At 40.2% G+C, this 246,374-nt stretch overlaps 1 protein-coding gene across 1 annotated transcript; it reads right to left on the bottom strand.

Moving 5' to 3' along the window:
• Positions 1-9,173: 9,173 nt before the first annotated feature.
• IMPG1 (interphotoreceptor matrix proteoglycan 1) lies at positions 9,174-132,552 on the bottom strand. The gene is made up of 16 exons (XM_058669552.1): positions 132,379-132,552; positions 93,247-93,426; positions 92,954-92,982; positions 88,837-88,901; positions 84,434-84,531; positions 78,899-79,048; positions 71,817-71,875; positions 69,589-69,609; positions 67,788-68,032; positions 66,486-66,562; positions 65,575-65,653; positions 35,970-36,496; positions 33,766-33,985; positions 17,094-17,289; positions 11,015-11,084; positions 9,174-9,727 (listed from the first exon to the last, which is right to left on the bottom strand). The coding sequence occupies exons 1-16, from the start codon at positions 132,550-132,552 to the stop codon at positions 9,650-9,652; spliced, it is 2,268 nt and encodes a 755-aa protein (XP_058525535.1). The 3' UTR covers positions 9,174-9,649.
• Positions 132,553-246,374: the final 113,822 nt, after the last annotated feature.

Raw genomic sequence — 246,374 nt, 5'->3', positions numbered from 1 at the left:
CCCCTTCCCCCCACACACATTGATGTCCCCTCTAGTTTTACTTATGGTTGTCCTTCATGAATAGTCACAAGTCTGTTGTGGTGGTGTTGAAATGATTCCCAACAATGTAGGCATAGAAATTTCCTTGATATATTATAGGCATTAGATCAAAATTGAATCAAAAATGTTAAGTCATCATAGTAAGAACTCAATATTTATATAATTTCTTTTTTTAAACAAAGATTTACTTTATTTGACAGGTAGATTTATAGAGAGAAGAAGAGACAGAGAGGAAGATCTTTTATTCACTGGTTCACTTCCCAAATGACCGCAGTGGGGGATTCAGGGTCCCAAGGACTTGGGCCATCCTCCTTGCCTTTCCAGGCCAGCACCAGAACATGAACTGGAGCTCATGTGGATCCTGGCGCTTACAAGGTGGACGATTATCCAATTGAGACATCATGCCAGGCCCTAAATGTATGCTTTTGATAAGAAGTATATTTTCAGAGAGAGGAGATTCTGTATACCTTAGCCCTTAGTGATTTCTAAGAACAGGCTTGTTTGACTTTTGAATAAAAGATATAGTTAAGTGGTTAACAGCACAAATTGTTGGAACTAGACTTCCTGGTTCAAATTCTGATTCTGCTACTTAATGTAAGACTGTGATCAGCTTGCTTAACATCTCTGAGCCTCAGTCTTCTTATCTATAGAATGGAATGTAAAAATGTTTGCCTCTGGTCCAGTGTGGTGGCTTAGTGGCTGAAGTCCTCATCTTGCACATTCCAGCATCCCATATGGGTACGGTTCCAATCCTGGCAGCCCTGCTTCCCATCTGGCTCTCTGCTTATGACCTGGAAAAACAGTTGAAGAATGCCCAATGCCTTGGGACCCTGCACCCGTTTAGGAGACCCAGGAGAAACTCCTGGCTCCTAGTTTCAGATTGGCTCATCTCTAGCCATTGCGGTCACATGGGGAGTGAATTATTGGATGGAAGATCTTCCTCTGTATCTCCTCCTCTCTGTATATCTGACTTTGCAATAAAAATAAATAAATCTTTAAAAAGTAATACTTGCCTCATAAGATTATTGTAAGGTTTACATGAGTTAATATATGTATCAAGTCTGCAGAGCATAGAGTGCTTGTTCTAAAGATATTTTTAGGGGCTGGTGCTGTGGCATAGCATCCAAATTTCCACCAAAGGCACTGACAGTGAAGGATGGTTCAAGTCCTTGGGTTTTGACACCCATGTGGGAGACCCTGAAGAAGTTTATGCCTCCTGGCTGCAGACTGGCTCAGCTCCGGCTGTTTGGGGAGTTAACCAGTGGAAGAAACCTCTGTCTCTTACTGTGCTTTTCAAATAAAAATCTAAAAAAACAAAAGCAAATCTCTTTAAGAAGATACTTTTGTTATCCTGTATTACTTTTAGTTGAAATTTAGACAGAATTTACGATCTAGGGCTTTTTTTCCTGTAACTTTTTTTAAAAGATTAATTTATTTTTATTACAAAGTCAGAATATACAGAGAGGAGAAACAGAGAGGAAGATCTTCCGTCCAATGATTCACTCCCCAAGTGAGCGTGAACGGCTGGTGCTGTGCTGATCTGAAGCCAGGAGCCAGGAACCTCCTCTAGGTCTCCCACACGGGTGCAGGGTCCCAAGGATTTGGGCCGTCCTCGACTGCTTTCCCAGGCCACAAGCAGGGAGCTGGATGGGAAGTGGAGCTGCTGGGAATAGAACCGGCGACCATATGGGATCCCAGCGTGTTCAAGGCGAGGACTTTAGCCGCTAGGCCACAACGCTGGGCCCTTTCCTGTAACTTTTAATGTGTAGCTAATAATGACCCGACTCTGGAGAGCCTGTATGCATGGGTGGTAGACTTTCTTTTTTTTTTTTTTTTTTTTTAAATTTTATTTTATTTTTAATTAATATTTAGCATTATATGACAGTTTCATAGGCTTTGGGAATCCCCCTCCCCCTCCCCCTCCCATCCCCCCTGGTGGATTCCTCCACCTTGATGCAGCATTACAGTTCAAATTCAATCAAGATTCTTTCCTTGCAAACATATATTAAACATGGAGTCCAGCTACTTGTTGTCCAGATGGGTTGAACAGTTTCTTGGGGAGACCATTTCTGGTCCGAAGTCAGAGCTGGTATAATATCATCACAGTCAATTAAGAGTCCCAATATAACATCAACAGCAATTTGCAATATTATGGAATTGACATAGTTTTGAGTAACCAGTATGTTAAAGAAAAAAAAAAACAAACAATAAAACAAAACAAAACAAAAAAACAAAACAAAATAACAAAAAAACAAGTCCTAACCACAACCTATGATTAGCTCATTGACATCTCAATTTTAGTTTATATACAGGACCGGACCGGCTGCTATATACCCCGAAAAGGCCACTGGGTACCATTCAGCTGTCTCATGTCTATTTCATTTTAGTATTTAGCCATTTGTTGTGTTGAAGTATAATTTTGTTGATCTTGGCAGATTTTGGGATAATCCAGACTGGCTTTTAACTCTAACAAGATATTTGTCGACATTTAAGGTGCAGAACATTTTTTTTTTTTTGGGGGGGGGTGTGCAGGGAAATCCTCAACACCATGGTGAGGAGTGACCAATCTTTGTGTCCCACCCAGCAAGGCATGAGCCAATCCATGCCAGCTCTTTCCTGTCAGATATCAAGCTCTACTTTCTGTTGTTTGTCTATTTATTTTAGGGTTTTTTTTTTGTTTGTTTGTTTGTTTGTATGATTGTTTGCTGTGAGGGGTTTTCGAAGCGATCCCGATGGTCACTGCGAGGGAGGGCGGGGGTCCAGAGGTGGAGCCAGGCTCGGACCAGAGAAAGCTCTCCTCCCTGGTCCTGAAGGACATTAATTGTTCTTCTGTGTCTGCTGACCGCTCAGGGCTTCTGGCTGTCTTTCCGATGACGTTGGTTTCTGCACGGTAGTGTTTGGACTTCTTCCATCCCCTGCGGAAGCTCCGGTTGGGGGTGGGTGACCTCAGAGTACTCAGCCTCCGAGGGCATCCAATTCCCTGTGGCCTCCCTGGCAGTTGGGATATAGTCCTTGTTGTTCGTATTAGTAGTTTGTGTTGAAGATCTGGGAGTCTTCATGGTTGGGATCCAAGCTTGGGTGGTAGACTTTCAGGCTTCCTTTCTCTCTTTAAAAAATGAACAAGCAACCAAAACCAAAAACAACAGACCTGAAAGTATCATGATTAAGTTTATGGATGTGAAGCTAATGAAATGAATGCGAGGGAATTGCAAAGCCAGACGCTTCTTCTGGATGCCTCACATGGTTGTAAGGTCCCCAGGACATGAGCCATTCTTCCTGCTTTCTCAGGTCATAATTAAGCAAGGAGCTGGATCAGAAGTGGAACAGCTGGGACAGGAACCCATATGGGATTCTGGTGCCACAGGCAGAGGATTAGCTTGCTGTGCTACCTTGCCAGCCCACGCTGTGGTCATAACTTAAATCAGAAGACAATAAGCCCTGGTAGAAGAGTGGTTCTTTTCCCATGTTTGTCCTAAAGGATGTGAAGTCCTTGTCCGTAAGAATTACTCAAACTTGGGCAGGGTTTTAGACAGTTTTCTCAGGCTTCCATGGATTAGAAATTCTTAAATAAATCTCCATCTTGTTTGAACTTGGTATAAAGTTTGGGATCCTAGCATCTGCTTACTGCCCCCATAATAAAGTATCTGGTATGATCAAGGTAGGAATTGTTCAGTGGAGTCCTAGCACCCAGTCTTCTATCAAGGGACAGGTTCGCAAATTGGAGAAATTGGGATGAATAGGTTGATGGTGGTGTCTTGGGAAAATAAATTTTTAAAATCTTATTTTCCTTGATATGGTTTTATAGGTTCAGAGATTAGCTCTCCACCTTCCCTTCTTCTCCCCATCTCCTCACGACACATGTTATTACAGTTCTGTAGTGCTTCAGCAACAAGTCCAATGTTCTGCTATTGAAATGTATCAAGGCATTATTGGTATAGGTAATAGTAGAAAATTAATTTCTAAGAAGTCTGTCACAGCAGAAATTATTAGAAGGCTTTAGTTTTTGTTCTAGTAATTAATAAAATTATAATCTTTAACAATTTAATTTCTAATTATGCCACCCAGCTGACCTAGAACTTACTCACTTAAAATAGTCTCTTAAGTTAATATTGACTACCCAGAGAACTGCCCTAATTCTGATAAACTTGAAATAACCTACATAGAACAGCTGTGCATACACGCAGAAGCCACTTTGAGGAGAAACTTAGTTAGGTCTCTGCCAGCTGTTAGCAGTAAATTGCAGAAATGGTATCCTAAGCATGTTGACGTGCCTGTTTGACCTTGTATTAAACTCAAAAGTGCTTGGTGAAAACTGAAGGAATCAAGAGAAAATCAGTTTATGTTTTATGCAGCCATTTAAATTAAGGTTTAAAATTAGAAATTTAAGCAAGAGGAAGGAAAAAAAGAGAATGTGGGAGTGCTGGTCTCACCCACCGTGCTGTAGCCCTTGACCCTTTGTTCCCTAATCATATATGTAAAAATCATAAAAAAATAATTTTTAAAAGACAACAAGTTGAAAATATTTTAAAACATTTTTAAAAAGAAATTTAAGCAAAGTTACTGACTGTAAGAAAAAATGTTACCCGAATGCTTGTTTTCACTCAGTGCCAGTTCCTTCCACGGTGCATGCTTTGCAAAAGCCAGCACAGGTAGAATATTGAATATGAGATGATAAAATGTTTTCACATCTGATTGAATTACAGTGTAATCCTTGGATTTTACCAGCGTGATCGAGATTTGCATTATGAGCTATGGGTGTGGGTGCTTACTTAGAAAAGGAACTTGATCCAGCCCGCATCTGTTAAGAGAACACTGGGATTTCTTAGTTGTGAAGGTGAGGAGTCAGCACTTTCTCAGATACCATAATCTGGGGATACAAACACAATAAAGAAAACAGCCCTTACTTTGTACTTTCCCAGTGACTTTGTATAGGTCGTTCTTTCCAAGAACACAGTGAACTCATTTGTTTTGCAACCAACAAAGAAAACATCATCTTCAGTGGGAAATAGGTGGCTGTGACCGCTGAGACAGTGGAACCCTTCAGCAAGAATAACGAGTATTTACTCTTGGTAGGGCTTTATTAGATAACTTAAAGATACTTGCATTCATGGTTACTGGGGATTCAAGTATGTAAACCTAAGATTACTTGAAACAGCTGAATAAATATTTATTGGATAGAAGATTAATATAATGTTAGTGATAGACCTTTCTCATTTTACAGAAGAGGCGACAATTCAGAGAGGTCAGTTCATTTTTCTAGACTGCAGCAAGAATGTGCAGCTTTGCTTTAATTACTGGTTTCAAAAGAATCAAAACAAGCAAACATTTTTAGTGATTGAGGATGTTGGGAACTTTGCTTCTTTGCCATCCACATCTTCAGAAAGTGTGACAGGTTTTCTATATTCATCACTACTCTTAATAACAAATACTGAGAGTTTTGATTTCTTCCAGAAAGCATTCCAGTGAGGAGGGAGAGAGGGCAGACTCCTGACAATGGAATCACAGACAGTTGGAGGCAGCAGTTGTGATAAGGAAAGAGGGAAGGTAGAGTGGTGGAGGGAAGGTAGTGGTGCCCCAGGACCCTGCCCCCTAGATGTGAGACATTTGAAGGCCACATAGCACTGCTAGGTCTTTGGTAAGTTTTAGAATGTGTAACATCAGAGCACCTCTGTGGTCGTTAAAGCTGACCGCATGGTACCAGCATATGGTGGGTTAGACTAAACTGCTGTTGGTCCTGCTGTCACCCCCTATTGGCCTGTAGGTTTGATTTTCACGCCTTCTACTTCTGATCCAGTTCCTTGCTAATGTGGCTGGGAAGACAGCAGATGATGGCCCAAGTGCTTGGGACCCCGTGACTCATTTCAGAGACAGGGTTTCTGGCTTCTAGCTGTGACTTGGGCCAGCCCTTTGGGGAGTGAACCAATGGATGAAATCAATCAATCACTGTTTAGCTCTACTGATCTCTGTCTCTCCCTGCCCTCTGCATCTTCTGCCTTTCAAATCAAACATTGTTTGAAAAAACTGACATTAATATCAATGTGGTGTTTGGGACGGCACTGCCACAGAAACCTCATGGAAAAGTAAAACGTAAATCCTTTTCCAGAAAGAGTCTACTCATGCAAGGAGCACATATTTGGATATAGCTAAGTTAGAATCAAATCTGTATATTATTCCTTCACTTACCTAATATGTGAGTACTTGGGAAGTTTCATGGAATATGGAGTTATAAGGTTTTTTTTTTGGTATAAAACATTTTAAACTCATGCATAGATTTTTCATGATGTGCATTTTCCATTAATTTCTTTTCCTGCTATTATTTACATAAAGGGAACATGTTTCATGTATTTAATATATGCAGTTTTACAAACTGATATTTTGATGATTCCGTATGATAAAGTATTTTTTTCAGAAAATTTTCAAGAGACAATTAGGAAGAATTTGTGCGCTCCTGAAAAAATATTTATTCCTAATTTGTACCAGTGTAGACTGTCACTTTCAGTTACAATAGGTTTAGTAATTAGCCATTTTATTTTCAACATGAACAGCCATCTACTATAGTTATAATTGTTGATTTTTCCTCATCTAACTGAAAGTGAATATATTTTTTCCTTTTATTATTATTATCATATTATTATCATTTTATGATACAGTTCCATAGGCCCTGGGATTTTCCCTCCCCCTCCTCTAATTTTCTTTCACCTCCCCTGAGTTCTTCCAGAACCAGGGTTAGGGAGACACCAGGTGTCCTGAATAGCTAGGTTGATGGCAGTGCTGATCTTGCCAGCAAATGCTGGCCATTAGCTCTGAAGGCCACACAGACCTATCTTGAGTCGTTAGATGTCAAAGTCAGCATTATTTTCAATGTGGGACCAGTGCTATGTACTCAGCTCAGTGAGTTTGCTCCCAGCTCAGTGAATGCGCAGCTCACTGTTGTTCCTGCAGTCTCAAAGCCTTTGTCATCCTGTACAAAATGGCAATGGATTTGCAACTTATGGAGTTCTTGATCTGCTGAACATGAGGTCTGTGGGCTACCTGGACTGATTTTGGGTGGAACCTGAAGGATGCCACATCATTGCAATTCACTGAGCCTGAAATGAATTCGGTCTCATCTTAGTGCATGTGCAGTCCTGTCCCCTAGCCATTGCCTCCCTGCACAGAAGTGTGCCTGATTGAGCTCTACTGAGCATCTTGTCTCTGCAACCCATCCTGTTCCCACACTACCTGTTTGATATCTGGTGCTCTGTCTCTGCTCCTGGTCAAATCAAGCAAACCAGCAGGATGGGCAGTTCTTTGGGTTCACTTCGTGAGTTCCCGGTGAACTGCCTTCCCAGCTGGTTGCTGGTGGAGTTCTGGTCACTGGTGGAGTTCAAATTGCCACTTGCTAAATGTGCTGGCGTATGGGGTCACCGTAGCACCACACCATTGCCTCCGCTGCTGTTGTGTGTCCATCTGTCTCCAGATGCCCCTCTGTTGTTGGTCTGTCTTCTCCTATTTCCTGGAATGTGCCCTCTCTGCCTCACCGTGGTTAATGTTTCTTCATCTGTTCAAATGTGTCCTTACCCTATTCTGCTATCTTGATTCTCTAAAAAAGTGCATATCTTACACTGTTCTGAAATACTGGTATACCGGAAATACAGATAATAAATGTTTTCAATGTAGAACTTCATTTTACATTCTTGTGCTTTTAATATAGTTGTGGGTGTTATAACTAAAGTTGCCAGTGTCTCAGATTAACAAAGTTGGAGCAGTGGGTAACTGTAAGAAGAGGCAAGGATCTGAAGGGGATTGAAACATCCTGAAACATTGGCTCCAAACACCTGTATGATTTCTATCTAGCAGCAGGCAGGATGGTGTGTGTCAGTACTTCTCATTTTGCCTAGATGAGAGGCAGATAAACTGCTTTTCCCCAGTATCCCTTCCCTCTAATCTATGAGAAGACACGGGGCCTGTAGAGATTTATAAAGGAATCCCTCTCCCTACAGGTTTCTGAACAGATTGCCTGTAGAGTTTCGTCCATATCCCATGTCTGGAACCTACCACGATCCTGGTGGGTCTTCTGCAAGTGGGGGGAGATCCTGGCCAGCTTCCTCTCCAGCTGTGGTCTGGCTGATGGAGAAGTTCCCTCCACAGGACAGTGATGTAATGAGTGACAGGCCCTTGGAGAATGGAGAGTATTTACTCCTCTTTCCTCACCAAACATGATATTCCCTACATTAGAGCGCAGCTGAGATACAGAGAGAGGCCCATTTGGGGGAAGTGATAATGATACATCCTTTTCTTTCTTCATAGAATTTTTTCTCATATGCTTTTATCAGGTTTTTATGCATCTAATAACTTTGTGTTCTGGCAAGTTTCAAGGATTTGCCTCCTTCCGTTGACCCGTGATTTGGAATGTGCCATCTTGATGACTTTGTCCCACATTATTTGGAGGAGTATTGGGGTAGAATGAAGAAAGAAGCAGCAGATGTGAATTTTTAAGGATTGTAGCCCTTCCCTTTCCTACAGATCATCTCCATTATTAGGAAATATGTTGTTTTGTTTTTGAAGCTTACTATTAAAAACTGGTATTGTTGTATACTGTTGTGTTGTTTTTTGGTAGTGTTAAGATCTTTATGCATAAGTTAATTTGCTGAATCCATAAAGAAAGTCCAGGAAAGATCTAATAAAACACAACTATTTCATTGTAGGTCTGTGAACAAAGTGCTTCTCATTTTTATTGAAATTCAGGTTTTACAGCAAAGCTATTTGATAGTGGAACATTTGGAAAAGAATCAGTTTAACTTTACATTAAGTAGCACAAGAGAGTGTAAGCATACTCAGACCAAAGTTAATGTGAAGAAGCATTAAGTTATAGAGAGACACTACTCATCTGAGGTGGAAAACAGAACTCAAGTATGCACACAGTTCAACTTTATCCCTGTGCTGCCCAATCTAAAGTCTTAACCTCAGTTCCTGCTTTGTTTACAGAACAATGAAAAACCTAGCAATCCGCCGTATTAAGTACTAGTTGCATGTGTACAGTTAGTGTACCTAAAAAGATTGAACCATGTTTACAGTGTATGTGTGTGAATGTGGTATGTGTCAGCACACATATACCTACATCATATTTTACAGGCATGATAGGGTAGCATGGAGCAGTCATTCACCACAGTGCTTACATATTATATATTCATTTATTTCCTGAGACTTTTATCTCCTTGTGTGAATAATTATCTTTAGAACACCTTCTAACATAATAGTTTGCTTCCTGATACACTGTTCAGTCTCTAAGATATAAATTGGGCTTGCTGCAAACAATCTATGTGTACTATTTTAAGAATACCTTAAGCAAACCTATTTGCTATTCCCTCAACTGTTACCCAAGGATAGTCAAAATATGTCAGCGATTACATTTTGAATTTTAATAGCTTTTCTTCAGAACTTAGTAAGTACATGACTCTTCTGCACTTGAAATGCAGTATGTGCTGGCCTTTAATGTTGACTGTAGGCGTCAGTTCTGATGATTAAAGGATATGTCTGCCTCTGGTTTCAGAGTATTGATGGAGAGGTCACAGGTTATGCAAATCACCTCTCGAGATAGCCTACATGATAACATTCATGTTTTCTGTTTTTAATTTCTTTGCCAATCTGGATGGTTAAATTCTTCATTTCCCACAGTAGGAGATTCAGACTTTCTTTTCCTGGTTACCTGGAAGAGAAATTAAAATTTTAAGAGTCTGTCCAAAGTCACATCAATGGTTTATTCCAGTAATGCCTTGGAGAGGTTGTGCTTGCCATTTAAAATGTCTTCTAGAGGGTGGGAGAGATGTCCTCAAAGTGTTCTTACCTTTATAACCTACTTGGGACTTATCCCATCTGTTGTTAAGGCAGGTGAAGGCTTCTCTTGGGACCATCGGGGCAAATAGTCTGTGAATGGGTCACTGTATTCCCTTGCTGCCACAGTAGGCGTCATTCATCTATTACTGCCCTCTTCCTTGTGAAACAGAAACATGTCCTTCTGTGAAGCCAGCACCTCATGTGGCTATAAATAATCAGTGTTGATGCTGAAATCCTGCCTTGAAATAAGATTCTCCAAGATTACTTCCCACTATGAAAGTTATGACTTCTTTTTTATTCACCATAAAAAATGTTAAAAAGTTGAAGATGTAATACATTTCATTTTTTTGGGTTACAGTGCAATATTTTAATAAATATTTTAACATAAGCATAAATAATATCATAGCATAAACCAATCAGACTAGGCACCGACCTTCCCATTGGTTTACCTTATTGTTTGCAGTTTACATGATCGTCTCACTGAGTTGTGTGTTCAGTATTGTGAACTAATGCTCCAGTGTGCTGAGAAACCCTGCAATTTATCACTTCTGTGTTTTGGTGCCATTATCCAACCATCCTTAATCCCCCGTCCCACTGCAAAACCACATTGGAAATGTGGTCCTTGGGCCCAGCACAGTGGCCTAGTGGCTAAAGGCAAGGGCCTTGAGCACACCAGGATTCCATATGGATGCCGGTTCTAATCCTGGCAGCCCCGCTTCCCATCCAGCTCCCTGCTTGTGGCGAGGGAAAGCAGTTGAGGATGGCCCAAAACCTTGTGACCCTGTACCTGCATGGGAGACCCAGAAGACGCTCCTGGCTCCTGTCTCCTGGCTCCTGGCTTTGGATTGGCTCAGCTCTAGCCATTGCGGTACTTGGGGAGTAAACCATCAGACGGAAGATCTTCCTCTCTGTCTCTCCTCCTCTCTATATATTCTGACTTTGCAATAGAAATAAATAAATATATATATTTTTAAAATGTGGTCCACAACTCTATTTGGCACTTCCAGAATTAGTCTTTGTTTCATCCTGGATATTTTGTCTATTCATATCCTGTGTCCTGTTACCATTTTATTACCCTCTGAACGAAATGTTTCTACTTTTCTTAAAAATTCAAAATCAGTAATTTAGACCAGCATATAAAAGGAAGTGTGACTGTTACCTTGTTATTCAGCTGATGTTGGAAGTTTTTAGCACTGTTATCTTCCTCATTTTTAGAGCGATCTGGCAATCTACAAAAGAAAGAAAAAATTTAGCATTCTGTTTCCTGGGTATTTCAAAGTTAACTGTAACTAAAGCTATGTTAGTTTACAGATTGTAGCAAGTGAACATAGATAGCACATTTTTGCAGGTGTCTTCTGTTACAATGGGAGCAAGCTTGCTTTTGCATCCCGCCCAGGTTTTGCCTTTTATTTGCCTTTCTGATGGACAGTGCTTTGCAAGCACTGCAGGAAGCTCTTGGGAAAGATAACAGTTTATTTGGTGAAAGAGAGCTATTTCAAGTCAACTTCTGAGTTGTAGCTACTGACAAATGTCTAATAGTGGTTTTTTTTCTTCATTAAAAAATCCAGTGTGTTTTTAAATTTGATGAGTCCAGATTTATTTACATAACTGCAAGATTTCTGTTGACAATATGTATACATTTTATGTTTTTCCTTTGTGTATTCTAAAATGGGTATCACGTTTAGGGGACTGGTATTTTATTTCTCTTAATATTCCAGTCCTTACCATCTCAGAGGAAGGAAGGGGAAAACAAACAAATAAACAACCCCTGCCCCAAAAAAACCTCTCCTAGTCCCAGTGCTTGAAGGACAGTAGGCAAAGAGGGGAATGTGATTTTAGGAGGTTGAGTAGCAAGCCTCTTGTCTCCCCTCCCGCCATGTAATAGAGCTTTTTGCTTTCTCCTTGTTCTGATTGCCACACATGGAGTCTCTGACAACATAGAGAAAACAGCAATGGCTGGGATCACTTGTATTTAAGTGACCACAGGTGAAAGGATTGTTGGTCTAGAAACTACCCAAAGGACATGGTGAGACTAAGGAAAACCGCATGTTCTGTTCCAAGGGAACTGAATTGCCTAAAGGGAATACTCTATTTATTATTTTTTTAAAAAAAGATTGTTATTTTTATTGCAAAGTCAGAATATACAGAGAGAAAGATCTTCTGTCCGATGATTCACTCCCCAAGTGACCGCAACGGCCGGTACTGCGCCAATCTGAAGCTGGGAGCCAGGAGCTCTTCTGGGTCTCCCATGTGGGTGCAGGGTCCAAGGGTTTGGGCTGTCCTCGACTGCTTTCCCAGGCCACAAGCAGGGAGCTGGATGGGAAGCGGGGCTGCTGGGATTAGAACCGGCGCCCTTATGGGATCCTGGGCACGTTCAAGACAAGGACTTTAGCCGTTAGGCCACCGCGCTGGGCCCGAATACTCAATATTAACTAGATGAAGTTTTAAAAGCTGAATTGTACTATAGTAAATTCTAACCTCATTGTCCCTCAGTCTTCCCATTGTCAAGTGGAACAAGAGCTTAGTACAAGGAACTTAATAACAGCTGCTACAGTTTAAACAGGATTGAATTACCTAACTTCTGCAGACATTTAATTTGCAAACTCAGGAGTTAATGGCACTGGGTTTGTAGAAATGAGATTCAGCTGGGGTACTGAGCAGGTGGGCCTGCTAGAAGCTTCTTAGGTCAGTGTGGGCGTGTCCTTGGAAGCCGTTCTCTTTAAAAGGTCGACTAAGTGAGCCTGAGTTTGGCCTTCCTGCGGATTCTGCGTTCTGGCTTGAGGTCTCCCCTCTCCACGCACTCCAGCACTGGCATACTCAGACCTGTTCCACGGCAGAACTGATGCAGTCCACCAGATCTTGGACTCTGAGCCTTCAAAACCGTGAGCCAAAGCAAACTTTCTTGCTTCCTAAAACTTTTGGTTTTGGTGTTTATTTCCAGTAAGGAAATGCCAATAAAGCAGCTATGTAGAGGGAGAATAACACACTTCTTTTTTTCTCCATTGCTTAGATGTGGCACCTGTGATGTTGCTCTGGTTGTAAGAAGTAATACTTTTTCTTTCTTGATTTATGTTTCTATGGCAAAGGCATATCTACAGAGACATGGAGATACAGAGAGAAAGATCTTCCATCCATTGGTTCACTCCCGTGGTCGCAACGGCTGGAGCTGAGCCATCCGAATCCAGGAGCCAGAAGCCTCCTCTGAGTTTCCCACACAGGTGGAAAGGTGTTAGGCTGTCCTCTACTGCTTTCCTGGTCATGTGTGGGAGTCCCAGAAGAAGCTCTGGGCTCCTGGCTACTGGCTCCTGGCTTCGGATCGGCTCAGCTCTAGCCACTGCGGCAATTTGGAATGAATCAGCCAACAGAAGGTCTTCCTGTTTCTCTCCTTCCTGTATGTCTGCCTTTAAAAAAAAAAAGATTTTTTTTAATTGGAAAGTATCTTTGGAGATCAAAATTTAATTTTTTTTCATGAGAGGCATTTGCCATGTGAGTTTCCAGTACCACTGAACCTGCATGTATAGAACACTTAAAATGAAGGGAAAGGGACAGTGTATGGTATGTAGTCATAAATACATAAATATGGAGTGGAGGACTGGTAAAAGAAAAAAAATACAAATGCAGTGAATGGCAATGACTGCAGCGGGAAGATAAATAGCTGAGTTGACTGGAATTGCTCTGTCAGTGGCTTCATCCTCTCTGCTCTCAATATTGTTGCCCTGTCTTCCCTTTCAGGAAGAATATCAAAAATGCAGCACTGTACGGTTCTTCGTGCAATGCAGTTGTCAGGCAGGGAATTCGTTTTTCCTCACAGGGCTGCCGTTTGTTGATGTGAACAGCTCTATTGGTGTTAGTGGTTGAGTATTTACAGACAAGGGCATTTACTTTATTCCTTGCCTAATCCCGTGAATTCACTTCCATTGTCCACATTAAATGAGAAGTTCAAAGCTTACATGTGAAAGAGTGTGGCTTAGTGTCACACTTAGGCCTCAAACTTCAACAGTGGACTTGGGTGTAACTTGAAAGCCACTTACATTAACCAGTGTTGGATCCTTGACTGCGTTTTGTTAGAGGGTACTCCTGTGAGCTCTGTCAGTCATGTATGGTGACTTCTTGTGAGGGTCTGGAAGAACTGAAGGGAGGCAGGGAGGGAAGCAGGTCATAGGATTCTGGGGGGACCAAGAGCACAACATGTTGCTCTGGCTTCTCCACGGGGTGTCTCGAGCAGCTCACAAGACGGCAGATGCAGCTAATCTGGACCCAATACCACTGAGGAGGAGTAATCGGGGTTGGGAAGGGCAGAGATGGGGTGGTGTGAGCTTTTTGCTCCCTGAAAAGAAGTGAAGCATCTCTCTTTTCCTTTCCTTCCTTTCTACCACCCGGTGACTCTGATTTGCTAAAAAAATGTCTCTAAAATGTGGGTGCTATGAAAATAGTCTCTAGCCTCAATGCTGTGTAGTTGAATGCTCTGTCCCGCCCCAAGGCAGGCACAGGTGAATGGAGTTGAACAGCACGTGCCTTTGTCAGTGTTCACTCCCAAATCACCTGATGCCTTGCTTTATTGGCCTCACTCCAGACAACCTGGAGCTAATGAAAGAAACTGCACAGCATCTGAACCAGTGGGCAAAGCTAATTAAAAGGGAACACATCACTGTTCCTAAAAGTCATGTGCAGCTCCCTTGTAATTAACCACTTTTCCCTAAACTTTCACACTGGCCTTTCTCACTTTGTCACACAAGTGACACATGAACGTGATTGAAGTCATGTTCCCTATTATCTGGAATAATAGGCATGTGTATCATTCTATATTTTTCTCTATTTATCTACATATTGGTTTGGATCCTGCAAAATTGCCCATATTTGATAGTTTGTGACTGACGGCATAAATTCAACTTGTGGTAGAATTTACATACTTGCCATTGTTATGAGTTTATTACACACAGGACCTGTTCTACTACAGTAGGCTTTCTAACTTAATATGCTTTTTTCCCCTCGATGGTGCTTTCAGCAATTATCACTGCCATTGGCTGCTATGTTCCATAGTGTGTATGAACACTACACTTAAGATCATTTTCCTCTTCGTGGGATGCCTGTTTCATTGCATTACAGTTCAGATGGTATGAGCATTTCGTGTATGTATTGTGGTAAACAAATGTAACTTTCTGTAGGAGTAATTGTCTAAAAGCAGTTCAGCCAAATTACAAAGTTCTTTATGAAACAAAGGTTCTTTCAATGTACGTATCGATCAGTGGTATTTGGTAATACTAACTTTGCCCAATATTAGCCACGCTGAGTATTGGCATGCTTTTGCCAAACCCCTAAGCAACAAATGATCTCATTGTTGGATTTCCTGATTCAGCACCTTTTTTCTTGGATTTCTTCTATGAATTGTACCTCTGTATTGTCTCATTTTAATAAGTGTTTGCCTTCTGTTGGTACATAGATCTCAATACTGTGGACGCTGATTTTCATGTGTAATTTATCTGCCTCATGTGTTAATTCTGTGGAGATCCTTTTCTTGATTTCTTCTGGGTTTGGGGTGGCCTTTTTGTGGTTAAATTTACTTAAATAGTTTAAGAAATATTTTCCTCATATTTCAGTTCTGATTTTAGATGTGGGTCTTCATATAGAAATGGCCTTTCTGTTTTAAGGAGCTAATTTAGTTTTCTAAACGAAAGGCTGATTGAAAGCTAACAGTTTTGCTATTGATTTGAAATGCTTGATACAAGTATAAATTTCCCAGCATACATAGTTTTATTTGAAGGGTATACTTAGCTGTTATCTAACTCTTTGCCTATCTTATTGTTCTGACTTTAACTTTTGGATGTCTTGTTATCTGACACAGCAACTCTGCTGTGTGCGTCAGGATTTCCCTTGTACATGTTCTAGAACTGGAGGTTCAGATTCCAAAAGGAGCCATTTGGAGACGGGGTTGAGTTGGCTTGGAGAACACCCCGAGTAGTTAGTCTGTGCTTTACGTTCTTGATGCACATGTTTTAAACACCATCTATCCCTTGCTATTGCTGAAGGGGTGAGCTTTCTTAATCTCATTCAAGGAGGAAATGAGAATTTGAGGCCATTTCAGCAAATTTCTAAGCTTAAATTTCAATCAAGTTGACTGCAGAACATTGCTTCTTACTGGATTATTTCAAGTCTAAAACTTTAAAGAACAGAACTTGGTTTATCAGGAGGTTCAGTGTGCCTTGTTTCGTGGATTGAGTGTAAAAGTGAATGGCCTCAAGTCTCCCTCATGCGGAATTGGGGACTGTGGCCACTAGAGAGAACACGAGGAAAACAAAGGAGTGCTTAAGGGTGTGTGTGCGCATGTGCGTGTGTGTGTGCACACACAGAAGGTCATGACTGGGTGAGGGCGGCAGCATTCTCTGAACTGGCCCTGGCACAGAAGCCCTGTGGAGTCCACCACACAGACCTTATCCGAGTATTGATGAATGTAAGAATTCGAAGCTGTTGTGCTCCCTGTTGGGTCATAAGCTGCCCATGCCCTGGAGTCTGCTTTATGAATACAAAGCCTATTACAGCGTGGCTGCTTCTTCCTCCACCTGAAAAATTTCTCCCGATTTCCCTGTTAGGAAAAGAGGGGAGAGTGGATGACGATGCGATCCTTAAAAACAGTGCTGCAGAAAACACTCAGGGACACGGGAAGAGGTTAAAAGTAAAATAAAGCTGACCACAAAACAAGTTGGCCTGGGCCAATTTTGCTTTAGAAAATTCTATACGAATCAATTATACAGGAAACACTGGGCAGGAAAAGATTGTAGTAGTAAATGTGAAGAATTACATAGGGATTTAAAAAATCCTCATTCTTGTAATTCTCTAGGTTTCTCATGACAAAAACCATTACCTTTGCAAACAAGGGAAAACCCAACTTATGTAAATACACACGCAGATGCACAGTGAAGGTGGAAACCAGGCACTAACACCAGCTTGAATGCTTTGTGCCTCCCCTTTGGGTCTTCGAGGAATCCTGCCAAAAAGCCTGGAGCTGGTTCTCCAGTGTAGTCCGTGGGCAGCAGGTCAACCTTGCTTGAGCACCACCCATATCTACTGAATCAAAGGTGGAGTAGGGCCCACCAGTGTGTATTTCAATGAAACCTCCTCTGAGAGACTCTGCTATTTTGAGAACTGTGGTTTAAAGGAGCAGGTTAATGTATTGAGATGGAGGGTTTCTTGGAAGTATGAATATTGAGTTCTTAGGTTTGGAGTTAGCTGAGTTGACTTACCTGCATGGCACTCCTTTGCCCTGGACGACGTCACATTCCCCTCCGGGGGCACAGAGGCCTGAGTTGCTGCGAGCCACATCGCCCTGACTTGGGTGCCCTGGTTTACAGTGACATTCCACCTCGTCGGTCCACTCATTCTTTACACACTGAGCAAATTCACCACAGGCCAGGAATTTGCAGGGATCTGCTTGATCAGCTGTAAGAGATGGGGCAGATTATTGAGTGCGTGGATGGCTGGGCAGTGACACAGCAGTTAAAGACCAGAGATGAAATCTATGTACCATTATCCTTTTGAGTGGATTGTGCAGTTGATGAGAGCATGGCGTGAGAAGAGAATTGCACTATGTCTGAAAATTGAGCCTATAGACAAGTGTGCCAACAGGTTCAGCTCCAAATGTACAAACTCCAGTGTGCCTCAGCATCACCCAAGGCCTTGGTAAGATCGCTAAGCCCCACCTTCTGCGGTACCGAGGCAAGGTTTGGGATGTGAGACTGAGAATTCGTGTTTTCAAGGAGGACTTTCTTGTTCAACTACATATAAAGATTTATTTTGGAAGGCAGAGCTACAGAGGAGAGACAGATCTTCCATTCATTGGTCTACTCCCGAAATGACCAACAGCTGGAGCTGAGCTGATGCCAGGAACCAGTAGTATCTTCCAGATCTTCCGTGTGGTTGTAGAGGCCCAAGGTCTTGGATCTTCCTCTGCCTACCTAATAATAAATGGGGAGCTGGATTTGGAAGTGAAGCAGCTGGGATTCGAACCAGTTCCCAAATGGAATGCTGATACTGCAGGCTGAGGATTATCCTGATGTGCCACTACGCTGGTCCTCGTACACACAATTTCATAGCCACTGGACAAGAAAATTGAGTTCTTTTAGTTCTAACAACTTACTCTCCCCGTCTGTTCCCCTTAAACAGTGCCTTTCTGCTGGCTCACTCCTCAGATGCATGCATACAATAGTTGTGACTGGACCAGGAGCCAGGAACTCTGTTCAGCTCTCCCACATGGGTGGTAGGACCCAAGTACTTCAGCTACCAGCTGCTCTCCTGGGATGGTTGTAGCAAGAATTTGGAATTGTAAGCAGAGCCAGGACTTAAATGTGAGGTGATATTTCAGGTGGCAACTGAACCTGTGTACCAAATCCCCCTCCCATCCACCGCCCTGCAGTTAATGTTTTTTGAGGCAAGAATAACTAGGAGATAGTAGTAGCCAGTCGTTTATTTGGACATTTTTTGGGAAATCAGGATGATTTCACATTTTAAAAATTCCTAATTGGTTTATTCCCAAAGTCCTAATATTAAATTCACTGTTTTAGATTAATCATTCATTCCTTGTTAAAATTTAAATAGACATTCTTTTTCCTTGTCACTGATTATTCTATTTTACTCTCATCTTAATCATGTAGGCTGTCTCAGATTCCTTGCAAAGTGCACTATAAATCAAGGGACTCTCAGCATGTTTAACTCCAAGAGGCCAGTGGTCCCATCAGCACTTCTTGTCTGTCAGACAAACACAGAGCTGTCAGCAGAAGAGCAAGTGGCCAGAATCCCCAGGTGCGGTTGACAGAACTGAACAGACCAGAGTCCTCAGCGCCCACCAGGGCTTCCAGCCGTACCACTACAGTTATTGGCCTTTCATAGTATCGATATTCGACACTATATAGTGTGGAGAACTAGGGAACAAGAGCTCATGCATAAGACAATTTTCCCAAGAAGTCTAAGGGAAGTAAGGAATGTTTACAGTGAATTCTTCTATACAACAAGCTCAACGTCTAGCAAGTATAAGAGCTGTGAACTTATGAGATTAGCACAGGGTAGCATTTCTGAGTATGTACAGTGAGCTGCATTTGGACATTTAAAGATGAAGCAATGTATTCCAGCTGGAAGTGGCAGCATGAGAAGAGGTTACAGAAGCCAGAAAACAAAGGGAAAGAGAAATTTGTTAGGTGGGAGTCAGTACTTGTGGGTGCTAAAGCCTGGAACTCGGGCTGGAGAGTCTGTAAAGCCAGAGTGCCATACTAAGGGACTGAACTTCACAAGCAGGTGGGCATCGGGCGGAGGGTTTGAACAAGGAAAGGGTATGTAAATAGTATTTTAAGCTTCTGAGATCACCTGGCCCTGTATTTCCCAAGTATGAATATTTGGAGAACTCTAAGCAGGATTTGATACCTTTTAGTTACTGAAACTTTTTGTAAATTGGTTATAAAAAATGTGTGTGACTGTTCATGGGAATGTAAATGAACCCAACTCTTGTGGGAAATAGTCTGGAGGTTCCCTGGAATGTCAAGTAGCATTTTCCAGGATGATCATGCGGTCCCACTACTGGGATAGCACATACCCAAAGAAAATGAAATCAGTATGTCAGGCATCGCATTCCTATGTTTATTACAACACTATTCACAGCAGTCAAAATACAAAACCAACTGTCTAAAAGGATGAATACGAAATGTGATCAATAAACACAATGGGATACTGCTGAGCCACGAGAAGGACTAAACCCTGTCATTCATGACACACGGGTGAACCTGAGGGGATTATGTGAAGTGAAATCGGCCAGATGGAGAAAGACAAACACTGCATGATCTCACCCGTGTGTGGGAATCTGAGTTGGTCTCGCTGTACTTGAGGGTAGAGCAGTGTTACCAGAGGCTGGGGAGGGGTCAGTGAACCAACACCAAGTTGAACTTGGGAACAGTAGGTTCTGTGTGTCACTGAACGGCAGGGTGACTGCAGCCAACAATACTGCATTGTGTATTTCAAAAGAGCTAAAGGAGAGGGTTTTGAAAGCTCTCATCACATAGAAATAGCAAATGTTGTAGGTGATGCATCCACTAATTGGTGTATACATTGTTCACTAAACTCTGCATATATATGTACTGAAACATTTCTTATGGTACAACTTTGTAAATAGACAAAACAAGGTGATTGTCCTGTGAAATATGTGTAACCAGTTACTCCCCCCAGCTGCTCCGTTTCTCTCCAACCTCACCCACTTCCCTTTTTGCTTTAGACCTCTCGGGCTCAACCCAGCTAATACACATCGTGACTCTTCAAGTGAACAAGGCAGTGAGCTGCTTGGTCAGATTTACTGACCACAGAACCTGGGTGGACAGGGTGTAGGGACTGGGGAAGAACTCGGTGAACAAGGCCGTTTCTGTTTTAGCCCAGTACCTCCTGTGGCTGAAGGTGCCAAAGTGAGGCAGATACTGTTTGGGCAAGAACTGGTTCCTGAACGGCAAAGCAGACCTGCTAAGAGCCTTCATGTGCAGTCATACTTCTCTGCAGTTTGTGGGTGTCTCATGGACAACCTGTCCTGGCGCTGTGAGCCGACTCTTCGGACTTCAAGGCTGTTAGGGCTAGCCACGATAAGGGATCCCTTTAAGACGGGACTCATAGGTATACCAACGATCAGGTGATGTCGCCTGCAGGGCCTGTGTGAGGAGCAGCTGTCAGCCTGGCTGCACTCAGAGCTGTCCTTGACACAGACCAGCGGGCAATCCCAAGGGTCTGCCTCCGCCCCTCCATGGTGAAGAGATGTGTCTGACTGGGAAATCTGATGGAGTTTGAAGACTCTCAGATGCAGGCTAACCCCGTACGGTTCCTGTGATGATAAATGCCTCTATTTTACTATGATTTCTTTCTGCACAGCCAGGCATAGTCTGCCTGTCAGTAAAGCTGCACAATAAACATTTGGAAAAATGAATTGATCGCAAATTTAGGGGCCCCGAATCGGGTGTATATGAACACCAGATACAGCCAGTGTATAAATTACTTGCTTTTTCCGTGTTGCTGATCAGGGCCTGTCTATAGAGCAGCAGGAGGCTTCAAACCAGAGCTTAGGTGCTGCTGGCTGGGTGTGTTTTCCCAGGGCCCAGGACACTGGGCATCCAGTCAATACCTAACAGCTTGACTTTTTTAAACCTTCAGTGTGAAGAGGTTATGGCTAACTTCTACTTCAGGTTTTTATATTTCTGTATGCTAACTTTGATATTTCAGGTAGTTTAAACGCTTGAGTTATTCCAGGGATCTTTAACTCATTTGCTCACTTTGCAAATGAGGGAGTTGAAGGTTAACAAGATCTTTGCCTGTGTCCACCTCCTCTGAGGGAGCCCCACTCTTTCTGGAGATGACGTGGGAAGTGCCAAGGACAGGGCCCCAAGGGGAAGCTGTCAGATGCCTGCTAATATTGCGAAATTAAGCAATTGGATAAGTCAGGGTGAAAATGGAAGACCAAAGTACAATATTAACTTGTGGGGAAATGTGCACTTGCATTCTTCTAACCTGGAATGTATTTTTCTAGATATTATGGTGGCCCTCTTATCTACCCTAATTCAAAGGACACCTGAAACTTTACGCCTTAGGCTGACACTGAGGACTGGATATGGGCTGATTCTTCAATGCAGTGTTGGAGAAAAGTTTGGTTAAAACTTTATGAAACTAACAAAACTTCCCTATGTTAAGTTTTTTTGGTCAGATCCCATGTATGCTTCTTTCATGTTAAAATGGTGGTCACACATAGGTAGGCCATGATAATTATTTACTTCCTTAACACATCTTCAGGTATTTGTTAGAAAGTCAGCTGGACTTGCTTTCTTTGTTCTGGCTTTGGTCAATGATGATAATCTGTATGCTCTGTAACAACTGAACGGCTCTGACTGAACATGGACCATAGATTGGAAGGGAAGAAAAGGAGACTTGAGATCCAAAATAGGCCAGGAAGAAAAATTAGATTCTGATTTTCAGATCTTAAACACATTTATTTGGAAAGTGTATTGACAGAGGGAGAATTTCATCCACTGGTTTATTTCCCAAACGACGTCATCAACCAAGGCTGGGCCAGGCTAAAATTGGGAGCTGGAAACTCTGTCTAGGTGCCCCATGTGGGCGCCAGGGAGCTGGGTGCACCGGCCATCACAAGCAGTGCCATTGGCCACTGCATCATTATGCCAGTCTCTAGAAGAATATTTGCAAGTTAATGAAACTGTGTGCAGGTCTAGGAAATAAAGCCTCGTGAGTGGCTTATGGATTAATCTGTGATTGCCTTTGGTTCCTGGCTTGGCTTAACCTTTCTTTCCATGGATTATCTTTGATTGGCACTATAGAGGGGTTTCTCCATGGGCCTGTACAACACTGAGCAAACACCTAGTATCCATGACTTTGTTTCCTATGAGCTGATATGGCAGCTCTTCAGATGAGCAGATTTAAAGTCTCTTCAGAGAGTTTGCGGCCTCAGTTGAGCCTGTCAGGGGTTGCTGGGTACCAGGGAGAAGCAGATGCCCAGGTCTATCAGACACCCAGAGGTCCTGGCCTACCCCTTGGTGTGTCATGTGGATTCTGGCTGTGGTCAGAGCATTTGTGTCGTTCCCCTCGGGACTGTGGTTGAGTAGGGCTGGCAATTCTAGCTACAGGCAGGAAACTAACATTTACCAAGGGTTGTGATGTTTGGCATTGTGCCCAGGCTGTGGCTTCATAAATACTGTGCCTTCATGAATACACAAAACATCTTGCAAATCGGTGTAGCAATGCTGCTGATACTTTCGTAGGTGGGAAAATGGATGCCCATGTTGGCTAAGTATGACCTAAGATCGCCATCCATAGATGTCTGTAGTGTTCCATATCACTTTCAGATATCCCCTCAGTGGTTTTTCAAGCTTACGGTTTCCGAGAGGCTCCAGGGACAAAGAGCAGTAAGGAAGGTGGGTGGAAGGCTGCTGCAGGTCAGCATCTCCACTCAGTGGAGGGCAGCTCACCTTTGACCCATGCTTTCTGTTGAAAAAGGGCTCCCCCAATGAACAAAAGCTCAAAGCTGGCACCTGCCACCGCTCCTTTGGGAGGCAGGATGTTTTCTTGCGGAACACAGTGTGACATGCTGGCTCCAATGTGGGTTTTCTTTGTTCCAATGTGACAGTAATGAACACGGATCGAAATAATTGAGCTGCCAAGTTGGACCAGAAATGTCTGCGTCATTCTGTGATTTCCTGCATACATACCTTTCTCCTATGAATTTCCCCACAGGAGTTGCTTCCCTAAAGGCTTTTGCATGCATTTCAGAAGTCCTGAATAGCATTCCCACTGGCTGGCTGAGGAAGGATGCGCTCCACTCCCCAGCTTGCCACGGCCACAGAAAACCACTGAAATTTATGTCCCCAGTCTGCAAGAAACATCTGTGCAAGTTTTAAGGATAAAGGTTCTGGTTCAGAGATCATAGCTTCCTGAGCATCCTGGGCTCTTTCTCAACCTCCCTCTTCTGGTCCCAGAGACGTTCATGTTTGCCGGGATTGAAATAGGCTCTCCCTGAGCATCGGTTCCCTGGGGTTTCATTCCTGCCCCTCCCAACTCCAGTTCAGCCTCAGAATGTCAGCTTGCCCTGTATCCTTGAGACTGGGTATGGATTGGCTCCTTAACCTTGGTCATTCCATAATCTCCCCCTGTACTGTTCCCAGGCCATATATGGTTTGATAGAAAGCAAGGCACCTCCCTTTTGGCTCCATCTAAGGGAATAATTTTAGCTCTGCTTGGTCGAATTTCAGGCTTCTCAGGGACAAGCCTGGCTTGTTTATTTTTTCTTAATGCAATGATAGCCAGTGTTCACTAGATGGCGCCTAACAGTCTAAGAAGAAGGAGTAGATTCAGGGAATGTCTGAAATGATTTATCTCCTTAAAATCTTTGGTTCCCTGTGCTTGGGAAGGCATTAGCACAGCAGCAGGAGTAGGTCCAGGGGACCTGCCAATGGAGCCATTGTTACTCTATGATTACAGTGCAGAGCAGTCTACTGGATTGTGGGAAGATGGCACGAATTCCTGGAGCAACTTTTCCAAACTGTACAGTTCCAGCCCTGAAGGGTGGAGTCGGTTAGATGGGACACAGGACCCCATGCTGCTGTGCTCTACTGCCCAGGGTGACCCAGCCTCGGTGCAACCAAGTAGCTAGGTTTCAGTTGGCATCAGCCCATTTGCTAACCAAGGCTGTGTGGTCATGGTTCTGTGGGAAGGGAAAGGAAAGGGGTCCATCCTTTGGTTTGTAGGGTCATGCAAACTCACACCCCAAATTGCAGGGGATGCAGTCTTTGTGCCCACCATGGAAGCCCATAAATGTTGTCTTTAAAATTAGAAGAGAAATTTAATCTGTGCTGTATTTGGTTTTACAACCCAGCAGTCCTGAAATGCAATTTCAAGTATTCTGTATTAATAGGCATTAAGGCCAAAGGACCTACAGCAAGGAAGTCAACGCAGCCTGGAGTTTGCTTCTGCTGAAGGCATGAGCAACACTGTTCCATGGTGCTTGGGGTAAGGGCTTGGCCACTTGAACAAAGGCATCCCTCTACTGATTGTTGACTTGGTATGAACCAGGAACCTCCCTTTGCACACGGGTCACTCCAGCTTCCTTCCAAATCCTGGGAGCACAGTGGGCATGGCTGCGTGTAGTTCAGAGTGAGTTAGCCTGTTCAATTTGGTCTGTTGACACTGAGACCATAGGCAAGCACCCTGGGCAGGAGGCTCCTGGACACTGGCTGTGGCCTTGGGAAAGCAGGTTAGTGACTTAGAAAGCAGGTTAGACTCTTTAAATGGCATATTTTGGCTAGGTGGTCATGAATAGCCCCTCAAACACGAATTTCCCACTCCGAGTGTTGTACTGGGATAGAGTGACAGTGGCTGGCTGGGTGTGCTGCCATGTGTTACCACTGTAACTGCTCATACAATTCAGTGATGAAGAGAAAGTATGAATACTTGCATTTAACTAACTGTTGGGCTGCTTCACTGCAATATGGGTATCAGCCTAGAATGTTTTGCTTAGTTTGTTGCTGAAGGTAGGATCAGAGTGAGCATAATTCAGTGCTAAGGAGCACATGGCATAGCCCCAGGCGTGTGATGGGAGCTTGATGGGCATCTGTGGGATTCAATTGCTTATTAAAGGGAGTCCTTTGTGGTTTGAAGGGGCAAGCAATGCGAGACCCTCTGGGTTTGGTTCAATTCTTTCCCACTCTCAGCCTGTGCTACAAACTGTTTATCATGCCCTCAGCGAGCCTTCGCTGCGTGAGTGAATGCATGAATGCCCATAGGCCTCCCACTCAATGTGAGGTTGAAGGATTATTTCAGCTTGCAGATATTATCTGAATCTGCCAAACTAGGCTGTCCTGAGTGAGCTGGAGTTGGGGCAGAGGGCCCTGCAGCTGGGCTGAGTCCCCAAATCGTGAAGATTTTGCATCAAGGGGTTAGGGGAGAGGTCCTGCGGGTGTCCTAAGGAGAGAACAGGTTGAAACTCTGCAGGGAATAAATGTTCAGGCAGCAAGCTAAGTATTCTATAGAAAATCCCGCCCCCAACACCCCAGGAGGTCAAGGCTAGCAGGGTAGCTCCAGGAGGCAGGGCCAGGGCCAGGGCCAGAACACATGAAGCAAAAACAGGAGAGGCTTGGGAATGACCTGGAAGAATTCCCGTGAGTATCCCAGCTGTCAAGGGACCGTGTTTACAATTCATGGAAAGGGAATATTGGAAAGTTAGGACAGTTGAACACTTTTACATTCTAAAAACATAAGATGTTACAGGAAATTTCATTTCAAGTGTAGGTACTAACAGCATTGACAGGATTAATTGAAGTGTGCAGTTGCTTTTGCTAAGTGTTGAACAGCCCCTGTGCAGCCTGTGTCTGGGTACACATACACCTGTGTAATAGTGCATGCGTGCTGGAGGCCAGATTAAGATTCCCTTGTAAACAGTCACAAGAGGCACAGAACCTGGCTCTGAGTTGCTGTACTCCATAACTGACTGGTAAAAGGTAAATGGTTCTTACTTCTGTGAGCCGCAGCTTCTCCATCTATCAGAGGGAAATAATATGTACTCTGCGTTCTCATCTATTAAGATGTAAAGTGCCAATTAATGGTGACTCATCACTGTTTTTATCCTTGTGATGAGTGGAAAGCACCACTTTTTCAAAGCTGGTGACTACATGGCTCTTCCAAATTAAGCTTTTTTTCCCCTAGAAAAGATGTGGCTTATGCACCTCTCCACTGAAAGCATCGGGTGCCAGACTGTAATTAATTTCAGTGTTTACCATGTGCCAGCCTTGAGGCCTGCCCGTTTTGTTTTGAGGAGGTTTCTTAGGAATTCAAGAAGAGAATAACTTCTATGTGGTTTTGCATTTGTGAAATCTTCCACCTGCTTAGCTAAATGGCATAAAAGCTCCACATGCTTCTGAAGAATTTTCATAGCTGCCTAAGTGAAAGGCGACTCTGGTTGCTGGAGATGCTGGTGGAATATTGAGCAAGCCGTGATTCATTCGTGTTTTCAGTTGATAATTCACAGAAAGTTCTAACGTTGGTTTTCACTTTTTGTATCAGATTCACTTATTAAAGGGGTTTTCAAAAGGTGACCAGCAAACCAAAGTTGGTGCTATCAGAGGGCCCCTGTCCCCCAGGCTGCTCCTCCATAGGTGCTCGCTGGCCTAATGAACTGCTGCCCTCAGAGGACACGTTCAGGCAGGAGTTCAGACACTGATCGGTCTGTGCCATGACCTACCTAGGCATCTCCTGAGAGTCTTCAGACTCTAGTTCAGGAATTGGTGGTGGTGGGGTGGGAGACATTTTTTCTCCCTGTCTGCATATTGCCTCAAACAACCTTTGCATCTTGGCTTTTGGCAAAGAGAAATCAAAGCTCGATCAGAAATGATCCCAAACTTTGCAAATCAAGCTAGATACGTGCTCTGTTCAGCAGTGCCTGTAAATGTAATACAACTGGGGCAGAGATGAGAAATCCTACTCCCAGACGGCCTTGACATTCCGCTCAGCTTCCCCGAGCTTCAGAGACGCCTCTTCCTGCCTCTAGGGTCCTGACCTCCATTAGAGCAGTTAGTTTAGAAAATCTGTATCTGCAGACTTTCTGTGCACCTTTTGAGATGCAGATCTTTTACCAAGCTCAGCAGTGTTCTCAAGGACCCTGGAGCCATCCAGTTAAACAAGAAGACAGTGCGACTGTCTGCTAGTCCCTGTGGGGAGGGCAGGTAATCACCTCCCTTTGAAGTGCTTGTTGGACAGAAAGCAACTTTCTCCTTTCAATCCAACATTACAAGATCTTGTTTCTGCCCTGGCCACCCACAGACTGTGCTTTTGCCAGGGGTCCTGATGTGCTAAGAGCTGTCCACTTTGGTGCCCTCACAGCTGCTGGGGGTTGCTGGCCCGTTTCTTTTCATCTCTCCCTCAGCTTCACAGCTTTTTCTGACCTCTGCTTGTCCTCTGCACCGCACGACAGCGGTTTCTTCTCCCCTTTTTACATGCTTTTGTTTCACAATGTTTTATTCCAAGCTCTTTGCTTCGTGCCCTATACGTTGTCCTGGGCTGTCTTCACCTGTCATCTGGACTCAGGTGGGGTTTCCCAACATAGACACTCAAGTCTTGGCCTCTGCTGGCCGCACACACCTATTTCCTAGGCTACAGGACAGCTCGCCCAATGTCCACTCCCTTGGAATGGACTTTCCCAAATGTAGTTTTGTGAGTTTGTTCACATCCTTGAAGATCTTAGTGATTTTTGCCTTATTTGCATTTAAAATGAATTCATCTATGTACTATACTTCAGGACTAGATATTTTAGCATTTTCCAAACCTGAAGTTCTTTTGGATGATTACACTATTTTTTTTAAATAATCATGACTTGAAGACACTTTAAGGAGTTTTTAGCACTTTGAAGATTTTGTATTTCCTAAAGTTTTAAGTAAAACATCATTAATCACAGGTAACGTAAGAGACCAATAGGATCACAAAGTGGATGCATATGGTTTTGGCAGGGACTTGTTAAAGGCACCTGGCTTAGCCTGGACCCTGCTTCCCCTCAGCTGGAGTTTTCCTTCACATTATCCTCTACCCAAGCTGCTCTCCCAGTTGGATAACTGAAGTACATCCTAGAAACCTCTGCACTTGGCTCTTGCCCTTGAGCTCCACCTGCCTGCCCTGCCTGGATCTTCCTTCCCTCTCTCTACCCCCACCATACGGGAAGGCCTGGGTTGCACTGCTTGGCTGGGTACCAAGACTGCTACGAGAGCCTCTCATCACCGTGAAATTGATGGCCCTCTCTTGTGTACGTTCTGTTTCTATTCACATCCTGATGGCTGTGTTGAACAGACTGTATGGTGGCTCTTTGTATATGCCTCTATCTCCCTTGTCAGGCATTTAGCTCCTTGAAGGCAGAGCAAGGGTCGATGCCTCTGTGGGTCCTGGGATTGCAACAGTGTCTGCCTTCTGGCAGGTAATCTATAATTGTACAGTGATTATGAACAAACAGGAACCTAAATCCTGATTGCCTTATCATTTACTTGTCTAGCTTTTCTGTCACAATGAATATAAAGGCCAGAGGAGCTAGGAGGTTGCTCTAAAAATTACAAAGCATTTGGAAATGGGGCACAAGGTCTACTATATGGCTTTTGGTGTGGTATTAGTATGTAAGCAACCCTATCTAACACATAGGGACCACCTGTGGGCCAGTCTGTGGGCCACCTGCATTTGTACAACCTGCCAGTTAAGAATCCTGTTACGTTATTAAATGGTGAGATTTCAAATGGTTATATAAGTACTGCGTAACATCTGATTCTGCTTTTTGGCTTGCATCATCTAAAACATTTACTGTTGAATCCTCAAAGTTTGCTGATGCCTAGAACGCAGTAACTTTGCTTGACTATCGGTTATGGCCCCGGCATTTTAGCACTCTGTTGTAGAGTTAGAAGTTAGTGCATAGGAAATGGGGAAGATACTGGGATTGTATTTTCTACTTCGTATTTACATGTTGTATACATAATTTTCTTTGGTTCTGACTATATGGGGAAAAAAGGCAACCAGTTTCTGTATTCTCTGCATCAGCTTTGTCATCCTAGTGATTCCCTTGTTAATAAGAGAATGTTGAAATATACTGATTATATATTTCTGACAGTTACCTTTTTTAAAGGCTTGCTGTTTTTGCTTGAATATCTAATTTATTTGAATGGCAAGGAAAGTGTGTGTGTGTGTGTGTGTGTGTGTGTCAGGGTAGGGCTAGGCTGAGTTACAAACTGGGGACGTGATTCTGGTCTGCCATGTGGTGGCTAGTGATCCAGCTACTGGGCCTGCTGCCTGTCAGAGGGGTGAATGTTAGCAGGAGAGTGGAATTGGGAGCAGAAGCAGGACTTGAACCCTGTTTTGCGATGTGGGTGGTCCACATGGCATCTTAACTGCTGTACCAAATGCTCACCCTTACGAATGATTGTTGGGCCCGGCGGTGTGGCCTAGCGGCTAGAGTCCTCGCCTTGAAAGCCCCAGGATCCCATATGGGCACCGGTTCTAGTCCTGGCAGCTCCACTTCCCATCCAGCTCCCTGCTTGTGGCCTGGGAAAGCAGTAGAGGACGGCCCAATGCATTGGGACACTGCACCCGCGTGGGAGACCCAGAAGAGGTTCCAGGTTCCCGGCTTCGGATTGGCGCAGCACCGGCCCGTTGCGGCTCACTTGGGGAGTGAATCATCGGATGGAAGATCTTCCTCTCTGTCTCTGCTCCTCTCTGTATATCTGGCTGTAATAAAAATTGAATAAATCTTTAAAAAAAAGATGTTTGTTGGAGACATTGTGAGGCTGAATCTTGAAGTTTGGGGGGGTAGTTTAGGGAGGGTAGTGATTCTGAGGCTCAGTATACAGGGCTGGAAGTGAGAAGACCTTGGCTTTGCTTACACACTAGGGTTCTACAGCACTAGCTGTGACATCCTATTTCTACCAAGACAACAGAGAGGGGCAAATTAATGAGAAGTCCAGTAACCCAGTATTGCTCCTGGCATTTTCTGGCTGGGAAAAGGTTACACTTCCAAAGCACCTTTTCTATTTTGGAGTTCGTTGCCACAGATACAGCTGTGTATTCCAGGCATAGTATTTTCAGCAGCTGTCTTTTGTTTCTCTCAAGATGTTCCCCTATTCTCTTTCAAAGGAATGTCCTTAGAAAACTGAACTAGCATCAGTGAGTTTAAGCAAATACTGGAAAGATCAGAAACCCAAATCATGTTGGTTTCATGTACTTGCCAAAGTGACCTTCAGGTCTCCCTGAAGGACTGGGATTCTTAGTGTCCCATGGGCCTCTGCCGTACATGGTGGGCATTGCTGTGTGTCAGCCCAAGGCATCAATTCCTGAAGGGACCGCGTCTGCAGAAGAGCCAAGGGCTGTATAAATTGGAATCTGAGTTCTGGTTCTAAAGGAACTTGATGCAATTATTTTCATGTGGAGTGTTGGAACCTGAAAGACAGTGATCCAGTGGCCGTCCTGGTTGCCCTACCTAGAGGATGTTTAAACCAGCCTGCCTATCGATCACTTTGACAATTTCCAGTTCAATACATCACCAAAAGGTAAAAATCTAGATTAGGTCATCACACTGAAACTAGGAGCAAGATAGCTGTCATGTTGTTAATTACCAAGTACAATAGAAAAGGCTGGAAAAGCATCTTCACATTTTATCTTAATCTGTTTCAAAATTTAAACACCATTTTACATCAAAATAGCAATTTTGCACACATTTCCACACACTAAAATCATATACAAATGCTGATGCTGGAAACATTTCCCTGTAATAATGCAGGTTTTGTTTTTTAAACAGTGTTTTAACCTTCAAGAAATTTTGAGATGAGCAGATTCACAGAATTAGGAAATGAATGACTGTGTAAAGAAGCAATGGTGGGGAGTTCTATGGGCTCTTGGCTCTGCATTGAAATGAAGCAGTAGGAGGAATAGCAGTGGATACTGTGTGGGTTTATCACCCTAGCCCGCTGGACTCTTGTGAGGTCCTGAGGCAAGCCATGGGAGGCCATTCTCACTGGGCCACCATCTTACTGTCCCATGTAAGCATGCAGAGGTGTTGGCACACAGGATACTGGTTGAATCCTGACACCTCAGGAAGGAATTTTCTTGTGCTGTTTGTCATATCACTATTTGATCCCTTCCCGGTAGCCGGTGAATAACACCTTCAAGTGGGCAGACAGGAATTATCCAGTCATTTGCGAGCTGTTAGCATGGTGGGGAAGGGCTCCCACAGGTCTGTCCAGGTTGGCATCCAGCAGAGGGACCCTGCTGTCCAACCAGATCGGCACAATGTGGGTTCAGGGAACCCGTAAAAATTCAAGACACCTGCTAAATAAACCCCGGTCTCTTTTAGGGGACACCCCACCTCAGGGTTTCCTCTTTAATGCTTTATTTATGAAGTGAACATGAAAGAAAATTAAAACTTCTGTCTGCAACCAATGCCCAACTTTTTATTTCTGTATTAAGCTGAGGAAAGAACCCACCAAGCTTTCTGGTAACATGGGGTAGGACACTGTATATTTCTGCCGGCCCATGTTCCTGACCAGCACTTGGGTGACTATCTCTCCTCAAACCCTGAGCACTAGGCGCACTCCAATGTTGGCTCCTTCCTGCCTCCCGACAGCCATTTGGGGGGTAGATTTGTTCAGAGAAATTTTCATTGTTGGATTAGTGTGAAATGCTTACGTTTGGTTTACTCTCTGGAAATCCTTTAAGGAGTAGTCTGGGGCATGAATTTACTCAAAACCCTCATGTAACATTTCAGTGGTTTTTGGCAGTGTCACATTGTAGACATAAGTAGTTGTTCTTTCAACATGCTTTCATGTTCACTGTTCTACTTGGCTTTAGCATGCCGGTTTCTCTAGAAATTTTAGAGCTGATCAGGCCCAAGGTTTAACTACCTGTGGGAAAGTACAGTCAGTCAACTTCCCAGGTTGTCCAGCCCACACTGGCCTGCTGTTTGACCATTAACAATACAAATTGGGCATGGGCCCCACAGTATACCAGGTAGCCTGGAGGCATTCTTAGGTAGCTCAACATAAATTTGGTCTAACAGGAACTGAAAACTGTAATGGTTGTTAGCATTATTACTGCTATTGACTACTTAAAGGAAAAGCTGCATAGAAGAATAAGTCACAGGAAATTAGGAAAATAATTTCAGGTCCAACCTCCAACACAAAAACCTTGTCATGTGAGTTTTTATTGTTAGTATTCTATGAAGACCACCAGCTAGTAAGTCAATTGTAACAATGTCGGAATAGCAACTCCTAAGATTGATTAGACGACCTTAATTGTCAAACGCTGTGCTAGTATTGGAAATATTCATCAGCACTATTTATCTTTATGCAGTTGTGGAAATGGAGCAGTGATGTTAGCACACAGAATTTATATTCAAGGCTATGGACCCTCTAAACCACTGCTGCAGTGTGCTTCCTCCCAGTGTACCCAGTGTCCCTTATTTGCATCTCACACCCATCCTCCTAGCTTCCACCCTTTATCTCAGCATCTCCAATGAGGTACCTGCCCCCCGGCAGCCCACCCCAAGCACATAGTCCCCCTTTCTCCCTTTGTGGGATCTTCCCACTGACCAGCCAGTGTTGCTGTTTCCTACGTTATCTGAGCCCCCTGAAGAAAGGGGATTGGACTCTCACCTCTGCAACTTTCCAAGCTTTTGCTTCCTCCTACTGATTGAAGAAATCTAATTGTGCCTGGCAAGAGCCACTGATTGCCTCTCAGAGCAGTGGTACCTTCTCTCTACCATGTAAGAGGGCTTTGATTTCACAGGAAGCCCAGTGCAGAGGCTCAGCTTCCAGGTAGGGATGCCCAGGCTCCGTGCCTAAGGGCTGTCTGTCTTTTTAATGATCCTGTTTGCTGAGGTACTGGGGAAACTTTCTTGAAGTTGCTTAAAGCAGGCTTTGTCAAAGCTAAATGCCTCCCTCTGAGTCTTCTGGCTTGCCTTTCGCCCAAGGCCTTTCCCCTCTGCTTTCATTGTTAGCCCGCAGAGAGCCAAAGCCTGTGGTAAAGATCCACTTCAGTAATTCCTAGCCAATTAGGAAGCTTGGCTGCTAACTTGGCTGGAGGGTTGATTTGGCAATAAGTCTGGAACCCATCCCCTTTGCATCCTGGGAATTAAAAACAAAAAACTTCTTCACTTGGTTAGAAAACAGATTTTTGAAACTAATAGTAAACAATTTGGGCATATCTGATGGTGGTACACACACTGCTTTATTATAGCAACAAATGTTTGCCTTCTGTTCTTCAGCTTTGGGCTAAGCTTCATATCTTCTAGAAGGTTTTATCTGCCGCTTCTTTGTTAGCCTGCACTTGTAAGCCGACCTAGGGCATATGATGGGAAGGGGAAGTTATTTTCTTTTCGGTGATGGTAATGGTGAATGGACATTGTCTGAGTTCAGATTAGGATCTAGTGATTCTTTCCTTGGAATGCTTGCGTGTCATTTGGCAGTGTGTTGAAAGAGGCTATTCTGGGTTAACTGGCGGGGAAGGTGCCTTAGGAAAAAGCCTTCTGGTTGTTGCAGCTCAGTAAGAAAGTGTACTTTGACTCTTAGCCCAATGTTAATTATCTTGGCTATGGGCTGAGTTTTCAACTAAACCCCTTAAGCAGTGCAAAAGTTTTGTTCTGACAGGAAATTATGGCTCTTGGAATGTGAAGGAAGAGGTACACTGGTTTTCTGCTTCATGATCTAGGACAACATATGTTAAGACTCCTTCACATCACAGAAACTGACTTCTGAAAGGTCATCCTATCAGGTGATTTTTAGTTTCTTTTTTATGGCCTGTAGGTTGAACCACATGCTTAAAAACCAAGCCAAAGAAAATGAGCAACTTACAGCTGCCATGCAGGAGGGTGGGTTCCTTTACCTGGCTCGACATTGAGGGAGTAGTCATCTATCTCCAGGTCAAGTTGTTGGGCGGCTGTGGAGCGGAAGTCCTCCAGGATTCTGTGCACTGCCTTGGTGAGGTTGTACGGCACTGACTTGGCAAACCTCATTCTGCTGTTCACAATCACACTCCCATTTCTGAAGTTAAGTATTTCGAGTTGCTTAAATCCTGTAAGATTTGCCTGGAGATAGGGTACCAGCTGCAAAAACAAGATCATTGGTTTTTAACTGTTTTTAAGTGTTATTGCTAATTGCATTTATACTCCTCAATATCTGAGGCATACATCTCCTTTTTATTTTCTGTTATTTTGAACCTTGGCTTTACCATGTGACCAGGGCACCACAACTTAATAATCTGTTTGCAGTGATTATGTTCCCTGTTGCCACCTCTGTGTGGATTGAGATGGATGGACAGTAATTTCTTCCTGATAATTTGTGAGAATGGGTGTTTTCTAAAAGTCCAGGCCAATGCTATCACCGAACTGGCAGTTCTAAGTTCAATTGTTTTAAAATGTCCAAGTAAATAAAAATACCTTCCAAATGAAGCCCAGGAGGAGACTGATCCAAGCCTGTGTAAATGGGACAGCTATTTGGAAGCAACCAATTTGAAATGACCTATTGAAACAAACAGCACACGCATCAGTGCATCTGTCTCTACGGTGAATGTTCCATGGCCAACACAAATGTGGTGCAGGGGAAATAGCAGGGAGCTGGCAGTCGGTGGCCCTGGATGCTGATCCTGTAGTTGTCCGGCTGGCCGTGTCACCTTCATCCAGCCACATACCCACTGTGCTGCGCCTCAGTGCTTTGATCTACACTGTGAAGAACAGAAACTGCTTCCTCAAAGATTGGATTCTAAACTGTAATTTCAGACTCCTGGGGCCTTGGGCTTCAGCCTCCAGCACTGCTGCTCCTGAGCCACAGCATTCTGAGATACTTTTATGGGAACCTTTGACACTCGGCAATATCTGCTCTGTCCTTGGCTATGAAGCAAGTCCCTGATGCATAAATTTATGAACTGCACACCTGTGAGCTTGAGGAACCCAAAGAGGCAAACTGTAATCTTGTACATATGGCTCAGAATCACCTTTTAAACTTTCTGCTTTCCCTATCCAGAATTTTCATTCTGACCCTCACCCACATTCTGCCTCCTTCACAAGGTTATTATAGAAATGACTTTATACAAGGCCAGGGACTTTGTTTAATCTGCGATTACTTCCACGTACACTGGACTCATGCTTCAAGTGTTTGGAATGGTAGGCCTCTTGAGAGCTTTCCTGTCTTTACTTGTGCGCTCATAACTACTGCCTCTGCCCCATCTCTTTGGGAAAGGACCCTGACCAGTTAGAGATGTTTTCCAACTTCTCTTGCAGCAAGATGTGGCTATGGACTTGTTTTTCCCAATAGTGTGAATGGCAGTGATGTGCACAATGTCGATATCACTTGGTTGCCAGCAAGCTACTCTCTTGGCTTCCTCTTTCTCCTCCTAAGTGCCCAGAGATGTATCTGTGACCCTGCTCTGACCATGCAACTTAGCAACCACCCGAGGGGTTGACAGTGCTACAAGATGGAAATGTGGACTTCTGGATGATGGTAGAACAGAATTTGTCCTGCTCAAGTGTAAGAGCAGCAAACCTAAGACTAACTGAAGTCAGTGCGTTCTTGATGTCTTGGTTATGACAGCTTAGCATGAATCCTAATATAACTGGGCTAGAGTCCCTACAATGCTGTTTGAAGAGTGCCCCAGTATTTCTTACTGTGTGTATGTGGAGGCAGAGGGGGAGTGGAGTGTAGTGGGATGGGTTGGTGACCATGGTAGGGATGTCATAGATAAGGTCTTTAAATGTTCACTTGAGATATCATGTGGTTTGTAATATGTAATTATGTAAGTTATAGGAAACACAACTTAAATTCTGCAATCTGTGGTACAGACTGTGTAACCCATTTCATTTGGCATTGTATAGAAGTGCCACATAGTCAACTCTAAGAAGCTCTCACACCTGAACTTGGATATCTGTATAGTAATATTCTGGCTTTGGACCCTCTCAGATGGCAACTTCAGAAAAGTTTGCTCATACTGGCAGCTCAAGACCTACAGTAATTATAGCATAAAACAATACCAACAACAGCAACCAAAGGGAAGATAAGACATAGAATTGGTAACTATAAGCAGTGCCTACTCACCAGCTGTGTGAATCGTTGCTCCAGAGTTTGGTACTCCAGTGAGCTCTTGTTGAACAGGTCATTGGAGAAGGGCATGTTAGCCACACGCAAGCTGAAGAATACTACCAGCTCCTGGCCTCTAGTAGCAGTGGTCATGGAGCTAGTGGTGACATACTGTAAAGCTGGGGCAGATGTGGGATTCTCTAAGAAATGATCCAGGGTAGAAACGGATCCATTAAGTCCTGGGTCCTCAGAGAAGGCAGGAGTGTTTGACAGAGCTGTTACATCTAGGTCTCTGGTTGTGGCTTGGCTGTCCATACTCAATCTGCTGTCATCTGAAGATACAGGTGAATATGAAATTCCGAGAGTCACTTGACTAATGGCAGAATATTCACTGGTGGGGACTAGTAATGTCTGGTCAATAGACATTAGCTCTGTGGTGCTTTCATCAGCCAGAGAGAAGATACTCGGGGTTGTAAAGAATGGAGTTTCTGACAGGGAGGCAGATGCCATAGCAGGTGAAGACCAAGAACTGTCTATGGAGACTTCTGAGGCCAATTTTTAGATCCGTGTGTTTCCCAAAGGAGAGAAAAATGAATCAGGAAATAAGAAGTTAGGCTTAAAGGAATAACATTTATTGACCATTTGAGTGGCCAAGCACACACATACATTACACATATTTATTGGAAAGAGTTACAGGAAAAGAGGGAGGGAAATCTACCATCCCCAGATGCCTATAATGGTCAGGAGTGAGTCAGGCCAAAGCAAGGAGCCAGGGTTTTCTCTTGTCCCTAAATGGGCGGCAGAGACCCTAAGCACTTGGACCATTTTATGCTTTTTCCAATGCCACAAGCATGGCTCTAGATAGTGGAAGAGCCAGGAATTGCCATTTGGGATGCTGGCATAAGAGGTGGCAGTTTTATCCACTGTGCTGTAGCACTAGCCCTGGCCATATATTTTCGTAAAAGAAAAATTGGTACAGGAAGGACAGGCGTCAAATCATGCAAAGGATGAATCCCTGTACCCATCTGGTTCTGGCCTGATCTTTCAGGATACTAAAAGGCCATCGGTTACTTAATTCCTGAAAGTCCTTCCTGGGCAAACACAGCATACCTAGGTATCAGGCAGTATAAACTAAGTCACCACTGGGAGAGATTTAGATCCCAAATGACAGCTGGAATGGGACAGAATCAGATCCCACATCTCTACCTGGGATTTCTCCACAGCGAGCTTATTTACTTACCTTCCAATAACACAAACCATTGTGTGATATAGCTAAATTTATTCCAATTAAAGTATTTTGATAGTTTTACTATTTGAAATTTAAATTGTTTGGTTTACAATTGAAAAAGATAATTGGATTTTCCAGTTTCAAAATTGAGTGTTAAAGTGTAGGTAACACATGTGATTCTAACTTCATATTTTATATTAAAAGATTTGCAAAATTTGATATTTAAAATCTTCATTGCTATTGCATTTTACACCCTGATAAGGTTTATCATCACTTTGCACTGCTTTTTTGTGTTAGTACACATGGAAATACTGTAGTTCGCTCCCTTCTTGCTACAAAATTAAGATCAATAAATAGAGGGGTAGTGATATAAAACTTTCAGATAAAGAGATTGAAGGATTATTAAAATGCTCCAACAAGCCTAAATTCAGAGCCACTGACAATATTGAAGTATTAGGCAAACAAAACGGGGAAACAAAATGCCACTGTGATTACTGCAGTGGCATTTTGGCAAATATGCAGGAGAGAGCTGTTGAACTCCAAATGCTAAGCATGATGAATGGACTGTCTGGATGCAGATACAATCTCTGGACTTGAAATGAGCTAATTTACCACAATGCAATCACCAAAACAGACTCCAAGTGATAAACAACTGAGAGGTGGAATCATATTAGTTATATTACTTTCTTAAAATAAAACCTGCCTGTTGGTGAGTTATTCCCAGATTTCTAAGAAGTCGTCGTCTCCTCACCTGGAGGGCTCCCAAGTGTCCCAGGTTTCCCGTCCTGTCAGAAACGATCGCTCATATCCAAAATTTCTCTGGATATACACATCCAGCTTTACTCAATTCTTCCTGGCAGTGGAATGAACATTTGTGTTTCCCCAAAACCCACATGCGGATGCAAGCCTTATCCCTTAGTGGTTGTAGATAAGGGGTGGGATTCTTGAAAATTAAGTCCTGAGGATGGAGACCTCCTAAATGGAATGAGTACCATTGATGAAGAGATGCAGAGATGATCTCTGCTTCAGCCACGGGAAGATACAAACAGCAAGATGGGGGAGAATCCTAACCAGACACTAAACCTGCCAGCACTTGGATCCTGAATATCCTGGGCACCAGAAGTAGGAAAAATTTCTCATGTGTAAACCATCAGTCTTTTATTTTGCTGAGGTAGCCTGATGAAGCTATGCATGGAAGGATCTGGAGTGCATAAATGGAAAGTCTTGTGTTATCTGTGGTGTGATTTGACTTCTTTGTGCTGTGAGAAATGCCTCTGAGTCCATGTTTCTATAATGTGATTTCTGTGCACCTGCAGAGAAGGGTCGATCTGAGACTAGCACTGTGACACATGTCTGCCTTCTTCTGGATCTTCCTCATATCGCTCAAACCTCGCTATCTAGACTTAGACCAGCTTGAAATAGGCTGCTGAGTTATGTCAACAATCAGCTAAAATTAATTTATAATCAGCTCTGCATAGCAGCATCTTTACATTCACAACAAACCTTTCCAAATTCTTTGATGGAACTGGCTATTTAAATATAAAACACAGAATACTAGCGATTATTTGTTTACATGAGTTTCAAATGTGAGTGGGTATCTTGTATTTTTCTTTGAGTCTAGCTGTCATATTTAAATGTGATTTAAAGACTCCTGTCTTTCAAACTCCAGATTGACACTAGTAAAATTGTAGTTAATTGCTTTGAGTTGGCTGGGAGGGGAAACATCCCAATCTTACAACTACTCATAAGTGCATTTTACAATAGCAACTTGGAAATAATTTGAAATGACATGAACAATATCTCTTCTTTTGATGGGCAAAGCTTCATATTTCCCCAAAACCGTATTTTACATAATTGTTTCTTTCTGATTCTTGAGTAAAAATTACGGCTATGCCATCATGAATGTTTTTCTTACATTACAATAGAAAAGTTAAGTATTGAAAGCCAAGGTCACTTCTTTCATCCTGAACTATGCAAAATGAAGAGTCAAAATGACTGTACTTGCTAGAGTGGGTGGATGGTTCTTGTAAAGCTGTGGAGGAGGTTTATGTGCGTGTGTGTGATGGGGCACTAGTTACAAGCTGGCTGTAGCATGTAGGACAGATGGCTATCTTGGTCACTTTCAAGAGGAATGCTTAAAGGAAGGGCCCTGGATGAAATGGTCTGATCCAAGTGAACTGAGCTCAAGGCCAGTGTAAGTTCTAATGAGATAAATCTGCAAGGTTTGGAGGTGGACACAAGGGGATTTAGGAGTGTCAGAGCTGTGCTAGTAGCCAGAAGACAGCAGAAGAAGAGCAGGATCTGAGGGACAAGGGCAAGTGCAAGGCTATTTTAAATGCAACTGGAAAGAATCTCATATATACTGATCCATATATATCAGCTGCTTATGTTAAAAATCTATGGAGATTTCTTGATCTAAAGGAGATCTTCAAGTAACATGACTAGTACATTCTTAATTTGACATTAATAACACACAATTGTTTATCTACAGCCAGAAAATTATTACCTTTTTGGCACATTACAGAAATAGGAATTGGTGCATTCAAAACCAAAATAAAGTTTCTGGTCCCAACAAGCTTATCATTTAGTGGAAGAATACTGGAATAAAAAGGCAAATAACATGCCTGGTGTTGTTAAATTCCAGGGCAATAAAAATGAAGCAGAAATGGAAATGAGAGTGCAGGACTTGCAATTTTGCACTCAGCAGTCAAGGAGGCAATAGTATTAGAGCAAAGATCCATGTGCAAATGCAAAGTAGAAGACCGAAAGAGGCAAGTCTGTCATGTTCAAGGAACAGCTTAGCCTAGGCTGCAGGGTCAAATTGGAATTCTACATGATCAATCAGGCATTCAGTGGCTAAAGATATTTTTAAACACCAAGTGTAAGGAGGGACTCGAACAGCAGCCCTGGAGGCACCCACCATTTTGGACTCAGTACTCTTTTAAATATCTGTTTCCCCTAGGTTGGCTTCCTTTAGGTTCAAACTTTGCTGTTAGTCCATGGTAATTTTGTAACCCTACTCCCATCAGTCCATGGTAACTAACAGCTCTTTCCACCAACCCCTCGTGTACCCCACCTAATCCCCACCTAATCCCCACCCACCTACCAATCCCCTGAGCTCTGATAATGCTATTCACCAATCCCTCATGACTGATACCTGCCCTGGCCACTAAACAGGTACATTCCTTCAGGTGTGGCCCCTCCTCGTGTTGCCCTTCCTCTGCCCAACCTTTCCCTCTCCCCTGCACCCACCCCCACCCTTCTCTGACCCTTTCCCTGGAGCCCTTTCCTGCCACCATGGTAGGTGACATCCCCTTTCCTCCCTCTGCCTCTGCCTCCGCTTCTGTCCCTATCCTGCTAAAATAAAGGAGCTGCTGGGTGCCTCAGTTGTCCGGCATAAATTTGCGACAATAAGCCAAAATACCAAAGAAAGCTTAGTTACACAAAAAGGACTAACACCAAGTCTCAACTAGGTCTTCTAGGGACCCCTTCCAAGTGGGTGCTCACCCAGAATAAGGGAGTAAATCAAACACAGAAAACACTGCTGCTGATAGCCAGTGCAGAGCAGCCATGGCCCCAAACATTTCAATGTGACAAAGCAATGTACTTTGTAAAATTAAAGAGTAAACCTAGGAGGGAAAAAATCAAGGACTCCATCCCAGTAGAGAAGTAAAGGAAATGAAGGTTGATAGCTGTTGCCTGCGTCTCCTCTTGCTATGCAAAAAGGCTTAAACACCAGTGGCCCAGTGAGAAAGGGGTTTCTGCAACTGGAACTGCTGAGTTCCCTGATGCGGAAACACTGCACTGAAAACTACAACCAAAATTTGAGAAGAATTTGCATTAAGTGGAAAACCCTAAGCAAGTAGTCAAAGAAGATATTAACTAGTGGAAAACAAAACAGCAAAAATAGGTCAGCTTGACTGTATAATACGAATACTGATTAAGTAGTTTATAGTATCACTGTAATGGTAGGCCACGAACAGATATTTTGAACAACTTAAATCCTCATCTAATACTAAGTCACTAAATGATATGTGCAGGTAATACTCAAAATTACATATTCTGAAATTTATGAAAAGTAAATTCCAGAACTAGCTTACTGGGGTAAAAGGGACTGCTTTTGGTGAGTGGAGGTGTGAGCAAACACTGGTATTTGTCAGAACACTTACGATTTAAGAAAATTAACCTTTTCATTTTAAGATAATTATAGGTTCCAATGCAGTTCTAAGAGTGGTATCAACAAAAATGGCAGGGTAAGAAACCATAAAACCTGTTCACATGACAGTGACAATAACTTGGTTTTAAAAACTCTTAATGCTATCCACCAATGGAATCATGGAAATTCTTAACTGAGAACAATGGTAGAGCGTGGTAAGAGTAGAAAGCTTGATGGCATTTTTAACTTTCTTAGCTCAGTGGTGGTCTTAAACAGTAGCCCTTACTCCTGCTACTGCAGCCCAGGGGGCAGAATGGGCCTCCTTCACAAAGTTCAGCGATCTTTTTTCACAATTTTCTTGACTCCCTGCAAGACCAACTTGAAAGGTTTGCATTTATCTCTCCTAACTGGGATCACCCCTGAGGCTAAAGTGGCTGCTTGGGGAAAGTTTGTTTTATGTAGGTAAATGGTCTAATTGCTGCCATGTGAGGCAACTGTTAATAGCTTAGTACACAATAGACCAAGGGGCTTAAGAGGCAAGGTTAGGGAACAAACACTTTGAAAAGCTCTGACATTGTTGCAATTTTAGAAGGCCACCCACAAGCCATGGCTGCAAGGGAGCTGTGGAAGCACATGAGGAGGCCCTGACCATTTTGCCTGAACTTCATGATTGGGCAAAAGCAGGCAGTGAAGCCTGGAAAGGATTGACTTTTTTTTTTTCTCCCAAAAGAACTTTCATAAAAGATTTCTGGGATTACATAGTGCTGGGTTGCACATTATTGAGAATGTGCTAAAAGCATATTTTTTTTAGTATTTTAAAAAATGATTAACTTTAAGTTTTATGTTGAATTTTATTGAAAGGCAGAGTGGCACAGAGATCCACATCTGCCTGCTATTTCATTCCCCAAATACAACAGCCATGGCTGGACCGCTGACGACAGCAGGTGCGAACTCCTTCGGGGTCTCCACTGTGAGTTGCACGGACCCAAGGTCATGAGCCATTACTGCTTGCTTCCTAGGGTACCCGTCAGCAGGAAGCAGACGCAGAGATGGGGCTTCATCAGAGGCACCGCAAGAAGATACTCGAGTCCCAAACAGCAATACACCTGCTGTACTACAACGCCCATTCCTGCTGCATGAATTGTATTTCAAACATAGGACAGATCCTGAATACTCTAGCTCAGTTTCCCCTAATGACTCCCTATAAAACATGAGTACTGTTACAACCAGGCTACTGTTTCCCTATGGAACATCATCTTTCTCATGATTGCAAGGATTCCATCAAGATACCCTTTCATAGTCACCTCTACCTGTGTCCGTGGTTTCCTTAATACCTCACAAGTACTAACGTTTTCCATTTATATAATTCTATAATTTAAAATATTACATATGGGATAATATTCAGGTAACTTGTTCATCTGAGCTCTCTCCCAACAAATCCTATCTGGTGATTGAAACAAGTTGAATTGTGCATCAACAATTTGTTTTAATACTTGAAGTAGTATTACATGGTGTAGATACTCCAAAGGTAGTTTTAACCATTTACTCATTTAAGCATTTCTGAGTTGTTCCTAGTTTTGGCAGTTATGAGTCAAGCTGCTGTTAATATTTGTATATTGGTTGTTCCGTGAAGCTACATTTTTTCTTTACGACAAATGCTCAGGAATATGATAGCGTACATGGTGATTCAGCGTTTATTTTAGAAAATACTACCAAACTGTTTTATAGAGGCTGACCACTTTACATTTCCACTAGCAAAGAGACAATAGTTCCAATTTGTCTCCGTTCTCCAGCATTTAATGGTGTTACTACTTGTTTTTATTCTGGTCATTTTGATGGCTATGTAGCGATATTGTGGTCTTAACTTGGATTTCAGTTCCTAAAAATGGTCTGAACATTGTTGCATGTGTTCATGCCATCTGTTTATCTTGCTTTGCAAAATGGCCCTCTCATCTTTGATTACTTTCCACTTAGTTTTTTTTAATCTGAGTTTGGAAGGTTGTGTATGTATTCTAGATACTTTTTCTTGATCATATGTAGTTTGCAATACTTTGTTCTAGTGTACAATTTTTCTTCTGCTTTCCAGAACCATTATTTAAGTGGTTTCTATTTGAGGATAGAAAAGGCAAAAAGTGAAGTCCAGGAACTCTGTTGTGCCGCTCCTTAGATCCTAAGGTCCCCAGCTGGTCTGTCTGCCTCTGCATCTGTCAGACGTTTCCTTCAGCTGTTTGGTACACAGTGTCTGACAAGAGGAATGGGAGAAAAACAAATACTCTCTTCCTGGAAGGGGGAATATACTTGACTTTGAAAATGATACTTGTATATTAAAACCGTTGAATAAATGGAACTGAAGAGAAAGACCAATATCGATAGGCTTACTGGCTGGAAATCATAGAATTTTATGATAAGGAACAATCTTAAACAATCATAGAAAAAATTAGTAGAAGGCAAACAAAACAGTGCCAACATCTATGCAATTTATGTTCTGACAGAATAGTAGGACTATGGATCAGTAAAAGTTCTCACAGCCATGACAGTTTGATTTCTGCTGATGTGTGCAGGTAAAAATCCGGTTTGAGTTCTAGAGGTTCAAAAGATGTGACGTAGCCATGAAGTCATTGCATATTGATTTCATACCAGTTATTTTACTAAATCATAAGAGCTCTCACTTTTTTCAGTGCTTGGTACATGCCACTCACAGTTCTAAGCATTGTATATAAATTTCATCTTCACAAGAACACTGTAAGATAAGTACTATATGGCCATTTCACACAGAACTGAGATAGAGAGATTAAAAGATTTGCTCAAGATTGCAAGTGGCTGGACTGGGATTTGAATGCACATTCAGACTCCAGAATTGAATGCAGTGTTGAGGCCTAAGTGATGAACAGAGCTGCCCTTTGTCTAAGGGAATTTGCAACATTACCTACCTAATAGCAAGAGTGCCAAGTGCTGTCAGAGACCCTAGAGTGCTGTGGGAGATGCAAACTCCATTTGGCTGATGGGTCTGGGTTTGTGAAATGAGGCAGGTAACACCTGCTTGGCCTGCTTCAGGGATGTGGGGAGGAGAAAAGTCAAACATGATATAGGAGAACAGACATTACCAAGTGAAATTATCTATATTTTGAGGAACTACAAGCTGTGCTCATTTGCAGAAATCAAACTGATGTAGACAGGGTATGTCACTCTGACTTCAACAGATTCTTTTTACAGAATGACCTTAAACAGTTTTGACTGAACTGCAAAGATGAAAGCAAGAGCTGTTTTTAAGATGATGCAAACATTTCATGCAAATCTGGAAAATTGTTTACCTCACAAATTTTCTATAAGAACGTGATAAAAACACTAAAGGTATGTTAAATGAGAGTTTTGTTAATTACAACAAATATTCAACAGTTTAAATGATCAAAAGGTTGATTTAAAAGTCAGTTGTATTTCAGATGACGCTTAGAGACTTGGTTTTAAGCAGAGTTGCTTTGCAAGCAGTAAGTCAAAGAAATGTAGCAGAAGCAAGAATTTTAGAGTGATGACTAATCCCTGTATAGGGGTGATAGGGAATGTAGGGAGCTGTGAAATCCCGAGTGGATCCGATTTGAATGGAGGTCTGTATGTCCTAGGAGGTGTTTATCTCAGGAAGGTAGGCTGCCCAAGGACAGTGTCCAGTTCTCTTTGGGAACACTGCATGTAGAACACTTTGCACCCAGTATGGAATCCTGTTTGGTCCGAACTCAGTCAGGGCTCTGTCAATCATGGCTAGTCATGGACATGGGCCAAGTTCCTGGAGCAGAGAGAGATGTGAGATGAAATAGACAGGGGTCTGATGTCCGAAGCGTAACTGAAACAAGAGGACTTATGCTCAGAATATGTATCATATTTTGAAAATTTTGTGCCATTTAAAATTGCAAAGGATTTTGAAATGGGTGCAAAAGGTTATTGAGAACCTAACCCTAGACTTGAATGTTGCCTAGCAGATCTTTGGAGGTTATATAATTTTAGGAGATTCTGTTTTTGTATTTGAGCTATTTTACAACTCCATAAGCTATGGATGACTAATAGTAATACAAATAACTTTAGTCCAAAGAGATGGAAGTGAATTTTGTCTGAAGATGTCATTGACTTTACCCTTGAGGAATGACGATTCCTGCACCATGTTGCATTTTGACTTAGTTCTGCATCAGTTTTGTCATTCTTAAATCTACATCATAAGCTTGCAAAATTTTTTTCAAAAGACCAAATAATATTTTAGGTTGGATATGCTACATGGTCTCTGATATTCAGCAGTGAGCTGTAACTCTTATTATAGAATGAATTGATTTTACTGTTCCTTGCAACTTTGTGGGCTTCAAATTAAATGCAATTTTCACATATCACACCTTACTACAATTCTTATTTTTTCCAAACATAGAAAAATGCGAACAGTATGCTTAGTAGGATGAAAAATCAGGCAGGGGGCCTGGTGAGATAGCCTAGTGACTAAAGCTCTCGACTTTCATGTGCCAGGAACCCAAATGGGTTCTGGTTTATGTTCCAGCTGCTCCACTTCCCATCCAGCTTCCTGCTTGTGGCCTGGGAAAAAGAAGAGGATGGGCCAAAGCCTTGGAACCCTGTGCCTGAGTAGGGGACCCAGAAGAAGCTCCTGGCTTCAGATCAGCTCAGCTCCATCGTAGCCACGTGGGGAGGGAGTGAGCTAGTGTATGGAGGATCTTTCTGTTTCTCCTTCTTTGTAGAACTGACTTTCCAATAAAAATTTCTTAAAGCTAGGAAGATAGATTTGACTTACAGAGCTATAGTTTGGTGACATCTTTAGAGTCTACTACTTGGAATGAATGATAACATCTTATTGTCTTCCTCATTAGCTTAGGTGGCAATTAAAACTTGTATTCATTTTATGAGTAAGTCAAAATTATTTTCCCCCTTTGAAAAGATTATTTAGCATTTTTAAAGGGTGGTTAATGCAAGTCACTTGAAGACTGAGTTACAATACTGGGAGATGATAAATGCTGGGAAATGTTACGTGGAATTTTCAGAATGTTATTGATCTCTCAGCTTTTCTGCAAAGGAATGAAAAATAAGACCTCCAGAGAGTCCTGCCTGGGTATGCTTGAAAAGTTTAAGTGATTGTAACATGCAGCTAGGATTTGAAGAAATAACATTTAAGTTGTAAAGACACCTGCTGCCCATGTTGAGGTTTCTGGGTTCAATATCTGGCTATCTCCAACTCCTGACTCGATTTTCCTGCTAATGTAGACCCTAGGAGGCAGCCATAATGACTCAAGCCACTGTGTTCCTGGTACCCATGTCGGAAATCTGGGCCCAAAACTTTGCTAATCCAGGAGAGAGTGGATGAGAGTATTCTGTCTCAAGTGTGTGTGTGTGTATGTTTATTTAAAAAGTAAGCTGCTATTTTAAGATACAAACCATGCATGTAACCTGGGTTGGATTTCTATATTTTTTATAAATGTCTATAATATTCTCAGTTTAAAGTGTAATAGTGAGAACCAATTCTATGGATGGATTTTAATGAATAAATTAATTTCTTTTAGTTTTCTTAGGATTTGGCAAGTTAAGGTTATTGCTGAAGACTGACACACGCATTTTATTTAAACCTTACTGGACTCCACAAAGAATTCAAGGTGAATTAGATCGAGCAGTGCTAATGGCAAACTATACTATGAATTTCTACTTCTTTAGAGCCTTCTCAGTTCCAAGGTGGGAAGATTTAGAGAGTCTTAGATTTATTTATTTACTTAGAAAGAGCTACAGAGGAAGGAGAGGGAGAGAGCTCTCCCTGCTAGTTCACTCCTCAGATGGCTGCAGTGGTCAGGGCTAGCTAGCCTGAAACCAAGAGATTGCTTTGAGTTCGTGGAACATCCACGAAATGTGTGTCTTTGCAACAAAATACCAACTAATTATATTCCTTGCAAAAAATTCCCCAAGTTTTACGTTGCAAAATGCTTCTATCCGTTATAGCACTCAAACATTTTAACCAAGGTTATTAAGGATATTTGCATACAGACTTGCACTTCTATCGCAGAGCAAAATTTTTGCATTATATTCAGTGTCAGCTCCTTAAATACTTCATACATGCAAAACTTTGTTTTGTGTTTGTCTCCTCTTTGGGCTTGTGGGCTTTCTGTTTGTGGCCCATTTCCCCCAACTGTAATATTCATGTGCATTGGGAGTCTTTGTTACCAAGATGATCTATTTCTTTGTGCTACAATCTCATTTCAGTAAATTTCAGTATATCCTGTCATTGGTGGCATATTTTGCTATTTTTTTGTTTTTGTTCCTAATACCATATTAACATAAATCAGAAAAGACAAGATAAGGGTTATAATTGCTTTTACACACAAAGCATTTGAGACTCTGAAAAGTTAAACGTCCTGTTGAAAATTGGCCTATAGCAGAATTAGCACTAAAATTCTTAGCATGGTCATTTGTTCTTCGTCCCTTTCAGGTACAAAGCCACAATTTTTTTTTGGTTCTTCTTGCTGGGTCGTTGGTCATCCATTTACTAACAATTATCAAATATCTATCAACTAGGTATTTATGAGGTACTGGTATAATACCAACAACCAAGATAAATATGTTCCGTTAAGTTGTTACAGTACTTACAATAATGGAAGTAATTCTCATTTCTTGATTACATTTTGTGTACAGTATATAGATAAAGAAATTAAGAGGTAGATGAATAAACTTGGTACTGGTTAGGAGTGCTTTAGTGAGGCTGACATTGGGGCAATAGGTCCATGGTGTCAAAGCTCGGCGGGTAACTTGGCAAGGTGCAACAGCTAAGATCCGTGAGAAGGAGTGGGTAGTGGGAGCATTTGGAGAAGTCTTTGTGCTGAATCTTACGCTCCTCACAGTGCACAACAGGACACTGCCAGTCAAGAGCACAGGCGTTTACTAACTCGTAGAAAACAAAAGGTCAGCCTTTTCAATAATGGATCTCCAAAACACTTGCATCCTGTGTTCCTAGTGATATAACTGTGCTAGAAGCGACAGGTTTATCAACAATGTCTGTTCCCTCTCATTTTGGTTCAACAGAGTTGGGAAATTCAGATTTGAGAGTAATCGCCAGGCAAGACAGCCAGAGAAATATTTTACAATCAAAACACAGGCTGTAAAAATTTTGAGTCAAGAAAATTCACATCTTAACACTAGTGAACCTGACGGTATAGGAGAAGACTTGTTGATTGGCTCATAAAACTTTACAACAAAAGGGAAATTGTATTTATTAGCAATAAACATTTTCTCAGAGTGGCTCATTCTCTTCAAACTCAGCTTTGATGCTGCTAGTGTTGAAATTAACCACATGGACAAATGGAAAGATGGCAGGGTCAAAGTAATTGTGAAAAAAAAATAGCACACAGTGAATCAATGTGAAATGGGTGTTTGGTTCTTCATGGTAATGGGAGATTAGCTATTCAGGCTCTGCCTTGAAGACTGGATCTCAGAATCAGGTCTACTGGGCTTTAAAAAATGTAGTTTCAGACACAAGCCTGTATGTAGGGAAGGCTGACCATTTAAGAAAATGGCCACAAAGGGTGTCAATTTGTGGAGAAATTGCACCTATGAAGTCAAAGAGGACAAAATACATTATGTGAAAGAGAACCCATCTCGATTTACTATGTGTTGAAGTTTGTGAAATATTTTTTTTCTGGAAAAATCTCAACATGAATATATTCAAGGCATATAAAGACACAGAAGAGGAAGACAGCAGGCAGCCATGATGGATAGGGATGGAAAATCAACATGATCTAGTTGAGGGCTGGACGTGTATGCGCTGAGGAGCTGGGCGGACTTCCAGCTTCCTGGCCTCCCCACTCTGGCTGAGGCAATACGGCTGGAGCTCAGTGCCTCTCCTGCTGTCTTTGAGATGGAAAGAACAGTTCTCGAGGGAATCTTAGGAAGGGCTGAGAAATTAACGAAGGGATGGGAGAGGTTTGGAAGCGTTAAATCTAGGCTGTCTTTGAGAAGCAATCATTCTCCAGGTATTCCTTCACTCCCTATGTGAGTTTGCCCTGTGTGTTTGCCCCAGCACAGGTTACTGCATCAGAAGCACTCAGTGGAAGGTCAGCAAATTCGTGTTTTAAGAAAAACTTACTTTTCACCTATGAAAAGATTCAGAATAATTTGACCATAGCATTCTAGTGGCTGTCTACCCTTGAAGAGGGTGAAACATTTTCTTCTGCCCTCAAGTCCTTGTCTACCTCACCCACTCATTGTATTTTGCTGTTGAAGATTCGGGTCAACACTCACGTTTAAACTAAAATCTAGCAAAGATGTTTAAACCAAAATCTAGCAAATTCCACAACAGGTGAAATTTGCTGTAGAATTAAGGCACAAAAATCTGGTAGCTTTACATAGTTTTGTACTCAGTGGTGTAAGATATCACAATATGAACACATTGAAGTTCCTTTGGAAATGTTCTTCCAGTTGACATTTTAAACGCTTTTTTTATGCCGATGAATGTCATTTTGGAAAAATAAATGACATTTTCTGCCATATATCTAAAGAACTTGTTAAAGCAACTACATGTAAAAAAAAAAAACAGTTGAAATTCCAGGTTGTCAATTTAAGATGGTTAATGTCTTGCCTTGCTTATGTCTGAATGGAACATGAATTTCCCATAGGAAGAGAACTGGTGTGATGGTTTTTAGTGGTTTTTGCCAACTTACAGTTGCAGAAATCATTTGTACTTAAGACACTTAAAATAATCACTGGCTGCTTGAAAGCATACTGTATTTAGTTCTTTAAATATGTATTTTGTAGATATGACTACATCACATGCTAGAGGGAATCATATGCAAAAAGAAACAAGACTGGTTATAAGTTTGTTTTGAAATGATAGTTTAGAAGCATGAATGTTTTGGGGCATACTTGAATAGTTTCACATGGAGCTATTTCAAACTCAGATTTCTAAGGATTACTCATCTTCAAGTAGTCTACCAAAGGTACACGAACTGCCTTTAGTGCATTAGCTGCCTGATTAATTTCATGCCCTTGGTATTGACAGTTGTACCTAAGATATGGCATTTTGTCTCTTACTTCATGGGAGATTTGGAGAATTTATAATAAGGACAATGAGCTGTGCTTGAAGAAATTATGCTCCAGCCGTATGTTAACATGAAGCCATAAATGTTTCTGTGGAGCTAATTGTACGGTAATGATGGCAGTGGTTGGGGAGGACTTCATCCTGTTAAAGACTTAGTTCAGAGAATGCGCATATTAAGAAGAAAGTTTGAGCAAATTCAGGCAACAGTGGGACATTTACTAAGTGAATAAAGAAAACATATTCCAACAGCTTCCCTCAGCTGCAGTGAAGAATGCCACATGATGACTATCTTTTAGAGAAATGATCCATTTCTAATTTTAACCTTTTAACTATGGTTTGAAGATAAAATGATACATTCAGGATGTTCATGTTTTGTGTCTATGGCTCTTCATCAACCATAGCACTTAATTCCTACTACCATCAAAAGAAAGGCTAGAAAACATCCCTATATTCAAAATCTTGGGATATTGGGCCCAGAGCAATAGCATAGAGGCTAAAGTCCTCATTTTGCATGTGCTGGGATCCCATGTGGGCACCCATTCATATCCTGGCTGGTCGAGTTCCCTTCCAGCTCCCTGATTGTGGCCTGGGAAAACAGTCGAACACCCAAGGCCTTGGGACCCTATACCCTTGTGGGAGACGTGGAGGAAGCTCTTGGCTCCTGGCTTTGGATTGACTCGGCTCTGGTTGTTGGGGCCACTTAGTGAGTGAACCAGGGGATGCAAATCTGACTTTCCAATACAAGAAATAAATCTTAACAAGCAAAATCTGGGGATACCACACCATCATTAATATCCATCTTCTATCACCTATCCCTCTATCCATTTCTTTGTACCGAGAGAAAGTGTCTGGAGAGAGAATGGTTAAGAGTGCACACATGGACTGGCATCGAAATAGGAGGCCTGCATAGCAGGGAGCATAGCAGGCTTGGCTTATAATGCTACAAGGCCATCAAGCCCAAATCACCATATACTGCAGTAGAGTTCGGAGAAGCAGTTCGTAAATCAGTTGTCACAGAGCTAGAAGTTGGTAGAATCAGATTTTGAGTCCTGTTCCATAACAGTCTCATGGTGCTCTTCACAATCGTCTGCTTCAATCTGCTCTAGAAGTTTGAAATGTGAACTGTATCACCACAATGGAAATTAAAATAGTGAACATTAAAGTTAGTGCACAAACAAAATATTTCAGTTCGAGGATAGCTATAATGGATACCTGTATCAAGACTATGTATTTAATGGAAAATATGGCATGTGATCATCCTGTCACATTATTGAATCTAATTTTGGTACATGGAGAAGACATTTCACTGGGAAAATAGGCTTGTAGCAACTTCAGAATCACTTAGAGTGGGGCCTCCAGTTAGTAAGTACAAATAACAAGGGGACAGTTTTCAAGTAGAATGAACCTGTGTTGGTGGTCCCCACATTACTGGCAACGAAAGACTGTTTGCATATGATGGCTGGACAGCATTTAATGGTGTCACTAGAAATGTCTTCCTGCTACTTGATAACGGGTCTCTTCAATTAGGCTCTGAGAGGAGCTTGGGCCTGGATCCCCTCAGTGTTGCTCATTGCCTTACTGCATTCTGCTGTTTCGGAAGGCTGGCTAGGGCGCTGAGTCTGAGCATGGTGTACTGGTGGCAACAAGTTGGGGCCATTTCTCTAACTGCATCAAGTGGCTGTTCCAGGTAACAACTCTTTCCTCTGTCACTCCAGATTCCACCTAATGGGTGCTCCAGGTTTAAGCTTTTTTCCTGTGAGTGAGTCATGGGATTTGGGTAATTCTCTTTGTCTTTCTAGTCTATGGGTCCTAGCAGGGACCCATTTTTCTAAGGCCTGGACAACCTCTTCTGTTTGGTTTGCTTGCACTTCCTTCACAGCAAAATAATTCCATGTATTAAATGTTTAAATAGTAGTATGAACCACTATTAGATGTTTTTTTTTTCCAGCTTTTCAGGAAAGAAAAACCTAACTCCTGAAGAGCTTATTCTCTTTAAATTCTGGAGGACATGGTTTCAGTGAGAAAGGGATCTTACTACTAAAGAGGGATTTTAAAATGCTGGCACTGGCATAGAGGAGGCAATAGGCAGTGGTCCAGGACACAGCATGGTATTGGCTGAAGAAATGGATGCAAAATCACCTGGCAGAATCGATGGGTGTGAACAGGCAGGAAGCGCTTTCCTATTGGGACCAGATCAGAAGTTAGTCTTAAATATGTTTCTGTAGATTTTTAACTATGCCATTTCAAGCTATTGCTTCACAACCTGAGCCCAGGCTGGACACAGTTTGGGGAAATTTGGTTATGGAATCTGGTTCTAGGGAGATTGAGCTGTGTTTGGACCTCAAGTCCAAAAGGTAGATACAATGTCCTGCCTGTAGTATCAAGATACCTTCTATATTAGGAGCAAAGATAGAAACAAATTAATGTACTATGACTTAAAAAATGAAAAAATTGGCAAATGAGAAGTGACTGTTCTTGTTACACAAAAGCACAGGCTCATGAAACAATTTAAAATTTCAATATTTTACTCATTGAGTTTTTATGTTAATTTTGATATTTTGAAATTTGTTTAAATATTAGCTATGGAATTGTTTCCTCTTTGCTTCTGCACTTGAGGTATTCTCACTGTTAGCACCCCAATCCCAACCCTATAGGAAACACCCATGCATAGAGGGTATGCCCAGGTTAGATGAAAGAAAAGCAAGAAAAGGTCCGTGCAGGAATTCATGAAAGCATCATTCTAATGAATTGAAAAGTTTAATGTAGACTGAAGGTCTCACTGGGTATTAAGATGAAGCCCGAAGGGGAAAACCACGTTGATCAAACTCTGGGCAAATCACCCTTGAATTGGATAGTGCAGCCCCTGAGGGCTAAGGTTTAGATAAATATCTGCAAAGAGATGCATTACTGTAAGGACTAGCACTTGGCACAACAGTTAACACCACTGCCAGGATGCGTGTGTCTCATTAGAGTTCCTGATTCATATCCTGGCTCCTCTGCTTCCAGTCCAGCTTCCTGCTTAAATGTACCCTGGGAGGCATCAAGTGATGGCTCAAGCATTTGAGTCTGCCACCCATTCAGAGATGTTCTTTGTCCTGTTCCAGCTGTGGCTTTGTGAACACTGAATCACCAGATGGGCATTCTCTCTGCATTTGGCACTCTGCCTTTCAAATAATGAAAATGAATGAATGCATTAAAAAATGAAGATATAGACCACAGGCTTGTAATTGGGAACATGGATTTAGAGTAGGAAAGTATAATACTTGTAGTATAGCTTGTTCTCATGAAACAAAGTAATTATCAATGGTGAGGGCTGAAAGACACCATTACAGGGATATTGCTTTAAACTGCACAGAATATCAACTTGGATCTGTTACTCAGGCTGTGCTCCTTGGGATGGAGTAGAAAGGTTAATAATGAGCAGAGAAAATGAGACTCCCTGGGGGATAAGGAGCTGACAAATCCATTAATGTGTGTAAAGGCTAGAAACTTTAAAACAAAATGAGCAAATGAAAGAAAATATACAAATTAACTACAACAAATAATTGCTCTAATAAAACAGAAGAGCTTCAGACCTTTCTAATTGATACAGTGCAACAATGGGTCAAATTGCTCCTTACATTAAACTTCTAACATACAGCTAAAACTTAGTTTTGTGAATGGTTTTTTTTAAAGCCAGAAATTAAGGACACTCACACAAGTCATAACAAGTAATAAATTCAATTTCCTGTAATGTCTGGTAACACAATTAAGGTCTAAATACTGTAATATTAATTTTTCTGTTTCTCTTCAGCTATACCTAAGTTCCTGTTTATCTCAAAAGGAAAAAAAGATGTCACTAAGGGAGACATAAGGGAGACATTCACCACAGATGAAATATGAAGGTGTTGGCAGAAGTCTTCACCCCTTGGCATTTCCCAAGAGTTGGCCATCTTGTTTCAGTATTTTCCCATCCATTTCCATGGGATGCCACCTAAACTATTCACCCTCTACAGAAATGCAGGAACCATGGGAGAACCTGTCAGGTGGTTAGTAAATCACAGGCAAACGCCAGTGCAGCAACATAGCTTTGTTCAGCCTAAGAGATGAACCTATTTGCTATGACCAATTCCATTCTGTTCCTTTCCTTGAGCTAGTAGGTGTTTCCCAATTGCAGGCCTTTGATAAGACCATTATTCTTTTAAATTGGCTCTCCCAGGGAACCCTCCAGTTGCAGCACAGGTTTCTCTCTGGAAGCCGAATCCCTTGTGTTCCCAGCATTGATATTTCCTTCCATGTTAGAGATCTTGTTCAGGCCAGCTCAACTTTGCTCCCCCTCCAAGTTCTCTGATGCTGTTTCTGTTCTTTCCTCTGTATGTTATGATTCTTTTAAAAATTGTTTTATTTATCTGAAAGGAAGAGTCACAGAGAAAATGGGAGGGAGGGAAAGAAAAGACAGAGATACCATTCATCTGCTAGTTTTCTGCCCCAGTGGCGGCAGAAGCAACAGGTGAGCCAGACCAAAGCCAGCAGCCTAAACTCAGTTCAAACATGGGTGACAGGAGCCAATCTTTGTGCCATTTTCTGCTTTCCTAGACTATTATCAGGGAGTAGGGTCACAAGTTTAGCAGCCAAGACTCAAACCAGCACTCATGGGATGCTGATGTTGCAGCCAGCTCCACCTGATGGACCACGACACCATGCCCGATACCTGCTTATTAAAACAAGTGTTTCTCACAACTACAAGACCCTGTGTACATTTTATTCTTTCTACTACAATGTCCTTCACTGGTTTTTTCCTTCCTCTCCACTGTTCAGTTCTCCTGGCTATAAAATCTCTTGCATGGCTTCTTGAATATTGTAAAGCATTTTGAACACCCACCTCTACTTAAATTTAACACACAATAAACAGGAGTATATATAAGAGTACAAGTAATTGAATACCCTTGAGACACTCTGACTTTCAAAGTAGGAAAGATTTACTGAAACATCATTCAAGAGTATCACAAATACACAAGCTGACGACAAATACTGTAAATTCTCAAGTAGACTCCTCAAATCAGTAGATTTGCCTTTCTACAGAATAAAGACTGGTTTTAGAATATAAAGATATGTTTTCTCAAACTGAGATATGTAGGTCTTCTCTCTAAATACATGAATAAATAACTTTGTCCATTAGTGTAAATCTAGTAATCAGTTTACTGTGAGTACATATGAAATTACTTCAAAAAGTATACGGAAAAGTGAAATTTAAATATTTTTGTGCCAAAAATATGTGACAGAGCTTCAAACGTTTGGGCAAACATGCATACAGTATAAAAACTATGCACTGATTGTAGTTTTTATATCAAAGTAGATTTCTTTTAATTTCATGTTGAACAATTTTTGAATTACCATCATATAATGACACTTTGTTCATCTTAAGCTTTTTGCATCAACACAAATTTTATTTATTTAAAATAAAACATTCAAATAAACATAGTAATCCACCTCTTACAAATGCTCTCACTTGTTCCATATTTGAATGTAGTTTGGCCCGTTTTGGAGATGCTGACTTTGGATGATATTTAGCAAGTATTTTATTAAAGTTTCATGGATTAGCACTTGTCTCAAGCATTTCAAATGCCATAAAGTTAATACACCTGCTCTCGCAAGGATTTTCCGTAACCTGTCAATACAGAGAACTTGGCAGTCACCGACGGAAAGTTATTTTTCCATCTCATTGCCAATGAAGAAAAATAGAAGTAGAATAAACTGCAAATCCCCTTATGTTTTGTTTGATTTAGTGGGCAATACAGGTTAAATTCTGAGCAATAAGATCTGTGTAAAGATTAAGTTTCAGTTTTTCTGATTTACATTTTTGAGGTTGGAGGAGTGTGACCTATCCCCTTTAGCAGAAGTACATCATAGTCCTGGAGGGTGTTGCCTGTGTGGACTTACCTTGCATATACTAACCACTGCATGATACTCATAATCTTCAGAATAGAAGTGGAGTTTGTTAAAACATAAAACATAAAAGCTAAAAGAATTTCATTGGGTTCTAGACATATCTGTTTGTAAATGCTCTTGTATATCTAAGTACTTCAGGGGTGCCTAGCTACTTTTCCCTAAATTTAGGAGTTGGCTGTTGATTTGATTAAAATGCCCATATAATACAATTCACGACAGTTCTCAGGGTGACATTTCTTCATAGTCTCACAGGGATCTGGTTGCTCACTGGCCTTAAATCATTGACGTGTAATGTACTTCCTACTCTGTAAAAATGGGCAGAAAGGAACTTCTGTCCTTCCACTCTAATTCTAGTATTAAATATGGGTCAAGAAAAGGAGCAAGAGGTAGGCATCCCTGATAATATGACTAATCTTTGTCCTAATTATTTGAGATGTGATACATATGGAGAATAGAAAACTATGGTTTTTGGTTGGATGTCACATTGACTACCCCTTTAATGCAACCATGTGCCTTTCTCTGTGTGACTGAAATGGGAAAGCTTTGTCATCCCATTGTTGACTGCGTACTTCTTGCCCTTTCTTCTATGGCTTCCTTCCAATATGTGAGAAGTGACAACGTATCACCACTAGAAAACATTTTCCTTTTAAAGATTTTTATTTTAAAGGTGGTTTCTCAGAGGGAAGGAGAAAGAGTGACATCATCCTTTTGCTGGCTCACTTTTCTAATAGCTGCAGCTGCTAAAGCTGAGCCAATCCAAAGCTAGTAGCCTCTCCTGGATCTCCCTCTGGTGCGGGGCCCAAGCATTTGAGCCATCTTCCACTGCTTTCCAAGGCCATAGGCAAAGAGCTGAATAACAAGTGAGCAGCCAGGACACCAACATGGGATGCTGGTGCTGTAGGTGGAGGCTTACTCTACATGCCACGGTACTAGCCCCAAACACATCTTTTCTGTTACAAATAATATTCTGTTGGGCAACCCTGCTTTTCTGCTGCATTGTTGTGGATTGTTACATTGCTATTTGATTTGCTGATTTTAATCTTGGCTTTGCAACTTCCCTGCTGATAAAATGTAAGGCATTTTCCTGGTTGTGTCCTCAAGTGGTGTAGAGATCAACTCTCATGTTTCTTCTTAGAAAGGCTCACTTCCCAACCTAACTGCTTCTCAAATATCTTAGTTCCAAATGCCATCACTTTAGAGATTTTGCCTCCAAAATAAGCATTTTTATGGGAGATAGAGCCATTTCATTCCCAGTAATGGTAACGTTTCCTACAGTATTTCCTCGGTGCAATATTGACACAATTGTTCTTCCTTAGGTCTTAGAGTATTTTTTTTAAACTTCCTCAGTTTTCCCATTGAAGAACTGAATGACCTGTTCTTTTTAAAATGGATAATAAACCTCTTCATTCATTCATCTTAATTAAAAAGTAAAATTGTATGTAGATGTATGGATAACATCGCCTGTTAATAAGTATATATTGTAAAATACGCAAATAAAGCTATTTAACATGCACATTTCAATACATTTATGTATCTTCTGGGTGATATCTGATACATACTCTTGGAAATTTTCAAGCATATAGCATGATTTCACAGTAGTCCTGGAGCTAAACATATTTCTTTAGTTTAAACTGAAATTTTGTGACTTTTGTCCCATTAGACCTCTGTATCCACATTCTGAATATCTGTTGATTCCAGTCTACACCTATTTTTTGCCACAGTCTTCACAACGTTTCCCTTGCTTATTAAAGTAGGAACAATTTCCTTATTCATCCTCTGTTTTCAATTCCCATCACTTGGGGAATTCACAGAAACACACACTTGAGTTGTGATATGACCCTTAAATTACCTTAGTTTTTAAGTTAATATTTCTATTAAAATGTTCATAGTGGCTTGATTGTGAAATGTGCTTAAGGGCTTATTCATTAGAACTGTATACCAGTGAGGGATGATCCAGGGAAAAGAGCTCAACAGGTTTATTCTAGTTGTTTCAGTGCCATCACGTGCAAGAAGAAAGAATTGGTTTCCATATAATCTCTGAGGGGCTGCAGAGCTCTGTGGTGCGGTACACATGAGAGCTGCTGTGTACTGCTTCTCTCGCCCTGATGAACTGCTGGTACTGTCACTAGTTACAAACACAACTCCAGCAGAGTGTGCACGGCCTCTCTCAGAAACAAGAGAATGCAGATGCAAAATCCAAAGTGAAAAATATGATAGACAATGAAAACTGAAATAAAAACCCAGAGCAAAACAAAACTCACTGGATTGTCAGGTTAGGATCTCTTGACCAGAATGTGTAAAAGCTTGACCAGTCTGATACTTTAAGAAACCGTAGCCATGATTATTTTAAGATGATCATAAGAAATCCTAAGGTGCTAAGCATCATTATATGCACTCATTCGGCTTCTTGTAGTCACCTTGTAGCTTTCTCTTCTGTATTGCATGGGTCCATGAAGAATTGCTCATTCTGATCATAGTTGATACTTACCTATCTCCCTCATTCTGTAAATGTGAGCCAACAGAATTGGACAGAAGTGATCAAAGTGACCGTGTAAGGATCTGAGAATAAATGAACACTAGCACCTCCTAGGATGTGTCCACTGGTTGCATGACCACCAAGAGGTAACAGGAAGGCAATAGTTGCATAGCTGAGAGGTGACCAAAGCCAATTCACAGATTTAGTACAGAAATGGCAGACATATTACAGGCCCTACCACCAACATTGTTCATTAGTCAGGCCAGTCTGAACACACGCACAGTCCAAGAATTCTTCATTTTGCTTTTGTTTCTTAAATACCCTTCAGTTTCTTCTCTCTCCCTTTCTATCACTTATGCATTAGATGTCAATATTTCTAGGCTGGATTACTGCTAAGACTCTTCTAACTCATTATTTGCGTTTGCCTACCTTCTGCCAGTTCTTCACAGTGCAGTCAGAAGGATTTGTTTAAGCTCAAGTGTGATACATCAGCCTTTTCTTGAAACTTTTAGTGATTCTTAATAGAACTTTACAAAGTGCTTCATTTCTATGGTGCCATCATTTTCTCCCCTCCAAGTCCTCTGCTCTGGATAGACTTGCTTTCTTTACTTTGTGTCAGCATGCCATGCCGCTTCCAGTGTCATCCATACCCCTCCCCGCAAATTGCCCTTCATCACCCGTTCATTCTTTGCTTGTCTGTCATGTAGATTTCAGTTTAGATTTTTCCTTCTTCGGAAGAGAAGTTGGTTATATAAAATCAATATTAAAAATCTTATGGGACCAAGTATTTGCAGCAATTAAGATGCTACTGGGATGCCTGCATCCCTTATCAGGGTACCTGGGTTCAAGTACTGAATCCTCTATTGTGGATCCAGTTTTCTCCCAGTGTGCACCCTGGGAGGCAGATTATGTAGCCCCTGAATTCACAGGGGGTACCTGTATTAAGTTCTAGTCCCTTGGCTTTGACCCAGCCTAGCCCTGGCTGTTCAATAGGCTTTTGGGCAATGAACAATTAGAAGTATTTTATTCCTGCATATTTCTTTCAAATAAGATGAAAGTAAAGAATTAAAAATGAAAATTATGTTTTTGCCTGCTTCTAATTCAGATCTGGTTTTTAAAAATTTGTTTATTTGAAGGGCAGAGTGGTGGTTCACTTTCCAAATGGCTGCGACAGCCTGGGCAGTTCCTTTTAGAGTCCAGGATCCTGGAACTCAGTATGGATCTCTTACGTGGGTGGTGGAGGTTCAAAGATTGTCCCACTTTTAAAAAAAAGATTTATTTACTTTTATTGGAAAGTCAGATTGACAAGAGAAAGATCTTCCATCCTCTGATTCACTCCCCAAGTGGCCGCAATGGCTAGAGCTGAGCCAATACAGAGCCAAGAGCTTCCTCCAGGCCTCCCACACGGGTGCAGGGTCCCAAGACTTTGGGCTCTCCTCTGCTGCTTTTCTAGGCCACAAGCAGGGAGCTGGATGGGAAGTAGAGCATTCAGGTTACAAACTGTTGCCCATATGGGATCCTGGTGCATGCAAGGTCAGGAATTTAGCCTCTATGCTACCACACTAGGACCAATAATTCCAGTTTTAAAGTTCCTCCTCAAAGGGGATCAGCAGTGACAGCATGAAAATGGTGAGCAGATGTGGCTTTATCTGGTTCTGCCTTCATGCAAGGAACTTGTTATGCCAGGAAATGCTGGGTTTCCTTGAGGATCCTGCAGGACTTGCCCAATCTTTTGCTTCTTCCCCAAATAGAGTAGTAGGGAGCTGGATCAGCCAGAAATGGAAATGGTGTTCATATGGGAAGCCAGAATTACTGGTAGTGGCGTAGCTTGCTGTACCACAGTGACAGCTTTCTGGTTTGTAAATTGCATGCTTTATAAAATCTAAATCAGTAAAATTTCTATGCATACATGAGGGTACTTCAAATTTCCAATTCCATTGGAAAGAATCTGCTCTACTTGTTATCTTTTCTGGCCGTTGGGAATGTGGTGTTCAGAGATGGAGTGCAATTGCAATCCTTTGGGGAAAGGCCATTGTGCACTTCCTCATGACCTTTGTCCGATGGACCTCTCAACAGTTTTTGTAAGCAGCACACTCCTTGTAGGAAATCCTTCTCTGGCATCGATAAGACAATGAATTGACCTCAGGGCCTCACACTCAGCTGAATTTGTCTTCTAAACCTTTACAAATCTTACCATTATCTCTTCATCCTAAAGTGGAGCATTTTAAATAGCATCTTTGCCTAGCCTTCCTGATTGAAATTTAGGATATGTAAAATTTTTTTTTTTTGGCTAGGAGAGTCTTACAGCAAGTTTCTTCTACTTTATGCTTACATTTACATAAATCAGTGTGGTAGTTGTTCTATCACATGAGGTGGAGCTGATTAAAGCTCTTCACCATTTTCATTTGGCAAAATATTTACCAAACAAGGAGTGGTGCCTTGCAGGGCAGGCTATTTGGAGTTGAGCAGGCCCACCCGCCAGGTGTTAGAGACGAAACATACTGATTGACCCAAAAAAGACAGCAGTGACAGTTATGAAACAGTAAACATCTGCCAGACATAGAACAGGAATCTTTAAAAAAAAAAAACAGCAAGAATGCATCCTTTCATTTGAGAAATTCAGTATTGGAGGAATCACAGACCTACAGAAAAATAGCTTCACTACTGGGTGGCAAATTTTGGACATGGGCATAGATGCTTGGTTCAGGGAAAAGACACTAATTCTGAATCATTTCTAAGGGGAATCTGGAGAATGCTTCAGAGGTGGCAACATGGTAATGGGAACTTAAAATAGGAGTTGGAGGTCATCAGGACAAGAGTCGGGAAAGGTGTTGCAGACACGAGAAACTTAGGTAAGGCACAGACCATGACAATGGATGGGATATGTGTCCATTGCAGAAATTCATACAATTCATAGCACAACCCCCCCACCAAAAAAAAAACCCCGGACTGTTCATTTGGCTCTGAGCTTCTTCATAGATAGATTTTAAAAAGGAAATAAATTATTTTCATCAACTCCTCCATGGGAGTAACTTACTACAGATTCACTCCTTCAACTTGCGTAACATAATTTCCTGCCTAGAGCATGTCAGGTATCTGGCTAGATATACTATAGCAGTGAGTAGAGACAGACTACAGTCCGAATTCAAAGAATGCTAGTGAAGAACCTACTCATTCTCTGCTTTTGTGATTTCTGCTTTACTTGCTTGGCTGGGGGCTGTGCGAACTCCAGGCCTGAAAGTCTACATGACACCTGGCAGGACACATGCCATGTCATGTAGGCAGAGCACTCCTGGGGAAGGAGGGCCCTGGTGTTAGACAAGAGTCACTGCCCTGTAGCCCATCAGTTGTACTTTTTGAAAGGTGCTTGCTTCAAACTCACCAACAGAAGTCTGCCAACTTGCTGTTTTTGAGAGTTAACAGTTAAACTGACCAATCATGACTATATAATTGTGTGGAATTGGCCTGAAGTGTATCAGAACCCTGTGCTATTGAACCACTGTCTTTTTTTTGGACCTTCTTCCGCCCCTTCTGCTGCAGTTTTTCCTGCTTTGGCCACCTTGGTGATGGCAGTGGCCGCCGCAGGGTGGCTGCTATTGCTCCCCCATCCTGCTGGGCTGGGAGCCTAGGTTAGTTTTGAATTAACTGCCTTTATACATTTCAATTGACTTCAGATTCTGGTGATTTTCTGGGGATCACAAAATCCCGGCACAATGCTAGCATTTGGTTTCTACATTGGATGCATTCTGTTTAACACTGATACCTCAGCTTTGATGTCATCAAAAGGTGAGATTAGGAAGCATGGACATGTATGCTGATTTTGACACATCTAGGGAATAAAAGTCAAAACAATATTAAGGAGGAGAATAGCTCCACCTGCAGTTGGCTTCTTCAAATAGTGCAGTTCATTAAGAGATTTGGCTTGGAGTTGGCACTCTGATCCAGCAGGTTAAGCTGTTGGGTTGTGATGCTGGCACCCTGTGTCAGAGTACCAGTTTAAGACCCAGCTGCTCTGCTTTTGATCCAGTCTCCTGCTGATGTATTGGGGAAAGCAGTGGATGGCCCAGGAACTTGAGTCCTTGTCATCCATATAGGAGACTACGATTAAATTCCTTATTTTGGATTATAGATTGGCAGAGACCTGGACATCCATGTGAGTAGTGTCAGCAGAAGGAAAATTTCTTTCTCTCCCCCTACTCTCTAAGTCTACCTTTCAAGTAAAAAAATGTTAAATATTTGGCTTGTGTTTTAAGTAGAATATCTCATAAGTGGAAAAAAGCTGTAATTTGGAAGGGAGAACACAGAAGGGATTGTCTCTTCATGTGTTAGATGATCATTCAAATGAGTGAAACCCAAAATGTCTGTCAACTACACGCACACAGCACCGTAAGACATTTTTGCCCCAGCTATTTGATGCTACTTTGAATAAGTTTGGATGCATGTTGTGTGGAGGACAGAATGTCAGTTTGTCCACATGGCTACAATCCTTATTTTTATAAACTAGGAGTAATTTCATGAGGTAACTGGCTCTGTAAGAAACAATAACTTGGGATTCACTCCTCTGAAGAAATATTCCTAACAGAACTCCTAATTCTGTCTAACATACAAATTCATTTTGTGTTCTAGAGGCTTAGTTTGCAAGTACTTTAACTCAGAATTAGCTACTAAATTAAACCACATATGTGGAAAGATTTTCATGACTTTCCTCCTGAGGTTTTAATGGCTTAGTAGGCGTTTGGTGACACTAAACTTAAAATTCTTCCAGGCTAAAATTATCTTGATAATGTCATGGTGCAGAACTTTGGAGACTTAATTTTCATTAAGTGCATGGGAGAATCTCAGAATCATTTTATAGGGGAGAGCAGCTGTGGTCTTGTCTGGAATATTTACACTCTAGGCCAGTGGCAGGAATCCCCTCCTCCTCCTGTTCAATACCAACCAAAGACTGGCTGTGAGTTTTTCCTTACAGGAATGTACTGAAGGTTGTGCAGCAGTCCATTTCTTCCTGGATTAAGGACTGCCGTCAGAACCTTGCTGCCTGTAGAGTTGCAGTGACGAAGTGGGCTTTGACATTTGCTCATTTTCAGTGAGATCTGTCAAGGAAACCCCTGGTACTACTTTTATATAGTAGGGAGGTGGATGTGGACAGGACAAGGTTTATCCTGGTGATAATGCTGCTTTTGAGAACCGTCAGGGTCTGATCATGAAGATCTAAATGATGTGACTGTGTTTTACTCTTCACACAGCCAGCTAAGAAACTCAGACTCAAATTCATAAACGCCGTAAAACATTGATAGAGCTTCATAATGCTAAATTCCAATGATTTTCTCTATGTTAGCATCTGATTTAAAAATTGTAAAGTTCACAACATAAATTATATTATAGATGAGTGATTCACTGGAAAGTAATACGATTTTGTGTAACTACTGCAACTAATCAGTGCCAAAACATTTCTATTACACCAAGAGCAATCTTTGTTTTATGTTCTATTGTATTTCCTTTCAGGTCTATGAAATATAACTTACTCAGTGCATTTCTGTATCACATGCAAGTCTTTTTTTAAAGAATGAATAGGATTTTAATTAAAAAAATTAGAAAATCTAGTAATAAGCCCAAGTTACGAGATTGAGGAGTTGTTGGTAACATACTAAGGAGTTGGTTGCCAGGGTTGTGGTGAAGTTAAGCTGCAGCCTAAAGTGCTGGCACCATATATGGGTGCCAGTTCAAGTCATGGTTGCTTCAGTTGTGATCTACCTTTCTGCTAAATAGCCTGGGAAAGCAATGCTTGGGCCCTTGTACCCACATGGGAAACCTGGAGGGAATCCAGGATCCCAGCTTTAGCTTGGCCTGCCCCTGATGATTGTGGCCACACTGGAAGTGGCCATTGGATGGAAGCCTTGGCCATTTCTCCCCCTCTCTCTATAATCTGCCTTTCAAAATAAATGAACCAAATCTTAAAATGCAGGAGTCATTGTATCGAAGCCAAGTGAAATTTCAAGAAGGGAGTGTTAATAAGAGCCACACAGCAGAAACACTGAGTACAAAAAAGATGAAAATGAATTTGCTGATCAATAGGAATTCACCTGGGGCTTTTGTTAAAGTTGTAAGCTTAGAACATGTAATTAAAATAGTAAACTTGTGGTTCTAGTTCTGAGACTAACTATGGTGTGAGCTTGGGAAAGTTTTGCATCTCTAGTTGTGGTTATCTCATGTTTGTACAGTGGCTTAAGTAAATTATCTGTTTTACTGTCTTGTTCTATACTTACAAATGGAATAAATAAATAGAAATGTGATTAGTAAAGCAATTTTGCAAATACAAAAAGTACTCTCATAAATACATTTTCATTAATCTGTTTGAAATTGTGACATTGTGATATGACTTTGATACTATAGTTGTAAAAATTTAGTGAGCATTTAATAGCAATATAATAGCACTTACGCAGGACTTATTTCCTGGTGCACTCTGTTTTGATTGCCGAGAGGAGGTTGTTCTGGGTGGGCAATGGTTGATTTTGCTTTCATTTTAACTTCTTTCACCACATTCATCAGGAAAGGGTTGTCAGTGTTAACTGTGTTGCTGGATACTATAGCCAAGGGAAGGAGCGTGGGATGCCCTCGTCCTAGGAAGAGGGTGGCCAGTGAACAATTCAATTGGAAATTCTGAGAACAAACCTTGTCATGGACTGAGAAGGACTTGTCACTGTGTCTGAGACAGTGTCAGGGACAGATTCCTCAGAGCATTGTCACTAAATTTGACTTGGGGGGAGGGGAACTCACCAGATAGACCATGCTCTGTTCTATCCATTGTCTCCAGCACAGGTACACCAAGAGAAAGTTCTGGGCTCAAGGTAGCATCCTGAAGAATGAATTTAGAAAGACATTTTGAGAACAGATACAAGGATCCACTCCATATATTTTCCATTTCATTTGAATTTAAGTAAAGATTTTGGTAGTTGACTTAGATGTACTATGGAGGAATGTTCTTTGTAGAATTATATCCTGGAAAGATAACAGGACTTAGTAAAATGGAATGATAACAGTGACAATACAGTTAACTGCATTGGCTGTTCAGTCTGCCTAAATAATGTTCTGCATATGTGTCAATCATGTGGCAATTTATGGTTTAATCTAAATATACGCTTAAATGTCAATTTTATTACCTAAATTTATAATTTCTTATTTTAAAAACACATTTTTACTTGCCAAATTTCCATGAATAAGTATATAGGCAAAAGTGCAAAACTTAAAAAATTATGAAGTGTTTGTATTTATTTCTGAAAGTCAGAGTTAATATATTCTGCTTTAATTACTTTTTTCAGGTCATGAAAATGTATTTGCTTTATCAAAAATTGAGCACATTCTGACTAATTGAAACAAAGACTGAACAAAATTGAAGGAAACTTTGAATTTTAAGATATTTGAAGTTCAAGTAGCATTATGTTTTATTAATACTGATACTGGAAGTGGGTTAACAAACTACTGCCTGTGAAATATAGAAAAGAATTATAATTAGCACCACAAATGGGGATTTTGCTGTTTAGTCCTTGAACTTACTTTGGTGTGTGTGTGTGTGTGTGTGTGTGTGTGTGTGTGTGTGTGTGTGTGTTTGTGTGTGGCAGGGGTAGAGGGGAGGGATGGAATGTTTTCAGGCTTTCTCTTAGAAGAACAAGTGCAACAAAGTCGCTCACCGTGGTGACATCAGTAAGGGATGTTGGCAGCCCTAATTCGGTGTCAGGATCAAGGTTTGGTAGTGACTCAACAGCTTCTGTGGGTAAAAAATCAGAAGACTTCAATGTTTCTGATTTTCTTTCAGAGTTGAGGCACTAGAACGTGATTAACAAATCAGTTATTAAAGGGTCGTACAACGAATCATAAGCACCACACAAACTGATGTCCTTCATCGTGTCGCTCAGATGAATGGCTTAGGGTTTATTTTGCATGTATTTATGGTATGAGTAGTTCTTTTGATGGATTTAGCAGGGTCTTCACTGTTAGTTTTAGACCAGGCAGTCAGGCCAATAGGTTAGGCCAGTAGGAACAAAAATGTGGTAGGTTGACAAATATGACTAATGTAACTTAAATATTGCAACCAAAGACCATTTGTGAGGTCCACTTGCCTACTAAAGCCTGAGTTTCAGAAAACCGCAGGAGTCCCAATGATGCAGGGTATCTGAGATGAGTCTAATGCTGACCTTTCCCTACCCAGGATCTTCCCTCACCCTGGATCTTGCCTGTTTCAAGGGAACTTTGGGATGCTTCCTAGAGTTACGACTTTGAAGTGTGGTCATTGTCTTAAACTATACCTATAGATTGCACAAAAACTGTTCTTATATTAATAAAAAACTGAAAAATAGACACAGAACTAGAACGTGACAATTTCATGCCCTGTTGCATTTAAAACAGCACCCTCTAGCTTGTCACTTATTGTGCCAACCAAAGAGTTCCATGTCCCGAGGGTCTCCAGGCACCCTTGAGATTCCCAAGTTGGTTTGATCTCCTTTTAACCTCTTTAGATCCACATTTCTCATGTCTCATTGCTACTTTCTGCTCCAGGAAAGTATATTACATACACTACATCAAAGCCTCCTGCCCTCTGTAATAGACTATTTGGCGATCTGTCAGGCCTAGGGGTAACAACAAGCAAACCCTTACAAACCCTTTTGCAAACTCTCCTCTCTTAAGGTGGCAGAAAACTGATGGATTTACTAGTTGAGGGAAAAACTATCCAGCTTTCTGCATATATTGCACTGGCTCATCAAGGTTGACAGGACTAAACTTACTTTCCTCTCCTAGAACTCTCAATGGTCTAACTGGTCATCAAAAACTCATCAAATAATACAAAGGAAGGACTGAAAAAAGACAAATGGCACCGAACATGATGTCACTCTCAGTAATGATTTTTAGCAAGTCTGTTAGAATGACAACTTCCACCGTACATTCGTAAACAGTCTGTCAGTTTGAAACTCAGAATGATGAAATCACCAACTGACCATCAGTGAACTGGATTGTCCTCACATCCAAGGACTGGTCTTCCTCTAGGACCCTGCTGATGAGAACTTGAAGGTTTGTAGCTGTGAGAGAGATTTCTGGTTGCTTGTGCTCTTCTTTGGTTCCATGATGGATTCCACTTTCAAGTGTGTTAGAATCGATAGACTGGAAATGACTTGCAGGGCTTTTGGCCTCTGTGCTGTCTTTCTTAAAGATGGCCATGAGTTGTATCTGAGTGGAGCTTGAACTGTAGGCAGCAAGGACACATCCCACCCAAAGACATTGTTACGCGCCGTGTTAAGAGATTCACTATGTTGTTCCAAAGCCTCAGGACAGCCTCAGCATCTTCCCTGATAGCATTTGAAGGGATATCCCACTTTGAAACATTTCAATGCTAGCCAGAAACTTGACAAAAAATTATGTATACTTTTTTTCTAAAGTAAAATGCCAGCACAGGGATTAAATCCAATCTGAAAGACCTCTAAATGAATTAAGTGATCATAGATACTTTTTGAAAAAGACCTAAAGTTAAAATACTGCCAAATATTCATTGTTTAGTGATGTTTTGAGTCAGTGCCAGTCACAAAAGGAATGAGTTGCTCTTTGTTCTACAAAAAGCCTCTAGTAGGAAGACCTATGAAGTAGTAATGTGAGCCAAACATCATGGCATAGCAGGTAAAATTGGCACCGGTGCATCAAATGTGCATTGGTTTGTGTTCTGGCTGCCCTACTTCGAATCCAACTCCCTTCTAATGGCCTGGGAAAAGCAGTAGAATATGGCCTGGAGAAAGCAATAGAAGATGGCCCAGGTGGTTGGGCCTCTGCCACCCACATGGGAGGTCCTGCTGGAGCTCCTGGTTTCTGCCTGGCTCAGCCCTGGCTGTGGCAGACACTTGGGGAGAGAATGAGAGGATGAGAGATCTGTCCGCTCCACCTTGCTCTAATTTTGACTCTCCAATAAATAGGCAAATCTTTAAAAAATAAATAGTAATGTAGGGCGTAGCAGTAAGACCACAGGCCATACATGTGGTAACCAAGTCACAGCTTCAAAGTTCTTAAAGCCACTTCTTACATTCTGTTTTTCTAAGTATTTTAAATTAAAATCTTTAAGTGCAATGAGAGAAACTGGGTATGAGAAAAGAGGAAGAGAAGTATTACAGAGCAACTTTATTATCACATTTCTTAATTTCAATGGGGCCTTTTTTATAGGTCTGTCCTCGGGAATTACGTTTTATCTCTTGGCTTATGTAATAAATCCACACAGAAGAATACAGAGTTTTAAAGGCCACAGGGACTGATAATACGTTTTCTTGGCAGTTCTTTGACCACACAATCAGATTCTACAGTTCATTATTTTGCTAGTCAATTATACGAACCAAAGTTCAATCCTCATTACTGAGCTTACTATGTTGTATCCTTTTATGCAAACCTACCTTGGAACCAAGCAGCAAATGAGCTTCATGGTTTCATCCCATACCTAGGTTGGCTGTATGAACAAAACAACTTGCCATCACAAGTAGCATTTATGAAACAGTGGAAGCAAGTGATTTTGAGTTTTATCTCGTTAGGTTTAGATTTTGGAAAACCCTCTTCAACTTCTTAAGTCAATGTTTTCCTAACTACTCTACAGAATAGTTTTGGTTTCAGAGGTATTTTTACTACTGAGTCATTGAGAAATGATTAAATAAATAGCAAACCAGTAAAAAGTCGTTGGCTTTCATAAACATTTCTATGTAAAAATTTGTACATTAAATGCAAATTTGGGGAAAATATTCTCTTTCTTAAAATAACAACGCAACATACCCATCTCTTTCTTTCTTTGGTCTTCATTTCATCACATGTGAACATGCAAAGGAGAAAGAATTTTTTGATGGTTATTTAACTATGCAATATTAATTCATGTACCCAAAACCTCCCTCCCCTCCATTGTTCCTATGTTTACAGAGAATTTGAAGGAAACATAAACTGGTATCCAAATTTAGATGAAAATTTTGAGAGTCATTTGACTCTGGCGAAGTAAGCATCATTATATGATGTTTCTGGTTAAAATTTGAGCCTTAGAAAGATTATATGTACTTTGGTCTTAAACTTTCTGACTTCCTCAAATGCTTTCTAAAGAGCACAAATATATCCTACACATTTTACATTTTGGATGTTGTTGGTGCCAGGAAGTTTGTGAAAAGTGTTTTGTAAATGAATTTCTCATCTCCGGAATGGCATTAAATGATTTGTTTCTTCCTGAAGGTAATTTATCTGAGGCTAATCTGTGAAACTCACATTTTGTTGACAGGTGACTTTTTGAATTGCTTTCATCAGTAAGCTTTGCGGAATTGGTCCTATTCACCAGGGGCCAGCATGTGGGAAACAGCCACCTTTTAATTGGGTCAGTGGGCTGCACAGGTAGTTCACAAGCATTCTTGAGGATTATGCTGTTGAACATAATCATCTCCCAGGTCATAGAAAAAGGCATGCGCTCACATAGGGAAAGGTTTGCTTAGAGATTGACAGGGCGAGGGTTCAAACTCTGGCCTTCCAGCCTCCGAAGCCTGGGCTCATTTTCTATGCCACCACTTGCTTGTGCCTGAAAAAAGCCATTTGGTCAGCTAACCAACAAATACATTTAGGATATTTTTAGATGTATTCTTGTATGTGGATTTAGTTTGGAAGCTATATTCCATTTCTCTATCTCGAAAGAAAGATTCAGTTTCATAGGCTGTATCTTTACATTTTTGCCTAGGAAAATTTCATTGCCTGAGGTTTTGCTTTTTTTGCTGAAGTACATTTTTCTTTTATTAAAAAGAACTATTCTCATTTCCTGCAGTTTTAAATTAAAATGTTTTCTTTAACTACAGTGGTTTGTCCAGAGGATCTTGTCATTTATGCAGAATATTTTCCTATCAACCTTAAAATTTTCTGTAATCTAATTTCACTCGAAATACTGCAGAGCAGCATCCTGAAATAAAGAAAAATGAGTGTGTTTTGGCAAATATTAAGGGTTTCATCTTTTATAATTTATGCTTCTCCATAATGCATTCCTCTGGAGTTATAAAAAAAATCAGGGGTATCTGATAGATTTGGAAGAAATGGTTAAGCTCCCCTGGAAGCTGTTCTTTATGAGTTTTGCACATCTTCCTGTAAGATGACGGTGAAGGCACCAGAAGAGCTCTGGTGAGACCTGCTCCCCTGATTTCCAGATCCCCTTTGGGATGCAGGATCTCAGTCCCCTCAGACCAGAACTGACATTTCTCTTGTGGTACATTTAAAAATCATAATCTGACCCTACCCACTGATGTTTTGAACAATGAGGACTTAAAAAAGACATAGAAACTCTTGCCAACAATTGTAAAACTCGCCTTAGGGTGTTGGGATGCTAGTGGATATAGTCCTGCTGAGTCAGTTATGGGAGCTCTGTCAGACACTGTAAATGCCAGTGTGGCATTTCATTGCTTTATAAAAACATTCTAATTTAATAACTCTTGGGTGTAATTCTTTACTATGGTTCAGATGCGTAAGTGATATAACAGGTACATTTTGGGAAATATTATCCCCATTTATCACTGCTCAACCCATTGCTTCAATTTCCTAAATCTACCCACAGAAACTGCTCTGTTTTGGTTTTGTCTGTCCCCCTGGGGTTCATGTATTGTTAAAATGGCGATGATATCTAGTATTTGATAGAAAAGCAAGCAATCAAACCACTAAGGCAATTAATTGCTGCGTTTCTGGATCTGTCTCCACTGAAGTGTTTTCTACAATGTTCATTAGCTCCACCAAGGACAGCAGATGAGTGCTCCATAGACAACCACATTTCCCACTCCCAGAAGGAAGGAGGATTATCGCTCCTGGGTTGGCCCTTAAAAATCATCTAGACTCATGCTCTAATTAAACAATTCTTTCACTTGAAATGATCCAGTTTTCAGGACTTGGCAGAGCCAAACAACTTGCAGAAAAGGGACTTTATTTCTCCTGATACCTTTTTAAAAGAGGATTGAAAGTCATGGAAAAATGAAGAGCCTGATTCTCTTACTTACCTAAATCCCAACACATGGATTTCTTTGAATCCTGGAAGTTTCTTAAATGCCTTTTGCATCTGTAGAGAGAAAGAAATTACAAAACACTCTGCTGGGTCAGATCTAGCCTAACTGAAAAACTGAAACAAGGGAAGTCAAACTGTATTACTTATTTATGAAATGGTTGCCTTTTGCTATTTCTTTATAAGCAATAATTAATAGTGCTCACTGGCTTTAGCTGTTACTTTATGTAAAATATAAAATAAATTAGCGCTTAGAGGAAATTTTTGGCTGTAGAATTTTTACTCACAGTGCAAAATTGCCTGATTATGTAATTATGGCTGACTAATATTTTAACTATTTTTCTAAAAGATATGATATAGAAAATGTGTGTAATATCAAAGTATTAAATTCAAAATTGTTAGTATAACTACATAAAATGGCAGGGACAGATTTTAATACAATAGATTTGTCTTAGATTCATATTGACTTGACAATAAATTTTTTTGATTAACCAAGACTTTGTTCTAGAGGCCAGCTATCAGGATATTTTACAACTGCTGTACTCAACCACTACCTACTAGCAGCCTAGCTGCTTTCCTGGACATCCCCAAGAGGGAATCCTATCACTTCTGTGCTCTCTGAATCCAGGGCATTTCCCATTCCTCCTCTACAACACCCCTGTTATTCCCTGGTTCGTCTTCATATCTTTGCCCACTCAGTCTTCTTTGCTCTACCTTATGTCTGTTTCTGCTTTGTAAACCTGAGGGGTTTGCAAGTTTCTGTTCTCAGAGCCGCACCCCCCACCCCACCTTTCCCATTGATTTACTAAGCTTGATGGCAGGCTCTGTGCTAGCTCCCGGGGATGCTGTCACACATACCAGCACTTCCCCAATTAGCCTTCCAGTAGAAAAGCCTGGTGGTAGGAGACAGGAGAGGATAGTTACTTAGGTGTGAAGTTTGGAAGGCAGAGCAAGGTGAAAGATGTGGTTGAACAGATGAATAGACACTTAGTCTTGCCTCCCTCTCATCTCTTGTTGGATGATCTCATGTTTTTAATGGGTTTCATGATTACCTAATACATAGCTTTGAGTAGTTTCCAACAAGAATATCCTAACATTCGCCTGTAGCTAAACCCAAAATAAAGTCCTTCTCTTCCCAAATCTGCCTTTCTCCCAGCCTCTCCCTTAGGGTATGAGCATACATCATTCTCCATTTCGGAAAGCCTGGCACTGCTAGGCCTAGCTTCTCCAGCACTCATCACGCACCCAACAACTTCTGTTGGTGTGGGTCCTGCAATGGCTTTCGCTTCCAAGTGGCAGCTTTACCCTTCCTACCCCCACTTCCACAGTTTGCAGTAGGTTTTTGTGCATGGCAATGCAGAAGGGGTGTAGAATAGGTTTTTTAGATGTACTGGTGGGGATGAGAACGGAGAAGGTATTTGTTCAGAAAAAACTGTAGTCAATCTCATTTGTCATCCACTAAAAATATCTGGATTGACTCTGCTGCCTTTGAACAAGATCTGTTTATTCACAAAGACTTTCAAGATCCTCTCGGGTCTTCACCTTATATCCCTACCTCTAATACCTTACTATTTGCACTTCCTGCCTTTGTTATCCCCTTGGTCAATACTGTGTTCTTTTTTTTTAAAGATTTATCTATTTTTATTACAAAGTCAGATATACAGAGAGGAGGAGAGATAGAGAGAAGATCTTCCGTCCGATGATTCACTCCCCAAGTGAGCACAATGGCCACTACTGTGCCAATCCAGAGCCAGGAGCCAGGAACTTCCTGCAGGTCTCCCACACGGGAGCAGGATCCCAAAGCATTGAGCCATCCTCGACTGCCTTCCCAGGCCACAAGCAGGGAGCTGAATGGGAAGTGGAGCCGCCGGGATTAGACCTGGTGCCCATATGGGATCCTGGCGCATTCAAGGCAAGGACTTTAGCCACTAGGCCACGCTGCTGGGCCCAATACTGTGTTCTTAACTGATACCAAACTGACTCATGTATACAGGGATACATGAGTCCCTGCATACAATATACACACCTACTTCTCCAGGTCCATATGAATTTGTCTCAGGCCAAGATGCAATATGTGAAACCTTTTGCTCATTCAGTGCTTCTCTTACCCACTCCTAATTTCTATGCTGGACAGAACACCTTCCCTACTAGAATTTGTAGATCTCTTAAGTCTCCCAAAAGAGGTTCCATTATTTCTGCTCTTTACTTTAGGGCTGATTACAGCAATGCCCCATGAATGTCCATGAAATACATGCCAATACCCTTCACTGGTCTGGTCCCTGAGATCTTGTATATTCAGTTTTACCTCCCTCCTTCCCAGCATCTTGCAAATGGTCATTCAAATAGTAGGGACTCAGCAATTGCTACTTCAGTTGAATTTATCTCTTCATTTGCTCAGCTCTTCAATGTGCCACTGTGTTGTCATTGTATCTAAAATTACTTCTGCCTCTATTATCCATGCCAAGGACTAGAGAGCAATGATACAGATAATTCCCAAATCACTTCTGTGGAGCTTTGAAGTACATCCTGACATTTTGTTCCCCCAGCAGACTGATTTGCTTCCTAATTTTTTTCTTGTGCCAATATTAAAAATAGTTTTCATTTCCCGAACACATAAGAACTGAAGTGATGAGGAGATGCTTGTGTGGGCCCTGGTTTAGGATTCTGTTATTTTCTAGCTGTGTGAGCTTCAGTTTATTACTTAGTCTCTCTAAATCTTGATATACTTAACCAGAGTTGGAGAAAAATATACCTTAGAACTGCTGTAAGGAATAACTGATAAATAACAAGTGCCTGGCACATAGCTAGGCCATGAGTGGGTATTATTGCACTGTGTGTTGCTTATCCACTACCTCTCTTGCTGGGATACTAGCTTCCTGAGGGCTTGATTTTCTCTTATTTCCCCAGTGACCACACTGTATGGAGCCTGGAAAGAGCAGAATAAGTCTTCAGGTATTGAAATACTCTGCAGAATGGGGGTCCCCCACAGAAGTTAGGAGCAAGCTCATGGGCTGAACAGAACCAGGGGGTTACAGGTCTGCATGGCTGGTCTGCATTCTTATTGAGGAATATCGTATGCAGAGAAGTCCTGTGCACAGGTTCCAGATCTGGTGTTTCCTCCTGTGACAAGGAACTTTGGGCTACGGAGCACTTGTCATTCTGTTCCAGGAACAGAACCAGGTGCTGAACATTTAAATATCGGCTGGAGTCTTCGCAGCAGGAGAGCTAGTGTCTGATGCCAGAGGTGCTGTTAAACATAAGAAAACAGTCCAAGTGCAGTATTGCCTCTGGGTCGTCCTATAGCGGTTGCAGCATTGGCAACAGGCAACACAGCTGGGGAGGGCTGTCCCCCCACTCAAGATTGCCCCATGCCACTGGGGTGGCTGGGGTTCATTGGTGTGTCCATGCCCTGTTTGTGAACCTGTGCATGATTAAGAATAAGCATTGTTTAGAAAGTTACAGGGGCTCTCTAGGGAGGAGATGACAAAAGCCTTCAGTTAATTCAGCTAAATAATCTTCTTGGGGACTTTCCAATCATGGAGCACTAACCACTAGATAGCTAATTAAGTGCCCAGTTAACCTTATTAATAGTGCTAAATGCACAAGGGTTTCCCTGTTTCTGCTGGAATGTACATTAACGGGGCTATAAAAAGGCAAGCATGTGGAGTTCTTGGGAATATTTGCTCAGGAGAAAGCATTCAGACAACAACTAAGCGATTCTTGTTGACATTTGTATTAAATTGCTCATTAGGTTTATTGTGAAAATTAAATTACTGCAAGACACTGTCCATTAATTCCTGATTAGGCCCGAATGGCTGTGCTAATGCAGGCATTGTGCTGTGTTGGGGCTGATAGCTGACACCAGGCTGTGGTGGTGGGGTCTTGATCAGAAATTTGGGAGAGAATCACAGGCTGTAAACCTGTACTTTCATCTTGGGCTCCACCTTGGAGAAATCAGCAGCTGGACCAATGGAACTAGCAGGACTGATGTGAGAAGTCTCTGGAACAACACTTGAAAGATGTGCCCTTTGTTGCCAGAGAGTCTCTTTTAGATGTCATAAGGGACAGGTCCATTTTCTGATGACATGGTGGTCTTTGCCGAGAGGTATTTATTTGTGAAAAATTAGGAAGGTTTAGCATAGTGATTTCAAGCAAGGATTCTTGTTTACTAGGCTTCTGGAGCTGGAATCTTGCTCTGTGATACAGTGAATGTGATTTCAATGGGATCTATGGATTCAATTCTGTGTGTTTCAATTTCTTCATTTACAAAATAAGAGAAATATTACTTACAGGATAAATCAGATCTGCTATGTTTACAGGATTAAGAATACTACCATTATTTATTAACTTTGCAATTTAGACTTGGAAAGGGACTACGATGTCATCATTAATTTTCAACAGGAAACAGGTCAGGGAGAGTAAAGGATGTCCACATTCTCATGGCTGATTCTGGGCAGAAACAGGACTAGGACTCAGGCATATAAAAGTCCAAATGTGTTTTCATTTCAGATTATTTAAGGTACTTAAAAAAATCAATCACAGGTTAGTGGAATCTGAGGACAATGATTTAAGTGAAATTACTGATTATATTGTCTTTGCTGAAAGTTAAAAAGAAAAACAAATGAAAAAGTCAACAAACTTTTAAAATTGATTATTCCTAGATACTCATGTCAAGTACTTCTGTTACATAAATACCTCTATTGAATATTTTTCTTTGAAGTTTTAAGAAATAATTCTGTACATTTTATTAGCAGAATGCCAATTCAGGGGGAGGTGGGAGGTTAAGATTATTTTATTGCTGGACGTGGTGTGATGACTGAGTTACCTGGTCCTCCCCATGCAAACTCATGGATCCCATATAAGTGCTGTTTGATGTCCTAGTTGCTCCACTTCCAGTCCAGCTCCCTGCTTGTTGCCTGGAAAAGCAACAGGCGATGAGCCAAAGCTTTGGGACTCTGCTTTGGGTCACATGGAGTATCTGGAGGAAGCTCCTGGCTCCTGGAATTGGATTGGTTCTGCTCTGGAAATTTTGGCCATTTGGGGAGTGAACCAGCAGGTGGAGGATTATTTTCTTCTCGTTGTAAATCTGTCTCTGATAAAAATGAATTAAAAATTTAAGACTATTCTCACTTCCTTTCTGAATGAGAAGAAAGTGTATTATATACTCTAAGTATGATAACTAAAAGCCCATGTGTTCTTAGCCTGAGTAAGATTCATGTATATTTAATCTATCCATGAACATAGTTCATAATTAGTCTCGTGGAAGTTTCTATTTTCAGTTGTATTTTTCTTTTTTTTTTTTAAAGATTTGTTTTTATTGGAAAGGCAGGTCATATTTACAGAGAGAAGGGAGAGACAGAAAGACCTTCCATCTGCTGCTTCACTCCCCACATGGCCTCAAATGCTGGAGCCACGCAGATCCGGAGCCAGAAGCTTCTTCTGGGTCTCCTACCTGGCTGCATGGTCCCAAGGCTTTGGGGATCTTCTACTGCTTTCCCAGGCCCCAAGCAGGGAGCTGGAGGGAGATGGAGCACCTGGGACATGAATCAGCACCCACAGAGGACCTGGGCGCTTGTAAGGTGAGGATTTAGCCATTGAGCTGGGCCCTTCAGTTGTATTTCTATGAACAATTCCCGAGTAGAAAATTCCACGCTCTACACTGGGAGTTGGAAGAGTTCCAGCTCTATAGGAGAGGCTTATATTCTAGAGGTAGTGAAGGTAACAAGACAGAAGGGAGGTGAAAATACAGCGAAGGGCACAAACATGTAAGCAAGAAGTCTCAGGACAGTGGCCTTTAGGGTGAGGCGAGTGCAGCAGGGAGGTGTGACACCCGGAATGGGGAGAGGACATTTCCATATTAAAAGCAATGCATGTGAAGGCTAAAAATAAGGAAAATTTGCAAATCCTTTGTATGAGGGGGTCTTCACAAAGTTCGTGGAAAATAGTTTAGGAGAGAAAAAAACTAGCCAGTGAATTTAGAAAATACTTTACAATGAAATGAACATATTTTCTTTTTCACATGGTTTTGAAGTGCCGTCATAGTTCTAGGAACTAACGTGGAGAGGAAGAGGATGGGAAACCAGTGGGCCTATGTGCGGCTGAAAAAGAAGGCAGGGGCTTCTTATGTTAGACTCATAGATGCCATATTGAGTATCATAGCTGGATTTATCATAGCTGGGAAATTGAAGAGCATTTAAATTTAATAAACAGAATGATATGATAATTATCATAGATGGAAGAAAATTCTTGGGAAAGTGGTAATTCAGTAATTGATGACATGGACAAGATAATTGCCTTACAGTATTACCCATGAAAAATGTCATGGCTTTTATTCATTAACTGCAAAAATGGAAATCCCAAGTAAAGACAAAATATTAAGTAAAATCATACTTGAGCCCAGCATGTAATATACTTGGTGTATATGTGATTACTTTAATTCACTTCACTGAAGTAGGATTAGCATACAAAATGCCATACTAATGTAAACATACATTTTTAATTCAGGAATTGTTATGTACTTGTGAAACCGCCAGCCATCAATACCTGCATAGTGCTGTTCAGTTAAATCTGAAGATCTAATTATATTTAAAGACAATCTAAATGGAATGCAGAACTTCCCATGAGATCAAGTTGTGTGAACATTTTTTTTTTTTTTACCATTGTGCCTCTTGTACTCTTTCTGGTTAAAAAAAATGAATGCCTGGAGACAGGTGTTTAGTTCAGGGTTTAGACATTACTTGGGATACCTGCAATCCATATTGGAGTGCCTGGGTCTGTGCCCCGACTCTTCTCAGATTCCAGCTTCCTACTATTGTGTGCTCAGGGAGGCAGCTCAAGTACTTATATCCCTGCTACTCATATGGGAGATGTGTACTGAATTCTAGCCACCTGGCTTTAGCCTGGCTCAGTCCCAGGTATTGTAGACAGTTGAGGAGTAAACCAGTATAGGGTATATCTCTCCAGCTTTTAAATAAATACATAAAGAAATGCCTCGTTAGAAGAAATTGAGCTTACGGTCCATTGACTACTGGGTTTTGAATTGTGACTTGGGATGTGATTGTGCAGACTGCCTCTACTTACCTGAAGTTGTGACTTGACTGCTACCTCCTGGTAGTATGGGGACTGGGAGTCAGAGAGCTCTGCCTTGAACTTCTGGTTTGCCAGAGAGATGCTAAACTCCACTTTCTCGAGTAGGTCCTTGGAGACATTATGTCTCCATGTTTCTCTTTCCTGATTGAAAATAAAACAAAAAACCCAGGAATTCCATTAGTTTATCCCATAAATAAATGGGATTATTGTAACATACATGTGTTTTATCTCAAAGAGTACACCAACAAGGTTCAAGTGCTTTTAGGATAAAGATCCTATTATGTATGGTGGTCTCTGAATTTCAATGGGAAACAATTTAGCAGTATGAGTTAACTGTTTAAAGTCTTTAAATACTGTCATTTTATGATGGGTCTTCATGAAATCATTTACGCACCTCCATACCCACATGGTTTAAACTTTATCTGCTTCTTTCTAACTCCTCTGTCTCGCCCCTTCCCTCACTGGTGCATCAAGATTCTATCACATCATTGTCTGACTCTAGAAATCCTTGTTCAGAATTGATTGAATTAGACAAAACATCTGAGTGCTGAAATAATGCTTCCTAGAAGAGTCTGGACTGGCTTCCTGATAACAGTTGGTTGAACTTCACATTGAAACCCACTAGAAAGTACTATCAAGCCAGGAGAGCATTTGACGATTCTCTCAGGTATGGCATAATTAGCCAGCCTTGGAGGTGAACCTGAGGATCTGGTGGTGGCCTTGACTGCAATGGGCAAGGAATCTTCTCCTTGCCCTCTGACTTGGGAATGACCAGGAGCCCTTCACTGCTCAGAATTCACATGAGCTCTCAGGGCACAGACTAGACCCAAAACTATGTTTCCAAAATGGAGTTTGATGGATTTTTAACTTTGTGTTCTCAGATGCTACTGAGGTTGGTACAGCTTTCTCAAAAAAAAAGTTAAAGAAATGCTTAAAATTACATGTCTCTGGTTACATATGTGGTCTCTTTTAGTGAAATCCAAGTTAAGGAAATTGAAAGGAGAATAACCAGTGATATTGTTGTGGAGGTCAGGAGGGGGGAAGCAGGTGTATTTTCCTTCATTTTTGTTAAAATATAGCTTCCATAATTGTGACACCTAATTTGAGTAGGGCACTTGGAGAATGTGGATTCACATATAGTAGGCTATAGAGATTGTTAAAAATGATTTTCATTTATTCACTCAGAAAACATGTATTGCAAATCTGTGGGTATAGCACAGTGATATATCTATGGGATGGTAAAAAAGTAGTATACAGAATTATTCTCTAGAAGCTTACTATTAAGGCAAATTTCAGGTTCATACAAAATATTTAAATGAATTCTTTAAAGGTATAAGCTAGAAGTTACCCTCAGCTATTGTATTTATTCCTATTCTATTTTTTAATTAAACAATTTTTAAAAAAATTGTTTTTACTGCAAAGTCAGATATACAAAGAGGAGAAACAGAAAGATCTTCTATCTGCTGATTCATTCCCCAAGTGGTCCAACGGTTGGAACTGAGCCAATCTGAAGCCAGGAGCCAGGAATTTCCTTTGGGTCTCCAATGCTGGTGCAGGTTTCCAAGGCTTTGAGCCATCTTCTCCTGCTTTCCAAGACCACAAGCAGGAAGCTGGATAGGAAGTAAGATATGAACTGGCACTGATACGGTATCCTAGGGCATGCAAGGTGAGGATTTTAGCCACCAGGCTACTGTGCTGGCCCATAATTAAATTTGATTGATAAATAACTGAGTATATTTTTGGGGTGCTGAGTGTTTGATACATGATTACAATGTGGGATGATTAAATCAGACTAGTATAGTCCTCATAATACAAACATGTTTTTTGGGGTGAAAGCATCTAAAATGTTTCAGAACTTTTGAAACATACAATTTCTTATGTAATAAATCAAGAGTTTATTCCTTTTATGTAACTGAATTGGTGCATTCTTTAATCAACATCTCTCCATTACCTGATTCTCTCCCCAGCCTCTGGGTGGAGTGTTACATTATTTACGGCCTATATTTACTAAAACATTAAAATACGAATTTTTCATTCCTTTCCCATGGCAATTTTAGAGACTCCCTATCATCTATAAATTAAAACCTGAACTTTTGGAACTGGTGTAATGGTACAGTGAGTTAAGCTGCTGTCTGCAGTGCTGGTAATACTATAATCCCATATAAGTGTCAGTTGAAGTTCTAGTCAGTTGAAGTAGCTAGTTCCTTTCCAACCAAACTCCTTGCTAATGTACCTGGGAAGCTGTGAAAGATGCCACAAGTGCTCTGACCCTGAAGCACAGGCAGGAGATCTCTATGGAGTTCCTGCTTTCACATGGCCCAGTTTGACTGCTGTGACCACTTGGGGACTGAATCAGTGGATGGAAGATATCTTTCTCCTTGTCCCTAACTCTGTTTTCTTAACTTTAAAAAAAGATTTGTTTATTTGAAATGCAGAGCTATAAGAAGAGACAGATATTCCATTTATAATTTTACTTCCCAAATGGCCACAACAGCTAGTGCTGGGTCAGGCTGAAACATTGAGCTTCATCTGATCTGCCTTATGAGTTCAGTGGCCCAAGTATTTGGGCCCTCTTGGACTGTTTCCAGGTGCATTATCAGGGAGCTGGACTGGGAATAGGACAGCTGACAATCAAACTGGTTCCCATTTGGAATACTGGTGTTGCAGATGGCAGGTTAACTTGTGCCACAATGCTGACTCCCAAAAAATCATACAATTTTTTTTGTCTGGCACTATGTCCTTAATCTGATTTTAACTTGTTTGACCAATTTTAGTTTTACTTCCATGCCTTGATCTCCAGATTTCTCAGCACACATGATGCTCTTCAGCAAATCCCTATTCTCATTTCCAGCAAAAATAATTGCACACCACCTCTAACACAATGCACATTCACACATGCATTTTTGACTCTTAACTGATACCCCTTGGTTCAAGTAAAATATTTCTCCAGGGAACAGTTAAATCACTGCTAGGACATCTACTTCCTAGCCTGATTCCAGACCCAAGCACCCTGCTTCTCATCTGGCTTCGGACCAGTGCCCTGGGGAGGCAGCAGACAATGAATCAACAACTTGAGTCCCTGCTGCACATATGGGAAAATTGGGTAGAGTTCCAGTTTCCTGGGTTCAGCATGGCCCAGTTCCATCAGTGGAGGGTGTTTGGAAGATGAGCAACAATTGGAAGAGCTCCTCTTTCTAATAATTTAAAAGTAATAAAAATTCTGACCATTGAGGGCTGAAGAAATCTCCATTTCCTGTGAACTCTGTAGACAGATTAACATCCAAATGCCCAATGTATCAAAAAGTCACATAGAGTCTCTCCATGCGTATTCCCTCCACTGCCCCCGCCACCCCCGTGTTTATGATCTTCTGGATCTGGATCCTGCACAGTTCTTATACATTACTGACTCTCTCAAAGCAAACAATTTGGGTTCGTTTATGTACAACACATGGCGAATATACATTACTAAAGATTGTATTTCTGTTACCTCCTGGCTTATTTTGTTCCAGTAAACACCTGACAGCTTCAGTTACAGTACTTAAACTTATTTTGCTGTACTTAATTGTATTAAACTTTCTGTGCAGGCTATGGCTTAAGATTTTTGGTGCATATTCAGTGCCTAGCAGTTAGAGGATTTTCATAGTGTTTGAATGAGAGAGTGAGTAATCAATGCAGGTGACAGAAACGATGTTAAAAGAAACAAGCCATGAATGTGAAATGAAACATTTAGCCAATCCTCAGAGGATGGGGACTCTATTATTAAAGATTTCTCAAGATAAATAACCCCTGTTACTTATTTGTATCTCCTTCAGACTTTATTGGAGACATGACTGGTGGAGTGATTTCAGACTCCGGGAGCGATTGTCTGACAGTGCACTCCTTAATCTGATTCCAACTTGTTTGACTAATTTTAGACTTACTTCCATGCCCTGACCTTCAGATTTCTCAGGTAGTGCATGTGATGCTCTCCTTAATCTCCTGAAGGTTGCACTGGCAGTGCTGGGAAAAGAAGAATCACATTCTGGTTCACCATTTCTTACCCTACTGGCCCTTGTGGCACTTGTTCAGCATTTGCTGCCATGGCTCTACCACCTGTGCAAAATCAGTGTTTTGACACTTTAGCACCGAGTGTCTGGTCTTGATTTTTCTGGAAGGTTAAATTTTTCTTACTTTTGGGAACAGTGTTGTGGCATATCAGTTTAAGCCACTGTCTGCAACTCTGGCATCCCTTATGTATGCAAGTGTGAATCCCAGCTACTCCACTGCTAGTGTTTCTGGGAAAGCAGTGGAAGGCGGCCCTACTACTTGGTCTCCTACACTCATGTGGGAGACATGGATAAGGCTTCAGGCTCCTGGCTTCTGTCTAGTCCAGTCCAGCACCATCTGTTGGGGTCACTTGTGAAGTGAGCCATTGAATGAAAGATTTTTCTTTACTTTTCCTAATCTTTCTCTAGAATTCTGCCTTTCGAATAAATAAAAGATATCTTAAAGAGAAAGTATTATGTAATGCTGTGTTGCTTTGTATATTGCTGTTTTTGATAACCCACATCCAAACCACAGCAGTTGATTTTCTTTCAAGGGCTCATGTGTTTGAATTGAGGCATTGTGCTAAGGGTGGTAGTGGTGAAGTGGTGGGAAGTACAAGGGGCAGGAACTGGTGAGAGGTTCCTGAGGTATGGGGACCAAGCCCTGCACATGAATGCTGATCTCCTAGAGTGAGCTCTGAAAAGAGCTGGTTGTTACAAAGCCTAAGTTTGACTTCTAAACAGTCTTTCTGGCTTCTTTGGAAGTGGGGTCTCTTTCTACCACACACTCCTGTACTTTAGCTATTGCTTTCTGCCAGGAGGTGATGCCATTGAGGGAGTCGTCTGGAGATTGCACCATATTGTTGGGAATTTCAGTCTCCACTGTGAGGTAAATAAGCCTCTGTTCTTCATGGAGTTATCATGTCTTGGTTATTTCATTCTAGAAATGAGACATGGACTGACACACTAACACTACATTTTGTTATGAACAGTTCTTTTGTCCTGTGTACCTTTTCATCCATAATATTGGCCAATGCACCTCTTTGCCGCAGAACACTTTATATCCCCTCCAGTATTACAGAGGATATTTTGATAGGTTTGTTATCTCTCTGACCTATTCATGCTGAACATGATTGAGAGCAGAGGCCCTATTCCTGCCATCATTTATATTTTAACGGAGAGTGCTCTATTGCCTGACTGATTCATTCTAATGTTTATGAGTACCCACTATATACAAGGTTCTGTGAAGCTCTGGATGGAAAGCATCCCTATCCTCCAGAGATAACTAAGCTGCTTCTGATTCTTCCACCTTGGCCTAGTGCTCAAACTCTCAGTTCCTAGGAAGAAGTGAGAAAACCAAAGAGCACAAAGTCAGTAATTCCTGACCAGAGTGGTACACACCCACACCAAGAGTGTTGGATGACCAGTCCACCCATTCTCTTCCACTAGAGAAACACAAATGAGCACATGGAGGAAAAGACAGACTCCCCATGATTCTTACAGTTGGAGGCTTCTTGGTCTCTTTGAGGGTATGGTTGAGGATCTCGTTGAGGTGTGTATCAACAGGAGAGGGAAGGAGGGGTGCAAGTGAGGCAACATCTGTGAAAATGAAGAAAAATTAGACATGAGAGTGAGGCTAAAGCAAGTTTTTAAGATTTATTTTTATTGGAAAGGCAGATAGAGAGGAGGAGAGACAGGGAGGAAGATCTTCTGTCCCATGGTTCACTCCCCAAGCAGCCACAATGGCTGGAGCTGAGCCTATCCAAAGCCAGGAGACAGGAGCTCCTCCAGGTCTCCCATGCGGGTGCAGGGTCCCAAGACATTGGGTTGTCTCTGACTGCTTTCCCAAGCCACAAGCAGGGAGCCGGCTGGGAAGTGGAGCTGCCGGGATTAGAACTGGTGCCCGTATGGGATCCTGGTGTGTGCAAGTTGAGGACTTTAACCAGTACGCTATCACGCTGGGCCAGCTAAAGCAGTTTAAATGAGGATAAAATAATTCCACATGTTTTTTTGTGACTGAAATGTACAGATGTTAGGTGCATTTGGAACTCATTTAAGATCATATAACTATGTTCTTGAGGAAAATGTGTAACTCACACTCTGGATATTAGTAAAGTTCCTTATTCAGCCTGTGTAAAACCCAACTTTGGTGCTCCCATATATGTTATGGTCAGTTGGTTCTGCCTAATGACACCTGATGAAGTTTCCTTTTTGTAACCACATAGAAGATTCATAGACAAAAATTTACCTAAATTCATCCCCCTGAAAATTTTCCAAGAATTTTAGAATTGTTCAATAAGAAATGAGGCATTAGAGCTCTACTCATGTAATCCAAGAGAATATTGAACACTGAGATGATATCAATTCCATCCCCTTTTAAATAATCACCATAAATCATCTCAGGAATGTGGCAAATGTTTTGACATATTTAAATATCCCTATATAATAGAAATCTACCTTCTACTGAGATGAAAAAAGGTACGCAGTGTACTACAAATGTATTACTATTTTATAGTATATCTTCCTGTTAACAATATTTTTTCCAAAGTATTTTTATGATCAGTTGGTTTTTATTTAGCCAGAAATTGCTATCCATTTTAATCTTAACTAGGAAAAAAACATAAGGATGTATTAGGTTATTCTTGTGCTTTGGGAAGCAGGATTACTAGAAGATGATTTGATGGTTGTTTGCTCCCTGAACAGTATGCATTTTCTTGCATCTGCAATCACAAATGACCGCTCATCACTGAGATGCTGTGAAATAACCATATAGCATGTGGAGTCATGGCGGGTATTGGAGCTGTGAGGTAGAGAATATCGTAATCATCCAGGGAGGAAGACTTTTTGATTGTTAATAAGAAAGGTGGCCTGTAGTATATCAGAATATCAAAGGGTGCAATTCCTGGCATCTTTGGTTTGAGCCCTAGTGGGAATACCCATGCTGTGAGCAGTTGAGATGAATATGATCTTCACCTGGGACTTCACCAGGCTGTTACCAGGTATCTTCAAGCTTTGATTCTAAGAACAATTGTTTAATACCACATTTTTGTTACAGTAAAGTAAGTGCTTGGCTACCGTGCTAAGAGAGCAAATACAGTATAATGCTTGATATCCTTCCATCTTCTTGTCATGAAAAGAAATATCATCTAGGATATTGAGAACAACTATTGGGTAGATTTGGTTTAACTTGTAGTGCAGTTAGCTTGCTTTGGAAATCCATCACTTTCTTCACACAAGCTACACAGAAAATTTCCCTGTTAACAAACTTTCTCAAGATTAGGTTTAACAGAAAATAGTTTATTATAACTGAAAAATTCAGTTGCAATGAATGTCTTATACTGTTCAGTATTTTCTTCTAGTGTTTGTAAGGTTGAAGGTTAATGCAAAAAGAGGGCAAGTTTAATTTTGACGCTGCCAGATTATATACCAAAATTCTGCTATCTTTGAAAAAGAAAACATTGATGGAGAAGGTTGAGATGCAGAAAGTTAGGAAAAGAAGTAACTAAATTGAGTCTTAAAGGTATTCTTGAATTTGTATCATTGAAGATTTTCCACTTTTGTTTTTTGCAGTCATTACTAATGCTAAGTCTTTGACAAGCAAGATGAGAATTTTACTGTTTAGAGTCTGGTAATTCTTTTTGCAGCTGCTATTTGGAAATCTTGACTGCTGAAGTACACGTAATTGAACCTTATACTTGAGTGTCCAGAAGCATTGGGGAAATAAACTTTAAAACCTTTATTGCCTAAGTCGGGTTTACATTGTTACTTTATTTTATTTCAATAAATCGTTTACTAAGCTTCTACCCGCAGTATCAGTATCTCATGGGCACTCAGTTCATGAGCCAGCTGTTCCACTTTAATCCAGCTCCTGGTCTGGGAAAGCAGCAGATCATGGCTTAAGTCCTTAGGCCCATACATCCATGTGGGAGACCTGGAAGAAGCTCCTCATGCCTGGGTTCAGATCAGCTCAACTTTGGCTATTGTGATCATTTAGTGACTGAACCGGTGAATGGAAGATTTCTCCATCTCTCCTTCTCTTTCAAATAATAGTAAATAAGTCTTAGAAAATGAAACCAGTCTCAAACATTTGCTTGATAGAGAGGTAGAGAAGGGAGGGAAGGAAAGAGAGCCATAGAGCATACCATCCCATCCACAAGCTTATTCCCCAAAACTTGAGGATGAGTCTGGATAAAGCCAGGAGCTTAACTCCATCTGTGCCTGCCATGTGTGTTGTAGGAAGCTGAGATCCTGAGGTTTCACCCGTGGCTTCCCAGGTCATCAGCAGTAAGGTGCACTCAGAGGCAAAGCTAAGATTCAAAGGCAGGCACTCTGGTAGGATGTAGGCATTCTGAGTAGTGTCTTAACCATTACACTAAATGTCTGCTCCAATGTGAAGCAATTTTTGGAAATATAATTTCCTTCTCTAGTAGTAAAGATTTTAAATGTTACAGGTCAAAGTTAGGTTTCTTATAAAGGAAATGAACAACTACACATCTCTTTACTATTAGAGATTATTTTAGTAGTAATGGTTTCATACTTTTGGCTGGGTTAGGATTGTTTATTTGCTACAAAGTCTAGACATAAGGAAAATTTAATATTTTCATGGAAAATGGAATTAAAGTTTTTGACTCAATTGTTTGACATCCATACATATTTTTTCATAGTAACACTTTTCAACGAAATTTTTAGAACAGCTTTCAGAGGCTGGGCTTCAATTATTTTTGCACCAAAATTAAACTTACCTTTTATTTCCCATAAACTTCTTAAGATATTTTATAACCACAACAAGTTTCTTTTAATGACAGTAGGTTAAAGAAATGGGGAAGTTATACTAAAAATTTAACTAAAATCTTTTCAATTCCTAGATTTTAAGTATTCAAAATTTAATTTTCTAAAACAATTAAAAATTATTAGGAAAATAATAACTATTCTTAAAGTCACATGGGAAAATGTTAAGACTATAACAGAAAATATGAGAAATTCTAAACATGTGATATACACAGGAAAAATTAATTTCCTTTCCCTTTTGGCAAACATCAAAACAAATATTTACTATTGGCAAGTTGGAGTGAGATAGGACCTTGTTTTGATTAGCAGGTTACTGAAATGGAAATGAAATTTTTGGAAAATAAATTTGGCAAAATCTCTTAAAAGCCTTTAGAAGTCACATTCATACTTTAGTAATCAATTTTAAAGAATAATTTGAGAGTTATGTGTCTAAGTGTTATTTAAGCAATATTTATAATGGTATCAGTTAGCAATGAGTGGTTAAATTTCATTTACTTGGATCCAATAGAATGTTGGAAGTCATCAAATACTTGAGTAAGTTTTTCTGGAACTATTCAATGTTGGAAAGATGATGAAAACTTTAAGTATGGTCTCGGTAATAGTGGATAGAAGAAAGATAAGAAGAAACAGACAAAATGATAATGGTTCCCTTAAAATTGTAGGATACTGAATGTTTTGGCTTTATCTTTCTACATTAAACTAGTTTTAGACAATGAATTTAGATTATTTGTAAGACGAAAAATGCAACCTCAATTTGAGAAAGTACATTATCCTCTTTGTCAACCTCAAGTAAGTATTGCTTTGTAAATACTGGTGTATTCCTACTGGCTTGAAGTTCAGAGGGTAGAGGTGAGTGAACTTGTGATAGACACCAGATAATATGCCTATGTCCCTGGTGGAAGTACCTGGGTTTGAGTTCTGGCCCTGGCCCCAGATTCTAGTTTCTTGGTAATGTGTTCCCTGACACATGGCAGCAGATGGCTCAGTCCTGGACTAGGTTTTGGGCTGGTCTAGCCCTCGACATGGCGAGTGAGTAAAGCAGCACATATGGGAACTCCCAGTCTTCTCTGTCACATTAAAGTAGAAAGTGGATAGGATGAGAAGATCTGATCTTACCTGTTGAAAATAACGGGGTTTCATCAGACTTTCCCAATGTCTCCTCTGTAGATATTTCGTCTTTTCTATTAGCACAATCAAAAAGAAGAGTTTGTGAAAGAGCCTGATAACATTTGGAAACATACATTTAAATTTGTCTATATTGAATAAGCCAAACAAACGAGGGATTTAAAACTGTATTTACATATCTTTCAAATATTGCAAGTTACAGGGGTGGTATTTGAATACGTTCTTATTGAAGAAAAATATAAACAACTTTCTGAAATGACTGACTGCGAGGTTTCCACCATCTTGGCTGTGTGTGGCCTTGGAGTTTGTACAGTTGGCAAAGCTGGTCTTCAGTTCCTGATTTGTAGTCAGATTGTACTTGCCTTGTATTTATACTAAAGAAAACAAATGGCATGATTTATAATAGAAGTATTCTTGAAAAAATCAGCTCCTCAGGTCTGCAAATATGTGAGGTCATCAAATTTATTTAATAAAGTAATTGCTGTGGTTATGGTAAGGGACACAGGTAGATTTTTGGGTAGCAAATACTAGCTGTGTATTCTGGACACAATCATTGCTTGCAATAGTGACCAGCCAGGAAGTTGGGGGTAGGTTTGAGATAACATGGAATGGTAATGTGGAAGGTATTATAGAGGCAAATCCAGGGTCAGTGGGGGCAGGACTATCTGTGCATAACATTGATCCAGTCTAGAAAGCTTAATGTAAAAAGGAGTCAATGTAATAATTTTTTGAAGCCCAATGAAATATTTGTTACTATGATAGAAAGAATTGTGCTTGTGTTGACACTTTATGTGGCAATTAATCAATATTCCTAAATTTCTTTTGGAAAGTGAAAGGAAATGGCTACAGGTTTACTTGTTCCACAAGCATCCAGATAGGTCATAGCAAAGCGTAGCACTTACATTTTTATACCATACTCAATTCACGAAGTACAAATAAGTGTAATAAAATATTATCCTGGCATGGAATTTGACCCAATAAAATGAATGTCAGTTTAAAAATGCATGACTATCTTGGTGCACACAGGTAAAACAAACTTGGATTTCATAGTGGAACTTGGAATCTGCTATTCTTGCTATTCTAATACAACATGAGGGAACTGCAAAAATTTCATTAAATAGAATTAGAAGCTAATACGCATTTCCAAGACCTTTTAAAAATATCTTTGTATGTGCTTAACAAATATTTGTATGGAAATCATAAATAAACCCTAACTACAACAAACATAGTAATTACAATTTTTCTTTTTGCGTCATAGATTCTTGTTTATAGTTAAGATTTCCTAATTTCTTTTTTGCTTTGAAAAAGAAAATAATCTAGGAGAGTAGTTAGGAAAGTGGTACCCAGGGCATTAGCCACAGGTCAACAGCCCACCTTGTGCAGAGCCCTGTGCTGGATGCTGATTCTTGCCCTTGGTGATTAGGTATAGCTTTGCTGCTAAACTGGTAATCTCTACCACTGCCAAGGAGTCGCACTTTAGGATGCTGGATCACTCAGATATTCCACTCTCTTACGTGTCAATCATTTTGAAGCTGGTAGATTGGTGGGCTTGTCAGGGTGAGAAGAATGTGTTTTGCATTCTGGAAAGATTTGAAGTAAACATTTTTCCTCAATTTTTAATCTAGTATTCATAGCTAATGTAAAAATTTCCTCCCTTTTTCTTGTTCTCAAGCTGTGTTGGCAGGTACAGGAGTGGATTGAATGATTCTATTTCTGTCTTTCTGGCTTTGGCAGCTTGCTTTTTAAAGTTTATAGTACTTATCAACACTTGGTTAATTTTGATAGTTTTTCCTTCCTAGTGGCTTCTGCCCTACTTTATTTACTGTTTATTTTTGAAAATGAATGAGTCTGTAGATAACCTTGTGTTTAAATTAGTCAACATCCCTGTGCCTTGAGAACAAAGTTACTATGCTAGCACTGAGATTTTCCTATCAGTCTAGCCTTGCAATAGGTTTGTCAAATTCATAAAAGAGTGACTGGACACATGCAAGTGATTAACAAAATAAGCACTTTGATCAATTTTGTGCAGTAGTTGGAGAAATTACAAGACAATCTGAGGTTTGACTCTTGAGTGTATATTCTCTCAAGGCAACAAGATAAAGCAAGGACATTTTAGGGCACAGAAGGTGGCTGGGAACCCGCATTTACTTTTAACATATTGGTTACTCATTACTATGTCAATTAATTCCATAATGATGTAAATTTTTGCTGATGGTATGTTGGAACTTTCAATTGACTGGGATGATACTCTGCTGGCTCTGTCATCAGACCAGAGAGGGTATACCTAAGAAGCCGTTGAACTTGACGGGACAATAAGATGCTGGACTCTATGTTTGGTATACGCTTGCAATGGGGAAATCTCAACTGAACTTGAGCTGTGGTTATGCAACAAGGTGGAGAAATCCACCATGGTGGGAGGGTTTGGGGAGGGGTGGGGAGAACCCAAGTATCTATGTAATTGTGTCACATAATACAATGTAATTACTGAAGTTAAACAATAAATAATTAAAAAAAAAAAAGTAACTACCAAATAGAGTACAAAGCTCAATGTGAGGAGAGATTATTGCAGGCACAAATAGGCTGTGAAGGCATCAAGGAAGGCAGGACTAGAGCTTCAAAGAGTAGGATTTTGATAGATAGGATGGGAAAGAAAGTCTTGCAGGCCCTAGGGAGAGGCCTCGGGTTACAGCTGGGAGGAAGGGAGTGTGGATCTTGGGAAGTGAGGAAGTGCCTTGCTGGCAGCAGTGGGGTCAGGGATAAAGAGTCAAAGTTGAAGGCCAAGGGCAAAAATGTCTTAATTAGCTTGGTTTCCACCTGGTGAAGATATCTACCAGGAAAAATTCACTCATAGTGTAAAAATGTGAGAAATTTGAATAAGGGGTGCATTTCCTAGCTTGTGGGAAGAGTACAAGAATACCAGTGTATAACGATGATAATGAAGTGCTGCAGCTAACTGCAGGCTGGAGGGATGAGAGGATGCCAGGAATGAGGAAGAGGGAAGGCTCCGTGGATAGGGCTGCCAGATAGGAGCTGAGCTGAACTTGAAGGAGACCAGTAGCATGCCAAGATCTGACAGATGTTGTGTTTGTGGATATGTGAAAATGAGCTGAGCTCACTCGCCTCTGTCTTCTACTCCCCTCGTCAGGGGCTGCCCTGCTCAGAAGACGGAGGGTGCTAATGATTCAGTACCTGCCACTCAGTTCCTTGCTACAGAGGCAGGTGGAGAAGGCTGGGGATCAAATATGGAGAGGGGCAAGGAGAAGAGGTGGGATCCTTTTGACAGCCATGGAGCAGGGCTCATGTAACAAAAGGAATATTCCAGGCTAACTATTCTAGTATCAGTTATGCAAAGTAAGGAGGAGAGATTTGAGTCGAGGACATCTGTTAGAGAGATGAGTTGACATTTTTCACAGTAAATTAATGAAGTCCTGGGCCAGGTTGATGTCAGAATGGGAATGAAGAAAAAAAATGTAAAAGGCATTGTAAACACTTTTAGTAATTTACATGTTCAAATTCATCTACGTAGCGTATCTTCAGATTTGAGTGTCTAAATGCTATATAATGTATGCAATTTGTGAGTTGAGTTTGACAACAAAATTTCTTTTTAAATAATCTTATCCAGTGTACTTTTCTTTCTGTTTTCTGTTTTGCATATTGATTTTCTTATTTGACATTCAGTCCTGGTTGAAGATATAACTCAGTGCTTCAGTAATTCAGTTTGAGAAGTACTAACACTTTATAGAATACCAAATGAGAGTTCACGATTCAGCTTGCTCTCACTGTATATTTTCCTGATGTATCTCGTAGTTTACTAGGATTTCTAAAAATCAAACTATTAAATGCTCTATGAAACAATGCATTAGATATGTGTGCCAGTGATGAATTACTTTTACCAGCAAACAATACAAACATGTCTCAACCTATAAGAGCTATCTACTTTCCTTTAATATTTTAATCTTCAGTGTAATATATGCATAAATTGTCAAGATAACCTATACAGATCTTAAAGGATGGCATAAAATCGTAAGGGTAAAATAGCTTAGTTTCTCTGCCTTATATTACCTTTAAAAAAGTCAAAATCTCTGAGCACTCTATTTTGGGAACTTACCTCTCTGAGAAGCTTCTATGTTTTATTCTCTGCAAAAAAGATTAAAAGTAATTTTACCAGGAGATAATGCCAACTGAAGAGCTCAAATCTATTTTCATTCTCTTCTCCTTTCAACTACATTTAAACCTGCCTGAACAATGCTGTTTGGAAGAATTATAGTCCTCATGGCCTTACAAGACATTTCTAACATTTCTTCAACCAACCGTTATGCTGTGAAATTCAAAGGGACAGGACGTGAGGTTGGCCATGACCCTGACTGGTGTCTCAAACATCCAGACGGTGGATAGGCTCACCTGCTTGAGAAGATTCAGGTGCTCCTGGGAGCTGCTGAAATTTTTCCCAATGTCAAAGAGGCAGAAGGTCTCCTGCTGGCAGAGGTCGACCCAATTCTGGTATTCCCCTGGATCGGGGATGCGATCCAGAAAGATCCGGTAGGCTTCCCAGACTGCCTCCTGACACACTGCAAAACAGGGCTGTTAAGGGGCACAGTGGCCATGCCTTGAGACCCTTTTCCCACAAAGTGTGATCTCACAATATGGCAAATTCTCTGTGGCTTATGCTGTGATACTTCTAACCCTTGGAAATGAACTACTGGGTCTGGTACAGTAGACCAGTAGCTAACGTTTTTGCCTTGCAGGTGCTGAGTCCCATATGGGTCATGTCCTGGCGGCCCTGCTTCCCTTCTAGTTCCCAACCTGTGGCCTGAGAAAGCAGTAGAGGATGGCCCAAAGCCTTGGGACTCTGCACCTGGAAGAACTCCTGGCTCCTGGCTTTGGATCAGCTCAGTTCTGGCCATTATGGCCCCTTGGAGTAAACTAGTGGTTGGATTTTTCTGTCTCTCCTCCTCTCTGTATATCTGACTTTCTGATTAAAATAAATGAATCTTAATAAGTAACTGCTAAACATTCTTTTTTTGATACCATGTGTTATGGTCAAAAGGAAAAGAGGAAAAACAGGCCATATGGTATGTATATAAGACTGAAATTTTGAAAAAGTTGAAGATATCACTGTGAAGGTGATGGCTGGGCAGTTGGGAAAAGCCCAGATGCTGATGTGGGAGAGCACCCAGAGCACTGAGGGAAAGGCAGGATGTCAACGTGGCTAGAGCAAGACTGAGCAGCAGAAAAGAAGAAGCCAGAAAACATTGAGTGTAATGCGGACTTGGAGAGCTTCTGCATACCAGTCATCTCCAAAATGGATACAGTTATTCAAGACTTTCCAGATGATGAGCAGGTGCACATATTTTTAAAAAATGCCAATTATTAGACTTCAGTTTTCATATGCGTATCTAACAAGTTAGTCTCCCTAAGGACACACCTCTCCTTTCTCGCTTTCCGCTTTCACAATGGTCATCTTTTCCTCAGTTCTTTCTAATCTCACTATAATACAATGTTACCACACAAGGGGGGGGGGGAGTGAATCAATATAACCACATGGAGTTTGAGAAAGAGAGTAAACTCAGGACAGCGAACACCGTAGCCAACTTCAAGTAATTTCTGCTTCTTTGCTGTGAGCAGATTAGAAGAAATCCTGATGGGGCTGGCAGTTGATAATTAAAAACGATGACAAAACATGATTTCACTGTTGAAATGATGCCAAAGAAATGTAAATAAGAACATTACTGCAATAACAGAATTCCATCTGTTATCTACTTAGGTGCAGATAGAATGTGTTTACGTAACTAAGTGAAATGGAATGAAAGAACAGATTAGCAAAAATGATGTACTCTATCTCTAGGACCCAATTTTGTAAATGTGACCTCACTTCATACCAGGCAAGGAGATGCATGATATAAATAGAGCAATTGTGCATGAACCACAAACAACTGTGTTCACCCAGCAGTGGTAGCGAAGGAAGCTTAAGCTCCAGACTACATTTATATGGTTTCATTTTGGGAACCTGCTTTCTAAATTACCATGTCCAATTTTGTATTTCCATCCTCAACACTTACATTTCATCCCAAGTCTGTTAATAAAAACATGAAGGCAAGTGTTAAATACATGTATCACAAATTTGATCAATTATGCATCAAAATTCTGTCCTATGGAAGTGAATCCAGAAGAAATCTATTTTTACATATAAGGTCAGGAGTCCTAAAAATGAAAAACATTATTTTAATTTACATACTTTATTACTGAGAAGTATTTTAGAGCAATTAATAACAGATCTTCAAGCATAAGCAAATTACATTAAAATAAGCCTCTGAAGTGAGAGCTAATATAGAACTGTGCATGGAAAAAAGGGGATATGTGACAATTACTGCACTTCAGAGTTTGTTGATGGATTTGTGAAGAGAACCTAATGGTAAATATTGAGACTGAGTAGATTCTAATTTTTAATATAAATATTTATATAATTTATTTCAACAATTATTTTGCCTCAGATATAATGTCAGTTGAAGACCAGAAGTGTATTTTCATTCCTGTCTTTTAATTACATTTAAATCTGCCTGAACAAAATAAGATTCATTGCAACATAAATATTCTAACAAAAAGTTGGTTTCTAATGTTACATAAAATATATTTTAAAATATTATGTATTTGATATAGACAGACACAAAAAGTGAATTCTAGGAGGGACAGACAGCAAGAGTGGGAGCGTGCTTTTCCACCTGCTGGCTCTATTCCCAAAGCCTGCCACAGTGGAGCCTGGGCCAGGCTGTAGTTAGAGGCCTGAAACCCAGACCAGACCTTCCACATGGGTTTCAGGAATCCGAGTACTTAAGGTTCTTGCTTCCTAGAATAGACATTAACAGGATGTTGGATTGGAAGGAGCACTGGGATTTGAACTCAGGCACTCAATATGGGATGAGGATCAGTGTGCCTAATACCAGTACCACCTCCTAATTATTTCAGCAGTATGAAAGCTTTAGACATTAGGAAGCATTCCTGGTTTGTCCTCGTCCTCCCACAAATGCTAGATCTGTCTGTCTCAGCTTTCTACGTTGAGATCTTTATCTTTGCCTCTTAATCAATAGGAGCTCAGGTCATTTACTAATAGCTATGATTAGAATTTTAATGTCATTATTTAAGTTAGGAGATAGCAGAGGGCCAATTCTCACCTCTGTCTAGTTTCTGCAGTTGGGATAAGAACAAGGGTCACTATACAGCAGTAGCACAGTAATTCTCACTCTGAAAAACTCCTTCAGACACAGGGGAGAAGGCCCATCCTGAGACCAACCATCTCACAGTCCCTGGACATCCATCTCTAGTCAAGAGCCTGAAGGGCACGCAAGGAGACACTCGGATACTCGCAGATCTGTCAGACTGTGGGAGCTGTTGTGTGTCTGACTAGACAGTGCGCTCCACACTCTGGTGTTATTTTGCTCGTTCATCCTTCACTACACTTTCTAGTTTAATTCAAAACTAATCTGGTGCCAGAGACACAGTTCTTCAAATAAGTTGGCATTGCCCTTAGAAGATTAGAGTTGTGACTTCCATGACTGTAACTGCTGGAAAAAAATCTGGGAAGACATGTTCTAATAATTTTTTCGGTTTATTAATGGGACTCAACTTTGAGCCTGTTGCTTTTCATCTCAGACTAATCTTCTATTTCGGTTTAAGGCTAGAACTGACTATTCTGCTCTTCAGCCTACCTGTCCCCATTTGAGCCCAAATTCAGACCTGTAGCATCAGAACAGATGTAGGTAGATGCATACAGTTTATTTTCCTGAGAACTTTGTGGCCTGAGGATGTACCAGCAGTTCTTCAGAGGTGTCTGCAGGGCAGCATCTGACAGGTGGTTGGGGAAGCTGAACCATGAAGTAGGAGATGTGTGTTGTGTACCTAAATTTTCCTAGTTCTGCTTTCCCTGCTGCTCTTTGCCCCCAGTGCAGGTCACAGCACTCCCGAGGGCCCATCAAAATGCACTTTCCATGAAGGCCCCAAGATCACTTTCTCCTTGAAGCATAGTGTTCTAAGCCATTTGAAGAAATCCCCTTTGGGCACTCATCTCCCCTCCTACAGAGGTCATAGACCGAGCCAGAATCTGTAGATTTTCTTTGGGTGCTTTTTGAGGGGCAACTTCTTTCTCTTGATGACCTTTTATATTCTGTAAGCTTTCCTCAAGCTAAGGAGTATGGACTCGACCCTTCTGCAAAGGGTAGCACCAGCCCAGAACCATCACGGATGTCCAGGAACCTTACTGAGGGAGCATCCAAAAGCCCTTGAAAACGGAGGCACAAAGAATTTTTAGTGCAGGAGGAATGGGAAAACTTCTCAAAGTTCTTACTCTTGGCTGGCTTGTAGCATATTGTCCTCTTTTAAACTTGCTGGGAGATGTTGCATTAGCAGCCTGAATAAATCCAGCACCTTGCCTTTACAGTTTTTCTTTGCTGCTGATCAGTGCCTGCAGTCTGACCACATAGCCTCAGCGTCTTTGAGAAGGGTTATAATCTAGGCTGATAAAATGGAAGGCACTCCAGGAGTGCATGCCCTGGGGGTCAGGTTCACAGAAAGTTACTTACAATGGGGGAACACCAAGTGGTTTGGGAAAATGCTTGCCCGGAATCTGGTCACACACCAGGTGAAGACAGAATACAACAAATGAGAGGATGCTGCTGGATCCTATCCTGCTCTGCCAGCAGCTATGCCCTTAGTGCTCCTCCCATCTCTCCCCTTCCCCTCCCCACCTTCGCTTTTTAAAAACTTCCTGTTTTTTTTTCCATAGATTTATTTTTATTGGAAAGGCAGATCAGATTTGCAGAGAAGGGAGAGACAGATTTTTCATCCATTGGTTCACTCCCCAAGCAGCCGCAAGGGCTGGACCTGATACTACTTTCCAAGGTTACAAGCAGGGAGTTGGATGGGAAGTGGAGCAGCCAGGACAGGAACTGCTACCCATCTTTTTTTTTTTTTTTAATGTAGAGAGAACAGATTTGTACATTTCATAGATATAATTTTAAGAATATAATGATACTTGTCTCTCATCTCCTTTCTACTCCTCCTTAGCACTTTTTTCTATCGCTCTCAATCCCTCCCTCCCCTCCATTCCCTTCCTGTCCCTTCCACTCCCATTTCAGTTTTTTCAGTAACATGCTTTTATTTTATAATCACAGGTTTAATGCTCCACTGCATATAGTGTTCAATAAGTGAAAAAATAGACCACTGTTCTGCAAACATACAGACAAGAACTATAAAAATCAAATTATAAGATGTCAATTTCACTCTTCAACATTGATTTTTTTGGTACTCTATCTTAGCTACCACAAATCAGAGAAAGATATTTTGGGTTTGGCTAGTCAGATCTTAGTTTTGTTGTCTATACAATGGAGTGCCCTAGATCAATGCTTCTAGAACTTTAACAGCAGACCATGCACATTCTGACTTGTTCTAGGATAGGCTCTGAGTGTCTATTTTTAAGTTCCCAGGACAATAACTAGACAATAACAAAAGCTAGGAAGACATTCACTTTTAATGTTGACACATCATTCAGAAAGTAGTATGGCTTTTGCTATTGGAATTTAAGGAGGGAGAGAGGGAGATAGAAAAGTTAGGGAGGGAAGAGTGTTCAGGACAAGTGTTGAAGTGGGGAGTTGCCTGGGAAAGAGCATGGAGTTACCTTGGAGACAACCAGAAACAAACTGGCCCTTTGTTTTTGGATGAGCATGTTTATGATTCTTCTACAAAGCTTGGTAAATTTTCACTTGTTTGCTTTCATCATTGGAAAAAAATAGTTCAACATTCAATTTGATTTGGGACTGGAGAGCTTTCTCCTTTGAGTTTGAAAGATGTCAACAGATGATTTTTGTAAAAGCAGACATGAGAACAGTAAATGTGTTACTCTATCAAAGAAATCCTGCTTTGTATTTGGATCTTTATTTCTTCTTTCTTTGTGAGCTAATTTGTTTGACTTAAGAGACCCATACTGATGAATGGTAGAATTTCCTATCACATAGGGGCAGCCATGTAGATAATGGACTGTCACTACTGCAGGGAGGAAAAACACTGGCTTGTCTCATTCAGGGAGACAATGAAAAAGTCAAACTTAATCAAGAAAAGAATAAAAAATCCCAAACTGAAAATTGGTTATAGCAATAAATTAGTCTATTCTACAAATACATGCAGTGATTCCTATTTGTGATTGCTGTAAAGAACTAGAAGTTACATGAAAATAGATAGCAAAAGTGTTCATATTAAAAGTGATGCTAATACTGTACACTACCCATCTCTGTGGACAGACAGTATATTTGCTAGTGTCATGTTCTGATTAATGTGCAAGCACACTCAATATGAAGACTTTACACCCATCTCCTTTTCTCTCTATGTGTTTTCTTAATCAGTTGCTTGCCATCTGTGTCCATCAATAAATTTTTCCTGAGAACCTACTTCATGGAGATGTTTTGCCAGGACCCGAGCTATTAAGAGAGCACACTCAAGTTTGGGTTTTCTCAGAGCTTGTTCTGACTGTAATCCAATCATTTTCATATTTCCATGGGTGTGGCTTTTGTCAGCAGGCAAATAGCTTCACTTCCATTTAAAATGAGATGTCTAAACAACACAAAGCTTGATATATTTGACCATTAATTATGCCTTCAAAACCCAGTAAGAACTCTTCAGTTTAATTGAGCTCATACATCTCAGATATGCAAGAACTGTGCTGAATGTTTTTATCTTGGAATTGACTCTCCAGTTGTCTTGGTGTGTATTGAATCACAAGCTAGGGCTGAACCTTGGGGTGCAAACTTTGGGAAGCAAACTTTGATCATGAAGCTAAGGAGTAAATTCCCTCAACTTTAAGAGATTGATGTATTTGAAAAGCAGAGTGTGTGAGAGAGACGTAGATCTTTAACTTACTGGTTTACTCCCCAAATTGCTACAACAATCAGAACTGGGCTGAACCAGAGTCAGGAGCTACTTCCAGGTCTTCCACATGGGTACATGGGTCCAAGCAGTTGGGCCATCATCCTTCACTGCCTTCCTAGGCACACTAGCAGGGAGCTGGATCAGAAGTACAGCCATGGGGACTTGAACCATATGGGCTGCCAGCACTGCAGGTGGTGGCTTAATCTATTATAGTATAGCACTGGCTCCAATTCCCTCAGCTTTCACAGGTGGATGGATTTAATTTAGCCTTCAAATAGACAAAGCTACTTTGTATTACTTGGTACTACCTGGGGAATTTAACAGCAGCCAACAAAGACTTTTTTCTTTTAAACAGAAGCCATGGGGACTTTTCAGACCCATGATAAGTAAAGGAAAAAGATGGCCACTGCTAACCAGAGTGTGACTTAATCCTTCCCAGTGTGTCCTGGGAAAGAAACCAGTTATGCTATCTTGGAGGAGTAAGCTGCAATTTAGACTGCAGTAACACCCTGCAACAAATTTTTGTTACTAGTAATTTGTGTCTCCTTTGTTCCAATATACCTACCTTTCAGGTTTCCAAAAGTCCGTTATTTCTAAATCAGCAATGTATAGCTTCAATTTACTAGGGAGGGCGAGAGGAACTGAACTTTAATGCTACTTTTGGAAAATGAAATCCTAAATCAACTCATTCATATTGCTCAATTTGAATTTTTGTGCTTCTAACTTTGTAAAAAATCAAAATTCAATATTGGGCATTGGCAAAAATGAAGCAAAGAGGTAAAACTAGAATGCCCAGATGTTTTTTGCTGGGTATTTGTTAAATGTCCTCATAGTTTTGTGATGTGTAAAAGCATTATTTTAAAGTGAGAATCTATATCTAACATTAGTTTTGAGAGTTTATTTTTCATTACTATTGGATTAAGGGACTGATTTCTGTAACTCCTGCAGCTGAATGAAAGATGTTGGAATTTTGGGACTGAAGACCACTGATGATGGATGAAGGGGAAGGAAGAAAGGGAATGAAGAGCTCTGCACATTTTGTCTCTTTCCTTACCTCTTAATCTATAATAAGCTTGAAGACCAGCTAAAATCTGTTGCATGGATTCCTGTGGACAGATTTTAGCCGCTGATGGGAAGAAAGCTGATCTTTTTGCTCGTTGTTTTGCCAAATCAAAAATTCGTTTCATGGTGGTGGACATTTTGTGGGTGTTGGAAGAGCTTTCAGTTTCGAGTCTTGGGGCATTGTCTGTGTCTTTAGTTTCAGAATGGTGTATTTTAATGGCGATATCTGTAAGAGAAAGTTGATTTTCCCAGTAAGTATATGTATGAAATCATCTAAAACTATAATCCTTTGGTTTATGAAAGATCTATCTTGATGCAACTGTAAAATGTAATATTTCAATGACAAGTCATTTTTTAGGAATAAGAATCGTATACTGAATCAATCAAGTTCATTTATTAAACCAGTGTCTTAATCATTTTGCCTGTAGGCACTGCCAGATATTTAAAGCATTTCTCACCATCTCCCTAAAAATCACTCTCTACTTAGCACTCAAGCCTCCTGAGAGATCTCTGTGGCAGGCATTATAATGTCCATTGGGGTTACTCAGCCTTGTGGTACCCAGGGGTATACTCTTGATGAGGAAGTGAAGTGCTTCTAAAAACCTGGGGGGGGGGGGAATGCAACAAAATAATCAGCCTATTAGTGACAGCCCTGGGATTTTCTAGCTGGGATGTATTCAAAGAACAGAAGTTTAGTTGAAAGTGACTTGGAGCAAGAGTGAGCTTTGGACTTGCACTGACAGAACCAGCCCGCTGCTTTTGAGGCAGGGGAGGCAGCATAAGGCAGAGGTCGAGAGAACCTGTCGAAGAATAAACTCTCTAAGCCATTTGCTGTGTTTAGTATGACTGGTGACAAACTGGGCCTGTCACACCAGTAACTTAAATTTAAGTTTTTATTTTGACTTCTTTCATATATTTCATATCCTCTTCAAAATTTCGGTCATAGGTGAAGCATTTTATTTCTCACTTTACTGTGCGATAGTATATTGCAGAAGTGAAGAACACGTTAACAGTATAGTCAGATTTCTATTTCTTCTAATTCAGCTCTTTCCTTTGATCCATACTAACTTCAAGAAATAAATTACTGACAGAGACCACAAACCATGACACATCTTGTTGAAAGTTTCCCTCTGTCACAATGGGAGGTAGAGAGAGCCCTGGTGGGGGTATGCATTCTCTGTCACTCTGAGGAAGATCAGTGTTCCCTGGATCCTGGGCAGTGGGAGGTTCTCAGCAAAGACTCTCTAGGAACAGACAAACTTGAGAGATGAACTGGCTTTCCCAACCACAATCTAGAGCAATAATCATAATTTCTAGGTTAGAGCAGGATTTTGAGCAATTTGTGAAGATTCTCAGATAATTCCAATACATAGACAGGCTTGGAAACCATGCTTTTATAACTCTATAAAGATGTTTCCCATTGAAGATTCAAGATGATCAATTTCAAATTGGTCTACATAGCCAGGAGGTTATCACGGCCAAAGCAAAGCTGCAGGTGGGGGATGCCAGCGGAAACCTGAGCTCTGCTCTAGATTTGCTTCCTCCTGGATTCTGCTCCACACCTGGCGACCTTCACTGAAGTTTCACATTGGTGGTTTATCACCAACGAGAGTGCAATTCTTTTTTTACTCATGCCATCATAGCTTTTCTAACAGTGTGAATCCAGGCTAGTTGCCTAGGGAAATGCCAGCTTGGTTTGAGTAATCACAGGGCAGAGGACTGTGCTTAGCTGGAGTGGTTCAGTCTTAGAGTCTTAGTTTTCTGAGTCAGAAACACAGCAAAGTGGAAGGTACCCTTTCAACACTGCGGCATAGCGAATGCGAATTACAAACTGAACACACAGTGACTTAAACTTAGCAAATGTAATTTTTTTTCAGGAATGTTAATTTTAATAACATTGAGACACTATAGGTTGTAAATGGTGTTGTCATGGTAAAAATTAAGTTATACGATTGTATCTTAGTTGTCATTAGCATAAAAGAAGCATGTGTCATTGGATAATTCTAGGCCCATGCGAGGTGGCACAGACCATATTCAGGAACGCTAACACTGATGTGGAAATAGTCATATTACTAAATAAAGAAAGGAAAAAAATTGAGATGAATACATTTGAATGTTCAGAACTTCAGAACAGAGACAAGGCACAGCCATCATATCTGTGATATTTATTTTTAAAATTTAACCTAAATATGTTAATTATTTGTGGAAAAATGTAGTAATAGTACGAAACATACAATACCACCCATTCAAATATGGGCCAGGTTTTGTCTCAGAAGTTAAGGACCTGAATAAATTAGCTTTGTTTCATATTAGAAACCACCCTCCCTTCCTCAGCAGTGATGCCTCCAGTCCATACTTGCCTATCTCCCTAGTGCAGACTGAGTCATTGGCTGCAAGATACACCCCTATTAGAAGCCGGTGCAGCATCTGGGCAGTGAACCAGCAGATGGAGCTTTCTCTATCTCTTCATGTCCGCCAAAATAATTCAAAAATTTGTTGCATGCTGGATATATAAAGTGTATACACTCATGGGTAGTAGTAGGACTTCCACTTCTTAAAGATTTGCTTGTATTTTCATTTGAAAGTCTAAATTGCAGAGAAATTGATGGAGACACAGATCTTCCATCCACTGGTTCACTCGCCAAATGGTCATAATGGCCAGAGCTCCCACATGTGGTCTCCCACATGGGTGCAGGGACCCAAGGCCTTAGGCCATCCTCTATGCTTTCCTAGGCTACAGGGAGCATGGAAAGCGGAGCTGCAGGGTCATGACTGGCTCTCTTATGGGATGCTGGTGTTGCAGTTGCTATACTACTACATCAGCTCCAGGATTCCTGTTTCCATTTCCATTTACTTTTATTATATGTAGTTTTATTTATCTTCTTTCTCCACTCTCTATTTGCTATAATATGATATCCTTAAATATTGGAAAGTTAAGCTTGCTACTGTGAAGTGAATGAATATGCTATTGTAATAATTTGGGAAAAAAATTACAGGTGGGGAGATAAAGAAGAGGAGGGTGAAAGCCTAATGCTTCTAAACCTGTGCGATGAAAAATATGAAATCTACTCATTTGATTAAAAAAATGCAAAAAAATGGTAAAACATGAATCAACTTTAAAAGGTTTAGTGGTGCCAGTGGAACTGATACTGTTACTTGCTGGCTGTATAATTTAGGCACATTAGTTCTTCAGGTATATTCTGTTTCCTGACTTACAAAATAAGGAGGAGTAGAACCTCCCCTAGTGGGCTGCAGTGGTGTTAAATGAGTGATGCATAGGCAGTGTGGAAGTCGCACTTGGGTTCAGGGGGAGTGCACAGCGAGCACTCCTTCATCTGAACATCTGTGCATTCCAGTTCCTCTGTCCTCACCGAACCTTTCCCCAGACTGAGTCCTTAGACGCTGCCTCTGCCCCAAGTCCTCTGTCTATAACACTTCTGTGCTCACCACGTGTTTGCTCGTTTGTACTGGCAAGCCCTCCTTGTCCTCCTCTTGCTGAGTTCTAAACTTTACCTTAAAAGACCAGCTGAAGTACTTGCTACTTTCTAAGTTTGTTTCAAATCCCACATTTGAAATTTATTCCTTACTCCCTGTGTTCTTCTAAAGCAGCTCATATCATTGCATGGCATTCATTGATTTTCTAGTATTCACCGAGTTAATATCTGCTAAGATTCAAGCGCTATGTGATATGTAACAGAAAATTAGAATAATGGCATGCTTGTGGTTCTTGCTTCTCTAGCTTTGTAAAATCATTAGTTCAATCTATGTGTTTCTTCCTTTAGACTACAAAAGCTTTAAGAATCTGTAGTACAGTCCCAGGCTTCCTTTCTTAATTCACATTGGAGCTTGTCTGGTATGTACAAATTTTGTATATGACAAGCTATGGATGTTAAGTTAACCAATTATCTGCGGGAGTATTCATGGGTATTTCATACCATATAAATGAGATATTTTAAAGGTGACTGCAATACAAAAATAGCTTTATGTGTTCTTTCTACCCACATTATTACGACTCCCCATCCCTTTAAATTTCCCTTTCCAGTGTCTAATATCAAAGGTTTACGATGTAGCTCTCATATGAAGATAAAACCTAAAAACACTAGCAAAATTCGTTAGTGGAAGAACATCCAAAGAACAGAAAGGAGGGCCCAGTGCAGTGGCCTAGTGGCTAAAGCCCTCACCTTGCACGTACTGGGATCCCATATGGGCAGTTCTAATTTCAGCGGTCCCGTTTCTCATCCAGCTCCCTGTTTATGCCTGGGAAAACAGGTAAGTATGGCCCAAAACCTTGGGACCCTGCACCCCCATGGGAGACCGGGATGAGGCTCCGTGCTCCTGGCTTCAAATTGGCTCAGCTCTGGCCACTGTGATTGATTGGATGGAAAGTCCTCCTCTCTCTCTCCTTCTCTCTGTGTATCTAACTTTCCAGTAAAAATAAATCTTTAAAAAAAAGAACAGAAATATGATGGTTCATTGAAATAAATTTGTAGTAGAAATATGTATTCTAAGACACTGTTGATTTATCTATAAATAAACACATAATCAATAGATCCAGTTTAAAATGTTAAGTATCAGAACAGATGTAAGTGTTGCCTGGTCAACTGGCTGTCAGTTCTTCAACTCCTTTGCCTCATGGTTTTGTACTTGTGAGGCAGCACCTCAATGATGCTTCAGTTACACCCTCTGCTGCATCTGAATCCTTGTGGTTGGAGAAAATGAGGCATGACCTACTTTCGCTCCATGATGATTAAATAAAATGGTCCAATCCGTTCCCCACTCTGCTGGACAGGTACAATCAGCTTTCTCAGATTTCCTGTACATCCTTGCCAATTTTCACTCTGTTGATAACTTTGCTTCGTATTTGTAGGAGACCAAGAGGTGCTAGGGTTTCCTGAACTTTCCGCACTGCATCTGCTCACTGCTTGTCTTTGTGCTAATATACTCTGCTTCCCCTGCTGTGACAATTTAATGATTGCCCCAGGCTCCTGCCCAAGCCAGCTCCCTCACTCAAGCACTGGGTCTAATCTTTCTCATTTTTTAAGACCCTCCTTCTACAATTTTTCCCGTATCATTTCTCCCATTTCTACCGGAATTTTCCTACATGTGCACAGACATGTTATTACTTTTCCTTTTATACAGAGAAACTCTCATGGGGCAAGCATTTAGATGTTAGGATGTCAGCATCTCGTATCAGAATACCTGTCTTTAATTCCTAGCACTGTCTCCTGGCTCTAGTTTTTAGGGGGCAGCGGTAATGGCTTAGGTAATTATTGGCTCCTGCCACCTGCATGGAAGCCCAGCATTGTCTTTCTGGATTTGGGTTCAGCTGCAGCCTTTGTGGGATTTTAGGGGGTAAGCCAGTGGATGGGTGCTCTTTATATGCATTTATATCTGCCTCTCAAGTAAGTAAACATTTTAAAAGGACCCACCCTTTGAAAGATCGATTTTATTTTTATTTGAAAGGCAGAATTACAGAAGGAGAGAGAGGGAGAAAGAGTTCTTTTCATCCAATGGTTCATTTTCCAAATGACCATAAAGGCTAGGATTGAGCTTATCTGAGGCCAAAGGCTGCCTCTGGATCTCCCATGTGGATGCAGGTCTAGAGCCATCCTCTGCTGCCTTCCCAAACTCTAAGCAGGGAGCTAGATTAGAGTTGGAGCTGCTGGAAAAGAAACCAGCATCCAAATGGGATGCTGGTGCTGTGGGTGGAGGCATAACCTACTATGCCACAGTACCAGCCCCTAAAAAATCCTCCTCTTGATAGCTCCCCCTTTTTTGTTTCTGATTCATTTTTCTATTTCTACTGATAGCAAAACACTTAGAGAGATACTTGTTGGGTCCAGCACAATGGCTCAATGACTAAATCCTCACCTTACAAGCGCTGGGATGTAATATGGGTGTTGGTTCATGTCCCAGCTGCTCCATTTCGCATGCAACTCCTTGATTAGAGCAGTAGAGGATGGGCCAAAGCCTTGGGTCCCTGCACCTATGTAGAAGACGAGGAGGAAGCTCCTATCTTCTGGCTTTGGATTAGCTCAGCTCCAGCCATTGGGACCATTTGGGAAGTGAACCAGTAGATGGAAAATCTTTGTCTCTCCTCTCTGTAAATCTAATCTGCATTTATAATAAAAATAAATTGTTTTTAAAGAAAGAAAAAAAATATTTGTCTCCTTCTCTAGAAAAATCAAGGTCCTACATGGAAGGATAATGGTAACATATGCCTCACTCTTGCCATCAGCCTTTCATTTATTTTTCCCTCTTATTGGTTTTTATTTCAACTTCCGAAATGTGTTCATTGAGCCTTGTGTATTCAGCATGCTAATGTGACACTCAGCAACAGGTGTTATGTAATATAAAACACAGTGGTTTCCTTTAACCTGTGGGGATGGAAGGATACATTCCAAGCGCCTCATGGATAGATGCCTGAAACAGTAGATAGTATTGACCTGTATATATACTATGTCTTTTTCCCTATATAAACTCGAGTGTAAGGCTTTTCCTCCAGACTAAGCATTTATCACATATTATGGTCATGACTGTTGCAATTTGAAGAGTATTGGTAGCAAACTCGCACATTTTTTCTTCACAGTTTCATGGGTAGAAATTTTTTCCACAGATCTTAGCAACTTAGCGTATGATCCTTTCTTTCCTTATTAAATCCAGAACTTTCAGCTTTTCACTTAAAGGAAAGTTGACATTTTATAGTTTGGGCCAGTTCTTAAGTACAATAAGGGTGACTTGAACATAGGACCTGTGATGCTGTAACAGTCAATGTAACAACTGAGATTGGTGCTAGGTGACTAACAGGCAGCAAGTGTGGCTATCCCCAACAAAAGGATTTATTTCCTGGGTAGGATACAGCAAGAAGGCAATAGATTTCATCATGTTACTCAGAATAGCATGTGGTTTACCTCTGAAGTTTTAAATTTCATACTATTTGATTGTGGTTGACCTTGATTCCACTACAAACTGCTGAAGATGAAGCTGTGGATAAGGGAACTTATCGTATTCTGAATCTGAACATGACAGAATATGGTGTCCGTGATCACTCCTGTGAATTTGAGTATTAGTATTTGTTGAAGGGGGTTGTAAGGACAGTGATTTGTTACGAAGCAGACCATTTGGGGAAGAGCTGAGATTTAGCATAGTAGGGTGGCCTCCCCTTGAGCTGGTGTGAGCAAGAAGGAGCATGTGTTTATGGGCAAGGAGGATTCCTGTAGGCCACATGTGAAAATGGTTCATTTCACACTGAAGACTATAGTGGCGAATGGTGGCGTTTTCCATGTTTTTAAAATTTCTTTTTGTCTCTTTATTCTGGAACTGCTTCAGAGTCTTCAAGTAGTCATAACAAGTTTGGAGATTTTGAAATCTGTAGGAAGCTAAAGAAATGCTTACTGAAGCCAAGCACTGACTTCAAACATTGCTAAATCTAGAAAAACATGAATCTGGTCAGCAGGGAGTGACAATTCTGAGTGTTGGGTTTTATTTTTTTGACCCTTTATTTATTGTTTAAAAATTACTTTTGCATACTCCTTAATGTAGTGTCATCTGTCATCAGTAGTTTTTCCAGTCTAGGCTTCAGGCTGTGCCCACATGGTCCGAATTTCCATGGATTTCGTAGATGCTATTGGAGGCATTTCCCTGTAAAGTGTCATTGAAGAGTTTGTTTTTTCTGCCTCCTGTATCAAAAGTCATAGGCTAGTTACAAAATATCCATTTCAAGCTCATCTTTGCCTAGGAAGCAGTTTGTTTTTTTTCTGGGTCATATATTCAAGTGGATACAATACTTATCAACCTGCTTGAATTGTTCTTCACTGAACTTTTTCCTCTGGAGGAATTTTGTTTAGTCATCCACCTCTATAGGCTTATAATAGAGGCTTCCTGTTCACACAAAAAAGCATCTTTCAAAAAGTTGGTAGGAAATTGCAGTTTGTTTTACTTCAAACGTTTCTTAGATCATGCATAATTTTTCAGAATATTTATTTCCCACAAACATTTTGAAGAATTCTAATTTAGTGTTAGTAACAGATAACAGGACTAGGAGCAAAGGGCTTTCACAGCATCATTACTGTGAAAGCAGCAGCTAGTGGAATAAGCACTTAGACAACCCATTATGTTTTCCCAAGGGAAAAAGCCTTGATGTCTTAATGAATGGATTGATGAGGGCAGAGATAAATTTACTGGAATTTCTACAGACCAAAATTCTCCATTTGAAGAACACAGACTTCACAGAGACAAAAGGCTTAATGTTTCAGGATCAATCAATGACTGGAAATTTAAAAAAGGATTGTTAAATCTTGCAAACTTCTTTAACTTTGTTCGAAAGAGGTAGGAGCTTTGGATGTTATGCAAATACTCTACCAAACATGTGTTCCCTTATGCCCCGGAGCGCTCTCAACATTTGTAGATCCCAAATAATTCACCTAAAAATGTTTCTCCAGAGAGCAAAGACAAGTAAATACCCCTGTGCTTAACATGCCTGAGTGCGTAGTAGTTACCTCTGTGCATCTCCCCAAGAGCTCGTTTATTGCTCCTCAGATAATAGCAGAGGATTTCAACATGTTGTTTTCTGGGTAATCAAGCAAATTAAAAATACAATAATCAATCAAATTTGAATTTCAGAGAAACAACAAACTATCAGTAAAGCTATGCCCGAAGCAGTATTTGGGACACATTATGTGTGTAGACAAAATATTTGTTTGATAATAACATTGTCAGATTGTATTTAAAAAGATCCCATTATCAGTGCTGTTTAGACAGACACAATCAAAGGATAAGCATATCAAATGAAAAGGGTAAAAAAATCTAATATGCAATTTGGAATTAAAAGCATGTTTTTATGATGTTGATAGCAAATGAAATCGGAATACTGCTGGTAAATGTTTAAAAACCAGCTCTGGGGATATGGAGTGGCATTTGTAGAATTTATCAACTTCCATGTGTTAAAATGGCAGTTATTTCAAGCCACCAACATGATATAACCTGACACTGAGGTAGAAAGACACATGTACAACTTGCTTTTCTTAACTGAATCAAATCAGATTCAGCACAGTGGAGAACAAAATTTGTTCCCAGCAGGAGGCATGACAAAGCTGAAGGCAGTCCTACAAAGATGTACTGTGCTGAAAATTTATGAACTCATTATCTTTTATGTGAATCCAAAAAGTTGATTTCGTAGAAGTTGAAGAAATAGAGATTACCAAAAACTTGGAGAATGGAGGAGGGAGCAATAAATAAAGGTTAGTCCACTGATGCTAAGATAGAGTTAGATATGAGAAATAACTTCTGATACTCCATTGCACATCAGGTTAACTCTAAAAAAGAGCAATATGCTATGTATTTCCACAAAGCTAGAAAAGATTGCTACAACCACGAAGAAGTAAAAAATTCAAGATGTGTGTGCATATTCTGATTTGAAAATTACACAATTGCACAGGTATTAAAACATTATATAACACCCAATGATATGTATAATTTGGGGACATCGGTTGAAAAAACAATTAAGAGACAGTGAGTGTTTGGCCCAGCAGTTAAGTTGTTGCTTGGAATGTTCCCATCATGTCCAGGAGTGCCTGGGTTCAAGTCTTTTTCCCCCCCCCATAATTCCAGTTTCTTGCTAATGGGCACTCTGGGAGGCAACAGGTGATGGGTCAAAAAGCTGGGTCCCTGCATCCATGTGGGAGACCCAGATGAATTTCCTGGCTTCTAATTTCAAAGTAGCCTAGCCCTGGACATTATGGATATTTGGAAAGATCTCTGCCTGTCCTTTTATCTGTGTCTAAAATAAAGAAATTGTGGACCTGCAACAGCCATGGGTGGGAAGGCCAAAACTAACAGACGAATTCATTCTGAGTCATCCGTGTGGATGGCAGGGCTCCAGGTGCTTGACCCATTATCTGCTGCCCAATGTGAGGGTTAACCAGAAGCTGGATTGGAAGCAGAAGCGGAATTCACTCTCAAGCCCTCTGATCCAGGATATGGGTATCCTAAGTGGCAGTTGAACCTGTGCTACAACAAATGTCCTGATTTGAATATCTGAAAACTTAAAATATTATTCCAAATAATCTAAGTTAAAAAAAAATTAGAAAATATTTTTAGCAAATGATAAAAATACTATATAGCAAGTGTTTGGGCTGAGACTGACAGTTCCTAAAGACATTTTATTAAAATTTGTATTTTAGAAAAATAGAAATGTGAATAGCAATGATCTGTCTAAACATTTCAAGTCATTAGCCTAATTAAGCTAGAGAAATTCAAAGAAAATATGGAAAAAGATAAAGAATAATGAAATGTAAAAGGAGAGGTCATAAATACAACTGAGAAGAAAAAATAAGAAAATAAACAAGTGAGACTGATTCACAGAAGGCAAAATGAAACATCAGAATTGAACAGGAGCATATCATCTGACCTCCACTCGTCTGTAAACATGGAAAAATATGAGTTTTTGTCAATAAAATTGAAATTTAAAACAAATTGGATAAATTTCAGAAACATACAGCCTACCAGAATATGGAGCTAGGAATACCTGCTGCTATTGTTTCACTTGAACATTATGCTAAAATTTAGAAGGCAATAAGAAAATAGAAATGCACAAAAGATATAAGGTCTGAGAAAGAAAATCTTGTAATATTTTTCTTCAAGTAGCATTTTTTACGGTAAAAACCTCAAAATCTCGCTGAAAAATAATTAGAATGAATGATTAATTTGCAAAATCACAGGATATAAAAACAGTATAAAAGAATTGATCATTTTTACTTGACACATGCAATAAGAATGCCATTTCTATATTGCAACTAATATAAACTATTGTGGAATAATAACTACGATCTTGCCTATATTAAAGTTAATTATGAAACTATTTGAAAGAGAATAGAGTGGTCTTTACCTTCTTGGATAGGGAAACTGAATACTATAAAGATATTGATTCTACACTAGTTGGCCAACAGACTCAATAAAAATCCAATTAAGTAGCAGCAAAATGTTCAGTGAAAAATGGCAAGCTCATTTTGGAATGTACTGTAGATGAACAGAAGGTCAAACATGGCTGAAACAGCTGTGCAGGAAGAGTATAGCAGGGGAATTGTGCTCTTTAAGATACAAAGATTACTATAAATTAGTATAATTAAAACAATGTTGTATTAGTTCAAGTGTGACAAAATGGAATGTATAGCCTAGACTAAATTATGTTTATGACAGAAGGAAGGAGTTCAAAATAGAGTAACATTGCATAGGTAAAAAGAAACAATCCAGGCAATGGCATTACAATGATAGATTCTGCTTTTAGGAAGTAGATTGTTTTTCATTTGTCACAAATGCATATACACACATGATTAACTCTAGTATTCTAAGTGCTAAGCTACACAACTTTTGTAAGATAACCTTGACCAATCTGTGACTTTGAAAAAAGGATTTTGTAAACAAAATTTAAAAAAATACAAATCTTGAAGTCAAAAGGTGATACATTCTTAAGATTACAAAAATTCATGAAGAGTATGAAGATGACATCTATACCAGGAAAAGACATTTGAAAGATACATAGCTGAAAAAGGGTTGATACTCCGAATTTTAAAAAAATTTCTTGAGTAAGACAAACATCCTGATAACAAAAATGGGAGAGAAAACAAACACCAAACATAAAAATATATTGAACCTCGCTGATACCTAGGACAACGTAAAGAAAAAGCATAGTGAGGTATTGTTTGAAGCGTGTTAACCCATAATTTAATAAAATAATACGCCTTATTAAAAAAATAGAATCTCAAGTATGAGTGAGGATTGGGAAAAAAGGGCCTTTACTAACTCTTGCTAGAAGTGTAAATGGTGCAGACTATTAGGAAATTGGTTTGGCGTACCCTGGTGGAATTGAAAGTATGCCTGCTTTATGACCCAGAAATTCTGTAAGTGTGAAGCCCATGGAGACTATTGTCTATGGACATCAGAGGATTCAGCCTAGAGTTTTTTATGCTAGTGTTTCATGTTAATACCAGTTTACCAACACAAGGACAAATATGTTGCAGTGTATCCTTACCAGATAATAGGACATCTAAAATACCTCTTTTAAGAATAGTTTGATAAAGTATTGTCATATATTAACATATGTCTACATTTATCATTTTCCTTTGGAAAAGAATTATGAGGGAGAGTGACTGATTTGCCATGAACTAGTTCACTTAACAAATCCTTCTCTTCCATGTGGATGGCAGAGACCCAATTACCTGAGTCCTCATCTGCTGTCTCCAGGTTACACATTGGCACAAAGCTAGAATCAGGAGTGGAGCTAGGGCTCAAATCTAGGTACCCAAACACGGCATTCAAGTGCTTTTATCCTTCTCTTTACCCAGTGTGCTTTTTTTCAAAATGGTCTATATTTAGGATGTACAATGTGTTTTGTTATATACAATGTAGTGATTATTACATCAAGCAAATTAGCATGTAAATCACCTTCCCTATTCCATGTATCTTCCCTCCACAACTCTGGTAACTGCTGTTCTGTCCTGTTGCCATTGGAAACAAAGACCTGTATCCCATATGAAGTCCCAGCTACTCTGCTTTTGATCCAACTTCCTGCTAAAGTCTATCCCAAGGGAGACGGAACGTGAGGGCTCAAGTGCCTGGAAACCCAGATTGAGTTCTGGGTTCCTTTGACCTGGTCTGTCCTTAGCTATTGCAGACATTTAAGGAATTAACCAGTAGATGGAAGATTTCTCTTTCCCTCTGTCTTCTCTCTCTCTCTCTCTTTCTCCCCCTCCCTCCCCTCTTTATCCTCTCTATCCCGGTCTCCCTCCTGCCCCCCTCCCAGTCCCCCCACTTCCCTCCCTCCTTCACCACTTTCTCCCTTCTTCCCTTCCAGTCCCCCTACTTCTCCCCCTCTTAGTCCCCTCCCTATCTGCTTCCCTCCCTCTCTCCCTTACTCTCCCTCTCCCTACCTCCCTCTCTCCACCTGCCCCTTTCTTTCTTCCTCTTCCCCTCCCTCCACCTTTCCTCCTCCTCTCAAATAAAAATAACTACACATTAAAAATATTAGTACTGCTTAACATTTTATACTTGGTTTTACTTAATGTAACATTTGTGTATAAATGCTACAGATAGTCTACACATGTTTCTGTGTGGAGTGCAAGTATGAAATGGCAACTTTCCATTAATTTTTAGGTCTTGACTTTCCTCCACAAAATTTCTATTGGTTTAGCTTCCTTTAATTTTTCTTCTAGGGGCAATTATGCAAATAGATGCCAGCTGTGGTGAAAAGACTAAAGATAACTGAATGAAGGAAACAATTGTAATGAAATAAGATGACTTTACAGAGGGGCACAGACTCACACATTGTTTCCTCAAAAATGACTGAATGTATATGGGAATGTATTTATCTACTGAATGCAACCATATGCTTAGTTCTCTCTCATTCCTTCTGTATTCATTATGGCTGGAAGAGAGGTGTAACAGGATAGCTTTCATTCTCAGTAAATGATTGTCGTGGTGCATGCTGTAGGTCAGAGCTTGACAGCAGCATTTCTGAAAAATCTCGTTACCTTGGCTTTGCTAGTAATGGAATGAGGAAATTTGGCAGTTAGGTTACCCTGGGACCAGGGCAAAGAGTACACGCTCCTTCCTTATTGAGATGGTTCCTTCTGATCTGGTGCTGTTGTTTTGTGAGATTGAAATCTGTCTTGAACGAAGAGCTCTCACATAGTAAACTGAACCTCTGTTGTTACTGATTCATTCATTCATTCATTCATTCATTTATTCTACACTTCAGGAGGTTTAAAACTCACATTTTGGTTGGGGGCTTCTCTTTTCACATTATTCTGTGTTATTCTAACTGTTGAAATAACAGCGTCCTTTTTACAAATGCAGAATGTTTTCCTATTTTTAAGTGAGAGGAGGTGTGGATGGAAACTTCAGTCACTCTGGAGTCTGATAGTTTAGAAAGAAGTTATGAGATCAATACTTTTATTGTGGTTATTCAGCATACATACTGAATTATATCACAAACCTGAGACCATTGTAAAAGCAAACATTGCTGACTTGAATATATTTAAAACAGCATAAAATATGTAGGAATGGTTTGGCACCAAAGATGCCTACTTGTTGAATTTCCATATGCAGATATAGTTGAAATTTAAGGTGATTTACTCTCTTGAGTGACAAACGACCAAGAAAGCAGTAGGTCACATCAACCTTGTTTAATTAGTTCACGCTTACAATAATCCTCTCATGTGAACAGCAGCAGAGACATAGACCGACCCCAAAGCACCAATTGCTTTTTCTATTTTAAGTAATCACATTATAACTAATACTGAAAGTTTGTTCAGTTAGATACATGTGTCCTTAATGTACACAGTTCTAATTTTAAAAGCATCTTAGATATAGTGAAACAAAATCTGCCTTGAAGCTTTCGAATTGCACTGCTCTGAGACACCCAGAAGCACAAAGTATAGTATGTATTGTTCGTACACATTATACAGGGTATATTGTGACTGCTGTTGAATGGCCAAACATAGCTAGCTATATGCTTTGTTAATGGAGCCACAATGAGGGAGGCTGCCTTCCTGAGGAATCTTACGAAATGAGAACATTTCCCGGTAGAAAAGAATTAGAATCAAATAGATTGCCTTCAAATGTGAATTTCCTGACATTTCACAGCTACTAAAATAATTATCCTACTTTGGTGAACTAATAATAACTTAAAGGTTTCATTTAGTATAACCAAATGTAATGTAAAAGGCACATACTAAGATAAACACCATTTATATTTCGGATTTGCCAAGGATGGATTTTCTCTCTCCTTCTCCCACACATTGACTGTCAGAAACAAGGAAATGCAATTACTCATGTGAAATGGGAAGGTGAGACCAAAAGACCAGTGCAGAGGGTAGTAGATGCAACTGGTATCCCATTATGAGTCCAAGAGAAGAGCCTTGCTATCTTGATGAAGTAATTGTTCTTTGAAGTTCCTGAATGAATTTATTTCACTATTGTTTTGAAATAAAATCTATTAAACCTTGAAAAAGCTGTATTCGGTCTGCAATTTTTAAAGGAAACCCTTTAAAATCTTGAGTCTTTGTGTTACATGTCTGATACTTTGGATGCGTGCTAAAGCAGTTTGTGAGATCAAATCTGGAAAACTTGTATAAGAGTTTCTGAGAATGACATTATGAATCAAATACCACAAAACGGTTCTATTGCTTAATCCCATAGTTTTACTTCAGTGCTTCTATTCCAGATCTTAAATACTGGGAAACTTGCGAACAAAGCTATTTATTGCCGTTCTTGCTGGTCAGATTTTCTAAGTAGACTAATTAGTTGCTTCATCAAGCTTAGCTCTGCGAATATTGAAATTGCATCACTTGTTTCTAATTAAAATCTTTAGAAATGTTTTAATTTGGATTTCCCTTATTGCCAGGGAACTTGAGCATTTTTTCATATGTTTATTTGCCATTTGGGTTTGTTCCTTTGTGAATCAAAGGTATGAGGTACCACCTAACGCCAGTAAGACTGGCCCACATGAATAAAAGCACCAACGACACTTGTTGGCGAGGTTGCGGGGAAAAGGGAACCCTACTCCACTGCTGGTGGGGCTGCAGGCTGGTACAGCCTCTATGGAAATCAGTATGGAGAATATTCAAACAACTCAAATTCAACATACCGTATGATCCAGCAATAGCACTCCTAGGAATATATCCAGAACACTTGTTCTATGAGAAACCAACATGTACTCCTATGTTCATAGCAGCACAATCAGTAATTGCAAAAACATGGAAACAACCAAAATGCCCATCAACAGAGGATTGGATAAGAAAGCTATGGTTCATCTACTCCATGGAATACTACTCAGCTATTAAAAAAAACAAAATGCAGTTCTTTGTGGCCAAATGGGCCAAACTGGAAACCATAATGCTAAGGGAAATGAGCCAATCCCAAAAGGTTAAATACCACATGTTTGCCTTAATTTAAGATGATATGATGTTATGTATAACATGTTATGTTTTGAATGTTATATGTTGTGTATAAACTAAAATTGAAGTATAGGTGAGGTGGTCACAGAAGGTGGCTGGGAACCCGCATTTACTTTTAACATATTGGTTACTCATTACTATGTCAATTAATTCCATAATGATGTAAATTTTTGCTGATGGTATGTTGGAGCTTTCAATTGACTGGGATGATACTCTGCTGGCTCTGTCATCAGACCAGAGAGGGTATACCTAAGAAGCCGTTGAACTTGACGGGACAATAAGATGCTGGACTCTATGTTTGGTATACGCTTGCAATGGGGAAATCTCAACTGAACTTGAGCTGTGGTTATGCAATAAGGTGGAGGAATCCACCATGGTGGGAGGGTTTGGGGAGGGGTGGGGAGAACCCAAGTATCTATGTAACTGTGTCACATAATACAATGTAATTACTGAAGTTAAATAATAAATAATTTAAAAAAAAAAAAAAATCTTTAGAAATGCCAATATTCATGAATAATTGGTAAAGGAAAGAAACATTTATTTTTGCTCTATCTTTTATAGGTTAAAAAAATGAAAATAACTTCAATATAGCCTAATCCAGAAATTGCTTATTTTTTATCCAACTGCACCCACTGAAAACCTTAAAAACAACTGGTGGAGTCAGTTACTTTGTGACTTACAGATGCAATAACTATTTTCCTATACACTTTGAAACAGTAATGCTTTAATTAAAGGTCATTGTCCCAACAGTTTAATGTCATCCTGTTATGATTAATTTTTTTCTTAAAGTAAAAATTTCCAAGTTTTAAAAATTAATCAACCAATTATCTCTAGTGATTTTTACTGTGAACCTTGAAATATGCATATTTGGTATCCTCTAAGGGAAAGAAACTCCTGATTTAATTGTGAGGAAAAAAATTTGGTGTGATCATAAGTGACACAAAATATTTTATTTTTAGATTTTTATGTTGGATAAGCAAAATATTAATGATGCACATTTGCTTTGAGTGTTTTATGAAAGCAAATATAATGCATTCTTGTTTTTCTATTTGCTAATGTAAATTGTACTTCAAAATTATGTAGTAATAGTAAAACAAGTGAAGATCATTTCTTACAATTAATCATTTAGTTATCATAAATTTTTTTTCTTTAAAACCACTTGAGTTAAAATAGTGATCTTATTGATTCTGAATATTCACTTCTATATTTTACAGGTAAGCAATTTTAAAAGTAGACAAACATTTCAATAACTTACCTTTACTTCCTTGAACTAGAAGAAAAATCCCAAAAACAAAGATAACACTTCTAGTTTCCAAATACATGGTGGCTTTTGTGTGATGGTAATTTTGACATCAATTACAGAATGATCCTAAAATCTCATCCAAAAATATGATAGAAACATAAAAAGTAATTAAGTGCTGATGGCAGCTGAGTGAAGATAACCTTTATGAGGGTGATAATTTATGAAGAACATGAAGCAGAGTCTGTTTCTGGAATAATCTACTTATCTTCCCCTTAGGTGTAATCTCTGCTTAAGGTCCAGCTGCAGGAACCTTTATCTCATTAGCCTTCTGGAGGGGCACCTGCCAGTGTAACCTCAGGATCCTGAATGCCATTATAATAAGTGCCCACAGATACATTTTTTCTTGTTATTCACCTGTTACAGTACTACAGAGCACCAGGGGAAGTCTTGCCAAACACACAGAAAGGCTGATAGGGTCAGATATTTTCTAAAGTGACGTGCACAGGGAACATCCATGGAAAGCATACACTTAGTTACTTAACATGTGTTCTACACAGGATAGTTCAGTTGTCCCCATTCTTTTCCATGTAGCACTTTGTAAATCACTTCCTGCCTGGCATTGCACATGGATGAATCCTTTTTTCATTTGAAATTTGGTTTCAATTTTTAAAAATTGTTCATGTCCAGAGTTTCAGAATTGAAAATCTTTATAGGAAAGATTTTGATAATTACAGTGCCTGTCTTCTAACTCATTAAAAGAGAAGCAATTTTTAATTCTTTCAGCCAATTTTTAGAGTATTCTGATTGTGTATATACTTTAAAAATGTTTATGTCTGTTGAAAGAGGGACAGAGTGAGAATCTTCCATCTGCTGGTTTACTTCCTAAAAGCTGCACTGGGTAGGGCTGGCTAGGCTGCTGGGGCTTCCCCTGAGTCTCCCAGGTGGGTTCCAGGGCCTGAGAACCTGATCCAGCTGCTGCCTCCTAGAATGCCTTGTCAGGGAGCTGGCTCAGAGATCCAGTGGGACCACTGACTCTCACAATGATGTAGTTTGTGAGGCTCTGCCACAATGCCCACCTTTATACATGCACTGTAGTAGTATAACTATGCTATTCTTTGGAGAGTTTTCATATTTTAGGGTTATCAGGACATTGAGATTATCTTCCTTTTTACACACTGCTTTTCTGCTCAATACACATGCACTTGTCACATCCTTTCATTGATTGCCTCAGTATTACGTTTCACTTTATTGAATATTCAATTTTACATAATTGTGACTATAAACATGTTATAGTTGATTGTAATTACTAACATGGATTGAGCTCTTGGTTGTGGATAGATACAGTTCTGATTTTCCAAATTATCCATATACTCCTTAATACAACAATCTTTTTTTTTTTACATTTACATTTGAGGAAAATATGTGGAAGAGCAGATATTTGAACCCAGAGTCTGCTTTAAGAGCCTATACTTAAAGAATTAATTGGCATACAGAACAGGGGGGACCCCAGAGTGGACCAGGTGGACACAAGGAGGCTTGTATCCCAACCCTGAAGACTCGGATCCTTACCAAAGACTATCAGTATGGGCACCAAGGACTACATCCCAACAGACAAGGAGAACATGGGGAATTGGAGTGCCTTCAGAGGCTGAGAACTTCGAGGTCACCCAGCCCCGTCTGGATCTACCAGATGGGATGGAAGAGGCCCAAATCCTTCCTCACAGACCCAAGATCATCAGAACAACAGCCAGGAGCCCTGAGGGATCTGTAGAAATAGAAGAACAGCAAACTTCCTTCGGGACTAAGGAGAGAAGCTTCTCCTTGTCCTTATTTAGTTCCAACTTTGGATCCCCACCCTCGCTTGCAATGACCATCAGGATCGCTCTGGAGGTCCCCCCATTCCCCCCAAAATAGAATAGATAGTCAGAGAACAACAAGGAAAGCTTAGAACCAAACAGGAAACGATCAGCGTGGACCCACATATACCTTACTAGATAGGACACAAAGATTAATTACTCCTCACTAGGCGATGGAGGATTTCTCAGCACACCCTTCCTAAAACTGTTCTGCACCTCAACTGTTGGCAAAGGCCTTGTTAGATTTATAAGCCAGTTTAGACTATCCTAAAATCTACCAAGTTCAGCAAAATTATGCGTCAACACAATAAACTGCTAAATACTAAAATGAAAACAGACATGAGACAGCTGACTAGCACCCTATAGCCACTTTATACACAGAACCGGCTGCTATGCATCTTAAACTAAAATTGAAGGGTCAATGAAATAGTCACAGGATGTGGTTAAGAACTTGCACTGTTATAACGTATTGATTACTCAATGCCATGTCAATTAATTCCATAATGTTGTAAATTGTTGTTGTGCTGGGGCTTCTAATTGATCAGGACGATATTCTGCCAGCTCTGCCTTCAGACCAGAGATGGTCTCCCCCAAGAAACTGCTGAATTTATCTGGACAATAAGATGCTGGACTCTATGCTTGGTATATGTTTGCAATGAAAGAATCTCGACTTAATTTGAACTGTAATACTGCAACAAGGTGGAGGAATCCACCATGGGGGGAGGGCACGGGGAGGGGATTGGGGGATTCCCAGAGCCTATGAAACTGTGTCACATAATGCAATGTAATAAATAATTAAAAAGAATTAATTGGCATGTAGTGGTAATATCTCTGAGCAATGTGATATTTCAATAAGTACATACATTATGGGATGATCAGATCAAATCCAATCTGCTCTACCTCTGGACGTCTTAACCATCCTTTTTCTGCTTCCCCTCTCTATGACTATGATAACCACTGTTATGCTGTATTTTATAAGATCAGTTGTTTCAGCTTCCATAGGTAATGAGAATATGCAAGATTGTCTTTCTGCACCATATTTCATCTAGCATAACATTCTATACACTTAACCTTGCCCTCTATGATACTTTCTGAAATGATCTATTTATTTTTGAAAGTTTGGTAAATGTAAAGCAATAACTTATCCCAGGATGAGCACAGTTTCTCTGCATGTAGACAAGTCAAGGTTTTGTAGCCCCCCTCCAGTCAATATGGTTTACATGCTTGTCACTGCCGGCATACGCCATATGGGGCTCTCGTTTAGAGTCACACTGGAGGTTCTGTACATTGCTCCCTGGCAGTGGATCCTCTCAGTGTTTTCTGGATCCTGCATTGACTTTCTTCATCTCTTGCTTCAGCAGGGCACATGATCCAGTGGATTATTGAATGTTCATGGTTGTATATTTACCTGTTTGAAAACAATTTCTTCCACCCTTCTATTTGACTTATAGTTTGACAGAACGTAGAATTCTATGTTGGAAATGTCTTCCATATTCTAAGTGAATGCCATTGCATACATTCTAAAATATGTTCTTTTGTTACTTGTTATGACTTCATGGTTAAAATTTCTTCATTATTTTCTTGGAGAAAATTCAGCAGTTTCAAAGGATAATGGGTTCTTAGCACTCATTTTTAAGTAGATGCCAAGTACAGAAATGATCATAAATTGATGTGGAATCCCATTTACAATAGTGTATTTGGAAATAAGAAATTAAACAATTCAAGGGTGAATTTTTTAGGTAATCCTATGTAGGAAAGTATGAGATTGGAACAGAGTAAATACTGGTTTATCTATAAGTATTTCTAATACATGTTCATGAGGCTCCAAGGAGGGTAGAAGTAAACACAATATTTCTGTCTTGTTTTGCCTAGCGTATGTTTACATTTCTAGTCCATTTTTGAGACATAAGTGTTCTTTGTGGGAGAAAAGCAACATTTTCCAGTTATGAAAACAATTTTAATAGCCTTCTTAATGAGATATATTGCTTAAAGGAAGATGTAGCATAGACTAACTTACATATCATAGCTATTAAAATAAAATATTTAATATATATTATAGTGGCAAATATTTAAAATCTCTACTTGGTCTAAGTACCTTACGTAATTTTCTATTTTTATTTAAAAAAATCTGGTAAACAAATTTTGATAACTGCCCCCTGGGGAGCAAACAACGATAACATTTCAAAAACATTGCTTATTGGGACCATCATGCCTTTCCCCAAGTACTGTTGTGTTTAATTATGGGTCAGTGTTAATTCAGAAGTGCTTATTCAGGCTGGTTTACTGTCAACAGTAATTAAATATTCTTAAAGAGATATGCTTTGCCTTTTATTTTTTGGCAGAATTTCAGTGGTCCATTTAAAATGTACAAGATAAGGTAGAAAGGGCAGTTTATCTTTGCAGATGTGTTCATTCATCTGAAATGTGTTATAAAGTGAATTGGTATAAAATATTGTTAATTCAAATGAATAAATTTGAGTCCCTGTTCAACACCAAACTCTAAATTAGGTGCCATATATACACAGTATGACATATCAGCAGCCCTAAAGTAGTAAAATACTACTTTGATTTCCATTTTACAGATGAGGAAATTGAGGTAGAAAAATAGTGAATAATTTGCCCAACCATGTAGCTAGTAAAACTGAAGCAAGGTTTCTAACCAAGATTTCTCATTGAAAGCATGGGTTTCTCTATTCTTCACTGTATTCTCTGAGGCAAAGCATGCTGAGCAAGCCACTGATGCTCACTGGACAAGCCAACAGCAGTGAACAGTGCTCTTTGCTTTCATATAGTTGACGACATACTCTAAGAATCTGGGATTGGGCAGTTTTTATTTATTCTTAGAAGAACTACTCTTAGTGTTCTGATTTCTCTTTGCTCCATTTGTTGGTTTTTGATTTGTCTTTCCATTCCAGCCAGCTTAAGGGGATTCCAGGGATTTTCATCACTGTCAAAATGTATGATTTCTTGGGCAGAGGTGAACCACTCCTAGAATGAATCATTCCAAGGAAGGGAAAATAGAATTAAATCTACGATGTAGACAGAAAATGTGTTATCACCCCTAAAAAGAGCCCAATGTCTCTGTCTATATTTCTGGTTGTTTTTCTTGGGTGTCTTACTAACACAAGGCTCACGCTGCATAACTTGCTCATATGTTAGGAAGGGGGGATACTATATACAGAGAGAAATGTGAGGATAACATAGGCAGAAATGTCACCTAAGGTGTGCTTCCATTCTGAGTTTCCCCTCAGAATGTATCTCACTTTGGCTGTCAGCTAATGACTGATTAACCAAGAAAGGGATACTTCAGCATGATGCAGAGCACAGGGAGGCAATTATAGAGCCAGGCAGGGGCAGTTAGAATGAGAATGTGAATGATAATGACAGAGTCTCTACTTGCTCATCCACCTTGATGATTTTCTTAGAGACCTTGATGCTGAGTCCTGGTGTGGGAGGACTTGAACACTCATTCCTGGTGTCACAGTAGGTCTTCAGAAAGAAGAAATGAGGTGAATGCAGAAGAGACTGAGCTTTTCTTCAGGAAAATAATCATTAACTGAACACTAGCAGAGCTGACAAGTAGGTAACTTTAGTTTTAGAGGTGTCTCAGCATGTATTTTGAAATGCAGATTTTTAAAAAGTAGTTTGTCATATTTGCTAAGAGAATGAGTCAGATGTGTTTGTTGGCAAGTTACATATGCTTGTTTTCACATGTAATTTAAGAGGTTATGATAAATGTACATTCTAAGAGCACAGGGAATCTCATTAGTGACTGAAATTTTATAAAACTCAGGCTGAATGACTGAAAGGTTTTTGAGGTCTGTAGTTACTCCAATGATCATTTTCTGAGCGCTTCGCCCCACAGGGAGCAACCAGTGGACGGCAACTTCAAGGGCTGAGCAAAGAGCCAGGAAAATGAGTGTGCTACGGAGCCCCTGTTGAGTTCATGATAGAGAAGAATTGGTGACTTTTGGGAGACACTTCCGATGATTTGGTGGGGAAGGTAGTTCCTTTACAGACCATTATGTAATTGGGTAGTAGAAACAGATTGTGATTGAGACTAATAGCAAAAGAGCAGGTAGTTTGGTTTAGTGATCACAATGGGTCAAAGCACTACTTTTTAAAAAATATTGGTTAGAGGCAGAACAGGAGGCCTTGGAGAAGCATGGGGGCAATGAGGAGACAGGGAAAAGGGGAAAGGGAGCCCTTAAATTGCTAGCACAATAATACTCTAGAGAGGATTTACCTCTAAAAGAAGTATCTAAATGAGCATATTGCTGTTGGACTCAAAGGAATGATAGAGCATGAAACATAAGTCCTTCAGAGGACTGACAAGCTGAAAGTGATATAGCAGCCACAGACATTTATGAACTGGAATTGTCAGCTCAGCCCCTTCCAGGGTTAAGACAGCTGAAAGAGTCATAGCACTTTAACGTTAAGCATTTCTCAGTATCTGCAAACTTGTAAGTACTTTGAGTAATTTTCTCCAAATTAAATACTAACTGTATTGCTGGGTACTATCCTGTTGCTTTACAGAAAAGTAAGCCATGCAACGAAAGCTTTCAAGGTTTCACAGCTAATGTTATGGAAACCAGTCTCTGATCACAATTTTGAATCGCGACACTGTAACTGTCAGTAAAATAATTGGGGAAGTTCATCACCTCAGGTCTGAAATGAGAATTCAACAATGTCTATATAACTTGCTTATTGTAAGAAAATGGCTGTTATCTGACTTCAAAATACTTTGATATGTGATGCCAAGTTTGTATGACTGAATTTGAACTACACTGAAAATATCAATTTCTTGGTCATCTATAAACATGTAGGAAGTTAGGGTGAAGATGATCAGAATATAATCCAGGGCAAAACTCCAGAAATGGCTACCGAAGTATTCAACATTCTTGATTTCTAATTAAAATTAGATTTTTAAAACATTAGCATAATAATATATCCTGATAAGCATTTGATGGTGAAACCAGAGGCTTGTTAAATAGGTAATGAACGTTCATTAATGAATTTAGTGATAATTCAAATTTGTGAATTGGTTATGATACTTCAGAAATACTGTCTGCCCTAGCATTGAGATATTTCACCCTGAATCAATGGGATGAAATTTTAGACCTTCTCCTCAATTGTCTTCAGGCTCAGGACATTCTGGAGAACTCTGGATGTAAGATGACGATGACCAGAAGACTAAACTTGGCCTTTAGAACACTCAAATATTGATTTAAAAAAACTCTTCTATGCAAGATGTGGTTAGAGGGGTTTTAATACTTTTTGTGAAACCAAAAGGGGATTTCATTGGTGTTTAGAACATGTTATGTGATCTATTTGGGGTCAACTTTTCAATAAGTGCTAATATAACTGCAGCTTGTATATGTTGAAAATCTTTATCTGATTTTTTCAGTGGAACTTGATACAAGGTGGAAGATTACCCACCTCTCAGCCACTCCAACCTTCAGTGCTTACTGTGATCTACTGAGGTCTGTTTGTATTGATAGTGATTGGTTTAGGTCAGTTCAAAATATAACTGAGTTTTCTTTGTAAATTCACTTTTCCATTTTTTATAGAAAAACATTCCTTACCTTCCGCTTAATATTTCCACCCTTACCTCTTCCTCTGCAACCTCTGCATGTCTGCCAATTTTACTGAGACATAGGTGTAGTGAAATGGGTAACTGTTCAACTCTGTTCATCTTTCTTCACTAACCACCGCCAATAAAGCTGGATTTGGTTTTAATAATGTTCATACATGTGCTTCTTTTCAAGTGTTCAAATGTGATAGAAGCAAATGTGTCACTTTATAGTTTATATAGTCAGTATGTTCTTGATTTGTTTCTACTAATGTATCAATTTGTTCACTTTAATTCCATATAGTTTTCTATTGAATGACTAAGGTTCACTTTATTTGGTTGATGGGTATTGCACCAATAGATTTGAGTTTTTAATTACAAAAATTCCATAGGTTCTGGGATTTCTCTTCTTCCCTTTTCCAAATCCTCTCACCCTACTAATTTTTCCTATGATTACAAAAATATAGTCCTTCATAAACAGTGAAAAGTCCATCATTCTGCTATGTAAGTGTACCTTGACATTGTAAGTATGTACAGTGGCAGAGTCTAGCATCTTATTGTCAGGATGCATCCAACAGTCTCATTAAGAGTCTATCTTTGTTTTGGAAGTAGAGATGCATACTGGATTATATCCTCACATATGGATATAAATCTATTACATAGTTACTATATATCCCCTAATGTGAAAAGTCGTAAAATAAAATTAACCTGAAGAATAGAAAATTTACAACAGGAAGTTAAATGCCACTGAATAACTAATGTATGGTTGAAGAAATGAAAAAGATAATACAACCTTCTTTAAGCAAGCAATGCTACTGTATGATCTATGTGACACTGACGAAACAAACTTTTTTTGAAGAAATGACACTAAAAATATCAAAATCCATGAGATGCAGCAAAAACAGTATTGAGAGGAGCATTTATAAAATCAGTACTTAAATATAAACTTATGAAAAAATGATTAAGAGACAAGAAATGATTAAAATCGCAGTAAGTATAGATGAAACTGAAACTAAAAAAAAACCTACAGATTTCAACAAAAACTCTTAAGAAGATGAGCAAAGCAAACTTTTAACCAGACTAGCAAAGAAAAGTAGAGAGAAAAATCAAGTCAAATTAGAAATGAAAAAGAAAGTATAAGAAACTAGTAAAGTGATCTCTTCCTGCTGAATGGCTCCTTTGAAAATTATGTGATGTCCTTCTTCAATTCTTAATGTTTTTAATGTCAAAGTCTATTATCTGATATAAGAATGGCTCCAACGGCTTATTTTTCCTTTCCATTAGCCTGGAATATCTTCTTCTATCATTTCAGTTTCAGTTTCCGCATATCTTTTGGTTAGATGTGTCTCCTATATGTAAAAAAAAGTTTTTATCTTTTCATCCAGTCTGCTAATCTACATTTGAATGATGGGTTTAAGCCTTATACATTCAGGGTTAATGTTGACAGGTAGTAATTTGGTCCTGTCATTTTAGCAATAGGCTGTTCATTGATTCAGTTGTCTTTTCTTGTTTTTTTGGGATGTTTTCTACGTTTGACTTTGTGCTTGGTAGGTGGTATTCCTTTCTCCGTCAAGAGTACATCTTTCAAAACCATTGAACTTACCAGGACAATAAGATGCTGGATTTTATGCTTGGTAAATACTTCCAATGAAAGAATCTCAACTGAATTTGAACTGTGGTAATGCAACAAGGTGGAGGAATCCACCATTGGGAGGAGGGTTTGGGAAGGGGTGGGGGAAATCCCAGTACCTATAACACTGTCACATAATGCAATATAATTAATAAAATAAGGGAAATAAAAAAAAGAGTACATCTTTCAGTATTATTTGAAAGTCATGTGTGGAAAAGGTGGATTCTTTGAGTTTTTTTTTTTTTTTAACTGGAAGAATTTTATTTCATTTTCAAAGACAAAGGAAAGCTGTGCTGGGTAAGTTATTCTGGGCTGACAATTGTTTCCTTTTGGAATCTGGAACATGTCACTCCATTCTCTTCTGGCCTGTAGAATTTTCTTTGAGAGGTCAGCAGTGATTCTGAATGGGGTTCCTGTACATGTTAACTAATTTTTTTTGTATGTGTGTATTTAGAGATACTTTCCTTATGTTCAACTGAAGAGAGCTTGTTTATCATGTGTCATGGCAATGTTTGCTTTTGGTCAACCCTAGTGGGAGTTCTGTGTCCCTCCTATATTTTGTTTCCCAAATCTTTTTCCAAATTAGGAAAGTTTCTTTTCATTTCATGGATGTGAATACATTTTAAACCCAATTTCTCTTCACCTTCTTAAACATTCATAACTCATATTCGACCTTTTAATAGTGTCCTTTAATTTTTGAATATTTTCCTTAGCTTGACTCGGTTCCTCTTCCAGCTTTTTGATTGTTTCACCATTGTGACAAGAAATATCTTCCAATTCTGAGATTCTTCTGCCTTGTTGATTCTACTATTGAGGCTTTCCATTGATTTTTTTTTTTTTTAAAGATTTATTCATTTTATCACAGCCAGATATACAGAGAGGAAGAGAGACAGAGAGGAAGATCTTCCGTCCGATGATTCACTCCCCAAGTGAGCCGCAACGGGCCGGTGCGCGCCAATCCAAAGCCGGGAACCTGGAACCTCTTCCGGGTCTCCCACGCGGGTGCAGTGTCCCAATGCATTGGGCCGTCCTCAACTGCTTTCCCAGGCCACAAGCAGGGAGCTGGATGGGAAGTGGAGCTGCCGGGATTAGAACCAGCGCCCATATGGGATCCCGGGGCGTTCAAGGCGAGGACTCTAGCCACTAGGCCACGCCGCCGGGCCCTCCATTGATTTTTTAATTTACTCATTATGTCCTTCATTTCTGACAGTTTGGCTTGATTTTGTTTTACTGTTGCTATTTCTTGTGTGACATATTCCTTAAATTCCTTGAACTCCTGTATGTACTTCTCACTGTTGTTAAGAAACTTTATAACAGGTTTTTCCCCCCTGAATTTTGTATCCCACATTTACTTGATATGTTCTTCAGTTAAGGCTTTTGCTTCTTTTTAGGGGAAGCATCAGTAATATTTATTGTGCCTCTGTCTCTTTTGCTCTTGGTCATTGCTGTTCTGGTTATCAGATTCTTCTCCTTAGGGCAGGTTTCTAAACTGTGTTGCCCGCTGGTCTTTAGGTTGATTTTAATGATTGCATTTGATACCTGGTTCTTTGCTTACAGTTATTTGTGCCACTCCCTCCAGGGAGTTTCAGTCAGGCTCTTGGGTTCGGCTTCTACCATGGTCTCCATAGCCGCAGCTCCTGGCTCACCACTCTCCACCCACTGTGATCCTATGCTGTGGTCAGACCATTGTCTGCACAGCCTTTTCCCCACTAGCAGTTTGAGCAGTGTCCAGGATTAGGGGAATGCCAGCTATCCTATATCACTGGGTTGTCAGTGATGTTGGTTCTGCCAGAACCTCCTGGCCATTAGGTCTGAGGATCACCTGGACCTATTTTGGGTGGAACTCATAGAATGCCGAGTTGGTATTTTCCCTGTGAGACCAGTGGAATGCACTGAGCCAGAAGTGAGTTCTCTTTTGACTCAATACCTTTGCAACTAGTTGTTCCTTCATACCCACTGCCTTTCCCTCAAGTATTCAAAATGACACCTGATCTGACACTGGTGAGGGTCTGGGCCTGCTGGTCATTAGACCTAGGGGACCACCCAAAACTATCTTGGGTGGAACCCAAAGGACACCAAGTCAATACTGTTTTCCCTGTGAGACCAGTGCAATGTTTTGAGCCAGATATAAGCTTGCTCCTGGCTTAGTGTGTGCACAGCTTGCTGTTGTCCCTGCAGTCCCAGAAACTTTTCCTCAGTACACAAAATGCATCTGATGTGGCACTGGTGGTGGTTTGAGCCATGAAATTCACCCTGTTTCTGCACTTTACTGCTTATTCTCTGCCACTCCATTTCTGCTGTGGCATAAAGGCACCCACCAGTATGTGTGTGTGTATTTGATTTTTTATTGTTAGTCTCCCTCTAGTCCTCACCCTCTTAATACATGGAATATGAAAGTAGGACTCTCAATTGTTTTGTGTACACTAAAATCCAGAACACTTCCTGGCATGGATTTTGTATTCTACAAAGCATTTGACGAATCAAGTTGCCCAATGTATAGGCTGAGACTCATGAAATTCAAAGTTATTTATGTCATTTAAATCACTTAGATGATTATGGAAAAACAGTATGGGTTTCAGATCTAACAAATTACATTGGATATGACCTGATACATTAGCAAAAAACTGTTTAGAAACAGCATTTGAATAAAATACAAATAATTTTAATAGTTATAAAATTGTCTAGTTTTTTGACAGTTGTACAATATGCCAACATTTAATCTTTAAAATTTTATTTATTTTTTTATCATATTAGTTGATTAGGGTACAAAGCGTCAAGGACGCTTTGGGTAAGACCATTGTTTCCACACTGATACCAACATTTTTTCCCCCTGTATCTGGGGTCAGGGGAGAAACAAAGGCAGAAGCCCCACCCAGCCTCCCACCCATCCCAGGTCCCCAGTGTGAGGCATGCTCTGTGGGTCCTGCTCAAGCAGTTTTGATAGTTGAACAGTTTTGAATTGCTGTCAATCTCGCTGTTCCAAGCACAATGAGACCTATTCAGAATCCACTGGCTGACATAATCTCTTCATGGTTGTGGTTCTGAGAACAGCAGTTCAGTTGGATCTCCAAAGAAACGTCGTCTGAGGTGATCCCAGACCTGATTCTTGTGTGTGCATGACAGTACAGGGTCCAGCACTGTCCATCGCCCCAATCAGCTTATGCACATGCTGGTGGTTGCAATTGCTGTTTTCAGCCCTGTCTTCCACACGAACCAATGGGTGTTGCAGTCCAGCTCGATCCTACCCACTTCATACTCGGCCCTCACGCAAACCAGTGGGAGCTGCAGTCTAGTTGGGGTGACTCCTCATAACCCCCACCAGGCCTTTTCCTACCCTGGTTCCCATCTTGCCAGTATGCACCTCAGACTTGTCCAGTCTGTCCCACATCTCATTTAGCTCTTGTACATGTCAGTCGACATTGAAGCCTAGTTCAACCCACCAACCCTACTATCCAGCCCACACACATACTGGTGGGTGCCTTTCTGTCTAGCCACCCTTGCCCCTGTCCTAATTTACGTGCTGTCCAGTGGGAGTGGTAACCCCAAGGGAGGTGCCCACTATCTTCCTACTAGGCCACTCCCACTCCGAGTGTGCAGTCTCCAGGTGGTTCTGGCATTTAACTTGACAGATTTAGCCCCCAGTGTCAGCCTCTCTCGGCTAATGCTGTGGCAAAGCCCAACCAAACCTCACCCACTCTAACTTATGCTTACACCAGTTGGAACAGTCAGCCCAACCTGGCTTTTCCCTGATCTAGCTCACATGAGGCTCACGGGTGTTGTAGCTCTGGTCTGGTCGGCCCTCAACCCAACTGACACTCTCCAGTGGGAGTGACTGTCCAGCAGGGGAGCCCATATTCCTCCTGCCGGCTTTGCCCCCTCCCTCCTTGGTTCTCACATGTGCTGTTTGGGCACTGTGGCCACACCTGGTACAGCTCACCTCACGTTGGCATTCTGTAATGTGTACTGGTTTGTGTTGTGACCAAACCTGGCCCGACCCACACACTGTTCTGGTGCTTAGAGTTGTCAGTGGGTGATGTGACCTGGCTCAGCCTGGTCTGCCCCCGACCTATGCCAAATGTATGCCAGTGGTCATCTTTCTCTGGCCTGGTCTGGGTTGTTCCCTATGGTGGTTCTTGCTCTCACCTGCAGGGACTGTGTCCTGAATGAGGAGTTTCCCAAGCTTCTCCATCAGAACCTCTCCCTATGACAGATATTGTGCATTCTGTGGGTCCATAGACCAGCCTTCCTTGCTGGCCTTCAATCCATTCTGGTTCTTACTTTTGGATCTCATCCCAGCCAAGGCTCATCCATATGCAGCACTGCTCACACATGGCTCAGTAGGGGCAGACATCTAGCCTAGTCTTTCCTACATCTACCTAGGCTCTCCAGAGAATCAGATGGTGTTGGCGTCTAGCCTGGTTAGGTGTGCCCAGCCCTAGTTTACATTTGTGCCAAGGGAGATTGCAACCATATCCAGACCAGAACACAGCCCCCACTCTAGCCCCTGCACTCTCCCATAGGAACCCCAACCCAGCAAGGGTATACTCTCATAGCTCCCAACTAAGCCTATTCCCAGCTCTAGACTACATGCATGCCAGTGGTTACTTTGCCCCTCACCTGTCTCAGCCCTACTATCCTTGGCCCATGCAGACCAGTCCGTGTAAGAGCCTAGTTTGGCATGACCTGTCCTCTATCCTGATTTCTGTTCTTTCTTGTGGGTTGAGGTTTGCTTGGCCCTGCCCTGTCCACCCCCTTTCAGTTGCAGCTTGGCCCACCCCACATCCTATTTTAGAATGAACTCTCGGGTGCTGCTGCCTTGACCTGCCAAGACTGTTGTTGGTTCCTTTACCCATAAATGATGGCAGATTCCATGGCCACACCTAGCTCAGCCCATTGCCACCCAAGCTTGCAAGCTAACTTGTGGGACTTCTATTTCCACAGGGTTGGGTTTACACCTCCCCCAGAGAATCTACTCCTGGACCTGGTTCTCTTATGTGCTGGTTAGTGTCTTGACCCTGCCAAGTGTGAGCCATCCACTATTCCACCATCCAGTCAGGTACTGGTACCTATCCCTGCCAGACAGGCCCCCAGCCATAGCTCTTGTGTGGACTGGTGTGTGGCAATCAGTGATGCTCTATGCTAGCAGCCCATCTCAGGATTCCTATATGGCCTGGTGAATCAGTATGGCCAAATAGGTCTTATAGACTCCCCTCCAAACCACCAGGTCTCAGTCCCCATGCTTGCCATAAAGTTCCAGGATCCTGTTGGTGGGAATCACCCAGAATTCATCCCTCACCTGCACTCACGTTGGCCTTATCAATTGGTGTCCCTAGGTAGGAATTACATATCCTAAAAACCCCAGAGCCAACCGCCACGTGGCCAGCAAGCAGAGCCTGAAACCACTTGGTGCGCTGACTACCCAAAACCCAGGACTCGGTCAACTGTCTTTTGGCAATGACTTTGGTCTGAGTTCCCAACATTGTGTCTGGCCTGGCTGGGGAACCCCCCAGAGCCACCACACTGCAGGGAGCTGCTTTTGCCCCAACTCCATGTCCCAAACCAAAATTGTTTAATTTTTAAAAGCTATTGAATTACATAGTTATCTAAATTTTGAGAACTATAGAGATGGGGAGAATGAGAGCTCTTATCCATTGTTACATTTTTCAAATACTTGTAAATTTTGGGTAGGACCATACAAGACAAAATTGAGGAACTTAATAAGTGTCCCTGATGTGACTGATAGTGACTCAACTAATTACACCATCACTTTCTGCCTTCCATTGTGCACATTAGCAGAAAGCTGGAGTTGGGAGCAGAGTATATGCTTGAAGCCATGAATTGTGATACAGAATGTAGGTTTAATTTGATTTTGAGACCAAATGCCTACTCCAAAGATCATGTAATTTTAGATAAAACATATATGAACACTTGCATGTACACAGAATAAGTTTTATACTTTGTATTAGGAAAATGTGAGGAGATTAGAGAAGAACAAAATTAAAGGGGAAATAAACCTGTGATAAAATCAGTATGCCCAACTCATGCAAATTAGTTAAGAATTGTCTCTAAATAGTCTAACAACTACTCCCTTTGGTGTGATTAATGGATCAGTTACATTATTCATCTTACCAGCATATCAGGAAAAGACAGAATTAATTTTAGAATGAAGTATAGTCGTCTTCCATCTATTATCATGCAATAGCTTTAATTAGTAATATTTGAACAGATAATAAGATGTGGAGTGCTTTGGAGCTCTTCATAGCCATGTTTTATGTAGAACAGGCATAATGCCCAAGGTTAGATGAGTAAATTCCAGCTATGAAATGAAATTACCGTTAGGTGTTGGTTCACCAATGATCTGGCTTAGCAGAATGTCTAGTAGTAAGGATGAATAGCATATCCTTCAGATAAACTTCTGTTATTTTTTGAAAGATCTATTTTATTGGAGAGTCAGATACACAGAGAGGAGGAGAGACAGAGGAATCTTCCATCCACTGATTCACTCCCCAAGTGGCCTCAATAGCCAGAGCTGAGCTGATCCGAAGCCAGGAATCCGGAGCTTCCTATGGGTCTCCCATGAAGGTGCAAGGTCCCAAGGTTTTGGGCTGCCCTTGACCGCTTTCCCAAGCCATCAGCAGGGAGCTGGATGGGAAATGGGGACCCAGCATCCATATGGGATCCTGGATGCATTGAAGGCAAGAACTTTAGCCATTAAGCCACTGTGCCAGGCCCCTTCTGTCATTTTTTCTTTTTTACAAATGATTACATAACTAAGCAGAGAAAAATCTGCAGTTTTATTCTTTGACAAACTTGCATGCAGATATTTGTGTTGACGGCTAGGAATATTGTGTGCAATGACTATTGGCTAGGATAATAACTATGAATGTCCAAATGGTTGATAAGGAAAAATCCTGAATATAAAGCTACTATAGTAAGGAGAACACCAGTGTTTCTTTAATGAAGCACTCTCAGTTCTCATGTGACATAGAATGGATAGCCTACTCCAGAGTTTTCTGCCAGAAAGCATACCCATAGCCTCATAATCTAGAACTTGGATGCATTCTTTAGTGGAAACCTGAAGTTTAGTTATAGGTCACATGTTTCATTACCTATTTGGATTAGCCATATCCAGAGACCTCCATTTGGTTAGGTTGGATAATGGCCAACGTGTTCTGACTTATTATCAGGCAGTCTTCAGCAGTGTCATCTGTTGCTGGTTCCTACCAATTCAGAGCTCTCTCACTCTCTCAAATTCCTTGATAAACACAATTTGGATTATGTATTGCTCTCTTTGATTAGTATTGTGTAACATTGGATGGGTCATCCATAGGAACTATTTATAATGCTTCTCAGAATATTGCATCTTGAGGTGTAAGATGAGTGGCAATTTTGAGGTTCTTACTAGAGAACTAAACTGTTATTGAATGGGCAGTTGGATCGACAAATCTGATGGTTAGCTGTATACATTTAAACTCTCAATATTGGATGAGTTACTTAGAAGGAGAGAAGAGACAAGTAGCATGATATTTCCTGAGTCCCATTTTCCTTCAGTCAAAATTGGGTGCTTGGCGCTGTACTGAGATCCTTCTTGGCTGGTGCTTCTTCTAATGCTTGCATTTTGTTATGCCATTTTTTTCCCCAGCAACCGTTTAACTGCCTAGAGCATATGTCCAAAGTCAGTAAAAACCAAGCTTACTAGTCTTATATCTGGTGAACTCATTTGATTGCTTTGATACTTTTAGAGCATACATGAAAAGATGTACGACAAAATCAGGACTCCAAAGCTCAAAAATCTAAATTCATATTTGTCATTTTTTATGTACCTGTACCTATATGTATAGCTATCCCTTCAGTTCCCTAAAGAGTGATTCTCCATGATCCGGTCCCAATAGGGACTTTAAAAGCCCTATTAGTAAATAAAAACTCACAAAAATCTTTCTGGGGTATGATTATTGGGAGTTTTATACAGAACTCCCATTCTGTTATTTGCAAAAAGATATGAATGTGCTGATTTTTAACATATACTAACAGTGGAGAACCACTGGACACAGAGATGTACTCTAAGATGTGCACTGATCCTCATGATCTACAATAACATAGGGTACAGTTCTGTATAGACTACTTTGTTTTGCTGACAAAGGATGTTGGACTACTGTCCTGGCAAGTTGTTCAATGTGATAGGAAAAGGTACACTAAAGTGGAAAGAACCAGCTAGTAAACAGATTGTGTTTAAGTGGCCTTCAGTGGTCTGCTATTTCTTGGGGACCTTGTTGAGCTCAGCAGAGTTGTTTTGTTGTCAAGGTTATTTGGGAGTGTGACTGCCAGTACTGTTTAGTGGGTGGGGTCCAGGATTGCCAGACTTCGCGTAAGGTTTGAGACACTCCCACATATGCATGTCTACTGTTCTGTGGCTATCTCTATGGTTACAGTCCTGTTTTTACAATACTTCAAGGCTAGAATTTACTTCTGTTTTCTATAAATGGAAATAACTTTTGAATGGTTTTGAAACAGTGTAATTTTTAAGAGGACATCTATCCTGTAGTTTCACAGGAGATGGTTTCTCATTTTATTTAGACATTTTTTTAAAGATTTATTTATTTTATTACAAAGTCAGATATACAGAGAGGAGGAGAGACAGATAGGAAGATCTTCCATCCCATGAGTCACTCCCCAAGTGAGCACAACAGCCAGTGCTGTGCCTAACCAAAGCTGGGAACCAGGAACCTCTTCCAGGTTTCCCACGCGGGTACAGGGTCCCAAATCCTTGGGCCATCCTCGACTGCTTTCCCAGGCCACAAGCAGGGAGCTGGATGGGAAGTGGAGCCGCTGGGATTAGAACTGGCGCCATATGGGATCCAGGCGCGTTCAAGGCGAGGACCTTAGCCACTAGGCCACGCTGCCGGGCCCTATTTAGACTCTTAAGAGCTTTTCAGTATTGCAAACATTGTGTTCCTATATGTACTTCCATGACTTGTGGCTGTTGTAGTTACTACATTAGTGGTAGTTTTGGGTTCAGATCAAGATCAACCAAGTTAAAATATCCTCCAGAATAAATCTCATCTAAGGATATTACTGGGTGATATATTATTTTATTATAGATTATATTCATTTCATGTTTTCTTTATATTAGGTAAGGTATTAGCTTAGTTTCTGAAAGTGTCCTGGTAGGCAACATTAACTGTGAACACTATTTGAAGATGTGAAAAGAGCCAAGAAATGCTTATAATAGAGTGGCTGGGTTAAGAAGTACTGACTTAAAGTTTTTTTATTGCATTTCATTTTATAGCATCATTTCACAGGCTCTGATGTTCCCCCATCCCCTCCGCGTGTCCTCCCCCCATGGTGGATTGCTCCACCTTATTGCAGTATTACAGTTCAAATCCAGTCTTGTTTCTTTCAGGCCAAGCATGTCCCATGCATAGTCCAGCATTTTATTGTCCAGCTCAATTCAACAGTTTTTTGGGGAGACCAATTCTGGTCTAAAGGCATAGCTGGCAGAATATTGTTCCGACCAATCAAAAGCCATAACATAACAACAACAGTTTCCAACAATATGGAATTAATTGACATTGTATTGAGTGACTGGTATGTTAGAAAATGCAGGTTTTTAACCACATCCTGTGACTACTTCTTTAACATTTCTTTTTTTTAATTTCTTTAAAAAATTTTTTTTATTAATTATTAATTATTTTGCATTATGTGACAGTTTCATAGGCTCTGGGGTTCCCCCCACCCCCTCCCCCACGGTGGACCCCCCCCACCCCGTTGCAGCTTTACAGTTCAAATTTAATCAAGATTCTTCCCTTGCAAACAGATGCTAAGCACATAGTCCAGCTGCTCATTGTCCAGATGGAATGTACAGCTTCTTGGGTAGACTATTTAGCTGCGATCGACCCCAAGTGGTTTTAATATTTCTCTAGATATGAATCACTACCAGTCTTGCCACTCCAATTTTGATGAGGTCGTTGTAGAGTTCACTGGTTGACATTGTCCATCATAGTCTTCATTCGCCCGGTTTTCGCTGCCAACATATATCTGAGATGGTTGATTGACCCGTTCTGTCCTCTGTCTTTTCTTGGCTAGGGTTCTGAGTCCAGCTGGCCATTGCCACAATCAGCTTGTAGGTGCAGTTCCTGGGCTGGTTTGTTTTCAGACTGGAGTTGCTCTGGAACCAGTGGGTGCTGCAGGTGAGGTTGGTTCTGTCCAGCACGTACTCGACACTTGTGTCAGCCAGTGGGGGCTGCAGCCTAGTGGGGGCGACCCACAATAACCCCCACCAGGCCCGCCCCTAATCCTGGTCCGCCTGTGTGTATAGCAGACTAGTCCAGTCTGTCCCACATCCCATCTAGCTCTTGCACTTGTCCCTGGGTTTCAAAGCTTAGTTCTGACTAAGCAGCTCGGCCATCCAGCCCCCACAGATGTTGCTGCGTTTCTCTCTGTCTAGCCACCCCAGCCCCTCTCCAAGTTATCATGTCCTCCCGCAGGAGCAGTGACCCAGGAGGGGGGAACCCATTGTTTCCCTCCTGGGTCGTTCACTGTCCCGGTTTATGCATTTTTCGGGTGGTTCCGATTTGACTTGACAGAATCAGTCCCCAGAGCCAGCTTCCGCCAGCCAGTGCAGCGGCCAAGTCCTTACACCCCTCATCCATTCTGATCTATGCTTGCCCCAGTATGGGATAATTTGCTCAGTCTGACTTTTCCCTGGTCTAGTTCCCGTGCTGCGCACAGGTGTTGCAGCCCTGCCTATTGTGGTCTGTCCCCAAACCAGCCCACGCTCTCCAGTGGGAGCAGCCATCCGGTGAGGGGACCAGCCCCTAAATTCCGATGCCAGCTCTGCCCCTCCTGGTTCTCACGTGTGCTGGTTGGGCGCTGCAGTCAAATCCAGTACTGGTAACCTCTCCCTGACATTCCACAATGTACGCTGGTTTTGTCGCAACCAAACCTGGCCCAACCCTCACTCCGTTCTGGTGTCTGGACATGCCAGTGGACAACATGCACAGATTCAGCCTGGTCTGCCCCTGTCCCGTGCCAAATGTATGCCCGTGGGAAATTTTCCATGGCCTATTCTGGGCTGTTTCCTATTGTGCTTCTTGCGCTGACCTGGAGGGTCTGTATCTTGCCAGAGGAGTTGCCCAGGCACCTCCCTCTGAGCCCTCTCCCCTTGCCAAGTTATGCGCATACCAGGGGGGTTTTGAGCCAGCTCTTCTCAGTTCACCTCCTGTCCAAGCAGGAACAGTGGCTTAACTTGGCTGGCTTTCACCCCCTTCAGGTTCTTGTTATATGATGTTTCAGCCCAGCTGTGGCACATCTATACCCACGTACAGTTCACAAGTGGCTCAGTGGGGGGTCAAGACCTAGCCTAGCCAGTCTCATGTTTACCCTGGTTATCCAGGACACCAGACGGGTGCATCCAATCCCAGCCCACACTAGTGCCTTGGGAGACTACAACTATTTCTAGGTTAGGACACAGCCCCCATTCCCGCACACGTTCCCCTTGGAGGGAGCCTCAACCTAGTCAGGGTATCCCCTTGGCTCCCAGACTGGGCCTGTTACTAGCCATAGATCATATGCCTGCCAGTGGTTGCTCTGACTCATCTTGTTGCAGTCCCTCATTTGTCCTAGCCTCAGCCTTAGACATTGTGGCTTCGCATCCTTGATTCGAGCAGAGTAGCAGGTGTAATGGCCCAACTCGGCTTGACCTGTGTTCTATTCACCATCCAACGAGGGTGGTGGGTGTGTTGTCCTAGAGATTCAAGCCTTTGTTCCTGGGCACTGCGAGGAATCCTGTCTCCCCTATACCAAAGTTGGGCCTATTGATGGGTGTCCCCAAATAGCTTTGTAAAAGGTATTTGATATTGTAAAAATCTCTGAGCTCGCCAGAACAGAGGACTCGCCCTCAGCCTCTCTGCTGTGGGTTTGGCGAATGGAATTCACCCGAGTTGCCCGCTCCCAACTAACGGGAGCAGGGCGGAGCTCGGACTTCAGTCCAGCTCTGAGGTGGCCCCCATGGCTGCTAACCTGGGAGCTCCGTTGCCCCCTTTGGGTCCAAGGGGAACTGTGAATGTGCCCACGGGGTTTGGCGCCATTCTGCAGCTGGGTTTCATGGAATAGAGGCACCCCCGGCAACCCGCCTCTTTGCCGGAGTTTCAATCTGCCCCCACCCTAACAATGAAACCCACCGAGTTGCCCGTTCCCAACTACTGGGAGCAGGGTGGAGCTCAGACTTCAGTCCAGCTCTGAGGCTGCCCCCATGGCTGCTAACCTGGGAGCTCCGTTGCCCCCTTTGGGTCCAAGGGGAACAGCAAATGCGCCCGCGGGGTTTGGCGCCATTCTGCAGCCGAGTTTCATGGAATAGAGGCACCTACTTCATTAACATTTCAATTCTAGTTTGTAAACAACTGGCTTCTATCTACCTTAAAATGGCTATAGGATACTAATCAGCTGTCTCGTGTCTATTTTCATTTTAGTATTTAGCAGTTTATAGTGTTGAAGCGTAATTTTTACTGAACTTGGCAGATTTTAGGATAGTCTAAACTGGCTTATAGCTTTAACAAGGCATATGTCCACAGTTGAGGCACAGAACACTGTTGGGAGGGGTGTGCAGAAAAATCCTCCATACCCTAGTTAGGAGTAATTTATTTTTGTGTCCTACCTAGTAAGGTATGTATGAGTCCCCAGTGATAGTTTCCTGTCTAGTTCTAAGCTTTCCTTATTCTCTGTCTATTCTGATTTTTTGTTAATGGTTGTTTGTTTTGTTTTTGGCGGGGGGCCTCTGGGACGACCCTGATGGTCATTGCAAGAGAGGGTGGGGATCCAGAGTTGAAACTAAGTAAGGACCAGAGAAAGCTCCTCTCCATAGTCCTGAGGAGAGTTTATTGTTCTTCTGTTTCTGTAGACTACTTAGGGCTCCTTGCTGTTGTTCTGGTGACATTGGGCCCTGCAAGGAGGGATTTGGACTTCTTCCATCCCATGTGGGAGATTCAAATGGGAGTGGATGACCTCTACTGACTTAAAGTTTTCAATCAAGTCTTTTTAAAAAAAGATTTCTGTTGGGAAGGCATATTACGGAGAAGAGACAGAGACAGAGAGATCTTCCATCTGTTGGTTCACTCTCCAAATGGAAGCACTGGCCAGGGCTGAGCCAATCTGAAGCCAGGAGCCAGGCACTTCTAGTTCTCCCAACACAAGTGCAGGGTCCCAAAACTTTGCACTATCCTTGCTGCTTCCCAGGACATAGGTAGAGAGCTGGATGGGAAGCAGAGGAGCCAGGACCCGAACTAGCACCCATATGGGATGCCAGTGCTGTGCAGGCAGAGGATTAGTCAGTTGAGCCAATCCTAAACTAAATTTTATGAATCACTCCTGGTACAGGTAATTATAGTTTTTTTCACATTCAGTGCAAGAAACAAGTAGTGACTGGTGTAGATCACATAGTTGCACTCCTGACAGCTGTCTTTCTGCTTCCCATTACAGGCAGGAAGCTTCTAGAAGTATTAGGCCAAATGAGGACAGAATCTTGGACAGACCTTGAGAGTAGCAGGTTGGATGGTTATGAAAATGCAGGCCAGTGTAGAATCTCAATATAAGTGGCTTGTACCTAGGCTAACAAAGATGAATGACATCAGCAGGCTGTCCAGTAGTTTCCAAGTAAAGGCAAGGTAGCCTTCTGATTGGGGCTGAAAAGAACTGCTATGACTAGCTTTCCCACAGTTCTATGGTTTCTCCATTCCCCAGAAATGATGAAAGGATGCAAAATCCTCTGATAGTTCTGAACTAACTGCAATTTTCCTGCTAAAACTCTAGTGAAATCTATGATATTATGCAGTGGCATATTCAACTTTCAAGTTTCATTACATACGTAATGTGGCCATGTGCTAGACACTTGGAAAGTTTAGGAAAAACTCAGCAAGTTCTCCCATAATTTCTTAGATATGAATTTAAAAGTCAAATCAGAAGCAGTCCTGATGTTTTTACTTGAGTCTCAGATTACTCATAGAACTCTCCTCCCCCCTATATTTTAATGCTGCATTTCATTGCCTCTTGGTGGTTTGGAATTTCTCTTAAACATAGTTTGCTGAATCCTTGAAAATCAAGAGATGTTTCCATGTGTGAGTGTATATACTACTTTTTTTAAAGATTTATTTATTTTCACTGGAAAGGCAGATATACAGAGAGGAGGAGAGGCAGGGAAGAAGATGTTCTGTCCGATGATTCACTCCCTAAGCAGTCACAATGGCCGGAGCTGAGTTGATGCGAAGCCAGGAGCTTCCTCTGGGTCTCCCATGCAGGTTCAGGGTCCCAAGGCTTTGGACTGTCCTTTACTGCCTTCCCAGGCCACAAGCAGGGAGCTGGATGGGAAGTGGGGCAGCTGGGATTTGAACTGGCACCCATATGGGATGTTCGCGTGTGCATGGCGAGGGCTTTAGCTGCTCAGCTACTGTGCCAGGCCCATGAATGTATATAACTTTTAAGTCTTTTTGTTGTTCTTTTGTTTTTACAGTGGTAAAAAATGGTGAGACCTTTGCCAATGAGAATTAGAAAAAATATGTTAGAAGAATCTGCCTGTCTGGGTTTGTTTCACATGGAGTTCATTTGCCATGCTTAAATTCTCATTTGTCTGTGAGACAGGATAGTGAGGAATGTAATTCTAATGGACTGGAAGTTTCTTCCTCTACTATGGTTTACAGATTGTTTGTGTCTAGCTTGGAGAGACTGATATTGTGGTTAAATAGAAGAGATGTAGCATCTGTAGATTAGTATATTAAAAAGTACCTGCTTCTTATTTCAATAATAACTCGAGCAAGTCCCTGCCTGTTTGTTGGTGGACTGGAACCTTAAGGTTCCTCTTAAATCTGTTACAAAACCTTTTTCGTTAAATCACTACTGTGATTTCATATCAATTTTCCTTTTAATGCATTTTATTTTGTTAAAAATCCTGATGTCTGCTAGATAAAACCATTTGTAAGATTAAACAGGAGAGGGGTGGCTGGAAGGCGAGGCACTCAGCAATATCTGTGAGGGCTGGAGAGTTGAGTTGGTTGGAGGGAACTAAATTCAATGCCCACTGACAGGTACTGGAGCCATATGGGAAGTGGGACAGACTGGACTAGTCTGCTATGTATACTGGCAGGCCAGGGTGAGGGGCGGGCCTGGTGGCGGTTACTGTGGGTCGCCCCGACTGGGCTGCAGACCCCACTGGTTGATGAAAGAGTCGAGTGCATGCTGCACAGAACCAGGCTGGACTGCAACACCCTTGGTTCCAGTGCAAGTTGGGACTGAGAACGGAGCTAGCCCAGCAATTGCAACCAAAAACTGATTGTGGCAATGGACTGTGCCGGAATCGGTGCTAGCTGGAACATGCGGGAATCTGATCTGGGAATATCTCTAAGTCTCTTTGGTGATCTCCCCAATCGAACTGCTGGACTCAAAGCCCTGGCTAGGAGAGGACGGAGGACGAAACAATCAACCACCTCAGCTAAACGTTGGGCAGCGAAATACTGGGCAAACGAAGACTCCATGATAGACTGTGACAATCAGTGGCTTCTTCAATGACCTAATCGAGCTGGGAGGGATGTGACTGGCAGCGATCCATAACTGGAAGACTATTAGGACCACTTGAGCAAGTATCTCAGCATGCCCCACATCTGCGACCTTGGGCGGGTGGGAGACTGGGTGGGGATTCTCCCTCAATATCCCCCTTCACCTCAGATACATAAATAATATAATAAAAATATATATATATAAAAAGATTAAACAGGAGAGTAATAGACACTTGGAAAGTTTAATTTGAGGCAGTGTTTTAGTGACAGCCTTTTTTTTTGACGTTTTTTCCTATGCCTATATGTACAATATGACCATGGTATTTACAAAATTATTTTTATTGGGAAGGCAGATCAGTTATATGGAGGAGAGAGAGAGAAAGACCTTCTATCCATTGGTTTACTCCCCAGATGATCACAATGGCCAGATCTGAGCCAATTCAAAACCAGGAGCCAGGATCTTATGCCAGGTCTCCCATGTGTGCATAGGTTCTCAAAGACTTGTGCCATCCTCTGATACCTTCCCAGGCCACAAGCAGGGAGCTGGATGGGAAGTGGAGCAGCTGAGTCATGACCTGGTGCCAATGTGGGATGCTGACACTTGGAGGTGAAAGATTAGCCACTGGATAAAGTGGCAACCGTCAGCACTGGCATGCCGAACAGCTGTCAGTTTGAGTTGCTGCTGCTCCACTTCCCATCCAGCTCGTTCTTACTATACCTGGAAAAGTAGCAGAGAATGACTCAAGAGCTTGGATCCTTGTACCACATCAGAGACCAGCTTTGATAGTTGCAGATATTTTGGGAGTGAATCAACAGATGGATCTATTTCTCTCTCTCCCAGTCTGTTACTCTGCTTTTCCAGTAAGTTAAAAAAAATACAGTTGGTCAACTCTTTTGCTCTGACATCAGTGCAAGCTTGGTAACGTTAACTGTTATGTCTGAGTGATGATCAAACATCTTATTTTAAAAACAGAAGTTTTTAATACCTCTTACAAAACCAGTCGTTTTAATACCCTGTTCTCAGGGTATAGATGGCTTGTATTTCTGCAATTATTCTTACATTATTTATTTCTTGGAAACCAATAATTAATGCCATGTTTTTTTCCACATAGGTCATAAAACACCTGTGATATAAGAGTGGTTAGGAAACAGAACAAAGGAATTAAAACAAACTTATTTTGGTACAAGGAAATTGATTCTTTCCTTTTTTAAAATAACATTCCCATGAAATTTTTGAATATATTTTTGAAATTTTTCTATAACCCAGGAGGCAAACCCTATATGATCCTTGAGCTGTAGTTTGCAGACCCCAGTTTGAATATGTGAGTGTGGCTGTATGTCTTTTTAAAATACTTGAGTGGTGTTAGGCTTCTGTGTGGAAAAAAAGCATTTTATATACAGCTGGAAATGTTAGGGACACATCTGTTGCTAAATCGTCCCAGCCAAGACAGCAATGTGCAGTGAAGAGGTTTTTACTGCCTGATGGGAAAGCCGTCATTATTTTGATGTAGGTGATGACTCTAGCTCTCCTTTCACCCAACCTCCATATTCAGTGGATGGACTCCGGGGTAAGCAAGTGTCAGAGAACATTATGTGCATCTGTGAATATTGAATAGTAAGTGTATACAGGGAGTTATGCAACCTATTTTGCAATTTCAGGAAAGTCTTACTTCAAGGCAACCATAATCATCTGCATGAAATGTGCTCTATAGGAAGATCATAGTTTATATTCAGGACTCACATAATCTAGGAACCAGAAGACTGAATTCTTTGTTAATACAAAATTTAGGACATAAAAGATGTTCAGGTTAAGGGCGTTACTCCAAGGGTAAGCTCCTAGGTGACCAGATTTATACAAAAATAACTACCAAAGTACTCACACAATATTTCTAGCCAATCCACATTTTGAACAACTCTCACTTCACCAATGCAGTCATTTCTAATATCTCTTGTTAACTGACAAATTCCCTAGTGTTGATAGGAGATTAAAGTAGCCAAAAATACTCTGCGGGCTGTCTCTTGATGCTGGGCTTTTGATTAGCATCATTGAAATATTCACCAACCAACTAGTTACCCATAGATTGATTAGAGACCTTATAAAATTAATCCTGAGTTCTAGATTAAAGCCAACATGCATATTCATTGCAAAAGAATTTATGTTTTCAAATGAGTTCTAGACATTATGATATTCTGCTAGGTGACAACTACCTGGCAATACCTTTTTCTTGTTCCATTCTGTCCATTTAAGAATTGGGAAAAAGATTCTTCTAGTTCATTGTCAGTGTGCTTGTCTACTGGAAAGGATTGAGTAGCAGCAAGGACAGTAGTTTTAAGGAATAGGAAGTGTGAAATCTTAAAGGGCAGGAGATTTCTGGAAGTAGAAACCTACAAGGGTGTGTATTGATCCTAGACAAATTCCTATCCATTTTTTCCTCCATTAAGGTCTAACTGGCAACTACCCCTGCTGCTGCAGACTACTGCTGTCCTCCAAAGTTTTGTTTTATGTGTCTCTTTTGGGAAATACGATTTTATGGCACCCTTTTCTCTTTGAGTTTCTTCTGAAACCCTACTGAGGTTTGTAGAAAACTTTTAAAAGCTTTGTAAACTGGAAAAGAGATATTGGATGATAACAACAAACAAAAGGGTTATTGTTGAATTCCCTAAATCACAGTAAGTTTGGCCCTGTGAAAGAGTTATCAACAAGGCAATATTTTTCTTTCTATATTTCAAAAGATTTTTTGTAGTATTACATTACTTAAAATATTACCAGCCTGTGACCATTAAGTTTTCCTTCTTCTGTAATCATGTCTTTTCATTTTAAAGTATAAAACATTAAAAACATATCTAAAATAGAAATTCATATATCCAAATGTATAAACTCATATCTATAAATATCTTAATTTGTATCTAGTTATTAAAGATCTGTTAATTATCTGTATCATCAATACATTTAAGTTAATTTCTTATCATAAAACGTTAATCCAGTGATCATTTTTAATTGTGCTATGAGTTCCACTGCATAACATGGAATTTAAGTCCCTTTTAGCCTATAATCTTTCTCTCTTTGCTTGCTAAGTGTATATACTTTGCATTTCCAAGAATGTTCTCCAAATATAAGCTTTGCTGATTTTTTACTTATGTTGTGACTTTGTCTCCCATTAGCATCCTGGGAGACGAGTAAAAAAATTCCCCAGAGTTCCACTAAGCAGAGCATAGTTAGGGCACACTGTAGAAGAAGGGCAATAGAAGGATAAAAGAAGCACAATTCTCATTCTCTGGAGGTTCTATTCTAAGTAGCAGTGGTGCAGTGGGCCAGGTAGCTTTAACATGCTGACAGGAAAGGATACTAACTATGCTTCTCCAGGGGATCCCAGTGAACACAGGAGGGAGTCTGGGCTGATGAGTCCCTGCATGAACAAGACCCTCAAAGTTAACAAAGAAAAACAAAAACATTATTTGGTCATCTCTACTACACAAGGCGCTGCAGTAGGTGGTTCTATGAAGTGTAGCATACCTAGGTAAGGGGCCCTAAATAGATTTTATAATGGGAATTGTTTGAGTTGTCCACTGATGACCACACAAATCTCAATTATTAATTTGAAAACAATTGATTCAAATGTTCATCACTTTCTGAGACTAGAGTGGAAGAAGTGTTGAACAGAATTTATGGAAGTTGACAGAACCCACACTATATACTGGCCCATAAACATATGAGGAAAGAGACAGCTTAAATGTGAAGACTGATTTCCTCCACTCTTTCCTGAACAGGGATTTAGCAGACTGTTATTTAGGAACAGCTTCAGGATTCATCCATGTCCCAGACTTGTGCAAAGAAGTCCTCTTTGGCTCATCCTTTGGTCTGCTGCTGTGTTCTTTGCAAGTTTGTGCCCTGCTGCTGCCAGTCTTGTCTGAATGACCATTTCCATTCTGTCTGTTTCAGTTTGAACCTGACCACAATTGTTTCCAAGTTCAGATTGTAATTGCAGAGTTTTCTGTTGTATTTCCATAGCTTTAACTACTGCATAGATAGGCTTAGGAGGAACTTCAAGAAGTTCACTTCTTGTTTTTTTCTGCATAGTACACTCCTAGGTCAGCAATCTGTTCGATACTTTGCTCAGCCCTGGTTGTAGTGAGATGAAAATAAAAGAGTTGTACGTCTGACTATGCTGTGGAAATTCCACTGCTGTGGTACAGAATAATGCAAATAAAATGAATGGTTATTCTCCATTCTCCCAAGGATGATATCTGAGGGAACTTCAAAAAGCCAATGGACAAATAGAATTATTAACTTTATTTTTGTATAAATATTTAAAAATCTATGTAAAATTTTCTATTATGCATTTCTTTTAAAAAATTATTTTCCATGATACAGCTTTGCAGGTTTAGGGATTCCATGCTTCATTTCATCAGCCCAGCCTTCTTCGGATTTTTCCCTGCATCATTCTCTCGCCACTCACTGCTTTCCCCATACTGTACATTTCCTACAGCTTTTCAAAAAGCCTAGTATTAACATTCTAGATACAGAGAAGCAGTAATTTGTTACATATAATAAATCCCTTCTTGTGAATGTTACCTTTTACATGCATCAGATGTTTTCATTTCTTGCAAAGTATTATGAGGGAGAAAAATGCCAACTCCTTTTTAAATAAGAGAAAATCAAATATCCGTAGATAAGCAGCTTCAACTTTTTTTTTTTTTTTTGGACCTGCAGACTCCCTGTATAATTTGTCAGCATATCCTGTCAACTCTACACCGATTCTCAGTTTTGTCCCTTTATTACTGTCCTCACTGCAACTGCCTTGGAGAGGCACCTCATTGACTCTTACCTGGAGGACTTTTGCAGCTTCCTAATGGGGTTCACAGTCATCTCTGTTCTCCAATTCATTCTATATCCTGTGGCCAGAGATACTCTTCTCAAATATAAAATTCATGATGGCATTTTACTGCTCTAAAGCCTTATTTTCCTCCACTCCCTTGCTCATAGCATGAAGTTTTAGACATCTTATCATGTGATTCAGGGCCTTCTCTGAGCAGACAGCCTACCCTCCCAGTCTCGTGTCATGTCTCCAGGCATCCTACAGTGCAACACACCCATGCTGCTACTGTTTCTGTGCTGTGTTCTATGATTTGCAGCCTCTGTACTCTCCGATAGTTTCTCTTGCCTGGTGTGTCTTCCCTCTCTTGCCTGTGCAGACCAAGCTAATTTCTCATAATCTACCAAATTTGCTGAGTTTCCTTTTTACTCTTATTAACTAGTAACTATCCTGTACCTTGCCTGTAATAATATCAGTATTTATACTTTTTCTGACATTTAACATTCTATCTTTCATCATACTCATTTGTGGTGCTTCCTGTCTTTCTTTGGAATAATAGGATCCTTCCCCCACCCCCCACCCTCCACCCATCTCTGGCACCCTCCCCGCAATAAGGAATAATGTTTCATATCTATAAAAGTGGTACCTAAAATAGTTCCTTCATTATCAGGAAACTAGCAAAGACTGGGTGAACCTGAAAAGCAACTTTTGAAATGAGTATGTGAGGAAGGGCAGTCCCAGGAGTGATGCAGTTTGAGATGCTGGCATTCTATATTTTAGTTCCTGAGTTCAAGAACTAGTTCCTGGTTCTGTTTCTGATTTTAACTTTTTGCTAATGTGTACCCTAGGAAGCGCGAGGTGACTACGACAGGTCAAGCATTTGGGTCCTTTCTTTTTTGCAGGAGACCTAGTCTAGTCAAAACAAATATTGTACAATGAACTCTTGGCTCTGTTTCAACCCAAACTCCTGGCTTTGGGCTGGCAGTGGCAGATAAGCAAGGAATGAATCAGAGGATGTGAGCTCTGTGTATGTATTTCAAATGAATGGAAAAAAGTTAGATGAACTTATATTTGTAAAAGTTTAGGAAAAAGTGCTCAAGCATCCCTTTCTGCCTCTATTTAATGGCTCTCAACTGGGGATTGCTATGAATCTGTAAAGATAGTGAGAATTGCCCTTGAGCTAGTTCCAGCATTTCAATATCCCAATGGAAATTATACCTTGATCTGTAATGCATTTGGAAAGCTAAGTAAAATGTTGCTTATTTTTGGTTGTAACTGTATTAATTCTGCAAAAGCAGCCTCAATTTTGAAGGTTATGATTACTTGCCAGCAAGTAACAGAATGTACTGACTTTTGGGAAAGGAGAAAATGAAACACAATGATATAAGGGTATCTCGTGAAACAAAGTGTAAATAACAAACAGGTCTTCTGAGGGATCAAAGCCAAAGAAAGGCAGATCACAAATCCAAGGTGGCCATCTTGCGGGATCTCACCTGGCGCTTGTTGGGTTCCTCTTACTCTTCTCCGTCCAGGTCTGGTTCATACTCTGCAGACTGGGTACCTGAGCTCTGGCAGTACTGAACTCTTCTTACATTTACAAGTTAATGTAAAAACAACCATCAGTGAAGACCACATTCACAGCTGTGTACATATATGTGTATTCAAACACATACTTGCATACACACATAGTTGATTTATAGCTGAAGGGCTGTCATTAATAATTCAAATAGCCAATCAGATATTTTCCCTGGGGAGTTGATAGTAATATGCAGTCACTGCTAGTACTTGATAGAAATGTAACCAGAAGTTCACATTTCAAAAACAGTTCTACATTTCAATTTTGTTGACCTAAGGTTAGTGCTAGGTGATTTCAGATTAGCATTCAGGGCATCAGAAATAAGTTTTATTGGTGAAATATGTGATGGTCAGTAAGTTATTTTTTTTAAGATTTTTAAATTTTTATTACAAAGTCAGATATACAGAGAGGAGGAGAGACAGAGAGGAAGATCTTCCATCCGATGAGTCACTCCCCAAGTGAGCCTCAACGGCCAGTGCTGTGCTGATCCGAAGCTGGGAACCAGGAACCTCTTCCAGGTCTCCCATGAGGGTGCAAGGTCCCAAAGCATTGGGCTGTCCTCGACTGCTTTCCCAGGCCACAAGCAGGGAGCTGGATGGGAAGTGGAACCGCTGGGATTAGAACTGGCACCCATATGGGATCCTGGGGTGTTCAAGGTGAGGACCTTAGCCACTAGGCCACGGTGCCGCCAGGCCCGATGGTCAGTAAGTTTTGTGGCAGAATGAGAGCCCTTCAAAAAGCCTATGGAAAATGGTATTAGAAATCTATTTTTTTGTATTAAAGATGGTTAAGTCCATGCATATAAGGGATCCTTTAAAAGTTAATGGAAATATGTTCTGCAAAGACTATGTAGATTTTGATATTTTTTATACCAAAATGAGTTTATCTTCAAATTCCATTTTGTCACACACATTTGGGAGTACCCTCTTAGGTGCAACTATTCTCTCATATAGCAGGTATAAGAACATTTTTGGAAGAACATCCCTCGTCAAATGTTTGTTTGGCTCCATTTGTGAATTCCATCACTTAGCTGTGCAATGTAGTTAAGCCAAAACATTATGCTGAAATATTGTGGCTTCTGTCTTTGGTAAAAGAGTCTAGTTAGTTGTAGTTGACCAACTGATTTAGATAAGGTAGATCTACCATGGTTACTTAAAAATTTGTCCCATTTTACCCTGTATGGAGTACAATATCTTAAATTCCAGATGACTGAATTTTCTCAGTCATACTCCATTCCTGTAGAAACAGCCTTATTTGGCTCAATCTGGAAAAAAAGCATTCTTGTCCATTCAGGGAGTCTGTGACCAAGGAAGTCTGGATTGTATAGGAATCAGGAACTCCAAAAGAAGTCTCTCAGTGGGAGAAGTTGGTGTGCAGCTTTTGAGGAATGTTGTCTGTGGTTTCATAAAAAGGGGTTTGACAAAGTGAGTGACTGGAGACCTAGTGTTGATCAGAATCAAAGTTGTACTTTCCTTGAATCAAAAGAGCACTTTAAAGTCTTTAAAAAAATGCTGACCACATTTCACAGGAAGTGATAACTGGTAAGGTAATTAAAGAATCCTTGGCATATAATTGCTTTTCCATTGAATAGTTTTGTTAGTATGGTGATTTTTTTTTCCAGTGATGTGGTGATTTGTCTTTGAGAGAAGGAGACATTTATATGGAGGGCAGAGAAATGGGACAAAAGACTTACATAGGACAGAAAGAGAAGGGTAAGAAAAGTAGATGATTGGACTTGGCTGGCAAATTTAGACAATTTCCATTTTAAGTGCAAGGCCAGCTCTTCCTACTTACAATGCAAACAACAAATAATACCCAATTAAAATTCTTTATTCTCCACAGAGAATGATTCTGACATGGAGTGGGATTGTGACAAGGCCATGAAACAGAGCAAAGATTCATCATACAACGTTTGTTTTGACTAGATCAACAAGGATGTTTTCTATGGGCCATCTGCTGGGACCCATAGCTTTGTTGCTCACATCCTTTTGTAACCTTCATCTATGAAAAAGGAATTTCTAAATAAATTAATGGAACAAACAAGGGAAATGTTTTAGAGAGAGAGAGAGTGAAGGCCTTCCATAAATTTGCATTCAAACAATAGGTATACTAATTGTAGTATAAATCTTATCAGTCAAAATGTTTTCAGTTTGCCTTGTGATTGGTTTCACTGCTTTTTTTCTGGAATGTTTTAAAATCTAATTTTACAGAAATATTGCCACTTTTTTCCTTGAGACAAAATGATTTTTTTCCTCCACGGATTACAAATTAGAGATTTTCCTCTACTCAAAAGCCTTGAATCTGGGGCTAGTGTTGTGAAATATCATGCTAATCCTGTTGTTACGGTGCTGAGCTGCCATATGGGTACTGTTCATATCCCACCTGCTCAACTTCTGAGTAAGCTTCCTGCTACTAGTTGAGGAAAGCAGCAAAGGATGGTCCAAGCACCCATGTGATAGACTTGGAAGAAGTATCGGGCCCCTTGCTTTGGATCTGCCCAGATCTGGTTATTGTGGTCATTTGTGGAGTGAAACAGTGGATGGAAGATCTCTTGGTTTCTATTCTTTCCTCGACTTTTGACTTTTTTAAAATTAAAATTTATTTTTATATATTTTATTGCAAAGTCAGATATACATAGAGGAGGAGAGACGGAGAGAAAGATCTTCCATTCGATGAGTCACTCCCCAAGTGAGCACAACGGCCGGTGCTGTGCCTATCCAAAGCCAGGAGCCAGAAACTTCCTCCAGGTCTCCAACACAGGTGCAGGGTTCCAAGACATTGGGTTGTCTTTGACTGCTTTCCCAGGCCACAAGCAGGGAGCTGGATGGGATTCGGGGCTGCTGGGATTAGAACCGGCGCCCATATGGGATCCTGTTGCATTCAAGGCTAGGACTTCAGCCGCTAAACTACTGCGCTGGGTCCTCATTTTGACTTTTACATAAAAAAATTAATCTTTAAAAAAAACCCTAAAAAACAAGCAAAGCTTTGAATTCAAGTGTCAAGAAGTTTCAGAGAATCAGTATGGTGGCCAGAATGGATGGAGTGTACAGGCTTAGGTAGAAGGGGAGGAAAGAAGAAACTTGGTCTTTAACCTGGCTGCAGAGTTAAAGACTAGGCAGAATGTGAGTCCTCTGTGCCCATTAAGATTGATTCCCCAGGCATAAATTTTCCCAGAAACACAGCTTTACTGAGGCCAACTAGAAGCAAGAAAGTAATGACAAATTCTCTTGTTATTCTTGGCATGTTTGGAAGACTAGACTTTTTGGTGGGTTTTGGGCTGTTGTTGCTGGCTTTTGAATCTACTATACTTTCAGCATTCATTGCATTATACTTGAACTCTAGGGCCTGTTCTGTTAATGGTACTTATTTTCTTGCCTCACCTCTTGTCAAATATTTTACCTGAAGCTAGTTTCATTATCGTTCTTTGCAAATGTCCTCTTTCTGAGAGTTTTGTTTTTTTCTCTTTTAGACAGATTTGTGTCTGCATTCTTTCCTGCATTCTATTGAGCTTCTGCAGGTGCAGGGAATAGCCACTGAACAAAGTCCTGTCCAAAGTCATCCTTTTATCACATTCTTGCTGTGCAACTGTTTGTGGAGTTTGTCACTATTAACCTTGTGCTTTTGTTACAGCGATTAAGCTCCTTTAATGGTTTATCCAGCATGACACCAGCATAATTGAAATCACATCCTTGTCTAGATACAGTTCATTGCTTTCAGCCCTGTGACTGCAGCACAATGTGTGAGATTCCTGCCTTCTGGCCCCACCCCCATAGTATCTTAGAGATCCGTCCTTGGGTCTTTTATGATTTGCACCTGCATGTTTTCTGTCTGTGGCCTTCTTTGTGCATTGCAGACATTCTAGTGACCTGTGTGCTGTTCTGTGGATTCCAGTCAGTGCCCAAAGGACTGTAGGTGGATTGTTTCACTGCATTTTCAGCTGGAAACATTTTTGATTGTGATATTTTGGGGATGAACACAAGAGAAATGTGGCCATTTTCTGGGTGACCATTTTATTCTGGCTTTCCTTGGTTATTTCCTCTGAATGTTTTTCCTTGTCTGCAGCCTTTATTTTCGCAAACACTTTTCCTTGCTTCTAATACTTCATTCATTTCCCTATCCCAGATTTTTCTTGCTTTTCCCCAAATTTCCAACTCACATATAAAGTATTTATATTTTTTTAAAAAAGAAAATCACATTTATTTTTGTTTTATTTTCTCACTGTGTCCTTTCATTATTTGATTTTAGCTTTCAAAGTATTTGTAGCCCAGTGACTTGCATTCATTTCTTCTGTTTGATTTTTCTCCCCACTTAATTAAGGTGTAGTGGAGAAATTAAAAAGACCCATTTCTGTTCATGCTTTAAACAAGGCAAAGTCTGTGCCACCGATATTTGTGAATGAATGACTAGAGTGGACAAAATGTAGAGGGTGCGTCAATATTAACTCACTGAGTTAATAGTGTCCCTAGTTTTTGTTGTAGAAAACAACAGCTACAAAATTTCTAAGCAAGGCTTTCTTGTGTAGGCAACTGCATTAGAGGAAGAGGAGAGCTCATCAGCTGGAAACCATCATATTGCATTCCCTCACATAACAAAATGACGGGCTCAGACCGTCTTCCAGATTGGCCCAATGATCAGCAGAGGGGAAGGACCCATTGGGACAATTCTGAAGAATGTCACAATTCCGAATGTCACAAGACTCAGCTGGGGAAGGAACAGCAGTTCTTGTTACTTTTTTTATTATCCCTTAAAGAGAGCATTTGGTAATATTGGAAGATCATCATATTTATTTAGTATGATATTTAAGTTAGAGAGTTCCTAGCATTTATGAAGGGGAGAAAGATATGAAATTTCCTTGTTACTTGTGATATTTCAATTTGAAAATACATGGTATGAAATCCTTCTGATTGTGAAAGGGTTGAGTTTTCATTGTATTTTACAAAGTGCTGTGGGTTTAGGGCAAGCAGAATGCATAGAACTACCTAACCTTTAGGATTTTACCTTGTGCAACAATATGTAAACTATAAAACAGACGTATATCACTGTGAAAAGTGATCAACTGAATCTTTGTAAAGATTTATTTATTTTTATTGCAAAGTCAGATATACAGAGAGAAAGATCTTCTGTCCGATGATTCACTCCCCAAGTGACTGCAACGGCCGGTGCTACACTGATCTGAAGCCAGGAACCAGGAGCCTCTTCCAGGTCTCCAACACAGGTGCAGGGTCCCAAGGCTTTGGGCCGCCCTCGACTGCTTTCCCAGGCCACAAGCAGGGAGCTGAATAGGAAGTGGGGCTGCTGGGATAAGAGCTGGTGCTCATATGGGATCCTGAAGCATTCAAGGCGAGGAATTTAGCCGCTAGGTCACTGCACCAGACCCTGAATCTTGATCTTATTAAATTGCTTGTTGACAAGCTCAGGGGCCTTTATTTAGTGCTTTATTGAGCTTGTTGAGTGTCTTAGGAACATTTACCAATATATAATGCTTTAGAGGCTTTTCTCCATCTTGATGCATTTTTGCTATTTTAGATCCTCTTTCCTGAGTAGGTTTTTGGTTTCAGTCATTTTCCTGTGTATTTGAGTGTAAATCCAGCCCAGGCCTTTGTACTAGCTTCTCAACTTTTCTGTTTTTATTTTATTCTGGATATCCCATTGGTCACCAAAAATTCTGGCGGAAACAAAATAAAACCATATTTTATATCCTTCTCTTAATTTCAGTGCTTGGTAAAATTGTTGTAGATTATTATAACATTGCACACTTCCTGTATTCACTCAGTATTCTCCCATGCATGAGCAAGTGGGAAACCTTTGTCAAACAAGACAAATCACATTGTGTAACTACTTAAGAAACTATCTTGGTCTTCTCTCACCTGTCTCTTGAATTTTTGCTTCCAAGTTTCCTTTATTTTTGCCTTTTTCCTTTAATACCCATCCTGCCACATTCTCTTTGCTATATCACATATACCTGGCTCTGCCCTACACTGAACTAATGTAAGCACAGGTCCTGCCAAATCTAGACTTTCAGTTTGGAAAATAAATTTCCTTTCCGCCCCACTATTTTCCATGATATGATTTTGTAGGTATAAGGATTCCCCCTCCACCTACCTTGCCCCCCTCCACTTCCCCTCACCCTGCCACTATTTTCTGCCGAATTGTTACAATAATATAGTACTTTAACAATGGTCACAAAATCAAAGTGTATCATGGCATTGTAGGTATAGGCAATGGTAGAAAATCTAGTATCAGATTGTTAAGTATATTTAACAATTTCATTGGGAGTCCATTGTGCTCAGCGAAATAAGCCAATCCCCAAAGGAATAATAATGTGTTCTTTTTGATACAAAGCAATATTCATGCAAAATACAAAATAGATATGTACATAAACATGTATATACATATATTTTTATATATGAACTATGTAGTGGAGACTAGTGTAGTGGAAAGTAAAGATAATGTATCTGTATGATTCTCTACTCCCAAATAAAAGGACTCCCAGTGAAGAAAATTCTTTATTCTTGATACAAAATTTTTCTCCATGCAGACACCATGTTTTGCAGATAAGCAGAGCATGTCAAGCCCTAACTTTCCCATAACAGCCCTCCTGCTTTTCCTAGACCATTTCCTTTTTAAATATTAATTACATTGCATTATGTGACACAGTTGCACAGTCTCTGGGATTCCCCCCAACCCCTCCCCGTGCCTTCCCCCCATGGTGGATTCCTCCACCTTGTTGCAGTATTACAGTTCGAATTCAGTCAAGATTCTTTCATTGCAAACATATACCAAGCATAGAGTCCAGCATCTTATTGTCCAGATAAATTCAATGGTATCTTGGGGAGACCATCTCTGGTCTGAAAGTAGAGCTGGCAGAGTATCATCCCGCCCAAACAAAAGCCCCAACATAACATCAACGACAATTTACAACGTTATGGAATTAATTGACACGGTATTGAGTAACCAATATGTTAAAAAATGCAGGTTTTTAACCACATCCTGTGACTACTTCATTGACATTTCAATTTTAGTTTATACACAGAACTGGCTGCTATCCACCTTAAAATGGCTATAGGGTACTACTCAGCTGTCTCATGTCTATTTTCATTTTAGTATTTAGCAGTTTATAGTGTTGAAGCATAATTTTGCTGAACTTGGCAGATTTTAGGGTAGTCTAAACTAGCTTATAACTCCAACAAGGCATATGTGAACAGTTGAGGTGCAGAACAATTTTAGGTGCAGAACAGTTTCTGAGAAACTGTAGCTGGGAGGTTAAAAATATAGAGGTAATTGTTTAGAAAAATACACTGTGCTTTAGCATCTTTATTTTAGATTCAGAAACACTACTGGAATGAAAAACGTTAGGAATGGAATCTATTTTTTATACTTAAAATTAAATTTAACATCTTATTCATATGAACTTGTACGTGCCCAAATAAAAATGACTCTTGATACTTAAATGTGTAATGACTAGGCTAAATGACTTACACCAGATAAGAGTTTTACCCTTGTTGTGAGATATTTGGATGGCTCATTTTTCTACTAATTTTGGATCTCTCAAGCTAATTTGGTGAGTTGATTTGTGTTTTCTTCCCTGCGATTTTACTTGAGTTCTGTTTGGAAGGTTCTTGCTGATGCTACTGAATTAATGCTTCTCTGATTTTGTGTACAGAATGACCATGACCCACTCAGGCAGGTCCCGCTGCTTAAATTTCAGGACCAAGTACTGAATGAGAAATCAGTGCTCCAGCATCCCTTGGTTATTGCATACTCATGATGTTGATTCTTCCTTAGAACTGAAGATATTTGATTGGTTCTTTTCTATGTGGAATGTGTTTTTCTCATAGATAAGGCTTTAAATCAATATATACATTAAACAAATTTATCTTACTAAAGTTTCCAAATCCATAACTTACAGAACCATGTTATTATAAACATTTTATTCATCTCTCTCACCTTTTAGGAATGTTAATTGCTTTCTTTTTCTTTCCTACTTTATATATTAAAAAAAATTTTTTTTATCCAAAAGGCAGAGTTATATAAAGAGTCAGATATTCTACTTGCTGCTTTACTCCTCGAACAGGTGGGATGGCTGAAGCTGAGTTGGTCCAAAGCCAGGAACCAGAAACTTCCTCTGGGTCTGCAATCTGGGTGCAAGAACTAAAGAACTTGAACCATCCTCTGCTTCTTTCTCCTAGGGGAGCAAACAGAGAGCTGTATTGGAAGCAGAGCAGCAAGAAAATGCACTGGCATATGTATGGGATGCTAATGCCATAATCAGAGGCTTTCTGAGCTCCTCAACAAGTGTTCAATGTGGTTCTGGAGGAAATCGGCTGGGCACATTCAGTGGGTTTAAAAGCCTTTTGACCAAGGAAGTCTGTCCCAGTGTAGAGACAGGATTTGGGAAGACTACTAGGACTCTCAGATACTCAATCCAGATGTGACTAGTGAGAGGAGAAACAGCAATAGTTGGAAATTGTGATCACAGGTCTGATGGGTTTTGGGTTAACTACTGAGCAGGGAGGTGGGATTCAGGAATGGTGGTGGGGGACTTGAATGACCTGTCAGTCAGAGGGTTTACCTGATCTTGGAAGTGTAAGATGAGATGCTGTATGAGAGAAAAATACTGATCTGACTGCAAATTACTATTCTTCTAAAAGGAATTATTATTTCACTTGAAATTCAGAGAGAGAGAGATAGAGAGAGAGAGAGAGAGAGAGAATCTTTCATCCACCGGTTCATTCCTTAAATGTCCCAAAGGCCAGAGCTTAGCCTGACTGAAGTTGGAAGCCAGGAACTTGTTCTGGGTTTCCCATGTGGGTACAGGGGCCCAAGGCCTTGGACCATCCTCTGCTGCTTTGTTAGGCCATTAACAGTGAGTTGAATTGGAAGTGAAGCACCTGGGACACAAGCCATATCGTAATTGGATGTTGGCACTGCAAGGTGAGGATTAGCTTGACATGCCACCATGACAGTCTCTGCATTTTCTCCATTTGTAAAAAAGATTTATTTATTTGGAAATCAGAGTTACGGGGGGGGGGGGAGGGGGAGTGAGTGAGGAAGTTAGAATGAGTGTGAGAGAGGAAAAGAGAAAGTCTTCCATTTACTGATTCAGACCCTCCAGATAGCCACCCCAAAAGAAGCCAGGAACCACGAACACTTTCTGTGTCTCCCATACTTTTCCCACATCATTATCAGAGAGCTGATTTAGAAAAGTGGAGCATCCAGGGTTCAAACCTGCACCCATAGGGGATGCCAGTGTCGCAAATGGCAGCTTTACCTTCTAGGTCACAATGCCCACCCAGCAATTTATGTTTTTATGACTGTATCATCGTCATCTATGTGATAATAACCACTGTATATATGACTGATGTTCTGGATCTTCCACTGACTTTGGGATCTGTACTATAGCAACAGTGTTTGAGGTGTAAATATTTTTTGTGTTTGCGTTGTCTGAGTTTTGGGATAGTGCCTAGTCCTAATATGACCCAAGATTATCATTCCATGTTAAAATACATGTTCTGTCTAAGAATACTTGTATCATACTGGTGAATTAGAAGTAAGATCGTTTTCTGCGCCACCCCCCCGGCCAGCTGTTAGCCTTGGAATAAATTCTCCTTGGACACACATGCTTTGTCCTTTGTTTCCAAGAGATCCCTGCTCCCAAACCCCAGTATAGAAGTGATGGTGGGCAGATTTAGACACCTTTGTCTTTGGGCTTTTTCTGTGTAGGACACCTAAGAGAGTCACTGCCAGATAACTGGAGGGAAGCTGGGAGCTAAACCCCAGGTGATTTTGAATGAATGGGAAAAATGCCTTTGTCTTACTTCCAGGACAACTGAGAATTTCCATGGGCAGCTTGTGTTCTAACATATATGGTTGCTGATTCTGGCCAGTTATACTGAATACTCAGTATCACAGGGAGAGAAGGAAATAATTGGAACTTTACTGGGGAAGGGATCTATAATCAATTTTCCTTGAACTGACGCTAGAGAATATGAAGCTTCCTCCTAGACTTTTTTTTTTTTGGAGAAGGTCATGATCATTATTTATGTTGATCTGCTTTTAGAATAAAGTTGGATGAATTGATTTTCCTCTCTTCAAAGCAAAGATACAAAAATCTCTTCATGTTTTGTTATAGTCAGCTATTTTCTACTTGCATAGATTCATGTAGCTTTATTTTACTACTTTATCTTCCCTGGTACAAGGAAAGCTTCTTGAAAGCTTCTTACCAATGTACCTCTGATATCTAGTGTTGTTAATTCACAGGGGTTTCGGTAGATGCTTATTGAAAGAACAAATAAATGAATTATGATACCTAAGAAATGCGTTGGAATCAGATATAGTAGGATATGTCCAGGAAGCAGTAAGCACTAATCCACTTTTTCCATGAAAGGGAAGCATCTTTGGAGGGAATTTAATGCAAGGAAAGAAAACATGAAGCATACTTTAATTTTGATACAAGGACTGTGGGCTAGTGTGTTGAAGGGACAGGAGGGTAAATGCTGTTATTTCTATTCTACAAACTCTGGGTTGAGTTCTTTGGTAGAGGCTAGAGGAATGATAAATCTTAGCTATACTGACATCTCTAGCTTTATTGTGGTAGTAGATAGCATTATATTTCTGCAGGGAAGGCAGGTGGCACCCTTGTGACACAGCCCAGTTAGCAGCTTCACCTTGTTCACACTTGGGGCGAGCAGTATCTGAGCAGTAAGGACTCTGTAATGGCAGCATCTCTTGAGCAGAACAGAAGTACCTCTAGCAACAAGGCTAAGGGACAGGGAGCAGAAATGAAGAGAAGAGGAATCGAAGGACACGGACAGCTTAGAGCATGCCCTATCTTCTGCTGTGAAACACTTAGCCAAGTGAAACCACTGCGGGTGCTTGAAAATGCCTGTGGGAAATATGAGGTGCGGAAAAATGTTTGTAGGCCAGCTCTGGTGTGAGAGAGGGACTTTGCAATGGTTATACCCTTTCTTGGCTTTTGCTCTCTTCTCTTCCTCATTTCTCCTGAATTGATATGCCCCAGAAAACATGAATTAATAAAGAGAAGATGATTAGGGCTGGCATTAATTTCATCCAGAGTTGCAGCACTGGGTCATTGCATCTCAGTTCTGGGATTTGCAATGCCTTGAACTGAGACAACCTAATTTACTCTTGAATGCCGAAAAAAAAATGTAGCTTCTGTTAAACAAAAATTTCTTGTTTAACTGGTGAAAAAAAAAGTCTTCCTACAAATCTCCTTTGTTTACCTGGAGAAAATTGAATAGGCTTTTGGTTAAGCAAAGCATGTATACATAAAGCATAAGCATGGAGGGTTATTGTAAAATGTTGGGACTTGAATGCAGTGGGAAATAATTTTATATCAGTAACCTTTCCAAGCTGTAATTTCTCTCAATTTTTTTGGCTTTAATTCATTTGCTACTCATTTCAGTCCTGATATGTAGAGACCCCACTTCTACCACAGTGTACACTGTCATTTAATCGGTGTCCCTCAGATCATCTGCAGTATTCAGTTTTTTACTTGAGTGTGATCTTCCTAAGAATTTTCATTTCCTATTCCCAAACCCCAGTGTTTAGTTCCATGCGCATCCCACTTGATTCTCACAAACTTTAGGGTCCTCTCTGCCTGCAGTCCTTGCTGACTTTTCCCAGTGGCTCTTTTCCTTGAGCATGCTAGCTGAGGAATTTTTAAAATTCTCCTGCTTCAAGAAATTGGTCAAGTGCGCTGTATTCACTAGGCTTGTCAAATCCTGTAAGAGTTAGCAAATCAGAAACTGTAGACACATTCAGCCGTAAGTTACAAAGGCTGAACAGCTGCATATTCTCTCATTCTGTCAGCTCTGAATGTTACTGGAAAAAAAAAGAATTGTGCCTTGCAATTTGGTAGGAAGAGAAAGCAAACAAAACTGGTATTCACATGAAACTAGCACCTCCATGCTTGGGGGGAGTCAGCAGTCTGCCTACAAGTGACCTAATTTCAAAGAGTAAATTGCCTTCTATTTGAGGTCTTGAGTTTCTCCCTTGTGATTTTTCCATCAGACAATGAAGCCAATGACACAAGAGGATCAGTATTATTAACTGTTTGTGATACTAACAGAGATGATCAGGTAAAACTGCGAGTGTCTTCTTTATCCAAAATGTCCAACCTCATTGTTAAGTACTCTATCTTTAAAAGCATGCAAAATTAGAATACTATGATGGGAAGCTCAGGAAATGCGCAGAAAGGGAAGGCCTTTTATTCTACATGCCATCTCCACTATCCAGGGAGTAGATTACCTTGCTTTGGCTGTTTTGTTACAATAGTTATTTGGTTTTGACCTGATAAAAACTTAAGTATCAATTGGTATCTGAAAGGCAGGGGTGTGTGTGTGTGTGTGTGTGTGTGTGCGTGTTGCATGCTAGAGGATTAGAATGATTGTCTGCATTGTCAAAGCCCCATCAGCATAAAAAAAAAGTTCAAGTGGCTTTGTTCAGTCTGATTAGATTACCCATTTGAGGACAAGTCAAAGTAGCAAATATAAAATGAGCGAAATATGACAAACTATAGGATTGAAAGTATCACATGATAGCTCTAAGGCCCTGTTCACCAGAGAAAGTGTTTACTAACCTTTCCAAGTAGCTTTGGAGATTCAATGACTGGATAAATGACCAAAGTGTCACATGTTGGAGGCAGGAGTCTTGCAGGTCCATGATTTGGTTGGATCCGATTTTCCTTTTAACCATAGGTTCTTGTAGCCATGTGTCTCAGTAATGATAGCTGCTTGCCATGTAATTTCCAAGTGTGTAAGTGTAAGTCAGCTGGAAATTCATTTTCTTCTCTGAGCGTCTGACCTTGACTTGTGGGTTGTGCTCTCTTTAACACTCATTTGGAGATCTGGGTCCTTCTTGGAGGGGTGGACCTTGGTGAATGTGGATGGAGAAACTATAGATGATTCTGATGTTCCAGCCCATTGGCTGACAAAAAGATCACCAATGGTACTTCCAGGGAAGTGGACTATTGTAACTAATGAAATAAGCCAGTCCCCCAAAGACTAACACGTGTGTTCTTTTTTTCTGATTTGTGGCCACTAAGAGTACCAAAAAATTGTAATGCATTTGAATGAAACTGACACACTGAGATTTGATTGTGTATGACCTTTGTCTACACCCTCGAGGAATAGTGACCTTTCTACTTAATACTTGTAGAAGTTTTATTTAGTGAAAGATTAAGCTTGTGATTCTGAAGTAAATGAAAATTAAAAGAAAAATAAGAAAGGATCAGGAGGAAAGGGTGGAAGTATCATTATGTTCCTAAAGCTGTACAGAGGAAATACATGAAATCTGTTCCCTTTATATAACTAAATAAGTAAAACTGAAAAGGAGATTTTGAACCACTTATCATGAATTTAAATGATCGCAATACTAGTTATTCTAAATTACTTTCACAACACACTGTAGTCAGTCACGTTTTATGTGTACATCAGGATTCTGAGCAGCTTCTCCTATCTTAAAAATAACTTTTCTGAGGATGGTGGGTTTTTATAATTCATCTTCTTGCCACAGGAATGGGGCAGGCCCAGGTTTAATGCTTCTATAATTGATTATAGTTTTAGTGGTCTCAAGAATAATTGTTTCATGGAGTTTTTTTTTGTCTTTAATGATCTCTTTTTTCTTACTTTTTTTTTTTATTAATTATTATGCATTATGTGACAGTTTCATAGGCTCTGGGAATCCCCCCACCCCTCCCCACGCCCCTCCCCCCTGGTGGATTCCTTCACCTTGGTGCAGTATTACAGTTCAAATTCAATCAAGATTCTTTCCTTGCAAACATATACCAAACATAGAGTCCAGCTACTTATTGTCCAGATGGGTTGAACAGTTTCTTGGGGAGACCATTTCTGGTCCAAAGTTAGAGCTGGTAGAATATCATCCCAGTCAATTAAGAGTCCCAATATAACATTAAGAGCAATTTGTAACATTATGGCATTGACATGGTTTTGCGTAACCAGTATGTTAAAAAAAACCAAAAAACAAGTCCTTAACCACAACCTATGATTTGCTCATTGACATTTCAATTTTAGTTTGTGTACAGGACCTGCTGCTATATACCTTAAAATGGCTATAAGGTACCATTCAGCTGTCTCGTGTCTATTTCATTTTAGTATTTAGCCATTTGTTGTGTTGAAGTATAATTTTACTGATCTTGGCAGATGTTGGGATAATCTAGACTGGCTTGTAACTCTAACAAGACATTTGTCAACAATTAAGGTGCAGAACATTTTTTTGGGGGCGGGTGTGCAGGAAAGTCCCCAACACCACGGTGAAGAGTGACTAATCTTCGTGTCCCACCCAGCGAGGCATGAGCAAATCCATGCCAGCTCTTTCCTGTCAGATTCCAAGCTCTACTTTCTGTTGTTTGTCTATTTATTTTAGGTTTTTTTAGTTTGTATGATTGTTTGTTTGCTATGAGGGGTTTTCGGAGTGATCCTGATGGTCATTGCATTTCATGGAGTTTTTATTGACTTTTTAATTACTTGAAATTTCACAGACAGAAATTGCTTATGGAATGAATCATGTGATTGAATATATATTGAAGCTTTTTCAAAATTTTTTTCAGAGAACATTTTTCCACTCTTGATTGCAAAAATATTTCTAAAGCCAAAACAGGCAGGAATAATTTCTGTTAGGCAAAACCCTTTAAATGTTGAAGAACAGGACTGCAGCTTTCCATTTCAGTCTGAAGTTGTTCCTGATTGATTGCAGATGAAATCTGTGTAAGAATTCCTGCAAACAGGATTCCAAGGTTTTTCTGTGCTGAGAGCATCATAGCCTTTCACACTGCAGTACCAATCTTAAAAAGAATTAGGGCAACCTTTTCAAGAACATTGAAAATTATTAAAAATCCAAATCAACATTCTGACCAGGTTGTTCTCACATAGAAATAGATTTACATTTTAAAGTATTATGCAATGACTAATTTTATTTTACTAATTGGGAGTCCTTTTGTGAAGTATCTGAAACTCTGGGATTCAACATTGTGTAGATCAAAGATAAAAATTATGAAGGTGATAATGGCAGTTTCAAACTCGTAAAGCATCATAGTTTTTTTTTATACACATGAGCTGTCCCAAACCAAGGGTTTCTCTGGGTAATTCTGCATATTCAGGAGTCATTAGTTTCTGCAGTTCTAATTAGTGTAAAATCCCTTCCAAAGATTTGCTCAGATAATTGATCTTTGAGAGGAATTTTAAGGGAAAGGTTAAACAATCGTCCAATAACTTCTACATATATTATCTATGTGCCCATGCCATATAGCGAAGTCATATCACCCGGGGGTGATGTTTATTTAAATGCCTTAAAAATTTAACCTTCTATCCTTAGCTTTCACAGCTTAAGAATTATTGTGTGCAAGTTCTTTGTCACACTTTTGTTCAATGGTTTTGGAGAATGTTTCCATGACTGCTTATGGTTCCTTAGAAAAATATCTTCATGAAGAAAGCTTGGTGACTACTGACTAGCCTTAGTCAGTAGACCATACCATTAGACTAGCCATTAGACTATGCTACTTATATTGTAAAATATTGACTTTTACTTGTGGAAAGTTCAGTGATGAGTCAATACTTGAAGACCTTGTTAAACTCTTCATAACAATATTATTTTCTTTTCAATTCCAAGTTTCTTGGACTTGTTATTTTTGCTTTTGTTATTGTTTAATTCAGATATTGAATGTGGTTCTGATTTGAAATGTTATTATTCACAAATTAAACAAATGGTTTTGAATTCCTGTTATGTTGTAAGCATAATGTTCAATTTGGTAAAGTGTGGCAGTGGTTTTATGATTAAACAGAAATTTCCCAAATTTTAATTTTTATGTTTCTTGTGACCTGCATCAAAATATTTTGAAATAATTTAATTTAAATACACATTTTTCAAAATTAAAATTGCAAATTAATTTTTATTTGCAACAGAGAGCAGGGGGCAGGCATGTAGACACATTTTCCACCTACTAGTTCAGGCCAAATGCTTGTCACATACTAAGCTGGATCAGATCAAATGAGGACAAAAGAACTCCCACTGGTCTCCCAAGTGGAGAAGGAACTCAGGTACTTGAGCTATAACCTGCTGCCTCCATGTTTTATGTTAAACTGCAATCAGAGTTGGATCTGGGACCTGAACCCAGAAACTGATACAGGATGCAGGAACAACTCAAGTGGCATCTTACTGTTGTTTCAATCTTTCCTTAATTATGAAGAAGTTAAATGTAACTGTGCCGGTGCTTTCCTGTTATTGTGACACTGTTTGTCTCTTGATTCTCCTACAAGAACTCTCTCCGGTTGGATGTCGACTTCTACAGGTCATGCATGAAGATTGTTTCTGGCATATGCCCTCAAGTTCTTACATCATCTATCATTTTTTCCTCCTCTGACATCTTTTGCAAATTGGTGCTCAGAGTCTCTTATGTACCTCCCTGCTGCTGTTGAGTCCTCCACTGCCACTTTTGCTTTGTGTTCATGGATGCCTCTTCTCCACAAATGATTTTGCATCAAGGCATCCTAGTAAAATAGTGCTAGTTTGGATGGAATTTCATTTCCTCTAATCTTATTCTCTTGTGTCATTTTGTTAGGAGAAATCCCAAAATAATGTATTGAATGACTAATGTTGTATAGCTATCTCAGTAAGAGAACCATTTCTTTAGTTTGTGTTTGAGAATCAATTACTGGGACTCAGATTTTAACCTGCTTTCTGGCTGTCCAAATCCTCCACTGCATCCCAGGTTAATCTTGCCTATAAAGTATCCAGCTTATGTTATTAACTGAGTGTGCTAAATATGTGTAAGCTGATGCAGGATTGTAGCAATTTTCCTCTACTATTGTCAAAGTTTTTCTATTAGTCTTATTTCCACTGGTCAGCACTTCAAATAGTTTGGAAGTACTTCAAAATAGACATTTTCTGTGACAGTTACTGAAGGTATAAAGGAAAATGATATTTAATGGATTAGTGACTCACAAGAAAGAACACATGATTATGCTCCCAAAGTTACTCATTTTTTTTATAGAGCAGAGAGGCAACTCCTGGTTTTACTGACGAATTGACTTCTGTTAAATCTAAGGTATACTCATTGATAATTATGTCAGCACAAGGAAATTTAGTTCATATTCCCTATTTCCAATACATGGTCAATTATATGCAGAAATATTGAGCAGACTTGTCACGTTAGTGTTTTAGTACATGAACTTAAGCACTATATCTGGAAAGGAAGAAAAAGTAAACTAATATAAGCAATGAAGAAAAAAACTTGTTTTATAGAAAGACACATTAAAAATCACTTTGTTATCTTTCTAGTCATTCACTTTGTGCTCTAAAGAGCCCTGATAAAAGAATTTTGCTGAATTATTAATGTCAGACATAACTAGATACTGAAATCTGCAGAGCTTGCTGATTGGGAGATTAACAGGTTCAAGGTTGATAAGTCTTAGAATTGTGAGAAACCAGTGTAAAATGTGCCTAAGAGATGATTTAGTATAGCAGGATTATGATTCCCAGGATTTTAAAGGACGAATTACATTTAGAAATGCCAAATCATTGTTCCATTATCAGTCAGGATAGTAGACTACTTTGAGTTTGTGATAAAAGATTTTTTAAAGATCTATTTTGCTCATTTGAAAAGCAGAATTAGAGATGGACGGACCTTTTTGGGGTAAGTCTCTGGGGCCAGGTGGGGCAGGTACGGGGTCCGGAGCCCAACCACCACTCTCAGTGGTGGACTGGATTGGGGAGGGGTGTGACCTTGGGCCTGGGGGTTTAATCTTCTAGCAGCTGCCTGGCTGCTGGTGGGCCTCAGGACGGGGTGTCTTGCTCGGATCCTGACTCCAGCCACCATGTGCACGTGGTGAGCTGTCCCTGGGCCTGCGGGTGTGCCTTTCGGCGCCAGGCTCTGCCTATTGTATGCCCAGCCGGGCAGCTCTGGGGTTTTGGTTCTTTGAACAGCTGCTTAGCTAGCTCCAGGTTGAGCCCACTGTGCTTCTGGTATGTGAGTCAATCCTAAAGATTTCCAATGACGACAGTAACTCTTCCTTTGAAGAACTTGTAATTATTAACAATGCTGAGCAACAAACACCAGTTCATGCAAAAGCTATGAGCAACAAACACCAGTTCATGCAAAAGCTATGACTCAGGGCTTGTCCAGCAGGATATCCTATTACCTGACATGATGATGGACCAGCAGAGGGGTACAGTAGGCAGGGCCATGACATTAACTAGCATTCGAGAACCATATCTGGGGGTAGCTTCTGGGGGGGGATGTGTGAGACACACCCTGTGGGAATTCTGGCCCCATTGGTTAGCTTAAGAGTTGGGTTTGTGATGGACTAAGCTAGGTGTGACCAAGGAGCTTGCCATCAATCACAGGTAAAGGAACCCACGACAGTCTGGACTGGTCAAGGCAGCAGCACCCAAATGTGCATCCTGAATAGGGTGTGGGGTGGGCCAGGCTGCAACATTCACCAGCTCATACAGGGCAAATGGAAGGCCAGACTGTGCCGGGCACTGGCCTAAAACCCATTGGCATGTATGAGAACTGGGTGTGGGAGTGGATCAAGTGAAGGAACTTGGGAAACTCCCCTGGTGGGTCATAGCTCCCACTGGTGAACATGTGGTCCAGACCTGGGGGTCAGATAAGCTGGGCAAAGTAGCTCCAACAGTTGGCTAATGTGTCAATTGGTAATGGAACAGGATGGACTGGGCGGGACTGAGCAAACCTTAGCCTACAAGCAAAACTAGAAACCAGGATGGAGCACAGGTCATGCTGAGGTAGGCTCTTGCACCTACTGGTCTGGGTGAGTCGAGGACGCTAAGCCACAGTGTCTAAGGCAGAGGTCAGGACAAGTGAGGGACTGAGCCAAGCTGAATCAGAGCAGCCACTGGCATGTGTGTGATCTATGGCTGGGAACAGGCTCAGTTGGGGAGCTAAGGCGACACCCTAACTGGGTTGAGGTTCCCACCAAGGGTTGCGTGGGCTGGAATGGGGGCTTCTTCCTGGTCAGGAAACAGCTGTAGTCTCCCTTGGCACTAGCGTGGACTGGGACTGGATGCACCAGGCCGGGCCAGACCCCAACTCCGTCTGGTGTCCTGGAGGACCAGGGTAGATGTGGGACAGACTGGTCAAAGTCTCACCCCTACTGAACCATGTGTGAGCCGTATGTGGGTATGGATGAGCCATGGCTGGGCTGAACCATCCAACAGAAAGAACCAGAATGGGGTGAAGGCCAGTCAGGAAAGCCACTGTTCCTGCTAGGACATGAGGTGAATTGAGTAGGGCTGGCTCTTGGACCCCCTGGTATGCGTAAAATCTGACATTGGGAGGAGTTCTGATGGAGGAGCCTGGGCAACTCCTCTGGCAGGATACAGAACCTGCAGGTAAGCACAAGTAGCATGACAGGAAAAAGCCCAGAACAGGCTGTGGAAATTATCCCACTGGCATACACTTGGCATTGTTTGGGGCAGACCAGGCTGAATCAGTTCACATCATCCACTGGCAAATCCGAATACCAGAACAGAGTGTGGGTTGGGCCAGGTTTGGTCGCGACAAAAACCAGTCCACAATGTGGAATGCCAGGGTGGGGGTACCTGTACTAGATGTGGCCGCAGCACCCAACCAGCACATGTGAGAACCAGGAAGGGAGGGGGCAGAGCCAGCAGGGGAATGAAGGGGTAGTTTCCTTGCTGGACAGGTACTCCCACTGGGGAGCGTGAGCTGGGATGGGGACAGACCAGACTAAGCAGGGCTACAACACCTGTGTGCCTCATGTGGACTAGATCAGGGAAAAGCCAGGCTGGGCGGAATATTCCTACTGGTGCAAGCATAAATTAGAGTGGGTGAGGGTTGTTTGGGCTTAGCTGCAGCATCAGCTGGCAGGAGCTTGCACTGGGGGCTAATTCTGTCAAGTCAAACCACAGAGCCACCCGAGGAGTGCATAAACCGGGATTGAGAGAGACCTGGGAGGCAAATAGTGGGCTCTTCCCTCTTGGGTTGCCACAACCATGGGAGGGCATGAAAACTAGGACAGGGGCTGGGGTGGCTAGACAGAGAGGCACTCAACAACATCCATGAGGGCTGGATAGTTGAGCTGGTTAGATGGAACTAAGCTTCCATACCCATTGACATGTAGGAGAGCCAAACGGGATGTGGGACAGACTGGACTAGTCTACTACACAGACTGGCAAACCAGGGTACTGGGCGGGCCTGGTGGGAGTTATTGTGGGTTGCTCTGACTAGGCTGCAGCTCCCACTGGTTTATGGGAGGGCTGAGTGTGTTCTGGGCAGAACCATGCTGGACTGCAACACCCATTGGTTCCAGTGGAAGTTGGGGCTGCAAACAGAATCAACCCAGCAATTGCAACCACCAGCTGATTGGGGTGATGGACTGTGCTGGGCCCTGTGCTTTTAGAAAACCCAAGAATCTGGTGTGGGAATACCTCAAAGTTTCTTTGGGGATCTCCCCAATTGAAATGCCTGACTCAGAACCCTAGCCAAGAAAAGACAGAGGACAGAACAGGTCACTCAACCAACTCAAGGTATATGTTGGCAGCGAAATACTGGACAAATGGAGACTCTATGATGGACTATGTCAACCAGTGGATTCTTCAACGATCTCATCATGCTTGGAGTGGCGAGATTGGCAGTGATTCATAACTGGTGAATTATCAAAACCACTTGAGGAAGTATCTCAGAGCATGCCCCACATCCGGGAGTTGGGGTGAGTGTGAGACTGGGTAGGGCTTTTCCCTCAATATCCCCTTTACCTCAGATATATGAAGGAAACAATATGGAAATAATAGTCTTACCCACTTCCCTATGGCCCTATTACCCTAATTAACTATGTAAAGATTGTAAAAAAATATAATAAAATACGAAAAAAAAGAGATGGATGGAGATACATCAAGAGAGGAATGAGAGAGCAGGCATGTCCCCTTCCATCAGCTGGTTTAATGCCTAAATGGCTGGGGTTGTAAGACACCAAATCTAAGAGTCAGGAGTTTCATCTGGGTCTCCCACTTGGGCAGAGGGACTCAAGGACTTGGACCATCTTTTCCTGTTTTCCCACTAATATTAGCAGGGAGTTGGATCAGAAGTGGAACAGCTTTAGCTTGAATGGGATGCTGACATTGCAGGCAATTGTTTAACATATGAAACCCAAGTAGTATCCTCAAGAGAAAATATTTTTAATATGAGGTATACTGTGGATGATCTTTAGAGAATTGGCAAGCTGAAGGTCTGCAATGAAGGACCAGAGGCAGAATCACTCACCAGTCTAACCATCATGAATGGTCAACTCAGAAATTTCAGAAAAAAACTGAAATGTCAACCACATTGTGCTGCTAAAATGAAACTGTGCAAGTGAAACTTTGGGATTGGCGCACAGAAAGCAGATGACAATGTAATTCGTTCCATGCAGTCAGCATAATCAGTGATTAGGAAAACAAGTCGAATGTGGAGTGAAAAATAGTTGAGATGCAGTAGAAGCTTAGGCAAGTGTCTACAACAGTATCTTAACATAAAGGCTTCTGAAAATAATAGGTCCACTTTTGTCTTCCTATCTTGTACAATTCCTCTTTGGCCAACTCTAATTCAGAAATATATACAGAAAGAGACACTGGGAATTGTAGCTCACGGGTTAACCACGATGACACAGCAAGATCTAACAAGCAAGTGTACAAGATGCTCTCCCATCTGTCCAGAAAACAGAATATTATAGAAAGGGTTCCAGTATCCATTTCTGCTATGCTTTAAGCTCTACCAGATCATGATAAAATAAACTTAGGTTTTAGTGGAAATGCCTAATGACAGTTATCACAGTATCTGGCCCAGAGCAATTGCATAAATACATGCTGAGTAAAAAATATTCACTCTTATTCAAATCAGTTCAGTTCTGTTTCTACCATGTCAGTTATCTGTCTTTTGGCTGTCAGGTTCGTACAAAATCTTCAATATTCCATATAATATGTGGCTGAAAGTTTGAAAATCATATTTCCTTGAGAGCTGTGGTTCAGCCAGTGGCAAAATTCACACAAGGTCATAGACAAGTTTATGCAATAAGAGAGAAGCTGTAGTTTTTCTTCTTTTTTCTGCTTTTGGCTCCAGCAGTGACAGCAGTAGTATCAAGTGATCATGGAGTCTTTAAACTGTAAAAGGAACTAATCCAGAAGCTTTAGCAGAACTGTGGGGTCCTGACCTACTGCTGAAGACATGTGGAATTTCTATTTCTGCGTGTTATAGGGGTGCTCATGGGCTCTGAATTATACAGTTTCTCCCCTTTTCTCCAGCTCTATGAATTATTACAATTCCTTGCCATTACAGGTCACCTTCTCTTTTTCTCATCTAGTTCTTGCAACACTTTGTTGTCAACTGCCTGTATTAAATCACCTCTAAGTGAAATAAGGAATGTAATTGCTCACTTCCTAGCTGGACCCATGATACTGGAATCCTATATGAGCATTTGGCTCTTCGCAATCTCAACTGAAAAATGGTGATATTTCCCATGTCATTGCAAAAGCCCAAAGCAGGAATGATTGTAAAAGCACCACACGTTCCATAGACTATTTTTGTTCATTAAAGTTATTGGTGGGTAAGCTAGGTTTCTTTTTTCTTGAGGAAAATTCAGGAATTTATATTTATTTCAACTGTTGTACAACTGGGAGAGATTGTATAAATGGCTTATTTCTTAAGCCTGTGTTTCCTATGTGCAAACAGGATAATAGTAGCATTGACTTCATGGGCTAATAAGTGCCAAATGAGGGATCTGATGTCAAGATTAGCCTACTGTCTGACATTTGCCCAATTTTGTTGCTATTTTTCTATGGAATTGATGGAGGCAGTGGTTAGAGATTAGGGAAGAATTTTAATGAAGCATCGAGAGAACTAATGATGAATTTGAGTGAATTATATAAATTAGATTAATGGGAAGGAAATTTACTTCAGTGATTTAATAGAAGTGGATAAGCATATTAACTTTGAGAGAAAAAGTGGAAAAATTTATTATTCTGGAAATTTGATATTCTGGAATATCACAGTATAAATTTTATAATTTGTCATTAAGCATGTGTTAAATATTCACTGTAGATGCAATTAAAATTGTTTTTCAGTCCAATATGAATCCTTAAAATAAAAACAGTTTAATCTACATGGATAAGTTTGATATTCTTAGGATATAATGTAGACTGAGAAGAAAACTTCTGTTATAATAAGAGAATGAAAATAAGCTCAGAGTTATCTATTTCTAGATGCACTTAAAATAGAATAATAAGAAACATGACTATTTTGTGGAAAATCAGTTCTTAAATCAGAGAGTGCTTTCTCTTTAGCTTGCTTATTGACTTTTTGTTTCTTGAATTTTACAAATATTTCATGCTATTTTAAATAGAAGCACATTGAAGAGCTTATTTCAATTAACCCAAGTACATTTGACAGCTTCCTAGAGATTTGGTCTCTGTTTGATAGATAAACTTTGGTAGATATTTTAGCCTCGTGAGGACAGTGTCATGGTTGGTCCATTTGGAGGTATTTTCACCTGATGGGCCTCTGGCATCTTTCACAGCACTCCAAGGAGGCATCTTTCCTATGAATATGCAAAGCTTGCACTCCCAGACATCATAAGTCCTGTCTAACCTTATCAGGCTTCCATTCTTAGAATAGAACATCTGCCAGATGAAACTCAGTTCTGAAACTGACCCTCAACAAGATTAGAAAATATGCATTCTGTTTTGTTTTCCTGAAATACAATCAACAAATACCAGTTTAATATTTTATATTTAATTCAGTGATGACTGCAAATAAGATATATTTTCTCTTCTGCAAATAATTTAAACGGTTTTTGAACTGATAAAACCTTAGATGGAAAACAGTGAATTTCTGTGACTTCATCATATTTTAGCAAGGGATAGTTCTCTAAATACAATTTTTAAAAATATTTATTTATTTTTATTGGAAAGGCAGATAAACAGAGAGGAAGAGAGACAGGAAGGTCTTCCGTCTGATGGTTCATCTCCCAAGTAGCCGCAATGGCTGGAGCTGAGCCTAACCAAAGCCAGGAGCCTGGAGCTCTTCCGGGTCTCCCACACGGGTGCAGGTTCCCAATGCTCTGGGGTGTCCTCAACTGCTTTCCCAGGCCACAAGCAGGGAGCTGGATGGGAAGCGGGGCTGCATGGATTAGAACCGGCGCACATATGGGATCCTGGCGTGTGCAAGGCAAGGACTTTAACCACTACACTATTGAGCTGGGCCCTAAATGCAATTTTTAAGCATTTAAATACAGGATAATCTCAGAACTTTTGCCTGCCCAAACACATTCTCCAGAATCAAAAAAAGTGGGAACAATGATATTTAATTATATATTCTGTAAAAACTGATTTTTCTTTGGGCATCTTCGATTATCTGAAGACTTTGCTAAGGTGAAGAAATTGAGGATATCACTATATCATGTGTGCAGCTGAGTGCCCGAGGAAAGACAAAGAACATCTCTGTGGTGGACCGTTTAGAGCTGGAAAGTTAGTGCTTCAAGTAATTCTCTAATAACCTCTGCATAATTCCCCTTTCTAAGGTGTGCCAGGATGTGTCTGTTTTTCTAGGAATGAGGCATGCCTATTTTATCTGTCTCCAGTTCAGAACTCAGAATGAGTTCAGAAAAAGTAATGGAGCTCCACAAATGTCTATTATTAAAAAACTTGGGATCCTAAGTTTTGGGTTCAAGTATTTGCCTACTGCTTATCACCTCTGTGCATTCATTCATTCATACATTTCCTTTCAATTTACCAATATGTGTGCAGTGCATATCATAAGTAAGATTGTATAAAATTTTGGGAATAAAGACTCATTTTTTGAATGAGAAAGAGCTATCAGTGCTCACTCAGCATTTGCGTGGAGCTGTAAAGTGAGTTTCCTGTCATCAAAACTGTGAAAAGAATGAGAACAGAGTATAAACTGAACTGAAGAAAGAACAGAGATGGTATCCTTTTGGAGAAGTGATATTTTCACTGAGTCTGGAAGAGTAAGTAGGAAAAACTAAGCTAACAGCAGGTAAACTAGAGGTGGAAGTGTTCTGTGAAGGGAGTGGAGTATAGTATATTGACAGAAAGAAGGGTGCTCCAGTGATGCACTGCCTAGAGAGTTTTGCACTTGCTGGTGGTGTTAGAGGTCTGGGGGATGGTGCTGGTGGTGGGTGAATGCAGGGACCTGGGTGCTCACAGCCATGAAGGCAGAGGAAGCCTGGAGATTTTCCTATGTGTTTGGTCCAAGGCAGTGAGGGGCAGAGGAGAGAGGAGAGTTCTAGGTTAGCATGCTAGCCTGGTGTGCTGGTGGGCTAGGTTTGGGAAACTTTAAATGGGCCTGAAACTTGGGTGTGCAGAAGGGTAAGGTCTCAGTCCGGCACACCTGCCAGGAGCTTGGAACCCTAGTGGGCAGGCAGAGCTCCAGGTCAGCACCCCATCCCAAGAGAAGACTTGATTTTGGAAGGTGGGATGGAGAACCCACACTGCTTCCAGGTTTGAGGACTGTGGATTGATCAGGGAGAGTGTAAGGATATGCGGGAAGGAGGACCGCTGATGGACTGTGTTGCAAGTAAGGAGTAACTTCTGAGGGACATCCATTGACAAGGCCACTGTACTTGCAGGTAATCAGGGTTGGGGTGGGGACTGAGACCAAGTGTTTTACAGGAGGCAAACAGAAGACCTGAGCTGAGCTAATTAGCTTTGATTGCCTTTGACCACCAGTCATTGGGGCACACCAAAGCTAGGGCTGGGGGCCTACCTCACGAGGCTAGATAACAGTACTGCCAGTGAGAGTTGGAACAAGGGATGGCTAATGTTAGGCTGGGCCATGACACTAACCAGCACACGAGAGAACCAGGTCTGGGGGTATATTCTGTAGAGGATATGTGAGTTTACCCTGATGGAACTGCAAATTCTGCTGGGTTGCTTAAGGGTTGGGGGCAGGGACAGGTTGAGCTAGGCATGAACCCTCCAATGCTCATGAATACTGGTTTTGGAAACAGGCCAGGCTTGTTCAGGCTTTAGCACCCACAGGTGCACCTAAGAATAGGGTGTGGGGCAGGCTCGGTAGCAACATTCACTAGGTCATACAAAGGCCAGGATGGAGGGCACTGAGTATGTCAGGTAAGGACCTAACACCAACCAGCACATGGGAGATCTGGATCTGGGAGTGGACCTGATGGGAGAACTTGGGAAAACACTCGGCTGGGGTGGGAAGCCTGCTGCTTGAGGCCTGGATGTTGGTCAGGTGAGGCAAGATAGGTCTACCCATCAGCAAGTATGTGGGTTGGTTCTGGATTGAGGGTGGACAGGGCAGGGCTGGCCAAACCTTTGTCCACTGGCATGTGCAGGAGCCAGACTGGAATGTGCATCATGCCAGGATAGGCTATCATAACTGCCAGTTGGTATGAGACAGGGATGGGAGTAGACTGGGCAGGACTCGGCTGCTTGCATGGCAGCATTCACTGTGGGAGCTGGGACCGGGATGAACTTGACCAGGTCAGGCTGCAGCATCTAATGGTAAAGGCCAAGATGGAGGATGGGTTATGCCGAGCTGGGTCAGAGTAACCAGTGGCATGTGCAAGATCTGTAGCTAGGAATAGGCCTGGTTGGGGAGCTAATGGGATACTATGGTTGGGTTGCGGTTCCCACTGGTGAGTGAAAGAGCCAGAATGGGGGTGGCGATCTGGACTGAACATGAATACAATGTTCCTTGGCATGGATGTGGACTGGGTCTAAAGTGTGCCAAACTGAGCTAGACTCCAGCACCCACTGGTGCTCATGAGAGCCAGGGTGGGTATAGGATGTGCTGGGCTAGGTTTTGGCATCTGCTAACCACATGAGAGCTGTGTGTGGGCATGAACCAGGTGTGCCTGAGCTATAGCACCCAATAGCAAGAACCAGAATGGGTTTAGGACAGATGTGCAAGGCCACTTTTCCTGCCAGGAGAGAAGGTGGATTACATCAGATCCACTGGTATGTGTAAGATCTGCCACTGGGGGGAAACCTGATAGAGGAGTTTGGGGAACTCCTCTGTCAGGATGCAGTCCCAGCAGGTGAGCACAAGAACCAAGACTGGAAATAGCCCAGACCAGGCCAGGTTACCATGTCTACTAGCATGTGTGTGGCTCAGGTCTGGCGACAGGCCAAGCTGGGCCAGTTGATAACTTCCAGCTGAGAACCAGAACCAGAATAGGGTTCAGGACAGGCTGGGTCAGGTTGCAATATCAGCTAGTTCACATTAGGGCTGGGACCAGAGACTAGCTGGGCTGGGTTAGGCTGCAGCACCCACCAGCATGAGCTGGAACTAGGACTGACTGAGCCAGGCCAGTCTATAACACCCGCCAGCAAATGCCCAGGTGAGGTGGATCATGCCAGACTGGGCTGCAGCACTCAGCAGCAGATGCAAGACCAGGAGTGGGGGTGGCATGTGAACCCAGTTTGGGAACTACAGGAGACAGGGTTCTCCTGCTGGACCTCTGATCCCTAGTGAGCGTCACAACTAGAGCCACGGGCAGACCAGGATAGGCAGAGCTACAATGTCTGCTGGCCTGCTTGTGAACTGGGTAGGGGTTATTGGGGGTTGCTCTGACCCCTAGCTACAGCTCCTGCTGGTATATGTGAGGGCCGAGTGTGTGGTGGGCAGGGTTGAGATGGAGCTGGAGCTAGAACTGACCCAGCAATTTCAACTACCACTGTATGCATAACCTGACTTGGGTGACAGACTGAGCCATATCCCATATAGCAAGTGCACACAAGAGGCAGGTCTGGGATTACTTAAGACAAGGTTTCTTTAGGGATCCCTCTAACTGAACCACTGGATTTAGAACTCCAACTGTGGGAAGAATTGATGATCTTTAGTCTGACCATAAAGTGCATGTATCAGAACTGGGCCTCTTCAGTGGCTAAGATGGAGCAGTGGATGCCATGCCCAAATGCACATGGAGTATATGGCAGTCCAATGGGGCCTGCAGAGGATATCTGGTACCATAGCAAAGGATGGAGAGCAAAATAAATTGGTCAACTATCCCAGTCAAGTGTTGACAATAAATATGTGGGCTAATGGGGACTCTAAGGTGGACTATGTCAGCCATTGGACCTTGGAAGGATCACCTTGTCCTTTGATTGGTGATATTGACAGCATTTTAGAAGTACCAAAACCACTTGAGCAGAACCCTCAGAGGATACTCCACACTGGGGACCATGGGATGATGTTGGGTGGCCGTTCCCAATCCCCGGCACTGAGGTGGTTGGGAGGTTCAGTGTGGCTTCTCCCCTAATCTCCACCCTTTCTCTGGATAGAGTAAGAAGAAAAAGAAAATTTGGAAATAATGGTCTCACCCACTTTTGCACCCTAATCAACTATGTAAACATCATCAAAATTAAAGTGCTAGGATGAAGGGTATAGGTAGAGTCATGGCAAGAGTTACTCAGGGGAAATTGATGACTCAGATCACAAAGTGACTGATTTCATGCTAAAGGAACAAACTTTATCTTAATGATTCAAGTTAAAGCATTGTATTTACTGTGGCATGGAATTTATGTTTAACTTGGTAAGCCTGTTATTTATAATCCACAAAATATAGGAAAGTACTGCTTGTCTCTGAAGGTTACTTGGAAAATTTGATGGGATACTAAGCTTAAGGGTAACTTGTATGTGACAGAAATATTAACCACTATTAATGCTAATAGCTCACATTTATTATGCAATTCTCCAAGTAGATTAAATAATTTAACTCTCACAACAATCTAATTAAACATCAGTCTGTAAGTAGGATACTTGTTTTGAATTGTTTTACTAGTTAGCAAAAATGAAAATGAATTAATTGATTTTCATTTAAATATTCATTTCTTTCAATAATGTATAGTGAGTGAGGAAGTAGAGAGACTTATAGGCTCCATACATAGAAATGACAAGGAAATGGAAATTCTGATTATCTGATGGACTGATTAAACCTGTATACCTGTATTAAATTATTCACCTATAACTTGAAGACCTGTAAATATGCACACATTATATGTTTAATAAAAACTTTAACAATTGGGAGAATCAAGATGGCAGAATAGGGTAAGGACATGTTTAAATGGACGGAAAAACATTTAATCAGGATGAAGCAGAGAGGACATATTCCAGGAAATACGAAAGGACAGAACATCAGCAGAGGGGTATCTGGAGACTGACAGACACAGGAAAGCAGCAGACACAGCAGTGTGGTGTTGCAGTGACTGATACTTCAGCAGCATTCAGCTAACAGCTATCTGAACTCCAGCAGCAGCCAGAACTCCACCAGCAACCAGGTGGGAAGGGACTTTCACCTGGAGCTTGGAAGGCAAACCCAGACAAAGAACTGTTCATCCTGCTGGTCCGTTTGATTTGACCAGGAGCAGAGACAGAGCTGCAGATCAGATGGGCAGTGCGAGAACAGGGTGGATTTCACAGCCCAGTCAGCCCTCTAGAGCTGAATTGGGCACCATTTTGCATAAGGAGGCAAATGCAAGGGAAAGGACTGTGCATGTGCTAAGCTAGGAGTGAATTCATTTCTGACTCAGTGAACTGCATCAATGTGGCATTTTACAGGTTCCACCCAAGACAGGTCTGGGTAGCCCTAAGACCTGATGGCCAGCAGATCAAGAATTCTAGTGGTGTATCAGGGGGCATTTTGTACACTGTGGCAATAGCTTTAGGACTGCAGGGGACAACAGTGAACTGCGCATGTGTTGAGCTCATGAGAACTCACTGAGCTCAGTGGATTGCAGTGGTTCCGCAGGAAAATCATACCAACTTTGGCATCGTACAAGTCAAAATGGTCCGTGTGGCACCCAGACCTAATGTCCAACTGGTTCTGACAAGATCAGCGCCACCAACAACTTAAGTATATAGGATGCCTGGTGTCTCTTTAATCCTGGGACCTGCTCCAAGCAGAAGTGGGAGAAAGGTTGCAGAGACAATGGTGCAGCCTCAGCACGGTATCACAGGAGGTGGAGAGTGGTGAGCCAGGAGCTGGGGCTGTGGAGACCATGTGGAAATCTAACATAAAAACCCAGACTTGGAACTCGCTGGAGGTTATGGCACAAGTGGCTGCAAGAAAAGATTTGTGTACCAACTGCAATAAGTAAAATCGCATTGTAGACCTGTAGGTGACAAAGCTTAGAAACCTGCCCCAAGGAGAAGACTCTGCTAACCAGAAGTACAATGACCAAGAGCAAAAGAAAAGAAGAGACAAAAGCACAATGAATATTACTGAAAACTCCCCTGCAAAGGAGCAAAACCCTATGCCAATCTCAGAGTTAACTGAGGAAGACATCGAGAAAATGGGGGACACAGAATTCATAAAACTCATTTTAAAGCTTCTGATCAACAATGAGAAGCACATACAAGAGTTCAAAGAATATAAGGAAGCAAAAAGCAAATCAAGGCTGATATATCAGAAATTAAGAACACAGTAGAGCAAATTAAGAGTACAATGGAGAGTCTCCAAAATGGAATGAAGCAAGCAGAAGAAAGAATCTCAGAATTGGAAGATATTTCCTGTCATCAGGGGGAAGCAAACAAAAAGCTCGAAGCAGAGCTGGATCAGGCCTAAAAAAAATATTCAAGAATTGAAAGACACTATTAAGAGGCCAAATATAAGAGTTCTGGGAGTCCCAGAAGGTGCAGAAAGAGAAGCTGAGTTTGCAAATGTATTTAGGGAAATTTTCCTTTATTATTTCATAAATCTGGAGAAATAATTGGGAAAGAAGATCCAGGAGGGGCACAGAACTCCCAACAGGCTTGATCAAAAGTGATCTTCACCAAGACACATGATAAACAAGCTCTCCTCAATTGAACATAAGGAAAAGATTCTTAAAGGTGCACGTGAAAAAAATCAATTGACATATAAAAGAATGCCAATTAAACTCACAGGAGATCTCTCACAGGAAACTCTACAGGCAAGAAGAAGAGAATGGAGTGACATATTCCAGATTCTAAAAGAAAAAAAATTGTCGGCCTAGGATAACATATCCAGCAAAAATTTCTTTTGTCTTTGAAAATGAAATAAAATTCTTCCACAGCCAAGAAAATTTAAAAGAATTTGCCTCTTCCAAACCTGCCCTACAAATGATACTTCAAGAAGCTCTCTTGATGGAGGAATAGCACCTACCAAAACCAAAGGCTAATGGGAAGAACATCCCAGTAAAATGACAACAGAAGACTAAACCAATGAACAACACATTCCTGAAATGACAGGACCAAAGTACCATCTATACATATTAACCCTGAATGTAAATGGCTTAAGCTCAATCAAACATCATAGATTAGTAGACTGGATTAAAAAAACCCATCTGTTTATTGTCTGGAGGAGACACATTTCAACAAAGATCCGCGGAAACTATATCACATGGGCTTTGTTTTCTGTTAGTTTCATCTCTTCAAAACACTTTCTTCTGATTAAAGCATTCAATGACTCATCGATCATGCAGTGGCATCATTTTCTTCAAGAAGGTTCTTGATTTTCATTTCTTCAACTACGCGTTAGTCATTTAGTAGCTTGTTATTTAACTTCTTGGTGTAGTTAATTTCTTTTTTCTCCTGGATGTTGATTTTGTTTTGTGGTTTTTAATTTAAGGGGATGTATAGTAGCTGTGCAATGGAGACTGTCATATCTAGTAACATGTCATTTAACTTCATGGCATTGTAAATTTCTTTCTTTCTATTGTTGATTTTGTATTATGACTTTTCATTTGAGGGGATGTACAGTAGCTGTGAAATGGAGACTAACATCCAGATGTGAGGATACAATGTAGTATGCATTTCTACTTCCAAAGATGGACTTACAATGAAACTGTTTACTACGTCTTGACAATAGGATTCTGGACTCTGCCATTGTCCATGCCCACAATGATGGACATATGACTGTTTATGAAGAGCTATATTTTAGTAATGATATAGAGGAACTAGGTGGGGGGGAGGGAATTGGGGAGGGGATAAGGGAAATGCCAGGAGCTTATGGAATGGTATAATAAATTGACAATAATAAAATGTTAAAAGAATTGAATGCAAAAAAATATAAACAAACAAAAAACTAAAACAATTAAGCACATTTCACACTAATATATTCTAAAGAAAATTAATAATTCATTTATTTTTATGATTTTTCCAGTAAGTCTCTAAGGGAAGCAGACTAAAGAGGGGAAGGTTTGTTAATTTTACTTTTCTTTGTGAGTATCTGTGGGAAATTGTCAAAATGAACCCTTAGGTACAGTGGCTGATGTGCTGCTTGGGACATCCTCTTTCCACGTCAGAGTGCCTGGGTTCGGGCACTGGCTCTGCTGCTGATTCTGGGCTTTTCTAACGCCCATGCTAGGAGTCTAGAGGTGACACCTCAAGTGCTGTCACAGATGCAGGAGACCTCAATTGAATTTCTTACTCCCAACTGACCTACATTAGCCCTGGCTGTTGTTGGTGTTTATCAATTGAACAAAAGGTTGTGAAATCTCTCTGTGGACCCTCCCTCTGTAACCCTGCTCCATCCCCAACGCTCCTCACTGCCAGGTAGGCAGTTTTATTTCAAATAAAATAAAGTAATAATTAATGAACTCTGATGTGAGATATACATGTAGAGATGCTGTTGGGCTAAACATCCATTTATCAGGTGGAAAAGACAAATGATACCAATCAACAAGCTCCTCTTTTGTCTTTGGTCCAAGGGAGACTGCTCCCAAGTTCATGGCTGATTCTTGGGGTAGATGTGGCTGGCAGCAAATTTTGTGTTTATCATGACTGGACTCTGAAGGGCCTGTGCCCAGGGTCCTGTTCATGGATTGTTGTGAAGGTTGCGTCAGGTCTCCAGTCATCTAAATGTGTAAGAACTGCCAGTCAAATAAGGTTAAGCTTGTCCCTGGGTTGTGTCTACTGGCTTTTTTTTTTTTTTTGTATTAATTCAGAAAACTGAACAGACTTATTTTACAAGCAAGTTTATTATGCAAAAGCAGACTATTCTAAGTCCGAGTGTTCCATGATGCGCTCTTCCCTTTTTTCCTGCTCAGATGAGGATAATGACTTTCCTTAGGGGATTCTTCAAGAGCAACAGCTTTGCCTAAGGAAGTGCTTTTGCTTAGATACTAACTATATCAGATACACACTTTTACTCAGAGTAAGCTGATTAACACCTTTTCATAGCAAAAATGTTAATTTTAATTCCAGTAGCACAAAGCTGAAGTAGTCGCACAACTTTCAAAACATGCATTAATGAAGAATGAAGAAATATAAAAAGTTAGGAAGCCAAATTATCTTTTATCGACTCTCTGAAGATTTCAGTGACTCAAACAGTGAAGAGTGTACTAAGTAATTCACTCCCTAATGTGGACAATTAGTTTGGAATTTTATTGAATGATTATAATTATCAATCGTATTTATAGTTTATGATCTGAAAGCACAAAGATGATTCAAAAGACAGCTAAAAATTTCAGTTGCATTTTGTATAAATAGATTTGTATAAACTTAGTCTTAGAGGCATTTTAATGATAACATTACTTCTGATAAGAATATTTGATATATCTCATTATAAAGAAACTAAGAAGTAAAATGTTACTCTGCATTTTGCTCTGATTTTCATAGGTGTCTAACAAGCTACTCCTGATTACATAAACATCTCTGGACTTTGTTGGCTTAATAATAGAGATAATGGAGGTAATATTTAACTGTCATGCTGTTCCATATCTTGGTTCCTATTCACAATATAATGAAGATTGAGGGTCTTTTTTTTTTTAAGTGTCCACTAAATTGTTAGAGATTTCAAGATAATAGATTTAATTGCTTTCTTTGCTTTTTTTCTGCGTTTAAAAGATGTCCATCCTGTAAGCTTTGAAATTTCTCACCCAAGATTTTGAAATATAAGCTTTTTAATGGAGGTTAAAGATTTGCATGTAACAATATAAACTTTTGATGAAGAGAAATACACAGCACATGAAAGGCTGATGAGGGACCGGCTTCAATGCCTCATCTACAAACCTCACTTGGAAAGGAGTATTCTCCAAGTCATGAATAGTCATACAGAGCATTTATCTTAGCAATGCCACAGGGAAGCAAAAAATAAACCAATGAAGACTTGAAGTCTGGGCCATCTGATGGAAATCACTAACATCTTTATGACTGCAGCCCTAATGTAAAAACCTGTCCCAACAATGTTTCAACACTTAACTGACAGATGATTTGTGGTAAAAATCCAAACTTGCTGACTCTATTGAGATATTTTTGAAGTTTAACAAGCAAGGAATGCTTGTCCATGCATCGATGTGTGGCAAATTTTATTCTTTGTGTATTATATACAGGCATGACATTTTATTCTGGGTTAATCCTCCTCCCCATCCACCCTGCCCCCGACCCGGGCAATCCAGCACTCTTTCCTGATGCTACCACAAGGCTCTATCTCAAGTTAATGTAAGCACATCGATACATGAGCCCAGCTGAGGCTCTGTTTTAGTTACAAGAGATTCTGTTAAAAATCAGAACTTCCATTATTCATACCAGAACAGATAATCAAACACTTAGTATAGTCATAAATTCCAGTCCTAAACACAGGACAGAACCATATGCAGTTGAACAGGCCTAAATTTATATTGAGTGGATTTTAGAGCAAAAATAAAAAAAAAACTTTCCTACAGAACATATGAATTTATAGGGAAGTGAAATCAAATTTTGTGAAGGCAAAAGTACTAAAAATGCACTCATTCATTTATTAGTACATTTAGTTTTTCAGTGTTTGCTGTGTGTGGTTGGGTAGAATTTATGCTATCAGAATATGTCTTTCATTTGAAAAATTACCAATTCTTTACTCATTTTGTAAGTTTAGTGTATCCTAGGAAGAGATACTGTTGGAGAAATATGACAAGAGGAAGGCAAATGTTTTCTAGCTAGACAGTTATAGAAATGCAATGTTTACTCCAGAGCAGATGACATAAAGTCTAATAGAAATAGGCACTTTTTCAGCACCTATGAACAGCATGATCAATATTAAATAAAACTTCTATCTGTAGACACCATAAAAAAGCACTGAGAAGGCAAATTAATCTTTCTTGTTTTAAGAGGGAAGCTAATTTACCAGCTATCTTGAAACTTCTTGCCGCATTTCCTGATTATTTTTGCTAAAATAAACTTACTCCTGGCTAAAGATAGGTGGTTGGAAAATGTGAATTCTGCTCATATGTTAGAACCCTATATTGGCAGTTCAAGGGCTACAGAGGAAACTGCTGTGAAAGTTTATGTAAGGGTTTAGAATTCAGCAGTCATGTTGAAGTATTTGTGTGCTTTTACCTGAAAGAGAATCTGATGGGGAGAGACCGATCATCCGTCTGCTGCATCATCCCTGATGTGGCTGCCAGTGCCAGGGGTGGGCCAGGCCAAAGCAGGAAACTTGAACTTGGCTGCTTGAGCTGTCATATATTCCTTCCAGTGTGCATTTTAGCAAGAAATGAGATTGGAATTGGAACCAAGGGTTTAAGGGGATGTTGGTATTCTAAGCAACACATTGACCGCTGTCTGTTCCTTGACAGTCATTTTGGCTGTCCACCACAAAATGTGAGCTAGACTTGAAAATACACAAGAGAACTTTATTTAAAAATTCTTTCCTACCAAAAGGGCAGCAGGAGCAGTTTTTCCAATTTAAATGAAAATCTAGAGTCTTATAGACCTTATCAGTTAGAATTCAAGTACCTTCTACACAATGATAAACCATTTATTTTAATTATCAGAGGAAATGTGAAAGTCACTCAATAGTACAAAGCCTTTGGGAACTGCCTAGTTTTATAAAAGCTGCAAAATTTAGTTTTTGGATGTATGAGTGATTCAGTATGATATCTGAAGTGACAGTCATAAAACCAACAAATTACTTTTTCCTAACTTTCTATGGCTGATGGCTTGGATTTCCTAGGCTAAGAAGGGTGATTAAGCAACTTTGCCTTGTTTTGGTATATGCATTGCTTATGTTCATACTTATGCAGAAATGTTTATGAACATGTGGTGCTCTGTAAAAGGTGCCCTGTGTCTGGTTTGTCTTCAAGGTTTGAGTTCTGTCTGCAAATGTCAGGAAGAATCTCTTCATTTTTTACTCTAGCTGTGGCTGTATTTGGAGCAGGTGTTTTCATAGTGGGAATAACCATAGTGTTGGATGGTTAAGCAAGCAACAACTTCTGCAAGATTGGTTTCAAGTGCTTTTTCCTAAGGAAATGTTTAACTCACTAAATATGAAACAAAAATGAAACAAAATAGGCCCCAAAACTTTGAGCCAGTTATCCTGAACTGTTTGTTTGATATTCTTACATTGCAAAGAAATTCTTCCATGCAGTTTCTGACATGTGCTGTGCTGAACTGGGTTACCACTTTCTTCTCTTAGACTGTTGTTTGTGCTTGCCATAGCAAAATAGCACAGAGCGAATGGCACAACTTACAGAAACGTATCTGCTTATAGTTCAAGATGTTGAAAAATAAATTCTTCTAAGGCCTCTCACTTTACTGGTAGATGCCATCTTCCATTTTCACAGTTTTCCCTGACCAGTGTGTCTGTTCTATTGTCCTTCTTGTGTAAGGACACCCTTTGTATTGATTAACCTACCACAATGAACTCAGTTGACCTTCATTTCCTGTCTGAGGACCTTAACTTTAATGCAGTCACTTGCTGAGGTGATGGGATTGAGGGGACATAATTCACCCATAACAGGCTGTACATGGCAGAACTAGAAAATGATTATTTTTTGGATGTGAATGTTCACAGTCTACTTTAAATACTTTGTATTTCTATGTGGTCATTGTACATAGCATTCTGTAAAATGTCTAATGCTTCTTATTAGTGTTTTCTGCTCTTCAACAAAACAGTATATTTCAAGCTTTATTTGTGAATCACATGAAGAAACACTTTACACTGATCAAGAACAGACACACGCATATGTACACAAGTAGATATATCTGAAACTCATGAAAGTTCATGAGATGCTACTTTTATCACTGTAAACACAGAATAGAGGCTAACTTTTCTGTATTAGTCTCATCTATTTCAGGAAAAAAACCCCATGGTTTAAATCCACAGAATTAATTTCATGATGCACTTTATGTGTCAAAAACCTTAATGCATAAGCAAGCAGTTACAAACACATCTTTGTATTCTTTCTGACTCCACTCTGCTCTTGTACTTGGGAACTCCCACCTTCCCCATTGAGAAGATTCTCATTTTCCTCTGGCAGGAAAACCAACTTTCACAACTGAGTCTGTTTGAAAAATTTTCACTTGGAGTTAGATTCAGAGTGACATATGCTTTGAAGTTGACCATGGATATCTTCTGGGAAGCCCTTTGATAGCTTTTTTTCAGATTTATTTTTTAATTAGAAATTCAGTTTTACAGGGAGAAGGAGAGAACAGAGACAAAGATCTTCCATGTGCTGGTTCACTTCCCATGTGGCCACAGCAGCTGGAACTGAGCTGGTTTGAAGCTAGGAGCCAGGAGCCTCCTCAGGGTCTCCTATGCAGGTGCAAGGTCCCAAAGCTTTGGGCCGTCCTATACTGCTTTCCCAGGCAGGAAGTAGGGAGCTGGAAGGTAAGTGGAGTAGCTGGAATATGAACCAGTTCCCAAAAGGGATCCCAGCACATGAGAGGTGAGAACTTTAGCCATTAGGCTACCCCTCCAGGCCCAGATATGCTTAACAGCTCATTTTGCTAGGTACTTCATCCATTGTCATATGAGCTCCACATGGGCTCTGCAACAATTTCTCGGCATACCCTTCTCTTCTCATGTCATTGATGTGCATGAGGTATGTAGCGCTAATGTGTTCTAGATTCCATTCTGACTTCTTTTTTTTGAAGGCATTTTTAAATTTCATTTCATTTTATGACAGTTTCATAGGCTCTGGGATTCCCCCAACCCCTCCCCGTGCTCTCACCCCCCATGGTGGATTCCTCCACCTTGTTGCAGTATTACAGTTCAAATCCAGTCATGATTCCTTCATTGCAAGTATGTACCATGCATAGAGTTCAGCATCTTATTGTCCAGATAAATTCAACAGTTTTTTAGGGAAACCGTCTCTGGTCTGAAGGTAGAGCTGGCAGAATATCATCCCATCCAATCAAAAGCCACAACATAACATCAACAACAATTTACAACACTATGAAGTTAATTGACACTGTATTGAGTGACCAATCGTTAGAAAATGCAAGTTCTTAACCACATCCTGTGACTACTTCTTTCACATTTCAATTTTAGTTTATACACAACCAGCTGCTATCCACCTTAAAATGGCTATAGGGTCCTATTCAGCTGTCTCATGTCTATTTTCAGTTTTATATTTAGCAGTTTATAGTAATGAAGCATAGTTTTTGCTGAACCTGGCGAATTTGTCAACAGTTGAGGCACAGAATAGTTTTAGGAGGGGTGTGCAGAGAAATCTTTCTTAGCTTAGTAAGGAGTAACTAATCTTTGTGTCCTACCTAGTAAGGTATATGAGAGTCCAAGCTGACCTTTTCCTGTCTGGTTCTAAGCTTTCCTTATTGGTCTTTGTCTATCTAATTTTTTTTTTTGGGGGGGGGGGCTCTGGAGAGACCCTGATGGTCATTGCAAGAGGGTGGGGATCTAAAGTTGGAACTGAATAAGGACCAGAGAAAGCTCCCCTCCTGAGTCCCGAAGGGAGTTTACTGTTCTTCCATTTCTGAGGTCTGTTCAGGGCTCCTGGCTATTGTCCCAATGACATTAGATCCTGTGAGGAAGGATCTGGGCATCTTCCATCCCATGTGGTAGATCCAAACCGGGGTGGATGATCTCAGAGTTCTTGACCTAGAAGTGCAGTCCAATTCCTCGTGGTCTCCTTGGCAGTTGGGATATAGTCCTTGGTGGTGATCCTGGAGTCTCCAGGGTTGGGATACCAGCCTCCTTCTGTCCACCTGTTCCACTTTGGGGAACTCCCCCACTGCTCTGTGCATTTGACCTCCTGTTAAGAGGTTGTCAGAATCACTCTTGATTCCCCCTGTGTGTCTTTATAGTTTTGCTAATGTGTAATGCTGATTCCAGTCTGTTTTCTATAAGTTATACTGAACATCTTCCTCACACATTCTAAGGAGGTGGAAGATTTCTCTGCTGTCCGGCCACATAACGGAATAACATAGGGTATTAAAAGTGTATTAGGGGCCTGGCGCCGTGGCCTAGTGGCTAAAGTCTTCGCCTTGAAAGCACCAGGATCCCATATGGGCACAGGTTCTAATCCCGGCAGCTCTACTTCCCATCCAGCTCCCTGCTTGTGGCCTGGGAAAGCAGTGGAGGATGACCCAAAGCCTTGGCACCCTGCACCCGTGTGGGAGACCTGGAAGAGGTTCCTGGTTCCTGGCTTTGGATTGGCGCAGCACCGGCCGTTGTGGCTCACTTGGGGAGTGAATCATCGGATGGAAGCTCTTTCTGTCTCTCTTCCTCTCTCTATATCTGACTTTGTAATAAAAATAAATAAATCTTTAAAAAAAAAAGTATATTAGTGAGTGGCAGGCCCGGCCCCGTGGCCTAGCAGCTAAAGTCCTCACCTTCAACGTGCCAGGATCCCATATGGGCGCCGGTTCTAATCCCAGCAGCTCCACTTCCCATCCATCTCCCTGCTTGTGGCCTGGGAAAGCAGTCGAGGACTGCCCAACGCATTGGGACCCTGCACCCGCGTGGGAGACCTGGAAGAGATTTCAGGTTCCTGGCTTTGGATAGGCGCAGCACCACCTGATGTGATCACTTGGGGAGTGACTCATCGGACAGAAGATCTTGCTCTCTGTCTTTCTGCTGGAGACCAGCTCTGGCCGAGTTCGGAACTTGCGAAGGGTGCGTGGAGTCGCCGCAAACAGAGAATAAAGAAAGAGATGAACCACTAGGATTCCATGATCATTGTGGCCTCTGCAATAATGCCGTCTGCTTTATTTAAGCAGAATCAGTCAAACTCTGGCTCAGACTTTCTATGTCATGGTCAGGTGGGTGTTTCTAAGGACAACCCTGCCACCTGCTTTACCCAAAAACAATAGAAGTTCCTGCTACAATTCTTATTCTACAACTTAATCTTGTATCACGAAGAAAAGGAGAACCTAAAGATCAAGGAAAGAATAAAACCCTAAATACAGGTCCCTTGATTAGCATAAGGTCAGTGGGGACAGCCAAGAGTAGAAATAATAGAAGGCCCTTTTGTAAGACATTATTATTGACATCAACCTCCAAGCTCACATTGAGTAAAAAGCCAGCCTCACAGTAGCAAAAATGCCTGAATGGATTAGAATTCTTCTGCAGGGTGGTCCGGTATCCATGCAAAGGAAGGTGGAGCTGCATCCAGGTGGCTGTAGATATCCGCCTGGCCTTGCTGTAGCAGGAAGTTCCTTGCGGCCCTGCCTACAATGGAACAAAGCTCTTCACAACCTTGTGTCCCCCACATCCACTGCACGGACCCCAACATCTCTTTTCTGTGTGTATCTGACTTTGTAATAAAAAATTTTACAATAGAAAGTACATTAGGTTTTACAGTTCTTTAATGTAGATCATAAGCAGTCTGACTCACATTGATTGTTGGTTCATTGGTTACACCACAATATCTTATTGCATGTGATACAGGCTGTTTGGGATTGAAATAATACTATAATTTACAGGAACTATGTTTCTGATTGACATCATTTCATCTTAAATTAAGGCAAACGTGTGGTATCTAACCTTTTGGGATTGGGTCATTTCCCCTAGCATAATGGTTTCCAGTTGGGCCCATTTGGCCACAAAGAACTATATTTCGTTTTCGTTTTTGTTTCTGTTTTTGTTTTAAATATTTGAGTAGTATTCCACAGAGTAGATGAACCATAGCTTTCTTACCCAATCTTCTGTTGATGGGCACTTCAGCTGCTTCCAAGTTTTTGCAATTATTGATTGTGCTGTTATGAACATAGGTGTATAGTGGTACATGTTGGTTTCTCATGTAACAGGTGTTTTGGATATATTCCTAGAAGTGCTATTCCTGGTTCATATGGTATGCAGATTTTCAGTTGTTTGAGTGATCTCCATACTGATTTCCATAGAGGCTGTACCAACCTGCAGCCACACCAGCAGTGGAGTAGGGTTCCCTTTTCCCCACATCCTCGCCAGCAAGTGGTGTTGGTGGTTTTTTTATATGTGAGCTGTTCTTACTAGCATTAGGTGTACCTCATTGATGTCTTTATTTGGATTTCCCTTATTGCCAGGGAACTTGAGCATTTTTTCATGTTTGCCATTTGGGTTTATTCCTTTGTTTAATGCCTGCCCATTTCCCCTGACCATTTTGTGAGTGATTTGTTTTGGTATTTTGGTTGTTCTGGAGATCTTTGTATATTCTGGAGATTAGCCCCCTATCACCTATGTAGTGTGCAAAGATCTTCTCCCATTCTGTGGGTTGCTTTTTTACTTTGTTGATTGCTTCCTTTGCTGTACAGGAGCTTTTTAGTTTAATGTAGTCCCATTTGTTTATTTTCGTCTTGATTGCTATTGCGTTTTGTGTTTTTGTTTAGGAACTCAGGGCCTACACCTAAATCTTGCAGGGTGTTTCCAACATTTTCTTCCAAAAGTTTGAAAGACCCTGGTAACATCGGTCTACCTCTGTCAGCCATCTTGACTCCTCCCCCATTCTTTCTAAACCCTAAGCCATAACAGATGATACCGCCATCTGAGCATGTAGTTCCTGAAGTGAATAAAAGTTGCCTGTGCCTTTATGATTCCCTCTTAAATTCACAATGACCTGAATTTAGGAATGATCTGAGATCTCTCCATTGTAGTCATATTTTCATATATACATTGTGGCCACTAAGATCCTGTTCATTCATCTTTCCTGCATTTCCATCACTTACAAACTGGGCATCTGATACAAAATGGGAGTTGTATGAATGTTTGGAATTAGGGCTAGGTGACAGCAAAGAGAAATTGGAGACTGCAAGAAGGTCAGTATGGTTTGAACAAAGAAGGCAAGAGCAGTATGCATTAGATTTGACTTAATGGGCTTTGTACTGAAGATTTTGTTAGTCATTCAGATAGTGATGGCAAGCCATTTAGAAGATGGGGGCACAGGATGAAAAGGTCAGTTAGAAAGAAAAGTCAGTTGGGCTACAGTGTGAAACCTGGTGGTCAGAGCATCTGGGAATAGGCCATGAAGAAGGTGATTTCACTAGTCTAGGTTAAAAATGATGGTGATTAGTATCAGGGAGGTGGTGTTTAAGATGGAAAGAAGTGGGTGCAATGACAGATTTAAAAGAAAAATCAGTATAGTCAGCATCATGATTATTTTCCCTGAGTTGCTTGAGAAATATATTCTGTGAAAAGTTATTAGTTTTGGGGCCGCAACATGGCCTAGTGGCTAAGGTCTTCGCCTTGAATGTGCCAGGATCCCATATGGGCGCCGGTTCTAATCCCAGCAGCTCTACTTCCCATCCAGCTCCCTGCTTGTGGCCTGGGAAAGCAGTTGAGGATGGCCCAAAGCTTTGGGATCCTGCACCCACATGGGAGACCTGGAAGAAGTTCTGGGTTCCTGGCTTTGGATCAGAGCAGCACCGGCCATTGTGGCTCACTTGGGGAGTGAATCCTCGGACGGAAGCTCTTTCTGTCTCTCTTCCTCTCTCTATATCTGACTTTGTAATAAAACTAAAAAAAAAGAGTTGGTAATTTCAGAAGTAGTCCTATTTTTCCCCTAAAAGAGGATGCTTAGGTATACTCTAATAATTGCATAAGAAGCAAAGTGGATATTGAGTCTATGAAAGCTAAGGCTCTTTTTTCATAAAAGTGAGTTGCTTGGGCCCAGCGGCATGGCCTAGCAGCTAAAGTCCTCACCTTCAACATGCCCCGGGATCTCATATGGGCGCCGGTTCTAATCCTGGCAGCTCCACTTCCCATCCAGCTCCCTGCTTGTGGCCTGGGAAAGCAGTCGAGGACTGCCCAATGCATTGGGACCCTGCACCCGCGAGGGAGACCTGGAAGAGGTTCCTGGTTCCTGGCTTTGGATCAGCAGAGCACCGGCCCATTGCGGCTCTCTTGGGGAGTGAATCATCAGACCGAAGATCTTACTCTCTGTCTCTCCTCCTCTGTGTATATCTGACTTTGTAATGAAATAAATAAATCTTTTTTAAAAAAAGTGAGTGGCAAATGTTATTACATTTAAAAATAGAAGAAAAAAATTTAAGAAAAATGACTAGATTAACAGTATGTCAACAAAATAGTAACACCAGGGATATTTACCTTTTTTGGTGGGGGGATATTTAACTTTTACAAATGATTTAGTTACTTATTTGATAGGTCAAATGTGATTCTTCTAAATGGTGTTTTATAATATCAGCATAATATATAGATAGTACATAGACACATTTAAAAGGAGTGACCACTGTTAAACAGTTTAAAAGATAGGTTTGTCTGCTGTGAGACTTAATTCTTACATTCAACATACAAAGGAGACAAATTCTATTCATTGGACAAAGATTCTGTGAAGCAATACTCAACAGGCTCAGTGGAAATCCAGAGTTAAAGAAAAAAGGTCTTCTATTCAGGTTCCATTCTACTCCATCAGAAAAAAAATGTCCTGGAGCATTTTAAGAGAAAATGCTAAAAATAGCAGGCTTGTTAAATAATCCCACCCAAGGTCAATGACTAGTCTAGCTGAATGGCAATGACTGAATGAAATAGCACAATACAGGTCTTTTGGTGTCACTTAATGACAATCCATTAAATGTTCTAGAAATTTTTATCTTATCTGATAGTGGCCATTAAAAATGTCTTGGAACAAAAAAAATAGGGCATGATACTGTTCCATCTTGATGCTTAACTCATCACTTTTGAAGATATTACAGTTTTAGAAAATAACAGTAGGTATTTCTATAGAGGACAAAATATCCTTATCCACAGTGGTTAATTGTAAAATGAGTGCATTATTTTTTTTTCCTTTAAAGAGATTTTGTGAACTTTACAGTTATTCCTGGTATTCCCTATTCATTTTCAATTTTGATGATAAATTTGAACTTTCATTATTCTTTGGAAACAAAATAGCGAAAATAAGCATGCTAAAATAATTCTTTCCCTGTGTTTGTTTCTAAAGTCTGAAGTTGCTCAATTTTTAATGCTCATTTATTTATTTTTTGTCTACTTGAAAAGCAAAATCACAGCGAGACACATACAAGCAGATAAGAAATGCCCCCCCCCCCCGCAAAAGAGATCTTGCATATCCTGCTATACTCCAAAAATGTGTGTAGCAGCTAGGACTGAGCCAGGACAAAGCAAAAAGACTGGAACTCTTTCCAGGTCTCCTATGTGGGTGGTGGGGTACAATCATTTGAATCCTCTTCTGCTCCATCCTGTGATGTGCCAGGTGCTGGCACTGGAACTGGTAGTTAGATATGGGATGCTGGCAACCCAAATGGCAACTTAATTTGCAGAACTGCAATACTTACCCAAAAAAAATATTTTTATTGAAAAGACAGATCTACACAGAGAAGACATATAAAGATCTTCTGTCCACTGGTTCACTTCCCAAGTAGTCACAATGGTCAGAGCTAACCTGATCTGCAGCCAAGAGACAGGAATTTCCTCTGGGTCTTCCTCATGGGTGTAGGGCTGCAAGACTTTTGGTCATCCTCTACTGCTTTCCCAACCCACAAGGAGGAAGCTGGGTGGGAAGTGGAGCAGCCCAGATACAAACCGGCATTCCATATGGGAGCACTATAATTGGCACAATGGCAGGGTAAGTATGGCTGAAGTTTGGCATTGATCTGAAAGCAGTGGTTGGGCTATGATAGGTCTTACATGCCATACTAAGCAATTACTTTACCATATATGAAAATGAGTTCAAGATGGATTGAAACGCTAACTCTAAGACCCAAACTAAAAAATCAGCATGGGAAAAAATGGAAATACTTTAAGATATTGAAATAAGCAATTATTTTATAAATGAGTTCCTAAAATCACAAACAACAAAAACAAAATAAGATGCATTGGATTTTGGCTGATGCAAATAGAAAAGGGAGCATTTGTATACTGTTGGTGTGGATGCAGATGACCACACTCATTGTGGAGAGTAGTATGGAGGTTCCTCAAAAAACTGAAAATCTGTCATGTGACACAGCGATTCCACTGCTATGTATATATCCAGTTTTCAAATCAGTTCTTACTGAATTGTCTCTTGAGGCAGCTTTTGAACTTTTTGATATAAATAATTTACATAATGCATTTTTCTAAAAAATTTAATTTTTTTATTGGAAAGGCAGATGTGAGAAGGAGAGATAGATCTTCCATCTGCTGATCCACTCCCCAATTGGCCTGCTTCAAAGCCAAGAGCCAGCAGCTTACTGGAGGTCTCCCACATAGAAGCAGGGTCCCAAGATTTTGGGCCATCCTCAACTTCTTTCCCAGGCCACAAGCAGGGAGCTGGATGAGAACTACAGCATCCAGGACACAAACTGGGACCTATGTAGGATCCTGGCGGAGGCAGGATAAGGATTTAGCGAGTAGGCTACTGTATCAGGCACATTATGTAGTATCTTACTTGGATCTAAGTCCTATAGTGATGCTCTGGTGGAAGGGATGTTAGAGATGGAAGGACTTTTATAACCTTTCCTTAAGCAATGGAAACTCAGCAAGTATTAAGTATAGGGGAAGGTGGATTCCATAGAAAATAAGCAGTTTTCCCTGGTTGAACTAAGAATCAATTTCTGCATTTCCTTTGTGCTATCATTTGCAGTATGGTCTAGAGCAGTATGGAATATCAATGTCATCTAACTTCTGTTACAGATGAGAGAGCAATGATGTGGTCACCCATCTTGGCCAGATATTTTGAAATAGCCTCTTAAGAGAGATTTTTCTTAATATATGGTGCAGTAACTATTGGGTGCCAGGCACTTTGCAGGTGCTTGGCACATCAGACACAAGGATGAGATGTTCCCCGATTTCTCAGTTTGTTGGCTCAGGTGTCTGTGTTTGGGGTGTGTGGTTGTGGAGGGAATTCCAGAGGCATGTAAAAACTGGCTGTGCACTGAGAAATGAACAGTTCTACTGGAGGTACAGGCTTGAGTACAATGGAAGCATAGGAAGGATGACTCATGTAGATCTGGGGTCAGGATAGGGTTTCCTGAGAGAATAAATGCAAAGATACCATTAGCCAATACTTTTAGATGAGGCATAGGAAAACTGAAGACAGGATATTTAGTTTCTAATCACACTTCATGATAAATATTTGCTAAATTTTCTAGTTGGAGAAGTTATTTTAAAGTTCATTCTCTGCCTGGTGTCATACTGTGGGTAAATATCATTTGTACTACATATATGCATTGAGAATCCGAAGTGATGGATTTGCATCATGCACACTTTAGATACCTCATTCAAAACCATTTTCAAAGCATGATTTTCTTTCATAAATATTTTAATCACCAATTACTGTTCAAGTGATAAGACTGCTAACTGGTGTTTTTTCTCTTCTGCCATAACGTATTAAGGATAGTGTAGAGAGGAGGTTGGGTAACGTCATGGTCATTGGCTATGTGAAATTGAAATGAGAAAAATTTATAACACTCAAGATTAATTTTTTCTGTCATTAGTTTCTTATCTTTTATACATATGGAAATCATAAATTGTCTTCAGTATTAGTCACATTCTGGCTGTTAGCTGTGCTAACATGTATTTTATATCATCCTATTAATATTATAAATGATTCATCAGGCATGATTCTTCCTGATGAATTTTACATGAAGAAACTTAAAGTCAGGTTGGAAAAAGAATGGTTGTGCCAGATTTGGGGAGGGCCCGAGGAAGCACAATTTATACAGAACTAGCTTTTTGTGGTCAGCTTTCTCCTGTTCTATTAATCTGGGCTTGTCTCTCCCATAACATGATTATATATATGATCATGTTATGGGAGAGATATATATATAAAATTTGACACAACATTATACTAGTAAAGTTGTGTTTTCTCTCTTTTGGTTACTGTGGTCAAGTTATGCTTCTGGCTGCTAATTGTCAAGTCTATGGCAATACAATTTACATTTTCAATTAACCTCACCTTGCTGTGTGCCCTTATTTGAAAACTCGGTTTTTCTTTGATTTCCTGTTGTATTCTTGCAGTCTCCTTTCCCGGTCCATGCTGCAGTGGTTTTGCCAGTGTAAGTGACTTGCTTTGGATGAGAGGTGGCAGGCTGGAGCTGCACACAGATGTAACTGCAGGCGAGACTGAGAGCGCTGGGTGTTGCTGACCCAGTGGAGGAGGATGCTCAGGTCCCAGGGACTCCTTCATGCTCTCCCCATTTGGAAGTGTGACTACTATGCAGTGCTGCAGCCTTGCTTAAACCTTTTAGCACTTTGAGTTTTCGTATTTCTCCCCCCATAAGTGCTAGTACTTTTCTTTTGTTAAAAATGGTATTTTAAATATAGCTCATCTGGGAAGTGAATTGATGGCAAAAATGTCTTGCTGTTTGATTTTTCTCTAAATGCTGCATACCTTTCTCCTTATTCTTCTGGAAATTTAACATTCCCCTTAAGATGTATCTCGAAGCCCTGCTGTTGCTGTGACTGACTTGTACTCCATAGAGTCACGCCTCCCTCCCTGCCTCCCTCCCTCCTTCCTATGTGACATCTCTTGCAGATCTCCAGGATGGAATAATCGAGACTTCTCTCCCCATTCTGTAACTAAATTCTCTCTTAAGTTAGAATTTCTCTGATTCCCTAATGTCTTATTAGCATGGCTCTATAAAGGTGTGGGCAGGATCCAGGCAGCCCCTACATATTCCTCAGCCACCTCCAGATATCTGGGTGGTCCTGAGCAAGAGTAGACAGGGTGGCTCCCAGGCAATATGACTAATGAAAATTCCTTAATGAAAGACCAAATCTTTATCTTTTTGATACTATATTAAATACTCTATATAAACATTTATACTTTTTGATACATATCTGTGATTCTATAGTTCAAATCAGTGCCCATTTAGTTGACAATAGAAATGATTGCTTCACTTTACAGGGATTGAGGCTTAAAACCTCATAACTGATGAAATGGGCATGTATAAAAATGACTTTACAATGACAAAGCATATGTCTAAATGAATACTTCAAATATTTTATGCCATATAAAGTGAAAGTAGATGAATATTGTGTATGTATGAAGTCCAGAAGCTCAGGGCTCACAGTAAGCAGTTCAGGTGTGTCAGCCTGCACATGTGGCTGCTCCGGGGTTTTGAGCTTTCGGATTCAGATCAGGACTGACAGCTCCAATCTCTCGCGCAATCATTCCTCCGCTTCTCTTGACAATGGCAATTTTCCTGACTCTTCAGTTTGTGGATGGCAGATCATGGATTTCTTAGCTTATATAATCATATGAACAAAACTTTATAATGAATTCTTGTCTCCTCTCTCTTTCTGCCTATGGGAAACATCCCAGGATCAGCCCATCAGAGAGAGAAGTGAGCCTCAGGTGTTTATCAACTACTATCCATCAGGAGTTTAGTGCTGTTTATGAAGGCAGTAAGTTTCCAGCATTTCCAGCTTTTCCATTGAAATCAACTTTTCAGCTCAAGAGAGCCATCATGCACTTTTGGAGTAAAACATTTCTGATTGTATGACAAGGGAAAAAGCTGAGGAATACAGATGGTGCAGCACAAATAGGTTATAAAAGGAATATCTTAAGGGATTGTAGAATGTCCACAACACAGAACATGAAGAACTTGAGAGGATGGGAAAGTAAGTGGAGGGGGGTGAGCATTATACTCAGGTTTGACCAAAAGCTTTCTGTTATCTGGTTGTAGCACGTGAATGAAGAGTCAACTGCTGAGATAGTGAAGAATCAGTGAGAAAGAAGTGATCATATGATGCTGTGGAAACTTTGTCTCCACATTGGGGTTAATGCCTCTAACAGACTTAAAATATGTGGGTTGATTTATGGATGAAAATTTTATTATAATATTAGTTTTTGACAGGTATTATAATCTGGAAGAACACATTAGCTAAGTTACAAAATTGTAATGTAAATGACTGCTTATGGTTAATCTGAGTGTAACTGACATTTCGAGATTTAATTATTGCTTATAGTCTTTTTCTGTACTCTTTAGTAATACTTTAAATTTTTCCTGATTTGAGTTCTTTATCTACTGGAGTGGTAAGCCTGTGATTGTGAATTGAACTGAAAGAATGACATTGTAAAAATTAAGATTAAAAAAGGAGGGTAGATGGGAGGGAGGGAGGAGTGCGTGACAATTATCACTGTGCTCCTAAATCTGTACTGTGACCTCCTTCATCTTGTATAAATAAAAATAATTTAGCATATTGAAGAAAAAATGGAGAGACTGAAATCTTTCTGGAAACTTTAATGCACTGGTAGGAGCTCTCAATTTTGAGCTATTTTTTAGGGGAGAGTTTCTCAACCTCATCAAAACTGATGTTTGGGGCCAGGAGCTGTCTGGTTCTTGTGGAATCTACTACAGGATCCTGGCCTCTAAGCACCAGAAATTCCCTTCAGTTGAAACACAAAAATGTCTTCAGGCTGCCAAATATCCCTTGAAAGTGGCAAAAATACCCCATTTGGAATATACAATTTAGAATAAATTATTTATTAACCCTCCTCAAAATTTCTCTCATTCCATCTTGAGCCAGTCAGATCACCAGGAAGGAGCCTGTTCATAACTTGCCTAAGTGATGGTGGTTGTAGGGGTATGTGTGTGCGGGAAGGGGTTAGGAAGGATGGCCTTGGGGTCAGGCAGACTGCTGGTATTCCTGTATTCATGTGGGTAGGCATGACCTCTTGTTAAGCCTTGAGTAGGCAAGGTAACTATGTACTCAATTATTTCTAATGTGAAATATCTGTATCTGTATTGCTGCAAATACAGTTTAGTAAAACTTTGTTTTATACCTTTGTCAAACCAATGCTTAGGAATGTTATTTTACTATATTGCTAGTGATCTGTGAGTACTTTAAAATTTGTCACATATATGGGTAAAATGACTTGTCCACTCAAAAAATTGGAATATCCCTTATTTTAGTTTTCAACCGTCACTGCTACCAATAAGATCTTCTATGGAAGCATCAGGTGTTGCATATTTCTGACCCTTTCTGTGCTGTAAGTTGTGTTGTTAGCTCTGTTAATGGCTTGAATCTTTTTTTTTTTTAAGATTTATTTTATTTTTATTACAAAGTCAGATATACAGAGAGGAGAAGAGACAGAGAGGAAGATCTTCCGTCCGATGAGTCACTCCCCAAGTGAGCACAATGGCCGGTGCTGCGCCGATTTGAAGCCAGGAGCCAGGAACCTCCTCCAGGTCTTCCAAGGCTTTGGGCCGTCCTCAACTGCTTTCCCAGGCCACAAGCAGGGAGTTGGATGGGAAGTGGAGCTGCCGGGATTAGAACAGGTGCCCATATGGGATCCTGGCACGCTGAAGGTGAGGACCTCAGCCACTAGGCCACACTGCCGGGCCCAATGGCTTGAATCTTGATTAAGACTTTTTAAATTAAGAAAAAAATGTAAATTTGTTTCCCATGTGACTGGCAGGGACCCGCATATTTAATACATCACATGCTTCCTTTCAGGCTGCATGTCAGCAGAAGTTTTAAACAGAAGTGGAGCCAGGACTTGAACCCATACATAAACCCATACATGGGATTATGGGATACTGGCAACCCAAGTAGTGTATTTAATGCACTGCACAATGGTCATGCATTGACTAAGCCTTCTTTTGAAGATCATATTTTATTTATGTGAAAGTTGGGGTGGAGGAAGACGAGAGGAGAGATCGTCCACCTGTTGGTTCACTCCACAGATGATTGCAATGGCCAGGGTAGGGCTGGGCCAGGCTGAAGCCAAAAGCAGGAACTCCATCTTACTCTTTCACAAGGATGGCAGGGATCCAAGTACTGTTGCTGCTTTTCCAAGTGATTATGGAGCTGGATTAAAAGTGGGTTGGGTGAAACCCAAACTGGCACACATATGGGATGCTGTACCACACTGCCAGCCCTGTCTAAGCCTCTATAATTCTGTTACTGTGGTGTCTGTATATATTTTTTATGTAATAACATTCTCTTTACTGTGGTTAAAAGTGGGAGGAAATGTAGAATTGCATTTTCACATTTTACACTAAACATATATTTTAAGATTTTTGAAATATAAAATAAAATTTAATTTGTTTAAATCATAGCTGATTTAGACTTAAGTGAAGTTTTAAGAAATTTTTCTCCAATTTGTAAGTGCTCCTTTTTGTTTAACATGAGTAAGGTAGGTATATTGAGTTAATTATGGTTTGACTTGTCCATGGGAATTTGATCAGGTATATGAATGGTATAGAAGGGCTTAATCTGTTAAATTTATGAATTTATGAGAATATTATTCAAGAACAATTGAGTGTGAGTTTTCTTTTACCCCAAAATTTAGAAATAAAACAAGATCTTTCAATTGATCTTATGGTGTTAATATAAAAGAGATAATTGCTTTCTGGGTATGAAAGCCGACCTCTGTATTGCAGATTTGTTTTTGGTAAATATTTATTTATTTGTACAGGAAAGGCAGATACACAGAGAGAAGCAGAGAGAGGGAGGAAGATCTGTCTGCTGACTCCCCAAGTGGCTTCAGCGACCAAAGCTGAGCCTATCCAAAGACAGGAGCCTAGAGTTTCCTCTAGGTCTCCCACATGGGTGCAGGGTCCTAAGGTTTTGTGACATCTTTGATTGCTTTTCCAGGCCACAAACAGAGAGCTAGATGGGAAGCAGGGCCGCTGGGATTAGAAACAGGGCCCATATGGGATCCTGTTTTGTGCAAGATGAGGACTTCTGCCACTAAACTATGGCATCTGGCCCTCCACTTGCAGATGTTAAAACACCCCTAACAATATCCTCTATCACAGATGGCATTCAATATTGTATTACAATAACTAAGAGATGAAACAATACAAAGAGATAGAAAAATACAAAACAAATCATGTTGTTGGAAAAAATGTGATTGCCTACATGGAAAAACAAGATCATCAGAAGAGAAGCTATTGGAAGAGGCAGTACAATTAAGATACAAAAGTGAGCACAGGGCTGAATAATCTGGGAAGTGCTGCTCAAGAGTGAAATGAGGTTGGAATGCACTGGAGTGTGAGGAAAACGTACAAAGAGAATTGGTGGAGACATGTTTTTGACAATAGTCAGCTTGGAGTTACAGGCATTAAGTGGGACATAGGAAAAGAAAGTTTTATGGATGGCTCCTGGGTTTATGGCCTAAGCAAATTTGGGTCATCTGAGATTTACTGAGATTAGGAACACTGAAGAAAGACAATATACTGACTTCTGGCAGGAGCTGGTTATTAAGGTTCTTGTAGAAGTATATTTTTGAGACAACTCCTTGGCATCTAAAGGAACAGTCATGCAGGATGGCAGGGTGTGTAAATACGGGACTTTGAGAAATGGACTGGATTGATGATATGTGATGTTTCAAACATTGTGGAGGAAGAGGGTCTGTGATTGCCATCAGGCAAAGGAAAAATGGAGCAAAGCAAAGAAGCCCTTGTATGGCTTGTCACATTATGCTAAAGTAATTGTGAAAATACACATAAATGACTAATCTTACAGGATGAACTTGAATTGCACTTGAATTTTCGACTTATTAGAAAAATAGAAACGATTGTTAGCGTGTCAAACATTTTTTTCTTTAGAGACTTAAGCTGCTTGTGACCACAATGCTATATTAATGTGCTGTGTAAATTAAACAAATTCTCTTCCATTGTCATTCCATGAAAAAAAAGATGTTTCTTTATTTTTATTTGGTATGTATCCATCTGCTGATCCATTCTGAGCTAGGGCTGGGCCAGCCTGAAGTTCAATCTGAGTATCTCATTCTGGTGGTAGGGACCTAGGTGATTCAACTATTAGCTGCTGCCTCCCGCAGGCAGTGTGCGTTAGCAGGAAGCTGGTATCAGAAACCATACTGGGTGAGGAGTAACTAATCTTTGTGACCCACCCAGCGAGGCATGAGCCAATCCATGCCAGCTCTTTCCTGTCAGATTTCAAGTTCTACTTTCTGTTGTTTATTTATTTTAGGTTTTTTTTTTTTTTTTTAGTTTGTATGATTGTTTGCTGTGAGGGGTTTTCGAAGCGAACCCGATGGTCATTGCGAGGGAGGGGGGGTCCAGAGGTGGAGCCAGGCTCGGACCAGAGAAAGCTCTTCTCCCTGGTCCCGAAGGACGTTTATTGTTCTTCTGTTTCTGCAGACCACTCAGGGCTTCTGGTTGTCTTTCCGATGACGTTGGTTTCTGCACGGTAGTGTTTGGACTTCTTCCATCCCCTGTGGAAGCTCCGGTTGGGGGTGGGTGACCTCAGAGTACTCGGCCTCCGAGGGCATCCAATTCCCTGTGGCCTCCTTGGCAGTTGGGATATAGTCCTTGTTGCTCGCATTAATAGTTTGTGGTGAAGGTCTGGGAGTCTTCATGGTTGGGATCCAAGCTTCCTCCTTACCACCTGCTCCACTCTGGAGTGCTCCCCTGCTCCACGCACATGACCTCCTGTTAAGAGGTTGTCAGGATCGCACCCGATTCCCCCCTCATGCATTGGTATAGTAGTTTTAGTGTTGTTTAGTGCCGCTTTGAGTCTGTTATCTATGAATTACCAGATTTGATCTTGATAGGCTATATTGTACTTTTTTCTCACTCTTCTTATGGTCCTGAAAGATTTCCCTGCACTCCCCCCCATTACAGGTTAACATAGCGTATTGAGGGTATAGTAGGTTTTACAGATTTTCGATGTAGATCTTAAGTATTCTGACATTAATGTTGGTTTATAGATTATATCGCATTATCTTATTGCATTGGATACAGGTTATAAGAGATTGCACTAATATTACAATATACAGGTACTATTTTCCAAGTTGTTCTCTTTTCATCTCAGATTAAGGCGAACATGTGGTATTTAACCTTTTGGGATTGATTCATTTCTCTTAGCATGATGGATTCCAGTCGGGCCCATTTGTCCACAAAGAATTGCATTTCGTTTTTTTTAATAGCTGAGTAGTATTCCATGGAGTAGATGAACCATAGCTTTCTTAGCCAGTCTTCCACTGATGGGCATTTTGGCTGCTTCCAGGTTTTTGCGATCGTAGATTGTGCTGCTATGAACATAGGCGTGCATGTTGGTTTCTTGAGTAGAAGATGTTTTGGATATATCCCAAGGAGTGCTATTGCTGGATCATATGGTATGTTGATTTTCAGTTGTTTGAGTATTCGCCAAACTGATTCCCATAGAGGCTGTACAAGTCTGCACTCCCACCAGCAGTGGAGAAGGGTTCCCTTTTCCCCACATCCTCGCCAGCAAGTGTTGGTGGTATTATGTATGTGTGCCATCCTTACTGGAGCTAGGTGGTACCTCATTGTTGTCTTCATTTGGATTTCCCTTATTGCCAGGGAACTTGAGCATTTTTTCATATGCTTGTTTGCCATTTGGGTTTGTTCTTTTGTGAAGTGTTTGAGGATTTTCCTGCACCCCCCCAAAAAAAAATGTTCTGCACCTAAAATGTTGACATATATCTTGTTAGAGTTACAAGCCAGTCTGGATTATCCTAAAATCTGCCAAGATCAGCAAAATTTTACTTCAACACAACAACTGGCTAAATACTAAGATGAAATGGACACGAAACAGCTGAATGGTGCCTTCTGGCCATTTTAAGGTATAGAGCAGCCGGTCCTGTATATGAACTAAAATTGAAATGTCAATGAGCTAATCATAGGTGGTGGCTAGGACTTGTTTTCCTTTTTTTTTTTTTTCTTTTTAATACACTGGTTACTCAAAACCATGTCAACTCCATAACATTGCAAATTGCTGTTGATGTTATATTGGGACTCTTAATTGACTGTGATGATATTCTGCCAGCTCAAACTTCAAACCAGAAAAGGTCTCCCCAAGAAACTGTTCAACCAATCTGGACAATAAGTAGCTGGACTCTATGCTTGGTATATGTTTGCAATGAAAGAATCTTGATTGAATTTGAACTGTAATACTGCACCAAGGTGGAGGAATCCACCGGGGGGAGGGGAGGGGGAGGGAGGGGGGGGATTCCCAGAGCCTATGAAACTGTCACATAATGCAAAATAATTAACAATAAAAAAAAAACAAAAAACAAAAAACAAATACAAAACAAAATAAAAACAGGTGGGGGAAAAAAAAAAAAAAAGAAACCATACTGGGACTTCAACCCAGACACTCAGATACAGTATGCAGCTATCCCAGTCAATAGCTCCATCAAAAACTAGCCCGACCTTCTGTTACATTGACATACATTTCCACTCTTCACACATGGAATTACAAAGCCAGTGATGGGACCACAAGTCCACCTAGTGTCAGCCCTTATCTCTTGCCTGCATTGAGGATGTAATAGTTCTGACAAATAGTGGTTGATTTTTCACCTGAGTAGTGACGGAACACTTATGTTCATGAAGAAAATCATACAAGTTTTTAGTATCTTTAATTATTTTAAGGATTTTGCTTTACTAACATAAGGTAAGTATATTTCATGTATTTCATAATAGTTTAAGGAATATAGTAATACTTGTTACTCTACCATCCCTCCACCTGCTTTCTATCCCCCCTCCTCCTCTGATGCTATGTAGAAATTTCTTTCCTCTATCTCCCAACCATGATTCTTATTTTACTGTTAGCACCATCCACAGTATATTGTGAGTTTTCTAAAATACATCATAGTCTAAAAGTCGACTTCTGTTTAAAAGGTAGTTCCCTGAGAAATCCCCTGTTCTCTTCATATAAACTTAGTAGTGTAAATCCAGTCACACCATGCTTCATGGTGTTTGGACATGGAATTTCTGATAATAAAGCCCAGATTATTTTCATCTTTTGAAGGTGGCTACAATACAACATTATTTCATGTTGGAACTTGAAATCTATTGAAATCCTCTTGTATAACAGCTGCTAGCCATGTTCCTGGCTGTTCTTTTTATACCTAGTGCATTTGATTTCTTTTAAACTTAATTCAGGAACGTGGCTATTCACCTGAAACCTGATCTTGTTAACATGGTCAATTTTCTAAGCATCTATATATTTTCTTTAGTCCATTTGCGTCTTCTTGTACGCGCATGTTTGCTGGTATTGAAATTCTGTAGGCAACGCTGACATTTGTGTTCAAGCATTTTCATATATGTCTTTCTGTTTAGCATTCACAACACCGGGGGCAGAGTTTGTGACAGGCATTTCAGATCCCTGTCGGTGGTGTTACACATGATGGAGGGGAGAATGAAATTTGAATCTCAGCTCAGCTCTACTACCTCTGTAGTTTTGACAAGACCTGCCACTCTCTGCTTGTTTTAGCTTATCTGTAGGACAAAGGTAATAAAAAAAGACTTGTAGATATGTTCAGAATTGAAAGTGGCATAATTTCAGTTTGCCAAATTGCTCAATGCCTGCACATGGTATGCCTTTAGGAAGTGTTCACTTTAGTAATTCTTTTCCACTGTGAGAAATGAGATGTGGCCAATCCAACTGCTTAGGAATACAAACCAGTTAAACCTGGAGCAGGACTTCATGTTTGGTCTCTGTTGGAGTAGGAATATCTACAGGCACCAGTGTTTTAAACTATTGTATTCAAATTTTGCCTTTGCCGTTTGCTAGTTATATGACCTTTTATAATTTATTATACCTGCTCAAGTTCAAATTCCTCATCTACAGAGAATTTAGATTCTCCATCAAATATTGTTAGGAGAACTCAATGAACAAGATATAAAACCTATACTATTTGGCTTCAAAAATGATAATCCTATCTTTACAGAAACTACCTACTACCTCCCAATAACTAAACCTAGGGGTTTAAGTGAAATAAGATTTTTTTTTTAAATTTACTTTCCTTCCATTTTTTATTTTATTTTTCAACAATTTTTATTACATTTTTGACAATCTTTACATAGTTAATTAGGGTAAAAAGGTTCAAGGGCTATAGGGAAGTGGGTAAGACTATTATTCCATGTTATTTCCATCATATATCTGAGGTAAAGGGGATATTGAGGGAAAAGCCCTACCCAGTCTCACACTCACCCCAACTCCCGGATGTGGGGCATGCTCTGAGATACTTCCTCAAGTGGTTTTGATAATTCACCAGTTATGAATCGCTGCCAATCTCACCACTCCAAGCACGATGAGATCGTTGAAGAATCCACTGGTTGACATAGTCCATCATAGAGTCTCCATTTGTCCAGTATTTCGCTGCCAACATATACCTTGAGTTGGTTGAGTGACTTGTTCTATCCTCTGTCTTTTCTTGGCTAGGGTTCTGAGTCTGGCATTTCAATTGGGGAGATCCCCAAAGAAGCTTTGAGGTATTCCCACACCAGATTCTTGGGTTTTCTACCAAGCACAGGGCCCGACACAGTCCATCACCCCAATCAGCTGGTGGTTGGAATTGCTGGGTTGATTCTGTTTGCAGTCCCGACTTCCACTGGAACCAATGGGTGTTGCAGTCCAGCCTGGTTCTGCCCAGAACACACTCAGCCCTCCCATAAACCAGTGGGAGCTGCAGCCTAGTCAGAGCGACCCACAATAACTCCCACCAGGCCCGCCCAGTACCCTGGTTTGCCAGTCTGTGTAGTAGACTAGTCCAGTCTGTCCCACATCCCGTTTGGCTCTCCTGTAAATGTCAATGGGTATTGAAACTTAGTTCCATCTAACCAGCTCAACTATCCAGCCCTCATGGATGTTGTTGAGTGCCTCTCTGTCTAGCCACCCCAGCCCCTGTCCTAGTTTTTATGCCCTCCCATGGTTGTGGCAACCCAAGAGGGAAGAACCCACTATTTGCCTCCCAGGTCTCTCTCAATCCCGGTTTATGCACTCCTTGGGTGGCTCTGTGGTTTGACTTGACAGAATTAGCCCCCAGTGCCAGCTCCTGCCAGCTGATGCTGCAGCTAAGCCCAAACAACCCTCACCCACTCTAATTTATGCTTGCACCAGTAGGAATATTCCGCCCAGCCTGGCTTTCCCCTGATCTAGTCCACATGAGGCACACAGGTGTTGTAGCCCTGCTTAGTCTGGTCTGTCCCCATCCCAGATCACGCTCTCCAGTGGGAGTAGCTGTTCAGCAAGGGAACCACCCCTTCATTCCCCTCCTGGCTCTGCCCCCTCCCTTCCTGGTTCTCACATGTGCTGGTTGGGTGCTGCGGCCACATCTAGTACAGGTACCCCCACCCTGGCATTCCACATTGTGGACTGGTTTTTGTCGCGACCAAACCTGGCTCAACCCACACTCTGTTCTGGTATTCGGATTTGCCAGTGGATGATGTGAACTGATTCAGCCTGGTCTGCCCCCAACCAATGCTAAGTGTATGCCAGTGGGATAATTTTCACAGCCTGTTCTGGGCTTTTTCCTGTCATGCTTCTTGTGCTTACCGGCAGGTTCTGTGTCCTGCCAGAGGAGTTGCCCAGGCTCCTCCATCAGAACCCCTCCCAATGCCAGATTTTGCGCATACCAGGGGGTCCAAGATCCAGCCCTACTCAATTCACCTCCTGTCCTAGCAGGAACAGTGGCTTTTCTTGGCTGTCTTTCAACCCATTCTGGTTGTTGCTGTTGGATGGTTCAGCCCAGCCATGGCTCATCCATACCCACATATGGCTCACATATGGCTCAGTTGGGTTGAGACCTTCCCTAGTCCATCCCACATCTACCCTGGTCCTCCAGGACACCAGACGGAGTTGGGGTCTGGCCCGGCCTGGTGCATCCAGTCCCAGTCCACACTTGTGCCAAGGGAGACTACAATTGTTTCCTGACCAGGAAGAAGCCCCCATTCCAGCCCACGCGACCTTTGGTGGGAACCTCAACCCAGTTAGGGTGTCGCCTTAGCTCCCCAACTGGGCCTGTTCCCAGCCATAGATCACACACATGCCAGTGGCTGCTCTGATTCAGCTTGGCTCAGTCCCTTACTTGTCCTGGCCTCTGCCTTAGACACTGTGGCTTAGCGTCCTTGACTCACGTAGACCAGTAGGTGCAAGAGCCTACCCCAGCATGACCTGTGCTCCATCCTGGTTTCTAATTTTGCTTGTAGGCTAAGGTTTGCTCAGTCCTTCCCAGTCCATCCTGTTCCATTACCAATTGACACATTAGCCAACTGTTGGAGCTACTTTGCCCAGCTTGTCTGACCCCCAGGTCTGGACCACATGTTCACCAGCGGGAGCTATGACCCACCAGGGGAGTTTCCCAAGTTCCTTCACTTGATGCACTCCCACACCCAGTTCTCATACATGCCAATGGGTTTTAGGCCAGTGCCCGCACAGTCTGGCCTTCCATTTGGCCTTATATGAGCTGGTGAATGTTGCAGCCTGGCCCACCCCACACCCTATCCAGGATGCACATTAGGGTGCTGCTGCCTTGACCAGTCCAGACTGTTGTGGGTTCCTTTACCTGTGATTGATGGCAAGCTGCTTGGTCACACCTAGCTTAGTCCATCACCAACCCAACTCTTAAGCTACTCAGTGGGGCTAGAACTTTGACAGGGTGTGTCTCACACATCCCCCACAGAATCTACCCCCAGATATGGTTCTCAAGTACTAGGTAATGTTATGGCCCTGTCTAATGTGACCCTTCTGCTGGTCCATCATCATGTCAGGTAATAGGATATCCTGCTGGACAAGCCCTGAGCCATAGCTTTTGAATGGACTGGTATTTGTTGCTCAGCATTGTTAATAATTACAAGTTTTTCAAAGGAAGAGTTACTGTCATTGGGAATCTTTAGCATTGACTCACATACCAGAAGCACAGTGGGCTCAACCTGGAGCTAGCTAAGCAGCTGTTCAAAGAACCAAAACCCCAGAGCTGCCCGGCTGGGCATACAGCAGGCAGAGCCTGGCGCCGAAAGGCGCACCTGCAGGCCCAGGGACAGCTCACCACGTGCACATGGTGGCTGGAGTCAGGATCTGAGCAAGACGCCCCTTCCTGAGGCCCACCAGCAGCCAGGCAGCTGCCAGAAGATTAAACCCCCAGGCCCAAGGTCGTACCCCTCCCCAATCCCATTCACGGCCCAATGAGGGTGGTGGGTGGGCTCCGGACCTACCCAGTCATGGAAACCTCCACCCTCAGTGTACTCACCCCAAAGGGAGCAGCCCCCGAACCCAGCCAGGCCCGGGGACAGTTCACCATGTGCACATGGTGGCTGGAGTCTGGGATCCGAGCAAGACGCCTTGTCCTGAGGCCCACTAGGAGCCCAAAATAAGATTTAAAAAACACATTTTGTCTAGTATGACACAGATGTTTTCCTTAGGAGCTAGTTGATATCTGTGGAATTTGTGTTCAGGAATTATTTCTGCATGAGTTCTCTATTTTGTGATGAATATCAATGAAGATATGATTTCTACTTTGATATAATTTCAAGTTTATTTAATTTTGATGTACTTTAACATTTAAATTACTTAAGTATAAATATGTAATGAAGATATGAAATCAAGTGCTGTTTAAATGCTGCAGGTCTTACAGAAGGTGAGCGGAATGTGGGCAATGTAGTCAGAAAAGATTTAATACAGAGAGAGTTCCACTCAAGATGGCAGGTGAAAGATGGATAGGGCTTGAAAAAATTGATCAGAACAAATGACATGTTAAGGCAGTTGCAAATAATGAGTTGTGGGCAAATAGGTATTGAATATTTGAACACATACGTACCTAAGCTATCAACAGAAGTGAGTTTTAACTCTTGAATGAAGTTAAATCCTTCTACAAATTCATATGGAATTATGACGTATTACTGTGTTTCTGCTTAAATCTCGCCAGGGAAAACTGGCCTAAGGAAACATTTCCAGTTCCTTATCAGACATTAATCTTGGGTGAATTCAGGGGTACAGTCAGCAGCATCACCTATGGTGTATTTAAGGAGTTCTTTACCATAGACTGAACAGCACACTTTGTGTTCTTTTAATGCTCACATGACCCTATGACAGTAATACAACTATTGTCAACTACTTTTTTTTTTTCCACACATGAGCAAGCAGAGACCCAGACAGGATAATTTTCTTAAGATCACATGATGAGTAAATTCTGAAGCTTATGTTGAGTAAGTGGATACAAAAGATTTTCAGTTACATTAGGTCTGAGGGACTTGTACCCACTGCACAGCCAGAGAAGAGAGATTACAGAGAGAAAACAGGTTTGAGGAATGGTTGTATTTGACTAAAGGTACAATTTGACTATTTTAGGTTCTGTGCAGTGTTTTTAATTTTAAAAATGACAGTTCTTTTAGTGTAGGGTATTGAGTGGATCATATGACTTTAATATGAAATGGCTCCTAAATCCATGAGGACAATCAAATCCTGAACTCATAAGTTGATGGTACTAAGAAGGTAGGAACCTTATATACTCATGATGTCTGGGAAATGGGCTAGTGGTAAGTCAAGGTAATTGAAGGCAGGTCCTCTGAAGACCTTCTGAGAAAGTTGCTTATAAAAGCCAGCTTGATTCTACCCATTCTCCTTGCCTCCAGACTCATCATGTTGTACCAGCATCATCCTCTAGTAGCTGTCCCGGGAGGCCTGCCAAACCTTGAACTGTGAGCCTTCAAAAGCAGAGGGCAGAATAAGATCATTTCTTCACCAATAACTTGCCTTGTGTATTTTGTTATGGAAATGAAAAGTGGACTAGTAAAAATGTCCCCGTGGGGTTTTGTAGTCCTTAATCTAACTGTTGTGTCCGTTTTGGTTAAGATAGAGAGCATAAAATGTTTACAGAGAAGAGTTTTCTTGCATATGTGTACATTTTTCAAAGATTTTCTGTTTTTGGCTGAATCCTCTCAAATATGTAACCCAGTTCTTCCATTTTTGACATTTCCTGAGTTTTTTTTTTTAATTTCTGTGCTAATGTCCTTGCCTTCTGTATGTGTCCTGCTGAGCCTCAGGGAGCATGATAAGCATTCAAGTCGGCACTGAGCAGGATCAACCAGGTTGTTTATAGACAACCTGTCATTAGGATGTCTTGAAAAGGAGCCCCAATGTGTTGCTTGACACCAGTTGTAATCAGGGTTGAAAAAATTGTTAGATAAAGTTGAGCTTTCATCTTGAACTAGATGCACTGCTTAATAAACAGCTTGTAGCACCTGTCTTCAGGTGAAGGCAATGAGAATGGCTTCAACCTAATTTCATGTGATATAAAATGAAAACTGTCAATACCAGTTGAGAAAAAAAAGCCCAGAAACAGACAAGCAAACAAAAATGCAGTCTCTATTGAAACTTCTCCGTGTTGACAAGACACTGTCAATAAAAAATTATCACCAATCTATATGAATAAAAACATGCAGTCTACATCTTTTGGTTATAATATTGCTTTTCTGCCTCTTGTGAAGCTTTTTAGCATTGATTTTCTTGATAGGTATGTAAGCCAACAATAACTTTCAGAGAAATTTAATGTCAGAAATTTCAGAGAATTATTTAATGTTTAAATTACTTAATTATTTAATTTCAGAGAAATATTGAATGTTATTTTAACTTGTCTATGGAGATGTAGAACAAGTAATTAGTTTACAATGGATTTATGCATTTATAACATCTCATGTTTTTATTGAATTTGGTTAGTAATGATCATGTTGTAAAGTTAAGTAGCAATGATTTGTTAGTACATTAGGAAAGTATTTGACAATGTATTGTCATTGATAATTACATGATGAATACAACTATGAAGAAATGTTTATTTTCATAGCTGAAAATCTCATTAATGTTGAAAGGTATTTTGATTAAATGGTCTACAGTTGATACAAAGGTGTCACATAGGAGTGGGTATTTAGTTTAGTAACTCAGATTATTACATCTCATTCTATTGTTTTATTTTTATTTGAAAAACACATTTTGCAGAGAGAGAAGATACTTCATCTGCTGTTTCACTCCCCAAATGGCCATAATCACCAGGGCTAAGCTGATCTGAAGCTGGGAGCCAGGAGCTTCTTCGAGGATTCCCACATGAGTGCAGCATCCTAAGCACTTGTCATTGTTTGGACCTTTCCCAGGCTATAAGCAGAAATCTGGATAGGAAGTGGTGTGCAGAGACCCAAACTGTCACCAATATGGGATGTCAGCTCTTGCAGGAAGAGGATTAGCTCACTGTGCCACTGTGAGCCCCTATATCTCACTTCAGATGTCTGGGTTGGATTTCAGACTCGTACTTGGGACTTTAGCTTCCTGGCAGTGCAGATCATGGGAAGCTATGGGTGTGGTCAAGTAACTGAGTCTCTATTACCCTTGCCTGAGGTCTGGATTGTACTCCTCGATTCTGGCTCTGGCCATTGCAGGTGTCTGGGGTGTTAAGCTGCAGATAGAAGTTCTGTATACCTAGTAGTCTTTGTAATAAAAATAACTGTAAAATATGTAAGAGTTGCATGTCATTCTTTTTTTTTTTTTAAACATTTTCATTGGAAAGTCAGATATACAGAGAGGAAGAGAGAGATCTTCCATCCAGTGGTTTTACTCCCCAAGTGGTTGCAATGACTGGAGCTGAGCCCATCTGAAGCCAGGAGCCTGGAGCTTCTTCTGGGTCTCCCACATGAGCGCAGGGTCCCAAGGCTTTAGACCATCCTCGACTGCTTTGCCAGGCCACAAGCAGGGAGCTGGATGGGAAGTGGGATGCTGAGATATCAGCTGGCAGCCAAATGAAATTGTGGCATGTGCAAGGCGAGAGTTTTAGCCACTGGGCTAAGTTCCTGGGACCTTGTATGTAATTCTTATAACCTATTGAGAGCTTTTTGTACAGTCAGAACACCAAGAAAAGAAAAAACAAGCGAGTAGAGAAAAACATAGTATTATCTCCAATTGGTGGGATGCAAATTGATCTAGATACCATGGAAAATATTAAGGAATCTCCTAAGAATACTGAAATAGCATATAATTCAACATTGTGATTTCTGGGTATATGTCCAAATGTTATAAGTATATCAAGGAGCTGTGCTTCCCATATTCATTACTGCATATTCAGAATAGTCAAGATATGAAAAAAACTAAGTGTTCATTGATAAGTGGTAAAGGCAATGCTACAAACACATACATACACACATGACAGTTATTCAGCTATTAACTGAAGAAACCTGGCATTGTGGCAGAATGGATTAACTTAGAAGACATAATTCCAAGTGAAATGAGCCAGAGACAAGGAAAAAATTGTATCTCACTTGTAAGTGGAATCTGCTAGGTTAAATGTCTGTTCCCCACTGTAATTTTTAAAAACAATCTTTTATTTATTCTTCAATGCTTTTAAAATGCTCATAGCTGTTTTGAAAAGGGAACACAACTGAATTTTGCTGCAATACAATTTTCTTTCTTTTTTTTTTAATCGAATTACCAGGTACCACAAATTTTTTTACCCACAAAGCATTGGTCTGTAGCATTTTCTTTCTGGTGTTGTAGATATTTTGAATTTTATTTTAAGGTTCAAAATTTAGCTTCTTACATTTTTCTACTTCAATACATTGAAAGAGTATAAATATGAAGGTTGCATCTTTTTTTAAAAAATAAATTCTTTATTTTTCATGATTCAGTTTTCCCCTCTAACCTCTCCTACCTGCCTCCCCCACTGTTTTTCCCTATATTGTAACAATAGTTTAGTCCCTAAACAGTCAAAAGTCCATTATTCTGCTATTTTAGTGTATCCTGACACAGGTATAGAGAATTGTATGAAGTCCAAACATTCTATTTTCAAGATATATTTACTAGTTTCATTAGGAGTCTATCTTGTAGTAAGAACTAGATATGCATACTGCAATGTATTTCCATGTCATGGTACACTTGCCTACATTTTACAGATCCTGTAGATAAATATATGTATATGTATATTACCTATATATCTATTGATTTTTATTTAACAGGAAGGTTGCCTTATATCAGAGAGAACATACGATATTTGTGCTTTGGGGTTGGCTTATTGCTGAACAAACTGGTCTCTATTTGGGACCATTTTGTTGGAAATGGTAGAATTTGATTCTTTTTTTTTTTTTTATTGGATTGGAAGATTTACAAAGAAGAGGAGAGACAGAGAGAAAGATCTTCTATCCACTGGTTCACTCCCCAAGATGCCGTAATGGCTGGAGCTAAGCTGAATAGAAGCCAGGAGCTTTTTTCGGGTTTCCCATGTGGGTATAGTGTCCCACGGATTTGGGTCATCCTCTACTGCCTTTCCAGGTCACAAGCCGGGAACTGGATGGGAAGGGGAGCAGCTGCGATACAAACTGGTGTCTATATGGGATACTGGTGCATGTAAGGTGAGGATTTAGTCACTAGGCTATTGTGCCAGGTCCAAATTTCAATTTTTTTAATGGCTGAGTAGTAGTCCATAGAGTAGATGTACCATAGTTTCCTTATCCACTCCTTTTTTGATGGGCATCTGGTTGTTTCCACGTCTTCACTATTGTGGGTTGTGCTGCTGTAAAGATAGGATTACAGATCCCCTTCTCATATGCAGTTTTTATTTCCTTTGGATTTTTTCCCAGAAGTGGGATATCTGGGTTATTCAACAGATCAAGTTTCAGTTCTAATCTTAGCACTCTCCATACTAACTTCTATAGTTGTTTTACTAGCCTAGAATTCTCACCAACAGTGAAAGATGGTGCCTTTCTCCCCACATCCATGCCAGCAGATATTAGTAGTTTTGAATGTAGTTCAACCTTATTGGAGTTATTTGGAACTAATTTTGTTTTAATTTGTATTTCCCTGACAACTAGGTAGATTTAATATTTTTTCATATGCCATTTGATTTTGTTCTTTTGAAAAATGACTGCTCATTTCCTTTTCCCATTTCTTAAAAGTGTTGCTTGTTTTGCCATCATATTTTGAAGTGTTTTGTAAATCCTGGATATTAGTCCACTATTGATTGTGTAGTGTGCAAAGATTTTCTTCCATTCTGTTGATAGGCCACAGAGGAGGTTTATGGTTTCCTTCAGTAAATACAGCCAGTTTTCCAAAGTTGTGCTTAAATTTATACTTCCAACAACAGCAGTGAGTTGTAATTTCTTCTAACCTTCCTCAATTGCTGATATTGTCAGTATCCTTAATTTCAGCCATTTGATAAGGGCTTTGTTCTTTTTTTTCCATTCATTTTTATTTTTGATTTTATGATACAATTCCATATGCTCTGGGATTTCCCTTGCAGCTTTCCCCAACTTATTTCCCCAGAGTGTTACAATAATACTGTCCATAAGCAGTCATAAGTTCATCATTCTGCTATTTAAGTCTGTCCTGAGATTACCGGTACAGACAATGCCAGACAATCCAGTATCTTTTTGTCAAGATACATCCAACAGTCTCATTGGGAGTCGTTCTTTGATTTTGAAGCAGAGATGCATACTGCATTGTATCTTCACATTTGGATATGAAAGTCTCTTATGCAGCTACTGTACATTCCCTTAAACAAAAAGTGATAAAACAAAATCATCAACAAAGTTAAAAAAATTACAGCAACATGGAGTTAAATAACATGCTATCGAATAACCAATGTATTGATTAAGAAATAAAAAAAGAGAACATTTTTGAAGAAACTGGCACTACTATATGATCTATGAATCAGTGTAGAATTTTATAGAGAAAAGAAACTATTTTGAAGAAATAAAAGTAAAAACAAAAATATTAAACCCCATGGGTTGCAGCAAAAGCAGTATTGAAAGGATTATTGATCTTATAAGGCAACCTTGATGCAAATTATATCAGATTTTCACTACTCTGATAAAGAATGATGTCGAATATTTTCTTCAGTATATTCATGATCTGATTATGCTTTTTCAAATGCTTGTTAAGACTTGTGCTCGTTTTAAAAATCAGACTGGAGCGAGGCCTTAGGCATGGCAATTAAGATGCCACATGCTTGATGGCATTCCATATTAGAATGTTTTGCTTCAAATTCTTGTCTCGAACTTTGGCTTAGCTTGGCCCTGGTCATTATAAACATTTAGGGGGAGGAAACCAGTAAATGCGAGCCCTTTATCATTGCCACTCAAGAATAAATGAATCTGAAAATTTAGATTGCCTTTCTCTTACTGCTGTGAGGTTCTTTGTACACAGAAGTTGCCATTCTCTTGGCATGTACAAGTATTGTGATCATCTTCTCTCAGTGGGCAGTTTGTCATGATTCTCTTAATGAAATCTTTTGGTTATATTATGGTGCTTTAATGACTATGCAGAATTGCAACATGGAAATGCAGTATAGATTTGAAAATAAAATATTACTATTTGGAGATTGCTGTAATCCTCTAGCACTCGATCCTGTTTTCAAGTTAGTATCCGTTTCTGAGTTCTGTTAGCATTGCTGCTTCTAGAAAAAAAGTTAAATAAGTTTTGAATAATTTTCTGCTCCTTTTGATGCCAGAGCAATTGATTTTGAAGTTAACTATTTTCACAGATATAAAATCAAGTAAAATATTCACGAATAGATACTGGTTACTTCAGTATATCATACTCTTCCTGACAAATATGTAAAATTATTATGTGTCAATTAAAATTTAGAATTTTTATTATCTTAATATTTTTCTAACTACTGTGATTTAATTACACACTGTATATACATATGGAATTACCACACAGCACCCAACAAATGTGTTCACTGTAAAGCTGACTCTAGGGGCAAAACTACTGTATTTATGGCTTAATTCAGATAAATAGAGAATATTCATCTTGATCAAGTTAGAGTGCCCTAAAGGAGCTCTAGTATACAGATTGCTCACAAGTAAGGTGATTTTCCTCTATAAAATTGTACAATTGTTCTCTATGGTATGGCTGACTTTGTCCATAGTGACTGATGAGCTCCATTACAAGAGGTATTGAAATCAAAAGTCCTTTCTGCCTACTCTGCGTCCTGTCGGCTTCTCCAGTTCATTCATGTTCTTGCTTAATTCTTGCTCATGCTCTTGGACAACATAGGCTACTCTTGAATCTTCAAACAAGGCAAGTTTACGCCTGTTTCAAAAACCCTGTTTTTGAAAATGCTTCTGGAAAAGCAAAAAATGATTGGTTCTTTCAGTTGGATAAATCAATTCAGCATTCATCTCTAAAAAAAAATATGCCTTTATAAATTACATTATTTGAAGACCCTTCCTTCCTGACGTGATATTCTTGTTTATTTTTAATCGTTCTTGTCTTTATTAGCAGTAACAAGCTCATTTATTATTTGCTGGATCATTATGTACTTCTCACTTCTAGAGTATGACTGTAGGGATCATGACTGTCTTGTTTACTGTTGGGTCCTTCATGCTTGTAATCATAATTGACAAACACATGGTGGGTTCTGATAATTTTAGTTTACTGAACTGAATCAATTATGACTACAAGTTTAATGAAGAGAAACTGCTTGCTTCAGAAAATTCTAAATTACTCATCAGTAACTGGTTCCTTTAAGTTGATATTTAGATGGGTGTGAAGATGATACAAAGGCAGAAATAAACATGGGCTCCAGCTTAAAGACTCCCTTTAGAAGACAATATAAACTAAGTCATTCCATCTGTAGAGACAAAAACCTTTGATTTTATTACTATATGTGTGCATATGAAACATGCAGTGTTCTTAAATAGTGAATTACTTGAAAGTAAATAGTAAAGTGATAGTTTCTTTTCTTAATTATCTTTGCCTATTGCTGCTATTTCAGGAGCTGTCCAAAGTTGCTTATAAATTACTATACTTCTCTTATATTTCCAAAGAAAGTGTTTGTGTTTCAAAAGTAGAAAGAGTATTGATAGCTTTATACAAACCATTTCGCCTAAATGTGGATATGAATCTATTATATATAAATCCTCAGCAACAAAAATTTGTTTCAGTGTAATAATAGCAAATGTATTAAAATATAAATATAAATGAAAAGTTTAAGGAGAATCCTCACTACTTGAAATCAGGGTTTATTAATGTATTTATTAATCAAGACCATCTGGAGTCAATCATCTGTCATTAATAGATCAAAGTAAACAAAGAGTCCTGAAATATATCTACCTATGTTTTAGAAACTGGTTTTCCACAAAGACAAGTCAGAAAGAATAGTATTTGTGTTCTCCACACATGGTGGTGAAACAGTTGGATTAGGTATGTGTGGGAGAAAAAAACAGAGGCGGCTGATTGTACCTTAGGTCATGAGCAAATCAATTCAAGTAGATAATCAACTGAAAATAGATAGTAAAAATTAAATGTGAAAATATAGATGTAAATGTTGTGACCTTGAGTTCAGATAGACTTGTAGGGACAGTATCAATATAAACAGCAAAAATAGAACTTGATAAGTTGAACTTTATCAAATCTAAACGCTTCCGTTGTTATTAAAATATTGTTGAGGCTGGCATTGCTGCTGCCTTGTGATGTAGCATTGCTTATGGGCTTTGGTTGAAATCCTGGATGCTCCAATCCATTTCCTTACTGGGAAAGCAGCAAGCAATGACCCAAGTGCTTGGAATCTGAGCCCATGTAGGAGTCCAGGATGAAGATCCTGACTCCTGACTTCTGCCAGGCTTAACCACACCCATTGTGGTGATTTGGGGAATAAAATCATGAGTGGAAGATCTCTTTATCACTGTCTTGCCTCTTTAACTTTGCCTTTCAAATAAACATAAGTGTTTGAAATAAATAGTCTTGTTAGATAGAATGTAGTGAAAAGTTACAAGATAGGAAGAATAATTTGCAAATACTATATCCAATGAAGAATGTTATTAAACCTACAATGGAAAACTGCTTACACATTTAAAAAAATTTTTTAAAGATTTACTTTTATTGCAAAGTCCGATATATAGAGAGGAGGAAAGACAGAGAGGAAGATATTCCATCTGCTGATTCATCAAGTGGCTGCAATGACTGGAGCTAAGCCAGTCTGAAGACAGTAGCCTCTTCCGGATTTCCCACGTGGGTGCAGCTTCAGGTTTTGGGCCATCCTTGACTGCTTTCCCAGGCCACAAGCAGGAAGCTGGAAGGGAAGCGGGGATGCCAGCATTAGAACTGGTGCCCATATGGGATCCTGGCACATGCAAGGTAAAGACTTTAGCTGGGCCCATACACATCTTTTAGACCATTCCTTTATTTTTTATTGGAAAGTCAGATTTGCAAAGAAGAGACAAAGATCTTCCATTTGCTGGTTTTCTCTCCAAGTGGCTGCAACAACTGGAGCTGAGCCAGAAGCTTCTTCCAGGTTTCCCACATGGGTGCAGGGTTCCAAGGCTTTGGGTCATCCTCTTTCTTTCCTAAGCCAAAAGCAGGGGGCTGAAAGGGAAGTGGAGCAGCCGGGATACGAACAAGTGCCCGTACGGAAACACGGCACACACAAAGCGAGGATTTTAGTGACTGCACTACCATGCCAGATCCTAAACCATTCTAAGAAATGAAAAATGGGAAAAGATGTTGTCGAGTAAATGGAGGAAGCTAGACTCTTACTAATACAGAGTAGTAAAATAACACAACTGCACTGGAAAATAGTTTGGCAATGGTAAAATGTTAAACACAGGTATGTTATATGATTCTTCAATTCCATTGCTAGGTGTCTAACCAAGATAAGTTAAAACACATGTCTACACAAAGATTCCTAAATGATTGCTTGCAGCAGCTTCATTTGTAATAGCCCCAAAGTGAAAAGAAACTTCAGTCACCATCCTCGTAGTGATAACGTCTCTCTCCCCAAAGCTAAGCCTGGTGCACAGTAGGAGCAGAAGGCCAGAGGGCCTGGTGACCTGTTAGAGACCGATCAGAATGACATCCTCTTAGCTGTCTTTAGAATCTGTTTCCTTTGCTCATGACCAATGGACTTGGGGTAAATGTTTCTCCTCGGGGTGGATATACTCCCACATGCTCTTCACTGCTGCATCTTTAAAAGATTTCTATCTGCCTTGTAAACATTTGGCACAAAAGATGCCACAGGATGCCAGAGAAAATATACAAATGGTAAAAATATGTGAGAAAATGCTTGACATCTTACATCATCAGAGAAATATAAATTAAAGCAACAAGTAGCGGTTCTTGCATAACTATTAGAGTAACAAACACTTAAAACACGTAAGACATCAAATGATGGTAAGGATGCGGAGCACCAGAAGCACAAACTTGTTACCAATACATGATGGTGCAGCCATTTGGAAGTTACTTATTTATTTAATAAAACTAAATACATAGTTGTCATATGATCGAGCAACCATGCTTCTTAGGTATTTACTCAAAGGAGCTGAAAACTGCATTCATCCAGTTACCAGTGCATCTATGTTTAAAGCAGTTTTATTTACTATTGTCCAAACCTGGAAGCAGCTGACATATTATTCAATAGGTGTAAATAGATAAATAAATTCTACAGCCAGGCAGTGGAATAGAATCCTGTGCTAAAAATTCTTCAAGCTACCAAAATGCACGGTGGATGCTTATGTGCCTAGTACTAAATGAAAAGCCATTTGCAAAGTCTAATGCTGTGTGATTGAAAAGAAAAAGCAAAAAAAAAAAAAAAAAAAAGAAAAGAAAAAGCAAAACTCCGCAAACAGTAAAAGACCAATCAGTGTTGGAGATAGGGGGAGGGAGTAACAAATACAGGTGGAGCCCAGAAGATTTTTGAGGTGAGGCAAAAACTGTCTATGACCCTATAATGGTAGATTTGTGCTATTTCACATCTGTCTAACCCATTGAATATGCCACACCAAGAGGGACTCTTAATGTCAACTATGCACTTTGTGTGTTAATGTAAGTAGATTGATTGCAACAAATGGGCCACACCAGTGGGCAATATCAACAGCAAGGATGACCATGCCCATGTGGGACAAGAGAATATTGGATATCCCATGTACTCTGTGCTTTCTGTTAAAATTTGCTGTGAAGCTAAGGTGCTCTAAAATGATTTTTTTAAAAATGTGCTTCAGTATGTTCACAGACACGAATGCTAATCTCAGGGATGAACAGCCATTCACATACTAATTGATGTGTTTTTACTCTTAAAGCAAGGAAAGCCAATGTCTGATTATGGCTTTGTGATTGTTAGTGTTTGGGTAAAAATCACTTATATTTTGGTAAGCCCTGAATTGTGTAAGCTGTGCAGTTTCCTTACCCAGTGTATTTTTTTTCCCAATTGCATTACCTGGTTTGTTCTGTGTTGCTCTGTTTATTCTTTGCGGAACTGACTTCAGGGATGTCAAACACTTGTGCTGCTCACAGTCCATCACTGCTCCTTCCCTTGTGCATCTCTTTTCCGCTTGCCCATCACCTCTGCCTCTTCTGCCAGGGCTCAGCCACATGCTTCTGGTGACTTTATTTTGATTTTATATTTATTCATTTTTGGCAGCTCATATTCCCACAAGAGCTTGTTGTCATTTTTCTATAGTCTCTAGCCCTGCCTCTTATCTACTTTCCTATCAAAGGCTTCAGAATCCTCCAGGATCTGAGCAGCAGAGTCAGGAAAAATGCAACCGGCAAAAAAAGCTACTTCAGCTGCACAGTGAAGGGCCTTTGTCTGTCGCGTGAGAGCTCCCCATCAATCCTGGCCATTTTACCTACATATGCACTGGTAGCCATGCTAGGTTCTGATTTTTGAGGACAATGTTTATTGGCGTTAAAATAAAACAGATCTACATCAAATCCCTCTTCATTTGCTATTCCTTAAATATAAAGTAGGTGAAAGCAGGCCTGGCTTTCCAAGAAACAACTTGTTATCAGTCTCTTCTTGCTAAACCCATCCAATGTTATACCACTTCTTTCATATCCACTGTCAGGTCATTCTGCATATGCCAATTAAGCTTATAAAAATTTAATTTAACTTGAATTACTTTATGTAGCACAGAGTTATTTTCCTGGAGCAATTAACCTATAAAAGAGAAAAAAATGAAGTTGCAGGCTGCTTCTTTTCTTGAAATGGATCATGAAATCCTATTTGAATAACAATTTTAAGAAATTACATGCTGTTTCTACTAGATGTGATACAAAAGCCTTGCCTCTTCTCCTTGTTGGCCACATCTTGTTGTCATGACAACCATCCTGATTTCACAGATGCAGCCATACATTTACTGAACAGGAAGATCAGGCCATTGTTTATGAAAATAATTATTTAAGAACAGGAGTCGTTGACATAAGACTCGCTGTCAAATTCATTAGAAAAACAAAATGTAAAATTGCCATCATGTAATATCAGAAAAATGTTAGCATAATCATATTTGCACATACAGATTTTTTTGTATGCTAATTCGGTATAAACATGCAAATGTATGGAAAATAAACATGGTGTCGTTAAGATTTAACCTTAGAAAGACCTTAGAAATAATCTAGGATAGACTCCTAAGTTGACCTAATACAAAGCAATATACAATTACTATTCCATAGCAAATTGTATATATAATTTCTTGAGGGAAATCAATGAACACTAGAAACTGATGTGACTATCAGGAGAAATGCAAAACTAATCCAAGTGGACATGACAAGGGTTTCAAATTCACTTCCTTGTTAATAAAATAAATATATTTTCCTGTAATAAGCTTCTGAGATGCCCACAGTGAAGTACATGGCTTTATGGTAATTCCCCATTACATCTAGGGAGGTAATCCCAATTGAATAAAGTAATTGAGATTTTGATAGTTTTTCTTGCCTATGTGAGATACCTATTTCTCACTGAAAGTGAAGTTGAGCAAATTACATTATTCTTGAAGGGAGGAGGAGTGATGTGCTGAGGAATGGTTGTTGATAGCCCTCTTCATGCTCTTCTTGATTCTGAAAAATCATCTGATAAATTTCTCCTTTTGGAATGATTTGAAAATAAATGAAAAGTACCAAGGTCTTCCAGTTTCAAGAGAGCTCAGAATTTAAAGGAAGTGATACTAAGTAACTTGTGAGCCAACAGCAAATCCGCCCACAGCTTTAATAACATCTCTGAAATCCCTTAACTAAGGGATTCGATTATTACAAGGTTGTTCTTCCAGTGACTTCCCTTGGGTTTATGCTTTCTGTCTCTAATAGTTACCATGCATTTTTCAATATAGCAGGCACAAACATATTTGTCAGTTTTAGCAGGTAAATGATATTTCACTGTCAATTGTATTGTGGAATCTATCAGCTATTTCTTGGCATTATTTCTTAATACAGTGTTTCATACTAAATTTGTATACTTTCCCCTTTCTGATAAAAAATGGGTACAAAATTAACACATGGATTTCAGGACAGATGGATTCTTTCATATTAAACAAACAGATCCAATTTTATATATAACAGCCAATATGAAACTATGGGCTTGGGAAATTTTTGTATTGTTTTAGATTAATGTAATGTTTAATTTGATAGAAATTTACTCAGTAGCTGGAATCATTGTCATCAACTGAAATTTCATTGTAGAGCAGAGTTGATGGGAAAGGTAGAAAAATGGATTATGATACAAATACATAGTGAAGGGTTTAGTGTATACTTAAGATTATATAATTTTGACACCAACATTTAATTTATAGATGAGTTAAAATCAAAACCTTAATATAAATTTTAAAATACTATCCTTAAATGAAGGAACTTCAAAATTTCATGGAAAAGCAGACTAAAAGATAAACTGATTTGTGGCAATAAAATCTTAGGATTTGTGTACAGTGTATATTGTTTTTCATAACACATGCTTTCCCTGAACTTATTGAAGATCACATATACATGGATTCCAAATTTTTGGTATCAATATGAGAAAATTTTTTAAAATATATTTTTATTTGAAAAAGGAGTTACAGAAAGGAATGAGAGAGAGGGAGATAGAGAGAGGGACAAAATAGAAAGGGAGAGAAGAAGGGAGGGAGAAAGACGGAAAAAAAAAGAGACAGATGGATAATGTTTCATTCATTAATTCATTCTCCAAATGACTGCAACTGCCTCACCTGGGCCAGGCTGAAGCTAGGGTACCGTAGCATCTTCTGGTTCTCCCACATGGATGGCAGGGCCTCAAAATCTTGGATCATCTTTTGTTGCTTTTTCAGGCACATTAGAGGGAGCTGGAGCAGATAGGATGGGGACTTGTGTGCATACGGTATGCTAGAACCAAATGTGGCAGCTTAACACACTATGCCACAATGCTGGCCCCCTATAAATAGCCCCTGGTTTCATTTTTCCACCAACACACTAAAGAACATACATGGCATATCATAGGCATATAAGGACTTATCATGGTTAGTTTAGTTCATGATCCTGATTTTTTTAAATGGTTGATTTATTTTAAAAGCAGATAGAAAAACAGAGATCTTCCATCTCCTGGCTACAGCAAGAAAGCTGGAAAGCATTTGCCATATTCTGCTGCTTTCCCAGGCACTGTTAGCAGGGAGCTGGATAAGCAGTAGAGTAGCAGGTACTTGAAGCAGCTGCCCAAAGGGTGCTGATGTTGCAGGTAGTGGCTTAATTTGTGCAGCCACTGGCAATTCGGAATTTTTTAAATTGACAGAATGAAACAGTTGTGTATGTGGTTGACAACCACATAGGTATAAAAGACAATAAAACATAATGGTTTAAAAGATGAGCTTTAAACTCAACTTTGAATCCTACCTGGACTCTTCTCTGAAACTTAAAAAAAAAAGTATTAATGATTTTTACCATTATTTTCATCCCTGAATTGAAAAGTACTGTTTGCAAGATCATTTTTGTGATTATGTGCATTTATTTTTCAAATTTATTTTCCATTACTATGTCCTACTTACACATATGTAAAGGTTATGGTGCAACTATTCAATATATACACATAGTTTAAAATGACCAGGCCAGGCCTCAAGCCTTTTTCAATTTCTTTTGTTTGTATTTGAGTCTATCAACTCCTCTGTTCCAGCTCTCATCCCTTTGTGTTGCAAAACTCCAGCCTGCTCTGACACTGTAAATTAGTGAATAAATATATCAGGCCTCAGTGTTGATCCTATAGAATGGGAATGATAATTTCTAGTTCAGATTTGAGCATTAATGTGATTAAAAAAGACCTTACATATAATAGGTAATACTAGAAATGATTATAACCCTGATCATAATAAGCTGAACATTGCATGAATCTGAGAGTGGTGAACATATAATAAGATGCTCATTTTAATAAAATATTTTTGTTCTGAGGCAAAACATAAAATATCTCAAAACAAGAGATCTCAACATAAAATATTGAGACTAAAATTAGGATTTTGGGATTATACAGCTGTTTATTATAACTTGTGAGATGGGTACATTATTTTGAAGAATTCATTAATGCACTGGATTCTTGGGTCATAACAAATGCATGGTAATTACTATACTCATAAATTCTCTTGTTAATGGGATATATTTTGAATAGAACAGGTTCAATGTAGTTCACAGACACAATTCTAAGAATATTTCCCTTTCCCTCCCTTTCATCCCTCCTTCCTCTCTTCATTTTCCCTTCCCCCGTGCCTCCCTGCATGCCTCCCTCCATCCCTTCCTCAAACCTTTCTTCCCGACCTCCCTGCTTTCCTCCCTGTCTTTACTTCCTCCTTTTTCCCTTTCCGTTTTTTTAACCTCTGAAACATCACATTTTAAGAAAAATTTATGAATTTTGCTTGAAAATTGCAGTTAGAGGGAGAAACAAAGAGAAACCTTCTATCCATTGATTCACACCCCAAATGGCTGCAACAGCCAGGGTTGGGTTGTCTGAAGTTGGGATCCAGGAACTTCTTACAAGTCACCCACACGGATGTGGTGGCCCAAGGCCTTCGGCCATTCTGCACTGCCTTTCCAAGGCATTAACAGGGAGCTGGATTGGAAATGGAACAGCTGGAACCAAATCACCCATTTAGAACGTTGGCACCACAGGCAGAGTAGATTAGCCTGCTACGCTACAGTTCAGTCCTATTGTTTCTTTTCTTTTTTAAGTAAAACAAGTAAAAACTAAAAAAAGTTACAGAGGGAGAGATCACACTTTTAATTTTCATCATAGTTGAAGGCTTAATGATCCATTGAATAAAGATTTCAACAAGGAATGACTAAAAAGACCATAGTTCAGCATGAATTTAGACAAGAGCTATCACAAACTTTATATTTCCTTTGGCCTAAGCTTAAGGTGCTGGTTGTAAACTTCCCTAGGCCATGGATAGTAAAAGCGTTTGGGGTGGGATGAACTAAGTAGGCAAAGGCAATCCAAGATAACAGGCCCTTGCTGAATGTGGTGCCACTTCTAGGAAGCAGTTGCCCACCTGGCTCCTGGACTGGAACGTTCATGTTGGGATTGCTGACTGTAGGCTATACCACGTGCAGCACAGCTCAAGTGAACTCATTCTCTACAGTCACAACAGAAATGGCACAATAACAGAAGATCACCCTGCAGCATTTACCCATTTTCATTGTGTTAATACAATTTTCATGACTGACTTCCGCTGTGATTCTCAATGTTTGTCCTTTAGTATTAACCAGATCCTGAGTACTGCTGCACAACTTGTGTTCTTGTCTGAAGAGCAAATGTCTTGATGCTTGCTCTACTGAGCCCATTTTTTCTTGCATTGAAAACATACTGCCCCTATCATGTATGAGAGGAGGTGGGAGACCAATTTCCTGGGCATATTGTGTTTCCATTAGAGAAACAAATTTGACCTCCATCTAAGACCCAATGATGGTTAATAACATTGTTCAGCTCCAGTAAGTACAATGCTTGGGTGCAACTAAGTAGAAGGAACTGACCTATAAACTAGAAGTAATCAAGTGAAAGAAAAGTCAGTAAATTACTCTTTTGGATCTTGCACAATCATAGGCACTCATGTAAATTCAAAGGGCAGAAGATCACACAAGGAAGTTATTCCTTTGGGAATTGTAATTTCAGGGGGGAGAAATTTATTTATATACAGAGACTGTACCCTTCCCCCTCCTCACACACCTGCATGGGGACTTCAAAAAGTTTGCAGAGCGACTAATGTGGCATTGTGAGTTAAGTGGCTGCTGGAAATTACAGTATCCCATGTGAGGACTGGGTCAAGTCCTGGCTTTAATTCCAACATAGCTCCTTGACAGTGCAGTTGGGAAATCAGCAGAGGATGACCCAATTGCCTGAGTGAATGATCCTATGTGAAAAACCCAGAAGCCCAGCCCGACCACTCCCATGGCCATTGTGGCCATTTGGGGAGTCAATTAGCATATGAGAGGTGTCTGTCTCTACCCCACCTCCATAACGCTACATTGCAAATAAATTTTTTTAAAGTGTGGGAACAAATGGAATTGAAACAAGTTTATTATCATGGGCCCCGCGCCGTAGCCTAGCGGCTAAAGTCCTCGCCTTGAACGCCGTGGGATCCCATATGGGCGCCGGTTCTAATCCCGGCAGCTCCACTTCCCATCCAGCTCCCTGCTTGTGGCCTGGGAAAGCAGTGGAGGACGGCCCAAAGCTTTGGGACCCTGCACCCGTGTGGGAGACCTGGAAGAGGTTCCCGGCTTCGGATCAGCGCGCACTTGGGGAGCGAATCATCGGATTGAAGATATTCCTCTCTGTCTCTCCTCTGTGTACATCTGGCTATAATAAAATAACAAGTTTTTTTTTATTATTTATTATTTTTAATTCATTAATTACAATGTATTATGTGACACAGTTTCATAGGTACTTGGGTTCTCCCCACCCCTCCCCAAATCCTCCCACCATGGTGGATTCCTCCACCTTGTTGCATAACCACAGCTCAAGTTCAGTTGAGATTCCCCCATTGCAAGCGTATACCAAACATAGAGTCCAGCATCTTATTGTCCAGTCAAGTTCAATGGCTTCTTAGGTATGCCCTTTCTGGTCTGAAGACAGAGCCAGCAGAGTATCATCCCAGTCAATTGAAAGCTCCAACATACCATCAGCAAAAATTTACATCATTATGGAATTAATTGACATAGTAATAAGTAACCAATATGTTAAAAGTAAATGCGAGTTCCTAGCCACCTTCTGTGACCACCTCACTTACATTTCAATTTTAGTTTATACACAACATATAACATTCATAACATAACATGTTATACATAACATCATATCATCTTAAATTAAGGCAAACATGTGGTATTTAACCTTTTGGGATTGGCTCATTTCCCTTAGCATTATGGTTTCCAGTTTGGCCCATTTGGCCACAAAGAACTGCATTTTGTTTTTTTTAATAGCTGAGTAGTATTCCATGGAGTAGATGAACCATAGCTTTCTTATCCAATCCTCTGTTGATGGGCATTTTGGTTGCTTCCATGTTTTTGCAATTACTGATTGTGCTGCTATGAACATAGGAGTGCATGTTGATTTCTCATAAAACAAGTGTTCTGGATCTATTCCTAGGAGTGCTATTGCTGGATCATACGGTATGTTGATTTTGAGTTGTTTGAATATTCTCCATACTGATTTCCATGGAGGCTGTACCAGCCTGCAGCCCCACCAGCAGTGGAGTAGGGTTCCCTTTTCCCCGCAACCTCGCCAACAAGTGTTGTTGGTGCTTTTATTCATGTGGGCCAGTCTTACTGGCGTTAGGTGGTACCTCATTGATGTTTTAATTTGGATTTCCCTTATTGCCAGGGAACTTGAGCATTTTTTCATATGTTTATTTGCCATTTGGGTTTGTTCCTTTGTGAAGTGTTTGCCCATTTCCCGTGCCCATTTCTTGAGTGGCTTGTTTGTTTTGACATTTTGGTTGTTTTGTAGCTCTTTGTATATTCTGGAGATTAGCCCTCTATCACCTATGTCGTGTGCGAAGATCTTCTCCCATTCTGTGGGTTGCCTTTTTACTTTGTTGATTGTTTCTCTAGCTGTACAGAAGCTTCTTAGTTTGATGAGGTCCCAATTGTTTATTTTGGTCTCGATTTCTACTGCTTTTGGAGTCTTCTTTAGGAAGTGAGGGCCTACCCCTGGGTACAGTATTTTTGGTTGACAGTTGTTCTGATTCAGGATTTGGAAGATCTTTGTCCATTCTCGTCTTGCTTGTAAGGTCTCTTCAGAGAAGTCAGCAGTGATCCTGATTGGTTTTCCCCGGTATGTGTTCTTTTCTCTGCTTCGTACTTGTCTCAGGATTCTTTCTTTGTCTTCGTTGGAGTGGAACTTGAGCACCATATGCTTTCCAGAATCTGTACTTGGAGTAAGATGGAGTTGGGAGCTGAAGCTGGGAGTTGAACCAAGGCACACTCATGCCAGGCGCAGGTGTCTGTAAGTGTAAGGCTAAGTGCTCCCTTCTATGGCCTCATGAAGACATTGCATGTGCACTGATTAAAAAAAACATTGTATTTCTATGTTCTGCAAACTTTTTAAGTACCATCTTTTTTTTTTAAAGATTCATTTTTTTATTACAAAGTCAGATATACAGAGAGGAGGAGAGACAGAGAGGAAGATCTTCCGTCCGATGATTCACTCCTCAAGTGAGCGCTGATCTGAAGCCGGGAACCTCTTCCAGGCCTCCCATGCGGGTGCAGGATCCTATAGCTTTGGGCCATCCTCAACTGCTTTCCCAGGCCACAAGCAGGGAGCTGGATGGGAAGTAGATCTGCCGGGATTAGAACTGGCGCCCATGTGGGATCCTGGCACATTCAAGGCAAGGACCTTAGCCACTAGGCCACACTGCCGGGCTCAAGTACCTTCTTATATGTATGTGTGTATGTATATATATATATATGAAACACAAAAGAACAGATATGTATATATTTGCATATATTCAGATTTTCATGGCTATATTCGCAACTAGATTATCTACGAACACAATTTAGCAATTATGTTTATAACTTCTACATTTACAAATACCCTTAAATAATTTGTGACTGCATTGTAGAACTTTTTTGTTAAGGTATTATAATTGATGTTATTTTGGGGATCAAATTAGTACTAAATTGCAGATGTCTTACAAAAAAGAATGTTCATTTTGAGAAAAGATGAAATTGAAGTAATTGAACCGTTTGTTGTAATGGAATTTTCCTCTTGTCTCTTTTTACCATTAATGATGGATTACAAGGATTCATTTCTTTATAGTTTGTGGTTTAATTAGATCCTCTTAAATATTCTAGAAAGAGGATTTGAACAAGCACAATTTTCAAGTTTTAGAATTGACTTTCTGATGAGCCTTCCTTCCTAGTGGGCTTACTGGAAAAGGTAGAAGTATGGATTTGAATTGCTGTTAGAAAAAAAGATTAGTCTGTACTCTTGATGCATGCAGAGAATCAGGAGTTGTATTAATCATCATTCAGAATCCTGTATTTAATAGCTACATTATCTACAGTATGTAGTGTTCTGGGCTGAGAAATTGAAAGTGGAGGTTTTATTCCTCCTCAAGAAGTCTTGAACTACATAAAATAGAGTTGCATACACAGATTTGTGGCTACTGTATTATAGTCTCACAAATACTGTTAGGAGAATTTCACTACATGTCAAGTTTTCCTTTCACAGGCATAGTTTTAGCTATGCAAGTTCAAGGTGTGGATTGGTGATTAACTGAACATTTTGGAGAGAGCTTTAGCAAGAAAAAGTATCCGTGTCCAGGCATTTGTCCCATGGACATTTATTAATCCATGAGATCAAAAATGAGCCTGCAGAGTGAAAAGTCTGATTTGTGATCTATGCTTCGTGTGTCAGCTTCCCTTTCTCTGTAACGATGCAGATGCTACAGCTTTCCAGGAGGAAGTTGACAACATCAAACAGCCAAAACATAGGATTTCAAGAAAAATTCAGGTTAGCCTCCCTTGGGAAAGTGCAGTTGCTACAACTTCATGCAGGTCTCAGTGTGAGTCAAAGAAATGAAGCCTCACAGAAAAGGGAGAGAGAAAATCATTATTTAGTGGTACTGCTAATAGCCAGGGCAAAAGAGTTTTCTCTGAAGCAAGGACTGTGCTACAGGCAAGAAAGATAGCATCTCTGAAAATAGAGGTGAGAGGGACTGAAGAATAAAAGGAAGAAAGCAAAGATTCCAGGGTATTTTAAATTTGATATTGAGAAGTCTAGTGCTCTATAACTCATGCAGATACACCTTTTGTTAAGTGACAGGAAAGAAAAATAGAAACCAACTGAACATCTATTATTAAATCTTTTTCAAATATTATTTTTTTCCTACAGTATCCTGGATTCTCTTCTATGTTTTCATTCCTTTTTCTTGACATTAAGCTCAACAGCAGGTCTTTGTGGGTTACAATGTAATATCCTGGCCCCAAGCTACACACTGTAGTTGAACTTGATGGCAAGATGAATTATTTTAACTAATGTTTTTCAGATTTATACTAAGGCTTGCTATTTCACAAGGAAAAGAAGTGCTGTACTCATGTTCTGTGAAAGGCAGAAGGAATCCTGAGCAAGCTCGGCCTGGGTGTTCACTGAGACAGTTTTCAAGGCCATTGATTCAAGCTAGGAAAGGGAAGCAATATTTACTGAGTACTTACTAGATTCTAGATATTGTGATAAGCATGAACACATCTGAGTAGCAATTCTATAAAACAGGCTGGGAAATCAGTTACAGAGAGGAGGAATCAGTGGAGAAATGAGGCCTTGGATGACAGATTGCAGAGATAATAATAATTAATCCTTATGGTCCTAATTGCAGATGCCAGCGTGGCCCCCTGAGGTATGCTTCCCTGAGCACAATACAGATGTGATGAATGTAGTGAGACTGCCCTATACACGCATTGTTTGTCTCATGATAATCCTGGGAGATAGGTTCTGCTAGTCCAACTCCTAAGCGGGGACATATAAAGCTCAATGGATGTCACACGTGGCAGTCAGGTTGTTGGAATCGTATCTGTGCCCATTACAGTTGTCAAGGATGCTTAACTGCTCCCTTACAGCACACATCATCATGCTAAGATCATAAGATCATACATTTCTGCTTACTAAAAGCTCAGGGCCAATTTGTTTGCTAAATTGGATTTTCATTATCTTCTATCTTTTCTACTTTCCCTTTTCCAAGTCATCAAGGCTTTTATGGACTTAGTGTTTTGTGCAAGCCATCCTTATGATACGTCTGAGATTTTTGCCTGAAAATCCTAAAGAGATATTCTCTATCTTGTTTTTAACCTTCAGAATTAATACTCAAAATCATTGTATCTTTAGAGACATTTTTTCACTATTATCCTAAAGGGAAAAAAGGAAATGCTCTTTATTTAAAAATATTAAACAATAAGAAAGTCATGAGATTCAAATATCACACGCTGAAAGACAGGCCTTGTGGTGTAGTAGGTAAGTTTCTGCTTAGGATGTCTGCATCCCATGCTCGAGTGCTGGGATTTGATTCCACCTCTGCTTCCAATCCAGCTTCCTGCTAATACACACCCTGGGTAGCTATGGATGATGACTACAGTAACTGGCCCTCTCCTACCCATGTGGGAAACTCTGGTGGAGGTCTATGCTAGCTCCGTCCTGGCTGCTGTGGGCATTTGGGGCAGTACACCTATCTGTGAAAGATTTTTTTTTCTGTTTCAAACACAATGAAAGTCAATAAAATCCCTCAAAGAACCACTAGTCTGATTGTTATTGGCCTTGGTTCTCTGTGGATGTGGTCAGTACTATGTCTCTCTTTCTGGGGTTCTTGTTCTAAACAGTTGCATTGAAGACTCTGCCCTCATTCTTCAATAATGCTCCTTTTCCCTAATTGTGACCTTCTGTACTTTGTGTCTCTTTTTATTTTGTTTATTTTATCTTGCAGTTAGTTCTCCCAGAGTGGCTTGCTAGGGTCACACTGTGGTGTTCCATGTGTGTAAGCATTAGGTACAAGAGGGCATTAACCTTTGTCAGTTTTTGAGGCTGGAATCCGAATAAGGAGAGGTTGGAGCTGATGACTTCAGAAATTGGAAAATGAAATAAAAAGGTGATGCCATGAGAACAGGTGAATAGCTGACATAAAAGCAGCACAATGAGGGCAAATGTAGGGTGGATTATGAAGGAGTAAATACAAAGTTTTAGAATTCCCAGAGAAGCAGATCTGGCACCGTAACAAATACACCCTAGAAATTGTGCCCTGTAGACTAGGGATACAGGAATCCGAACACTTCCTATTCTGCAAACCTTAAGTGGTAACAATCATGGTGAAAAGCAATTTTGCACAAATTAGCACTTTGCAACTTTTAGGCAAAACATCAACTGTTTACATTCTTATCTGTAAGTTATTTGCCACATGAGGCCTCCCTTAATCCAGGTGCATACCTATAATTGAACTAATATCAAGGGTTATGGAAGCCGTGGATCTTTCAAAATGTCACAGATATATGTATCTTCCATTTCTGAAGAAGTTTTTTTTTTTAATGTGTGGCTTGCTTTATTTCCATTCTGAACAGATTGAGTGTTCACTAGTCTCTACTCCCTCCAGAATGTACATGTTGATAATGTGATGGTATTAAGAGGGGAAACCTCAGGGGGAAAAGGCCACGGGGCTTCCCTCCGCCTGGGTGGGGTCATGTAACCTTATGAAAGAGAGCATTTCTGTTGCTGTTTCTTCTAGCACACAGAGGCACTGTGTCCCTCCTCTCTGGGCTGTTCATTTCTCACCCAATAGCCCTGATAACCTGGTAATATCTTTATCTTGAACTTCACAGTCTCCAGAACAGTGTGGGCATACATTTTCTGTTCTTTGATAATTACTGATTCTCATGTACTCAGAGCAGTGTTAAGTGGATTAAGAACATTCCTTATCAGCTTTTTGCCTCCCATTTATCCTTACTTTCCATTTAAAAAAAATCAGGTTTTTTTTCTGTTTCTGTTCTGTTCTCTGGACCCCTAATTTTTTTAATTAACAATTTCTACATTAGCAGACAGTTTCGGCAGAGATTCTCACTTGAAGATAATGTTTTTTTTTCATCAAGTGTTTCTGCTTAAGATTACCTATGCCTTTTGTAGGTGTTTTACTAAAGTTATTTTCAATATATAATGTTCCTAAAATGACAGGTGCAGCAATATTTTCTTGTGGGTGATGGTGATCTCTCTGTTCTGCTTCCCAACAGTAAAGAATTTTTTTACATTTTTTGTGCCCGATTTTGTCATGACATGATAAAAAACTGTAATTACTGGAAAATTTTTCAAAGTCTCCTCCCTAAAAAGAAGATCGTGGTGCCTTTAGATTTTCACAAGAAGCTTTCTAAGGCAGAGACTAGTAGAATGTGGCAGGATACCCAATCCTCCCATTTGTTACATGTGTAACTATTCTTCATGCTGCTTCCTGAACAGAGCCGTGATGATATAGTAGTCCGGCTACAGCAGGAGCTGGTATTCCTGGTAGGAAGTTCTAGGACTTGGCTTGAACTTCTTTTGAATATGTTTCCTTCTCAAACAAGTTTTCATATGGAACCCCAATGTGAGTTTTCCTCACCTTTTTGGGTTGTTAGATGTGATATCAAATTCTTTAAGAGGTCTCTAGGTCCTACTACTTTGTGGTTGGGCATTAGTATGAACAGGAGCCAATAATGATCTGGGATTATTTCTCAAATGAATGATTTGTTTTTGCTGTTTTAAGGGATAGCTATTTGCTAGAGATGATCTCTATTCTGATTCTCTTACAAGAGTTCAGTGCAGGATTCATGGAGCAATCTTAATCTGCCATAGATATCCAAAGCATCATTGGCCCCTATTGGATCTTGGAAACCAAGAGATAGAAAGACCTCTGCAGATTTTTGGATAGAAAATCTTTCCTCCCTGGGTCTGAGAGATTTTATTGTCCGTTTAGTAATGTCTAAATATATTGCATTCTGCTTTTGTTATAATGTTCAAGTAGGAAATTAACTACCCATGTGTTTTATTCCTAGATACTTCAGTAGGAAAATACCTAAGATTTCTGTGAATCGTTTTGGTTTTATTGCCGTCTAGCTTCTTGGTCTGTCACACTGTCTTCGTGAATGTTAGCCTCTTTCTTACTTTTGCTACTTCAGGACCCTGACATACAGATTCATAATCTTCTACCAATAAAATCACTAGAAACCCTCTGACTCAGCAGGAAATATGACATCAAGCATATCAGTTCAAAAGCAGCATATTTCCTCATTCTCCTTGGTCTACTAAGGGCAGGCATTTGTGACTTCTAAGGGATACTCATCCTTTTCACATACAGATTCCAGGAATTCTTTGAATGTTTGACTGTAGCGGGAGTTGGGACTTTGAAGCCTTCAACGTACTACTTAAACAGCTACAACCCCCTACATTTATAAGACACTATTCTAGTTCTGTTTTTGTGTCTCAATAATTTTTCAGAGAAGTCATTGGGTCTGCAAAATACTTGCTCTCAATTGAGACTTTATTCCAGGTTATAAAATTGCTATTTTAAGTAATATTGGCCACTGAATCCTTTGTCAAGGATTAGTTATGCATCATCCTCTAATGTCATTTGTGTCTTTTGTCTTCAAATTCAAATAAGTAAGACAACCATCTTCATTTCCTTGAAGATGTTTTGCTTTAAAAATTTCAGGTGCAAATGATAAAATATAGGCCAGGATTTTTATTTGCAGACAACAGAATCTACTCCAACCAGTTTAAAATAATTTATTGATGGACATAGAAAACTCAGGATGAATAACAGTCAGAAGCTGTTATGGTCTAGTCTCTCTACTCCCTACTCAATTGTTTGTCCTCCCATGCTCCCAGCACATGAACTGTTAGGGATTGTATTACCTGAGCTTTATGGCCTGTGGCTTCCCATTGCACTCATCAAATGGGAGTCATCAAACTAAAAATGAGAGTTCTGTGTAAGAGAGAAAGTTCATACACTTACTCTTCCTTGTCTTTCTTTGCCACACTGTAGTTTGGGCAGGGCTAAATTCCTCTAGGACTATATTTTCTGTCTGGTGGCTCCTAGTTCCTGGCTTTAGCTTTCCCTGGAGCCTAGTAACAACATTACCTTTCTTATCTCTTTCAAGCTAAAAGTGGTTACTCCCTGGCTACTGGACCATCCATGTTAGGTTCCATTAAAATTCTTCATGTTTCTACAATAGTCCTTCTATTAAATTCTCTTCAGCTAAAATTTTCTGAGTATATCAACCATTTCCTATTGGGAACCTGACTGATAATGGCTGAGTTTCTAAGATGAACAGCACCATCTGCCAGATTTTTGGAGACTTGGCTATTCCCAATTAAGAAGGTGGCTCCCCAGCTGCCATCTCTAGTAGCAGATCAGTGCCTTCCATAATGAGTAAACTACTAACTCAGGGACGGTTTCCTGAGGATTCCAGAACATTACTGACACCGCCTAGCTAGATGCAACCTCCGTTTCTACATGTTTAGGTAATTTTCCAGTGAATTAGAGTCTTGGATGGATACATCTTATGGTGGAATTTAAATCACCTCTAACATATAAGCAAGAAGAAAAATGAGAAAAAAAGTCTTTGGATCTTTGGGAGGAAAGACTTGTGCATGTTTTTGAATGGTGTTCAGAACGTTTGGGGCATGTGTGAATGATGGATGCTCACTTAGTTTCTCTAACTCTCTTCCATCCTTAACCATCATATTCACTGTTAGTTCTACCCATGTTTAATGTTAGGTTTCCCATTTCCTCTTCCTTGATTTCCCTTTATTTGGTTCTATTTCTCACCCTTCAATGTTTCTGCTTAAAGGTCCCCTTCCAAGTAAAGACAAGAAAACTGCCTGTGCCAAAGCCTCAGAACTGACCCTTCTTGGTCTAGTAATCTTTCTGTTTCTCCAAGAGGATCAAACACATTAATCCAGTGTCCAAGCATGTGTAGAGAAGCGACTCTCAAAGTCTAACTGGAGGACTCCTTGAGTCAACAAGATCCTCCCAGGAGGTCACTAGGCTGTATTGTTTTCCGCTTCACTTTTCTGCAAGGTTGTATTGTCTTCATCTACTTCAACAAAAATATGTCAAAACAAGTCAATGCTGAAGTGATGTTAGAATTCAGTTGCCTTCTGCTAAGCAAGATATTGCACAGTTTTGAAAAACCAATGTTATGTTCACGTTTGGTTTTTGAAAACTAGAATTTCAGTGTTGTTTCAAATAATTAAACAATTCTTAATACATAAATATTTTAAAACTCCTTGGTCTTACTTTCTAATGTAGGAGATAGTTAGACTCCAAACAAAAGTTTATTGGGTTCCAAACTTTTTGAGTTTAAAGGGGTCCTGAGAGTAAAGATTTGATAACCTCTGATATATTATTTAAATTTTTCTGTGTAAACCTAGGATACATTTCATGAGGCAAAATAGCACTTGCTATGAAAATTCTATTTTGAAGCTCCATAAATGATATAAAACTTTTATTGGTGACTCATGTGGTCTCATTTTACATTTAATTTAATTTATTAAATCTAATAAATTAGATTAATCAACAATAAATTTAATCTATTAGTCTTCCAAACAAAACAACCAGTTACCGAATTTTTTAAAGGTTATATTACCTGATAAATCAAATAAAATCAAATATACGCCTCAAAGCAGTCAGCGAAAAAATGCTACACTTTGATTTAAACTGTTCAACAGTACAATTTCTTAAGGTAATCTTCATAATGTTACTGGCATCTCCAAAGCAAATCACAAATCTTGAAGTTAAATCTAAAATCCATTACATATGTAAAACTTTAATTTATCTGATATGTATCCTTTGTCAGGTTTACCTAGTTCACATTCTACTTACTGCCAAGTAAGCCCAGTAATACTTGACAAAGTTCAGAATATTTTAGCACTAAAAAATCAGAGGCATTTAGCAAATTTAGAGTAACCCTGACTTATTCTTTTCTTATAAGGTCTCCTACGTAATAGGTACAATGTTTCCAAGCGATTTGTGTTCAGTAGCCATGATGATGTCATTAACTTTATTTGCTGCTGTTGTCCATTCAGAGAAAGATAATCATGGGGAAAGTTTGAAAAGTTTAACCCAAATGATTCTTTGAGGCTGCTAATTGTGGTTTGGTACCAGTTGTCCAACAAGAAATGGATATTTTAGCACCTATTGCAGCTAACTACATTCATACATGACCAAAATTATCACCAGTGTACTGTGCATTAAAGTACAACTGGTACATTAAAGTGCACTAGTGTACTGTGCATGTAAGAGAGACTGAAGGAAGCCACCCTCCTTTAAGTATCTGAACAATTTTGTTTAGCTCATTCTATCTTCATCTGTTTTGAATTGCTACATTAGGGGAAAAAACTATTTTGGTTACGCCATTGAATTTTAAAGTGTGCCTGTTACAGTAGCTTTGGCTTCACATGAACTGTGGAAGTAAAAAATATGGGATTCTGAGATTGGAGGTGGAGGATTAGCCAGTGGAGCCAACATGTCAACCTTATCTGGTAATTAAAAATATTAGAAAGTGTAAACAGGCAATTGTGAAATTATTTTAGAATAGTCAGGAATGGAAACTCCTGAGTGCATTATAAGGAAACCTTGAGTAAAATATGCTCAATTTTCCTTTATATACACATTTACATTGCTGCTGTTCATTTCTCACTGTGGATCTGAGGGATTCATTGTGCCAGTGGCTCCCTGGGAATTCTCTGGGGTTTTGAACTTTAGTCTACCTATAGAACAATAACCGTCAGGTGAATAGACTTATGCTAAACAAGTAGGCAAATTTTCTGTCTTTGGAAGTACCCAAGGACAAGAAAGAAGCATCCTTGAGAGTGGGAACAATGTATTTACTTTAGTTAGGGCAGTGATCCTCCATGTTTAACCTGAATAATCTACTTCCTATTCTAATATTTGACACTCTCATGGGCTTACATAAGTTCCATTATCAGGTTCTTAGTCATAGCTTCATCTTTTCCTCTCCTGTGGAAGCACATCATAACACAAAATAAGCTAGAATAACCTTGTTAGATACAATTTCAACATATGCTCTAGTTCATTTGAATTTTAGTAACTTTAGGCATTAGCTCTATATTTTTTAATATTGATCAATAATGGAATCAGTCATCACATTACCAAATTTTGTGATAAGAGACTAGGTAAATCTTAGGGTTTAATAAACAGATTTAAGGATTCCCCAGTTCATTAAACTTAAATATTAGCAAATAACTTACATATTAACAATAAATGTTGGTGTCATTAGGTCTTAAAACTAATTAGAAATGAAACTCATGTCTGTCATAATACACAATGTAAACAAACTTACTTTGCTTACACCTAGAATGGTCTTGGGCTTTAATAATAGAATGTTTCTTCATACAGTGGTGCGTGAGATGTAAGATAAGAAGCTTCAGAAAATAGTACCAGTAAGGGAACTTGAATATTCAACAAGGGCTGTATTCCATGCATGTTCAGATTGTAATAGTTTATGATTTTATATTTTTGAGTAGAAAAACCACTTAAGAACACATATATGTGGACTATAAATAATAATTACATCTCAAAATGTCAATTTTGCTCATGCATGACTTTTTTTTTACTCTAAACCAAGGGAAAGATATATGTCTCTTTGGTGTTGGCTGATATGCATCCATTTGGTTGCAAAAGGCAGAGTTTCATTCTTTTTAAAGGCTGAGTACTATTTATTTCATTGTGCATATTGGCACAGCATAATTTTGTTTTCCAGCCACCACAGATCAGCTCCTGGTGTTACTTGAAAATGTCCTCTTTTATAAATGACATTTTACTCATCTTTGACTTCAAATTAGTTATGTGTTCTATAAACTCATGACATATTCTTACATGTATGGGATTAGTCCAGATTAGACTCTTGTGCTCCCTTTATATCCCCATAGCTTCTTGTATTTCTTGTTTTCTAAAACATATCATGATGTTTACAAACTTCTTTAAAGCCTTTCTCTCTTAGGACTGTGGGGTTTGTGTCTGTTGGTCTAACTCACTTCCCCAACCCCAGTCCATTTGGGTGGTACATCATGTTGGTCTGGCTTACTCCTCTATTCTCAGCATTTAGTACAATGGTTGCCAAACGACTGAATCTCAGTAAACACTTAATTGGGATAAATTGATCATAGTTATGTGCGCAAATACGTATTGAAAGATTAAAACTCAATTATCAGCGAGTGCTCATTATTTAATGGAAGAACTATAAAACTCAGATTCAAAACGATTTCTGCTCTGCTGCAGTTGAATGTTCACCGTTTTTTCCTTTAGCTTTCAAGGTCCAGAACCTCAAGGAACACACATGCCCTCTGTTCTTCCATCAGCGGGTACTAGTTGGAAAAAATAGATGGAGAATTTGCATGTGTGGCTGATAAACTGGGTATTTAGAATCATTGAATTTAGTTAAGCTAATCACTATTGTTTGCTGCATCTCAATTTATCTTCTCTAAAATTAGAAAATTTTGTAGCATCTGTTATTTATGGAGGGAGAATTTAGTTGTTTGTTTTGCTGCTCATCCTTTGCGGGGATCCATCTGGCAGGATAAGATTCGTCTGGTTTTAGTCTTCATTTTCAATTCAGGGTGTTTAAAAGCGTAGTCACAACCCAGAGATACAGACAAAACTTGCTTTATTTCTGTCTATGAAATCAGCTGATCCCTGAATTTCATCTGGCATGGTGTAGGTGACTCATCTGTTTTTGAGGTTAACAGTTCATCTGGTTCATCTGTCCTGAATATATTACCTCAAACTCTTGAGTAAATTCTCATGATTGCAGATTGTTTCTCCCTCTGCTTCCTCCTTACCTTCCTGTGGAGTTTGAGTGCAGGAATTCCCTTACTCAATACATCAGCTAATTTTCAATTTATATCATGTTAGGGGATTATGGGAGGTGCCTGTGTTCCATTTGTTGTCCTTGCACACTTGTTGGGTTTTGCTACACTGTCTCTTGGCTGCCCATGTGGTAATGGTGCTCCCACCTGGAGTGTTCTGTGAGCCTTGTTACTATGCAGTGGCTCCTTTTCCTGAGGATGTGCTTGTGATTTTTTCCCCTTCAGCTTTATTAATTTATAGAAAGGATTTGGAAGCACTGCCTCCCTTTCTATTGCTTTGAACAGACTGTGGCAGATTGAATTCTTGAAACATTTGGTAGAGTTCAGCAGTGAAGCCATTAATTTATTTGAAGAAAATGAGAATGAATGCATCTTCCTTTTGCTGGCTCCTCACCTAAATGGTCACCAACCAGGTCTGGAGGCAGGCACTTCATCTGGATGCCCCATAGTTATGACAGGGGACCAAATACTTGTGCCAGTTTGCATTGTTCTCCTAGCACATGTGCATAGAGTTGGGCCAGAAGCAGAGCAACTTAACCCCTTTGCCCAAGATGTGGCTTTTCGGGCAATAGTTAGGTAATGAGGAACTCCTCTTTAAGTGGATAGGATTAAGGCTCTTAAGAGCGCTGGTGTAGCATTGAACTCCTTTCCCCTTCTAACTTTTGCCAGGTGAGGAAGCATCCAACAGCCTTCCCAACCTGTTGGGATCTTTGTGTTGGATTTCCAAGCCTCTGCAACAATTAGAAAATGAATTTTAACTTATCTGATTTCATGTATTTTAACTGCACAAATGGATTAAAGGCAGCCCACAACTGGGGGAACTCAAGCCAGCTATGATAACAGTTGTAAATAGTTAGCAGCTCCAGGGGTTAGCCTCTGTCATCCTGTGGAAGGGAAGAGAAACTAGGCATGTTTGTAGCATTCTACACTCTGCATGTACTGTACAGCTATGCTGTCACCATCTTGTGTTACCGTAGGCCTTACAAAAAGACTGGCTCACAGTAAATGTGATAAAATGAGTAAGCTGTGGTGAAGTGGTGAAAATGAATACAGACAAATGTATGCAATTGGCTATAAGGCAAGGTGCAAAAATAAGGCATTGAGTAAAGGGATATGGGGACAATACAGTTGAGTTTACCAGTAAGATGGAGAGAAAACTTACGGTCCCTGGCATTCCTCCTCTACATTTCTTCTCATGTATTATCTGAGGATCTCTTCTGTGACAATATTGCCTTGCTTTTCTATCTTCAACACATGTTTGTTTTAAAGCTAACACATGCCAGACTCAGCTTTCCCATATTTTAAATTGTCTTTCGAATTTAAGTTACTTTAATGTGATCTTTCAGCATGAAGTGGGTCTACCTTTTTGATGGACAGGTCTTCAAAAAGTTCATGAAGACGCATGTTTTGAGAAGCTGTATGGATTGTAAATTTTTACATAGAAACTAAACATCCTGTAGTTATCCATGGTTTTTATTATTACAAAATATTACTTTTTGAGATAACAGATTTTAAATTTACATTATATTCTATAATTATATTCTATAGATGTTAATTATTTCTTAAAATTAAAGAGCTAATTCTTAAAAATCCGCATCTTCCCACATATAGAATTAGTAGCCATATAATTATCAAATCAATTGTATTAACATGAATTACAATCAGAATTTGTATGGAAAGAGATGTTCCAAATTATGGCCAGCTATAAAGGAAATTAACAAAGTGCTTTCAATATTTAATGGGAATAGTTTCTGGTAGGGTTTGCAGGTAATCAGGCCACTGTAGATTACTTAAGGTAATCAGGCCAGTGTAGCATTAATTCATACATAATCATTTAAAAAAGTTTAAAGATTTAATTAATTTCATTTGAAAGCGAGACAGAGGAAAAGACCTTCCACCTGTTTTTCCATTCTCCAGATGACTGTAACAGTAGAGGCTGCGCCAAGATGAAGCCAGAAACTTCATCTAGATTGCCAGTGTGAATGGCAGGACACTGGTATTCAGATTAATTTCTGCTGCTTTTTCAGGGACATTAGCAGGAAGCATGAATGGACATAAAACAGCAGGGACTGTGGCTGTCATGGGATCTGGTGCCAGAGGCCCTGGCTTAACCATCATGCCACAATGCCAGCTCCACTTATGTTGGACCTAAATGTTTTCTTTATTAGACTCAGTCTCTCACAGAGAAAATGGTCCTTTATGATCTTTGAGATGACTTGGTGAATGTGCATTTGTGATTGCAGTACAGTAACAGGGGAAGTGAAAACTTTTAATTAAATAATTGAAAAAACTTTTTATGATGAGAAATTATTTTGGCAGAAAATTTAAAAATCTGAACATTATATATAAGAAAAGAAAATGATAGGGTTGCTTTTGAGATACCTGGAAAATTCTACTTCAGTTACAGCATTAAGAATATCAAATAATTTATTTTATGTACTATTTGAAGTATTGAAGTATTTGAAATAACTTTACTCACCATTTTATTAACAACAAAATATAAATGTTAGTGGCAGGAAGTCTGAACAATACTTACAAAAATTCTAAAATTAATCAGCATTTGGATGTAGGAAATTATGTAAGCATACTTGAACTAAATACATTTAATGTTAATGCACCTCCAATCTGAAGCAACTTCAAACATTTGTAATAATACCTATGTGTGCAGTGTAAACATGAAGAGATAAGCTAGGCCTAACCTCTTTTTCCTTCTCATTAACTCCAGTGAAAACTTTATTCTAATTTCTCAGGTATTGTCATAAGAAAATAAAGGAATGGAAATTTTGTAGGAGAATTAGATAGAAAAAAGAAAACTATCTTGTTATCCATTCACAATAGAATGAATAATAGAATGAGATCTATTAAACTGAAGGAAGGAGAAAAACATCAAAGGCATAGAGAGGCTTATTTCTTTTTAAAAAATTATAAGAAAAGCTTTCCATTGCATTCAGGTTGTCGAGCCTTTAATTGGTGAAGCTCACTCGATATTACTATAGATTTTAGAAACATAGTCTTTAGTTAATAGATTTTTAAATTTTTATTACTTTAAAATTGGGATTTAAAACTGATTTATTTAACTCTGTGGTTTGTAGATTCAGTTCTGAGAACACAATGACCAGTTCCTCTTCCCTACCTTCTCTCGTTTTAAAGTTTCAGTTAACATACTTTAGGCTTACACTGAAGGAAATGGGTTACTACTCCCCCAGATAAGAAATTTTGTAAGTGAAAATCAAAAAGACCTTAACCTAGGGGGAATGGAATGCAGACTATGACTAAACACAATTGAGCAGATCATCTCACCCATATACAGTAAATTACAAAGTAATCACAGATCAGTAAATCTGTAGTAGTGTAACATTCCTAGCCATTGTGTTGCTAGAGACATAAACTTGGAAAAACATAATTGTGGCAATGCTGAAACACAAAGGCATTTTTTTTTTAAATTTAAGCCCTGCATATAAGGGAGAACATGCACTGTATTTCTAGGTCTTATTTCATTCAGTGTGATGTCTTGCAGTTGGGTCCCTTTGTCTGCAAATGGTAGGATTTCATTTTTAATTAGCTGAATAATATGCCATTGTGTACTACACATATTACTCTCTCTGTTCATCTGTGGACACCTTAGTTGATAGCAAATTCTGGCTGTTGTGAACTGTGCTGCTATATACATGGAGCTGCAGGTAACTCTCCTAACCACAATTAAAGGATTTAGGATAAAGAATTTGCTATTATTTTTATTCAGTCTTACTTTTAAAATTAGTTTTTAACAGAGTCAATGTGAAATTGAATTCTCAATACAATTTCTGAATAATGTGATTCTTAGATATAATTTTAAGATCATAATGGCATTTCTTTTTTTCCTTTGTTTTTAGCTTTTAAAATAACATTTTAAGTTTAAAAAGGCTTAAGAATTTGCCAAATAAGTTTATGCAGTAAAGCCTTTTGCTTTTTACTGCATTTAATACATTCGGACAACAGCTGTGAGCAATAACTGAATAAAAATAATTTTACTAACATACAGTAAATGTGCCCACGTACAATTTTCAAATCAATCAGCAATCAAGAAAACTTTAGTAATGAAGCATTCTTGACCATTGGTTTGACAATGGTATAACTGTACACAACTATATTTGCACCAATACTGATAAACAGGCATCCTTTGCTTCTGCCTCTCCCACCCCCCACTTTTTAAATGATTTTTTTGCTCCCATTTGTGAAGGAGAATGTACATTGGGTTTGTTTTTCTGGGGCTACAGTGGCTCTTCTAATTTTACATTCCCACCATCAGTGTGTAAGCTCTCTCCATTGTCTATATCATCACCAGGATTTGTTATTCTCTGTTCTGGATTTTAGCCCTTCTGACAGTGGAGAGGTGATATCTCATTGTGGTTTTTGGTTTGCATGTTCCTGTTATCTAGTGATGTTGGGCACTTTTTATATCTGTGCTGGCCACTCATATTTCTTTGAGATCTATCTATTGAAGTCCTTGCCCCAGTTCTTTGGTTTCATTTTAAGCCCCTAGATGTCACTAGTGCAAAACTCTGGCACTAATGAGGAGCAGTTTCAGAAAGGTTTATACAGCATTACATTTACTAGAAACCAAGTCAATTTATTCATGCTTCCCTAATTCTAGTCTGCTTATTTAGCTTTTACATAGGTGAACCAGATTATTATCATGAAAATGCCAAACAATTTTACTTAAGTAGTAGAAATGATATTGCACAGTTCTTTAGGATTTAAACCTTAACATTTGAGGCAAACGGCACAGTGCAAAATGCTTTTTAAAGTTTTTATCACATGTTTATACAGAATGGTTTGTGTGATAATATCATGTGTTTTATTTTTTGCTTGTTTTTCTTATACTGTGATTTGGTTTGCTTTTGCAAATGATGGGTCTTTTGGAGAAGTGATGTGACTGGGGAATTTGCACCCACAGTCATTTTAGTGTATGAAGCGCATCAAAATAGACTAGGATAAAACATTCTAGGATGTACTTTGTGGATAAGGCAGATCCAAATTATGTCCACATTAAAGGAAATGAAGAAAGACCTATAGTAATATTCATAGTGCATATGTTACATTTTTAGATATTTCTCATTTGTAAAGTCATGTCTACAATGACTCAATGGAGGCATAATAAGGATGGCTTTTTTAAAAGGAATGATAGTGATAACTCTTGAAAATCATTTGTTGAATTTTCTTCAGCTTAAGATTTTTTTTCTGAATCCTAGGTTTATTGTGATTCTTGTTGAGATTGTAAGATTCCAGATTTTGTTGGTTTTATTTTCAGATAAGATGGGGTTGGCATTGATACTACCCATGAATTATCCTCTTAAAGTATTGAGTCACCATTTACTCTAAATATCCTCTTGTGATCTTGAGTCTAAAAATTGGCATTACTAATGCAGTTGTTTAAAAACCACTCGAGCTCATTCAGCCTAATATTGCAGCTGTAATAGACTGAAATTGTACAATTTATCTGGCATTGCTTGTTCTAGATAAAATACCTGATTCTATTGTGTTATCTTCAGCTACTTGGCTGAGTTCTGAGAGAATGATTGGCGATAGTAGCGTGCTTTAGTTGTAGGGAGGTATGAATTGAGAGGGTAGGATTTGTTGTCATGGACTGGAGGCAACATGCACGGATGAAGATCCTCAGAGTGAAAGACCAAGCAAATTTTGTGGCTAGAAGGACTTTTTTAGGCAGTAACCTTTTACTGAAGATGGGATAACACCTATGGGCATGAAGTGGAAGAATTTAGCGGCTGAGGAAAGAGATCCAGGAACAACATGGGTTGGATTTGCATGTATGCACAGTATCTAAGGTATTCATAAAAGAGACCAATTTGTCACAATTGGGTGATACAAAATTATAAATTAACTATTGTATATGAAAATAATGACATAAGTATATGACATAGCCGATTATCTTTCAAAGCTACATTAATAGCTTCAGTACGTGGCAAATAAGAAATATCCCATTGTTTCCA

Source organism: Ochotona princeps, chromosome 1 (genome assembly GCF_030435755.1).
Source record: "Ochotona princeps isolate mOchPri1 chromosome 1, mOchPri1.hap1, whole genome shotgun sequence".
Lineage (NCBI taxonomy): Eukaryota > Metazoa > Chordata > Mammalia > Lagomorpha > Ochotonidae > Ochotona > Ochotona princeps.
The sequence above is the reverse complement of the archived record's forward strand: the minus strand, read 5'-3'. Positions and strand labels throughout refer to the sequence as shown.

Coding starts and splice junctions, on each gene's coding strand:
- IMPG1 (XM_058669552.1), bottom strand. CDS start 132,552: ATGTTGGGAACTCAGACCAAAGTCATTGCCAAAAGACAGTTGACCGAG. Junction 79,049..84,433: donor AGACCAAGAAGCCTCCAACT/GTAAGAATCATG, acceptor ATTTTCAATCAG/GAAAGAGAAACATGGAGACA. Junction 33,986..35,969: donor AGCAACGATTCACACAGCTG/GTGAGTAGGCAC, acceptor TTGTTTTTGCAG/CTGGTACCCTATCTCCAGGC.